This window comes from Astyanax mexicanus, chromosome 18 (assembly GCF_023375975.1).
Source record: "Astyanax mexicanus isolate ESR-SI-001 chromosome 18, AstMex3_surface, whole genome shotgun sequence".
NCBI classification, from domain to species: domain Eukaryota; kingdom Metazoa; phylum Chordata; class Actinopteri; order Characiformes; family Acestrorhamphidae; genus Astyanax; species Astyanax mexicanus.
In genome coordinates, this window is record NC_064425.1 from 13,949,125 (window position 1) to 14,219,547 (window position 270,423).

General features: G+C 39.1%; 21 protein-coding genes, 2 long non-coding RNA genes and 2 other non-coding genes across 42 annotated transcripts; 20 read left to right on the plus strand and 5 right to left on the minus strand.

Annotated features, from left to right (window-relative positions):
- Positions 1 to 4,195: 4,195 nt before the first annotated feature.
- Positions 4,196 to 27,453, plus strand: atg16l1 (ATG16 autophagy related 16-like 1 (S. cerevisiae)). Of its 3 annotated transcripts, none has more exons than XM_022670271.2 (18): positions 4,196 to 4,418; positions 6,597 to 6,717; positions 7,071 to 7,164; positions 7,558 to 7,648; positions 7,775 to 7,848; positions 7,942 to 8,193; positions 11,833 to 11,898; positions 12,053 to 12,142; positions 12,262 to 12,321; positions 19,798 to 19,903; positions 20,370 to 20,475; positions 22,228 to 22,298; positions 22,400 to 22,471; positions 23,005 to 23,125; positions 23,658 to 23,763; positions 23,879 to 24,076; positions 24,916 to 25,017; positions 25,120 to 27,453. In XM_022670271.2, the coding sequence occupies exons 2-18, from the start codon at positions 6,612 to 6,614 to the stop codon at positions 25,211 to 25,213; spliced, it is 1,809 nt and encodes a 602-aa protein (XP_022525992.2). In that variant the 5' UTR covers positions 4,196 to 4,418; positions 6,597 to 6,611; the 3' UTR covers positions 25,214 to 27,453. The 3 variants fall into 3 exon arrangements, with proteins under 3 accessions (XP_022525992.2, XP_022526008.2, XP_022526000.2); XM_022670287.2 differs by having other exon boundaries at positions 19,801 to 19,903; XM_022670279.2 differs by lacking the exon at positions 4,196 to 4,418 and adding an exon at positions 4,428 to 4,666.
- On the plus strand, positions 20,008 to 20,279 carry LOC125783949 (small Cajal body-specific RNA 6). The gene has a single exon (XR_007426669.1). It is a non-coding gene; the product is annotated as a small Cajal body-specific RNA 6 (non-coding RNA).
- LOC125783950 (small Cajal body-specific RNA 6) lies at positions 22,570 to 22,835 on the plus strand. Its single transcript, XR_007426670.1, has one exon. It is a non-coding gene; the product is annotated as a small Cajal body-specific RNA 6 (non-coding RNA).
- A 4,956-nt stretch (positions 27,454 to 32,409) lies between the features above and the next one.
- sagb (S-antigen; retina and pineal gland (arrestin) b) lies at positions 32,410 to 44,540 on the plus strand. Of its 3 annotated transcripts, XM_049466896.1 has the most exons (16): positions 32,410 to 32,489; positions 33,809 to 33,863; positions 34,105 to 34,165; positions 35,160 to 35,204; positions 35,288 to 35,487; positions 36,540 to 36,599; positions 38,221 to 38,288; positions 38,435 to 38,570; positions 39,857 to 39,941; positions 40,031 to 40,103; positions 41,001 to 41,138; positions 41,233 to 41,310; positions 41,670 to 41,684; positions 41,784 to 41,836; positions 42,010 to 42,013; positions 43,756 to 44,540. In XM_049466896.1, the coding sequence occupies exons 2-16, from the start codon at positions 33,816 to 33,818 to the stop codon at positions 43,847 to 43,849; spliced, it is 1,158 nt and encodes a 385-aa protein (XP_049322853.1). In that variant the 5' UTR covers positions 32,410 to 32,489; positions 33,809 to 33,815; the 3' UTR covers positions 43,850 to 44,540. The 3 variants fall into 3 exon arrangements, with proteins under 3 accessions (XP_049322853.1, XP_049322851.1, XP_049322852.1); XM_049466894.1 differs by having other exon boundaries at positions 42,004 to 44,540; XM_049466895.1 differs by lacking the exon at positions 33,809 to 33,863 and adding an exon at positions 33,696 to 33,750 and having other exon boundaries at positions 32,437 to 32,489; positions 42,004 to 44,540.
- Positions 44,541 to 47,847: 3,307 nt separating this feature from the next.
- On the minus strand, positions 47,848 to 49,992 carry LOC125782677 (uncharacterized). Its single transcript, XM_049467433.1, has 3 exons — positions 48,826 to 49,992; positions 48,408 to 48,690; positions 47,848 to 48,321 (listed from the first exon to the last, which is right to left on the minus strand). Exons 1-3 carry the CDS (start codon positions 49,047 to 49,049, stop codon positions 47,848 to 47,850), a joined length of 981 nt encoding a protein of 326 aa, XP_049323390.1. The 5' UTR covers positions 49,050 to 49,992.
- Positions 49,993 to 50,455: 463 nt separating this feature from the next.
- LOC103040911 (inner ear-specific collagen) lies at positions 50,456 to 54,012 on the minus strand. Its single transcript, XM_007237903.4, has 5 exons — positions 53,925 to 54,012; positions 53,555 to 53,816; positions 53,089 to 53,169; positions 52,837 to 52,917; positions 50,456 to 52,748 (listed from the first exon to the last, which is right to left on the minus strand). The coding sequence occupies exons 1-5, from the start codon at positions 53,952 to 53,954 to the stop codon at positions 51,871 to 51,873; spliced, it is 1,332 nt and encodes a 443-aa protein (XP_007237965.3). The 5' UTR covers positions 53,955 to 54,012; the 3' UTR covers positions 50,456 to 51,870.
- A 1,372-nt stretch (positions 54,013 to 55,384) lies between these two features.
- On the plus strand, positions 55,385 to 79,417 carry LOC103047536 (diacylglycerol kinase delta). 5 transcript variants are annotated; one of them, XM_022670215.2, is made up of 31 exons: positions 55,385 to 55,548; positions 58,838 to 58,948; positions 59,875 to 59,955; positions 64,515 to 64,619; positions 64,778 to 64,910; positions 65,210 to 65,316; positions 65,725 to 65,850; positions 65,932 to 66,034; positions 67,025 to 67,187; positions 67,543 to 67,651; positions 67,819 to 67,958; positions 68,056 to 68,140; positions 68,270 to 68,364; positions 68,789 to 68,888; positions 69,057 to 69,342; positions 69,583 to 69,717; positions 70,608 to 70,730; positions 71,153 to 71,249; positions 71,363 to 71,473; positions 72,494 to 72,590; positions 72,698 to 72,805; positions 73,006 to 73,119; positions 73,226 to 73,360; positions 73,490 to 73,644; positions 73,751 to 73,862; positions 74,004 to 74,096; positions 74,322 to 74,441; positions 74,582 to 74,699; positions 75,198 to 75,328; positions 75,799 to 78,312; positions 78,765 to 79,417. In XM_022670215.2, exons 1-30 carry the CDS (start codon positions 55,423 to 55,425, stop codon positions 75,886 to 75,888), a joined length of 3,609 nt encoding a protein of 1,202 aa, XP_022525936.2. In that variant the 5' UTR covers positions 55,385 to 55,422; the 3' UTR covers positions 75,889 to 78,312; positions 78,765 to 79,417. The 5 variants fall into 5 exon arrangements, with proteins under 5 accessions (XP_022525936.2, XP_022525944.2, XP_022525941.1 ...); XM_022670220.2 differs by lacking the exon at positions 55,385 to 55,548 and adding an exon at positions 58,027 to 58,250; XM_022670223.2 differs by lacking the exon at positions 70,608 to 70,730.
- Positions 79,418 to 81,816: 2,399 nt separating this feature from the next.
- LOC103041219 (integrin-linked kinase-associated serine/threonine phosphatase) lies at positions 81,817 to 88,184 on the plus strand. Of its 3 annotated transcripts, none has more exons than XM_007237904.4 (10): positions 81,817 to 82,412; positions 83,850 to 83,999; positions 84,101 to 84,218; positions 84,349 to 84,455; positions 85,533 to 85,626; positions 85,742 to 85,829; positions 86,594 to 86,724; positions 87,012 to 87,131; positions 87,237 to 87,318; positions 87,810 to 88,184. In XM_007237904.4, exons 1-10 carry the CDS (start codon positions 82,373 to 82,375, stop codon positions 87,954 to 87,956), a joined length of 1,077 nt encoding a protein of 358 aa, XP_007237966.3. In that variant the 5' UTR covers positions 81,817 to 82,372; the 3' UTR covers positions 87,957 to 88,184. The 3 variants fall into 3 exon arrangements, with proteins under 3 accessions (XP_007237966.3, XP_015458134.3, XP_049322850.1); XM_015602648.3 differs by having other exon boundaries at positions 87,813 to 88,184; XM_049466893.1 differs by having other exon boundaries at positions 81,856 to 81,880.
- A 1,321-nt stretch (positions 88,185 to 89,505) lies between these two features.
- Positions 89,506 to 106,045, plus strand: zgc:162872 (BAR_ACAPs and ArfGap_ACAP domain-containing protein). 2 transcript variants are annotated; one of them, XM_022670253.2, is made up of 22 exons: positions 89,507 to 89,728; positions 89,821 to 89,878; positions 90,904 to 91,023; positions 91,166 to 91,219; positions 92,000 to 92,058; positions 92,204 to 92,387; positions 94,039 to 94,083; positions 94,201 to 94,296; positions 94,768 to 94,842; positions 96,522 to 96,625; positions 96,700 to 96,751; positions 97,718 to 97,818; positions 97,967 to 98,078; positions 99,218 to 99,393; positions 99,604 to 99,673; positions 99,854 to 99,945; positions 100,111 to 100,190; positions 101,036 to 101,187; positions 101,267 to 101,376; positions 101,667 to 101,777; positions 101,869 to 101,930; positions 102,095 to 106,045. In XM_022670253.2, the coding sequence occupies exons 1-22, from the start codon at positions 89,676 to 89,678 to the stop codon at positions 102,256 to 102,258; spliced, it is 2,130 nt and encodes a 709-aa protein (XP_022525974.2). In that variant the 5' UTR covers positions 89,507 to 89,675; the 3' UTR covers positions 102,259 to 106,045. The 2 variants fall into 2 exon arrangements, 1 of the variants encoding a protein (XP_022525974.2); XR_007425264.1 differs by lacking the exon at positions 102,095 to 106,045 and having other exon boundaries at positions 89,506 to 89,728; positions 101,671 to 101,777.
- On the plus strand, positions 94,855 to 96,481 carry LOC125782557 (uncharacterized). 2 transcript variants are annotated; one of them, XR_007425268.1, is made up of 3 exons: positions 94,855 to 95,574; positions 95,889 to 96,263; positions 96,326 to 96,481. It is a non-coding gene; the product is annotated as an uncharacterized LOC125782557 (long non-coding RNA). The 2 variants fall into 2 exon arrangements; XR_007425267.1 differs by having other exon boundaries at positions 94,855 to 95,004; positions 95,069 to 95,574; positions 95,889 to 96,481.
- LOC103041525 (coagulation factor X) lies at positions 104,717 to 113,969 on the minus strand. 2 transcript variants are annotated; one of them, XM_007237905.4, is made up of 9 exons: positions 113,846 to 113,969; positions 113,162 to 113,251; positions 112,233 to 112,390; positions 111,726 to 111,750; positions 110,857 to 110,970; positions 110,414 to 110,551; positions 110,090 to 110,334; positions 109,031 to 109,145; positions 104,717 to 107,878 (listed from the first exon to the last, which is right to left on the minus strand). In XM_007237905.4, the coding sequence occupies exons 2-9, from the start codon at positions 113,229 to 113,231 to the stop codon at positions 107,283 to 107,285; spliced, it is 1,461 nt and encodes a 486-aa protein (XP_007237967.3). In that variant the 5' UTR covers positions 113,232 to 113,251; positions 113,846 to 113,969; the 3' UTR covers positions 104,717 to 107,282. The 2 variants fall into 2 exon arrangements, with proteins under 2 accessions (XP_007237967.3, XP_007237968.3); XM_007237906.4 differs by lacking the exons at positions 113,162 to 113,251; positions 113,846 to 113,969 and adding an exon at positions 112,034 to 112,142 and having other exon boundaries at positions 112,233 to 112,318.
- Positions 113,970 to 122,244: 8,275 nt separating this feature from the next.
- On the plus strand, positions 122,245 to 133,252 carry LOC103042016 (NACHT, LRR and PYD domains-containing protein 12). Of its 2 annotated transcripts, XM_049466892.1 has the most exons (11): positions 122,245 to 122,385; positions 122,555 to 122,626; positions 122,753 to 123,195; positions 124,479 to 126,396; positions 126,893 to 127,063; positions 128,172 to 128,345; positions 128,576 to 128,749; positions 129,063 to 129,236; positions 129,721 to 129,888; positions 131,206 to 131,252; positions 131,359 to 133,252. In XM_049466892.1, exons 2-11 carry the CDS (start codon positions 122,586 to 122,588, stop codon positions 131,907 to 131,909), a joined length of 3,861 nt encoding a protein of 1,286 aa, XP_049322849.1. In that variant the 5' UTR covers positions 122,245 to 122,385; positions 122,555 to 122,585; the 3' UTR covers positions 131,910 to 133,252. The 2 variants fall into 2 exon arrangements, with proteins under 2 accessions (XP_049322849.1, XP_049322848.1); XM_049466891.1 differs by lacking the exons at positions 122,245 to 122,385; positions 122,555 to 122,626; positions 122,753 to 123,195; positions 129,063 to 129,236 and having other exon boundaries at positions 124,452 to 126,396.
- A 286-nt stretch (positions 133,253 to 133,538) lies between these two features.
- Positions 133,539 to 145,448, plus strand: LOC103043883 (fish-egg lectin). Its single transcript, XM_049466898.1, has 5 exons — positions 133,539 to 133,657; positions 142,770 to 142,997; positions 144,171 to 144,388; positions 144,843 to 144,970; positions 145,125 to 145,448. Exons 1-5 carry the CDS (start codon positions 133,603 to 133,605, stop codon positions 145,264 to 145,266), a joined length of 771 nt encoding a protein of 256 aa, XP_049322855.1. The 5' UTR covers positions 133,539 to 133,602; the 3' UTR covers positions 145,267 to 145,448.
- Positions 136,707 to 142,416, plus strand: LOC125782556 (uncharacterized). Of its 2 annotated transcripts, XR_007425266.1 has the most exons (4): positions 136,707 to 136,765; positions 137,058 to 137,188; positions 140,480 to 140,683; positions 141,760 to 142,416. It is a non-coding gene; the product is annotated as an uncharacterized LOC125782556 (long non-coding RNA). The 2 variants fall into 2 exon arrangements; XR_007425265.1 differs by lacking the exon at positions 136,707 to 136,765 and having other exon boundaries at positions 137,024 to 137,188.
- Positions 145,449 to 146,076: 628 nt separating the features above from the next.
- LOC111192631 (zinc finger protein 239-like) lies at positions 146,077 to 158,456 on the plus strand. 2 transcript variants are annotated; one of them, XM_022670361.2, is made up of 2 exons: positions 146,077 to 146,230; positions 148,627 to 152,589. In XM_022670361.2, exon 2 carries the CDS (start codon positions 148,662 to 148,664, stop codon positions 149,559 to 149,561), a length of 900 nt encoding a protein of 299 aa, XP_022526082.1. In that variant the 5' UTR covers positions 146,077 to 146,230; positions 148,627 to 148,661; the 3' UTR covers positions 149,562 to 152,589. The 2 variants fall into 2 exon arrangements, with proteins under 2 accessions (XP_022526082.1, XP_049322854.1); XM_049466897.1 differs by having other exon boundaries at positions 146,120 to 146,230; positions 148,627 to 158,456.
- A 2,905-nt stretch (positions 158,457 to 161,361) lies between these two features.
- Positions 161,362 to 163,794, plus strand: cldn8.1 (claudin 8.1). The gene has a single exon (XM_007237911.4). It carries the CDS (start codon positions 162,236 to 162,238, stop codon positions 163,094 to 163,096), a length of 861 nt encoding a protein of 286 aa, XP_007237973.1. The 5' UTR covers positions 161,362 to 162,235; the 3' UTR covers positions 163,097 to 163,794.
- Positions 163,795 to 165,119: 1,325 nt separating this feature from the next.
- LOC103042333 (claudin-8-like) lies at positions 165,120 to 167,598 on the plus strand. The gene has a single exon (XM_022670407.2). It carries the CDS (start codon positions 166,239 to 166,241, stop codon positions 167,253 to 167,255), a length of 1,017 nt encoding a protein of 338 aa, XP_022526128.2. The 5' UTR covers positions 165,120 to 166,238; the 3' UTR covers positions 167,256 to 167,598.
- A 1,319-nt stretch (positions 167,599 to 168,917) lies between these two features.
- Positions 168,918 to 200,306, plus strand: grik1b (glutamate receptor, ionotropic, kainate 1b). Of its 2 annotated transcripts, XM_022670412.2 has the most exons (16): positions 168,918 to 169,916; positions 182,355 to 182,522; positions 183,288 to 183,545; positions 184,752 to 184,933; positions 185,507 to 185,560; positions 186,459 to 186,632; positions 187,363 to 187,506; positions 190,604 to 190,711; positions 192,374 to 192,409; positions 193,388 to 193,501; positions 193,593 to 193,796; positions 194,966 to 195,189; positions 196,167 to 196,285; positions 197,312 to 197,529; positions 197,788 to 198,013; positions 198,623 to 200,306. In XM_022670412.2, the coding sequence occupies exons 1-16, from the start codon at positions 169,844 to 169,846 to the stop codon at positions 198,910 to 198,912; spliced, it is 2,592 nt and encodes an 863-aa protein (XP_022526133.2). In that variant the 5' UTR covers positions 168,918 to 169,843; the 3' UTR covers positions 198,913 to 200,306. The 2 variants fall into 2 exon arrangements, with proteins under 2 accessions (XP_022526133.2, XP_022526137.2); XM_022670416.2 differs by lacking the exon at positions 192,374 to 192,409.
- Positions 200,307 to 203,645: 3,339 nt separating this feature from the next.
- Positions 203,646 to 207,386, minus strand: rwdd2b (RWD domain containing 2B). Its single transcript, XM_007237914.3, has 4 exons — positions 206,980 to 207,386; positions 206,639 to 206,706; positions 205,625 to 205,984; positions 203,646 to 205,444 (listed from the first exon to the last, which is right to left on the minus strand). Exons 1-4 carry the CDS (start codon positions 207,196 to 207,198, stop codon positions 205,213 to 205,215), a joined length of 879 nt encoding a protein of 292 aa, XP_007237976.2. The 5' UTR covers positions 207,199 to 207,386; the 3' UTR covers positions 203,646 to 205,212.
- A 484-nt stretch (positions 207,387 to 207,870) lies between these two features.
- Positions 207,871 to 221,366, plus strand: usp16 (ubiquitin specific peptidase 16). Its single transcript, XM_049467176.1, has 18 exons — positions 207,871 to 208,175; positions 208,825 to 208,907; positions 210,631 to 210,821; positions 212,098 to 212,201; positions 212,852 to 212,967; positions 213,734 to 213,984; positions 214,502 to 214,597; positions 215,599 to 215,729; positions 216,061 to 216,148; positions 217,080 to 217,158; positions 217,594 to 217,739; positions 218,068 to 218,241; positions 218,418 to 218,868; positions 219,235 to 219,429; positions 219,510 to 219,604; positions 220,061 to 220,147; positions 220,246 to 220,393; positions 220,785 to 221,366. The coding sequence occupies exons 2-18, from the start codon at positions 208,847 to 208,849 to the stop codon at positions 220,904 to 220,906; spliced, it is 2,535 nt and encodes an 844-aa protein (XP_049323133.1). The 5' UTR covers positions 207,871 to 208,175; positions 208,825 to 208,846; the 3' UTR covers positions 220,907 to 221,366.
- Positions 221,367 to 224,287: 2,921 nt separating this feature from the next.
- Positions 224,288 to 233,737, plus strand: farsb (phenylalanyl-tRNA synthetase subunit beta). Its single transcript, XM_049466929.1, has 17 exons — positions 224,288 to 224,431; positions 225,387 to 225,442; positions 225,628 to 225,782; positions 226,606 to 226,678; positions 226,987 to 227,102; positions 227,341 to 227,491; positions 227,928 to 228,036; positions 228,357 to 228,427; positions 228,631 to 228,692; positions 229,129 to 229,180; positions 229,335 to 229,396; positions 229,555 to 229,762; positions 230,047 to 230,127; positions 231,564 to 231,656; positions 231,923 to 232,040; positions 232,304 to 232,456; positions 233,320 to 233,737. The coding sequence occupies exons 1-17, from the start codon at positions 224,374 to 224,376 to the stop codon at positions 233,469 to 233,471; spliced, it is 1,770 nt and encodes a 589-aa protein (XP_049322886.1). The 5' UTR covers positions 224,288 to 224,373; the 3' UTR covers positions 233,472 to 233,737.
- Positions 233,738 to 235,199: 1,462 nt separating this feature from the next.
- Positions 235,200 to 242,348, minus strand: sgpp2 (sphingosine-1-phosphate phosphatase 2). Its single transcript, XM_007237918.4, has 5 exons — positions 240,286 to 242,348; positions 238,438 to 238,596; positions 238,161 to 238,340; positions 237,672 to 237,761; positions 235,200 to 237,543 (listed from the first exon to the last, which is right to left on the minus strand). The coding sequence occupies exons 1-5, from the start codon at positions 240,475 to 240,477 to the stop codon at positions 236,998 to 237,000; spliced, it is 1,167 nt and encodes a 388-aa protein (XP_007237980.2). The 5' UTR covers positions 240,478 to 242,348; the 3' UTR covers positions 235,200 to 236,997.
- A 1-nt stretch (position 242,349) lies between these two features.
- LOC111192656 (RING finger protein 223) lies at positions 242,350 to 250,276 on the plus strand. The gene has a single exon (XM_049466930.1). The coding sequence runs from the start codon at positions 242,561 to 242,563 to the stop codon at positions 243,449 to 243,451; it is 891 nt and encodes a 296-aa protein (XP_049322887.1). The 5' UTR covers positions 242,350 to 242,560; the 3' UTR covers positions 243,452 to 250,276.
- Positions 250,277 to 254,144: 3,868 nt separating this feature from the next.
- Positions 254,145 to 258,087, plus strand: LOC103047234 (uncharacterized). The gene is made up of 3 exons (XM_007237925.4): positions 254,145 to 254,270; positions 254,430 to 254,536; positions 256,334 to 258,087. The coding sequence occupies exons 1-3, from the start codon at positions 254,268 to 254,270 to the stop codon at positions 257,010 to 257,012; spliced, it is 789 nt and encodes a 262-aa protein (XP_007237987.3). The 5' UTR covers positions 254,145 to 254,267; the 3' UTR covers positions 257,013 to 258,087.
- Positions 258,088 to 259,466: 1,379 nt separating this feature from the next.
- LOC111192659 (uncharacterized) lies at positions 259,467 to 263,909 on the plus strand. The gene is made up of 3 exons (XM_022670464.2): positions 259,467 to 259,582; positions 260,624 to 260,718; positions 263,202 to 263,909. The coding sequence occupies exons 1-3, from the start codon at positions 259,580 to 259,582 to the stop codon at positions 263,782 to 263,784; spliced, it is 681 nt and encodes a 226-aa protein (XP_022526185.2). The 5' UTR covers positions 259,467 to 259,579; the 3' UTR covers positions 263,785 to 263,909.
- The last annotated feature ends 6,514 nt before the right edge of the window (positions 263,910 to 270,423 follow it).

A 270,423-nucleotide genomic window follows, 5' to 3' on the forward strand; every position in this document is an offset into this window, starting at 1 on the left:
GGAAAACACATTTATGGTTTAATAATGGCTTGCTTGGTACGGAAAAAGGGGGTGGGACAGGTCAAAGTACGGAAACTATAACGGACAAGCATTTCCTCTGGCTATTCCAATATGGCTCCAGATAATAATAACCGTTGCCCTCATGGGTATCATGATAATAACATTGGCCATCGTATCAAAGCAAGAACAACTAACAACGGTAGAGGGAACAATTGTAAACACATCAGCAACCGTACACCCGACAAACGCAACAACTACAGACCAGACAACACAGCTTAATAGAACCTAACGATCAACCATCAATCAGCCTAACCCAAAATGCATCAGGCGCTGGGGACGTATAGAATTAGACTAATATTGGGGTGAGATGACAATATGGACAGTGAACTTATGCGACGTGGTTACTTGTGGTAAGCAGGGGTCCAAGGGGGAAGCGGTGTACTTGTGTTGGTCCCGTGATGATAATCTTAAGTGTAACCATAAGGGGGATTCTCACGAAGACTTTCACATTAACATAAAAAAGTTTTTCACCTCATTGCAGCATTTTTTCAAGTTGAGATGCTAAAATAGAATGTGTATTTTACTATATTGTTTATTTTTTCATATATTTTTTTTAAAAAATAGAATTTTATTATCATTTGAATCTTATATGATCCAGAATAATTCTCATTACCGTTACAGTAAATGACGAAGCTAGATCAACGGTTCAAAACATTTTTGATGACTAATTTCATATTTCCACAACAAAATCCCATCAACTTAACAGCACAGTCCTTGACAATTACTTTGATCTTTTTTATTTATTTATTTATAGTTAAGCAACTCTCATTACCGATACAACATTTGTAAAATATCTTTTAATTTTTTAATTAATGGGAATTATTTTAGAATATGTTTGATCAAAAAACTCATGTGGACAACAGGTGAGGGGTATACTATAGTAAAATGAAGAAAAGTTATGATAAGATGTGAAACATTTAAAACAATTAACATTTTAGATCCATAACGGTAATGAGACGCTCTTAGCTAATTTCACAAATAACTTAAAATGCTAATATGATAACAACCTATAACTTTGCCAGCTGTCGAAGCCTTATATTGTGATAATATTAATGAAATAATTTATTTTTATATTTTTAAAAGTAATGAGTATTAAACCATAACGGTAATGATGATACACAGTGTAACTGAGGACAGTTTTAGCAATATTAACGCCGATTTCTCAAACGGAGAGAATAGTGACCAACTGACCTTATCTCCATTTTGAAGCTTGTCTCTGACGTGATGCATCATGGGATAGCTGATCAATTTCAAGGCACAGTGTAATTTTTTTAGGGGGGTAAAATCATGAAACGGTAATGAGAAAAATTGTTCGGACACAGTTATTTTGTTTAAAATCAAGTACATTTTTTGTTCAACACCAAAAATATTTATATTATGTATAAATGGTGATATTTTAAATGACTTTAATCTATTTTATTGATTCGATATGCTTAGTACTTTTAATATGGTTTAACTTAAAATTAGAAAGAAGGGGTACGGACACATAACGGTAATGTGAATTTCCATATATTTTTTATTTAATTTATATAAAAATAATTTTATATGAACAATTGATCCATACAGTACTACCTATTTGCTTTACACACAATATCGGAGTTTTTGTGAATTGAGTACTGATTTAAAAAAAAAAAAATTGTCATGAACATGTTCCCTGCAGCTTCATGAGAATCACCCATAACACCGATTAAGCAGCTTATAAAGCCAGACCTTGTAACAAGTGGGAACACGTAATTAGGTAGACACATGTCAATTGGGATCGGCCTATACTGGAATGTAAGGAAGAGCAAGAGGAACTGCTGTAAACCAACTAGTCTTGGGGATGACTTTAAGGTTATGATGTCACTTCCTCCTTTGATAGAGTTCATCTCATTAGCCGCCTGGGTGGCAGAGGGGCTGTGAGAGAATTTTTCCTGTCAAAATAGGTTGGAAGGCTGCCGCGACAGGTTTTCGCTCTCACATTTTAGTAAAATGTTCATACACATGTTTTCAAGTGTTGAACATATGTAAATACATGATTGGAGGAATTACGGTTTGTCGACGTATCTGTTTGATACGTCGAAAGGGGGAATTGTGGGAAATCTTACGAAGAAACCTTGTTTTACCTTGAATATATTGACAAGTATCTCACAATCATGATTACTTATCTTGTATCTAAAATTACATAATCACCTGTGAAACCCTGTATTTTGTATGCATTAACCAATACTTACACCACATTTAATCACTTTATTACTCACAGTATATCTTACACACATTTATATAGAAAACTAACCATTAACCACCATATTCTTCACGTATATAGTGAAACATTGTTTTTAACAAGCATGTGACTAAACACAGGCCTTAGGCTGACAAACTAACCCACATGATACATAAACGTATAGACCTAATTGTATAGCGGACGAATCACGCGCCACTGACACCTCACTGAAACCCATTGTGTGATTGCATGTTTTTCTCACTAACAGCTACAAAATCAGCAGATAGTGCATTCTGCATGACCTCGCTTAATACAGAGACTTTTGGGCAAACAAACGGTCTTTCTCTCTCCGTGCACGTAAAGTCCTTCACCTGTCAAATTGAGGAGGGCATGCGCACGGGGAGAGAAACATTGTCTAATTACTGAACAATGCCGTGCTGTCTGGCTACTCATTCTCAAGGCCATACACTAGCGAATCTTGAGCTCTAACACGTAACACCATGCCTGCTGACATGGGATGATTTTTAGCAACGCCTCATCGGCAGATATCACGTCATTTTTGGTATATACATGGAGTCAGATCATTAGAGGTTCAGAACGTATGCTGGACGGTCGTAACCGTGTTTGTATGTTCTCCTGAATTCAGTAATAAATACTTGTTTTGCTTTCAACTTCACCTCCATCTGTTTTGACTCTCTATTCAACGAACGCGCATGGGAGTTGTAGCCCAGGAGAGAGGTGGGTGCGGACACACCTTGTAAATTCATTTCTACAACAGTAATTACATAATTTCACCTGTAAAAGGATATAGAATCACTTTTATTTTTGCTATTTTTTTATTAAACACAGTGTGTGCCTGTTCAAATACATGTTGGAACCACAAATACAGGTGTGTGTGTGTGTGTGTGTGTGTGTGTGTGTGTGTGTGTGTGTGTAAATGAATAAATCCTCTATAGAAAACCTAAACATCATAATGTCATTTTTTATGCACATTTCTTTCACATATACATACACACACTCGTACACGTACACACACACACACACACACACACACACACACACACACAAATGTATATTTATGCATATATAAGCGGAAGCAAAAATGCTAAATTGCACTGTTTATCAAAAAATACTACGACATTATCAAATAAAAATGAATAGAAATATAGGGATTAGTAGTTCAGTGTAAAGAGGGAAATGCTGTGAAACCGAGCAGGAGGCAATATAAAAATTAATGATATATTAAAGATTAGGGAAGAAGTCCTGAGTGTGTAAAGTGTATGTATTTATAAATATATTAAAATACATGTCACTAACTTCATTCCATTCACTTAATTTGCATTTATGCATTTTAGTTCTGCACTTTTTTTAAATGAGTCAGACAGACATGTATGGTGAAATAGCTATTTAGCTCATTTAAAAATGGAATGGTAAACTAGCAGCATTTAATGTGGGATGGTAAATTATCAGCATTTAAGATGGAACGGTAAATTAGCAGCATTTAAGGTGGAATGGTAAATTATCAGCTTTTGAAATAAAATGGTAATTTAGCAGCATTTAAGGTGGGATGGTAAATTATCAGCATTTAAGATGGGATGGTAAATTAGCAGCATTTAAGGTGGGATGGTAAATTAGCAGCATTTAAGGTGGGATGGTAAATTAGCAGCATTTAAGAAGGGATGGTAAATTAGCAGCATTTAAGAAGGGATGGTAAATTAAGCAGCTTTTAAATTTGAATGGTAATTTAGCAGGATGTAAGGCGGGATAGTTCATTTGAATCGCACTTTTCTTTTACTGTTTGTTTGTTTAGGTTTGTGTTTGTTTTCATGTATTTGTGATGTTGGTTGTATGTAAGTTATACAAAAATTAATACAAAAATAAATAAATAAATAAATAAAGTCCCGCAGACTCCGACGTCACTTTCCTGCGTCCCTCTGGCGCTCTGGGCGGAAGAGCGGGCATGGCGGACCCGGATGTAGAGAGCGGAGTGGGCTGAGATCAGTTATTATTACAGTTGTACAGGTTATATAGGTTATTATTGTTGATCCTGTTCAGCAGCGCTAAAATCCTTGATCACCTGCATCGATCACTGATCACTCTGATCACCACAGAGAGAGGGAGAGAGGGAGCACAGCGCGCGGAGAGGAACCGCCAGGTGTGTTTACACTACTAGTCTGGCCTAGCCTAGCTCCTCCTGATCAGCAGCGCGGAGACTGATCAGTGCACATAAACGAAATCAGTATCGGTCCCGGTTCTGCTGCTGCTGCGCGGTGCAGAGATCTGAGCGCGAGAACCGGAGCTCGAGCAGCGGGGTCTGTTTACTCCCGCAGATTCTGATCGGTTCTGCTGAGTCACACCGCGGATCAATAATCCCGGAGCAGCGGAAATACAGACTGACCGGGGGTAAACACGGCAATTAGACTGTATATATAGACCTATCAGACTGAATATATAAGCTTGTCAGACTGTATATATAGACCTGTCAGACTGTATATACAGAGCTCCCAGACTGTATATATAGAGCTCTCAGACTGTATATATAGACCTCTCAGACTGTATATATAGACCTGTCAGACTGTATATATAGACCTGTCAGACTGTATATATAGACCTGTCAGAGTGTATATATAGAGCTCTCAGACTGTATATATAGAGCTCTCAGACTGTATATATAGACCTGTCAGACTGTATATATAGAGCTCTCAGACTGTATATATAGACCTGTCACACTGTATATTTAGACCTGTCAGAGTATATATATAGACCTCTCAGACTGTATATATAGACCCGTCAGGCTGTGTATATAGACCTGTCAGACTGTATTTATAGAGATATCAGACTGTATATATAGAGCTCTCAGACTGTATATATAGACCTCTCAGACTGTATATATAGACCTCTCAGACTGTGTATATAGACCTTTTAGACTGTATATATAGACCTCTCAGACTGTATATATAGACCTCTCAGACTGTATATATAGACCTGTCAGAGTGTATATAGACACCTTTCAGACTGTATATATAGACCTTCCAGACTGTATATATAGACCTTTCAGACTGTATATATAGACCTGTCAGACTGTATGTATAGAGATATCAGAGTGTATATATAGAGCTCTCAGACTGTGTATATAGACCTCTCAGACTGTGTATATAGACCTGTTAGACTGTATATATAGACCTCTCAGACTGTATATATAGACCTCTCAGACTGTATATATAGACCTCTCAGACTGTATATATAGACCTGTCAGAGTGTATATAGAGACCTTTCAGACTGTATATATAGACCTTCCAGACTGTATATATAGACCTTTCAGACTGTATATATAGACCTGTCAGACTGTATATATGGAGATGTCAAATTGTATTTATAGATCTGGCAGATTGTGTGTGTGATTGTCTGTGTGTGTATATTTATATTTATATGTATAGTTCTCAGACTGTATACATATATAAAGACCTGTCTGATTGTATATATATATATAGTTGCCAAATTGTATTTAGAGATCTGGCAGATTGTGTGTGTGAATATGTATTTATATGTATAGTTCTTAGACTGTATACATATATAAAGACCTGACAGATTGTATTTATAGAGCTGTCAGACGGTATATGTAGATCTAGTAGATTGTATGAATAGAGTTGTCAGACTGTATATATAACTGGCACAATGTATATGTAGACCTTTTACATATACATATAATTGTCAGACTGTATATATATAATTGTCAGACTGTAAATAACTGAAACTGAAAGCTTGAAGTTTGTGTCAGCATGAAACTTGTTTATATGTCTCTCTCAGCCGAGGGGGCGTGGCTCTGTTTACTGGCCTCTTTTAAACCTGCAGCGTCAGTGTGAGGATTAATAATGGATAATAATTGCTAATATTGGCTAGTTTTAGGACCTGTAAAAAGGGCCTAAACTGCAGGATTCAATTCATTAGCACTAGTATGGAGATATTATAGTAGCACAATAATGTAATTACAGCCTTTTAAATTGCACTGGTGTATGTATGGGGGTGTAAGTGTGTGTAATTGATGTAGACTGTAATGGGTGAACCAAAACTATGATAGGCTAAATGGTTGGAGCTGAGTAAATATGTGGGTGTTTATGACCGGCTTCACCAGCAGAGGCGTCATAAGATCATCAATAGTTATACACTGAAATTTAACGGGAATGATATATATTTTTATTTATGATGAATCAGGGTATTAATTCACAGCATAGTAGAGCTTAATCTGATCCTGGGATGGTGTGTGTGTGTGTGTGTGTGTGTATGTGTGTATGTGTGTGTGTGTGTGTGTGTGTGTGTGTGTGTGTGTGTGTAGAAAGGTGTGTAGGAGATGGCGGGACGCAGGGTGGAGTGTACGTGGAAGAGACACGTTGTGGAGCAGCTAAAGCTGAGGGACCGAGTGCAGCGGCAGGCGTTTGAGGAGCTCATACACCAGTGTAAGTGATGTTCAGTAACAGCTGATGGAGACAAGAATATTATATACATTAATATTATATTAACTGTATAGGGCTGCAGAGTGAATCTCAGAAAATAGGCCTTTGCTTTTATCAGAAACCTGTAAATAACTTACATATTCTACACTTTTCTTTAAATTTAACTAAATTATAAAGAAAATTTAAGAAGGAGAATAACTTATACATTTACTAATTAAATGTGAAAGGAAACAATAATGGTGCGGTTTGATTTACAAATAAAAAACTGAAGTTTTGTATATGTGTTTATGAGCGAGTCTCCTTAATAATATTGAGAAACATAATGTGTGTGTGTTTGTGTGTGTGTGTGTGTGTAGATAACAGGTTGCTGGAGAAGTCTGATCTGCAGGGAGTTCTGTCAGAGAGGCTGCAGACTGAGAAGTATGAGCTGCAGAACAGACATGACCTCAGGTTAGTGATGATGTTTAATATTTAAAACTAATCAAAAGTTTTAGGAGAAATATAACTGTATATACAACTAATTATTACACACACACTGTATCATGTGAAAATTTACACACACAATGCCCTATTAAACACAAGTCAAAATTAATATGTTATGTGTGTAATTGCCTAATCTGTACAGCTGTTACAATGTGTACTTCAGCAGTAGTTACACTGTTTTTAAAAAGATTGTTAATATGTACAGCGCTATTGTATACATTTATTATAAAGTGGGACCAAATAATGTTGTATAAACCAACTCTGATATTAATATCCGGTTAACTCTGTCTGTGTGTTTGTGTGTCTCTCTGTGTGTGTCTGTGTGTGTGCGCGTGCGTCCATGCGCGTGTGTGTGTGTAGCCCAGGCGCTGAGTCTCTGCAGCAGGAAATGGCTCAGATCCGAATTCGGCACCAGGAGGAACTCACAGAGCTCCACAAGAAGCGTGGAGAGGTCAGTAAACATGATTATAGAACCGGTGAGAAGCATTATCCTGCGCCCCCTAAGCTGCATGGTGTAATGTAGTTACAGTACATCTTTATTGAACTGTGTGTGTGTGTGTGTCTGTGTGTCCTGCAGTTGGCCCAAAGTGTGATTGAACTAAATTATCAGATTCAGCAGAAGGACAAAGAAATCCAGAGCAATGAGGCCAAGTGAGTATTAGTCTGTATTAATTCTATTGTCGTTATTATAAGTGTATGTAATAATAATAAATAAAAAAAAACGAAATAATTGTGAGTGTGTAGGATGTTGGAGTATCAGCAGCAGATCTCTCAGCTAGAGGGGGAATGTCGTGATTTGCGGAACTCTCTAGCGGATTTGGAGCGAGCCAATCAGACTCTGCGCGATGAATACGATGCTCTGCAGATCACGTTCAGCGCTCTGGAGGAAAAACTGAGGAAAACCACAGAGGATAATCAGGAGCTGGTGACCCGCTGGATGGCAGAAAAAGCTCAGGAGGCCAACAGACTCAATGCTGAGAACGAGAAGGACTGCAGGTCAGATATTCACATAAGTCATACAGTAATTCTGTAATATTCATAAAATATTACAAAAGTACGCGTATCATTTGATACGAACGCTAATCCAGCAAACTACCTATTGAGCCATCCTCTCTCTCTCCCTCTCTCCCTCTCCCCATCTCCTTCTCTTTCCCTCTCTCTCTCTCCATCTCCTTCTCTTTCCCTTTCTTCCTCTCGCTTTCGTTATGACTCTCACTCTCATTTTTATTCTCTCGCTCTCATTCTCTCTCTCTCTCGCTCTCATTCGCTCCCTCTCTCTCCATCTCATTCTCTCTCCTTCACTCTCATTCTCTCTCTTTCACTCTGACTCTCATTCTCTCTCTTTCACTCATTCTTTCTCTCTTTCTCGCTCTCATTCTCTCTTTATAATTCTTATTCTCTCTCTCTCATGCACTCATTCTCTCTCTCTCGCTTTCTCTCTCCCTCTTTCTCTGCCTCTCTCTCACTCTCTCTCACACACACTCTTACACAGCTGATGGCACGAATAAAGCAGCTACACTTTATTTAGTTTATTTCCTCTATAAACTCAGTAACTCAGAACATTACAATATTCCAATATAAAAACCATTAAATCTACCATAAGATAAACAAAAAGCATTATACGTTATATATACGCAGATCAGCCACAAGTTTAAAACCAGCTCCGTTATTACATTAGTTTGGTCAGTCATAACATTATAAACACCTTCTTGTTTCTGCTTTCCTTGTTACTGGTTTTAATATTGCATTAATCCTAGATTTTTGTTTTGAAAAATTGTGCTTTTTTAGGTAAATAAAGTATAATAAATTTTAAAGATCAAATTAAATAGCATTCATTATGGATCATTACACATACTTTACTTTAAAAGAACCAAGTAGTCATACAATGACAAAAAGAAATCCAGTATAGAAGAAATAGTATTGATGATAGTTGTATGATCATATCGCAAACTCTGAATCAAAATTGTATCTATTTAAATCGTAAGGTCTGAGTATTATACCCCTAGATTAATCTTTTTATGTTTAGTGTTTGAGCTGATAAAGTCAGTTTCTTAGGTTTTGTTTGTGTGTTGGTGTGTTTATTAGTGAGTTGTGTAGAGTTCACTGCAGGACAGTGTGAATTAGTATGGGTGGAGGTGGGGGGGGGGGGGGTGTAAACGTTTAGGGTACTCAAAGATAACAGCCCAGTGTGTTTATGAATGAGCTGTAGGTGTGAGGGATCAACACACACATTCACACAAAGCTTTCCCATTTTTAGGTGCAGAAAGATGGATTTGATGGTGAATTCTTGGTTGTATATTTTGATTTAGTTTAATTGATTTCATTAATTCGGGTTTGGAGATCGGGACAGTCCATGTTTTTGGTTGACGCTAGCGCAAGAGATTTTTATTTTTCTAAAATTCGATTAAGGTGTGATTTTTTTCAACTACAATAAAAATGTCAACATTTCACTTATCTTTTGATTACAACGAAGAACTGTTTTCAGTTTATCTAAAAATAATTAAATCCAACATTTGGCACCTCTAATGGACACAAGCAGATAATCAATATGTGTTTTTCACATGTTCTTTTACATTTCAGACTAAGGTCAAAGGAAACATTAAAGCACATTTGCTGGAAATGCTGGAAGATAAACAGGCCAATAGAAATAGTTAAATATTAATCCGAAAACTAGAAATATATTTACATTCGCTATTACATTTAAGAATAATTTTTTGTCCGGTAAATTTGCTGTATTGATGATACAAGTTTTGTTCCTCTAGTCATTATTTAAATATTCCAACCCTGTTCCTATAACACAGTAGATACATTTCAAATTTATTCACAATTGTATTCCCAAGTTAACAAAATAAAATAAAAACACTGCACCTAAAAATGTTTGTATATACAAACTAATATTTATTTACGTATATTTTCACACTAGTCAAAACTGTGCAGCACAATAAAACCAATATAAAATTCAATTCAGTTCAATTTCATTTTATATCTATATCTATATATATATATATATATAGATATAGATATAGATATAGATATATATATATATTTTTTTATATATATATATATATATATATTTTTTTTTTTAAACAAAAGTTTTCACAAAGCAGCTCACATGTTTTCATGCCTCTTATGAGCAACCTCACAGTGATGCCAACAATGCCTTTATACTTATAGAAAGGATTTATATTCTGCTTTAATATATATCATGTTTATTTTAAACACTGTGAAAAAAATCCTCCTCATATTACACTGAATATAACGGGATTATATCTGTGTTCAGTAGCATATAAATTTGTGTTTGTGTATCAGTTGAGGATATTCAGAGTGAGGGCGTGATTGTACACTGTACAGTACAACCTTCAATCTAGGAAGCTCATATAATTTCAATCATGTGATTCAGTTCATTTCACATTAGTGTCTTATTTAGTAAATAAACTTTAAATTTACTGCCCAGATACAGGTCTGTACTCAAACTTTTGCACAGTACTGTGTGTGAGTATGAGCTGGTATTGTTCAATATGTAAATGAGCTGTCATTGTGTCTCACATGGGAACAGGTGTGAATGTTTGGGGCTCGGCTGGGGGTCTAGAGCGGGTGGGTAATGTCTGAGTCGTTAAGGTAGAAACTCACCTAAATGCTGTCTGAATAAGCACTGCAGTCTGGCGTGTGATTGGCTGTTGGGGGCATTCCTCAGGGGTTATAACTGGCTGCTGGTCTGAGTTTGGTCAGACTGGAACTGTGCTTAGGCTGTGTTGGAGCTGTGCTGAGGCTGTGCTGGTGCGGGATGAAGCTGCTGGAAGGTTTGAACCTGGTTTTGTCTGATAATGAAGAGATTTAACAGCAGTTCATTTGTTCAACAGCTTCAGTATTATATATATATATATATATATATATATATATATATATAATATAACGTATTGTCCGACATGATCTCTGTCTTTGTGTATATAATTAATCATAATACAGACACACAGTTTAGATAAGATGGGCTGCTGATTAATACTGATATAAAATCACTTTATTTTTAGTTACAGTTTCTATAAACAGACATTTTGCACTGATTTATTTAGTTCGGTAGTTCATTGGCTTTGTAACTGTTAGGTTTAATGGTTTAGCTTTAAGGTTTAATATCTTAAAAATGCTGTTTTTGTTTGTTGGTTACTGATTTGTAATAACTGTTGTATAGTAAGTGAATGCAGGTTTTTATAGTGTGTGTTATTGTTAGCATTAGCATTAGCGTTAGCCTCCTCTCCTTTCTGAGCGTGCTGTTCAGTGCTGGCTGTTCAAAATAAACAAAGGCATGTAGTTCTTCTGGTAAAACTTAGCATTTTGGAGATAGTTTCATAGATTTTTGATATTATGGGATGTTTTCATTCTTCACTGTACAATAGTTCCACAATACAGACTGTATCTAAACTCTTTAATTAACCTTTTGAGAACTCTCCTCCGATCTTCTGGCTAATAATGTCCTGTTATGGGGTCTTGTGGACAGCAGGTGGCGCTCTGAACATACTCTCTGGGAATTAAAATAATCAATAGCAGGTTTAATAAGATTTGTGTGGATCTACCCCGATTCTGATCCACTGAATCAGATCAGTACAGCCCTATTCACTCTGTGTGCGTTTGTTCTCTCAGGCGCAGACAAGCTAAATTGCAGAAGGATCTGGCAGATGCTGCCAAAGAGCCACTGCCTATTGACCCGTAAGCATCCAGACATCTTTAATAATGTCATTAATTTATTAACAGAAATATTTATTTTAAAATGTATAGAATGTAAAATAGACCATTATAATTTAGTATAATATTGTGTGTAATGGAACAGTATTAATGAAGTTCTGTAATCTGATTGGATTAGGGAAGATGACATCGAGGTCCTTTCTTCAGAGGACTCTGCAAAAGCACCAGGAGAGACGTCTCCAAGCAGACTGCCCAGCCGAGCACTTAGGTACCCACACACACTCAGACACACACTCACACACACATGCACACACTGATATTAAAATCTTGTTACAGCTGATCAATTGATTAACTATGCATTAATAATAATATGTTTTCTGTTTTCAGTAAACGTCTGTCTCAACCTCCCCCTGCTGGACTGCTGGACTCCATCTCCAACATCTTCGGGTGTGTGTTTGTTTGTGTCTGTTTCTCTGTGACTCTCTGTCTGTCTGTATGTGTCTCTGTGTGAGTATGTCTGTGTGAGTGTGTCTCCGTGTGTTTGTGTCTGTGTCTGTGTGAATATGTCTCTGTATGAGTGTGTCTCTGTGTTCCTGTCTCTGTGTGTTCCTGTCTCTGTGTGTTCCTGTCTCTGTGTGTTCCTGTCTCTGTGTTCCTGTCTCTGTGTGAGTATGTTTCTGTGTGTCTCTCTTTGTAAGTATGTTTGTGTAGCTCTGTTTTCGAGTGTTTTTGTGTGTCTCTGTGTTTGTTTCTGTGTGAGTATGTTTTTGTGTGTCTCTGTGTGGCTTTGTCTGTGTGAGTATGTTTCTGTGTGTCTCTGTTTGTGTTTGTCTCTGTGTAAGTGTGTTTTTGTGTTTGTCTCTGTGTATGTTTTTTGTGTGTCTCTGTCTGTGTGTAAGTATGTTTCTGTAAGTCTTTCTGTGTGTCTCTGTTTCTGTGTCTCTATCTGTTTGTCTGTGTAAATGTGTCTCTGTGTCGCTATTTCTGTGTGTGAGTATGTTTCTATGTGTCTCTGTCTCTGTATGTGTCTCATTGTGTTGCTGTCTCTGTGTCTCTTTGTCTCTGTGTGAATGTATCTCTGTTTGATTGTGCCTTTGTTTTGAGTGTGTCTCTGTGTGAGTATGTTTTGTGTAACTCTGTTTTTGTGTGAGTATGTTTTTGTGTGTCTGTGTTTGTCTCTGTGTGAGTATGTTTTTTGTGTGTCTCTGTGTAAGTATGTTTCTGTAAGTCTTTCTGTGTGTCTCTGTGTGAACGTGTCTGTGTGTCTCTGTGTCGCTGTCTTTGTCTGTGTAAATGTGTCTCTGTGTCGCTGTCTTTGTGTGAATGTGTCTCTGTCTCTGTGTATCCTGTCTCTGTGTCGCTGTTTCTGTGTGTCTCTGTATGTGTCTCATTGTGTTGCTGTCTCTGTGTGATTGTGTCTTTGTTTGAGTGTGTCTCTGTGTGAGTATGTTTTGTGTGTCTCTGTCTGTTTGTTTCTGTGTCGCTGTCTCTGTGTCAGTATATCTCTGTGTAAGTTTGTTTCTGTGTGTCTCTCTCTCTGTTTGTGCATCTTTGTATCTTTCTGTCTTTGTGTGTGCATCTCTATCTCTCTGTCAGTATGTCTCTGTGTGAGTTTGTTTCTGTGTGTCTCTCTCTGTTTGTTTGTCTTTGTTTTTTTTCTGTGAGTGTGTCTGTGTTAATCTGTGTTCATCTCTGTGTGAGTGTCTCTGTGTTTGTCTCTTTGTGAGTTTGTCCCTGTCTCTGTTTGCGTCTCTGTGTTGCTGCATCTGTGTCGCTGTCTCTGTGTCACTGTCTCTGTGTCGCTGTTTATGGTGAGTGTGTTTCTGTGTGTCTCTGTCTCTGTGTGTGCATCCCTGTGTGTTGCTGTCTTTTTTAGTTTGTTTCTGTGTGTCTCTGTTTCTGTGTGTTTGTTTCAGTGTGAGTGTGTCCCCATGTATGTTTTTGTGTATCTCTGTCTCTGTGTTTGTTTCTGTGAGTGTTTCTTTGTGTGCAACTGAGTGAGTTGCTATCTCTGCATGAGTTTGTTTCTGTGTGTCTCTATCTCTGTGTGTTTCTGTGTGAGTGTGTCTCTGTGTGAGTGTGTCTCTGTGTGAGTGTGTCTCTGTGTGAGTGTGTCTCTGTGTGAGTTTGTTTCTGTGTGAATTTGTTTCTGTGTCTCTGTCCCTGTGTGTGTGTCTCTCTGTTTGAGTGTGTCTCTGTGTGAGTACGTTTCTGTGTTTCTCTGTCTGTGTGTCTCTGTGTGTGCATCTCTGTCTTTGTGTCATTATGTCTCTGTGTTTGTATGTCTCTGTGTCAGTATGTCTCTGTGTCAGTATGTCTCTGTGTGAATGCGTCTGTGTGTTTGTCTCTGTGTGAGTGTCTCTGTGTGTGAATTACTATGTTGCTGTCTCTGTGTGAGTACGTTTCTGTGTTTCTCTGTCTGTGTCTCTGTGTGTGAATCTCTGTCTTTGTGTCAGTATGTCTCTGTGTTTGTATGTCTCTGTGTTTGTATGTCTCTGTGTTTGTATGTCTCTGTGTCAGTATGTCTCTGTGTCAGTATGTCTTTGTGTGAATGTGTCTGTGTGTTTGTCTCTGTGTATAAATTACTATGTCACTGTCTCTGTGTAAGTATGTTCTATGTGTTTCTGTCTCTTTGTGCATCTCATTGTGTCGCTGTATGAGTTTGTTTCTGTGAGTCTTTGTCTGTGTGTTTGTTTTTGTGTGTCTCTGTCTGTTTGAGAGTGTCTCTGTTTGTCTATGTTTCTGTGTTTCTCTGTCTCTATGTGTCTGTCTCTGTGTGTTTATCTATGTTTCTGTGTCAGTATGTCCCTGTGTGGATGTGTCCCTGTGTTTTTCTCTGTGAGTGAGTCTCTGTGTGTTTGTCTTTTTGTGAGTGTGTCTCTGTGTGAGTATGTTTCTGTGTGTCTGTGTGTGCATCTCTGTGTATTGCTTTCTCTGTGTGAGTTTGTTTTTGTGTGTCTCTGTCTGTGTGAGTGTGTCTCTGTGTGTTTGTCTCTTTGTGAGTGTCTTTGTGTAAGTATGATTTCTCTGTGTGAGTTTGTTTTTGTGTGTCTCTGTCTCGGCGTGAGTGTATCTCTGTGTCTCTGTGTGTTTGTCTTTGTGTATGTCTATGTTTCTCTATCTGTGTGTGTCTTTCTGTGTGTCTTTGTGTTTCTGTGTCTTTGTATGTGTGTTCATTACTCTTTGTCTCTGTGTTCCTCTCTGTGTATCTTTGTCTGTGTGTCTCTTTCTGTGTGCCTCTTTGTTTGTGTTCATCTTTGTGTGTATGTCTGTCTGTGTGTGTGTCTATCTGTGTGTGTCTCTGTCTGCGTGTCTGTCTGCGTGCGTGTCTCTGTCTGTGCGTGCCTGTGTATGTACATTTCTTTGTCTGCACGTGTGTCTCTGTCTGTGTGTGTGTCTCTGTCTGTGTGCTTGTCTCTGTGTGCGTTTCTCTGTCTGTGTGAGTTTCTCTGTCTGCATGTGTGTCTCTGTCTGTGTGCATGTCTCTGTCTGCGTGCTTGTCTCTGTCTGTGTGAGTTTCTCTGTCTGCATGTGTGTCTCTGTCTGTGTGCGTTACTCTGTCTGCGTGCTTGTCTCTGTGTGCGTTTCTCTGTCTGTCTGTTTCGTGTCTCTTTCTGTGTGCGTGTCTCTGTCTGTGTGCTTGTCTCTGTCTGTGTGCTTGTCTCTGTCTGTGTGCGTGTCTCTGTATGTGCGTGTCTCTGTATGTGCGTGTCTCTGCCTGTGTGCGTGTCTCTGTCTGTGTTCGTGTCTCTGTCTGTGTTCGTGTCGCTGTCTGTGTGCGTGTCTCTGTATGTGTCTGTGTGCGTGTCTCTGTATGTGTCTGTGTGCGTGTCTCTGTGTGCATGTCTCTGTCTGCATGTGTGTCTCTGTGCGTGTCTCTGTAAATGTGCGTGTCTCTGTCTGTGTGCGTTTCGCTGTCTGTGTGCGTGTCTCTCTTTCTCTCTCTCTGTGTCTCGGTCTGTGTGCGTGTCGCTGTCTGTGTGTGTGTCTCTGTCTGCATGTGTGTCTCTGTCTCTGTCTGTGTGCCTGTCTCTGTCTGTGTGCCTGTCTTTGTCTGCGTGTTTGTCTCTGTCTGTGTGCGTGTCTCTGTCTGTGCGTGTCTGTGTATGTGCATTTCTCTTTCTGCAGGTGTCTTTGTCTGTGTGCGTGTCTCTGTATGCGTCTGTGTTTGTGTCTCTCTGTGTGTTCGTGTCTCTGTCTGTGTTCGTGTCTCTGTCTGTGTGCATGTCTCTGTCTGCATGCGTGTCTCTGTAAATGTGCGTGTCTGTCTGTGTGCTCTCTTTCTCTCTCTCTGTGTCTCTGCAGTGTTGGGAGTAACGGCGTTACTTTTTTCAGTAACGAGTAATCTAACTAATTACTCTGACTGTAACTATAACGCCGTTACCATTTCCAACACCCCGTTACTGCACATTACTTTAGCCGATTTTTTTTTTTAACTTCGCTTTGCCCTGGTTAACCCCTCCTTTTTCCGGTGAACTTGAGCTTCTGGCCTCTGTGCCTGTGGTTTGGCGTGGTGAAGTGAGGCACATTTTGTGACGATTTGCGTGCTCTAATCAATTCAGTGATTGCCGTGGACAGGCCAAGTTCCGATTTAAGGACGTTAAGCTCTTTTTAGCTGCTCCGGTTTTTGTGGTGCTGCTGCTTTCTCTTTTAGAGTTTAAATTTTCTGCCAGAACCCGACCTGACCCGAGGACCGACCCGAAATCGGGCTCCTATTTTTATATTATATAAAGGTCTGGTGTGATAATCACATCGTTGCTAAGTAACCAATTATTATTGTTCACTAAAGCAAACGAAATACCGAAAACTGAAAGTGAAAAAACATTTGTGTTAACTGAATCTAATAAAAACGGTAATTAAAAGGAAAAAAAACTACCTCGAACTGTATTTTGTGTTTATAAAACTAACTAAAACGAACTGAAATTACTGATAGAATACCCTCATTTTCGTGTTTAATTTATTTATAAGCGCTGTTGTACAGCGGAGTTGTACAGCGGGCGGTGTTGTGCCGAGCGCGCGGCACCTCGTGGTCCGTTAATTTTCTTCTTGTGTAAAGCGCTCGCGCTAGCCACAAAATACGACAGAAAACACTGAAACTGCAGAATTATGTATGGGATTACAGTATCCGCGCCAGGCAGATGAAAGAGAAACAGGAGATACAGTATGTGAGAACATTTATCTGTGAGTAACTCATACCAGAAATCTCTCTTTCTCTCTCTCTCTCTCTTTCTCTCTCACGTTTATTAGATTGATCTCTCTGATGAGATGTGTGAATAATAAAAACTAGCAAGCCCACCCTAAAAACAAATTAAAATTTACTGAACAGAAAAAAGAAAAACAAAATAAAATTAAATTATAATAAAAATGAAAAATGTAATCACGTAGCTCTGGGCGCACGTGAACGCCTCCGCGTTTGACTTGCAGCACGGTGTGTAGCTGTTCTTAAAAATCATGTTAATTAAATAATAGTATGCTTCTATGTATGCTTCTATGTTACAGTGTTAATAAACATAATTCTGATCATATTTTGCTCATTCAATCAGCCCGAAAACAGACAGTTCATGGTTTGGGTTGGGTCGGGCTCGGGCAGAACGTGCACGGGCTCCGGCTGGGTCGGGTCGGATTTTTTGGGCCCGATCTAAGCTCTATTCTCTTTTGGTGAAGCTGTTATATTAATACCATTTTAACGGTCATTAGATTGTTGTTTTTGTCCATTATTTTGTTTTGTTTATATATACATATTTCCTTTGAGTGTGGCTTGGTTTGTTTAATTTCATCCCCAGACGCGTTTTTCCGCTTTTTCCGTTTTTTTCAGTATTACAAGTTTTAGTCATTTTCTTTGCTTGTGTGGAGAATTTCGTTTTTTTTTTTTTTTGAAATTCGTTAGATTATATTTTTGTCAACATTTTGGGTTTATTTTCGTTTGTTATTTTTCTAATAATAATAGTTATTACATAATTGATTTCCTTTTTTTTGAGGGCGAATAATAAAAGTAACGCAATAGTTACTTTTACTGGTAACTAGTTACTTTTTTAGTGGAGTAACTCCGTTAGTAACTCAGTTACTTTTTTGGAGAAGTAACGAGTAACTATAACTAATTACTTTTTCAAAGTAACGTGCCCAACACTGTGTCTCGGTCTGTGTGCGTGTCGCTGTCTGTGTGTGTGTCTCTGTCTGTCTGTGTGCCTGTCTGTGTGCCTGTCTTTGTCTGCGTGCGTGTCGCTGTCTGTGTGCGTGTCGCTGTCTGCGTGTGTGTCTCTGTCTGCATGTGTGTCTCTCTGTGTCTGTGTGCCTGTCTCTGTCTGTGTGCCTGTCTTTGTCTGCGTGTGTGTCTCTGTCTGTGTGCGTGTCTCTGTCTGTGCGTGTCTGTGTATGTGCATTTCTCTTTCTGCAGGTGTCTTTGTCTGTGCGTGTCTCTGTATTCGTCTGTGTTTGTGTCTCTGTATGTTTCTGTGTGCGTGTCTCTGTATGTGTTTGTGTCTCTGTATGTGTCTCTGTGTGTGTGCGTGTCTCTGGCTATGTGCGTGTCTATGTCTGTGTGCGTGTCTCTGTCTGCGTGTGTATTTGTCTGCGTGTGTATATGTCTGCGTGTGTCTCTGTCTGTGTGCGTATCTCAGTCTGTGTGCGTGTCTCTGTATGTGTCTGTGTGTGTGTCTCTGTAATTGTCTGCGTTGTGTCTCTGTATTTGTCTGTGTGCATGTCTCTGTCTGCATGTTTGTCTTTGTCTGTGTGGTGTCTGCATGTGTCTCTCTCTGTGTGCATGTCTCTGTCTGTGTGCATTTCTCTGTGTGTCTCTGTCTGTGTGCGTGTCTCTGTCTGCGTGTGTCTCTGTCTGTGTGCGTATCTCTGTCTGTGTGCATGTCTCTGTATGTGTGTGTGTTTGTGTCTCTGTAATTGTCTGTGTTTGTGTCTCTGTATGTGTCTGTGTTTGTGTCTCTGTATTTGTCTGTGTGCATGTCTCTGTCTGCATGTTTGTCTTTGTCTGTGTGGTGTCTGCGTGTGTCTCTCTCTGTGTGCATGTCTCTGTCTGTGTGCATTTCTCTGTGTGTCTCTGTCTGCGTGTGTGTCTCTGTCTGCGTGTGTGTCTCTGTCTGTGTGCGTGTCTCTGTCTGTGTTTGTGTCTCTGTATTTGTCTGTGTGCGTATCTCTGTCTGTGTGCATGTCTCTGTCTGTGTGCATTTCTCCATGTGTATGTCTGCGTGTGTGTCTCTGTCTGTGTGCATGTCTCTGTCTGCATGTTTGTCTTTGTTTGTGTGCATGTCTACGTGTGTGTCTCTGTCTGTGTGCATTTCTCCGTGTGTGTCTCTGTCTGTGTGCATTTCTCCGTGTGTATGTCTGCGTGTGTGTCTCTGTCTGTGTGCGTGTCTCTGTCTGTGTTTGTGTCTCTGTATTTGTCTGTGTGCGTATCTCTGTCTGTGTGCATGTCTCTGTCTGTGTGCATTTCTCCATGTGTATGTCTGCGTGTGTGTCTCTGTCTGTGTGCATGTCTCTGTCTGCATGTTTGTCTTTGTTTGTGTGCATGTCTACGTGTGTGTCTCTGTCTGTGTGCATTTCTCCGTGTGTGTCTCTGTCTGTGTGCATTTCTCCGTGTGTATGTCTGCGTGTGTGTCTCTGTCTGTGTGCGTGTCTCTCTCTGTGTTTGTGTCTCTGTATTTGTCTGTGTGCGTATCTCTGTCTGTGTGCTATCTCTGTCTGTGTTCGTGTCTCTGTTTGTCTCTGTCTGCCTTTCTGAGTATGTCTCCTTTTCTCTCTCTTTGTCTCTGTCCGTGTGTCTGTGCTATTTGTACATCTGTCTGTTTGTGTGAAAGTTTGTATGCATCAGTGTAATGTCCGTTTGCAGTAGGTGCAGGTGTGTGATGGTGTGTGATGATGGTGTGTGTGATGGTTTGAATGTTTGTGTGACGTTTTGTGTGTTTGTTTCAGAAGGCGTCGCTCGCTGAATTCTCATGGGACGTCTCCAGATAGTTCGGATGTTCCGTCTGGAGTGTGTGCGGAGGTCCGAGTGCCATCCACTGCGCTGCACACCTTCGTAAGTATCTCTCTCATTCCCTCAGCACTCTGTGCTGGGGTGAGCTGATTGGTCAGTGCTGAACGTCAGTGGTGTGATGTAGAAGCTGATTGGTCAGTGCTGAAGGTCAGTGATGAGATGTAAAAGGTCTGAAGCCTGACTCTCAACCCACTTCCTGTGCTCCTCCCAGCAGCCCCTGCTGTTATTCCAGTATGCTCTAGGTGTGTATCGCTGGTTCGCGGGGAGGCTGATATTTAAGTGGCTGTGCTGAGTGTGTGTTTCTGAGAGCAACAGGTCTCACACACACAGCTGCAGCACACACACACACACACTGGAGGAAGGAGGTGCAGTAGAGACTAAACAGAGGCTCATGATCTCCAGTTTTCAAGCTGAGACCTTCTGGAATGTTAGATCAAGTGTCTCTAAGTAAAGCTGCTATCAGGTAACAAAGGCATAAAAAGTCACTTGTTTGTTTGTTTGTTTACAGGATGCACACGACGGCGAGGTTAACGCAGTGAGGTTCAGTCCTGGATCCCGTCTCCTAGCAACAGGAGGGATGGACCGTCGGGTGAAGCTGTGGGAGGTGGTAGCAGGTACAGTAATTCAGCCCAGTGGCGTTATCTTCATATCCAACTTAACCGGATCTCAGTGAAAACACAATTCACACCAGTGAGCCAAAACATTATGACCTTCTGTTTAAAATGCTGGTCATCTACATTACACCAAAACAGCTAGAGTGTAGAGCAGGGGTGTCCAAACGTTTCTTGCTGGGGGCCAGAAGAAGAAATATATGTACAGTCACAGACCAGATTCTGTAATAAAACAAATAATGAAATATACCACTTATAATAATTCATTTACTTGAGTTACTATCTTTATCTATCTTTGACAGTGTTGTGTAAACTAAGATTTTTCAAATTAATGTTTCGTATCATAATGTCTCTTAATATTATACTCCTTCATTATGATAAGTGAATACATTTGTAGTGTTTTAGACTCTTTGTCCTGTTTTCTGTGCTACAACTGTACTCTCTCACCACTTTTAGACTCTTTGGCCTGTTTTCTGCGCTACAACTGTACACTCGTCACTTTTAGACTGGTTGGACTGTTTTCCACCTTACAACTGTGCACTCTCGACGCTTTTAGACTCTTTGTTCATTTTTTTGCACTACAACTGAACACTCCTGCCGCTTTTAGACTCTTTGGCTCATTTCCCACACTACAACTGTACACTCTGGCCGCTTTTAGACTCTTTGGCACCTAGCGTTCAAACTATGAATCTCACAATATAAAACCTGCTTAATAGCGGGCCAACTTTTTATTTCTAAAATACCTCGCGGGCCACTTCAAAAAAGGAAACGGGTTGCAAATGGCCCGCGGGCCGAAGTTTGGACACCCCTAGTCTAGAAAGATTTACCTGCAATCTCCACACAGACGTTCCAGCAGATCCTACCTAGTGTAGACTGTGAAGCAAAGCTGCATTCTAATATTTTACTCATTGGTGTGTATGAATTATGATTTTATTGATTAGAGTTAGACGAGACTGTGTGCTGAAGGTCAGTGATGTGATGTAAAAGGTCTGAAGTCTGACTCTCCGCCCACTTCCTATGCTCCTCCCAGCAGCCCCTGCTGTTACTCCAGTATGCTCTAGGTGTGTATCACTGGTTTGCGGGGCGGCTGATATTTAGGCGGCTGTGCTAAGTGTGTGTTTCTGACAGCAACAAGTCTCGCACACACAGCTGCAGCACACACACACACACACTGGAGGATGGAGGTGTGGAAATGTCAGTCTATTGATCTGAGCCTCATACTGAGACCTGAAATCCTCACCATGTGGGCGAGCAAATTTAAAATTCTATTATTTTGACAAAAAAAAAAAAAAAACACATTGTACTGTTGTTTAATGCAGGATGAAAGGTAGTGATAGTGTGAAGGAGTGATTCAGTGTGAGAGTGATCGCATGATAGAGTGATGGAGTATGTGAGAGTGATTAAGTGATTGAGTGATAGTGATTGAATGATGGTGTGATAGAGTGATGAAGTAAGTGAGATGGAGTAATTGAGTGATAGTGACGGCGTGATCGTCGTGGAGTAATGGAGTAAGTGAGAAAGAGTGTTGAGTGGTGGAGTGACAGCATGACAGAGACATGTTAGACTGTATGATGAATGTATTATGGTAAATGTATGATGATGACAGTATGATGATGACTGTAAGATGATGAATGTATGCTGAATATATGATGACTGTATGATGGTGGCGGTATGATGACGATGGTATGATGAAGACTGTATGATGATAATGATTTTTAATGAGTTTTAATGATAATGAGTTTTTGTTTTGTTCAGGTCGATGTGAACCTAAGGGGGCACTGACGGGCAGTAACGCTGGAATCACCAGTATTGAGTTTGACAGCGCTGTGAGTATTTACAGAACAGCTGATGGAATATTAGTGTAGCTGATAGACCTGTAGCTCTTATAGTGAACTCAGCTGATTCTCCACTCGCTGTTTCTTCTCAGGGCTCATATCTTCTGGCTGCATCCAACGACTTCGCCAGCAGAATCTGGACTGTAGACGACTACAGGCTGAGGGTAAGAACACGCATCTAACAGGACATAACCCAGTCCGGTGTGATGTGGAAGCTGAATGGTCAGTGCTAAAGGTCAATGGTGTGATGCAGAAACGAATTGGTCAGTGATGTGATGTAAAAGGTCTGAAGCCTGACTCTCCGCCCACTTCCTGTGCTCCTCCCAGCAGCCCCTGCTGTTACTCCAGTATACTCTAGGTGTGTATCACTGGTTCGCGGGGCGGCTGATATTTAAGTGGCTGTGCTGGGTGTGTGTTTCTGAGAGCAACAAGTCTCACACACAGTGCAGCACACACACACACACACACACACAGGAGGATGGAGGTGTGGAAATGTTAGGCTATTGATCTGAACCTCATACTGAGACCTAAAATCCTCACCATGTGGTTGGCGCTGGATGTTGATGGCCCTGGATGTTGATGGCGCTGGGTGTTGATGGCGCTGGGTTTCAGGGGAGTGGGATGTGGGCGGTGCTGAATGTGGGTGGAGTTGGAGGTAAATGGTGTATCCATAACTGTTCTGTTTCTGCTCTTCCAGCACACACTGACCGGCCACAGCGGGAAGGTTCTGTCTGCACGGTTTCTGCTGGATAACGCTCGCATCGTCTCCGGCAGCTATGACCGGACACTCAAACTCTGGGATCTGCGCAGCAAAGTCTGTAAGGAAACCATCAACACCGACACAAACCGCAACATCAACACTGTCACAAACAGAACCATAAACACCCACACAAACAGCAACATCAACACCGACACAAACAGCAACATCAACACTGTCACAAACAGAACCATAAACACCCAGACAAACAGCAACATCAACACCGACACAAACAGCAACATCAACACCGACACAAACAGCAACATCAACACCGACACAAACAGCAACATCAATACTGTCACAAACAGAACCATAAACACTGCCACAAACAGCTACATCAACACCGACACAAACAGCAACATCAACACTGTCACAAACAGTAACATCAACACCGACACAAACATTGACATTACCATCAACACCGACACAAACTGTAACATCAACACTGACACTAACAGAAGCATCGGTGTCCTGTTCAGCTTTCTAGTCTCCTGTGCTGATGCTGTGCTGACGTTGTGCTGATTCTGTGCTGATGCTGTGTTGACACTGTGCTGAAGTTGTGTTGACGCTGTGCTGATGTTGTGCTGTTATAGGTATGAAGACGGTGTTTGCGGGCTCCAGCTGTAACGACATTGTGTGCACGGAGCAGTGCGTGATGAGCGGACACTTCGATAAGAAGGTTCGATTCTGGGATATCCGGTACGTCATGATTTCACAGTTTGATGTGGTTTAACTGCTTGTGCTGTTTCACTTTTAGATTAATCATGAGTCTGTGTGTGTATGGTGTGTGTGTGGTGTGTGTTTGTGTGCGCAGGGCTGAGAGTATAGTGTGTGAGTTGGAGCTGTTGGGTCGTGTTACGTCTTTAGACCTGAATCACGATCGAACAGAACTGCTCACCTGTTCCCGTGACGACCTGGTAAAAATTATTGACCTACGCAACAACTCTGTGCGGCAGACCTTCAGTGCTCAGGGCTTCAAGTGTGGCTCTGACTTCACCCGAGTTACCTTTAGGTGAGAATCTGTCTACACACAATCTAACAGTGAACATTATTTAATGATCACATTATAAACACACACTCCAAATCCTCACTTATTTACTTCAGTATTTCAGTAAAAAGCATCATATCTGATCTCAGTTTAGACCTGCTTAGTATCTGAGTTTCACCAGTTGTATCTACAGTTCATCCACAAAACAGCTTCTTCCCACCCCTCTCTCAAAGCTCCTGGTGTAAAACACAGTGTGACTTGCAGTGGCTTGCAAAAGTATTCATACCCCTTGAACATTTTCACATTTTTTTTCACCTTTCAAACACAAAGTAAATGTACTTTTATTAAGATTTTAAATGATAAAACAACATAAAGTAGCACACAATTGTGATGTGGAGTAAAGTTTAATCAAATAAAAATGTGAAAAGTGTGATGAGCAAGAGTATTCAGCCAGTGCAATCACCTTCAGAGGTCTCTTAATTAGTTAATAGAGTCCAGCTGTGTGTAATTTAGTCTCATGATAAATACAGCTGGCCTCAATAAGGCCTCAATGGTTTGTTAGACAACACTAGAGAACAAACATCATCACTGTGATCATCACTTAAAATCTAAGTAAAAGGCATCTAACTTTGTGGTTGTAAGGTGATATGAAGGGGTATCAATACTTTTGCAAGCCACTGTACTTGCATTCATTCACCTTCACTCCCAAGATAACACCTCACAACTTACATGTGTACATGTGATAAATAGGCCGACTGTGTTCCTAGTCAGTTCATATCCTACACTGACCCACACTGTTTAGATCTGGATTATGTTTCTGTTGTTTTAAAGTTATTGTGTGTGTGTGTGTGTGTGTGTCTCAGTCCTGATGGGGGTTATGTAGCTGCGGGTTCTGCAGATGGTGTTCTGTACGTGTGGAACGTTCTCACAGGGAAACTCGACAAAACCCTGGATAAGAATCACAGGTCGGTTCTGCCCCCAGTTTAACTCAGTTCAGATTGTTTTCTCTGCAGTTGTAAACTCTGATCTCAGTTTGACTTTATTTCCTGTTTTCTTCTGTGTTTCAGCTCTGCTATTAACTCTGTGTCCTGGTCTCCGTCGGGAACCTACGTGGTCAGTGTGGAGAAGGGCAGCAAGGCGGTGCTTTGGTCTGACCTGTGATTGGTCTGCCTCCTCCCTGGCGCGATGTGATTGGACAAGGTGACGAAAGACGTCGCACTTTCTTCTCTGGCACTTGGACTGGATTTACTATGAAGGGGCGGAGCTTGAATCCTCTGGTTCTGAGAGACCGAACACTTTAACTGCATTCATATCAGCACTCCTGTATACACCTGCACACACACACACACACACACACACACACACACTATATATATATACACACACACACTGTCGCACAAACGCTCTCACTCACACACCTATCAGGAGAGACACGTGTGACAGTCTGACATCTGCTTTCCAAAAGATTTAAAGGAGTTGTTAGTATAACCACTGCTTGACAATGCCATGAGTGTGTGTGTACGTTTGTGATTGCATGTGTGTGTGTGTGTGTGTGTGTGTGTGTGTGTGTGTGTTTGCTTTTTGTTCTTCTTGCCTTACATATTAAACTGCTCATGAAGTCTATGCTGTGTGTGTGTGTGTGTGTGGGTTTGCCTGCAATATCTGAGTCTACCACTAGAGTGTGCTGCTATACAGAATTTCGGTGCAGCTCCTGCTCTCTGCTGATTGGGCGAGTTGGTCTCTGTGGCTCTTAAAGGGAATTTCCACCCGCTTATCGTTTCTGTTCTGCATTATTCAGGGTTTAAAGTTTTAGAAAATGGTTATGGATGCACAGGTTGGTTTAGGTGATCTGATCTCTTAGCCTTATTACACCAGGGCTGTGTACTGACGATACTGATCACGAAACAGTATACCACGATATACTGCAATACTGTAAACACAGTGAGAAACTGAGATTGTTTAAATCAAATTTCATAAAAGTACAAATATTCTATCCTATTTATAAATTCTGAATAAGAAAGTTTGCTCTGAATTCAGTAAAAACGTTACAACACTGCTATCCAGGGGGCGGGGTTTAAACACAACACTAAATTAACCACTTCTGACACCAATCTTTACATGTGGCCTAGTATAACTTAATAGTTTGTATTAAAAAGAATATTGTGTTTTTATAAATCGATACAGTAATGTAGAACAAAATATCACTTAAACCACTGACTAACCCATCAGCTGATAAAGAGTGAGTTTCTGCTACACATATTAATAACTACACATTAAATAATAACAATGCTGTATTAATGAAATATTGTAATGTTAAATCAAATACGATGGTTAAAAAATAAACATTCCAGAAAATCCAGCTTGTGATAAAAACCGTTAACAAAAATAAAATTAAACATGGTGTAGGTAGCGCTGCCCTCAGTGCTGCAGTATTTAAACTACAACTACCGCAGTATTACATTAATACAAAAATGATAAATAATATAAACTGCTGTTTGTTTATTGGTTGTTTGTTGGTATGATGTTTAATCTATAGCGCTTGTGCTTCTCTGAATATGATGGAAATCCAGACTGGATTTCTCAGTTTAGCTGCATAGTTTAGGCCCAGATTGGCGACTATCCAGTAGGACTGTACTCTTATAAATATACATATATGTGCTCAGTTCACCTTGTAGCATCAAGGCATTGCCAAGGTTATCTGTATTGTTGTACTGGTGAATGTAGAACATTGCTGAAAGATGGTGGACTTTCCCTTTAAGTACACATCAATGACATTTTTACAAATTTGTCAAATCCTTCCAATAAGTGTTTAATTCAAATATAAATACTAAGTAAAAAAAATGAAGTTAATAAGCATTGTAAAGAGCAATTCACATTTTTATTTCAAAATCAATTTTATTTTATAATGAATGGACCAATAGAAATGCTCCAAAATGACTTTAAATTGACTTGCATTGAAAGTGAAGTAGGACACACACACACACTACACACTTATACTTACTGTCTCAGCTTGTTAGAGACTCAGCTTGTTATGTAGCCTCACAGAGGTTTAAGCTGCCCTCATGTTTTGTAGATAATAAAGAGGTGGGTGTGGCTTTAAATTGATTGACAGCAGAATGAGCCAGTCAGTGCTGCACAGGTTAATCCCCCTTTTACATTGTGCAGACCCAGCGTTAACCCACACACACTCACACACACACACTGTGTCTCATTGGTTCTGCTGCATCATGTGAGTAAGGCTTGAGTTCAGCACCATACCAGAAGCATTGTGGGTCTGGCTAAAGTTGACCGCTGTATTTCATAGGCTAAAGCTGTGTATAAGTTATGATGAACTGATAGATGTAAATGAACTGTGTGTGTATGTTTGAGAAATGTTTACACGCCAACAAACGTCTGACTCAGCCGAGTGTGTACTGTCCTTCATTAACCTGCACACCCACGTTTCTGATATTCTGTCCCTGTGGCACAGACTGCATGTATATACACAACTCCAGTTCCAGTGAATTTGGGAAGTTGTGAAAAACATAAATAAAAACAGATTACAATGATCTGCAAGTCCTTTTCAAACTTTATTCAAATGAATTCACTACAAAGACAAGATAATTGATGTTCAAACAGGTAAACTTAATTTCTGTAAGTATTCACTCAATTTGAATTTGATGCTGCAACACAATGTAAAGAAGTTCGACAGGCTCATGTTTAGCACTATGTTACATCACATTTCCTTATAAAGGTCTAATTTTTTCATTCATATTAAAATGTCTAGTTGTGGTCTCGAGTATGAATGAATGCCATGTGAGTCGTTTTTTTTTTTTGTGCTGCAATGTTTCTGTTTAGCCCTGCTTTAGTTCATTGAATTATGGGTCTTAGAGGAAAGACAGGATTTCGGCTCTTGCTCATGAATATTCATACAAGATTGGCTAATGGCGGTGAGCGGCTCCACAGCCAAAAGAAATGTTATCAATGCCACAGGGGGAGCGGAGGCTGCCTCCCAGCGGTGTACCCCGTTCTCATTTGTGAATGACTAAGGTATTCAGGGACCCAATAATGAGCTTTACCTGTTTCTAAATAACCTGTTCACCTGTGGAATGTTCCAAACAGGTGTATTTTGAGCGTTCCTCAACTTTTCCAGTTTTTTGTTGCCCCTGTCCCAACATTTTTACAACATATTACAGCATCAGCTTCAAAATGAGTGAATATTTACGAAAAACAATAAAGTTTGAACATTGCACATTTTGTCTTTTTAGTGAATTCAATTGATTATAAATTAAAAAAAAGAATTTGCAGATAATCGTATTCTGTTCTTATTTAAGTTTTACACAACGTCCCAACTTCACTGGAACAAGGGTTGTACGTTTAAATGTATACAGTGTATATGGGGCTTACTGATAAACTTACACACACAAAATAACTTGATGGAATGATGGAAACTTAAATCACAATGACCCCCTTGTGTCCCCTCAAGTCCTGGATCAGGACATCAGACAAAGTTCCTGGGCGGTCTAGCGAAGCACTCGAAATTTAAACAAAGTCCTGGAGGTTTTCATTTGGATTCAGGTCTAAGGAAAAGAGGGTCAGTCAATAGCACCAATTCCTTCATCCTCCTTGAACTACCTACACATTGACGACAGCACCAGGACCACCAAATCCTGTCCTGCTGAATGATGTTGCCGCAGTATAACTTAGTGCTGGGCGATATGGGAAAAATCATATATCACGATATGGAATTTTTTAATATCACGATAACGATATATATCATGATGTACCACATTTGAGTATGTTTTCAGTTATTCTTCGAAAAATATGACAGAATAATATCATTGCTTACTTTTTTTCCAACTTTATTTCAAAGTGACATTAAACCAAACTTTCACAAATATGAATTACTACCTTTTAGTGCAGCAATATATATGTATCAAATGAAAACAAATGAGGTAGATGCAGTAGCAAATTTTTTCAGAATTATACAGGTATTTAAACTGAGTTAAACTGAGTTTAAATTGAGTTATTAAAACAAACTCAATTATAGACTATAGAATGTAAGTAGCATGATAGATACTTTTCTATCGCCCCCACGATATTTATCATCATATCGCACAGCACTATTATAACGTTCTCCACAACATCTCCAGACCCTTTATCATCCCACAGTTTTATCATCAAACAGTATTACAGCTGCAAAGTGATGGCAAAGCACACAGAATCAGAGAAAAGAAATATGACTGTAATATAATTAGTGATAAAATACTTACATCAATATTACATCAGTTTCAAGTGATGGAAAGCTTTATTGCACGTAGTAGATATATATATATATATATGTTATATTATAATGTAATTTTTATGGTCTACTCAACCAAAGTGGTGTTGTCAATCATGGATGACAGTTTACCCATCATCCTCCTCTCTATCAGAACCCCAACACAAAGCTGGCCTGTGTAATACTGCAGTGACCAGCCATTGCCCTCATCAGTGATAAGAACAATCGCCGAGTCCTCATAGAACCTCTGCAGGTGGCAGAGCTGTAAGTCCAGAATCCATGATGTGAGGAATTGCTCCAGCCCAGCGTCTTCCAGCTTGTCCCTCAAGAGTGCAGGCTGTGCTCCTAGACTTGTCCAAGTAAGATAGAGCTCTGCAGGAGGCAGTGATGGCATCATCAACCCCAGTGCCATGCTGATAATCAAACTGCAGTGGGTCCCTGGATGGGCTCACTAGGGGTGGAGATGAACATGGACTACCTCTCCAGTTTCTTAATCAGCTAAGACCTCTAGTGATTGGGGTCCTTGGGATGTGAGAGTGGAGGGTTGGGGGTTAAGGACGGACAGGACAAACTGTTGGGGGTGACTGTGAGCTATATGCTGCAGATGTCAGGGTGAGAAGAGGAGAGAAGATCTGTTGAGGAATGTGTTCAGAGTGTGGGAGATTGGTTTATTATGCTCATAAATGTTTTTCAGGACCGTCACTGATGTTATTCTGCTGCAGCTGGACCTCCAACTGCTCCCTGTACTCGTCTTTCTCCATACTGATCTTTCTCCTCAGTGCTCTCTTCACAGCTTACATAACGTTTGGAGGTCTGTAGTGATGTTTGGTGCCTCTGTGCACTGTGCTCCACAGCATCCGCTGACCCCGCTCTGTTTTTTTTTTCATTGACAGAGCAGAGCCGCTGTCGTTCCCAGTCTCTTCTATTGTGTTACAATATCACTGACAGTTGGCTGTGGAATATTTAGTAGTGAAAAAAAATTTACGACTGGAGTTCACTAAACTCCTGATAGTGACCCATTCCTCCACTAATGTTTGTAGAAGCAGTCTGCATGACTAATTGCTGCTTTTATCCACCTGTGGGCATGGAAGTGTTTCAGGAACACCTGATTTCAATTATTTGAATGGGCGAGTGAATACTTCTGGCAACATAGTGTACATGTACACACAGATTAATCATAACATTATGAATACCTCTGTATCTACTCTGTTTTTATCCATGTTATCAGCTCCACTGATGGATCGTATAGGACACACTGTAGTTCTGTATCTGTTTTTGTGCATACTTTATTATTATCCTCCTTTCACCCCGTTCTTCAATACTCAGGACCCACAGGACAGACTACCACAGAGCAGCTATTATTATTTTGGTAGTATATATATATATATTTACTTTTATACGCACATTATTACCTGTGGGCCTATTTTTCATCTGTATAAGACGTAAGGGACACACATTAATGTATAAGATACATGTGCAGCATGATTATGTTGAGCCCCCAGGTGAGGGGACTGCGAGTGTAATCTGTGCTGACCTGATCACTCAGACTGCTGAGTTTGACCACATGGTTTTACACACACTCATAACACACTTCACACACGACACACTACACAATACATACACACATAACACAAAACATTCCGCATAAACACACACACATACAGCCACGAAAAATCTCTGAAAATACTCAACAAGGCCTATTATGCCCCCATGTCACTGGCCTGAAACTACTCCGTCCTGAACAACACCATCCTAAATACCTCCGTCCTGAACAACACTGACCTAAACACCTCTGGCTTTAACAACATCTTCCTGAATACCTCCATCCTGAACAACACTGGCCTGAACACCTTTGTCCTAAACAACACTGGCCTGAACACCTCTGGCCTGAACAACACCGGCCTAAATACCTCCAGCCTGAACAACACCGTCCTGGTTACCTTCGTCCTGAACAACACTGGCCTGAACACCTCCGGCCTGAACAACACGGTTCTGAATATCTCCGTCCTGAACAACACTGGCCTGAACAACACTGGCCTGAACAACACTGGCCTGAACAACACCGGCCTGAACAACACTGGCCTGAACAACACTGGCCTGAACAACACCGTCCTGAATACCTTCGTCCTGAACAACACTGGCCTGAACAACACCGGCCTGAACAACACTGGCCTGAACAACACCGTCCTGAATACCTTCGTCCTGAACAACACTGGCCTGGCCTGAACACCTTCGTCCTGAATACCTTCGTCCTGAACAACACTGGCCTAAACACCTCTGGCCTGAACAACACCTGCCTGAACACCTCCGGCCTGAACAACACCGTTCTGAATATCTACGTCCTGAACAACACTGGCCTGAACAACACCGGCCTGAATACCTTCGTCCTGATCAACACTGGCCTGAACACCTCTGGCCTGAACAACACCGTCCTGAATACCTCCGTCCTGAACACCTCCGGCCTGAACACCTCCGGCCTGAACATCTCCGGCCTGAAGATCTCCGGCCTGAAGATCTCCAGCCTGAACATCTCCGGCCTGAACATCTCTGGCCTGAACATCTCCGGCCTGAACAACACCATCCTGAACATCTCTGGCCTGAACACCTCCGGCCTGAACATCTCTGGCCTGAACATCTCCGGCCTGAATTCCTCAGGACTGAACAACAACGGCCTGAACATCAATGACCCGAAGCACACCGGCCTGAACCAACATCGGCCTGGCCTGAACCTGTCTGTACACTTGTTTCACTGGTTGCTCTGCAGAGTGCGGGCAGATTAAGGTTAAGCCTGTGTTGATGATTCACTGAAGGGGCGTGTCAGACGGGGTTACGTTATACTGGTCAGATTTTTTGTAGAATTTTAGTGGAAGTTAATTTTTTTATGTTGTTTTTGTTTGTGTTTTCAATAAACTGATTAAGCACTGATTTACCTGTGTATAATATGATAACATGGTGTGAGGATTTGGTTTGTGTGTATGGGTGTTTGTGTGTATGTGTGTTGATGTGTGGGTTGTCTGTATCTTGCTGACGGAAACGGTCGGCACCAATCCAGTGAGTAAGAGTGGTCCAGCCAGGGGGCGGAGCCTCACACAGGTTACAAATACGGCCACTTGTGCACACCTGCACACACACAACTTTGTGCCTGGGCATCTTGTGGATACACGTATACACACACAGGTGAGTTGTTTTGTGTGTGTGTGTTGAGATGAGTTTTTTTTATGCTTTCTTCACCAACAAGGGGGCGTGGCTGATATATTGTTCTTATTGATATCGTAATAATAATGCTATATAGACAATAAATATATTGTGTTATAAATTTTGATCACATGAGCCAGTCTTATGTTACGTATTTCTACATTTATATTAAGAAATGTGTAGGCACTCGCTTTGGCTAAAAGTCTGCAGATTACGTTAGAGCGCTGCAGACCCAAACTTTTTTTTAACTATTCCTTATGTTTTTGCAAATAATACATTCTTCTCTAATATTTCAGAAACATGTTTGTGTATAAGAACATCTTTACACTCTTTCCAATTCAGGACAATCTCTGGGCTGAACTCACTGTTTTGTTTTGTTTTTCTTTAAAGACAAATGTTGCTAATCAAATGTACAACCTTTATTAATGTCTGAATGTTTTAATATACTTTTCCGTATCTGTAACTGAATTTTGAAACAGAATGTGTGTATGTGTCAGTGTGTGCGCAGTGCTAATACGCTAGATTAGGATTAGCATCACTGCTGAAACTGCTGATCAGGAGGAAACAGAGATAACAGCATGGGCTCTGCTATACTAATACTGCACTAATGCAGAACTGTACACTGTGAGTGAGGGTTCAGTATAGGTATATAGGTTTATGTTTAAGTAAAATGAACATTGTTGTTTTATTCTATAAACTTTGGACCTAATTTCTTCCAAATTCCAAACAAAGATATTGTCATTTAGAGCTTTTATTTGCAGAAAATAAGAAATGGCTGAAACAAAAAAGATGCAATGCTTGCAGACTTCAAATGATGCAAAGAAAACAAGTTCATATTCTTATAGTTTTAAAAGATAAAAAAAATAATATTTGGTGGAAGAACCCTGGATTTTAATTACAGTTTTTATGCTTCTTGGCATGTTCTCCTCCACCAGTCTTACACACTGCCTTTGGATAACTTTATGCCACTCCTGGTGCAAAAATTCAAGCAGTTCAGCTTGGTTTGATAACTGAGATCATCCATCTTCCTCTTGATTACATTCCAGAGGTTGTACAGTGGGCAGGGCTAAAGTGCTGTTTGATTGGATGATAAATGTCCATTTTGTTGGACATTTAAAAAATTAAAGCAAAGAAAACAAACGATGGAAAACAGTGAAGACTGAGGGCTGTTTGTTTGTTTGTTTTTAGGTTCATCATGAGTCCCAAACACGTGATTTTTAAGAAGCTCTCCCGTGATAAATCAGTAAGCTCTGTATCATCTCACTGTCTGTCTGTCTGTCTGTCTGTTTGTTTGTTTTTAGGTTCATCATGAGTCCTAAACACGTGATTTTTAAGAAGCTCTCCCGTGATAAATCAGTAAGCTCTGTATCATCTCACTGTCTGTCTGTCTGTCTCTATATCTCTCTGTCACTGTCTGTCTCTGTCTCTCTCTGTTTGTCTCTCTCTCTGTTTGTCTCTGTCTGTCTCTCTCTCTCTCTCTCTCTCTCTCTCTCTTTCTCTGTTTGTCTCTGTCTCTCTCTTTCTTTCTCTCTCTCTCTCTCTCTCTCTCTGTCTCTGCTACCTATATGAAGTCAGTGTGGTTTGTGTGTTTTTACAGGTGGGTGTTTATTTGGGCAGGAGAGACTTTGTGGATCACTGTGATTTTGTTGATCCTGTTGGTAAGTTTTCTCTCCATTAACAGCCAATCATATCTCACCTATTTAGTCAAAAGCTCCTTATTATTTTAAACCTGAGTGACGATCAGTATGAATCTGTAATTAAGACTTTATTATTAGTAAGACAAATCTTAAGCCAGTTAAGATGTTATACAATCACACAAAATCAAATCTTTACCATCCTTCTAATATTGTGGCTAATGCTGCCCTGTGGGGAATCATATTTAGAAAATGAGTGGAGATGAACACCACAATCTCATGTTAGAAACAGAGTTTATTCTTATCCATACCTGAAAATATCAGATAAGAACATTCTACTTATACATTTCCTCGATTCATAAGCCCTATCCAGATGTGATTAGTTTCTCAGGGGGTCCTGGGGTAATTTTCTCATTTATGGAGGTCCTCAGATCGACCAGGTATGTGTTTTTCTCAGACATCCTCTGAGAAAATTACAGACAGAATTTCCTACTGTTTTTCGCTGAATTCTGTGGTCCTCTGGTAATTTTAATCCCGTCTTGATGGACATTTCTGAGTCTCGTCACCTCACGTTTAATAAAATAGCTATTTTCCCCTGCCTCTTACGTATAGACCCATGTAAACACAACAGTGACTGGAAATAGAGGAGTTACTGAACGCGATGTCGTGTGACTGAGAAAGCCAAAAAACTCACTGGTCCTCTGTTTTTTTTAATTGCAGTCCAGATTCAAGAGTTTTATCACAGACTAGAAGTGTGAAATATTTTTCACAGATGTCCCCCTGAAAAAATAATCCTGTCTAGTCAGGGCTATAGACTACAGCATGTTTATGGAATAAACAGATTTCTCTGTATGAAATCTAATAATGTTATATGTTGTATTTTATATGATTAATGTCTACCTTATGCTAATTGTGCATTGAAGTGTGTTTCGATACTGTTCCTTCCAGACAACGTTAGCATGTTTCTGAATCTGTTTGTTGTTCGTGAACAAGCCTTGTTGTTTGTGTTGTGGTTCAGATGGTGTGGTGCTGATTGATCCGGAGCAAACAAAAGGAAAGAAAGGTGAAGAAATATTTGTAATAAACTACTTTTTGATTATTCAGGACCAGCTTCTCTTTCTCAGACTCTGTGTTTGTGTGTCCCAGTTTATGTTATGCTATCATGTACGTTCCGTTATGGCCGGGATGACATGGACGTGTTGGGGGTGGCGTTTCGGAGAGACATTTTCCTGTGCACGCGACAGGTTTACCCCCCACTGCAGGACGTAGAGCGCAGCATTCACACCAAATTACAGGAGAGACTTCTGCGCAAACTGGGGATCAACGCATACCCCTTCTTCTTTGAGGTGAAATGAAAAAGTTTTTTTTTCTTAGAAGACTATATAGTTTCCACTTGGGCAAATGTATTGGCAACTCTAGAAATCAATCCTAAATTCTGTAATTCCCTGGGTGACTGTAGGGATCCCTAGGCTCTATAATTTCCCCCTGGGCGAATGTATGGATCCTAAGCTCTGTAATTTCACCCTGGGTGACTGACTGTAGGGATCCTAGACTCTGTTATTCCCTCTGCGCAACCGTAGGGATCCTAGGCTCTGCAATTTCCCCTGGGCAACTGTAGGGATCCTAAGCTCTGTAATTTTCCCTGGGAAACTGTAGGGATCCTGACTCTGTAATTTCCCTGGGTGACCAACCGTAGAAATCCTAGACTCTGCTATTCCATCTGGGTGACTGTAAGGATCCTAGGCTTTGTAATTTCCCCTAAACAACTGTAGAGATCCTAGGCTCTGTCATTTCTCTTGGGCAACTTCTAGGAATCCCAGGCTCTGTAATTTCCCTGGGTGACCGACCATAGGGATCCTAGGCTCTATTATTCCCTGTTATTCTGTTGTAATTTTCCCCTGGGGGTCCTAGGCTCTTACCGTAGGGATCCTAGGCTCTGTAATTTCTTCTGGGTGACTGTAGAGATCATAGGCTCTGTAATTTCTCCTGGGCAACTGTATGTATCCTAGGCTCTGTAATTTCCCCCTGAGTGACTGTAGAGAGCCTAGGCTCTGTAATTTCTTCTGGGTGACTGTAGGGAGCCTAGGCTCTGTAATATCCCCCTGGGCATTTATAGGGATTTCCCCTGGGCAACTGTAATTTCCCCTGAATAAACATTATTGTTCCCCTGGAAGGTTTCCTCTGGGTAGTTTCCTCTGGGCAATTGTAAGGGTCCAGTGTTATGTAAGATCATAGGTTCTTAAGTTCCTCTGGGCATCTCTGTCCTGGTTCTCATTTTCATTTCCTGTGCAACCCTAGTTCTGTGTTCCAAGAGCAAGTGTAAGGATCCAAGTTTCTCCATTTGTTACACTGTAAATTGTTGAATTGTAATTGTTGACCTGTAATTTCTTTGGTTTAGTTTCCAGATAATCTGCCATGCTCTGTGGCGCTGCACCCTACACCCACTGATGTAGGAAAGGTAAGGAACGATTATTGTGCACTCACCACTCACCTTTCCCACTATAATGGATAGTTTTTCACAGTGGTATGAAAGGTAAAACCTGCCACCATTTTACCACATAATAAATGCCACTATGCTCTACTTACAGCTAGAAATGGGATGTATTTGATACCTGTACTAATTTAGAAACTATGCCAAAATGCATCTAAAGCTCCTTTTACACGTGTATATTAACAAAGAACAGACATAACTTAAAGGAGCTGTATGTGTAAACGCCAATGTCTATATCAGTTGTATTGGAAATTACCTGGATTTTCTATGACCAGCCCCCTGGTACAGTTAGGGAAATGTCTAAGTGATTTAATGTGTGAATAAACACAGGTGCCACCCTTTTCCTAAACCGTAAATGTGTCTGACACCAAACATCTCCAGCTGTACTCTGCATGTGTGAAAGGCGGCTATGAATAATGTCCTCATACGATTCTCCAGACATTTCCAGAGTTCATCTGTGAAAACAGCTTAGTAATATTTGAAGAGCTCTTTTCCAAAACGCTATATATCCATTTTTATCAATTTTAGTAAAAAAGGGTTTTCTTTAGCGAGAAAGTGGTAGGCTGAAAACCACCGTTTTCTGTTTCAAACTATCAAATACCATACTAAGGTTAAAATAACACAAAAAAATCAAATCAAGATTTTAATATTTAAAGATTTATTTTTAAAAATAATTCGTTTTTTTCCCGCAAAACGCAATAAATCCATGCCAAGTTTATTTTTTCAAAATGTCTTATATATCCTTTGGCATCAATAGATTTTTTTTTTTTACTAATTATGTGCAAAATACAATAATAAATAACAGTAAATTGTATATCTGAATATAATAGTTTAACCATTGGGCCTAAAAACACAAATTTCAAAACATTTCTTTTCGAAAAAGTGCAAAATTGCATTAAAGAACAAGACATTAACACTATAAAATCCCCAAAATCACGTTACATTAATGTGCTGTAGTGTAATGTAGTGTAGTGTGGTGTAGTATAGTGTGTGTGTGTGTGTGTGTGTGTGTGTGTGTGTGTGTGTGTGTGTGTGTGTGTGTGTGTGTGTGTGAACTGTAGATGACAGCCGGCATTTCCCCCCTCCTGAATGCCTCATTTTCTTTACCTTTTCACGTACATGAGACTTTTTTGATGGCTTTCTCTTTTTTTTCAATAACTGCTTCACGAACAGGCTCCTCTATACCATCAAAACCGCTCATTTTCGCGGACTTTGAGAGTGAAAAACGAAAGTGAAAGTAGGCTACACGAAATACCGGCCGGCTCAACAGGGCGCGTGTTTACATTCTATAGCTCGTGGAATGCTGCGCTTTGATTGGATGAGTGGATATGTGGCGTTCTGCGGGAAAACAAGACTGGCGTTTATCGCGTTTTGGAAAGAAAGAGAGAAAGCAGGGCAGTATTACACGGCGGATGGGGCGTTTTGATGAAAATTGAATATTGGCTTTTCAAGAGTGGTCACATAACATTCTGATTCTGGCTCTAACTCATTTTTTTTTTAAATGGCGTTTATCGCGTTTTGGAATCAAACTCTTCATTTGTTAAATATGTGTGTATGTGTGTGTGTGTGTTTGTGTGTATATGCGCAGCATTGTGCCGTGGAGTTTGAGGTGAAGGCGTTTTGTGCTGACAATCAAGATGAGAAAGCTCAGAAAAGGTAAAAGATCTAGATGTGTTCTGAGGATAAGATTAATAGAGTAAAACTCTGAGTGAACTCTGAGCATGATGTTTTGGTAAGGAAACTGTCAATATCTTTCTATTCAATCAGGAGTGTTTGATCTGGTTTTATTTCTCACTCTGTAGGAGCTCAGTGCGCCTGGCCATCAGGAAGGTGCAGTATGCTCCTGATCAAGGAGGCCCAGCTCCATCTAATGAGACCACTTGTGAGTTCATGATGTCAGACAAGCCTCTCCACATGTCCATCTCTCTGGATAAAGATGTAAGATTTAACAGTAGTTTGGATGATACTGGTCCTTATCAGCAGTGCTTAAAAGTCTGTCTCAAACAGCTTCATTTCAACCCAAGACCTACATGATTTAGAGCATGTGTTGGGCATGTTTGGGAATTTGTGGGTCAGGACATTGAGAATCACACTGAGTGCTAATTTATGCTGAACATTAAAGACAGATACATTAATTTATTCTGTATTGTAATGTTCTCTTTAAGCTTTCAAATAATGAATGAACAAAGCAATACCGCTTGAAATCAAAAGGGCAGTGTGGCCAGTACTTCAAGAAACACCATCACTGACATATGGATATGAACAAGACCCTGACCTTTTATGGCCTCCTTCACTGCCCTCTAATGCATGTATTGCTTAACATCCATGCCAGTGTAAAGGATACATAAAAGTACGTGGACAGTGACAGTTCTATCACCTGAAAAGGACAAATATATTTTTGTACGGTAAGGTAATGTATCTTGTTGTGCCGACTTCATCTCCAACAGAATTTTTTGTATTTTTCTAAAGCGCTTAGTGAAGAGACATATGGTCATCTTGTCTGTTTCTTACAGTACCAGTTGTTCCATTGTCTATGACAGTCTATGAGAACTTTAGTGCAGGAAGATATAGCTGTATTTAGAGGTTTGTCTCAGAAAACAGATACTCAAAAAACAAATGGTGGTCACATAGATCAGTAACGGAATACACAGCCTAAAAAGCAGATGTCCGTTATTGACACCGTGACCTTATGAGCTTTTCAGATCCTGTGGGTGCTTCCACAATGGTACTGATTAACCACCTAGCACCGCTAATGTCTGAACACAGCATTTGCAGTAAAGTTAGTAGACTACAGAATAACTGACAATATATTTTAATTAAAATATTAGATTCTACAAGCATATAAACAAGACTTGCTGTTGAATAAAACCATATAATTTTGCCCTATCTGGACTGATCCACCTAATCTTACCCTTACTCAAAAAAAAAATAATAAAACTTGGCACGTCTGGAAAGGATACTGGGCATTTGAGAGGTTGCAGGTTCAGTCCCTGGTAATCCCACAGTCATCTGTGTCCATACATTTCAGAGAGCATAACTGTCCTCTCTCTATCTGGATGGATATGATGGTCCTCCCTTTGCCCCTATTTCTCAGTAGGGTTGACGCTAAGCTGTCTGAGTGATTGTTTGATGATTTAGACAGCATTCTCTTCCAAGCGTGTTGAGCTTCAGTGTTGCGTTATTGACTCTCTCTCTCTCTCTCTCTCTGGCTCTGTATTCTGCAGACGTATTATCATGGAGATACAATTCATGCCAATGTGGTAATCGATAACAGCTCCAGCAAAGACGTGAAAAACATCACAGTTTCAGGTAATACTCACTCTCTTCTACTCTGTTCGTTTGTTGTTCCTTATAACAGTTAACTTACATATCTCATTCTCTCTCTCTTTCTCTCTTAGTCGAGCAGATTACTAACGTGGTGCTGTACTCCAACGATAAGTACGTTAGAACTATCGCCTGTGATGAAAGTTCGTAAGTACCATCTTTTTTAAAATTCAAGTACTGTCTACAGAACAGAGTAAAGAACATTTGATTTAATCTGTTAAGTACAAACTATGGACAAAAGAATTGTCTACGCCTGTCATTAGGCATGGTGCCAACTAGTTTAGGTTCATCTGCTCCAGAGAGTCCTAATCTATAGGAAATACTTCCTTTACAGGGACTAGACAAGCTCTGTGTGTGCTTTAACAAATCTGTGTCAGCAATGGGTGCAGATGAAAGTAGCTAAATCCACAAATTATTGGACATACATTCAATGTTAAGTCACCTATTGAGGCACATCGTTTGAGTCAACTTGGCAAACCAATGAAGAGCCTAAGTATGGCACTATTATTAAGAGATTGGTAGTCAAGAAAACCTAGTATAACTGCATTGTTACTTGATGCCATTGTGTCGTACATTAGCCACAATGATAGAACACTGATAGATTGTGACAAAATTAGATATAATAAAGGTCCCTTTCACACTGCATACTATTTTTACAGAAAAAAAACAGTAAAATATATATATTTTTTATCTAAGCCTGTTCGATTTCCTGTGGTGTTGGATGCATTAAAAATCAGGCTGACCAATCAAAGCTGAGCTCCTGTGAGCTCCTTCGTAATGGCGGCGGACCAAACAAATGAGGCTGAAGCCGCAGCAGCAGAGAAAAAGCTTACGCTCTTATCAAGACACAGACTATAAACTATAACCTACAACCTATAAATTATAAATGTAAAAATGTGTCGGTGTGAAAGTTAAACTATGTTAAAATCATATTCGTTTTTACGTGTGAAATATTCATACACAGTGTGAAAGGGTCTGTAGTCTGTAATAGTGGATGGAAATGAACAGCTGATATGACCCTTTTTACTGCTGTATTTACCACAGTGAGTCTGTGCCGTCTGGAACCAGCATGAAGAAAGTTTACTCGCTCCGTCCTCTGCTGGACAGCAACCGGGAGAAGCGTGGCCTGGCTGTGGACGGGAAACTGAAGCATGAGGACACCAACCTGGCCTCCTCTACCATGTGAGAATTCATCACACTGTAGATCAGATCACACACAGAGGTTAAGCAAAGCAATGGTTGTTTAAGAACTGTGTGTTTGTGCGTGTGCGCACAGAGTGAAAGCAGAGGTGCTGAAGGAGGTTCTTGGGATGGTGGTCTCCTACAGAGTGGTGGTTAAAGGCACTGCAGCTGGGTGAGATAATACACATGGAACATATTATTGCATCTGTATACCTACACATATAATCTATGTAGAACATATTATTAGGGTCCAAGCAACAGAGGTTACAGAAGGATAGATACTGTAAATACTGCTAAATGTCTTTTGATTAATACATAGATGCATAGACAGATATAATACATATGGGACATATTACTGCATATAGATACTTGTAGATACATATATCTATACTTATACACATACGGGACACTATAATTAAATATAGATACTTATATATGAATAACATACATGTGACATTTTATTATTACATATAGATACTTTTGTATGTATAAATAATGGTAACAGAATTTTTTCTGCTTTTGATTCTACAGCATGATTGGATCCAGGTATTTCACATTTTTTTTTCTTTCTCAAAACAAATCACACAAAATAAACTTCTGCCTTCATATGTAACCTGTATGTGTGTGTGTGTGTGTGTGTGTTAGTGAGGTTACCGTGGACGTGCCATTCATACTCATGCACCCTAAACCTGATGCAGGTGAGCTTCGGGGATAATATAAAGTAAACATGATTTGGGGATAATATAAACAAGAGTTAATAATAAAATATATATTTCAAAAGTATTACTGCACGTAATCAAACAGTAGAATCGATTATTAATCTAATTTTCTAAATGTTTTTCCTTCATCCTCTGGGATTTCACAGTCAAAGAAAGGTGAGCAACTCCTAATTTATCTTTACATATCATTTCTGTTTTCTCTAATACATATACACCATAACATCACCCATCAGCAGTAAAACACAGTGTTACTGTTACGAAAGTGAGGGGATGGACGTAAGTGCAGAATAATTAATTTATAATTAAACAAACTAAAACAAACAAACAAACAAAATAAACCAAAGTTACACTGAATATAAACAGAAAACGAACACGGGTAAACGCAAGACAAAAATACACGACTGAAATAACTAAAATAACAAAGATGAGATTAAAGTATAATCAAAACTAAGAAACCAGTAACTCTAGAAATAAAAAAACCACCTGACAAACACGCAGCAAGGAATCACACAAAAGACTAGACAAAGAAGGCTTGAAACAAAGGGGCTTATATACATGAGGAGGGAACAGGAAACTGGAAACACCTGAGGATCAATCAAGAGGGGGCGGGGTTACAAATCACTGATGACGGGGTGGGGCTAGGGCGGAGACAGGACCAAAACACAACAGAAGCACATGGCTGGGAAACACATGACAGGTAAACAGAGGGGCAGGAGCACATGGGACCAAATGAGGGAGAAACACAAGACAGACATGGGCTGAGGTGTGACAGTTACACATCTGAGGGAGGCTGTCTAATAAATCCAAATTCATACAAACATTCATTTAATACAATTCAACATATTGAAGACCAACGTTACAACTTAAACCCTGTGAATTTATTTTTCACCGAGATCAGCCCATTAAACTAAAATATATTAAAATCACAATAACACCAGCTAGGGGGGTCGTCATTATTTACTTTTTTTTATTATTAGGGTTTCAAGTTGCAGTAACAGTGTTAAACTACCTCCACCTTGTTTGGAAGCTGTACTTTATCCTGGCTAGCTCTCACTGTGAGTTGTAGATAAAACTACGTCCACCATGTTTAGAAGCTTTACTTCAGTCTGGCTAAGTCACAAGTCTACACACAATGTATCAAACATATTCACTGTGAAAACAGATAGTTTAATAAGGGTAATCTGGAGAAATATCTGTCTGATTGTTGTTAGAATACGATTAGATAATTGAAAGCTCATTTTACTGCAACCAGTTTAACGACAGAAAAGTATCTGTATTATATTTGACCCTGAGTTAGGCAGGATCTGTTCCGCCCTACAATCTGAGTGTTTCGTGTTTCACACCAAGCGTCTTACTTTGTCTCACACTTCCTCTGCCTGCCACCACAACACAATGTGAGACACGTGGACACACACACTCACAATTTTTTTTATTTATTTATTTCTTTTATGCTGTCTTTTTCTGGTGTTTCAAGTAATCTATATTATCCTAAACAATCTTATATTTCCTCAGTATAAAAGTGTTTTTTCAGTCAATACATAAATAGTAAATAAATACAGTCAATAAAAACAAGTTCTTTCTTTTGTGAGATTATACACTTGCAGGAAAGCAAGAGGAAATTAAAATATAAAAAAATATAAAACTTAAAGAAAATATCCAAACCTGCTGTTTCCTACCCCTGCTTTGGATGTTTGGTAGGTGATGAAAAATCCTTTTTACAGATTTTAGATCATGCCCACCACCAATTTCTTACAAATGTAGTTGCTAAAAATCCTTGTACTTAACAACCCTGAGATATGAAATACATCAAGCGTACACTGGCGTTTGCACAGACCTGCATATCTATGTTTTCTATCATTATCTCACTATTTCTTTTGTGCACGTTTGTGCGTTAACAGTGACGGGGACACTGATATGGTCTTTGAGGAGTTTAAGCGTTCCTGCCTAAGGGGACTCATTGGAGACGATGATGATTCCCCTGCTGAACCTTGAGACGCTGAGAAGGATCACCACGAAAACAATCGACACTGCGCTCGCTGCTCATTGAGGAATGGTTATAGTAGCTTATTTGTGTTTATAGGTGTACATACTTTGAAGACTGGGCTTATGAACTAGTGTTTATATGTTCGCTGGCCACTTTATTAGAAACCCCTACCTTGTGTTTCAACTAACTGGCTGCTTCATTTTTACCCTTTTACTCCCCGGTAGAGGTATACAGGCTGTAATAAAGTTGTCTATGTAGAGTGCAGAATCAGCACCCTGTACTCAATTCACCATTAGTCCTTTTTCTTAAACACCTAAAATTTTCCAGCGAGTGCAGCTCTGTGGTTAAAAACAGGGGTTTCTAAACAGAAGTGGGCAGTAGCGTAAATGTGTACATGATGTGAGAGTCAGCTAATGGACTAGAAGGCAGTGGTCAGTGGATTTTTAGTTTGTTTAGATGTAGGGAAGAGTGTACAGGTGTAGTGAATGTACTTTCGAGGTATAGAGGTGTAGTAAATGTACATTAGAAGTGGATAGCTTATGGTATGTAGGGTTAGATGTATGTATATGGTAAAGCGTAAGGTAAGATAGGATGGATCTCAGGCAGTTTGAAGGCGGGCAGGTGGGGAGATGCAGGATGTTCTCTATTTGCTGTAGGACTGTCAATAATGCAAACATTAAAAATCATTTTTAACATAAATTGGTTGTCATTTAAAGCACACAGAACATGAAAATAATTACTAAAACAACATTGTACTTGGCTCATTCCACACACTCTGGCATGCAATATACATTTTCAATAAAATATTTTTAGTCCTAAATTATACAACAGTTAGTTCTGAGCCTGCAATGTGATTGGCTGAGAGGTGTTTCGTTTATGAGTGACTCGTTATCAACCGGTAATGCACTGTAACCGAAGCTCTCCATGTATTACTCCGCTACATCCAGGTAACCTAGCAACGATGCAGCGCTTACAAGACAAACCGAGCAACAATGGAACTATTTTAACTTGTGGAGTGTTTATAACCAAGCAAATCTCAATAAACAGGGATAATAGAACTGTGGCCTCGAGCCTACGACCGCAGCATAGCAGTGCAAAAAACTTTTATCTTTTGTTTTAATTTTGTCTGTAATTTTTGTAGAATTTGTTATATCTTATAAATTATTCATTTCTTTACGCAAAATCTGGCAAAATCATTCATTTAAAATTGCTTAATTTAGCCATTCTTTGATATATTTTCTTATTTCTCTAAAAGGGAGTATGTGAAATGCTTCAAACACATATATGTAAATAAATACAACTGATCTGCAAAAAAATCTACTATCTTAACTTCTAATTGAAGTCAAAGGTCAAATTAATTTTAGAGCATTTCTGTTGGTCCTCAACTCAACAAACTGTAATACAATTTCAAGAACAATCATGATAAAAAGTCAAAAACAACAGTTGTGTCTGAATCTCAAACAAAGTTTTAAACCACAGGTCCTGTAATTCTAAAATAATAATAATAATAATAATAATAATAATAGTATAACTACATTGATCCAGTTTATAATCAGTTTCAGAGATCAGACCCCAGGTTCTGTAAGTGGAGCTGATTGTATCTGAGCGTTTTACGCTCTTCAGCGTGTTTTGTGTCTCTGTGGGTTTAGGTGGAGTTTTGCCTGCAGATCATGTTCAGCCCTCAGGTGTTCCTGATCAGCACTGATATCCATAAGCAAGTGTAGATTTCCAGCACAGCTTCTGTTACATTACATTAACACACACAGGTCTTTGGTGGTCAGGAATCGGGTAAGAACACACTCAGCAGAAGCTACGCATAATCACAAAGCCTTAACTGCCATTGTACAATATCTACCCTATACTTCTGTCAAAACATTAAGTTACCGGATAAATGAGCTAAAAACAGAACCATACATTCAATAAACCTCAATAAACGTTCTGACTATAAAAAAATTCTCATTACAGCTAAACTCTGTATTAATGCTAAACCACAGATAATAAGGCTAAGGAAGGTAACTGACTGATGGCTAAATGACTACAGCTAAAAATATCCAATAGCCAAATAATAGGAGGAATAATATTTTAATAACAGGCCAAATAATACTTAAGTAACATGCTGCACCAGCTCAAAGACATGTTAAACAAAAGCTAAATAACACGCTGACCAGATAAGACTAAGGTAGCCAACTGACTAACTGGCTAAATGATAACTAAAATATCTACTAAAAATAGCTAGGTTAACTAGCTACAATGCTAACTAATGTAACAGGTTCTATAAACTATATAAAAAAATCTAGCTAACAAAGAACAAAATAACTAAAACATATAGGATAGCTCACATAGCTAATGCTTTTAACCTGTAACAAGGTTTAAAAATAGCAAAATAACAAGCTAAATGATAGCCAGCTAACTGACAAGATTAAGGAGAGCTAGCAACTTAAAAATGTATTTAGCTAACATAGCTAACTAAGATAAGACCAGGTAAAACCATATCTAACTAACAGGGTAAAAGCTACCTAACAAACAAATATATATAGATGACTAAACATAAATAACAGGCTTAACAATAACTATATTTCAGGCAAAACAATGGCTAAGTAACAGGCTACACAATAGTTAAGTAACAGGCTAAATAATGGCTAAATAACAGGCAAAACTATAGCTAAATAACAGACTAAATATTAGCTGAGTAACAGACCAAAGATAGCTAAATAACAGGTTGAACCATATCTAAATAACAGGTATATTATATAAGCTACATTAGTTGTTGTCAGGTAACATCGCTAAATGTATTATATAAAATGTATTATTAATAATTAAAATAGTGCATAAATACATGCAGGGCTTTGTACATGTTTTGGTCCTCCAAAGTCAGATATGGGACATGGGGACAATGGTAGGGGGTATGGCGTTGGTATAGTTGCTTCATTGGTTGGTGTTTGGGGATGGGGATCAGAGCTGGTGAGAATAAATCTGTAATTGCATAGCTTTATATCGTTACGTAGTCAGTTTTAAATGTTACATTCCCAAAAGTAACCTGTTTCACTGTGGCCTTAGCTGACCGGATCATTTCCACGCCTCACAGACTACACCCACATTTCTTTGTGACACATGCCAGTATATATTCCATTTTCTCTCCTTTCTTTCTTTTTATTGTCGGAAGCCGGATGTTTCTTTAGGAAAATGAGACGTGATATTGTACAGGTGCTCCCATTCGCTCACATTCTAGAAGAGGCCCGGGGGAATATAGAGACTTCTAAACTCTAGAAACAAGAATAAATACAATGAAAAAAGTCACTGGTTAAAAATTTATTATTGTAAAAAATCGAATATTCCATATTATTGAACTCTTGAGCAAGAATGATGAATGGGCATTACAGTTTTTCTCAATTGCTAAGACACATTTCTTGAAATTGTCCCTCCATGTCGCTAAACTGTAAATTCAAAACTCAATTTTCAAACTACATTCACAAAACATCTGACTCTTCCTGCAAAACCAAACTATCACCTCAAAACAGTTCAAACAGCGCTCAAAAGCAAACAATGCTGTCAGATCAGACCCCGAGTCAATCAAAATGAAAACACTACTGAGCAGTCATTACACACAACATAGAAAAAAGGAAAACAAAACGATCAGATCATTAAGTGTTTAGAAATAAGCTTTATTGTTCACAAAAATGCATTTTCAAAACAAAATTCTTGTTTAGCCTGTGTAGTCCTAAAATAATATATACTTTTGTTGTAAAGTTTATATATATATATATATATATATATATATATATAAACTTTACAACAAAAGTGCATACAATATCTACTCTATAACATCATGTCGATGTGCTGGGTCAGGCCACAGGACTTCATCTACATCACAGGCCACATTCTCCCTTGCCAGGCAGCGTGGGTAATAACTTCTAGTGTGCCGGATCCACGCTTGGCATGCATCCACACCTATATCATTACAGGCCAGTTCCATGGCCTGCAAGAGATTTTCCCTGGTGTAGGGTTGTCAGTCATAAACCTTCCAGCGCCATGCAGAGAAGAACTCCTCTGTTGGATTGAGGAAAGGGGAGTATGGTGGTAGGAAAACATTCAGGAATTCTTGGTTTCTAGTGAACCACTCTCTGACCTGCACGGCATGGTGAAAACTCACATTATCCCACACAATGACATAGACAGGATGCTCTGTCTGTTCATGATCCTGCTGCTGAAACCCTAACACAATATCCCGAAGATCACTTAAAAATGTCAGGAGGTGTTGAGTGTTGTATGGCCCCAATGTGGCATGATGGTGGAGAACACCATGATTGCTGATTGCAGCACATAAAGTGACATTGCCACCACGCTGGCCAGGAACTGTAACAATGGCTCGTTGGCCAATCACATTCCGGCCTCTCCTCCTCCTTTTGGTCAGATTGAACCCAGCTTCATCCATATAAATATATTCATGTGGTTGTTCTGAGGAATCCAGTTGAAACACTCTCTATGGGAAAATACATATAGCTTTGTAAGCTGTACAGCATAAGACAACCTTATGCTGTAGAGTAGACAGCAGTATTGAACACCTACCTGTACATAGTGGAATCTTTGCTCCTTGACCCTTTCTGAGTTGCGCTCAAAGGGTACTCTGTACAGTTGCTTCATCCGCATCCTGTTGCGTTTTAGGACACGATCAATGGTGGAAATGCTGATACTGGTGATGCCTTCAAAATCAACATGGTCGTCAATGATCTTCTGCTGTATTTCACAGAGTTTGACTGAATTGTTCTGACGGACCATGTCAACAATGAGGGTCTCTTGGCGTGGGGACAACATAGATGGCCTCCCTCCCTGATGTGGCAATCTGGTAATTCTACAAAAAGAACATGCAATTACAAAAAAATACATGTAGTACGAGGCCTACAAGTATATTGGAAAATGAGTGTAATGAAACACCTTTTTATTGAGTCATACTGCACAAATGTACAAAATGAAAAAAAGCAATTACCTGTTCTCTTCTCTGAATCTTCGGACTATGGTGGACACAGTGAATCTGCTTAGGTTGGGCTGAACTCGAAGTCCCGCTTCCCTCATTGTCAACCCGTGGACAAGAACATGGTCTATGACAGTTGCCCGTATTTCATCTGAAATATTTGTTCTTCGTCTCATACCTCCCCTTCCTCCTCTTCCACCTCTTACTCTTACTCTGCCTCTCTGATTGTTTCTGTCCATAGTGAGACTTCAACAAACAGGGCCCCATGGACTGGCTTATATTGGTGTCTTCACCTCATTAGTCACATGTGTTATCAATTTTGAGTTGCAGTGTTTAAGTTGAAACACCTGTGCTTTCATTGAATTTCCCTTTTGCCAGCTGTGCTTAACATTATGCAGCCCAAGTGCATCAGAGTGCCAAATGTGTTTTAGTGGGTGAAAATATGTTTGCAAGTTGTTGTTGCAAGTGTCTAACTAGGTGAAAAGTGCTTAAGGTTCTGCCAAAAGATTGACCATTTCAATAAATGGGTTCAGGGCACTGAGCATTTGGTTCAGACAACCGGGTTTAGTGTTTTAGCAATTGAGAAAAACTGTAAACTGAGTGTGGGGGGGTCTCACCAGCAGTGTGGGAGGGCGACTCTGTTCAGAACTGTAAAGGTCATCACACGCTGAGATTGCCGCACAGAATAGCACCCAATAATAGTACTGTTGTACTGTTGAAGTCCTCAGAGCACCTCAGAGCACCGCAGCATGCCTTGCGATCGTTCTAAAAATAATTACATTAAATTGAATGAAATAAAAATGAACTAGGAGTAGTCTGACCCTGGCCCTAATCACATCATGTCTTGCTACCTGGACGTGTCCAAAGCTTCTCAGTAGAGAAAACTAATCTGCTTGTTCATGCTGTGAAGTTTTGCCAGCAGCTCACTTATGGGAACAGCAATGCTATTTTATTTAGTATTCTGATTATTGTTGATGTAAAAGTTGGGTTTGCACGCTGCAGTGTGGCATGCTTGCGCAGCTAAGATAGGTATGGACATCTGACATTTCACTGTTTTCAGGATTTTAATCAGTCAGTGGTGCACCTGTGTTTTCTGTTTCCAAGATAACAATACACCAAAAATGTACCTGAACACCACCACGCCCATCAGTATAGATTTATACCTATTTTAACAGTTTGGGCACAAGGCGTGCGCAGGGTATAAGATAAGACCCTAAGTTACACTGTGTTGTAAACTGTTTAAATCATCTATGTTTCAAACTAATGAAGATCTGGAGGGGTTTTGAGAGAGCAAAAGAGTGGTTGAGAGCTAAACAATTTGGAGAGTGTGTTTTAAATCCAGTGTTTGTTAGTGACAGGTATTAAATATGTCTTGGCTACCCGCACACACACATGTATATCCTTTGCCTTCTCGTATATCCTCAGTGGATTTAGGAACACGCCCACATGTACGCCTGCGGGGCTGCAGATTACAGTGACAGTGAATAGACTGCAGTAATAATAGAGCAATCGGAATAATCTCCCCTCACATCTGTTCTGTGTGAGTGACAATACAGCACTAATCAGATTACACTCACACACACACACACACACACACACACACACAGTTTCTCCACAGATCACAGAATGCTCCCTGGAGATCAGCTTCACATTTAAAGTGATTCATCACATAAATCTCTGCAGTTTATTGTCTACAGTACTACAAAATAAAAGTCATAAAGAAACTCTTTCAACACCAACATTTCACATTAAATTTAATATGACTTAATTCATTTCATTTTAATTCCATTCATCATCATCAGCATCGTCATCATTCCAAAATGTGTGCTCACAAAAATGCTGCCGAATGTATTTTAGTTTGACCAAGCCATAATTATGTTTTTAGAATTTAAGGTTTTTATTAGGTGAAGCAGTTACAGCATTTGTGTCATTGTCTTTTTTGTCTGAACATCATACAATACAACTGTGTAGATGTTTTATATATAAATTCTTTTTTTTTTTTGGATTTACTTATTTTTAGCTACACTCATGTTTTATTCTTTATAAAATTGTCAAATTATTGTTTTTTTTTACTGAGCTTTTGTTTACCTGCACCCAATTCAAAGGTTTAGAGTTTAGTGTGGATTTATTTTTAAAGATTTATGTTAAATTAAAAGTTGGTTTTCATTGCTAGTGTTTAGTAGTAAAATAATAAGATTTTGTGTTTAATATTTCCTTGCCAGTGTTTAGGGATAAATGTTAGTGTTAAGGATTAGGATTTAGTGTTTAAATGTTGGGGTTTAGAGATTAGTGTTAGTGTATAAGGATTAGTGTTTAGGGATTGGTGTTAGTGTATAAGGATTAGGGTGTACTGTTTAAATGTTAGTCTTTAGGGATTAGTGTCAGTGTATAAGGATTAGAGTTTAGTGTTTAAATGTTAGTGTTTAGTGACAAGTTGAGAGTTCAGTGTGCAGACAGTATAGTGTAGCGCAGTGTTTAGCGTTTAGGGTTAGTTTTAAGACCTTAGTGGTTAGAGGATTAGTATTTAGGGAACAATAAGGTTTTAGTACTTTAGTACTTTAAGAATTAGTGTATATTAATGAAGATTAATTATTAATAAGGTTAGTTATTTAGGAATTAGATGCATTTTGTTTTTAAAAACCATGGATTGGTTTTCTGGATGCGGAATAAGCCTAGTCATTGACTAAATACATTGTTCAATGGGAAATCTACGTTCAAAAGGCCAAGACTAGACAAATCCCTGTGTGGAAAACTATTCAGTGTGAAAGGTAGAGGTGGGTGACCTCCTGGTTGAGCAGGGAAATCAGCCAAAACCCCCAGTATCGAGTTTTTAGGGTGGGTTTTATCGAGGGTTTGGTGTGTTAGGATTAGGGTTTCATGTTTAAAGTTTAGGGTTTAGTATTTAGGTTTTCGTGTATAGAGTTTAGAGTTTAGATATAATTGTTACAGATTATACATAGACAGGTAATTTAGGTGCTACAGTAGCAAAAGTACCTAAATTAATAATTAATAATGAACGTTTAGTGTATTGTATTGGGGGTTAGGTGGGTGGTTACATGGTTAATTCCCCCACATGTAAGTTCCTTTTATTGGTTCGTGGAAGTCTCTGCCGCCCAGCATGTCGCAGGAATCCGGGTTCAGCAGGAATCCACTGAAGGTGCTGCTCATCTCTGAGTTGGTGTACATGCCATTAGTGCTGCTGTCACGCACCTGCAGCCACACCTGGTCTCCTCCGCTCAGGTGCAGCAGTACCTGCTGGGAGGTGGAGCCCAAGTCCTCTGTGCTCTTCACCACAGGCTCGTAGTTCCAGAAAAGTCCGACCTTCAGGGTGCGACTGAAGACGGTCAGGTGGTAGCTGAAGACGTAGATGCCGTTAACGGGTGCTGTATAGATGCCGGTGCTTGGTTCGTAGTGCTGCTGCAGGTTGTAGAGGACCCGTTCGAAGGGCACCGGCAGGTTGGGGGCTGGGAACACAGCCATCAGCGCAGCAGAAAAAGCAGATTGGATGGAAGGGCTGCAAGGGCCAGGATCTCCTGGCATTCCTGGATTGCCTTGATCACCCTTATCCCCTGTTTTTCCTGGTGCTCCTGGCGTTCCAGCCACACCCGTCTCCCCTTTATCACCTTTTAACCCTATGGGCCCTGAGTCCCCCTTGGTTCCATTATGGCAGTTGCATGCCCCCTCCAGGCCCTGCTCTCCTTTCTGTCCTGGGGTGCCCGGGGTGCCTGGAGTGCCTGTCAGGCCGGGATCACCCTTCAGTCCCTTGGCACCCTGATCTCCGTTTCGCCCTGGTATGCCACGTGGACCTACAGGGCCTGGCAGCCCTGGTTCTCCAGGAGGTCCCTGCACACTGTCACAGGTGTCTGGACACTGACCGTCATCTCCCTTCGGACCTGGGTCACCCACCGGTCCTCCTGCACCAGTTTCGCCCTTACTACCTGAAACACAAATGCAGTGTTAGAGTCATTGATGATTTCTGCTGGTGTAAATGAAAATAAAATATTAGATTTATTGTTTCTAATTTACCTTTCATTCCAATCTGTCCCTTAGCACCAGTGGGTCCCGCTACACCTGGATCTCCTTTCACTCCATCGTCACCTTTCTCACCTGTGTGTGTAAATCAGTTTAATCATCAGTCATACAAGATGTAGACAACATACTTTGGACCACATAAATACTTTCAGAGCCTGAGTTGAGACTAAAGTCTCTCGGTGTGAGCCTATGTTGAGACTAGAACTACACAACGTTCTGAATGGAGATTCTTTGTTAAACTCGTACCCTTTATCCCCTGCTGACCGATGTGTCCTGGTGGGCCACGGGGTCCTGTTAGCCCCCTTGGGCCAGTGCGACCTGGAGGTCCTGTGAAAAAAAACAAATATCAATATTCTAAACATTCACCAAACAAGTGGTTTTCCTCTACAGATGAAGTACATAAACATAAAGCAGATTTGTGTTTTTGGATTGCACTGGATTAACCTGCAATGGAGGCTTTGGCTGAACTAAAGGAATGTTGTAATGGATTTACTTGTATAACTTGATATATAGTCACAACGCTATATGTAAACCATTTTCTTCACAATCATTTATCAGACTAATTGTGTTAGTTAAATGGAATGCATGCTGACATTACTTTTTTAAAACTGCCAACTGCCCAAGTATTTTCCAAATTCTCCTTATCTTCAGTACACTCTGACACAGTTATCTACTATTATAATATGTATGTAAAATAAGCATGTATACCTACCTCTCAGTCCAGGGTCTCCTTGTTCTCCCTTCTGTCCTGCCTTGTTGGGACAGGTGGAGCACATGCAGAACCAGGGCACCTGGTCAGCAGTAGGTGGCACTGGAGCCTCCAGAAGCATCTGGCAGTAGGAGAGATCGAGGCTGGGTGCTGGCGTTACCCCAGGATCGAGTGGCAGGGTGTCAGATGGCACTGCGGTATAAGAGGCGCCAGACGTGCAACGGACAACCAAAAACCCCAGAAGCACAAGGGAGGTCCACATGATCTACAGAGAGATTAAAGAGCACAAAGGTTAGCATGAAGGTTTAGCTACAGCTCCAGAACTTTCTCTTCAGGGCCCAAACCCAAAGCAATGCAGTGCTAAATCACTCACCACTGTCCACTGATGAAGAATGAGACACATTCACACACACACAGCTGAAATTAGACAGCAGGTACCACTGAAAGTGCTTATATACCTCCACACACACACACACACACACGTACATCCAACACGCCTGCAAGAATGTGTGTGTGATATGAGTGTGAGATCGCTTTCATGTTCATTGACCTCATTAACACTAATGTAGAGCGGAGGGAATATGTGTGTGTGTGTGTGTGTGTATGTTACAGAGTTGAAGGGAAGTAAGAGGAGAGAGGGCGATGTCCCAAAGGAACCATCACCCACAAATACTTTGAGTGACTCCGCCCAGTACCTGACCCTGTTTCCAGCTCCGCTCCTCTTTATGTTTTTGTTTATGTTGTATCTTTGCTTTATGCTGCATCTCTCCCACGCTGCTCCTTTACCCACAGTGCCCTGCGGACCTGAGCCCCAAACCCCCTGGGCTGCAGTTACGCCCGCGGCGTCCCATCTGCATCATGGAACACACACACACACAGTTAGTGAGGATCCCATAATTTATTATTGGTTAGTAAACATATAATAACGAATCAATAATGCGATTAGCAGTCCAAGACCTATTTACCTTCAAATGTTATTAAGGGCCAAACCAATTTCACCCCATGGCGCTACCACTGACCTCTACTCCTCTGTTTTGTGTGTGCAGGTCTAGGGGTAGGGTGTCCTGATTTTTGTTAGGCTGGAGTAGTAGGTTAGGAAAAGTGTTGGGGCTATATGGTCCTTCAAACAGAGATTTTTCAGAGGAACACTCCAAACAGAGGATTATGAGAATCACTGGCAAGATGGTTTCTTATAATTACAAAACAATACCATTGCCACAATATTACCATTATTTAATGTGTAGTTTTTATGTTTTATGGCCATTATCTTTATAACAAGCATAAAGAATAGATAACATAGCTAGACTAGATAACTAGCTTTCCAATTCCACTTTAAATAGTGCAACAGACAGCTGAGCCTGCAGCATTTAAGGTGGAATGGTAAAATAAAATAAAATAACAATTAATAAAAGCTCATTTCAGCTCCCCATCACAGGATTAAGGAATGGGAAATAATAATTGAATGCAGCACCACCTGCCTTCTTTCTGAAGACATACAGATATATATCTGTATTGGTATCGGGTGCCGAAAGAGGAAAGGTTACACTCCAAAACTAGGGGTAGGGGGTACAAATGAGATGAAATATTGTTAAGTCACAGTATAAATATTGTAAAGACCAAGACAAGTCCAGCTACAAAATGTTTAAGAAAAGTCAGAGTAGAAATACTAATAAATTCAATTATGAATGCAATTAACTACAATACAGGTCCTTACAATAGTGTTATGTCCCCACGGGTCGGTAGAGGGCGCGAGTGTATCAGTACTGAGGGTGTCCGGCTGACCGGCCCCCAGGCGGGGGGTCTGCGGCTGGCCGGCCGGGTGTGGCGCCCTGTCCCTCCGCTGGAGGGCGCTGTGGGCGGCCTGGCTCAGGATGGCGGCGGCTGGTTGCGAGTCGCCGCGGTGTATGGAGGATTCTTCGGACAGCGAGCCGGAGCACCGCGGGTCCCCGCACAAGCTCATCCGGAAGGTGTCCACCTCGGGGCAGATCCGCAGTAAGGTGGGTGTCGCGGGGCCGGGGGGTGAGGGAGAGCCGGGCAGTGCGGCTCAGAGTCTGTGTAACGGACCGGCGCTCCAACGCTGCTCCGCGGGCCTTAGAACAGCCTCGGTGTTTCCTGAGCGCTGAGGGCGTTGCAGACAAAGCTTGGCCCGTCAGTGATAGAGACGGCCCCGGGCACAGATAACGGTTCTGCGGAGGTAGCATTAGCAGCACTGCGGCGCTGTATTTTACACCGATAAAAACTATGAAGAATTCTTCTGTTTTAATACTGTAAGTCATGTGTTTTTAAATACCGATACGTAAAATATAGTGTTAAACACACATGATTGCGGTTTCAATATAATATTTACAAACTTCTCTCTTTGACTGGTCGTTCCACCTTAATTGTTACATAGCAGCACTTACATTCGGCTATTCAGCGGCAGCATTTTTAAGGTGGAATGACCAGTTCGACCAAGAAGATAATTCATTCATAATGTTAAAAATCAAACGTGAACTACCAGCAGTATCATGTACTTTCACATTTAATTTAACGCTTTTAGATTATTTTTATTATACATATGATACAGATCTAACATCAGCCTTGACTCATATATAAATCTGCATTAAACATGCCTATTAAACACCTGTAACTCTAATGTTTTGAATATGTTTTATAGTAGCACATTTAGCTTTGAGGACAGATCTGGACACTCTTGGTATTCTCTTAGTGTCTTCATAAGGTAGAGTTTTCTTAGCTTATTGAAGGAGTTACTGGAGGTGCTGAATGAATACATGAAGTCACACTTATATAATGCCTTTCTACTATCACGTTTTTAAACACAACCATCCACACACTGGTGACAAGCGGCAGCAACCGTCTCAACCGGAAACAACCGTCCATCTGGAGAACTACACTACGTTGGGTACTGCAGTATTTTACCCAATCCATATCTGGGCGCACAGTCGTACATACATTTACAAACACACACAAACTTACATACATATCACACACATACATAGTATTAAATTTGGGTAGATTTTATGATATCCAATTTACCTGATCTCCATGACAAGACTTGAACCCAAGACCCCAGTGCTGGGGCACTGAAGGCAAACGTACTAGCCACTAAGCCACCCACTAAGTCACCATGCTGCCTAACAGTTTTTTTTTCTGAACAATAGTTGCTGCTTTTGCCAAACATCTAAAAATACTATCACACTGCAAATGAATCAATCCGAAGTGACTGTATTTTGAGTTTAGATTGGGCCGGACCTGACCCATAAACTGCCATTAAGAGCCCAAGCCTGATTTAAACCAGATATTGTTTAATAAAAAGAGTGTTTAAACTGAGCTTTTAAACCACAATTCAGCTTTTTATCATCACAGTGTGATGTGTTACTTTGCTATATGGTAATTATCATGTCATAACATATCATGTATAAATTTAAAAAATAGTATAAAAAAATGTAGGCCTGTGTTACAGACTGTTTTCCTGAGCCCGACCCAACAGAGCCCAAGGAAAGTGGTAGAAAATCTTGGCCCGACCTAAGATCTGTTTGGACATTGGCTCTGGCTCGGGCTGATAGTATAGACTCTACTGTACTGACCGCAAATATAGTATCCCAATAAAAAGAAATGTGCATCTTTACAGACGTGCGTTATATATCCACATTTCTCCACCTGAATATCTGAATTTAGTTCATGGCATTACAAAACATGGCCATAAAACTGTGCAGCTTGAATGTAAAAAGAAAAGCAAAAATCTTACATCCTTAAACGCACACAGCATGGTATCTATTGCCTGAATCTTGGTTTGTGGGGTCTTTACCTCTGCTGTAAAGTTCAAAAGTCCAGATCAAACAAGGTAGGTGTAAAAGCTTAATCAGTTGTCACTTATGGTATGGAAACACATGCTGGTTTGTTACATTAAGTAGTTAAATTTAAATACACACTATTTGTTCAGTACATGGTTCATGACTGGAATTGGCTCTTTTATTAAGGTATTGACAAGAATTGGTCTAGTATTTCATTCGTAAGTATTTAATAATAATACTAATAGTTTGTGTGTGTGTGTGTGTGTTTTCATAGTGATGCTATTTTAAACCTGCAGGCTGCTACTAGTCTGCTAGAGCATACTGTAACTACGGTCCACACACACTCACTCACTCACTCACTCATACACACAGGTGTGCTCACCCACACATGCTCACTCACACACATACACACCGGCATGCAGCATCATCACAGCGTTGAAACATCATTGTGTATCACCAGCACCACACACACATCTTCAGCAGCCTCATCACACACAGGAAGCTTGACCTAGACTACTTGTTTGTGTACACACACACACACACACACACACACACACACACACTGAGTTGGGCATGTGTGTTAAACGTGCTGCTTAGGCAGATGCACTGCGCTCAACCACACGAGTGAGAAAGAGTGTGTGTGTGCGTGCATGTGCACACACAAGTAGTCTAGGTCAAGCTTCCTGTGTGTGATCAGGCTGGTGAAGGTGTGTGTGTGTACAAGTGTGTGTGTGTTTGTAAAACCACACATGCATACTTAGACACACACACTCTGTCTGAGAAGTGCCGCATTTACTGTCAGCGGAAACCTGTGTGTGTGTGTGTGTGTGTGTGTGTGTGAGTGAGATGGACGGATTAAGTTGAGAAGAACTTCAGAGCATCACATGGAGACGTTCAGTGAGCAGGTTTGTAGAAACATGCGCAAGTGCATATAGGAAACCTTTTTCTCATTTTATATATATATATATATATATATATATATATATATATATATATATTCACCTGCTAATTTTGACAAAAAAGTTTTTTGGTGTTTGGGTGAAAATTGGATCAATAATTGTTCTTGAGCTTTTTTGGTTTGTCTTCTGGGATACTAATAGTGTTTAGTGAATAGTTGTAAATTGTAGGATTAAGGTTTAATTGTTGCACGGTTTTGGATGAAGTGTTTAATAAAAACCATGAATTACACCAATTATTAATTATTACAACATTTATGATCTTTGGTATTGTCAAACTGTATGACCAGGTATTACACCAGGTATAATATTGTATTAGCATACCTTGTGACCATTTATTGAATTTGTAATTTGTTATTACTACATTCATAAGCTATGATTATAGTGCAATGTATGCAGTTATTGCACCATTTATTAGTTATCACTGTGTTAATAAGCTGTTGCATTAGTGCTTTGTATGACAGTTATTAAACAGCTTGTTAGTTTTTACTGTGTTTAGAAATTGTGGTATTAGTGTAATGTGTGTGTGTGTGCAGACGGTGCTGAAGGAAGGGCAGCTGATGAAGCAGACAAACTCGTTCCAGCGCTGGAAGCGACGGTACTTTAAGCTGCGCGGGAGAACACTGTACTATGCCCAGACTGCCAAGGTCAGTACCGTCTAACAGAGGCGTGCTAAAGCTCCACCAACTCTGCCCTTTATCAACCAAAATGCCCTTTTGAATTTTTTTTTATATATTTTTTTATTTTATTATTATTAAGATTTTACTGAGGCCGGTTTGAAATTATCTTTTGAAAACCTGAGCGATTAAAAACGAGTGAAAACAGAATGCCCTGAAATCAGCACACACCCGACCTCTCTCTTCCTCTGTCACGTGCAATTTACCATCCGTACCATCTTCATCAGTACAGTTTACCATCTGTACAGTCTACCAGTGCAATTTTCCATCCATGCCATCTACCATCAGTGCAATTTACTTTCCATGCTGTCTACCATCAACCATCAGTGCAATTTACCATCCGTACCGTCTACCATCAGTGCAATTTACCACTCGTACCATCAATCATTAGTACAGTTTACCATCTGTACCATCTACAATTAGTTCAGTTTACCACTCGTACCATCAATCATCAGTACAGTTTACCATCAGTACCATCCACCATCAGCACAGTTTACCATCAGCACAATTTACCATCAGCACAGTTTACCATCAGCACAGTTTACCAGCAGCACAGTTTACTATCAGCACAGTTTACTATCAGCACAGTTTACCATCAGCACAGTTTACCATCAGCACAGTTTACCATCAGTACCATTTACCTTCGGTACACTTTACCATTCGTTTACCATGCCAGCTCTAGTTAATAGATTTCTTTTGAATGAAATGTGTTGATTGATTGGTGTTAAGATCAATCATCAATCATGATTAATGGTAAGAGATAATGTTTATAGATTGTTTTTGAGGGAATCTTATTGAGACAATTGATTACATTAAATTACTGTGATTAGTCAGCACTTACCCAGTAGGAAATCATTAGTATTAATTAGTTATTGATGTTTCTTTGATTTTTCTAGTCGATCATCTTTGATGAAGTGGATCTAACAGACGCCAGTGTAGCAGAGTCCAGTACAAAGAACGTCAACAACAGCTTTACTGTGAGTAACACACACACACACACACACATACAGTGTATGAATATTAGTTATATACAGGCATTTAGTTTGATTTGTTTTTGATTGTTTAAGTAAGTAGATCACCATGACCAGATCCACAGAGCTTTCTGATCCTTTAGAAAGAAAGGTGTAAGTGCAGCTGACTCTGGAAAACGATTTTAAAAGATCTGTTCAAAATCAGCTGTTCCACTGTACACTAAATTACTCCTAAATAGCTCTGCCCACAGTTAATATCGAGCATATTGAGTTTGAGGAGACTTTAAAACTCTTCATGCCTACACTGCAGATGAAGCATCACACAGCTGAGAGAATTCTGCATGGAGGGGTAGGAAACCTTGTCTACCAGTTTATGTCAGAGATGTTACATAGTTATAAGTGATTTATTTATATAGAGATTATTTAGTTATTTCAGCCACAGTGGGAAACCTTGGGTATTAGGGCATAGTTTGTACATTGTTATTTATTAGATTCTACAGCTTGTGTTTAAAAAAATATTTTTTGAGATTATTTGTTTAGTTGTGTAATCTCCATCTCTCAGAACTCTTCAATGAAACCCAGATTTCCATATGATTAAATATGTTTAAAAAGACAAAAACACACACACACATTGTCATACATATACTCACACACACAATCTTTCACACAAACTTACACAAACTCTCACACACACACACACACACACACACACACACACAGTCATAAGATCATACCCTGTGTGTGTTATATAAGATGTTGGAACTGCTGAAACCTGACTTCTCTGTTTTTCTCTCAACTATTTAACCCCCCTCCCTTCTAACTGTGTGTGTGTGTGTGTGTGTGTGTGTGTGTGTGTGTGTGTGTGTGTGTGCGCGCGTGCGTAAGGAAGGGAGAGAGCGAGAGAGAGAGAGTGAGAGTGTGTGTGTTTGAAGTTTATTTATAGCTGACATTTGGACTGATTTAGTTTTAATAGCAGGGTGGAGGATTCTCTGTGTGTATCCGGGTATCCGGTCTTGCCGGCAGCTGTGTGTGTGTGTGTCTGTGTGTGTCTGTGTGTGTCTGTGAGTGTGTGTGTGTGTGTGTGTGTGTGTGTGTGTGTGTGTGTGTGTATTTGTGTGTGTTTCATTTTAAGAAATCCACAAGGGTGATCGTACACCCTGTCCCAGCAGAAAGAGAGTCTGCAGTGAAAACATCCCTGTAAATTGTGAACAGATTATATTTTGTGTAATGATTACTATTTATTTATTTATATTTAGCTAATGATGTTAATAATTACATCACTGATATATTTTTATATCAGCACAATCAGAAGTGCAGAACAACGTAATGTTTGTATATCATATATCATAATATTCTTATAAGTTTATTATGTGATGTTACTGTCTATTATGTGCGTATGGTGTAATAAATAAAATGTACGATCAAGATTAAGTTAAATTAGTAATTTAAGTGAATAAAAAGATCTTTAGAATACAAAAATAATTAATGCAACCTTTAGAATATATATAATTGATCAGATCTTCCTCTGAGCTTTTAAATGATACAGTTCAGATTCTAAGTTTATAATCACGTTTAGAGCATCAAACTTTAGCTTTTATATAAAAGGCTTCAAATATTAAATATTCAGACTGTGGATATGACTTTAATCATTTAGCTGACTTTAATATTTCCCTTTATTTCCCATTTCTCTTAGCAAAAAGAGACTTTAAATTAATGGTGAGGTTAGGGTGATATGCCTTGTTAAAAAAAAATTACAGCTATTTAAACATTTTTATATTCCAGTTACAGTGTCTGAAAAGTTTTATTCTTAATGACATAATATGGTTTTAAAATAATAATAATGATATGGCTTATTACAATAATTCTTCCAATCAAAGATAGGATAACGGTGGATACTGAACAAAGCTGATCTGTAAGCTGTAGAGCTGCACTCTACCCACACCATGTTTATCAGATTCTGACTCCAGCACTGCCCTCTGAGCCCCTCTAACCTTTACCCTCTGAAAATTACACACCATTACTCACTACTTCATTCAAAATAAGTCTCTATCACTGTATTTCTCACTCTCCTCTCGCTCTCTCTCACTTTCTTTTCTCTATATACTTCTTTCTCTGTATTTGTTTTTCTCACTCTCCTCTCTCTTTCTCTCTCTCACTTTAATTTCCCTCTCTGTATTTCTCTCTCATTCTCTGTTTTTCACTCTGTCAATTCCACTCTCTTTCTCTCTTTCACCCTCACTTTCCTCTCTCTCTTTCTCTCTCTATATCTCTCTCTGTCTCTCTTTCTCTCTCCCTCCTTCCCTCTCTCTCTCTCCCTCCTTCCCTCCCCCTCTCCCTCTCTCTCTCTGCAGGGGGAGGGGTTTTGCTTTCCTTTAAACAGGAAGTTGATTTGCGTCATTTTGCTGGAAAAGGGAGGAGAGAAAGATTAGCTGTGGGTAACGGAACGCCGAGAGAAACAGAAGGAAGGAGAGATAGAGGATAAGGCAGAGAGAGATAGATAGATACATATATAGATAGGTCAATACATACATTGAGAGAGAGAGAGAGAGAGAGAAAGAGAGAAAGAGAAGTTAATAGTTAAGAGAGACAGGAGAGAAAGTTTGTGGAACAGCAGCAGAGTCGACCAACACAACTAAAAGTAAGAGAAAAATTTAGAAGAATGTAAGTGTGTTGTGTGTGTGAGAGTGTTGTGTGTTGTGTGTGTGTGAGTGTTGTGTGTGACAATCTTGTGAGTGTGTCTTTTATAACCCTCACTTTAAATTCCTAAAGATTTACTATCTGCTATACTGTATTTAGTTCTAAACTTTGTACTATTCAGTATTCACTACTGATTTATTCACACACTGAATTATTCCATAAACACTGTGAATTATTCTGTTTCTAATATGTTATTTGTTACCCACAGTCAATTATATTGCATTTATTATGTGTTATTTAGTATTCACTATGAATTTTTCAGTAGCTTGTAGATATTATTCAGTGTTTAGAAGACTGTTTCCAGTGTGTTTTATTTAGTATTCATTATAAGTGTGTATTATGGATTTACTGAGGTATTTTGTTCTGTAAGGTTAGTATTTGAAAATACCTTTTTACAGGTTTTGAAAAAAAAAAAAAATCCCAGAAAGTTTTTGAAAAGTCATAGAAATTTGGTATACTAATCTTTGTGCTTCAATTTGAAGAATGAAGAAAATCTATTTTGGGCTAACAAATTCATCAGCTCAGAGGTAATTCAGTAATTTAGCTCTACACAATGGAGCTCTCAGGATCTGACACACATAAAGCTTGCATTTCAACATTTTATCTGATTCATTTTAGACCTATTATAATCAATTTTGATTGTAGTTTTTGTTGATTTTTGTTTTTATTGTTTATGTCTGAACTAATGTGTTCAAAATCCTTTGGTCATGAAAATTTGCCTTTGCATGAAGAGGTTATTGGTTAAAAATGTGTATGAACCCTGTAGCTTAGTTTTGAGCTCTGATCTTGAGGTGTGTGCATGGTGTGTGCATGGTGTGTGCATGGTGTGTGCATGGTGTGTGCATGGTGTGTGCATGGTGTGTGCATGGTGTGTGTATAGTGTGTGTGCTGTAAGTGTGATTGATTGTTTAACAGTAAATATGGGGCATGTGTGGGAGGAGCTGGGTGAATGTGGGAGGAGCTTATATGATCAGGAAGCTGATCTGAAAAGGTTTGATGGTTTATTAGCAGCATGATGTTCATGTGATCACACGCAGTGTTTCACCCTGAGGAGAACACTTGGGTTCCCCTGATCTCCAGCGTCATCTGCTCTTCTCAAAGCTCCATTACCCAACATTACCTCACATTACCGTACACTATGTCCAGCCAGCAGCACTGAGGAGAGATGGCACAACATTAATATATATCATATACACTGCACTCACTACCACACACCACTGTACTTACTGCCACAGATCAACTGCACTCCCTACCACACACCACTGCACTCACTACTACACACCACTTTACTCACTGCCATTTGTGAACTGAATAGGATTTAGCAAGAGAGCAGGGTTAGCATGTAACCACAAGGTTAATCCAGGGTGATGACGTTTGTGTGTGTATATAAATGTGTGTTTAAATGTGAGTGTGTGTGTATATAAATGTGTATAAATATGTGTATCTTTATAAATGTGTGTACTGGGTGTCTGTATAAATGTGTGTGTGTGTTTATAGTGTGTGTGTGTGTGTGTATCATGGGGTAGACGTCAGCTTCCTTTTCCTCAGCTGTTCACAAAAGCCCCTCTGTTCCCACATGGATAAAAATAACTCCTGCTTTCCTTTGCCAGAGAAAACACACACACACACAGTACACACACACACACACGCATACAGTTCCAACATGACAGGCTGGACCATGGAGCCAAGTGGTCCAGCGCTCCAGCTCTCACACACAGGTCCAGCAGAGAGCAGTGGAGGTGAATCAGCAGGTGTTTGTGCTGCATGTCTTATGGAATTAAATGATCTGAATATGAAAATGATCTCTGTTCTCTCTTTCTCCTTCTCTCTCCTTCTCACTCTCTCTCTCTCTCTCTCTGTGTATGTAGATTATCACTCCGTGTCGGCGGCTGATCCTCTGTGCTGAAAACAGGAAGGAGATGGAGGAGTGGATGGCGGCGCTGAAGAGCGTCCAGAACAGAGAACACTTTGAGGTGTGTGGGTGGAGCTAAACTGCTGTAGGCTGAATGATGGAGGGATAGATTGTATGTAAATTTGTCTGTTTTTCTGACAGCATATTGTTGTGCTAAGTGTGTGTTTACTGATGTGTTTGTATGTGTGTGTGTGTGTGTGTGTGTGTGTGTGTGTGTAGTCCACACAGTACAGTATGGATCATTTCTCTGGGCTCCATAACTGGTACGCCTGTTCTCACGCCCGGCCCACCTACTGCAACGTCTGCAGAGAAGCTCTGAGCGGAGTCACCTCACACGGCCTTTCCTGCGAAGGTAGGGGGTGTGTGTAACTGTCTGTGGGGGTGTGTGTAACAGTGTGTGTGTGTGATGTATATGTATAACTATATGTATAATGTGTGTGTGTGTGTAACAGTGTTTACATACACAAATGTGTGTGTGTTACAGTGTGTGAATATAACTGTGTGTATATACATCAGTGTGGTGTGTGTGTGTGTGTAAATAAATGCATATGTGTTTGTGTAACAGTGTGAGTATAGTGTGTATATAACAGTGTGTGGATAATGTTAGTGTAGTGTTTGTATAACAGTTTTTGTGTGTGTGTTGTGTTGCAGTGTGTAAGTTCAAAGCCCATAAGCGTTGTGCAGTCAGAGCCACTAATAACTGTAAGTGGACGACTTTGGCCTCCATCGGGAAGGACATCATCGAGGACGAGGAGGGGGTGAGTTTATCACGCTCTAATCGTTACTTTAATAATAGTATTATAAAACTAATTTTACCAATAAATACAAATTGTGATAATAGCTGCATTCTGTGTGAAATCAGACTATTTGTATTTGCTTTGTTGTTTACTGTGAAGCTTTATGGGTATATTTTTATAATTGATTATTATTGCAGTTTGATTATTGTAGATTTTATTTTTATTAAAGTTATTTTATGTGATGTATTATTTCACACAGAATCAGTGGCTTGGTAAAGTACTGTTGTTTACAAAATATAAAAAAACACTCATTTACATGATTTACATCTCTTTCTCTCTTTTTTTTCTTCACCTCTCTCTCTCTATATCTCTCTCTTTATGTCTCTCTCTGTATATCTCTCTTTTCTCTCTCTCTCTTTCTCTCTGTAGATCTTTATGCCCCATCAGTGGCTGGAGGGAAATCTGCCGGTCAGTGCTAAGTGTACAGTGTGTGATAAGACGTGTGGCAGTGTGCTGAGACTGCAGGACTGGCGCTGTCTCTGGTGTAAAGCCATGGTGAGTGTGTGTGTTTGTGCTGCATCACTCACTGTATTGGATTTTGAATATTTGCTGGAATAAATGTGTTTGTGTGTTCAGGTGCATGCAGCGTGTAAGGATCAGCTGTCAACTAAGTGTCCTCTGGGTCAGTGTAAAGTCAGTGTGATCCCGCCCACTGCCCTCAACAGCATCGACTCTGACGGTAAGAGACCGATCACAATCCTCCATCAACATTACAACAACCTTCTCCACCAATCACAATCCTTAATCACCATTCCAACAACCTTCTCCACTAATCACAATCCTCAATCACCGTTACAACAACCTTCTCCACCAATCACAATCCTTAATCACCATTACAACAGCCTTCTCCACTAATCACAATCCTCATTCAACATTAAAACAACCTTCTCCACTAATCACAATCCTCATCACCATTACAACAACCTTTTTCACCAATCACAATCCTCCATCACCATTACAACAACCTTCTCCACTAATCACAATCCTCCATCACCATTACAACAACCTTCACCACTAATCACAATCCTTAATCACCATTACAACAACCTTCTTCACCAATCACAATCCTCCATCACCATTACATGAGCCTTCTCCACTAATCACAATCCTCAATCACCATTACAACAACCTTCTCCACCAATCACAATCCTCAATCACCATTACAACAACCTTCTCCACCAATTGCAATCCTCCATCACCATTACAACAACCTTCTCCACTAATCACAATCCTCCATCACCATTACAACAACCTTCTCCACCAATCACAATCCTCCATCACCATTACAACAACCTTCTTCACCAATCACAATCGTCAGTCACCATTACAACAACCTTCTTCACCAATCACAATCCTCCATCACCATTACAACAGCCTTCTCCACTAATCACAATCCTCCATCACCATTACAACAACCTTCTCCGCCAATCACAATCCTCCATCACCATTGCAACAGCCTTCTCCACTAATCACAATCCTCCATCACCATTACAACAACCATCTCCACTAATCACAATCCTCCATTACAACAGCCTTCTCCACTAATCACAATCCTCCATTACCATTACAACAGTCTTCTTCACTAATCACAATCCTCAATCACCATTACAACAACCTTCTTTACCAATCACAGTCCTGCATTTGTGTGTGTGTGTGTGTGTGTGTCTAGGTTTCTGGAAGGCGACGTGTCCCCCGTCCTGCACTAGTCCTCTGCTGGTGTTTGTGAACAGTAAGAGTGGAGATAATCAGGGAGTGAAGTTTCTGCGCAGGTTTAAGCAGCTGCTGAATCCAGCTCAGGTGTTTGACCTGATGAATGGAGGACCTCACCTGGGGTCAGTGATGATGGCTCACTCTCTCTCTATACATACACACACGTGTGTATGTATGTATATATATATATATATATATATATATATATATATATATATATATATATATATATATATATATATGGGAGTCTAGTATTATTTATGGTTATCTGGTTTGGTAAATTAGTGCTTAATGTTAAATCAGCTGGTGAAGGAATTGAACATGTATGTTCAGTACAACAGCAATAAAACTGTAATCCACACTGTTATTGTTTAACAATATTGATTTAAATCACAGTTCACATGAGAAACATGCATCAACATGTTGGCACTAAATGATTAATTATTAATTGGTGTGTGTGTGTGTGTGTGTTTGTAGTTTGCGTCTTTTTCAGAAGTTTGACACATTCAGGATTTTGGTGTGTGGAGGAGACGGCAGTGTGGGCTGGGTTCTCTCAGAGATAGACACTCTAACACTGCACAAACAGGTGAACACACACGTATATTACATTACCATTACTCAAAAGCACAACAACCACTGTGTAGTAGTGAGTTGCTGATGTTCTGCTGCCCTCTGCTGGTTGCTGAACAGTGATGTAATCTCTGTCTCTTTTGTGTGTGTGTGTGTGTGTGTGTTTTGTGTGTGTTTCTACAGTGTCAGTTGGGGGTGTTGCCATTAGGAACAGGAAATGACCTGGCACGGGTGCTGGGGTGGGGCGCGGCGTGTGATGACGACACACAGCTCCCCCAAATCCTGGAGAAACTGGAGAGAGCCAGCACCAAGATGCTGGACAGGTCAGTGGGTGTGTGTGGATGTGTGTGGGTGTGGATTGGTGGGTGGGTGTGCGTGCGACAGTAGCAGTTATACATGTGTGATTGTATGTGTTTACAGATGGAGCATCATGGTTTATGAGACCAAGTTTCCACGGCAGCACTCCAGCTCCACGGTAACCGAGGACTGCAGCGAAGACTCAGAGGTGATGACTAACACACTCTGCTCTCTGATCAGATATAGCTCTGTCCATTCGATAGTCTGTCCTCTCCTGTATTTGGTTGGACGTGCATAAATCAGGCTGTTTATCTGCTCTGTTCTGATTCCCTATCAGGTGCAGCACATTCTGACTTATGAGGACTCGGTTGCTGCTCATCTGTCTAAAATCCTCACCTCCGACCAGCACTCTGTCGTCATCTCCTCTGCCAAGTACGTACGCACCAGGGTGTGTGTGTGTTTGTGTGTCCTAAGTGAAATGGACAAATCTGCCATATTAGCCATTTTCCTTTAGCAAGCAAGACCATTAGCAAGGTCCTTGCTGTCAATGGGGTTTAAAACATAGACAAAAGTGCTCCCAGCATTGCTGCAGAGATTGAAGAAGTGGGAGGTCAGCCTGCAGTGTTCAGACCATATGCCACACACTGCATCAACTCTGTATGCATGTTACTGTCATAGAAGGCAGCCTCTTCTGAAGATGACGCACAAAAAAACACACAAACATGATGGTCCAGGGCTGTGTATCACTTGTTGCAGTGGTTTTGATATTGTGTTGAGTTATTTTGAGGGAACAGTAAATTTACACTGTTATACTGTAGCTGTAAACTAATTGCTTTACACTGTGTGTGTCCTGCAGAGTTCTATGTGAGACAGTAAAGGACTTTGTAGCGAAAGTGGGTCGAGCGTACGAGAAAAACACTGAAAACTTAGAAGAGTCTGAGACGATGGCCAAAAAGGTGAGTTCTGATATGCTGGTTTTGTGTTTTGTGATTGGCTATAAGATTAGTGATGTGTTGTGTGATTGGTTAATGGATTAGTGATGAGTTGTGTGATTGGCTGTTGGATTAGTGATGAGTTGTGTGATTGGCTGATGGTTTAGTGATGTGTTCTGTGATTGGCTGCAGTGTGGAGTGTTAAAGGAGAAGCTGGACTCGTTATTGAAGACGCTGAATGAGGAGGCTCAGGCCAGCAGCGTGATTACAGCACCGCCACCCACCATCGCAGAGGAGCAAGAGGATGGAGAGCCGGTTTTACAGGCCCCGCCCACTCGCCAACTCACTGCTCCGCCCACCGCCGCTACCTGCTCACCCCGCCCGACCGCCGCCATCTTTAAACCCAGAGAGCAGCTGATGCTCCGAGCAAACAGCCTGAAAAAAGCCATCAGACAGATCATAGAGCACACAGAGAGAGGTACACACACACACACACATTATATACACACACACTATACCCACTATACACACACAGCCTGAAAAAAGCCATCAGACAGATCTGAGAGGTACACACACCACATACACACACACTATACACACATTGTTCTTACATTACACACTATAAACTCACACACACACACCCAGACTGTACACATACACACATACTCACAGTCATCACACTGACAGGTACAGTCACACTGATTCTCTCTCTCTGCAGCGGTAGACGAGCAGAATGCTCAGACTGAGGAAGTGTTTGCAGCCCTGGCTCCTGAGGAGGAAGATGAAGATGATGAAGAGGATAAAGTGTCTCTCAGATCGTCCTACAGTGCCAGAGCTCGTCACCTACGGAGAGGTACTGACATACCACAATCCCTAATTCATAATTCAATATCCCAACCCTCAATCCTTAATTCATAACTCAATATCCCAAACTCCTAATCCTTAATTCATAGCTCAATACCCCAAACTCCTAATCCTTAATTCATAACTTAATAGCCCAAACATCTAATTCTTAATTCATAAATCAGTACCCCAAACCCCTAATTCATAACTCAATCCCACAGTCCCCTAATCCCTGTTTTATAAGTCAATATCCCAAACCCTTAATCCCTAATTCATAACTCAGTACCTAATTCATAACGCAATACCTCCATAATCCTTAATACATACCTCAATACTTCAACCCCCTAATTCATAACTCAGTACCCCTAACCCCTAATCCTTAATTCATAACTAAGTACCCCAAACCCGTAATTGCTCATTTATAACTTAATTCCTTGTTCATTCCTAGTTCCTAGTTCAATATCCCAAACCCTTAATCCCTAATTCATAACTTAATACCTCAACTCCCTAATTCATAACATAATATCAACCCCCTAATTCATAACTCAAAACCCATAATCACTAATTCATAACTCAATACCTCAAACCCTAATTCCTTCATTCATAACTCTATACCCCAAACCTTGAATACTTAATTCATAAATCAGTACTATAAATCCCTACTACTTTATTCATAACTCAGTTCCCCAAACCCCTAATCCCTAATTCATAACTCAATATTCCAACCCCCAATCCCTAATTCATAACTCAATACCCCAGCCCTCCAATCCCTAATCCTTATTCATAACCCATTCTTTGAACTTCACCCTGAACTGCAAATACAAGCTTGAAACCCTGTACCTTACCCCTCTCCCCGCCTCTCTCCCTCTCTCTCTCCCTCCCTCTTTCTCTGTCTCTTAGTATCTAAAGGCCCCTGTGAGAAGTTAATCAGTAAAGGAAGCTTGTCACGGGGGAGCTCTGTATCACTTCCTGCTCAGACAGGAAGCAGGGAGAACATGCTGAGTGCCAAAATTTTCTACCCGAGTAAGAACACAAAAAGAACCACTAAATAACCGCACATTAATCTTAGAACCAAAAGAGAACAGTTCACATGTATTATCTTATACATATTATCTTATATCTTATGAGGTCACCCAAAAGCAGTGTGCAAGACTGGCAGAGGAGGGCATGCCATGATTTCTAAACATTAGTATTGTTGTTTCTAAATTAATATGAACATGTTCATTTTGCATTATTTAAGATCTGAAAGCACTGTATCTTTTTATTTTATTTTACACCATTTCTCAATTTATGCAAATAAACACTCTAAATGACAATATTTTTATTAGGAATATAGAATAAAATAAAAGTGTTTTTTTACTTAGACATATACTTGGCAATAGTACATTTTAAAATGGTCTCTTATTTCTTTCCAAAGCTGTAAATACATATGTGTGTGTGTGCAGGTCTAAAGGCTGGAATAACTGGTTCTCTGTCCAGTAGTTCAGTGATCAGTCGGTTGCTGGTGAACGCTGATCCATTCAATTGTGACCTGGAGAACTTGTGAGTTTGTGCTTTTATGTGTGTCAGTATGTGATTTTATTTAAACATATGGTTCTCTTTCTTTATCATCCCTCCATCATCCTCTTTTACACTGTACTCCTCTTTTTCTGCAGTGACTGCTACACTGAGAAGTGTGTTATGAATAATTACTTTGGAATCGGACTGGACGCCAAAATCTCTCTGGACTTCAACAACAAGCGAGACGAGCACCCGGAGAAATGCAGGTGTGACAACCTTAACAAACAAATACCCATTATACACACTACCCACAAACACACACACACACACACATACCCATTATATACACTATACACAAACACACACACACTATACACTAGGGGTGTCACGATTCTCTAAATCCTCGATTCGATTTTCTTTCCGATTTTAGGGTCACGATTGGATTCTCGGTTTTCTTTCTTTCTTTTTTTTTTTTTTTACTTTTCCTCTTTACGATTTTCTTTATTTATTTTATTATTGTTATATATATATATATATATATGTATATCTATATATACATATATATATATATGTATATATATATACATATATACATATATATATATATACATATATATATATATATATATATATATATATATAATAAAATATCAGAGTATATAAAAAAACAGAGTATATTAAACTCTTGCTACCATAACTTTACCCGGAAACTGTGATTTAGGCTTTACAAATAAAGTACTTCTTACTGGAAACATTCTCTAATATTGTGCTTCTTTTGTCTTTTTACCTTTAAATATACACATAAGAGCAGCACGGTTTGACAGGGTAGCACAACTCGACAGACCACCTGATGACTCAGCTCGCCGTGTGGGCGTATCCGTGACGTTTTTTTTTTTATTCAAATGAAGCAACAGGTGTAGTTAATCATAAGTTTAAGATTTTTAATCAACCTCACTGTGATCTATAGTTCTATATATCTGTTTTCAGCTTCTCCACGGTTGAAAGGCAGCTGTTCTGTGTGTGAGAGGCTCGCGTGTGTGTGTGTGTGTGTGTGTGTGTGTGTGTGTCTCTCTCACACACAGCAAAACACAACAAAAGCTTAGCGGAAGGCTTGAGACCATGTCATAATTTTCGATCGATTTCGATAAAATATCGAAATTGTGACACCCCTACTATACACACTGTACACTCTACTGTACAAACACCCCAGTCAGACATGTTGGTGATGCCGAATAATTGAACACTGTAAGGATTACTGAATAACGCTTATGATGTGTGTGATTTAGGAGCCGCACTAAGAACATGATGTGGTATGGAGTTCTCGGAACAAAAGAGCTGCTACACAGAACCTATAAGAACCTGGAGCAGAGAGTTCTGCTGGAGGTGTGTACCTGTGTGTGTGTGAATGACAGATATTTGTTAATTTGTTATTAAATACACATGCATTTTTATGCATTTTGTAAGAGGATTCTTTTTTGTGTGTGGTGCAGTGTGATGGCCGGCCGATTCCTCTCCCAAGTCTGCAGGGCATTGCTGTGCTGAACATTCCAAGTTACGCTGGTGGAACCAATTTTTGGGGTGGAACCAAAGAGGATGACGTAAGAACTAAACTGATCCCAACTCCCTACTCTGAACATACCATTATCTTACCTTATCCCTGGTCAGACCTTACCCCTTTCAGAGCTTACCCTGAACAGGTCTTACCCCAGCAGAACCATACCCCCAGAGAAACGTATCCCTGTCAGATCCAACAGTATTGGTTCATAGGTGTGTGTGTGTTTTTGTGTGTGTTTTACAGACGTTCACGGCTCCATCTTTTGATGACAAGATCTTGGAGGTGGTGGCGGTGTTCGGCAGCATGCAAATGGCTGTATCTCGAGTCATCAACCTGCAGCACCATCGCATAGCTCAGGTACCACATCCACACATTTTTTTACACATAGACTCCCTGACTTTCCTTTTATAGACAGTAATGAATTTGTTAATAATGTTAAATTACTGTTTGTGTGTTTGTGAAGTGTCGCACAGTTAAGATCACCATCCTAGGGGATGAGGGTGTACCTGTGCAGGTGGACGGAGAGGCGTGGATTCAGCCACCCGGATACATCAGGATCATCCACAAGAACCGCACACAGACACTCACCAGAGACAGGGTACACACACACACACACACACACACACACACACACACATATATATATATATATATATATATATATATATATATATATATATATATATAATTTTTAAGTAAACAGTAAGATTTTGTGTGTTTTGTGTAGGCGTTTGAGAACACACTAAAGTCATGGGAAGATAAGCAGAGGTGTGATTTTCCGCGGCCCGTGTCCCAGCACTCCGTGCAGCCAGAGACCGTCTCTGAGGAGGAAATGGCTCAGATCAGCCTGTTTGGCCAGTCAGCAGGAGCACTGATACACAGGTACACACACTCACATACATTCACAGATCAGTCAGCCAATCTGAGTGCGTGGCTGGAATGAACTGTTGTATAATGAGTTATTCACAGTGATTGTGTGTGTGCGCAGTATTAGGGAGATTGCACAGACTCACCCCAGTGTGGAACAGGAGTTGGCACATGCAGTGAACGCCAGCTCTAAAGCTATGGACATGGTGTACGCAAACTCCAAAAACAACACGGTCAGTTCACTGAGTATACACACTCAACAGCAGCCAGGGGATGTTGGGTCCCCTTCTTATCATATTATTACATATTGTATATTATATATATTATTAAATTAATCTGACATAAGCTCTTATTATGTGTGTGTTTGTTTGTAGGGTCTGACCTGTAGTGTGGTGGTTCAGATGGTCAGTAATGTGAAAGCTCTACACAGTGAAACTGAACTACTGCTAGCAGGAAAGATGTGCCTGGTAAGTAAACAGTACTGGTTTAGCCCCACCCATTCAGCATATAGCATTTTAGCTCCACCCATTCAGTTTTTGCTGCCATGCCCCTGTATGTACGGTGTGAGACTGTTGGCGCTGAAATGTGTTCATAGTAGTAAAGATACAGCACAGTATGAGTTGATTGTGTTTAACATACCTGTTCTTAGTATGCCTAACGATTGTGTGTGTGTGTATGTGTTGTGTGTGCAGCAGTTGGACCCGCCGCAGCGTGAGCAGTTAGATGGAGCGTTATCTCCTGTAGCTCTGCAGCTGCGTGGACTGGCAGAGATCAGCTGGCTCAGTGCAGTCATCGATCCAGCCGACGACGAGGTACACACACCTGTAATTGTTACTTTACATTAATAATTATATAATGTAATTTGTACACGATGTAAAAAAAATTACGTATTGTAGTATTATGCATGCTTTTAAAAACGTTTTCCATTGTGTGTCTGTGCGTGTGCATGCAGGAACATGTGATGGATTTCTCGAAGCGGAGCCGCAGTGCTAAGTTCCGCCTGGTTCCCAAATTTAAGAGGGACAAAAACAACAAGAACAAAGAGGCGTGTGCCACCCTCAGCCTGCCAGGTACCTCCTCCCTACCCCCTCTGTACCCTCCTCCCTCTTCTCTGTACCCTCTTCCCTCTCCTCTGTACCCTCTTCCCTCTTCCCTGTACCTTCCTCTCTAGCCTCTGTACCCTCCTCCCTCTTCTCTGTACCCTCCTCCCTCTTCTCTGTACCCTCCTCCCTCTCCTCTGTACACTCCTCCCTCTCCTCTGTACACTCCTCCCTCTCCTCTGTACACTCCTCCCTCTTCTCTGTACCCTCCTCTCTAGCATCTGTACCCTCCACCCTCTCCTCTGTACCCTCCTCCCTCTCCTCTGTACCCTCCTCCCTACTCTCTGTACCCTCCTCCCTCTGCTCTGTAGGCTTCTCCCTCTCCTCTGTACCCTCCTCCTTCTCCTCTGTACCCTCCTCCCTCTTTTCTGTAGGCTTCTCCCTCTTCTCTATCCACTGTTACACTTTTATCTCCTTAGTAACTGGATATTTCTATATAATGTTTACGTGTGTGTGTTTCTCCCTCAGTGCATCAGTGGGGTGTAGAGGAGGTGGCAGCATGGCTAGAGCAGCTCTGTCTGTCGGAGTATAAGGAGATTTTTATCGGTCATGACGTGCGTGGGTCCGAGTTACTGCACCTGGAGAGAAGGGATCTTAAGGTAAGGTGTGTGTGTGTGTGTGTGCTTGTTTGTTTAGGTGGAACATCAGAGAAAGAAAGTATTCGCTGCAGCATTTAAGAATTCAGGAAAGTACTGGCGTTGGCATTTAAGATGGAGCAGCTCTAAGCAATTAAAGCAACTGCTGCACCATTTAAAATGGACCAGCCTTAGAGACAAGAAAGTATCTGCTGCAGAATTTAAGAATTCAGGAAAGTACTGGCATTGGTATTTAAGGTGGGCCATCCCTAAGCAAAAAAAAAGTAACTGCTGCACAATTTAAGGTTGAACAGCCTTGATTATAGAAAAGTAATTGTTGAACTATTTAATGTGAGAAAAGGCCTACGGTATAGATCCTGCATTGTTTAAGATGGAATATCTGTTGTGCCATTTAAGGTTGCACAAACTCAGGCACAGGAAACTAACTTTTGCTCGTTTTCTCTTATTCTCTCTCTCTCTCTATCTGTGTGTAGGATTTGGGAGTGACTAAGGTCGGTCACATGAAGCGAATCCTGCAGGGCATTAGAGACCTGAGTCGGAGCAGCACGGCTAGCGAAGCCTAGCATAGCCAGACTTGAACTCATCTGACCAATTAGCTCACAGGGACCATTTTTCCCCAGCCAATCAGCTCACAGGGACCAGCACAGCCCAGCCAATCACCTTGCGGGGACCAGCACAGCCCAGCCAATCAGCTTGCGAGGACCAGCTCAGTAATCTCAGCCAGAGCTTAACCAATCAGCACAGTGCCTTCAGCTCATACACCCATAAGATCACAGCCTTCGGTTACTCTGCCACACCGGCTGTGCGGGGGTCACTGTGTATGTATATGCGTGAGTGTGAGAGTATGTGAAAATGTGTGTGAAAATGTGTGTTTTGGTTCAGTAAACAAAGACACTGTCAGTGTTATCCAAAGGGGTTCAGAGAGCTGAACCAATCTGTCTGTCTGTGATTGGTCAGAGTGAGAGACTTTTACAAAGAGAGACATCTCAGTCTCTCAGCCTTCCACGCTCTCTAGATAATACTTAAACTCACACTCCTAATACACCCCAGCCCCCCCTCCCTCTGTGCGCACACACATATACACACACTCATATATGCGCCATGACAATCGGTCAGTCAGATAAACTGACTAAAGATCAGGTTTACCAGAGTAAAGCCAACATCATCTACTGTGTGTGTGAGTGTAATAGTGTGCGAGTCGGTGCAAGACTGAGTGAGAGTGAGTGGCCTTTTGTTTATGAAGAGCTTCAGTCTGCCTTAGTTACTTCAGAACAATCTCATATCACCCTCAGCGAGTCTGTTAGCATGTGTGTGAGCAGCGTAGTGTGTGAGCAGCGTAGTGTGTGTGTTAGTGAATAGGTGTGTTAGTGATTTGGGTGGATGTTAATTTCCTTCTGAAGAATCCAACTGTAGATCAGCTTCTGCTGATTCCTGGTTTTAGATGGTGAAAATTGGTCATCCAGTCGAGAACATGTAGGTAAGGTATCTGGTTTACCAGCTCTAGGCCAGTATGCTGGTCGTGCTGGTTGACCAGCTTAGATGTTGTCCAGCACAGTTTATGTTTTTGCTGGAGTTAAAGGCTTTAGCTGACCATGCTGTTGTTTTTCAGTGGAGAGTGTGTACATGTCAGTGTTTGGATGTGTGTTCAGAGTCTTAAACAGACACAGACTCTGCTCAGGTCAACAGGCAGAAAGTTCATATTTGTAATATTAGTCTCAAAGTTTGACTATGTCAGATAAGTCTTAGCTACAATCTGTTCTAAAAGATATATATATATATATATATATATATGTAAATGTCATATATAAACTATATAAACTAGGGCTGCTTAAGAAACTTGAAAGAAAAACTGACATTTTAACACTATTTTTTGCTATATATATTGCAATACTAAAGTGAAATGCATCACTTTTCACCAATCTAATATACCATACAATTTCTCCAGTTCCTACCAATTGCACATTGCAACATTGCAATGCTGATGGATGCTGAAAGGTTATCTTGTGTAGCTCTAATATGAATCACCTCATCACAGCAGTCTTAATCAAACACAGAGAATCAGGACTAGTGCTGAAGTCAGGAATAGATGGTGGGTTAAAATCAGGGATTTGTCCAGTTAAGATGGCTCAGATTTAGATTTAAGGCTGGGAATACACTGTGATATTTACAATGGGTATGTTCAGCTCCAGCTCAAACTGTACGACTAAGTCTCAGGGTTAAAGTTCACTATACGGCGCAACGCCGAACACAACACGCCTGACTCTCGTATCCGGAACTGCAGCGTAAAAAAAAGAAGAGTCAAGTAATCTTTATTTCTGTGATAAGTGTCAACCAATATGCTGTACAATAAGGTAAAATAACACTAACCTAATTTGAAATAACACAAAAACTAAACAGAAAAAAAAAACATTAAAATTGCTAACAATTTTTTAAATGAAAAATCTTGATGACAAGACATAGTAGACCAAGAAAAAACAGACGTCTAACAGTATAATCAGCTCAGGACTCAAATACCAGATTGAATCTTGTTGTATTCCTTTATAAAAAGTGAAAGATTATTTCACAGTTTTGGATCAGTTACAGAACAGGCCTGATCGCCTTTGAATTTCAGCCGAAAGCGAGGAACATCTAAACAAGACTGGTTAGAGGAGGATTAAAACATGATGGATCGAGCGAAGGTGAAGGAGGTCAGAAATGTATCTCAGAGCTAAGTCATTAAGAGCTTAACAAACAAACAAAAAAAAACTAAAATTACACCCTTATTTCACTGGAAGCCAGTGAAGCCAATACAGGGGAGATACTTTCCCTTCTCTGAGTCTCAGTCAGGACCCAGGCAGATGCAGACGTGAGAAAAAGAAGTAGAAGAATCGGGGTAGTGGGTAGATGCTCAAACAAAGGGCTGCCTTGGCAAAATGTGCCATTCTCTGCAGAGTGAAATTCGGCCAAAAATCGTCATAATCTAGAATGAGCATTGATGTATGGCAGGGGTCACCAACATGGTGCCCGCGGGCACCAGGTAGCCCGCAAGGACCTTATGAGTAGCCCGCAGACCTGGTCTAAAAATAGCATTTTTGTTGCTATTCTTTTTTTTTTTTAAATCACAGTTGCATTGGTGTAATTTTAGATTATATTAGATTAATATTAGCTTAGAGATAGCCTATAGTTTATATATTATACAATGTAATGTAATATAATATGTAATATTATATTAAAATATAATATAAAATGTAAACAATTGCAGAGATTTATAAAAATAGTGTTGCATATTGATGTGTCTTCACATAGATGAATGTCATTAATTATTAATAATAACATATAATTAAAGGTAAATTGAGAAAAAAAAGAGTGTGTATCAAACTGGTAGCCCTTCGCATTAATTGGTACCCAAGAAGTAGCTCTCAGGTTCAAAAAGGTTGGTGACCCCTGATGTATGGTATAGTACAGTGTAGGAACACACAGACGCCCTGCACACACCATCTCATCTGATATTTAGCTGAACACATACCAAACCCCTCACACATTCCCCTGTGGAAATCCCTAAATGTATTGAATTCCCACACTGATCTGTAAACATCAGTATTATTACTGAATTAAAGCGAGGTTTGAACTGAAGCTCAGGACTATACAGCTGTTCCACTCAGTTACACTGTACAGCCTGGGCTGCTTCTCACACCCTTATCAACTGCCACTGTGAGTGTGTGAGAGAGTGTGTGTATGAGTGATAGAGAATGTGAGTGTGAGTGTTTGTGAATGTAAGAAAGTGTGTGAGTTAAAAGAGTGTACGTTTGTAAGAGTGTAAGAAAGAGTGTGCATGAGTTAGAAAGAAAGCTTGTATGTGTGTGTGAGTGAGAAAGAGCATGAGTGTGAGTTAGAAAGAAAGAGTGCGAGTGTGTGATAGGTCATATCATTTGGTTGTGGATTCTGCCAGCAGTGTCCGTACTCTCTGCCTGTTAAATATTTATAATAAGTTATAACTGAATTGATGCTGTCTGTGTCTGATCTGTGTTGTGTGTAAATAGGCTGAATCTAGGACTGTAAATACATTGTTAATGTACAGTGAATTGTTCTGGATTAAACAATGCTCTGTGTTTACTCCTCTTTTCCGTTCTTGTCTTCTTTATGTTTTTGTTATATTCACAAGCTTCACATGATCATATTTAATAGTAATATAGGATTTTTCCTGGGACGTAAAAAAATTCTCCCAGGAAGTATCCAGGATTAGCCAGATGGCCAAATAAATAAATATATATATATTTATACAAAGAATACTGTGGTTTTATTTGGATGGTATATTTTGAAAGTTTCACATCAGTAATTAAACTGATCTCTGTGCAGCTGTAGCCTGTAACACACACCGCCAAGACTGAACAATGCTGAGTAAAACAGTGGATTTAGTTACAACATGATTTGTTTTGTTTTATACAATATTTTATACAACATACTTTAAGTGTTAAATAAATGACGATTTATGAATGTAAACACACACAGCCAGTTTTGTACTCACCTCCTCATAGAGTACCAGTCAAATGTTTGGATAGTGTTTTTCATTATTTTAAAATGTATCTCTAATGTAGATTAATAGTAAACTCATCCAAACTATGAAGAAAAACATATGCACTAATCAGGTCATGTTGATTATTTATCAGTGTTGTTAACAGATGATCATTAATCTAAAGTAGTTTAGTCTCTGGAATTCTCGCTCAGCTCGTCTGGAGGAGCTATTTCATCACTTTGCTTCTGTTTCTCCAGTTTTATTGCTTTAACCCTCCTGTTATGTTCATTTGTCAGGAACAGCAATGGTGTTCTGGGGTTAATATGACCCGGTGGATGTTTAATTATACAAAGATGTCTAAAACACTAAAAAATCCTAACAAGCAGTGTAATTTTTTTACTAACTCCATTACTAAATATTCTATAAATATTTAGTGCAATGGTGTTCAAACATTTTAATCTTTTACTACTTTATTACTTTTAAAAGACCAACATATAAAACAATAGTTTTATATAACATTAAAACGTAACATTGCCATGTTGTTTTAGTTTTTGTTTTTGCAGGGGTTAGTTGAAATATGTGAGATTTACCATTTTCAGATTATATGTTGATTACACTAATTAAGGCAAGCAGAAGAAGTTTCATACTGAAAAAATACCTTTAACTATTTTTCCTAGATCTTCAAACTTTAAAACGGGACAAACTGACCCGGAAGATAACAGGAGGGTTAAATTCATTACAAACGTAAGTTGTGCAGTAAACATTACCACTATTTTTACTGCACGGCTCACAGTAACTATACCTTAAACATAGCGCTGCCTTGTTGATATTTATGTGCAGTGAACACACGTGATTGTCCACAGCCGATTACAGCAAGCTGTCCAGATCATGAAGCAGCATTCATTTAAAATAAATATATAATGCAAGAAAACAGGAAAATGAGAACATTGAATTTTGAGTTTTGACCGACACTGTGTTTTAATGTGCTGTAATGTTATTGTACATGTAAAAACATTTTTTTTAATCCCATTGTCTCCCCAATGTATAAGGCCAATTACCCAGCCCACTCATTAGGACTCCCCCATCACTAGTGAGGCCCCAACACCAGGAGGGTGAAGACTAGCACATGCCTCCTCCGATACATGTGAAGTCAATCACTGCCTCTTTTTGAACTGCGGTAACAGGCACAGGATGTGCAAAAGAAAACCTGTAAGGAGAAGGAGAAGAAATGCACTAGCATGCAAACATATGTTACACTTATTATATTTAGTTTAGTCTGTGGTGAACTTTAATTCTTTAGTAACCGATATGATATTTTAGTAATATTTTTAGTATTTAGTATTTTAGTAATGTCAGTATACACTGCTTTAGCAAAGCAGTTTAAAGCCTGACAGGGTTTAACAATAAGCTTTTTGCCAGCAAACGCTGGTCCTCCTGATTTAAAATAGCAAAAAAAAAACACAAACAGATGTGGTTCTAGTACTGTTTACACTGTTAAAGAAACTGATTGGATGGTTCAGCCTATTTTTATACACATGGTCATAACAACTTAAGCTGGCTTTTTATTTGCCAATTTCTCATACTGGTAATAAAAAAAGCAAAGGAACTTCTGCACCACTAGGAAGGAACTGAAAGCGGACAGTTTTATGGTCTGTGACTCAGACTGCACAAATATAATTACCGTCTTTTACACACTATGAAAACATCAAAAAGCCTGATTAACATTTTGTGTTTGATAAAATCCTCTATATGGAAAAAGCTCATTGAACAGTTACTAGACTCCTCAGTTTGCTTACATTTTAAAAAAGTAAGCATTTTGCAGATAAACCTCTATCTAAATTAACCTAAAATAAAAAGTGCTGCGTTGGCCGGGAATCGAACCCGGGTCAACTGCTTGGAAGGCAGCTATGCTCACCACTATACCACCAACGCGTGGCGGAAATCTTGTCGAGCCGGGTTCATTAAAACCCAAACCAGGGGAGGCGCTGCGCCTCGACTCCACAGTGATGCTACTACTGTTATTATTATTGCCTACTGCGGTGTTTAGTGCCGCATCTCATGCTGTAAGCGCTGTAAAATCACTCAGAGCCGATACAGATACAGCAGATACAGAGCGCCGCGCTGATCCCCAGAATATTTACAATATTTCTTATACCGCGAATTTTACTCATATCTGATCCGCGCGCGGGAGACTTTTATTTATTAAACCGCGAGATTAGATCAGCGTTAGCTTAACACAGCTAACAGCGACTATGCTAAGCTAATGCTACGCGATACCTAATCAATTGTGAACGACAGTTAAGTAATTACTTATTATTTAACTACATTATTACAGGTTTTATTTATAATTTCTTTCTCATTTAGTCTGGACTGTTCATTTAAGATAACCAGGAGCTAAAACAGCCAGATAGCGTACTACCGTAGCATTAGCTAGCGGTAGCTAAGCTAATTAACAGACATCGGCATTCGCGCCATTAAAGAACTAAGTTAGTTAGGTTAAAGTAATACATTTGGTAAGTTAACTAAATATTATCTAAAGAGGCTAAATTAGGAAAATGGATTTATTTGGAGATTTACCGGCGCCAACTAACGCAGGTCAGTCCCCTCTCTGTTAGCTAGATCATTTTCTCCACAACATTTAACATATGCTTTATAATCTAGCTTTAGTTCTGCAGTTCTCTGATAATAAACACTGTAATATTAGCTAGTTATGTATTTAGGGTTAACTCTCTATGCAATGATGTTTTACTCTGGCCACAGATTAGTACATCATTCCGTTGCATCCCATTTAATTCTTAATATATGTGCATAACGCGATGCATAATCTACGTCCAGTACAATGAGGCTTCATATACAAATTGGTCATAAATAGTTAAAATATGTAGTTAGTTAACCTACAGTTCTGGATCACTTCAGTTTCTAAATCAATTTCTCAGATTTTACTATTTATATGTAAGTTAACCTATGTGCTTGGGTAAAATGAACATGGTGTTTTTTCTGTAAACTACGGACAACATTTGTCCCAAATTCCAATTTTTCTGGTCATTTAGAGCATTTATTTGCAGAAAATGAGAACGGGATAACAAACAGAGCTTTTAGACCTCAACTAATGCGAAGAAAACAAGTTCATACTCATAACGTTTTAAGAGTTTAGTAATCAATATTTGGTGGAATTGCCAAATAATCACAGTTTTCATGCATCTTGGCGTGTTCTCCTCCACCAGTCTTACACACTGCTTTTTAATAATTTTATGCCACTCCTGGTGCAAAAATTCAGGCAGTTCAGCTTAGACTAAAACAATGTTTTTTTTTTTTTTCTTTCTTCGGGCAACATTATTTAGCTAGATGATGATAAAGCAGCGGTGATTTATATAGTAAAATCTTCCAAATAGTGGTGTGATTTATTTTTTCCCCAAAAATATAACACATGCCACCGAGGGTTAGCGATATTTCTACATTTTGTGGTAATTTAGGTTAACTGTGATGAAAACCTGCCCCATGTTTCCTTTAATTGTAATGTAGTATTTTTGTAACTTGTGTAAGGAATTCATGGTTTTATTGTTGTGTGAAACTTAATTATTTTTGACCTCAAAGACGTAATTTTTTACCTAAAAATGTATAATTAAAGTTATCTTCAATTAATTATATTTTTATATATTGTAATTTCAATCTGACAGTTGTTCTTTACAGTGTGTTACAATATTATATTGAATGCATAATAAAAGGAATATAGAAATGCTCCAAAATTAACTTTACTACAAAATTACTACTGTAATTACTATATTTATCTACATTTTATGTGATGAAATGACATATAATTCCAGTAAACATGAACCATGAATGCTTGTCACATTTGAAAATATACAGTGAGATACTGCTTAAAACCTGTGATTAGGGATTGCAATTTTTGAGCACTAGTGTTTTAATTTAATGTAATAGTTCTGTAGCGTACAGAGCTGTAAATAAAATAATCTTTGTAATGATAATAATCAGTGAGGTAAAGTGGTGCTGTAATGGGTTGATTTGCTGCAGGATGTAAAAACGAAGCATCTCCGGTGGAGGAGAAGACAGAGGAGATGGATGAGAAGGTGGAGGAACGAGGGGAAAAGAGGAAACGAGACGGAGATCTGGACCAGCAGCAGGTGGAGGAGAAAGATGAGGCAGAAAAGAAAGTTTGTAAAGGTTTTCAGCATTTTCACACAAACACTGCAGTGTGTGTTGCAGAGAGAGTGTGTTTATAGTGTGTGACTAAGTTGTGTGTGTGTGTGTGTGTGTTATATTAGGACTGGCTAAGCTGAAGGGTGTTGTAGCAGCGAGGCGTGGAGAGCGGGAGGAGATGCAGGATGCTCATGTTCTTCTGCCAAACCTCAGTGAATGCATGAAGACCCTACCAGCACAAGTGTGAGTAAAGATCTGGAGATAAAGCCTTACACAATGGAACATAATATATTCTACTAATGATTGTGTCATTTATTCATATATATGTTTAGTTATTTAGTGTGTAGATGTTTTAATGTCTGTGTGTGTTTAGGTCAAGGTTGTCGTATTTTGCTGTATTTGATGGCCACGGTGGAGCACGAGCTTCTCAATTTGCTGCTGAAAATCTGCATCACACAGTGATCAGCAAATTCCCTAAAGGTAAAAACTCTAAAAACCCTAAAGGTCTCAACCCATCAATTATCAATAATCAGTCAAGCTTGATTGTCCTTCAGAATAACCCAGATTTTACCACACTCACCCTTTCATACACTGTTTAACTAAACAACTGATTCTTCAAAAGTTGTTTGTGAAAAATAAATCACATAATTTATATGTGATTTGTCTTAGTAAGCTTTTTTTGTGAGCACACCACTGGAAAATTGAAAATAAACCCTGACATTTTTAGTTAATATAACCATTTTACATGATTGTCTCTGTAATTTTTATTATGAGACAACTTGGAACAATATTGATGCTGTTTACACCTGGCATTAATGTGTTTTTAGTGATCAAATGTGGATTTCACTTTAAAACACCCTGAGGTTTGGTGATCAGATTATGATCAGATCATTCAACCACTAATGCGTTTTTACTGATCGGATTACCATCAGACAGGTGGAATACATTTAATGCAAGTAATTTTTACTGTGCATCTTGCATCCTCTTTTCCTATTACTCTCTATCTGTCTCTTTTTTTGTTTTATGTGTAGATAAGAGCATTAATAAAGAGTGAATGGATACTTGTGGCTTAAGCAGTCACATTTCCTGATGTTATGGGAATATGAGAACTACCACAGTCTCCTGGATTAGGAGTATTTGATTAAAATTATTGTTTACAGGAAGCAAAACAGAAATTATGTACATGTTGGTCTGATTTTATACATTTGACAAGTTTAAACATTATATCACAATATATTGAGATACTGTCTGCAAAACGATGCAAAACGCAGGCTAATGCTGCATGTAAACAGGCCTGGAGACTCTGCATTGAGCTGCTGGGGTGCAGTGAGGAGTCGAGGAAAGAAGAAAAGTTTAAGGCTAACTATTACCACTCAAAAAACCCTATTTTGGTACTATGCCCTTTTTGACAAGTGTGAAGTTAATATTTAACTCCAGTCTGATTATTCTTCATTTAAGTTTTGATATCAATGTCAGGTAGAGAATTGTGGGCTGAGTTTTTGTTTGCACTGTTATTGTTTGAGTAGAGAATCAGAGCAGGTTTTGATTTGTGTGCAGGAGACGTGGAAAATCTGGATAAGCTGGTGAAGAAATGTCTTCTAGATTCATTCAGGCAGACTGATGAGGACTTCCTGAAGAAGGCCTCCAGCCAGTAAGTGTGTGTGTGTGTAAACACACTTGGTGTACCAGTGAGCTGCTTATTATCTAAGGTTTAAGTGCAACAACATAACACACACAAACACTTAAGCCTAAGTCTTGTCTTGCAGGAAGCCAGCATGGAAGGATGGGTCCACAGCTACGTGTCTGCTTGTTGTGGATAATGTTTTGTACGTAGCCAACCTGGGGGACAGCAGAGTGAGTGCCAGACCTTTAAAGCAGCATTATATAACATTTCTTACCTTAAATTCTTTTTAATTCTCCATTGATCTGTAATAGCGGGAATTCAGGCTTAGAATGCCAGAAACTGTGCTGTGTAATGACAAGAAGAAATGACTGCAAGCTCAAAAAAACACTGTATAACCCAAATCATATCAGTATAAAATCCTGTAAAATTAATGTATTCCCTCAGTCTACGTTTTTTCACTTTTTCGGTGAAGGTTTTATATTTCTATTTTTTGCTATGGATGTCCCTGGTCTAATCATGTGATTGTAAAGCAGAAAAGCTTGCATGAGTTTTCTAGTCCTGTATGAAGCGATAGCACCTTATAACATATCCACATGACATCACCAAATGCACACCACAAACACGGCATGAAGAAATAAAAAAAAAAAAACAGCGGTTTAACTCCAAAGTACTCTCTAAACAATACTCTCTGATTAGTGAACTATACAAGTAACAAAACAACTGATTCTAAATCTGTAAAGAGCATTATTGTATTGTCATAAATTTGTGTTTATTTACTATTTAAATTATACATATGCTAAAATCTGAAATAATGCTGTCTTGTGTAGGTGTTGTAGTTTTATGACTATATGAGTGAGAAGGGAGATATGCATGCAGATTCAGTCAGTTATATATGTTTTGTATCTGACGTGTGCTACTTTAATTTACAATGGAAGATGCTAGGCTAACGCTGCTAATAAACCCTGATTTACCTTCATATGTGTGTGTGTTACAGGCTGTGTTGTGTCGTATAGAGCAGACGGACAGTGGTGATGAAAACTGTGTAACTCTGGCTCTCAGTAAAGAACACAACCCCACCATCTATGAGGAGCGCATGAGGATACAGCGGGCTGGAGGGAGTGTCAGGTGTGTGTGTGTGGAAGGTTGTGTGATTGTGCAATAGTGAAATATGTAGAAGTATTATAGGGCATTTTGACACCTGTAGTTTTGTAGGTTTCTCTGGTCTGGTCTGTTATATTTGATAGTCTGTTTGGATCAAGGTTGGATCGTAACATTCTCATTACAAACAAAACTGCTGCAGAGTTAGATAGTGCTAGTGTAAAAACACCCATAGACAATACTTTATTACTTAACAAATGCTTAATGTGTGTGTGTGTGTGTGTGTGTGTGTATGTGTGTGTGTGCGTGTGTAGAGATGGACGTGTGTTAGGTGTGCTGGAGGTGTCCCGCTCTATAGGTGATGGTCAGTATAAACGCTGTGGGGTGATCTCCACACCCGACCTGCGTCGCTGCCAACTCACCCCAAAGGACCGGTAAAGCGCGCATACAAACACACACACACTCTAACTGAACCTGTTCATGTCTTTGTTCAGTGTGTTAAGTCTGTGTAATACAGGCTGGGTTGTTTGTGTGTTTAGGTTTGTAATCCTGGCCTGTGATGGACTTTTCAAAGTTTTTTCTGCAGAAGAAGCCATTAAATATGTCAACAAGATCCTGCAGGTAGGTGTGCAGATGTTATGGAGAGCAATCTAATCCTAATAACTATTTGCAGGGTGTTCACACCTTTGCAAAGGCCACAATGATTAAGAGCAGGGTTCCCAGCCCCTGTTCTACACATATACGTTTTATGACACATAAACACTACAAAAGAAGAAAAATCTATATCAGATACATGATCTGATTTTAAAGCTCAGTTTACAGCTCTGCTCTTAGAATGACAGAACCTGGTGAACCAATTACAGGCCATAGAGTTTGTTTCATTATATTTTGAAATGATTTTTTTAGTTAAAAAAATACTTACAGTCTCAACATCAACCAAACTATTTGTGGTATTTTTTTTGCTTAAAATGAACTGAAAATACAAAATTCTTATTTTCCCATTATTTTTATAGATTGTTTATAATGTAACTCAAAACAGCCTCTGATATTTGGCTACATATCTGTGTATATATTGTACAGAATTATTCCTGTTTAATTCACACTTCCCTCAGCAGGACAGCGGCGTGGACGGTAAGGCAGGGCAGACGCTGGAAGAGGCGGGTCGTTACGAGGAGGCCTGTCAGCGATTGGCCAGTGAGGCTGTGAGGCGGGGCTGTGCGGACAACGTTACTGTTATTCTTATTTCCATCGAGTTCTGATCAATTTTTGCATCCACACATACACACACACATGCGCACACACACACACACCATATACACGCACTCACACACCATATACACATACACAGGACCTGACCACTGAAATTAAACAATAATTTTTGAGTTTCTTTTTTTATGTGTCACTTTATAATGCATTTTTCATCATTTGTGTGTAGTTACATTAAAAGTAATTGAAAAAATAATAAAATGTACATGTACATAAAATGACATTCTTTGGTTCCTGTTTATTGTTTTTATCCCTTAAAGGACCATTAAGGATGTAGTTACATGATCAGGATGTAATATCAGATATTAAAGACACATGCTAAGTACTGGCAGCTGTTGGCAGCAAAGCTTCAGTCAGGATATTCTTTTTTGAACTATGTGGTAGGGAAATTTGTGTGGGTTTTAGTATCAGAATCTGACAACTGCCAGTCCCCCAGTCCCATTTCACACCCGAGTTGCCAGGTATAGAACAAAACATCACCAAACAGTGTGCTGCAGCCATGGGAACGGGAGAGCTGGCTATTGTTGTGCTTAAAGATAATCTGAGCTTCAGTAAGGTTGCTAACCGTAACTGGGTAATGTATCACCCCCTGTAGCGTAGTAGTTGCAGGATTTTTTTTTTTTACATTAAAACGTATATATTCACTGATCAACTACAGAGTAAGACTTGTCTCTTGTCACTGTGTGTCAATCTGGCAACCTATATGAGGTTAGCTTTAGCGGAGTAGTGGGTGGGGCAGAAAACTTTTATGTAAAAGGGTGATTGTATTATTTTGAGTACATCTTGAATTTTTAAAGACAGTAGTTCACAAAACACAAAATCCATTACATACATTAAAATCACAAGCAGGTAACCCTCCACATTTCTCAAACACCACAATTTGACAGCTACTGCTTTCTTTTAGAAACAATTGTAGTAAAATTTAGAGCATTAAAAACTTCTGAATTATTCCTGATAATTGGCTTTCTTTTGATATATTCTGCTTTTTCCCATATGAATTTATGAAACTGCATTTTATTCCTCACTTTTGTCCTGTATTCTTTTCACACAAACTTTGTGGTGAGATGTACTTTTTATTTTAGAAACAAATATTTCATGAGTGAAATAGTGAACATATTAACAATATCATATATAAGATTAAAAAAAATAGAATATTAATTATACATAAAATATATTATAATTCTCCTCAGAGGTTCAGTTATTTTATTTTATACCCGTTTTGTAGAAAACCACGCCTCCCATGGTTGTGATTGGCCGAAATGCATTGCCGTCGTCCCGTCCTGCTCTGTAATTGGCTAGTAGTTAACACTGACCAAGAGCCCGATGATTGGACAGCTCAGAAGTCACGTTTATAGTAACGGAAAACGACGGAAAATATCACAACCACAGTTAACGCTCTGTTAAATGAATTAATAAAAAAATAATTATAATAAATTAACTGTAAACACGCTCTCTGATAGGCGGGTTGCTGGAAAGAGGCGGGGATTGACACTGACAGCCAATCACAGCGCAGAAGGGGCGGGGTTTATGATGCGTTTCCCCTCATGATGCGTTTCCCTTTCCCCGTTATGCAGAGGATCGAGTAACCGAGCGGATCTGTTTATATGAAATCCGGATTAAACAACAATCAATAATCAATATCAGCTAATTTGCAGCGCCGAGGGATGCGCTAGATCCAGATCCGAATTTAAATCCGGATTATCCGCTTCAGTATGGACGCGCTGCTGCAATTTGAGGAGTGTATACGGGACTCGCCCTGCTTCAGGTAACGTTAACAACAACCGGACTAATCATTTAATTAATAATCCATTAGGTTACACTGATTAATCTCTTTATTTATATATTTATTTACTACAGACGGACACTGGAGCAGCACGAGAGCGACGTAGAAGAGCTGGAGGGACGCGTAGAGAAGGTAATACACCCCTTACAAACGCACTGGCCACTTTATCAGCAACACCTACTACTATACTGTGCCCAGTTTATCAGAAACACCTACTGCTATAGTGTGTCCACTTTATCAGAAACACCTTCAACTATACTGTGCTCACTTTATCAGAAACACCTACTACTATACTGTGGCCACTTTATCAGGAACACCTAGCTACGATACTGTGGGCACTTTATCAGAAACACCTAGCTACTATACTTTGGGCACTTTATCAAAAACACCTACTGCTATACTGTGGCCATTTTATCAGAAACACCTACTACTATACTGTGGACACTTTGTCAAAAACACCTACTGCTATACTGTGGCAATTTTATCAGAAACACCTACTACTATACTGTGGCCACTTTATCAGAAACACCTAGCTACTGTGGCAACTTAATCAGAAACACCTAGCTACTATACTTTGGCCACTTTATCAAAAACACCTTCTGCTATACTGTGGCCACTTTATCAGAAACACCTAGCTACTATACTGTGGCAACTTTATCTGAAACACCTAGCCACTATACTTTGCCCACTTTATCAGAAACACCTACTAATATGCTGCGGATACTTTATTGGAAATCCCTGTGCATCAGCAGATGAGCTACAGTCTGTAAATGAACAGTAATGCGTGTTAAGGGTTTAGGGTGAAGCTTTGGGGGATCAGGGCAGTTTCAAGGCATTTGGGGGCCCCAGGCAAAATGCACCCAACCACCAACTGGGTATGTGATTAATATTATGTTAAATGATTATGTTTTGTATGTGATTGAACGTTAGATTATTGCGATCTTATTAAATCCAATAAACAGTCAATCTGGAACAGAACTGCATTTTCCTGTTAATATAACATATTACAGTGTGTAGCCAAATTATCAGCTCATTTGACTAACCTGTTGCAGCGGTGCTATTGGCAGTGTATACTTATGAATTAATTCAATCTGTTCTGTGTGTGTGTGTGTGTGTGTGTGTGTGTGTGTGTGTGTGTGTGTGTGTGTGTATCTCAGGTGGTGAAGTTGTGCAGTAAGGTGGTGGAGGCAGGGCAGGTGTATACAGAGTGTAATCAGCTGTTCCTCTCCGCTCTCGCAGAGTTCACACACTACCATAGCAAACACACCGTCATAGCGGTGAGTGTAAGAATTTTTTAAAGTGTGTGTGAGTGTGTTAACTGTATCATGATGGATATCTAATCCTGGATTTAGTTATTCTGCAAATTATGCTGACTAACAAACACCAGTCACATCATCTAATCTGTGTGTGTGTGTGTAGAATTGCCTGCATCAGTTTAACCAGGGCCTGCAGGAGATGATCCAGTTCCACACTGTGAGTCAACACTCCTATTCTATAACTCAACACTCTTATTCTATAATCTCATATTCAAATTCTATTAACTCATATTCACATTTTATAACCCTATACTCACATTCTACAAAGACATATTATATAATCAAACATTCATATTCTATAATCTTATACTCACATTCTATAATCCAGCACTCGAATGTCATAATCTCATATTTGCATTCTATAATCTAATACTCGCATTCAATAATCTGACAAATGCATTCTATAATCTGACACTTATATTCTATAATCTGACCCTTATATTCTATAATCTGACCCTTATATTCTATAATCTGACACTTATATTCTATAATTTGACACTTATATTCTATAATTTGACACTTATATTCCATAATCTGACACTTATATTCCATAATCTGACATTTATATTCTATAATCTGATACTTATAGACTATGATCTGATATTTATATTCTATAATCTGACATTCATTCTGTAATCTGACACTCACATTCTATAATCTGACATTCACATTCAAAAATCTATAATCTGACATTCTGTAATCTGACACTTATATTCTATAATTTGACACTTATATTCTATAATTTGACACTTATAGTCTATAATCTGATACTTATAGTCTATGATCTGATATTTATAGTCTATGATCTGATATTTATATTCTATAATCTGACACCCGCATTCTATAATCTGACATTCGCATTCAAAAATGACATTCTGTAATCTGACACTAATTCTATAAACAATGATGTAATATAACATTCACATTCTATAATCAGATGCTGCTTGATCAGAGTCAGAGAGCGATAACCCAACAACTCACACACCTGCTGTCACAGTAAGTCTCTATTTCTCTCTTACGCACACACACACACACAATATATATATATATATATATATATATATATATATATATATATATATAATAAGCTATAATAATAGTAAGAATTAATTAATTAGTGTGTGTGTGTTTGGTTTTGCAGGTTTCTGCCGCACATCCGTGAGGCGCAGCGTGAGTTTGTGAGGATAGGGGGCGATGTAGAGTTAGCTGCGGTAAAAAACGCTCAGATCTCCCCAAACAAACCTGCAGAGGCAGAACGAGCCAGCCACCTGCTGCTCGCCACGCGCAAGTGCTTCCAACACTTCGCCCTGGACTACTGCCTACAGGTACACCACACACCCTACAGGTACCCCGCGCACACCCTACAGGTACCCCGCGCACACCCTACAGGTACCCCGCGCACACCCTACAGGTACCCCGCGCACACCCTACAGGTACCCCGCGCACACCCTACAGGTACCCCGCACAAACCCTACAGGTGCCCCGCACAAACCCTACAGGTACCCTGCACACCTTACAGGATCACCACCCCCCTACAGGTGTTCCACACACCTTATAGGAACACTGCAAACCTTACAGGTACACATACCCTACAGGTACACACCATGCCCTCACTGCAGGTATGTTGGTGTTTACTCAACCTGTACAGGTGTGTGTGTGTGGAGGTATAAGGAGCAGAGTTAGTCTAATCCTTTAATTCTCAACAGACTCATCATCTTTCAGACCTGATCATTATTACTGACACCATAAACACCTTCTGCCTACAGGTAAATTTCACCTGTTCTTACTGCAGGTACAACACTGCACCAGCTCCATACACTCCTTACACTACATTCACTGAATCAGTCTACCGCCTTGTGTACTTTTGGCAGTGTGCCAAATCCTGCTGGAAAATGAAAACCACACCTTTATAATAGCGTTCAGAAGAGTGAAGCATAAAGTGCTGTAAGAGTTTTTGGGAAAACACTGCACTGACTTTACACTTGATATAACACAGTGGATCAACACCAGCAGATGACATGTCTCTCCAAACCATCACTGATTGTGGAAACTTCACACTAGACCTCAAGCAACTTGGACTGTCTCTCCACTCTTCCTCCAGACCCTGGCCCCTTGATTTCCAAATAAAATGTAAAATTGTAAAACTGATGATCAGTGATGGTTTGGAGAGACATGTCATCTGCTGGTGTTGATCCACTGTGTTATATCAAGTGTAAAGTCAGTGCAGTGTTTTCCCAGACAATCTTACAGCACTTGATGCTTTCCTCTCTACCAACAGACCAAAGACTGTGTGTGTGCGTGTTCGACTCAGTCCCGGATGTGTGTGATTGTGTGACTCTGCTCAGAGTGTGTTTACCTTTGCTCAGTGTTTGCTGTGGATTAGCTGGATGATCAGCTGTGTTTATATTTACTCAAAACACGCCACTGTACTGAACTGAGCTTTTATTAATGTTAAATATCAACATAAGCATTTATAACACTGCCTCCAAACACTGCCTCCAAACACTGCCTCCAAACACTGCCTCCAAACACTGCCTCCAAACACGGCCTCCAAACACGGCCTCCATACACAGCACAACGGATGCTGCATAAACACAGCATAAAAGAATAAACAAACACAGCACAAACACATTTTAACAGAAGAAACGCAGCATAAATACAACGTAACATATTAAACACAGCACAAGCACAATGTGCACAGTGCAATGTAAACACAGCATAAATACAGTTCTAGCACAGTATACACACAGCATAACACAGCAAAAACAAAATACAGCATTAGCACAGTATAGCACAGCATACAGCGTAAACACAGCATAAAAACAGATTCATCCTGGTCTTTTACTGTTTTAGAATAGTTAGTGAGAAACAAAACATTATTTTAATAATACTTAAGTTACAGGCAGTAGAAAAACTGTAAGAAACAATTTAACCCATATTTTAATATTCATATTCTTTTTTTTTTTATTTTTCCAGCTAAATAATTTCAAGGTTCAGCAGAAGCTGGACATCCTGAATTCAGTAAGTGTCCAAGGAGGAAAGGGCAGGTCCAAGAGCAACCTTATTATTATTGTTATTATTATTATTACTATAAAGGATAGGCTTGTCTCTAAACTCTGTTTTCTCTCTGTTCTTCAGGTGTTCTCTTACTTTCATGCACAGTATACATTCTTCCACCAAGGGTTTGACCTGCTGAGAGACCTGGAGCCAACCATGAAGACCATGGCATCTGAGGTACATCCCATAATACAGCTCCGATTATAACTCTGTTATATACTTATAACTATATTTCATTATTAACTTTTATAATTGTAGTGTAACAATTATAACGCTAGTAAAGTTTCAACTCTGAATTTACTCATAGGACTTACTAATATAGTTTTAACTTTGTCTATAACTAATATAACTCTATTATAATACATCCTGAAAAAATAGCAATATAACACTATAACCCTGATATAACTGAATTATAAAAAACTCAAATATAGCTGGGTTATAACCTTAATATATTCTTTAAAATAGCAATTTAACTCTATAACCCTAATATAACTGCATTATACATCTAATATAACTGCATTATACATCTAATATAACCTAAATAGACTAAATATAAATATTCTATATTTATTGATTATTGAAAGATTGAGAGTGCAGTGTGTTAAATAGAAATATAGTCTGAATATAAATGTATTGGTTGATCTGCAGCTGGCCCAGCTGTCCACTGAGTGTGTGTCTAAAAGGAAAGATCTAGAAAACCAGCACCTGCTCGTCCAACAGAGGGTGAGTAACATCTGAATTTCTGAATTTACATAAATATTATGAAGTTTTATTGTAGTTATACAGTGATGTGGTAGTGTAATAATGTGATTATGGATTGAGGTGATGTTATGGATTGTAGTTATACAGTGATGTGGTAGTGTAATGATGTGATTATGGATTGAGGTGATGGTTATAGATTGTAGTTATACAGTGATGTGGTAGTGTAATTATGTGATTATGGATTGAGGTGATGTTATGGATTGTAGTTATACAGTGATGTGGTAGTGTAATGATGTGATTATGGATTGAGGTGATGTTATGGATTGTAGTTATACAGTGATGTGGTAGTGTAATGATGTGATTATGGATTGAGGTGATGGTTATAGATTGTAGTTATACAGTGATGTGGTAGTGTAATTATGTGATTATGGATTGAGGTGACGTTATGGATTGTAGTTATACAGTGATGTGGTAGTGTAATGATGTGATTATGGATTGAGGTGATGTTATGGATTGTAGTTATACAGTGATGTGGTAGTGTAATGATGTGATTATGGATTGAGGTGATGGTTATAGATTGTAGTTATACAGTGATGTGGTAGTGTAATGATGTGATTATGGATTGAGGTGATGTTATGGATTGTAGTTATACAGTGATGTGGTAGTGTAATGATGTGATTATGGATTGAGGTGATGTTATGGATTGTAGTTATACAGTGATGTGGTAGTGTAATGATGTGATTATGGATTGAGGTGATGTTATGGATTGTAGTTATACAGTGATGTGGTAGTGTGATAATGTGATTATGGATTGAGGTGATGTTATGGATTGTAGTTATACAGTGATGTGGTAGTGTAATGATGTGATTATGGATTGAGGTGATGTTATGGATTGTAGTTATACAGTGATGTGGTAGTGTAATGATGTGATTATGGATTGAGGTGATGTTATGGATTGTAGTTATACAGTGATGTGGTAGTGTAATGATGTGATATTAGATGAGGTGACGTTAGGGATTGTAGTTATACAGTGATGTGGTAGTGTAATAATGTGATTATGGATTGAGGTGATGGTTATAGATTGTAGTTATACAGTGATGTGGTAGTGTAATGATGTGATTATGGATTGAGGTGGTGTTATGGATTGTAGTTATACAGTGATGTGGTAGTGTAATGATGTGATAATGGTTGAGGTGACGTTAGGGGTTGTAGTTATACAGTGATGTGGTAGTGTAATGATGTGATAATGGTTAAGGTGACGTTAGGGATTGTACTTATACAGTGATGTGGTAGTGTAATGATGTGATAATGGTTAAGGTGACGTTAGGGATTGTACTTATACAGTGATGTGGTAGTGTAATGATGTGATTATGGATTGAGGTGGTGTTATGGATTGTAGTTATACAGTGATGTGGTAGTGTAATGATGTGATAATGGTTGAGGTGACGTTAGGGGTTGTAGTTATACAGTGATGTGGTAGTGTAATGATGTGATAATGGTTAAGGTGACGTTAGGGATTGTACTTATACAGTGATGTGGTAGTGTAATGATGTGATAATGGTTAAGGTGACGTTAGGGATTGTACTTATACAGTGATGTGGTAGTGTAATAATGTGATAATGGTTGAGGTGATGTTATGGATTGTAGTTATACAGTGAAATGGTAGTGGTGTGATATGATGCAGGGTTGTTGTTCTGCAGGATGCCTGTGGAGAAGCAGTTGTAGTGTTGAGTCCGTCCAATGAAGGATCCATTCAGGGCTACCTTTTCAAACGCTCTCGCAGGAAGAATAAGACGTGGAAGAGGTAAAACCAGTTCTTTTACTTTCTCTGTTCTCTTTCTCCATGTTCTCTTACTAATCACTCTCTTTTTTGCTCAGGTGTTGGTTCTCCACCAATAATAACCAGCTGCTGTACTCAAAAACACACAAGGTAATCTTAGTAAAGGAAGCCTTTGATAAGCTGCCAATTTTGCAAGTTTTCCCACCTATAAAGAATGTAGAGATCTGTCATTTTTTATAATAGGTTCATTTTAACTGTGAGAGATATGCATTTTATTGCATTAGATAAGTATTTGATACAATAGAAAAGCAGATCTCCAGATCTTTTAGGCTGTCGCTGGGCAACATTGAGTTTCAGCTCCCTCCACAGATTTTCTATTGGGATTAGGTCTGGTTACCGGCTAGGCCACTTTAGGACCTTGAAATGCTTTTAACGGAGACACACTTTAGTTGCCCCGGCTGTGTGTTTCAGGTCATTGTCATGCTGGAAGACCCAGCCATGACCCATCTTCAATGCTACTTCCTACTGAGGGAAGGAGGTTGTTGGCCACAATCTTGTGATACATGACTCCATCCATCCTCTCTTCAATATGTGCAGCCTTCCTGTCCTGTTTGCAGAAAAGTATCAACAAACTGTGATGTTTCCACCCCCATGCTTTACAGTTGGGAGGTTGCTCTTGTGGGATGTACCAATCCTTCTTCTTTCTCTGAACATGGAGGGTTGAGTTGATACCAAAAAGTTCTATCTTGGTCTCATCTGACCACATGACCTTCTCTAATGCCTCCACTGGATGATTCAGATGGTGATTGGTTAACTTCATGGATCTTGCTTTTTCTGTGGGATTTTAATCCATGGCGGCATAGTGTGTTACTAACCGTAATCTTTGGGACTGTGGTTCTCTTCGGGACAGCTCTCTTCGGGTCATTGACAAGGTCCTCCTATATAGTTTTGGGCTGATTCTGGATCTCGGATTGAATCAAAGTTGAAGTGAATCTACAATAAAAATTACATATCTCTCCATTCTTTATAGGTGGAAAAACTCGCAAAATATGCAGTGTATCAAATACTTATTTCCCCCACTGTATGTTTAAGATCTATAACTGTGTGTGTGTGTAGGAGCTGCCAACAGTGTTGTTTGATGATTTGCGGCTGTGTGCAGTAAAATCTCTGGATTCCATTGATCGGCGCTTTTGTTTTGAGCTTCTGAGTGTACAGAAGTAAGTCACGTGTATACAAACACACAAACACGTTTGTCTTGTAATGTTTTGCTTAAGGTTTATAACACTTGTGTGGTTTTATGTTTATAATTACAAATATAAAATATGTTATAATGTGTGTGTGTGTGTGGTCTGTGTGTGTGTGTAGGGGCTGTGTGTTACAGGCGGACTCTGAGGAACTGAAGATGGCGTGGATAAACGCTGTGCAGAGCTGTATTGATCTGGCGTATCGGGAGAAAGTGGAGTCTGAACATACTCAGGTAAAGATGTGACTGAACATCCTTTAGTGTTTCTGGAATATTCTGATACACAAGGGGACAAGTTGTGCAGTATTTAATAATTCCTCTGTTGTTGGGGAGCGGAAATTGGCGTATTACATTTTGTTTTATTGTATTTTTCTTTTCCACCTTAAATGCTGCAGCCTCTGATGTCTGTTGCACCATTTAAGTTAGAACGGAAGAGTTTATCAAGCTAGCTGCAGAGACGAGCTACTAGCCATTTTTTCATGCTTGTTATGAATAAATTGGCCATAAACTATGGTAACATAGTGGTTATCATAATTTTAAATCATTTTTAACTAGAAAAATACTAACATTTGTGTTATTCTTTGGTCACTTGTGCTGCATCTTGCCTGTGATTCTCATAGTCCTTTGTTTGGAGTGTTCCTCTGAAAATCTCAGTTTGAAGGGTCATGTAGCCCCAACACTTCCCCTAACCTACCCCTTCAGCCTAACAAGAATCAGTACAGCCTACCCCTAGACCTGCCCACACACTAAGAAAAGTAAGTACAGATTTGTACTTAAAAGGGTACAAAGCTTGTCGCTGGTGCTGTACCTTATATTGAGGTACAAAAAAGTACCTTTCAGTGAAAGTCCTTTTTTGTACCCATGGTTTTTGTGCCAGTAAATATTATAAAGATTATGAACATTATCATCAACTAAATATGGCTCGAAAATTGCCTGGCTTTCAAATAAAAAATGTGCAATTAAAGTATATATTGTTTATTAGTACAGTGATACAGAATACTGAATGTACCCTTTGTCTGGTTAAATTATACAAATTTGTACTTATTGCTGTTAGAAATTACTTTGTACTTCAGAGGGAACAAATCTGACCCTGTAAAGACCAATATTGTAATATTGAGGGTACAATTATGAAGAGTGTACCTTTTGAGTACAAAAAAGTACTCATATCTTACCTATGTTTTTTAGAGTGCATGCTAAACACAAGGGTAGAGCTCAGTGGTGAAATAGGACCGTGGTGAATGGGGCCTAAAGGTTTTTTCTCTGTGTCGTTAACCATTATTTGTGTAATTACGAATGACTAATTCCCCCAAACTTATGGGCTGTCTCCTTAATCAGAAATCTTTGTTTTTATGTGTATGTGTGTGTGTATACAGGTAAAACCCTCACCACCTGTCCCAGTTCCTGACCCTCCCTCCTTACCTGCTGCTCTGGGCGTGGCCCTTCGTGGTCATGGTAACAATCGCTGCTGTGACTGTGGGGAGGCGGAACCACGCTGGGCAAGTGTAAACCTGGGTATCACCGTCTGTATCGAGTGCTCAGGTATACACAGGTGAGTAAAAATTAGTACAATCACCTAATAATAATAATAATAATAATAATAACAATAATAATAATAACAACTTACTGTCAGTTATAGTTTCAGATCCTATAGTTTCCGATCCTAAAGAAAAGATGTTGTTGAAAAGATGATGTTACACTTTATAGAATCATTTTATAAAATGTACCTCAAATGATATTAATTTTGGGTATGTGTGTTTAGGAGTCTTGGTGTTCACCTATCTAAGGTGCGTTCTCTTACTCTGGATTCATGGGACCCGGAACAGCTGAAGGTAACAGAGCCTCCACTCCACTCTGTTCTTGCTATGACGGGCATTAAGAGACAGGACAGTAAAGGGAACACTAAAGGGAACACGAAAGGCAGCTGTAATGGTGGCTGTAAAGAGAACAGTCACAAGTGGCAACAGTAAAAATGTTGTGTAACTAAACTCTCCTAACTGTCTTCCCTGTAGCTGCTGTGTGTTCTGGGTAATGATGTCATCAACAGCATATATGAGTGTGGTCCCTGTGACGGAGTGGAGAAGCCCAGTCCTCAGAGCCCTCGGTAAGAATCTGTGGAGAAACTGGTCTTCTGTGTGAAAACATGCCTTGTACTGGTACACCAGCTCTCAGATTCATTTGAATTTAAAGCTGGTCTGTCAGCACAGTGATAAAATAATATCTCTCTAATACCTCTCTCTCTCGGTCTGTCTATCTCTTTCTCTCTCAGGCAGGTGAGGGAGGTGTGGATAAGGAAGAAGTATGTGGAGAGGAGTTTTGTGAAGAGAGACAGTGAGCCTGCTGATGCTGGTGAGTTTATTACTATTACTGATCTAAATTAAATAAATTATACTCATATTGAGATATACGATTATTTAGGGAGGAGCTCTCGGTCTGAGCTGTGGTTCCCTCTGCGGTGGTTAAATTAACAGGGATCTGTAAAATCTCTTATCTAATCTTGTGATAAACCCACACATATCTATGGAGGTGAAATCCTTGTAATGCTACATGCTAAGCTAACTCTGCTGCCCATTTAAAGGGGCACTTTTGGTAACAGAAATCACAGGTGCTTCACTGACTGTCTACAACTGAGACAGACATCATCAGTTGGACATTCATTGCTATTTTCATTCCCGCATATAAACCCCACTTATTACACACACATGAACACACAGCAGCACAAATCTAACTTTTACATCAACAATAAACAGAATACTAAATAAAATAACGTTTTTATTGGCTGCTGGCGCACCATCACAGAGTGAACAGACAGGTCAGTTTCCTATGCTGAGAAGTGTTGGATACGTCCAGGTAGCTGCACCATTTAAATAGCAATCTGCCAAAGTCAGAGTGCACCTGGTTCTTAAAGGGAATGGCAAGGGACATGCTTATTGGTTTATTTCATGTTATGCCCAGAACACACCCATGATTAATGCGCAATGTGTACTTTTCCTGTTGTTATGATAGCAAAGACATAATGACACGCCCTAAAAGCAAGATGCATGGTGCCCAGCTCGCCTATAGATAAAATAGCTAAAATAGAACCCTTATTGTCGGAGGGACTTTCAGGTGGATGCAGTTTAAAATTGATCTATGAAGTTGAGTGTTAGCTTAGCATGTAGCCTCATTAGTGTCCGTGCTCACTGTTCACCCAGAGGCGGGGAGGCAGCAGGCTGGAGCCAGGCTGTACCAGGCAGCGCTGGATGGGGAGCTGGTCTGCATGGCCCGGGCTCTGGCTCAGGGGGCAGAGGTGAACTGGAGTAACGCTGAGGCGGGACGGACCGCTCTGATTGGTGCAGCTATTGGGGTGAGATCCACCTCCTTTCTGATTGCTTTTAGAAATTGAGGGTTTATGATTAGCTTGTAAATGTGTGCGTGTGTTTCAGGGTTCTTTACTGGCGTGTGAGTTTTTACTGCAGAATGGAGCGAATGTGAACTACAGAGACCAGCATGGACAAGCTGCACTACACAATGCCGCCACACGGGGGCACACTGGGTAACACTTACTAATATGCTAAAGCAGTTTATATAAAAAAATATTATGAATTTTACACTTCAATTTCCTAACCTCTCTTCATACCTCTTCAAAAATTCATTTCAAATTTATTTTTATATATTTATCTTGTATATATGTGTCTATAATAGCAAAAACAAAAGAAATCTGTAAAATATGTATTTTTTCATGAGATTATTATTATTATTATTATTAATGTTTATCATGCACGTTATTTGAACTGTTATGGGTGAACAAAATAATGTGTGACATGCTGTGCTATGATTGGTCAGGCAGGTGTGTCTGCTGTTAAAGAGAGGAGCCAATCAGTACGCAGCGGATGAAAGGGGAATGGACCCACTGAGTATCGCCATAGAAACGGCTCACGCTGACATTGTCACACTGTAAGTGTTAGCACTGTGTGTGTATGTGGGGGGGTTATTAAGTATAAAGTTATTTACTGTGTGTTTTTGTGTGTGTGTGTGTGTGTTGCAGGTTAAGGATGGCCCGGATGAATGAGGAAATGAGGGACTCTGAGGGTTTTTTTGGATCTGTAGGTAAGATAAGACCTCCTTGTCTCCATCACTCAGGGCAGGTGTCCTTTAGCTGATATAACAGAATTGGAAGTTAGTGTTCTCCTCAGAGCGTGTTGAGCTCCAGTGATGTTTTGTTAGCTGAGTTAAATGATGCTACAGCCCAGTGTCTCTATCCCTTTCTTTAGGAGACGACGAAACATTCCAGGATATTTTCCGTGATTTCAGTGACATGGCATCACATAACCCTGAGCGTCTGTCTCGCCGGCAGTTCAGCCGCAGTGCTGAGGAAGGAGAGGAGGAGGATGGGGTGGATGGAGCAGCTGGTGGGACGGAAGATGAAAAGACGTAGTGGAATAGCAGTGGAGGAGCCGTGGAGGAGCCTGTGGAGTTTGGAGTGGAGATTGCTGGTCTGGGGTCAGGTGGGGGTTTAAGTTTAGGGTCAGTGTTGGGCATTTTGGTGCTAAAAGCTGTTGACTGAACTGCATTTGCAAAGGGAACATCTCTATTTAGTTTTTAGGAGCAGCATTTTTATTAGCATTTAATAGTAACAGATACATTATACATAGAAGTTTAATGATTAAGTAATTAAATCTATTGTGTCTTTAAACTAATGCACTGTTAAAGCCAATTTATACTTTTGTGTCTAACATACGCTGGTGCGTATGTGTAATGGCAAATCATACACTGTAATTCTTTTTCAAAAGTGAAGACTAGCGGTGTGAAGGTGATTTTAGTTGTAGAGCAGCCGAGTGCTCAGGGTGCCCAACACTGTCCTAGTTAAGGTTTGGGGGTTTATGGGTAATGAGATCAGTCAGATTGACAGTTTAAGGGAAAACTATTAATTGGAGTAGATTGAAGCTCCTCCCCGTTACATTCCAGTCCAGCTGATCTGAGCTCTGAAAGGTCATATAATACATTTCATAACAGTTCTGTGAATAGATTTATATTTATTAATATTTAAAGTTTTAACTGCATTTCAAATATTGAATTTAGCTGTCAGAGAATAACTGAACTGAGCTGAAATATTAATCAGGTATTAACACAACATTAATTATTAATGATAATTATTAATAACCTTACACTGCTTTAAAAAATAGCTCAATCAATCATATTCTGAATCAAATTAACATATAAACTATATAGTTGTAGATATTACCTTTGTGGTTTAATATTTTTGTAATATTAGCTTAAAGTCGATTATGCAAGATATCAAACACAAAAAAAAAATTATAATGATGAAACTGGCACTCATTAGGATCGCCCCAGCAAAGTAAGAGAAAAAGTTCCCTCTGTTCCATAGGATATGTTCATCAGAGTTACCAGTCTCAGAAACCACAAGTTAACAGCTCCACAGATAAGAGCACCTGAATGCTTTACAGAGTATTTAGTATTTTGGTTTGTTTAACACTTTTAAGTTACTACATGATTCCTTATGTGTTCCTTCATAGATCACTTCACTATTCATTTACTATGTAGGAAAAAATATTGTCCAAACTTATATGATACAAGCTCCTAACTATGAACCAGAACCAATTTAAAACAAGAAATGTCTAAAAATTGTGATTTGCCTCACATATTAAAGACTTTCGAATAAATACATATAAAAATGTAAGAACACTACATTTAAATCTACAGTAAAACATAACAAAAAAACATGCAGTGGAACCTTAGTTGTGTTTTTATGGCAGTTAATATTTCAGCTCCGTCTCTCTGTAAGCAGGTAAACTCAGTATTTAATCCAGGGATTTTATTTAAATGTAGATTATATATATTGTGACCCTTCAGCCTCCCCCGGGGGGGGGGGGGTTAGTCTGGACTGACCCTGCTGCTAACAGAGGCTGCTCATTCGAAGCTGAAGCAGCTAACAGACTGCTGGTGTTATGAACTGATTTCAGCAGCGTGTATGAAGAGAATCAGAGAAACGGAACTCTGAGGAACAGTACTGAACCTCCGTTACTGCTGGTGGAGAAGCGGAAGCGGAGGAATATAGGAATTTGTGTAATAAGGGACCTAAGGGACGTGTGCAGCTCTTACCGTCGGCTAATTCAGCCTCACTCTACTAAAAGCTTTAGTTTAACACATTTCTGCGTTACAGTGTGTGTACAGGCATATATTTACAGTATACTGCTATATTTACATATTCCTCTATAAACTCTAAATCTGTAACTCTGCTGTTGGCAAAGCTGCTCAGCCGTTAATTGTTCTCCTGTAGATGTTTATGCTGGTAAACGCGAACGTTAAAAACTTAATTTTAATAACGATAAATGAGATCATGAAATGTTTCAACCGGCTGGATGAGTCGAATCAGGCAGTTTAACCCTTTTATCATCTTTATCATCAAAAAAGCAATGAAATACAACCCCAATTCAAATGAAGTTGGGACATTGTGTAAAACATAAATAAAAACAGAATACAATGGTTTGCAAATCCTTTTCACCCTATATTCAATTGAATTCTCTAAAAAGACAAGATATTTAATGATCAAACTGATAAACCTTATTGTTTTTTGTAAATATTCCCTCATTTTGAATTTGATGATGCAATATGTAAAGAAGATGGACAGGATCATGTTTAGCACTGTGTTTCATCACTTTTTCTTTATACACTCAATAAGTGTTTGGGAACTGAGGACTTTGTAGGTGGAATTCTTTCCCATTCTTGCTTGATGTACTAGAAGTACTTTTCCAGTCTTTTTTTGCCCCTGTCCCAAATTCTTTGGAATGTTTGAACATTTGAACATTAAATATCTTGTCTTTGAAGTGAATTCAATTGAATATAGGTTGAAAAAGATTTTTTTTTACGCAACATAAACTGAAACTAAACGGTTAAACAGAAGTTAAAGGGATAAATGGTGACTCCATTCAAAATTCATAATGGACCAATGACTACAGCTGAGTTAAACATGCCATATGTCAGCTAAAGTGTCTTTTAACCATATTTTTCCAGATTAAAGATGGAAAACAACTTAGTTTGTTGGTTTATGCATCTTTAACATAGGAGGTGCTTTTATCAAATTACAGGTGCTTGTTTTGATTTTTACTCTAGTTTGAGGGGGTTAATATATAAGTGCATATAATATAAAGTCAAATAACTGAGGCTAAAGGATGCAAAACTGTTTAAATTGGTGACTGTAAAGCTACATTTACAAAGCAGGTAAAAGTTGCCCAAATCATATCAAATTTTATTTTAGGCAGTTCACACTATCTTTTTGATGTAACTGATATCCGAGATCTGTCTGATCCGCTTCCATTGGGTAACTGGCGCTCATGTGCTAAACGACAGGGCTTCACGTAAAGTTTCAGTTTCATCCAAAGAGACCCAGAGTTTTAGGCTCCATCTTGCTGTTAAAAGGGTTCGTTATTCAGACATGCTCACTTCTTCTGTGATCTTGTGTCCAATATTTCAAATTCATTTTTATGCTTTTAATGCTGCAGCTGTGTTCTGTGAATGCTCAGGCCTTTCATTAGAAACACAAAAACAAAGACATCACTGCTAATATTTATGGATATGTTCTCTCACTATTCCAACACTGAAACCCTCACTCACTGCTGTAAACCATTTTCCTTCTCCTCACAGACTTTTTCTTTTTCTTGCCATAAAAGTCGCGTGAATTTAATACCCCATGTTGAAGTGGCCCAAATCAGAAGTAAATATATAGACAGCTGTGTCTATATATACTGAACAAAAGATGGGATTGGGGCCAATTTAAGTCCAGCATTAGCCTTAAAACTGTGTGAACAGGTCTCGCTGAAGAATTGTATCTGGGGTCAGTTATCAGTCATGTTACTTAGATTTTTCACCTGACTCGTCCTCTGGTTTTGTGTGCTGATTTTATTAATGTATTGTGCTTTCATTGCTGATAAGGGTTCATCTCCAGTGTCCCTGACCAATCACAGACTGTTCTTCTGTTCACATGACCTGAACAATGTTACATTAAACTGCACTGAGTTCCTCTCTCCTGTGCTATCATACTTAAGGTCTACTGGTTGGTCCAGAGGCTTAGCTTACGGACCAGCGCTCACTATAATTCTGTTTTGAATATCGTTTACTGAATTTGTGTGGTGAAGTTTTAAAAAGCTGTTGTTTAAAAATGTGTTTTATTATTAATACAATAAAATATATTTAACACACTCAAATATACAGCGTTTCATTGGTGGTAAATTTGACTATCACTGTTGAGTAGCGGATAACAACACCATCGCCCCTGAAACCTGCGCTTCTGATAGTATCGGATCGCATTACTTTTGGCATGTCAATGTAAGAGCTCTTGTGTATCAGGTAAATGCTGAATATATATAAAGGGATAACAAGTGATATATAAAAACAGCAGATAATTGGTTAAAACTAATTTTCCTACAAATTCACAGCCAGTCTTCTTTGGTTTGGTCAATGTAAATTAGTTTTCTCAATTTTTTATTTTGTTTAGTTTAGTTTTTATTAACTAATTAAGAGAATTCCAAAGGCACTGGATTTTATTTGGGGGGTTTCAGAGTAAAGGGGGCTAAATACGTCACACTTTTCAGATTTTTATTTGAATATAATTTTGAAAACCATGAATCATTTTCGTTCCACTTTGTGTCGATACTACTTTTTGTTGATCTAGCACATAAAATCTAAAAAAGGGGTGTGGTTCCCTTGTATGTTCAATTAGATAAGGAATACTAAAACTGCATTAAATATACTTTGTCAACTTTAATGTTGGGTTAATAGAAAGTATAAGTAGTGGAATTAAATACTGCTTACAGTGCACTTTAGTGAAGTTTTTTTTCCCCAGTGTCATTAAAGTGTACTCAATATGTTCATCAATACAAAGTAGTACATTTATAATATACTTTAAGTGTATTAAAATGATGTTTAAAAAACACATACTTAAATCTAAGTTCGGAGAAGATATATGAAAAAAGCACTCAAAAGCACAACCTAATGCTTTTATGTTGTATTTAAATATAGCTTAATATTTAAATATACTTACGTTGCTATGAGTTGTTCCAAAAAAGAACATTTAGTATGTATTTAAGTACATATTAGTTTTAATGCTAAAAATATGCACCTTTCTATGTTAAATATATATATTTTTATCATTATCTTTTACAAGGGAGCTGCTACTTAAACGTCCTGTGAGAATTCAGGGTAAAATAAGATTACTTAAGCCTAAGCCTACTTAAACCATTCATTTGGTTTTCATTACCCAGCTTTACTCAAAAACTTAAAAAAAAATGATTCACTTTTAAAAATATGTAGCCACTGGATGGTGTAAGGAGAAATACTTTTGCAAGCTACTTCAAGTATCCTCAGCACTGTGAACCCTCTGTTCAGTAGGACGATGTGATGGTTTATTAAGTGGTGCGGTGTTGGGCAGGTGATTAGAGATGATCAGTTGCTGCTGCTGCTGGTGGTATCTGTGGTGTTTTTGATGATCATCTGCTCTTGTTTCTTTATCTCGTCATATATCCACTGCAGGAAGTTGCTGAGTCGTGTATAAACCCCGTATTTGCCTTCGGCGGCGCACTTCTCCCCCCAGCTGACGACCCCTGTTAAAAACCAGGTGCCCCGGTAGTTCACCACGAACGGCCCCCCGCTGTCGCCGGTGCAGGCGTCCATCTCGGCCTGCAGGAACCCGGCGCAGAACATGTTGTCGGTGACGACCTGCTCGGTGGACTGCATGCACTCCTGCTGATCGATCACCGGCAGCACCACCTTCCTCAGGAAGCGCGAGGAGCGGCCCATGAAGCTGGTGGCGCCCCAGCCGGTCACCAGGCCGCGCTGCCCGTTCATCATCAGCACCTGCGCCAGGGCGGCGTTGGGCAGGCAGGCGGGCGACGCCACGCTGCTGAACTCCACCGGCTGAGAGAGATACAGCAGCGCCACGTCGCTGTCGAACGTGTACTCGTGGAAATGAGGGTGGATCAGAACCATCTGCACACTGATCTTCAGCTCACCTTCATCCGGACGCAGCTTATCATAATCACCTGCATACACACACACATGATACACATGATCACTCCCTTCTAATAATGAACTTTTTTTATTATTATTTTATTTCAAATTTTTCCCATTTTCTCCCCAATTTACACGGCCAATTACCCAACCCACTCATTAGGACTCCCCCCATCACCAGCAATGCCCCAACACACCAGGAGGGTGAAGACTAGCACATGCTTCCTACGATACATGTGAAGTCAGCCACCGCTTCTTTTTGAGCTGCTGCTGATGCAGCATTGCCCTGTGCTGTGGACATCACCAATTTTGCTCCCTCTGAGCACCGGCAGCTTGATGGCAAAGCTGCCTGAGCGGGGGAACCTCCTGCTCATAGTGGCAGCGCTTTAGACCGCTGGACCACTCAGCGCCCCAATAATGAACTTTTTATATATATATATTTAAAAATACTGATATCCAGGGCCTTATTTTAGTGATCTATAGGCAGCCATTAACCGTGCAGCTTGATTTAGGGTGTTTCTGTGTCTTGTTGCTATCATAGCCATGGGAAAAGTACACCTTCCGCTGCTCAAAACACACACAAAAGGCCTGTACTAATTCCCTTATTTATTGTGGTTGTGTTTTGGGCATAACATAAAAAATAAAACAATCTGCGTGTCACTTGTCATACCCTTTAAGAGCCAGGTGTGCTTTGTACCTGGATGTGTCCTGCGCTTCTCAGCAGAGGAATGTGACCTGCTCGTTCACACTGTGAAGGTGAGCCAGCAGTTAATGTACAGGAACAGCAATGTTATTTTATTTACTATCCTGTTTATTGTTGATGTAAAAGTTGAGTTTATGCTGCTGTGTGTGTGTGTGTAATAAGTGGGGGTGTACGTGTGGCGCACCTGTATTACCAAGATAGCAATGAACATCTCTGACTCTTGATGTCTGTCTAAGTTGTATTGTCCGTTAATGTAGATATATTCACAAGCACTGTTGCTATATAAAATATTTAAAGGTGTAAGATAGCAATGAATTTCGTGGCGCACCTTGTGCTTAGTGTTTTCCTCCAAACATGTTGAAGCTCCTGTGTGTTTGGCTTAGTGAAAGTTGGAAAAGACAATGTGTGATTGGGAGGAATCTAGATAGTAGGTGGGAACTGGAAAATACTTTTATGGGTTTAAGAGAAATTATTGGCTGACCGATGGTCACGTGATCAGGCGTCTCCTGCAGACAGTGAGCGGCCGTGATGACCCAGCGCTGGTTGATCAGAGTTCCTCCACAGAAGCCGTGTTCATCCTTCCTGCGCAGCAGAACCTACAGAACACACACACTGACACATGGAGTGTTACTGCAGGCAGGTAGCCATTACCATCCCTACTGTTTTATTACTAAACACACTTTGCACACCTGCTGTGCACAGTTATACCTGTAGAGGAGGCAGTGATGTGGAATACGCCCTCTAGAGCGACTGAGTGGCTAAACATCCTACAATGTGGCTGTTTCATTTGGGGAATCATCCAAACCAGCAAAGAAACAAGTGAATTTAAGCTCAGATCAGGTGGCTGGGTGTAACAGCGATTCATTAAAATGACCAAGCAACTAATGATCCGTGTATATCGATATGTACATAAAAACACCAATATCAATATTTTTATGTACCTGATTTCCACAGTAAGATCATAAACTAAGCCAGTGATTCTGAATCCTGGTTCTGGAGATTCCAGGCGAGCAGATCAGTTTACTGTGCTGAGAAGTGTTGGAAAAGTTCAGGTAGCTGCACTGATAAAATAGCAGTCCGCCAAAGTCAGAGTACACCTGGCTCTTAAAGGAAATGGCAAGTGACGCGCTTATTGGTTTATTTCACGTTACACCTAAAACACACCTTTGATTAATTAAGAGAATTAGTACATGCCTTTTGTGACTTTCGAGCTACAGAAGGTGTACTTTTCCCGTTGTTACTTAAGCAAAGACACACTGACACTGACAATATGTTTTCAGTTGACTGAGACTCCTGCTGTGAACATTTAAACTCTGAAATATTGAAATAATGCTACTAAAACTACTATTATGAACTAATAAACCTATTTTTGATACATGTCTGAGATTCTGGCCACCTGCTATGGGCTGTAATTTTTTTTTAACTACAGATACCTTCCATGCAGTGTTATACTTATATACGAACTGTTAAATTAGATGTTACAAGACTCCACCCACCTGACATTGTTTATTGTTCTATTAAATGTTTAGACTCCGCCCACCTGCCATGGACTCCCGCCCTGTCGCTGCAGCTGACCTCCTACAATCCGCTTCCCGGAGTCATCCGAGCCATCATCTCCAGAGTAAGAGGCATTCTCCCGGTGGGTGTGGTTAGAGGGGAGGTGGGTGTGGTTTGAGATGAGGTGGGTGTGGTTTGAAAAGGTGTGGCTGTCTGTGTCGGTTAAATCGTCCAGTAGGGAGCGGTGTAGAGAGCCGTGACTCCACTGTTTTCCACAGGGGAACTGGGCTAAGATTAATAAACACAATCATAGAGGTTTGTTTATGTTTTTGTTTACAGTATATGTTTATTTGTTTATGATGAGCACCTGTCTCTCGGCAGCTCTTCCCGTCATCTTCCAGTTCGTATCCCTCCGCACAGCTACATGTGACTTTTTTTTCACTGGGGGCGGAGTTACTGCAGTAGTGTAAACAACCTCCATTCTTGTACTGGCAGTCAAACACCTCTGTAGGACACAAACACACAATAACAGTGATAACAGTAAATCAGTACTGAAATTATGTTCATGTACGTTATTTACTTCAAAATTCTGATATCCAGGGCCCAATTTTAGCTTTATCTAGAGGCGAGCCATTAACCGTGCACAGTGCAGTTGGATTTAGGGCGTGTCGGTGTGTCTTTGCTATCGTAACGTCGGGAAAAGTACACCTTGCTTGGCTCAAAACAATACAAAACAAATCATGGATGTGTTTTGGGTGCAACGTGACATAAACCATCATGATGCACTCGGACTGTCAGACAGATTAGTACCTGTTTCACAGTGTGATCCAATGAATCGCGGTGGGCAAACACACACATAACCTCTCTGGTCAGAACTGCATATTCCCCCGTTTACACACGGGTTATCCTGACACCTCTTGGAACCTGGAGAAACATCACAATCTACTGAGTTTCCACCTTCTGACACCATGGTGTGGTGGACCTAATGGTGCTTGTCGCCCTGTATTGCTCTGTAGTAAAAGTCACTGTTAACAGCCAATAATTTGATTTAGTACTGCTTTAAAAATTGCATTGTATTTGCATATATTTAATAATTTATACTGTGTTAGATTGTGTTTGTATGAATAAATAAATTGTTAAATTACAATTTCAAACTATGAAATGTCTTTTGGTGCTTATAACACCAGTGCTTATTCTCCTTGGTGTGTTAGCAACCAATTTTTTGTGTTTGTTGAGATGAATTAATGTGCTATTTTCCTGTACATTGCGATTACTTTGAAACAAACAAAAAAAGTAAAAAAAAGTATCAGCTTTTTAAAAAACATTTAAAAAAGTATCAGCTCTTAACTCAGGACCTTAAAATGTCAAAGAGAGAAACATTAATTCAGGTTAAATGTCAATAAACTATTTTTGTATGGATGATTAATTGCAATAAACAGTGTTATCATTTTATAACTATTTATACCACTGAAAAAATACTATTTCAGACATTTTTAGAGGTTTATGCAGTGTGTAGTTTAATGTGGCTGTCAGAACAAACAGAACTTTCTTATCCTGTGTTTTTAGTGTTTTAAAAGTACCTGCTACTGTAAAATTCTGGAGATGAGGTTTTGTTCGGACAACAACACAATGATAGCATGAATCTTGCTGAATATATATTATATAGTACTTATACTTACTTCGGTATATGTACCAAAACTCCATCTGTAAGAACAATAACATAATATGAAAATGGTGATTATGATTATGACAGAAATGTTAAACATTAAAGTGAAATTATAACAGATGAATAAATGTTGAATGAAATAAAATAAATAGAGTTTGGTGTTCGAGACGGTTATGTGGAGGACCAACACTTTTTTACAGTTTACTAGAAAACTCCACATGTGTCCCTTAATTTTTTATGTCTTTAATATTAAGCTTCAATGTTGAAAATAAATGAAATAAAGAAATAAAGAAAACACTAAATGAGGAGGTGTGTCCACACCTTTGACTGGTACTGGATGCGCACTGATCGAAGAGCTGCTATTCCAACTAGCTAGACCAAACTTGGTCTACCAGCTTAACCAGTGAACAACCACTGCTTGTTCTTGTACCTTAAACATGGTAAACCAGGAAGGATCTGATAAATAAGCATCAAATCTTAGACCAAGTCTCAATCTAAAAATAAATTCAGTGGTATAAACCGTTTTCTCTTTGCTCTGGAAGATCTCTGCGGCCTCCTCCTGAGAGCACAGCTCCTCGTAGCATTCCCGCTCCAGGTTCCCAGGCTTCATCTCCTCTAGGAAGTAATTAGCCCTCCGATTTCTCAGAATCTGCACCGCATCGTTCCTCTCCACAAACACTGTAATATTATATCACAGTGAAAGATCTGAGAACAGCTTGAAAATCTAGAACACAAGTTATTACACAACGCAGCTACATTCTCCTACCAACCATCACCTTCCAACTCCTAGTCTCAACCAATGACTGCCTATAAGAAAATGTCAATAATAAAGGTCTAGTCGGCTTTACTTTGTGCAGTATCTAATAGGGTGGTCAAAATACCAGAATTTTGACCAATACCAACTGTAGAATTACGATTTTTGATACTAAAACGAGACTTAAACAACAATACAATTGCCTGAACATGAAGTAATGCATTTTTCACACTAAATTAACCATGTGCAGTATAATCTGTTTAGCATCACTATGAGCAATATCACTTATTTATTACTATTACTATTTTATACGATTTATTTACTGCACAATACGCACACGCACTGGGGAACGGTGCTTCCTGTAATTTTATTTTTTCTAGATGTATATTTTTTAGTATAGACATATACCTTGTCTTGTGTGTATACATACATTATATATATTGTTTGTATATGTTTTTACCTGCTTAAATGCTTAAACCTATCAATCAGCATGACTAGGAGTCTCCTAATGCTGATTTCAGGTCATTTTTTACATAGACAGTTTTTGTCAGATAACTGTAAGGTTCTTTTAGGTCTATTAGGCCACTTCCTCTGGCTCTTCTTCATTAAAGTGTTCTAGAACTCTATTAAGTTCTTCTAATCAGTCAGAGAGTACCCAATGAGAGTGACCAATAAGGAGACTGCAGGAGACTCACCTGGCGTCTGCAGACTCACAGTAAATATCCAGAACAAAACAGCCACAATCCAACCGGTAGATTCAGACATCAGGACTCTGGAATAAAATTCTGTAATAAAAAGATGATTTTTACTGATTGACATCAGTTCATATATTATATTCCTTTCCATTCTTTTTCCATTCTTTTATATAAATGGTTACCAAAACAGCAGTGGTCAATTGGTGAGCCAAAACCCAAGAAAATAAGAGTAATAGGTATTACTTCACCAGCAGTGAAAATGTTCTGACTGAAGCAACTGTGATGTCATTTGTTTACACATGTGTATCTTAGCTTTTCACCCTTAAACTGCATAAAATATACAGTTTCTATTTTATATTCAATAATAAATACTTCATGGTATATGCAGAGAAATTAATAGTACATGAATCTATAGTGGTAATTGAATAATTCAGTGTAAACACTTATACTGATATAGTAAATAATGTTTAATGTTTAGTGCACATTATATAACTCACAGTGGCTTCTGAATAATTCAACATAGTTACTGATCACATTTATAGAAGGTACTACATAATTTACTGTAAAGTTCACAATAGTTAATAAATAACAGCTCTTAAATCTCCAAAAAAGCTTTTGGGTTTAAGTTTTAAGAATATTTACATTTCTTTTCTATTTCATACATATACATATTTATTTACTCACTCTCTCTGCTTCAGACTCTGGATCTGTTCTATAGCCAAAGGTAAATAATAAGTATTATTAAACTATAAAAATCTGAAGACTCTTCTCCCTCAAACAGAATACTGACACAACTGAACAACTTCTACTACTACTAAAACTCCTCAAACTGACCTTTAAACAGCAGATTATTTACCGTTATACTCAATCTGTAAAAATTTAACAGAGTGAGGAGAATGGGGTGTTCTTACAGATTAAATCTCCATTTATTTAGGGTGATGATAATGAAATTAATTGGACTGTAATACAGTTTTAGGATTAGGATTGAAAGGGATTATGTTAGAATTTTATTATAAATATAATAAAAAAATGAATGAATGAATTAATAATGTTATGCTATTTGTTAAGTGTGAATAATTATTCTTATTTCCCAATCCCATTTGTCTTTTGTACCATACCCCTTGTTTTCGAGTGTAACACTTCCTCTTAAGAACAGAGTTAGAAAAGAAATAGGTGAAATCCTCCCCTAATAAAATAATTGGGAAAACCTTTATTTACCCAAGACAGACATATCTACAGCAGTTGAGCACTAAGGTTCACACACAAAACAGAGCAGCAAGTCTTTGATTGGTTGGCAACATTTAAAAACTGTTAAAATGTGCCCATTATGAGCTAAAATGTATACTGTTAATTTGACACATTAGCATTTACTTTTGTATTATTTGTATGCCATACTTATTTATAGTATTTTTAAGATATTAACGTCTTATTATATTACATTTTTCACCACTAAGATCACTGTGACTAATAGGATAAACAATTTTAAGAAGAATTGAATAGTTTTTTTAATTATACATTATGAGGGAAATTGAAACTATTAACCCAATTTAAAAAAATTATTCCATCTAACACTTTTTTGTCAGAGTAATACATTTAACTGTGTTCAATCCAGTGTATGAATGTCAGACATGAGGACATTAGATAGTTCCTCCTTTATTTGCATCACCCTCTGTGACTATAAGATTCACTTCTCTATTCCAAACATATTCCTTATGCTTGTTTCACTTTCTATTTAAACTGATTACTCAGAGACAACCATTAGATAATGTGTTTAATAAGACATTCTGCTTCTGTTCTAATTTAGACCTTGATGCCTGAACTTTCCACTGCTATTTCTCTTGTTTCTGTAGAAGGCCGACTTTCGGTTTTAAAGGTGAAAGACGGTGGTTCTTAACTGTATAAGTTGAAGACGTTAAAGAAGACTCTGAGGAAAGGTAACAGAAAATATACACGATTCAGGATGAGAAGAATAAAAGAAGAACATTATTATAAACATATATAGAAACATGTAGCAGTTAATTTCCATTTTAACCCATAAATAAATCCTTATCATCCCGTATAGTCGATATTGGTCATATAAGGAGGGGTTCATTTCTTTAAAAGCAAATCAAGCGAATGTGTGCTTGTTAGTTCAGAACTATTTTAAAATACTGCGGGGTAAACGTGGCTTTTACTGTTATGGTGCTGAGAAGAATGGCTCTGCTAGTAGAGGAAGAGGAATTAGAGAAAGCTTTAGTTCCCCGGCAGATACACAATGGGTTTAAACATCTTAATCTTAAGAACAGTATAATCTTACAAAACAGTGTTCAATAGGATTTTTTTATTCCATTACACAGCGTTCGTACGGTCATGAAAAACCCGGAAAAGTCATGGCATTTGAAAATAGCATTTAAAAAATAGCATTTAAGCATTTAAAAAATTTCCAGGCCTGGATACGTTTTTAAAAAGTCATGATACTTTGCCCTACAAATATTCGTGTTTCTGTTTATAGACTCAGAAAAGCTACTTGGTTTTGGTTTTAAAAAGTAATTTAATGTTTGGGTAAATCCACCGCGTCACTTCGCAGCTGCGTGGAGAGAAGCGCGGTTTCCTTCTGCCCACCATCGGACTAAACACGAGGTTCAGGGGTGGGTTTCCCGAAAACGATCAATCTTAGCGAATAACGAACGAACTAACGAATGACGTGAGTAAAGAACGAGCCAGTTCTGCGAGTGTTTCCCAAAGAGCTTCGCAACGTGAAAATTAACGAACGAGGTTAAAGAACATCTTTGTTGACTCCTCCCCCGAAACAGCGCGCTCAATCGATCCACAAATATCGATTCAACACTGCAATATGCAGTATTTATTCACTATTACACCATAAAAACGTAGAAATGTGTTGTAATTAACAACATTATACTCCTAAAGATACATATGACTAAATAAATACTCGAAAATCTAATCTATTTTAAAACATTAAACTTATTTTTTCATTTTTAAAATTATTATTGTTAATATATATATTATATTAATAGATATTATACTAATATTATTAACAGTAATATTGATAGTAATATTAATTTATTATTATTCTAATTTTTATTATTATAAAAATAATATAATAATACATATGTTCCTGTGTGTGTGTGTGTGTGTGTATATATATATATATATATATATATATATATATATATTACATTTTAAACCAACAGAAATATGTTTTGTACTTTATACTGTGAAGCTCCAGCTCATCCTAAATCACCATCTCAGTTGGGTTTATGTCAGGGGATTGTCAAAGCCACCTTTTTGTCTACTAATTCCATTTGCGTCAATTAGTTTTCATGGTTTTAATATTAATCGACAATGTAAAAAAAAAAACATGGAATGAGACGTGTCCAACTTTTGACTGATATTTGCGAGCTGACACACCCCAGAGTTTGCCCAGATGAACTTGGTGACTTTGCAGCTTTGCTTAGACCGTGAGCATCATCTGCAGGAATTGACTGATTGCATTTCTTGCAGCATTAATGTCAAGACTTCTATCATCGCTAATCTGGATTTAAATAATTTACTCGTGGGTTTGATTGCCCAGTTAGACTACAAGTCACAGTTGGCATTATAATATAATATAATATAATATAATATAATATAATATAATATAATAATTATATAATAATTATATAATATAATAATAATAATAATTATATAGTAATATAATTGATTATAATTAATAGTAATATAATATAATATAATATAATATAATAATATTAATAATTATATAGTAATATAATTGATTATGATTAATAGTAATGTAATACAATTGCTTCAAACACGGAAATTATCATTTTTCTTGCTCAAAATTGGCGGTCCCTGGTGTTTATGGTGCTGAACTGCAAGTCGAGATCCCCTAAAGAAGCTCGTTAGAAATAACGACTGGGTGAGAGCACTCGTTAATCTGCGATCGAGTTTACGTAGTACTTTAGTTACGCACAGGTTTGGGAAACACTCTTTAATTAACGATCAATCTTAAGTACGAGTTAACGAAGTTCTTAGCGTTACGAAGCTTTCGGGAAACCCACCCCAGAGGTTAGTTCTTTATTCGCAGCTTAAACACACAACACATTGTACTGAACACTTCATATATTAATAATAAAGGAGATATAATGAAGGAAAACAGAGCTGTTTACTAACATTGTAAATATACAATGTGTCATTAATTCTAATCTTATATACATGATATTTCATCGATTATTTTCTCCAGTTTTACTTACAACATACATTTGCTGTTCTAATGTAATTCATTCACTTCTTAAGTAGGACATATCCTAAATAGAGCTTTATACGGCTACTTTAAGGAAAACCTGGCCCGAGCTATTTGACTGATGTTCCAGTGTGGTTTTAAATGACTTTTTTTTATATCGGATGTGTAATTGTTTTAGCCTATAAGATGAAAAAGTCAAATTATTTTTACAGTATAAAATCAGCTATGTAGGAGTAGAAAGCTCTATTTAGAATATGTCATACTTAAGAAGTAAATGAATTTACATTAGAGTAGAAAATTCATGTTGTAGGTAAAACTGGAGAAAATAATTTATGAAATATCGTGTACATAAGATTATATAAATGAGATATTGTATATTTACAATATATTTACAGAAGCCAAATGAACTTCAGAAGTCATGGCATTTACAAATAGCAATTTCCAGGTCTGGATAAGGGGTGGGTTTCCCGAAAACGATCAATCTTAGCGAATAACGAACGAACTAACGAATGACGTGAGTAAAGAACGAGCCAGTTCTGCGAGTGTTTCCCAAAGAGCTTCGCAAAGTGAAAATTAACGAACGAGGTTAAAGAACATCTTTGTTGACTCCTCCCCCGAAACAGCGCGCTCAATCGATCCACAAATATCGATTCAACACTGCAATATGCAGTATTTATTCACTATTACACCCTAAAAACGTAGAAATGTGTTGTAATTAACAACATTATACTCCTAAAGATACATATGACTAAATAAATACTCGAAAATCTAATCTATTTTAAAACATTAAACTTATTTTTTACATTTTTAAAACTATTATTGTTAATATATATTATATTAATAGATATTATACTAATATTATTAACAGTAATATTGATAGTAATATTAATTTATTATTATTCTAATTTTTAATATTATAAAAATAATATAATAATACATATGTTCCTGTGTGTGTATATATATATATATATATATATATATATATTACATTTTAAACCAACAGAAATATGTTTTGTACTTTATACTGTGAAGCTCCAGCTCAACCTAAATCACCATCTCAGTTGGGTTTATGTCAGGGGATTGTCAAAGCCATGCACCTTTTTGTCTACTAATTCCATTTGCGTCAATTAGTTTTCATGGTTTTAATATTAATCGACAATGTAAAAACAAAAAAAAAACATGGAATGAGACGTGTCCAACTTTTGACTGATATTTGCGAGCTGACACACCCCAGAGTTTGCCCAGATGAACTTGGTGACTTTGCAGCTTTGCTTAGACCGTGAGCATCATCTACAGGAATTGACTGATTGCATTTCTTGCAGCATTAATGTCAAGACTTCTATCATCGCTAATCTGGATTTAAATAATTTACTCGTGGGTTTGATTGCCCAGTTAGACTACAAGCCACAGTTGGCATTATAATATAATATAATATAATATAATATAATATAATATAATATAATATAATATAATATAATATAATATAATATAATATAATATAACTTATTCACTCATTTACTCACTCGTCAACCGCTTTATCCGTTAAGGGGCGGGGGGGGGGGGGGGGGGGGTCGATGCTTGGTGGCTGGAGTCTATACCAGCTGGCATCGGGCTGAAGGCAGTATACACCCTGGACAGGATGCCAATCCATCACAGGGCAGACAGACACAGACAGACACACAGACACATTCACTCACACCTAAGGGGCAATTTTTATCCGACATCTAATTAGCCTGAACTAATTTCTTTGGACTGTGGGAGGAAACCGGAGCACCCGCAGACACGGAAAATAATATAATATAATATAATATAATATAATATAATATAATATAATATAATAATTATATAATATAATAATAATTATATAGTAATATAATTGATTATAATTAATAGTAATATAATATAATATAATAATATTAATAATTATATAGTAATATAATTGATTATAATTAATAGTAATGTAATATAATTGCTTCAAACACGGAAATTATCATTTTTCTTCCTCATAATTGGCGGTCCCTGGTGTTTAAGGTGCTGAACTGCAAGTCGACATCCCCTAAAGAAGATCGTTAAAAATAACGACTGGGTGAGAGCACTCGTTAATCTGCGATCGAGTTTACGTAGTACTTTAGTTACGCACGGGTTTGGGAAACACTCTTTAATTAACGATCAATCTTAAGTACGAGTTAACGAAGTTCTTAGCGTTACGAAGCTTTCGGGAAACCCACCCAAGATTAGGAAAGGCATGGAAATTTGCTCTACATTTTTTTTATTTTTCTGTTTATTGACTGAGAAATGCTGTTAGCCGATAAAATCTGAGAAAAAGGGCCGCCGTAGAGAGATAGTGTGTGTGTGTGTGTGTGTGTGTGTGTGTGTGTGTATGTGTGTGTTTGGAGGAAGATGTTACCTAATCCATGTCGTTACACTTTAATAAACGTATAGCTGCCACCCCACTATTTTTTTTATTGTGCGCATAAAAAATAAATATTAAAATTAAAAGTTATAAGGAAAGGAGAAAATAAAAATTTCCATAGATGTACAAACAAACTAATTACTTATTTTTCATAACATTAGTCTGAGAATGAAACACCTACGTAGTTCTGCTTACTAATATTTTTTCGAGCGACTCTAAAAAGCAGGTTATTTCTCTTCTCTACACACATTTAATTTATGTCACCTGATTTTACTAGTCAACAGTTGATAATAAAGTTAAATAGGTTTATTGACAAGATATTTACAGATGTAATACTGCATGTATATTATATTATATGATCTGACTTTTTTAAATGTGGAGAGATTTATTCTATGTGGAGAGATTGGGTACTGAGTGTTAAAGTAATTGCAGCCATTTTAAATATTTATTTATTGACCAACAGTAATAGAAAAAGACCTATGAGCAATTAAACAATTATTTTTGTTAAGAAAAATAAGCCTACTGAAGTATATGCCTATCAGTTTTGACATGGATTTTTAGTTTTATTGTATATGTGTCTATGTGTTGATGTGTTAAAGATCGTCATGAAAATTTGCCCCACAGGCATGAAAAAGTCATGGAAATGTATTGTTTAAAAAGAGTATGAACCCGGTAATAAAGACAAGAAAAAAGAGAGTTTAAAATGTAGACTGAGTGGTATATGGTATATTTGTTAATATTTTGTGTTCAAAATGAATAAAAATAATACTAGGATTTAAGAAATCCGTTATCTCGGTTATTGAGCAGATCCAACATTTAATCGTACTTATCTGTTTTCATTCTGCTTTATCTAACCATCTAGGTTATAGATAGATAGTAGCTAAAGGAGATACTTAAGTAGTGAACAAACAATTATAGCATGTGACAAACTTGTGACAAACAATTTTAATTATTATATAATGATTTTCTGGAGGTTAATATTGCTGCCATAAAATATGTTTTCCCTTTTGTTCCCTTTTCTGTATATTTATTTAGCCAGTGATCTACCTGCCCAAGCTCTGCTTCTTCCAGTGAAAGATATTACCCTTGTGCTTTAATAATTGTTTATTATTATATTATTATATATTTATTTTATTCTTATAGTGTGGATCATGCAGGAACTGTGAACAAGCCTCTGCTGTGTGCAGACATTTAGTTACAGCCATCAGTAATAAAGCATTTAACCTCGATTACAAAAAAAGGGAACCTACTACACTCTACAGCTATAATCAGAGCTTTACTGCTTCTTCATTCTGGTCCAGTCCTCTCTGTGTTACTGTCAGTGCGCGTGTATTATTAATATTACGGTGTTTGACCACGCAGAGTCAAGCTCCACCCCTAGAGCAGTTTCTCCTTTACTCGTTCTCAGCTGAAGAAGATTCTAGAAGATTCTCAGACAAGATAACAGAACTCTTAGCTTATCACAGTGTGTACAGTGTGTACGTACAGTGTGTATAGTGTTTGTATACACATGTAAAAAAAAATGCACATGTAGGCATTGCACATTGATATGCTTAATATTTATGTAATTAGAAACAGAATTGTGTTAGTTTGCTATTACTGTACTTATCCATTTCACAAGTACAATTATTGATGTAAGAAAACTTTAGATTTCTAAGATTTAAAATGAGTCATCCTCAGTATTCGCTGTGTGAGGGGTTTGGGAGTTGTGAACAATCGAAAAACATTTTGATACAGAAAATGAAATAACGTCACAGAATGATTTGGCTCTACTGAATGAGCTTGTAATGTTTTGTGTACAGATTTGTGTAGGCATTTGTTTATCTCAGATGGCTTGGTAAATAGTTCATATAGCTGCTGTAAATGGGAAAATAAATATTTCGAGTCAATCATAATCCTGGACATTTGGGCATAGCCCCGGATGTTTGCAATCTCTGATTTAAAACTCTGTAACTCTACACAGCATATTTAGATTAAATGACATTTCACTGTAAATTAAATCATTGAATTATATTGGGTTTAATGGCTTTAATGATTTTGAAATATTTTTTAAAATGTACAATTATTTTTAAATCAACTATATTGCAAACGAGCTTAAAGTGATTTTAAATTGCAAAAACATTTTGATATTTCATTTTAACATTACTTATGTTTCTGGAACCAATGTCTTAATAATTATTAGGACCATAAGATATGTTTTATTTGTTTAAGAATGCTGTATGTTTGTTGTTTTTGTGTTTTTTAAAGATTTTTTTTCTAGGTACCTATAAAAGCGCAATCTATCTTAAATACTCACTGACTCACTGCTGAGGTATTATTTGCTCTGGAGAAAATTAACCAGCTCGCCACCTGTCTTAATTTAACCTTTTTCTGGTCACAGAGCTTTTAAAACAAATGATTAGGCTTTCAGGTTGTTGTTTGTTTGCCCTCATAATGCTGTTTTTCTCTTTTTCATAGGGGATCCCAAACCTAGTGAAAGAACAGCAGATTGCAGTTGGATTCTCTGTCTCCCGCAGAGGTACAAGTTTTCATGATTGTTGGATTTAGATAATCTCCAGAAGTTGTTGAAATGTAAGGGCACTTGTTCCCTGCTGCCGGTAGTAAATACATGTGATTTACATACTGTAATAACTGTACATTGCCATCATATATTAGAAATATAGTTTATTAAGAAATAAATTCTGTTGTTTGATCATTAATCTATACACAGAGTGTTTCAACATGTGTTTCATTTGTATAGGTAGTAGATCATTAGTGTGTATAGATTAAAAATGGATCAGTCCAGCGATGGAGGAAGAACTTCTGACCCAAAGTAAGTAACTTTCCATCAGCAATTACAGAAGTAACTATAAAAATAAATATAAATACTCTCACACTCAGACTAAAAAGAAAGTATTTACTGAAAACTTTACTCTCATTGTGAATGAACTGCTCCTAGGATAAAGTGTGCAGAACCTCCACAACCCAGATGTGCATCTATGAAGAGTGATGTGTCTATGAAAGATCCTCTTGGATTCAGCAGTGGAAAAAGAGAACCCAGCTCTGTATCTATGAAGAGTGACGCGTCTATGATAGATCCTCTTGGATTCAGCAGTGGAAGAAGAGAACCCAGCTCTGTATCCATGAAGAGTGACGCGTCTATGATAGATCCTCTTGGATTCAGCAGTGGAAAAAGAGAACCCAGCTCTGTATCCATGAAGAGTGACGCGTCTATGATAGATCCTCTTGGATTCAGCAGTGGAAAAAGAGAACCCAGCTCTGTATCCATGAAGAGTGACGCGTCTATGATAGATCCTCTTGGATTCAGCAGTGGAAAAAGAGAACCCAGCTCTGTATCCATGAAGAGTGACGCATCTATGATAGATCCTCTTGGATTCAGCAGTGGAAGAAGAGAACCCAGTTCTGTATCCATGAAGAGTGACGCATCTTTGATAGATCCTCTTGGATTCAGCAGTGGAAAAAGAGAACCCAGCTCTGTATCCATGAAGAGTGACGCATCTATGATAGATCCTCTTGGATTCAGCAGAGGAAAAAGAGAACCCAGCTCTGTATCTATGAAGAGTGACGCATCTATGATAGATCCTTTTGGATTCAGCAGAGTTGTTGTCTTTTAACACTGTAGAGTAATACATCAAAAGAACACATGCACAGTTCTATGAAACCGTCTTGAAACCACAACATAACAGTATAGCATGTCTAGTAACTGGCTTAGGGCTGCAGATCTCAAACTTTTTTACTGTGACCCTATTTTAGAGTTCAAAACATTTAATTATGTAATATTGTCTTTTCTTTCACTTGTCTCCATAAATCCTGAATCAAGTTGAATTGAATAGTCAGGTAGAACAGTGAATAAGTAAGGGTGATTTAGTGAAAGGATATGTCTAATTCTCTACACATTAAGGACCAATCGCATTTCTCTTTTGTACCCTACCCCTTGTTTTTGAGTGTAACTCCTCTTCCCCTTAGAACTGAGTTATAAGAGGAGAAGGGGTGAAATCCTGTAACATCAAAAATCTACCACAAACTAAAGTGTTGGCACAAATATGCACACCTCCCTTAGTAGAGCCAAGAACACAGGAAGAGGAGAATTTAATAAAAGTATTAATTACAAACTCTATACTGAATTGTGTTGTTGATGTTCAGCGTTATTTAATCACTGATTATATCCACAATATATTTTAATTTAACTAAAAAATATTGTCCCAGCTCTATCCCTCATGCATATTGGCATACCTTTCGGTAAGCAATTTATAGCTAGCCAGCTTGTTTCAGCCTGCTAAATTAAATGTAGCTGCAAATAATTTGCTCAAGATCTGGGAACAGATTTACTTTTTTGGGGTGATAAATGTACAGTTGTATTTTATTTTAATAAATGAGACTGAGAAAAAAAACATGTATGTGTACAAGCATTGGCTGCACCCATGTGTTTATAGCTTTATCCCTAAAAAATAATACTATACAGTCTAAAATAATAACCGTCAACATCAAAACATATGATTAAATGCATATATGTTAAGTAGTTCATCTTTTCAGTGTGTCTATACCCATTTGACATCACATTATGTAATATTCATTTTAAAATGTTTATTTAACATGAAAATGTGTAATTTCCAGAAGTTGTGTTACTGATATTTGTGTTTTTTTTTTCAGGCAGCGGTCGACAGCAGTTCTACACTCAGTTGTTAGCGAAACAGTGGACAGTGTCCTAAAGAGACACAAAACCAGCATGAAGAACAAGTACGAGAGCTTATTCGAGGGAATAGAATCAGACGAGAATAAAACCCTCCTGAACAGGATTTACACACAGCTCTACATCTTAGAGGGAGAGAGTGAAAATGTGAATGAAGAACATGAGGTTCTACAGCTAGAGAAAACACCTAGGAGACACGGACAAGATACTCCAATCAACTGCTCAGACATCTTTAAACCTTTTAAAGATCCTGAAAAGGAAGCAGACAAAGACAATATTCAAAAACAAAGAGATGCACTATTAAAGCACATTAAAGCTAATATAAAGGCTATACTAAAAGATGTCATACATAAAAAAGACCCAAAAAAACAGAGGCTCAGAACTGTGCTGACTACTGGCATTGCTGGAATCGGAAAGACTGTCTCTGTGCAGAAGTTCATTCTGGACTGGGCTGAAGGAAAAGCTAATCAGGATGTAGATTTTATGGTTGTATTTTCATTCCGGGAGCTGAACTTGATAAAAGATGATCAGTGCAGTCTACATGAGCTTCTGTGTAATTTCCATCCTGAGCTAAAATATCTGAATCCAAAGATCTATGAAGAGCACAAAACTGTGTTCATACTTGATGGTCTGGATGAAAGCAGAATTCCACTGAACTTTTCACAGAGTGAGAAAGTATCTGACATCACCGAAACATCATCAGTGGATGTGTTGGTTACAAACCTCATCAAAGGAGAGCTGCTTCCCTTTGCTCAGATCTGGATAACCTCCCGACCAGCAGCAGCCAATCAGATCCATTCTCAGTTCATCAACCGCGTGACAGAAATCCAGGGATTTAACGACCCACAGAAGGAGGAGTACTTCAGAAAGAGAATCAGTGACCAAGACCAAGCCCAGAAAATCATCTCCCACATTAAGACAGCGAGAAGCATCCACATCATGTGCCACATTCCCATCTTCTGCTGGATCTCAGCAACTGTGCTTCAGAGAATCATCAACCAACATCACACAGAAATCCCTAACTCTATGACTGAAATGTACTCCCACTTCCTGCTCACTCAGATCAATGTGAAGAATGAGAAGTATGAGGAGAAAGATGAAAGAGACCCAAAGAAACTGCTGGAATCCAACAGAACAGAGCTCCTGAAACTGGCTAAACTGGCCTTCAGGCAGCTGATGAAGGGCAACTTGTTGTTCTACGAAGAGGACCTGAGAGAGAGCGGCATTGACATCACTGAAGCCTCAGTATATTCTGGGGTTTTTACTGAGGTCTTTAGAGAGGAATGTGTGCTTTACCAGAGGAAGGTCTACTGCTTTGTTCATCTGAGCTTTCAGGAGTTCCTGGCTGCTCTTTATGTGTTTCACTGCTACCAGAACCAAAACATGAAGGAACTGCAGTGTTTTATACCAGAGTGTTCTGAGAAGTTTCCAATAGACACTCTGCTGCAGGGAGCTGTGGCTAAAGCTGTACAGAGTCAGAATGGACATCTTGATCTTTTCCTCTGTTTCCTGCTTGGCATCTCACTGGAGTCCAATCAGAGACTCCTAGAGGGTCTACTAATACACACCCACACACACTTAGAGAAAACCACTGACTACATCAAGAACTTAATCAAAGCACATGACCGTTCTCTTTCTACTGAGAGATCCATCAACCTGTTCCTCTGTCTGTCTGAAATAAAGGACCAGTCTCTCTCCAGAGAGATTCATGAGTATCTAAACTCAGAGAAACACTCAGAAGAGAAGCTCTCTCCTGCACAGTGTTCAGCACTAGCCTACATGCTTCTGACCTCAGAGGAAGTTCTGGAGGAGCTGAACCCGAAGAAATACAACACATCAGAGGAGGGTTACAGAAGACTGATCCCGGCTGTGGCTGTCTGCAGAAAAGCTGTGTGAGTATTCTATTTTTCTTATTTGCAAATAATTTACTAATTTGTACTGTAGAAAAGTGTACATTTAATTTGTTTAGCCTGGTTATTTTGGTATGCTTAGAGAAAAATGCGTTAACAAAAACAATTAATTGATGTATATTTTATGCTGTATGTTGTTTAGATACCTGAAGTAAGGAATGTTAATTATTTAGCATAAAATCTTCTAAGTTTACATTTTTCTGTAGGAGAGCTATCCAGCATGCTTTTTGCTAAGATAACTCTTTAGGTTATGATTTTTGAAGTGTTCACTTGTGTTCTTGTGTTCACTTAAAACGATTGGAAATATGTGTTTACAGCAGAACCTGTTATGATACAGAAAGGATACACCCCCGGTCCTCTAATAATAATAATACAGTACATTTTGAACTTTAGTGAAACAGCAGGGATTGGGCAGTGCGAAAATGTGGATGGAAAATTAGGAAAACAGTTATATGCCCACTCTTTATTGTTTCTGCAGACTTGCTGGCTGTTCTTTCACTGAGGACTGCTGTAAAACTCTCTGCTCCACTCTACAATCAGAAAACTCCCTAAAAGATATGGATCTTAGTTACAATTACCTGCAGGATTCAGGAGTGGAGATGCTCTCTGCTGGACTGAGAAGTTCACACTGTAAACTGGACACACTCAGGTGAGCTTCCTGTGAATTCTTTTGTGACAGAAAAAAAGTGAAAAAATAAACCAATAAACGATAAACTTAAGATGGACTGATCACTGGTTTTGATTATTGATCTCCTTTGTAGCTTTCTGACTGTTGCTGTTGAGCTTTTAGTGGTAGTTTTATGTGATCTGCACCATTTGCTGGTTTGTGCGATCAGAAGTGTTTGTCAGCTCTGCTACTCAGTGTATGGGTTAAAACTGTCGAGAACTGTTTTGTTTAGGTAGTAGGGTTAAAAGTTTTTATTCTCTAATTAGTATTCTCTAATCTCTAATGTGCCCCCTGTGACACGTTGCAGCATGCTTCCCGGCCTCATTTGTCCTCCAAATTTGGAAACGGTGCATCAGGCCAATGGAGGATGCTAGGCCCACAATCTTCACTGTTTTCCAAGGGCGAGACCAAATTACATGCATTAAGCACAAAGCCAGACTCAGAAACACACTCACAGACAACAGTTACATGTAACAATCCTTGTTTATTATCAGCCTTACAGTCTGCTTTTTTTAAAAATAGAATTTATTAATTTATGATGTATATTAATTTATAATGTAACTTTGTTTTTAATACTCTTAAATAACCACCAGGAGGAGATTTGATGAGCTTTTAAACATCACATTAACAAAACACTGGCTTTTTTTTCAAAACAAAATATTTATTTTACAGAACATGTGACTTCACAATGCTTTAGATTTTGTATAGCATAAAAATGATAACTTGTTACTGTTGACCTTTACAGCACGTCATATTTTAGCGAATGAAAACGCTGGTTAGTCATCCTTCGTTGTGAATTAAGATATACATTGGTTTACTTTACTTACTGGTCATATACCCTGTTTATCATGATGCTCACTAAAAGTAATGCAGCTGTTTCAGATCCATTTCAATGAATAGATCACCCTTCAGGTACCAGGTTTTTACTGAACCGCGAAAACTGCTTTTATCTAAAGAGGACCAGTGAGCTTGATTTAATACAGGACACTCTAAATATATTCTCAAAACATGTTACTTAATTTCCTAATTTTCTAATTAGGTGTTCTTCTCTAAGTATGTTAAAATATCTGTAATTTCTCTTCTGTTGCAGTCTGGCTTCGTGTAATCTTGGGGAAAAATCGTGTGAAATTCTAGGATCTGCTCTACAATCAGTAAACTCCTCCCTAATTGTGCTTGACCTCAGTTACAATGTCCTGCAGGATTCAGGGGTAAAAATGCTCTCTACTGGACTGAGGAGTTCACACTGTAAACTGAAGACACTCCGGTAAATCTGAATGATCTGAAAAAGTGTTGATAGACAATAAACTCTAAAGTGAAGACACTAAAAACATTATATATTTGGTTTGGATTTAGAAGTAAATACTCTCTTGATTACAACTTTTAATGTATATAAAACCTATTAATTTAAATGTGTTGTCAAATCTACATAATTTACTTATGTAAATTTACTTACTGATTCCACATATCCTTTTTGTAATGTTTCCCTTTTTGTAGATTAGTTGTGTGTAGTCTTGGAGAAAAGTCATGTAAACATCTGGGATCTGCTCTACAATCAGAAAACTCCTCCCTGAAAGAGCTGGACCTCAGTAACAATGACCTGAAGGATTCAGGAGTGGAGATGCTCTCTGCTGGACTAAAGAGTTCACACTGTAAGCTGGAGACACTCAGGTGAGTTTTCTGTAAATTAGATTATAAATGGTAATAATTAAGGTATAAACATGTGAGTATTTTAACTTTCTCTGGAGGTGCAGAGAAGGCAAATTCAATAAATACATATACTGTACTGGTTATAAAGTAAATAAAAAAGTGTAATCTCACATAGTCTGATTTTTTTGTCTAATCTGCTTTAGAATTCTGAATGGAATACTGTATATCTCAGTTTAGATTTACATACTGTGCATATGTAAATGTTGTCTAAACAATATAGTATATTTAAGTTCCTCTTTTATTCAGATTTGTGGTATTTTCTCTCCTTTTGCAGTCTAGCATCCTGTAATCTTGGGAAAATGTCTTGTGAAAATTTGGGATCAGCTCTAAAGTCAGTAAATTCCTCCATGAAAAAGTTGGACCTCAGTAACAATGACCTGCAGGATTCAGGAGTGGAGATGCTATCTGCTGGCCTAAAGAGTTCAGACTGTAAGCTGGAGACACTCAGGTGAGTTTTGTAAATTAGATATAAGTAATATATATTAAGGTCTAAACATATCATTTTTTTTCTGCATTGTCTGGAAGTGCAGAACTTAGAATATATTTTTGTTTGGACTCTGGAAGACTTTAGTTAAACGTTAAAAGCTAAAACTATAAAATGAAAGAACCTAATTACAAAGGTATCATGAAGCAGCTGTATGACTGATCCATTCTATTATAAAGATTTTTTTTAAATATACTCCTAATTTCTTTAGAATTTATATTCAAGGTGAGATATTTGTCATATTAGATAACAATGTTTTGGAATTCCCTATGTAACATATCCTTGGCTTTGTTCAGCATAAAAATAGGCCAGGTGGTGTAAGCATTGTGCATCTCCCAGAGACACACCCAAATCAACTTGTTTCTCAGAATTTAGATTTTTTTGTTTTTGTTCTGCTGCTGATTTGTTGTGTCCATTCTGTCTACATTTTTTCTTTTATTTTCTGCAGATTGTCTGGTTGTATGATTACAAGAAAAGGCTGTTCTTTTCTGGCTTCAGCTCTGAACCCATCCAACCTGAAAGAACTGGATTTGACATGTAATACATTTGAAGAGTCTGAAATGAAGATCGTTTCTGATCTACTAAATACTTCACAGTGTAGACTGGAGCAACTGCTGTGAGTTGTGGTCATAATGGGCCATATTTACTACAAAAGTAACAGTAACATTTAAAGCGAAGAGTGTTAGACTTGAGAGACTGACTTCATGTGTCATAGAATGTACATATAATGACTAGAGTTGTAACTCCCCCACTGTTAAGAATAAATATGTTTTTGTTAGCATATCTGCCACTGAAGAATTAGACTTTGTACAACAATCACTGTAGTTAACTTAAAACAGACGTCAAGTGCGACAAAGGTTATGGTGTCCAATATAACCAACAGTTAGCTTCTGTGGCAACTTTAGTTAAACATTTATGGAAGGAACATGTTACATCAAAGTGAAGCATCTCCTGCTACATTTCATATAGGACTGCTTTAAACAGTGTGTGGGTTTTGATACATTTTGGATCAATGTTCTAATGGAAGTTTCAACCATCACTCAGTTTTAACCTTTTGGCAGAAGCCAGTTTTGCATTTAAATCCCCAGCTATTTAACCCTAGAACACTGATGTTAAAATTAGTAACACCATCACTTACATTGAGTATACACTGTATGAAAAGTTTTGGAAACCTTCTTTAAAGTCAGGTAATGTGTAACAGGTAATGTCCTAACAAAAAAATGCTCCTGGGAACGTTTTTGGTCCATATGTTAGTCTCTATCACTAATTTTGGATGAAAATCATCCAAACGCATGCCTCTTGAAAAAGGAATAAAGGGAGGATGGAAACAACCATGACATTAATGACATTAATGAGCGCCCTGAAGCTACCCAAAGTCCCATGCAGCTCAGACAGCAGCAACACAATGAAAATCACATTAAAAAAATGTGTGGGTGGATATCACCCGGCGTCAGCGTTCTAGGGGGAAGAATGTTTTAGAGTGAAGCTACAACAGATCCTCCATAGTCATAAACAGAGGGTCTTTAACCAAAACCCACATTTAGTGTTACCAAAAAGCTTTAACCATTTATCTGATTCTGCTTATCCAGCTGATTGATCATTGGGAAGACAAAATAACAAATCCTGAAGTTCTTACTGGTTTAAAGCTAAAGTGCTTTTATTACTGATCTATCAGTAAACTTGGGCATTTTCAGAGTTGTTTGCAATATATGTCTGTGTTATTTAATCCTCCCTGTGTCGAGAAAATAATGTGTCTTTTTTGTTATCTTATATTTAATCCTCATTAATGGTCATGAATGACCCATTAAGAGTGAGGTGCCAGGAAACCTTTTAAATAAAACACAATTGTGCTTCTGCTACCAGTCCTGCATCTTTTTTAGCATCTTTTTACCATCTTAACTACAGGTGTGTGTGTTTGTTTGTTTGTGTATAGGTTGAAGCATGGAGGGAAGAACATGATGAAACCTGGGCTGAAAAAATGTAAGTTTCATGCTCTCTCTGTCACACAATCACACAATTACACTGCTTAAGTGGTCTTTTCTAATGTGTGTATGTGTTTGTTGTTTGTGTGTGTGTGTGTGTATAGATGCCTTTAATCTGACTCTGGATCCAAACACAGCACACACTCGTCTCTGTTTGTCTGAGGGAAACAGAAAGGTGAAGTGTGTGGGTAAAGATCAGCTGTATCCGAATCATCCAGATCGATTTAAATGCTGGCAGCAGGTTCTGAGTGCTGAGAGTCTGCCCGGACGCTGTTCCTGGGAGGCTGAGTGGAGCGGGGTGTGGGGAGCTAATATCGCTGTGACCTACAGAGGAATCGAGAGGAGAAGCATTGGTGATGAATGTTGGTTGGGGCGCAATAATCAGTCCTGGAGTCTGGAGCACCTTAATGACATTTATTCTGTACTCCACAATGGACAGAGTATGTGGAAACATCCTTACCCACACCAGTCTGGCAGGGTGAGAGTGTATCTGGACTGTGCGGCCGGCATTCTGTCCTTCTACAGCATCTCACCTGATACCCACACACTGACCCACATACACACAGTCCTTACCACATTCACCGAGCCACTCTACGCTGGATTTGGAGTTGGTTATGATACAGATGATAGTGTTTGTGTGTGTGAGATAAAATAGACTCAAAACAAGATTTGGGCTATAATTGGTCAAACACAAATGTGTTTGTGTTTTATGGTAAAAAAAAAAAAAAGATAAGTGGGGCTTCTGGTATGGAGCGAAAGGGGTAAGATGTGTGCAAAAGTAGCTACACAAAACTTTTGCAATTTTGAAATAAAAGCAGATCTTTTATCACCCAGTGCCTAAAAGGTCCCACTTGTTGAGGAATTAAGCCGAAACCAAAGTGCAATGCTCTTGACTGCATTAGCACTGCTGAAAAAAATGCTATCTACAACAACTAATAAAGATATTAGGTGATGTTCATGTACTTTTATTATTTAAAAATAACAATGTAAATTCTTACCATTTCTATGTAATTATATTGCATGTTTCTATTGTTTAATAATCCATTTTTACTGATTTATGTATTTTTACTGATTTTCTTTTATTACCAGTTCGAGTAACACAAAAGTAATGCAATAGTTACTTTTACTGGTAACTTTTATAGTGGAGTAACTCAGTAACTTAGTTACTTTTTGAAGAAGTAACTAGTAACTATAACTAATTACTTTTTCAAAGTAACGTGCCCAACACTGGTTAGACCACAGTAGAGCACATGTTCTGAGTAAATACAGGGATTTCAGGCAAATTTAAATATTTTTTTGGGGGGGATTTTTTTTTACTGCAATTGTTTATGTTTCGAGCAACTATACAGCAACTTAATGTGACAATGATTAGGCAAGTTTGAGAAAAGTATAAAGAGAATGTTGCAAAAGCAGTTTGTTTCAATAGGTGAGTTGTAAATGTTGTAAAATAAACTTAATTTAATAGATTAGGGTTAGAGTTAGGGTCTGTTAAAGTTTGTTCTCAAGTACTGTGGTTGAGCTGTAGAGAGAAGAAATGTGGAAAGAACTGAAATGAACTGAACGGATAGGGACTGAATAATAATAGTATAATAATAATGATTATAATAATAACCACATCTGTTATATTATTTTAAATATTAGATTATATCTCATCAGTTTTTCTCTTATATGTATATAATTCAGACATTGCGTGTATATATTTTTTTACATCAGTAATTATGATATGGAGTAATATGTTAAGGTTGTAAAGTGACCTTTTCTTGGATGTAACTAATAATAAACAGAAGTGCAAAAAAAAGGTTTATTTGTCATTAAAATTCATTTCACAAATTTAGTTCTAAGACACTATAGGGTGGGCTTTGATACATATTAGCAAATCTGTCCCCACCCAAATGTCAAACCAGCTCCTACGCCCTTGAGCTCAACCCTCGTGTGAGGAATGTTACTATTACTGTTTTTAAAGGTGCACATATTTTAGTACATTAATTTTCTGTTCTGCATATAATGTTTTTTATTGTAGTTTTAAGATTGACTTCTAGATGTCAAATCAAGAACCGGTGTAGACTGCCAACTTCATTGAGTAAGTTCAGCATGAGCAAAGGTGGATGAATGTGTGTAGATCATCCCCCTCTAGGTCACACAACTGGACCAGGGGTTACTGAAAAAGATCAGCAGGCTTTCGGGAAACTGTCACATGCTTATTTGTTCAAATTTTACAGGGCTAATAATTAAGCAATCTTGTGTCATGACCTACAAATAAACCCCCCAAAGCTAGTGCAGGTAAAAGCAAAGTGTGCAGTCTGTCAGGGTGAACACTGACACAAACTGATGAGAAGAGAACAGCAGTCATGAAGAGAACAGCAGTCCTGTTTTTGCTCCCAACCCTGTGGACAGCCTGTCTGAGTGAGTATATATTTTATTATGTAAAAACACTTTCTGTCCACTTTATCAGAAACCCTTCAGTTTTAGTTAAACCTTAATGTACATTAACAGACTGTAGCCACAGTGTGCCATCCTTGAATGTTTTTTTTATGAAGCTCTTTGCAGGGCGTAAAAAAAATTCAAATGTTGTGTGGATTTTGATACAATGATACAATGAAGTTTTTGATATAAGGAAGTTCTAACCATACAGTAAAAGACTTTGAAGTGACTCTGAAAAGTCTGACACCCTCTCACATCTAAACTCACAGATCTTTCATCCCAGGCTATGATTTTGCAAAGACTGGGGAACTTGCATGGTCACTATTTGCAAGGATTACTTTTAAGATTATTTCCCATCGTGCTCCTGATTAAATTTTAAAGGAAGAGAAACTGCTTGAATGATTAAACTTTCACTGCTGTACATTTTCTTTTCTTTTACATAAATAAAATAAAGAGCACAACTCTTGCAAATTGTGTTTATTAAACGTTTCTATGTATAGAAAATAACAGTGCACAATGAGACAGTTGTAGTGCAAAATAACCATATAAAAGCCATTTTAACTGCAGAAGGAGCTATTCATAATCCACCTAAACATATTCAACCAATAATTAAAAACAAGACAACTTCATATGCTGTAAAGACAAGTCAAAAACAAGTCAACTTCATATGCTGTAAAGTAAACAAAGTGGATTCTTTAATACTTTAATGGCGTCTTTTGGACAAAAGAAATGGAATCAACACATTTTATTATTTTACATATTCAATTTCTATGTTATTTTAATGCTTGGATTTTTATAATTTCCTTTACACTTGGAATGCAGTAATTTCCACAAATATACAAAAAAATAAATAGCCCAAATACATTTAGAAAGAAATAGCACAGTAAAATGCTTAGAAAATAATATTATATATATACTATTTGGCAGCCTTTTTTAAATCTGCTGAGACTGATACAGATCTCCAGATGCTTGTGATACTGAAGAGTCTACCTTTGATCAACAAGCTGAGTGCTTCGGTTCTCATTGTGTACCGTGTTCAGAGGCGGTCTTTGCATAGAGGCATTGCTAGGCAACTGCCTTGGGCCCCTTTCACTGCAGCCCACTGTAGGGGCCCCTTGACTAGCTGCAAACTTCCCATAGGCCTACAGCTGGTAATTGGGGCCCTTTGGACAGTAATTCACACATAGTGCGTTCAGAAATGGTGATTCTTGTTTAAAATGGAAACAAAGACAACACAATAAATTACAAAGAAATACAGTTCAGTCCACACCCCCTCTCTTTCGTGTTAAAATGGAATATTCTATTCATGCCATGTGGCCATGCCATGAACCGCAACGCGAGGAATTAAGGTGAAATTAAGTGTACAAGTGGGTTGTGAGCCAAGCCATGAAGCGCCACTTGCTACAAAAAGAAAAAAAGAAGGAAGAGGCTAAACTAAAAACAGATGCTCTTCCAAAACTGATAAGCTTTTTTTTATCAATAAAATACTCAAAATATTTTAAATGAATAAAAAGTAATTAATATAAAATAAAAACTCATTCAAAACACAATCAAAAGCTATATAATAGTGCACAGAATAATATCAGTTTCAGTTAGTTTCAGTTTCAAATAATTGAAACAGCTCCCCAAAACCTCAAACTATCCTTTATATCCTTTATATAGCCTCACGCTGAATTTAGCTCCGTGCTGCGGGAGGGAGGGAGGGAGGGGGAGAGAGAGCGCAGCTTATTTTGCCTGATTTCTCTTGATTAAATATCAATAAACATGTGAATTTAATACCATTTAATACCATATATTTTAATTCACTTGATAGGACCTTATTTATTAAAACGTTTTTTTTTTTTTTATGGCAATGCCGCGCGCTTTCCTTTTGACTGACGCGCGCGTTCCTTGTGACTGACACTAAACTGTTTGATCCAGTTTTTATATTTTATTATGTTAATACCATTTTAAAATTTTTCGTTTCTATGTTTTGAAATTCGTTAGATTATATTTTTGTCCACATTTTGGGTTTATTTTCGTTTGTTATTTTTCTAATAATAATAGAATTTTCATAATTTATTTTCAAAGTACCGTGCCCAACACTGGCTGACAATGAGCAAGTTTCCTGGCACAACCAGCATGAATGACATGAAATGTTTAAAATTAATACAGACATGTAGAAAAACCAAGACGAAGACAAGCTGTAACCTAGATATAAATAATAATATAATAATAACTAGAAAGGTAAAGTTCGTGAACGAACTTTAAGTTGGCTTGGAAAAGAACGCTAATAACGTTAAAAAGTTAAAATGGTTGCTAAGCTTTTTCCGTCTGAAGAGTGTGAAGAGTCATTGACATGCTGTTAACTTTTGGCTAAACGCTAAATGCTAAAAACGGTGAAATCTAAAAACATTTGGTTAAACGCTGAAATCTAAAAACGTTTGATTAAACGCTGAAATCTAAAAACGTTTGAATAAACGCTGAAATCTAAAAACATTTGGTTAAACGCTGAAATCTAAAAACGTTTGATTAAACGCTGAAATCTAAAAACGTTTGATTAAACGCTGAAATCTAAAAACGTTTGGTTAAACGCTGAAATCTAAAAACATTTGGTTAAACGCTGAAATCTAAAAACGTTTGATTAAACGCTGAAATCTAAAAACGTTTGGTTAAACGCTGAAATCTAAAAACATTTGGTTAAACGCTGAAATCGTAAAACTTTTGGTTAAACTTTTGATTGCTAATGTGTTGCTAGGCAGTTGCTATCATTTCTGAAAAGGTTGCTAAGCTGTTGCTAGGCAGTTGCTAATGTTTTCCAGGTGGTTGCTAAGCTATTGCTAACTGGTTGCTAGGCAATTGCTAACATATAACAGTTGCTAAGGTGTTGCTAGGTGGTTGCTAGGGTGTTGCTAGGTTGTTGCTAAGGTGTTGCTATGGTATCTGGGGTGGTTGCTAAGATGTTGCTACGTGGTTGCTAGGGTGTTGCTATGGTATCCGGGGTGGTTGCTAAGGTGTCGCTAGGTGGTTGCTAGGGTGTTGCTAGGTGGTTGCTAAGGTGTTGCTATGGTATCTGGGGTGGTTGCTAAGGTGTTTCTAAGTGGTTGCTAGGTGGTTGCTAAGGTGTTGCTATGGTATCCGGGGGGGTTGCTAAGATGTTGCTAGGTGGTTGCTAAGGTGTTTCTATGGTATCTGGGGTGGTTGCTAAGGTGTTTCTAGGTGGTTGCTAGGTGGTTGCTAAGGTGTTGCTATGGTATCCGGGGTGGTTGCTAAGATGTTGCTAGGTGGTTGCTAAGGTGTTGCTATGGTATCTGGGGTGGTTGCTAAGGTGTTTCTAGGTGGTTGCTAGGTGGTTGCTAAGGTGTTGCTATGGTATCCGGGGTGGTTGCTAAGATGTTGCTAGGTGGTTGCTAAGGTGTTGCTATGGTATCTGGGGTGGTTGCTAAGGTGTTTCTAGGTGGTTGCTAGGTGGTTGCTAAGGTGTTGCTATGGTATCCGGGGTGGTTGCTAAGATGTTGCTAGGTGGTTGCTAAGGTGTTGCTATGCGGTTGCTAAAGTGTTGCTATGGTATCTGGGGTGGTTGCTACAGTGTTGCTAGGTGGTTGCTAAGGTGTTGCTATGGTATCCGGGGTGGTTGCTAAGGTGTTGCTAGGTGGTTGCTAGGTGGTTGCTAAGGTGTTGCTAGGTGGTTGCTAAGGTGTGGCTATGGTATCTGGGGTGGTTGCTAAGGTGTTGCTAGGTGGTTGCTAAGTGGTTGCTAGGTGGTTGCTAAGGTATTGCTAGGTGGTTGCTAAGGTGTTGCTGTGGTATCTGGGGTGGTTGCTAAGGTGTTGCTAGGTGGTTGCTAGGCAGTTGCTATCATTTCTAAAGTGGTTGCTAAGTGGTTGCTAGGCAGTTGCTAACGTTTTCCAGGTGGTTGCTAGGCAGTTGCTAAGTGGTTGCTAGGCAGTTGCTAACGTTTTCCAAGTGGTTGCTAGGCAGTTGCTAAGTGGTTGCTAGGCAGTTGCTAACATTTTCCAGGTGGTTGCTAAGTGGTTGCTAGGTAGTTGCTAACATATTCCAGGTGGTTGCTAGGCAGCTGCTAAGTGGTTGCTAGGCAGTTGCTAACGTTTTCCAGGTGGTTGCTAAGTGGTTGCTAGGCAGTTGCTAACGTTTTCCAGGTGGTTGCTAGGCAGTTGCTAAGTGGTTGCTAGGCAGTTGCTAACGTTTTCCAAGTGGTTGCTAGGCAGTTGCTAAGTGGTTGCTAGGCAGTTGCTAACGTTTTCCAGGTGGTTGCTAAGTGGTTGCTAGGCAGTTGCTAACGTTTTCCAGGTGGTTGCTAGGCAGTTGCTAAGTTGTTGCTACGCAGTTGCTAACGTTTTCCAGGTGGTTGCTAAGTGGTTGCTAGGCTGTTGCTAACGTATTCCAGGTGGTTGCTAGGCAGTTGCTAAGTGGTTGCTAGGCAGTTGCTAACGTTTTCCAGGTGGTTGCTCAGTGGTTGCTAGGCAGTTGCTAACGTTTTCCAGGTGGTTGCTAAGTGGTTGCTAGGCAGTTGCTAACGTATTCCAGGTGGTTGCTAGGCAGTTGCTAAGTGGTTGCTAGGCAGTTGCTAACGTTTTCCAGGTGGTTGCTCAGTGGTTGCTAGGCAGTTGCTAACGTTTTCCAGGTGGTTGCTAAGTGGTTGCTAGGCAGTTGCTAACGTTTTCCAGGTGGTTGCTAGGCAGTTGCTAAGTGGTTGCTAGGCAGTTGCTAACGTTTTCCAAGTGGTTGCTAGGCAGTTGCTAAGTGGTTGCTAGGCAGTTGCTAACGTTTTCCAGGTGGTTGCTAAGTGGTTGCTAGGCAGTTGCTAACGTTTTCTAGGTGGTTGCTAGGCAGTTGCTAAGTGGTTGCTAGGCAGTTGCTAACGTTTTCCAGGTGGTTGCTCAGTGGTTGCTAGGCAGTTGCTAACGTTTTCCAGGTGGTTGCTAAGTGGTTGCTAGGCAGTTGCTAACGTTTTCCAGGTGGTTGCTAGGCAGTTGCTAAGTGGTTGCTAGGCAGTTGCTAACGTTTTCCAAGTGGTTGCTAGGCAGTTGCTAAGTGGTTGCTAGGCAGTTGCTAACGTTTTCCAGGTGGTTGCTAAGTGGTTGCTAGGCAGTTGCTAACGTTTTCTAGGTGGTTGCTAGGCAGTTGCTAAGTGGTTGCTAGGCAGTTGTTAACGTTTTCCAAGTGGTTGCTAGGCAGTTGCTAAGTGGTTGCTAGGCAGTTGCTAACGTTTTCCAGGTGGTTGCTAAGTGGTTGCTAGGCAGTTGCTAACATTTTCCAGGTGGTTGCTAGGCAGTTGCTAAGTTGTTGCTAGGCAGTTGCTAACGTTTTCCAGGTGGTTGCTAAGTGGTTGCTAGGCAGTTGCTAACGTATTCCAGGTGGTTGCTAGGCAGTTGCTAAGTGGCTGCTAGGCAGTTGCTAACGTTTTCCAGGTGGTTGCTCAGTGGTTGCTAGGCAGTTGCTAACGTTTTCCAGGTGGTTGCTAAGGTGTTGCTAAGTGGTTGCTAGGCAGTTGCTAACGTTTTCCAGGTGGTTGCTAAGGTGGTTGCTAAGCAGTTATTAGGTGGTTGCTAAGCCCTGGCTGGGGTGCCGGGGTGTCCAAACTTTTGACTGATAGCTGCTCCATACAGCAGCTCCTCCATACACTCACAGTACTGGAGGAGCAGGGGAGAGAAGGGGTTCCGTGCGCAGAGCTGCTCGTGTGTGAGATGGAACTCTGGGCCCCCCATTCATTTCTATGGGAAAACTTCGTACGACAATTGTACGAAAACCGTACGTCGTATCGTTTCGTAAAGCATATTTTCGGAAAGAACGCGGTAAGTTTTATAGACCAGCCGAATTACGTCTTCATATCTCAAAAATTGTGACGTTCACGGCCGTTCAAAATTCTCCCCCATTCATTCCTATGGGAAAAAAACGCTCACGTTTACGAAGTTTTTACGAAAACCGTACGATATATCGCTCCAAAAAGCACAAGCAACCTAATCGGGTATAGGTCCGACGATCCTGTAAAATTTCGCATCTCTACGTTAAAAGCTCTAGGAGGAGTAGTCGATTAAATTTTTCGAATAGAATAATAAGAATAAGAAGATTACGAAGAACAATAAGTTGGCTTTTCCAAGCCAACTTAATAAGATTACGAAGAACAGTAAGTTGGCTTTTCCAAGCCAACTTAATAATAATATAATAATATATTATTTATAATAATAATAATAACTAGAAAAGGTAAAGTTCGTGAACGAACTTTAAGTTGGCTTGGAAAAGAACGCTAATAACATTAAAAAGTTCAAATGGTTGCTAAGCTTTTTCCGTCTGAAGAGTGTGAAGAGTCATTGATATGCTGTTAACTTTTGGCTAAACGCTAAATGCTAAAAACGCTGAAATCTAAAAACATTTGGTTAAACGCTGAAATCTAAAAACATTTGGTTAAATGCTGAAATCTAAAAACGTTTGATTAAACGCTGAAATCTAAAAACGTTTGGTTAAACGCTGAAATCTAAAAACATTTAGTTAAACGCTGAAATCTAAAAACGTTTGATTAAACGCTGAAATCTAAAACGTTTGATTAAACACTGAAATCTAAAAACGCTTGTTTAAATGCTGAAATCGTAAAACTTTTGGTTAAACTTTTGATTGCTAATGTGTTGCTAGGAAGTTGCTATCATTTCTGAAAAGGTTGCTAAGCTGTTGCTAGGCAGTTGCTAATGTTTTCCAGGTGGTTGTTAAGCTATTGCTAACTGGTTGCTAGGCAATTGCTAACATATACCAGGTAGTTGCTAAGGTGTTGCTAGGTGGTTGCTAGGGTGTTGCTAGGTTGTTGCTAAGGTGTTGCTATGGTATCTGGGGTGGTTGCTAAGGTGTTTCTAGGTGGTTGCTAGGTGGTTGCTAAGGTGTTGCTATGGTATCCGGGGTGGTTGCTAAGATGTTGCTAGGTGGTTGCTAAGGTGTTGCTATGCGGTTGCTAAGGTGTTGCTATGGTATCTGGGGTGGTTTCTACGGTGTTGCTAGGCAGTTGCTAACGTTTTCCAGGTGGATGCTAAGGTGTTGCTAAGTGGTTGCTAGGCAGTTGCTAATGTTTTCCAGGTGGTTGCTAAGGTGTTGCTAAGTGGTTGCTAGGCAGTTGCTATTGTTTCTAAAGTGGTTGCTAGGCAGTTGCTAACGTTTCCATGTGGTTGCTAGGCAGTTGCTATCATTTCTAAAGTGGTTGCTAAGTGGTTGCTAGGCAGTTGCTAACGTTTTCCTAGTGGTTGTTAAGGTGTTGCTAAGTGGTTGCTAGGCAGTTGCTATCATTTCTAAAGCGGTTGCTAGGCAGTTGCTAACGTTTTCCATGTGGTTGCTAAGTGGTTGCTAGGCAGTTGCTATCATTTCTAAAGTGGTTGCTAAGTGGTTGCTAGGCAGTTGCTAACGTTTTCCAAGTGGTTGCTAGGCAGTTGCTAAGTGGTTGCTAGGCAGTTGCTAACATTTTCCAGGTGGTTGCTAAGTGGTTGCTAGGTAGTTGCTAACATATTCCAGGTGGTTGCTAGGCAGCTGCTAAGTGGTTGCTAGGCAGTTGCTAACGTTTTCCAGGTGGTTGCTAAGTGGTTGCTAGGCAGTTGCTAACGTTTTCCAGGTGGTTGCTAGGCAGTTGCTAAGTGGTTGCTAGGCAGTTGCTAACTTTTTCCAAGTGGTTGCTAGGCAGTTGCTAAGTGGTTGCTAGGCAGTTGCTAACGTTTTCCAGGTGGTTGCTAAGTGGTTGCTAGGCAGTTGCTAACGTTTTCCAGGTGGTTGCTAGGCAGTTGCTAAGTGGTTGCTAGGCAGTTGCTAACGTTTTCCAGGTGGTTGCTCAGCGGTTGCTAGGCAGTTGCTAACGTTTTCCAGGTGGTTGCTAAGTGGTTGCTAGGCAGTTGCTAACGTATTCCAGGTGGTTGCTAGGCAGTTGCTAAGTGGTTGCTAGGCAGTTGCTAACGTTTTCCAGGTGGTTGCTAAGTGGTTGCTAGGCAGTTGCTAACGTTTTCCAGCTGGTTGCTAGGCAGTTGCTAAGTGGTTGCTAGGCAGTTGCTAACGTTTTCCAAGTGGTTGCTAGGCAGTTGCTAAGTGGTTGCTAGGCAGTTGCTAACGTTTTCCAGGTGGTTGCTAAGGTGTTGCTAAGTGGTTGCTAGGCAGTTGCTAACGTTTTCCAGGTGGTTGCTAAGGTGGTTGCTAAGCAGTTATTAGGTGGTTGCTAAGCCCTGGCTGGGGTGCCGGGGTGTCCAAACTTTTGACTGATAGCTGCTCCATACAGCAGCTCCTCCATACACTCACAGTACTGGAGGAGCAGGGGAGAGAAGGGGTTCCGTGCGCAGAGCTGCTCGTGTGTGAGATGGAACTCTGGGCCCCCCATTCATTTCAATGGGAAAACTTCGTACGACATTTGTACGAAAACCGTACGACGTATCGTCGAAACGTTAAAATTTTCGGAAAGAACGCGGTAAGGTCTATAGACCGTCCGATTTTTGTATTTGTATGTCAAAAATTGTGGCGGTTACGGACGTTTAAAATTTCGCCCCATTCATTCCTATGGGAAAAAAATGCGTACGTTTACGAAGTTTTTACGAAAACCGTACGATGTATCGCTTAAAAAAGCACAAGCAACCTATTCGGGTATAGGTTCTACGATACTGCAAAGTTTCGTGGTTCTACGTCAAAAGCCCTAGGAGGAGATAGTGATTAAATTTTGCGAATAGAATAATAATAATAAGAATAAGATTACGAAGAACAATAAGTTGGCTTTTCCAAGCCAACTTAATAAATAATAGAATAATATGCCAATTAGGCATATTTAGCAGTAGGGTATTTTTTCATCCCTGACTCATATACCTGATTTGATCTTTTTCTGTACGATCCCTGCTAAAGTTTTAGATGAAGGAGACCTAAAGAAGGTCAGTGCATGTTTCTGGAAAAACAAAACAGTGGGCGTGGCATCACGATGGTTACCATCCATCGCAATGTTGGGTCCTAAATGAGGATGGACGATGATATCATCCATCGGCACAACCCTATTTCTTGCATATTAATGTTGATGGGCCCCCTAGCTAAATTCGCCTTGAGCCCCCAAATTGCTAAGTCCGCCACTGACCGTGTTATCTCCGTGTTACAGCTCTGGAATGTACTTCAGTGTCTGGCAGGCTGAAGCAGGTTGATGCTGGGAATGGTCATGTGTTTGGAGTATGTCCTAAAGGTGAGGTCTTCACCCTGTACGGCTCCAGCTTGATAAGGATACCTGGACAGCTGAAGCACGTCAGCGTGGGACCTGCTGGAGTCTGGGGAGTCAACTCAACTAATCACATCCACAGACTGGTGAAAGGAGACTGGGTCACAGCTCCAGGTGAGTTTATTCTGATTACTTCAGAGTAATTTAACATGCACTGTCTTAGAAGATTTCCATTCTTTAACAGTTACGCAGTTTTGCTATAATCTGTTGTGTTGAGCAAAAATGTAAAAGTCCTAAAAACTTTAGGTTTAAGAAAATACCTATATGACTCCTTATGTGACACAAGCCTGGTTAAATCTCAGATTCAGTGACAGCATTGTAAATATGGTAGAATATTATTGACTTTTGATCATTTCTGGTAAAATCTGTTGAAAATGTTTACATTTTTAAAAATCTTAGTATGTATGTGTAAGGGCTGGTGCCCGCCCGAGACATCCTCCAGGGCGCCTGAGGGCACTCCAGACCAGCACTGAGAACTAATTTGGAAAAATACCTAACATCTAACACCTGCTTACAACCTATTTAAGGAAGCCAGGCAGCCACTCAGTACTGTATCTTGGAAGCTCATAGGAGCAAATCTATGCGAGATTTTCCTTTTGATCCCTGCTATATCCACGGCAAGTGCCATATTCCTACCTGTGTTTGGAGTGAGACTGGACGGCATTGCCGGCTTTCTCCTCCCCTCTCGAGTTTCCCCTCTCTCTCTTTCCAGTCTGTGGGAGCCAGGGCTGAGTGTCTCTCTGCTCTGCTCCCCCCTCCCTCTCGCTCACTCTCTCTATCCAACGAGCAAGTGAGTGAGTGTGTGTGTGCGCGTGAGTGGCGTGAGGTTTTTACCTACTTCCTATTCTGCTGCTCTGCACCTGGGTTGTACAACCTTCTGGGCTGGAGAGCTACTGCTGCACCCATTACAGTATGTTGGAACAGCAAGTTATTGCAATGCCAGTTTTCCCAATATCTTGCAACCTTACTTGAAAAAGTGGTTTGGTCTGTCCATCCATCCATCCATCCATCCATCCATACATTTTAGGTGAAGAGGTGGTGCGTTAGAACATTTAAAAAGACTTTAGAATGTGCAGACAGAGAGAATTCCAAGCCAGCGTTGGAATCCACTGTTGTAGAATACCATACATCTCTGATTAAACAAAAACCCTTGCTCTAACCCTGCCTTCTTTTGTCTTTTGAAGGTTTGGGTTGATCTGTACTGGTACACTACAGTCTTCTCCATTTATTTTCCAGTGAGATAAATTCCTGTCCATCTATTTCTTTTTGTGTCTTTGTCATTCCAAGGCCTGATGAAACAGGTGGATGCGGGAGGAAAGCTGTTTGCAGCAGGTCTGAACATGGGCGGTGTGGTCTTCTGCCTGGGTGAAGAAGCTACCACAGGCTTTGCAGGGCCAGGTAGTCCTGCATCTTGGACACAACTCCCAGCAAGACTGAAGTACTACAGCTGTGGACCGTACAGCTGCTGGGGAGTAAACACTGCTGATGAAATATTCATTTTGAAGGTGAGAGCAAAGACTGTGAGAATTAATATTTTCCTTGCAAGTCAAAATCTGCTGTTTTCCATTAATAGGCACATAAAAAAAAAAAAAAACTTACTTGCAGTTAAGCATGAACTATACCTTGTTCATATGTTGCCATTTACCATAAGCTAACACTAATGCATGGTAAGTAAATGCTAAGCATAAACATGGGGTGTGGCAAACAGCAGATTATTTGCATAAAAGTGACAGAGCCCTTAAATGGCTCATTCTGAAAGGAACGGAAACTGGTAAGAATAGAGTTGGTAAGATCTCTTAATGTGAGAGTGATTTTGGGTAAAGAACTTTATAAACATGTTTCTTTTAGAACATAGACCTATTCTAACTTGTGTAAAAAGAGGTATAAAAGGTATACTGTATGTCCTCTTTAATATTTTCTGTTATTTCTCCATGTTCTTATTTATTCTGTTTTATTCAGGGTGTCACTCCGACGGCTTGTGGTGGCTCTTTAGAATTTCAGCCAATAACTGGATCTCTTTCTATGATTGAAGTTTCTACTGATGGAAGAGTGTATGGGGTCAATTCAGTAGGAGATATCTACCAAAGGTACTTGTCATAAGTACAATAAAAATACTAAAGTAATACAGTAAATAATGTATAAGAAAAAGGACTTGGAAACAAATGTGTTATAATTCATTGTATAGAAAACATAAATGAAAGAAAGAAATCTCTTCATTAATGTGCCATTTGATTGTTGCAGGGAAGGCATCTTACCATGTAACCCTGCTGGTACTGGGTGGCGCCACGTTTCATATTCGGAGAAAGTTAAACATGTTTCCTATGATCTCGGACACCTTTGGCTCATCGGAAAAGATAACCGCATCATGGACTGCACTGAATAAGCGCAGCGAATACATGAATAAATAGAAGTTCAGACTCAAATCCTGAGCAGAAGACACGATTCTCATGTTTTTCTTCATTACCTTATAACTATATATCTGTTGAAGCTCCTGTAGAACTGTAATGTTAAATTGAATAACTGAATTAAATAAACAATAATAAATCATAATTTTGATAAAGCAAATTTGAATGCAGAGTCATTTCTACAGTGTGTATGTTGGTGTACTCTATCAAATTGATCAAATGTATTATTATGTTGTTTATTACACAAAATAATAATAAATAAATAAATAAATAATGAACCAAATAGAATTGGTAAATGTGGTTTACATTAACTAATATTTACATTAATAAATCAATAAACCAGAGGACTTTACTCACTCCTGTTATACTGGAACTCACTCCTGTTACTGGCACTCACTCAAATGTGAGTGGTTTTATATGTATTTATCACTTTTCTAAATTTGTGAAAAGGTAAAATGTTAGAATTATAAAATGGTAAAATTAAAAAATGGTCAAAGTGATAAAATGGTAAAATATAAAATGCTAAACTGCTAAAATTGTAAAATGATAAAATGTTAGAATGCTATAATGATAAAATGTTAAAGTGGTAAAACGATAAAATAGTAAAATTATAAAATAATAAAAAGGTTAAAATTGTAAAATTATAAAATTTAAAAAATATAAAATGGTAAAATGATAAAAATGTTAAATTATATAATTGTAAAATGATAAAATGTTAAAACGGTTAAATTATAAAATTGTAAAATGATAAAAAAAAAAAAATGTGTTGAAAACGATGCAGACTTTTATTTTGACAGCGTGTCGGATGTGACGTGACAGTGATGTGATTGGCTGGCTGGCTCGGGAAGACTCTTATGGTGGTGGATCCGCGGGCCCAGTCCAACCAGTGGATCCAGTAGTGAGAGTGAGGAGAATTGAACTGGTGCAGATCAGCTGTTGAGGGTAAGTTCATACTGTATCTCACTCCACTCCACCTTAAACAGCAGCAGCTGCAGCAGGATCTGCGGGAGGATATGAATGAGGAACTGAGATAAATAAAGCTTAAATCATTTGTTTATTGATTAATACTCTTAATACTCTATTAATACTTTATCAGTGATCTATATGAGGCTGGTTTATCTCAGTATTAATAGTGATAAATAATAATATTATCATTTTAAGATCAATTAATGGCACTAACAGAAAATGATATAATAGTTAGAGCTGCAGCGAATTCTGCAGAGAAATCTGGATACATAACACAGGTATAACACCGACATAACACAGGGCTGAGTGATAGTATAAATTAAAAAAATCTCCATATACCTCAAATATATAATCGATTCGCCATTCTTCCGTTTTTTTAGTTATTGTTTCCTTTACATGTAACTTTTAATTATTTTTTATAGTGTACAAATTGTTGGACAGCTTAAAGTTTATTTATTTATTAAATTTTTATTTAGCCATTATTGAACCAGGTAAAATCCCACTGAGTCTAGAATGATACAGTGATTTTCATGATTTACATGTAACAAGAAAAGACAAATATACATAGATTCTCCCAAAAATTTGTGTGTGTGTATATATATATATATATATATATATATATATATATATATATATATATATACACTGCTCAAAAAAATAAAGGGAACACTCAAATAACACAATATAACTCCAAGTAAATCAAACTTCTGTTAAATTAAACTGTCCACTTAGGAAGCAACACTGATTGACAATCAATTTCACCTGCTGTTGTGCAAATGGAATAGACAACAGGTGGAAATTATTGGCAATTAGCAAGACACACTCAATAAAGGAGTGGTTCTGCAGGTGGGGACCACAGACCACTTCTCAGAACCTATGCTGTCTGGCTGATGTTTTGGTCAGTTTTGAATGTTGGTGGTGCTTTCACACTCGTGGTAGCATGAGACGGACTCTACAACCCACACAAGTGGCTCAGGTAGTGCAGCTCATCCAGGATGGCACATCAATGCGAGCTGTGGCAAGAAGGTTTGCTGTGTCTGTCAGTGTAGTGTCCAGAGGCTGGAGGCGCTACCAGGGGACAGGCCAGTACACCAGGAGACGTGGAGGAGGCCGTAGGAGGGCAACAACCCAGCAGCAGGACCGCTACCTCCGCCTTTGTGCAAGAAGGAACAGGAGGAGCACTGCCAGAGCCCTGCAAAATGACCTCCAGCAGGCCACAAATGTGCATGTGTCTGCACAAACGGTTAGAAACCGACTCCATGAGGATGGTATGAGGGCCCGACGTCCACAGATGGGGGTTGTGCTCACAGCCCAACACCGTGCAGGACGCTTGGCATTTGCCAGAGAACACCAGGATTGGCAAATTCGCCACTGGCGCCTTGTGCTCTTCACAGATGAAAGCAGGTTCACACTGAGCACATGACAGACGTGACAGAGTCTGGAGACGCCGTGGAGAGCGGTCTGCTGCCTGCAACATCCTTCAGCATGACCGGTTTGGCAGTGGGTCAGTAATGGTGTGGGGTGGCATTTCTTTGGAGGGCCGCACAGCCCTCCATGTGCTCACCAGAGGTAGCCTGACTGCCATTAGGTACCGAGATGAGATCCTCAGACCCCTTGTGAGACCATATGCTGGTGCGGTTGGCCCTGGGTTCCTCCTAATGCAGGACAATGCTAGACCTCATGTGGCTGGAGTGTGTCAGCAGTTCCTGCAAGATGAAGGCATTGAAGCTATGGACTGGCCCGCCCGTTCCCCAGACCTGAATCCGATTGAGCACATCTGGGACATCATGTCTCGCTCCATCCACCAACGTCACGTTGCACCACAGACTGTCCAGGAGTTGGCGGATGCTTTAGTCCAGGTCTGGGAGGAGATCCCTCAGGAGACCATCCGCCACCTCATCAGGAGCATGCCCAGGCGTTGTAGGGAGGTCATACAGGCACGTGTAGGCCACACACAATACTGAGCCTCATTTTGACTTGTTTTAAGGACATTACATTAAAGTTGGATCAGCCTGTAGTGTGTTTTTTCACTTTAATTTTGTGTGTGGCTCCAAATCCAGGCCTCCATTGGTTAATAAATTTGATTTCCATTGATGATTTTTGTGTGATTTTGTTGTCAGCACATTCAACTTTGTACAGAACAAAGTATTCAATGAGAATATTTCATTCATTCAGATCTAGGATGTGTTATTTGAGTGTTCCCTTTATTTTTTTGAGCAGTGTATATATATATATATATATATATATATACACACATGAATAAGCGAACACATAGTGAAGGCCAATTCCATTTAGAATAAACTTACAGTGATGAGTAATGCTCTTCTATAATACTTAATACTTAATAAAAATGTCTTTTTTTGTCTTCACAGTTTCCAATTAACTCCAGAAACCCACCGGGAGAAACATGTCAGACTTAGAAGAGACACCACATGAGGATCTGGCATCCAGAAGAAGCTCCAGCCCTCAGCAGCAGGAGATCTCTGGTACTGTAAGCACTGACACTTTCGACACACACCTGCAAAACGAGACCCTTTACCGGTGTCCAGAGTGCGGGAAGAGCTTTAATCAGCAGAGTAACCTGAGGAGACACCAGCTCATTCACACTGGAGAGAAACCGTACTACTGTCCTGACTGCGGGAGGAGCTTCAACCGACGGGGGAATCTCCAGCAGCACCAGCGCGTTCACACAGGTGAGAAACCGTATCACTGCTCTGACTGTGGGAAGAGTTTCTCCCAGCAGAGTACTCTCAACACTCACCAGCGCATTCACACCGGAGAGAAGCCCTTCTACTGCTCGGACTGCGGGAGGAGCTTCACCCAGCTCAGTAACCTGCAAGGCCATCGCTGCGTTTACTCCCAGCTGAAGCCGTACTGCTGCTCAGAGTGCGGCAAGAGCTTCAACCAGCCCGGTCATCTCCAGCTCCACCTGCTCGTTCACTCCGGAGAGAGGCCGCATCACTGCTCAGAGTGCGGGAAGAGCTTCAACCGGAGGAACCATCTCCAAACACACCAGCTCACCCACACCGGAGAGAAGATCCATCACTGCTCAGACTGCGGGATGAGCTTCAACCGGAGATACAACCTCAAAGCACACCAGCGCATCCACACCGGAGAGAAGCTGTATCAGTGCTCAGACTGCGGGAGGAGCTTCAACCAGCAGAGCACTGTTCAGAGACACCGGCGCATCCACACTGGAGGGAAACAGTATTACTGCTTTCCATGTGGACAGAACTTCAGCCATATGACCAGCTTTAAAACACACCGGTGCTCTGGAAGGGAGGTGGAAACTCGTGATGTGACGTGATGTGATCTATGAGTTAAATGAACATTTACACTGTTAGTTTATCTGACTCTCTTATTCAAAGCTCTTATATTTGGATTATGTTGCACAAATAGGAAAATGTAGAGTTGGGAGTCTTGTCAAAGGACTCTTATTGTCTACCATGAGAATTGAACCCCAGTCTTTTACAAGAAACTCTCTTCCTGTTTACTCTACACCAGGGTTTCTCAGTCAGTGGGGAAGGAAGCACTTTATAGGGAGGAGGTCTGTAGCTAGACGGTACCTGCACTGCTGCTAAGACTGGCTGATGCATGGCGTTCAAAAGTTTATCAGAAATCATCATAAATGTATGTGTATGACCATTAGTGATGGGACGATACACTTTTTTCAGCTCCGATCCGATACCGATATAAAACTGATATAAGATTGCCGATACCGATACAAATACTGATACTTTTAGTTTATTAATCGTACTATGATTAAGGTTAAATAATGAGGCTGAAACAGACCACACAGCCCTTTTAAGAGTATCCACAGGTGCATTTAATGTAAATGCATTCAAAAGTCATTTATTTGACACACTTCATATGCAATTACACAATAGTTTCCTTTCAAATAAAATGTTTGAATTTTTATTAAATATAAAAAAAGTAAAATATTAAATACGTTAAATATTAAATTCAGGGCATTTTTTGCAACGGTTGTGCAGGAGACTTTTATTTTGACGGGTAGCGTAGAGGATTAGCTGCAATAGCTAACGGCTAACTGGCGATGCTAACTGTATTTCCGAGCTAAATTAATCACTGTTTTTTAATAACAGATTGATTTCTTAGTGCTGGTTAGGGTTGGTAGGATCTGTGGTTTGATATTAGATGTGGATTATGGCTGTAGTTCACTTAAGATAGTTATTTATTACATTCACAATGCCGGAATGATTTTGCTAGCTAGGCTAACAGACTGCAAATCTTAATGGAGATGGCTAACGGCTAAGTGGCAATGCTAACTGTATTTCCGAACTAAATTAATGACTGTTTTTTAATAACAGATGGGTGTGTTTGTGCTGGTTAGTGTTTGTAGATGCTCGGGTTTTATAGGATATGTGGATTATGAATATAGTTTACTCCAGTCTGTAGTTCATACCTTCACAACACCGGAATGCAGCTGCTGTCAGTTCAGTGCTAGCTAGGCTAACAGACTGCTGGTGTTAATCTGTTTACCTCTCAGACGCTGACTTTACGTGTACCGTTCTGCTGTACAGCGTTTCCAAAGTGAAAACTCTCCAGATAATGGACTTTTTTTGTAGATAAACAGCTAAAGTTACTCAGTCAGCCGCAGACTGAAACTGCTCGGGGTTCAGGGTAAACTGTTAAACTGGAATCCTGATCAGGGATGCGTTTTGTGTTAACGTTATGGCGGGTTTATTGTTCAGCTCAAGCTTTGGACTGGAATATGGATCGGTAAGTGGATCGGCAGCGCCCGCCCGATATCCGATTCGTCGGATTACGTCAATATCGGCCCCGATACCGATATTGTATCGGATCGGTCCCATCTCTAATGACCATGTGCATCTGCAGCGCTGGACTTTGTTTAATTCCCTGCAAAAAAAAACTGTCTTAAAAGTGCTGGGGCTGGAGCAATGCATCAATGTAATTGAAGTAATCAATTACAAAATTATGCTCCTTTGCATAACCTGTGTTAATGCATAGACTACCCTGTCTACTGATAGCATGGGTTCATCCGGAGAGCTGCACCTAAAAACTAATTGCCCTTGTCCAGCTAAAGTAAACACACAAAATCCACACTAACTGAAATCAGCAGGGTGGGATACTTTGATACCCGTTTGAATGCAGGGGTATAAAATATATTTACTTATAATAATATAAACTTAATAAACACAGATAAGACCACAAGTACATCACGAGGCTAGGCATTTCTCAGCCTACGTAGTCATTTAGTACAGCACTGTGTATATATCTCTTATTTTGCAGATACTCACAGTAAGATTATACATGTATAATATAAATAACTGGCTTCATATAATTTATGAAATCTTATAATTTTATAATAGCAAGAATCACCTTCTCATAAAGTCTTCAACTTTTGGGAAAAGTCAAAATACACTGAGTACACTGAGTAAAGTATACGGAAACATCATCCTCTCCTATAGCACAGTTGAACCTGTAAGGGCGCTGCAGAGGTGAAAATGACTGCAACAAAAGTGTTTTTAAAAGTTAGGAAATGTTTCTAAAAATTTTAATCAGGACTGGTATGTTTCATTACTTCAGAGGAACTTCAGCTTTCAATGAAATAAAAATATAATTTAGGGTTTAGTGCCTCTTTTAATATATTTTAAATGAAAATTTAATTAAATTAAATTATGCTTGTGTTTTTCATTTTTATTTTTATTTTATTTAGTTCTAATTTTAATATACTAACAACATTTTAATGAATAAATTATAAAGTAAAGGAATCTAAAGTGCTGTATTGTGTTTTATGCAGTGCAGTTATGCGTTAGTCCACTAGGTGTCAGAAAATGGCCTTTATGTGTAAAGTCAAAACTTTACACATACATCTCTGGAAAAAAATTAAGAGACCACCTTAATTTCTAAATCATTTTCTCTAATTGTGCTATTTATAGATATATGTTTGAGTAAAATGAACATTGTTGTTTTATTTTTATGAACTACGGACAACATTTCTCCAAAATAAAAATATTGTCATTTAGAGTTTATTTGCAGAAAATGAGAAATGACTGAATTAACAAAAAAGATGCAGAGCTTTCAGACCTCAAATAATGAAAAGAAAACAAGTTCATATTCATAAAGTTTTTAGAATTCAGAAATACATTTTCGTGGAAAAGCCCTGGTTTTTAATCACAGTTTTCATGCATCTTGGCATGTTTTCCTTCACCAGTCTTACACACTGCTTTTGGATAACTTTATGCCTTTACTCCTGGTGCAAAAGTTCAGCTTGGTTTGATGGCTTGTGAGCATCCATCTTCCTCTTGATTATATTCCAGATGTTTTCAATTTAGTAAAACCAAAGAAACTCATCATTTTTAAGTGGTCTCTTATTTTCTCCAGAGCTGTGTATAAGTATATATGGTATTTTGAGCATGTCTTACCCAGTTTGAATATAGTTTATTTCATTTTTCTTTCAACTTATTCTGTTCTTGGTTTCTACATTCCTTTACATTTAGACTCACAAATCCACAATAAATGTTCTATAGATTCCCTCAAACCTTCACACACATCACTGAACTAAATCTGTAAGATATAAGTGATGATTTTAATTGTAGTTGAGCTGTTCCATGAGTATGAGTAAAAGCAGAAAGTGTGTGTGTGTGTGTGTGTGTGTGTGTATGTGGAGTGTGTGTGGAGTGAGGAGGTCAGTGTTTACAGGTGAATCTGAGGGGGCGGAGTTGTCCTGGCGGTTCAGCCGGTCGGACGGGTTTACCAGTTTCTGCTGAGCTTCAGAAAACATTCAGCTTCAGTTACTGCAGAGTAACCAGAGTAACACAGACCTGCTATTATAAATAGACCTGCTACATGCATTACTCTGTAGGTAGAAGTATAGATACTAGGGTTTAAATTACTTCTGTAGTACTCTTTAAGTAAAAGTGTAAAAGTACTGGTTTCAAAACTACTTAAAGTAAAAGTACCGTGGGGGAAAAATGCCATTAAGAACAAACACTAAGGCTGTCCTATAGTGAGTCTTATAGTGCACTACCTCCCTCCCCAAAACACATTTTTCTAAAAGCCATAATGACTGTAATGTTATATTAAAATGTTAATGTTGATACATTTGGGATGCACTAGGCTCCCTGTTTCAGCTTCATATATGGCCATTTAAAGTCAGTGAATGTATTTTATTACTAGGTTAAACTGATAGATTGAATTATTGATGAGATGATTGTTCAGACACTGTAGAACCAAAATAAATTTATTCAAGAAGCATTTACAATAAACTCCTGGATATACAGTCCATAACACTACAGTATGTAAGATAAATATATTTAGATTTTTGACTCTTAATACATTAAAAATATTTTTAACGCAATGTGAAAAGTTAGCAATCAATTTATCCAGCTCATTGATTTGCATAGTGCAATTAAGTCTGTTGTTAGATATAGTAGATATAGTTAGATATAGTAGCTGTTTATTTAACTATGTAACACTTGTATCTTATAACACCATATCAGCCACCACAGCACCTAAAATACCCTAACAACCACCCTAGTAACCACCTGGTATATTAAGGCAGCCACCAAGTAACACCCTAGTAACACTAACCCTAACAACCACATGAAACACCATAGCAATGCTCTAGAAATGCCTGTGCGACCACTAGAAACTCTCCAGGAGCCATCTAGAAACATCACTGCAGCCTGGGATACCATAAAAATATATATATTGTATATACACATGTATATTAAGGAGAAATTCTGATGCTGATTTCTTGGTAAAACCTTGGTTAAACTGTTTTTACTGTGATCACCGTTTTATATGAGGTCCGACCGGTTTAACCAGTCTAAAATAAGAAATTTCAGACTGAACACTTTCGTTCACTCAGACAGACTGTTCTTTATCTCACACTGATCTTACCCTGCCTTTGACTTAGTTCAATACAGAAATGTACATCATCAATACATAATTAACAATTAATTAACAATGAAAAAATAATAAAGAAATAATTAATTTAAAATATGAATAGTAGTGTGTATAATGACTTACGAATGCACAACGTGTTACGAATGTATATTACATAATTAATTTTTTTTTTCTAATTAAATGGCGCAGCAGCAATAATACACAGAATATATGCATTGAGTTAAATATAAACTGTTGTTGATGTTTTAATCAGATTTAATCAGTGATGACGTTTGTTTTCTAGTATTTTGGTCTCTCTCCATTAAAAGATGGTCTTGCCTATAAGGACTTTAGTTATATACCTCTAAAATCATTCAGCTCTGTTATTAGACATTATTTAAAAATAAAAACATATCAGACTGCCTTTATTGAGTTTCATACAGCATGTTATCTGTGTTATCTGTAAAACTGTTTACATAAGTTTAAATTTAATTTCACTGTAATTTAAATTCAGAAACGTTTCCTGATTAAAGCCTAGCTTCCAGCAGAGCAGATTATGAAGTGGTTTACCTGAGTCAGGTGTTTCAGTGCAGGGAAAACATGAAATTAGATGCCAGAATAAACGCTACATCAGATTCTTGTATCGAGACTGATGGAGGCATCAGGGTTCACATGACGTTTGTCTCTAAGCTGGAATTTAATGTGGTTTTGTAACTTTAAGCTTTGTGTGGAATCATCAGACTGGTTCCTACAGGCAATGATTTGTTGCCAGGTATTCAATGCTCTCATTTTAAGTCAGGCAGTGGAGGAATTATGAAAGAAAGGAAAACAATATGAATAACTAGACAACAAAAACTCTGATTTTAACTGTTGATAAAAGTTGAGCCGTTGTCTAACAGACAAACACGTTTCAAAAACTGCATTGCTGCATTAACTGCACTACCTTATCCACTGCTTTGTGTGTTTATATTGTGTGTAATATACGTGACATGCCAAAAAAAAATAGAAATAAGAAGTGTACAGAAGCGTCACAGTGTAGACTATAGAGTTAGTTTAGAGCAGTGTCCTCTGTTTCCTCTGTTGTACAGGATATGTTCATCAGCCACAGAAACCGCAATTTAACAGCTCCCCAGATAAGAGAACCTAAATACTTCACATTCTTTTTCTACCAAACTTAGGCAGACAAGTTTTGTGTGTGTGTGTGTGTGTGTGTGTTGAAGACGCTCACTGGGTCTATTTACCAGTTTCACACCTGCAGAATACCCAGATACCTGTGAACACACACTAACACACTCTCACACACTATTGTCTCCCATCTGCTGGCTGCTGTTTAATATTGAATGTTCTGTAAACACTGTAGTACTGTGTGACTGTAGTACTTTATGACTATGAAATCTGAGACTGTGTTTAACACTGTTGCTAAAGAGCTTCAGCACAAACTATAAACAGGGCTTTTTTAGGCCTAGACTTGGATTAAACAATTCTAGTGAAAGGAAAATATTGGATCAGGAAACCATAAACAATATCTTTTAACTTAAATAGAGTAAAATATGTTTGCAGAGAACAGTTGTGTATTTATGATTTCTTTTATTTGAATCATTGAAATTTGGATTATTAGCTTATTAGTATTATGTTCCCAAAATGCTCATTGGGGTTAATTATACATATGTGAACTAAAGGAACCTGGTTTTACTTTCTTGTATTTTGTTTTTTTTTTTGTTTTTCCAATCATGTGCTCTGAGAAACAGTGACAGCAGTTTCTGTCTTTGTTTGAACAATTCCAGTAATGCCAGTTTCTTCTTCTGATGCAAATAAACCAGTCGGGGCACATAGCACTGTGTTCTCGAGGTGTAAAACATCCTCATCTGACGTTCTGACACCCATTCAGGACAGAGACGGTACGAGAGCACTATAGAGAGAGAGAGAGAACGTCTCGTGAGAAAGTCTCGTCCTCCAGTTCTTCTCCTTTCTCCTGTTGGAAGCGCCCGTCGCCATGTCGTACACGGCCGGCTCCTACGTGGACAAGTCCTACGGGGGCCAATCGTACTTAGGGAAGTCCCTCCCGGGCAGCGCCTACACGGGGTACGATGACCAGACGGCCAAGACTCTGTACGAGGAGCAGCTCCAGATGGAGAAGAAGAAGAGGAGGGAGGGCATGCACTGCGAGGTGGTGGCCCTGGTCATCGCCTTCGTGGGCTTAGTCGGCGTCGCTGCGGTGACGGGCCTTCCCATGTGGAAGGTGACGGCCTTCATCCAGGAGAACATCATAGTCATGGAGACTCGCTGGGAGGGTCTGTGGATGAACTGCTTTCGACAAGCCAACATCCGGATGCAGTGCAAAGTGTACGACTCCCTGCTGTACCTTCCGGCAGAGCTCCAGGCCGCCCGGGGCCTCATGTGCAGTGCTGTGGCCCTGGCCGCCATTGGCTTCATCGTCGCATCTGTGGGCATGCGATGCACTCGGCTGGTCGACTCTCGGCCGCGTGTCAAACATGTCGTTCTGGTGACCGGAGGATGCCTCTTCCTGGCTGCCTGCCTGGCCACCATCATCCCTGTCTCCTGGACGGCTCACGTCATCATCCAGGACTTCTACAACCCTCTGCTGCTGGACGCCCAGCGCAGGGAGCTGGGCGAGGCGCTCTACATCGGCTGGGTGACAAGCGCCCTGCTCTTCATCGCCGGAGTCATCCTGCTGTGTCGACATGCTCCCCGAACCCAGGACAAGGAGGACATCTCGGTACTGTACCGGCCCGGCTCTGCTCCCTACACCTACAAACCTGGATACACCTACCAACCCGCCTATACCTACCAGCCGGGATACAGCTACCAGCCAGCATACACCGGCCCACCGCCACCAGGCTCAGTGGCCTACAGCCGGCCAGCCTACTGAAGCTGAATAAGGACGGGTTCAGGTTTAGGTTCTTGGACCTAAAGAACTACATGTAGAAAAAAAAAAACTTTGCATCTTGGATATGCATCTTCTGTGAGATCCAGCTCACTTACTCACTTTTCACTATTCTTCATGCCTAGTAGTTCTGAAAGCTGATTGATTAATTTACAAGTACCAGGTACCAACAGATTAGATATTCCTAGGCTGAATCTCAAACAGCTACTCCCTACTCGAAAATGCACCAGAGCCTAGTAAAGTGATCACTGACTGATTTGACACAACTATTTTTAGCATTTGTAGGCCACCCCAAACTGATTTATGGTATTAAAACATTTATTATTATATTTACCCAAAATAGGATAGTGTATTGTAGATGATCCTTTGTTTTAAGGTGAGATGACGTATATACATGATAAAATTGATACTAAGCAGCATTTATTACAAACCTGTAAAAAGTTTTATGGTTGTAAAACTGTAGGTTTATTTAAATTCTCATAACTAACACCTATATACCTTCTTTAGAGTAAAGTCTTTTTTAATTCTATAAATGAATTTAAATCCCCACCAAGACATCAAAAAATACCAGAGAGACCACATACACTGTAAAATATTAAACTTACTTATATTAAACTATCTTTGAATTAGTTTTTTTTTTATTGTTAAAGTTGATTTAGAAAAGTGTCAGTATATACCGTATATTTTAATATTAATTAACAAGAATAAATCTTGAAGAAATTTGATACCAAGCTCTCTTGCCCAAGATAGACTTTTTACATTGTAAACACTGCTGTGTTCACCTTGTATATATTTATTTAACGTTATGTAACATGTTCTCACTAAAACAAAGGTTGTCAAAGCAGTTAATCATGGACGGTGCAATGCATTACATAGGAATTACTCAGCCTTTTGAGATTCAGCCCTAACTCCATTATTCAGACAAAACCTGCTCTTCATTCCATTGAAGTTATGAAGAGTGTTAAAGATCAGCATACCAAATGCATTAACTCATACAGCAGTTACCGTCAGAGAATCTTTCCTTCTTAACAAGTCAGTGTTAATCAATCATTTTAAATGAAAATATCAAACTTGATCTTATAACACTATTGTTAAATTTGTTTTTGGTGAGAGAATTACATGGAACGTTTTGAAAGGATAAAATGTAAGAACTGTAAGAATTTATTTATTTATTTATATATATATATATATATATATATATATATATATATATATATATATACACAAGATTATACAATGACTGACTACTGAGCTCCTGAAGCTGGTCAATCGCTTCCCCTAAGGACATTTTTCCAAATCGTAAAGTACTCTTATTGTTCAAATTTGTCAACTTTGTTTTTAAGCACTGTTAAAATGATAAATCTATGATTTTATATGAAAAAAATAAAAATGAAAAATAAATAAATATAAACGTGTACAGACAAACATTCCCATGTTGTGCTTGTTATTACAGAGCGATCAGTCCTGTGTTCTCGCTCCCAGCGTTTAGCTGCTGTTTATCTGATCATGTTCTGCAGGGCTGCCGCAGCTGTTGGAACCTGTCCGTGGGGTTCTGGTGTATAGGGCGACACTGTGTTTATCTGAGCTCAGGGCTCGAGTGTTCCCGGATGCTGCGGACGTGAAGACACACCTGTAACACAAACAGGAAACTGGCCGGTTTCAGAGCTCAGAAACACAGACGTCTGTCTCACTGTGTGTATAAAGAAATGTGGGGTTTAGTGTGAAATGCTGTATTATAGACAAACCTTAGGAAAAATATATTGAAAAGATCATTTATTATTATTGACCTTCTTACTCTCATCATCCCTCAGCTCCACCCATTTCTTATGGACTGTAATTTACACTTAGCAGTCCTGGCAACATCCTCCTACAACACAGCAGTTTAACCAGACACCCCAGGTTTCACTAGTAACACGATCTCAGATTAACTGCTGTTGATATTGCAGGTTTAACTGCTGTTGTTATTGCTGTGAAAAAAAAAAACGTGTTGCTGGCACAACACAGTACATTTAATTACAGTACCTTTAAAACACTATTTTTTTATCACAGCAATTATTAGACTATATTACAAGGTGTTACATCATTTTAACATTTGTAAATAAATTCCTGAAATAAAGACACTGTTTTTATCACAAATTCCATTTATTGTATCATTTTTAACATTTTAAAACATTAATTAAGTACATACATATCACATACTAAATACAGTATTTTGTAAAACAGCAACAGCTGTCCTGAACATACAAAGGAAAAGCACATAAATAAAGAGTTTCAGCATACAAACAACTAAATAGTCTCACTTTAAATTAAGGCTCCTTTATAAAGGGATTATTATTTATGGTTATTAATTAAGTTATTAATCATTAATAAGCAGTTATAACATAATTAATAAGGGTCTGCCATGTACCAAATAGTGATTCCACATTAATTCATACTGTTAAACCTCAGATCCTTTTAGATGCTTATCTTATTTTGTCTTTTCCATCAGTCAGCATTAACAGTTCTGTTAATAACTTTGTTCATTTAAGTATAACAACATATTAAATGACTAAACTGACTTTCTATATTGTTTTATTACATATGTTAAAAAAGGCATTGTCATGGTTGCTCTTTCTATTAATGTGTTGTAAGTGCTTATTAATGTTTTTAAAGTATTTACAACTTAATTTATAACCATAACCATTTATAGACCCTTATAGAGCCTTATTTTAAAGTGGTTCCAACTAAACCATATAAACTGAAAACCAAAGTGATAATTATTTCAGCTATTAGCTATCTCCAGATAACTACATCTATTAATATTTAATATATAATTTGTGTATTCAGGGAGTGATTAGTTAAGCTAAAAACCTACCTCAGCATTACTACATTGAGGTAACCCATCACTAGCATAAGGCCGCTAAGATACAAGCCTAGTTTACCGTTAGCACGCTGTAGATTTCTGTGATTATATACAGTAACAGAGGATATATAGTTTATCTAACCCTCTGTAGCTTTCTGTGATTATATACAGTAACTGAGGATATATATAGTTCATCTAACCTGCTGTAGCTTTCTGTGATTATATACAGTAACGGAGGATATATAGTTTATCTAACCTGCTGTAGCTTTCTGTGATTATATACAGTAACGAAGAATATATAGTTTATCTAACCCTCTGTAGCTTTCTGTGATTATATACAGTAACGAAGAATATATAGTTTATCTAACCCTCTGTAGCTTTCTGTGATTATATACAGTAACGAAGAATATATAGTTTATCTAACCCTCTGTAGCTTTCTGTGATTATATACAGTAACTGAGGATATATAGTTTATCTAACCCTCTGTAGCTTTCTGTGATTATATACAGTAACGGGGGATATATAGTTTATCTAACCCTCTGTAGCTTTCTGTGATTATATACAGTAACGGGGGATATATAGTTTATCTAACCCACTGTAGCTTTCTGTGATTATATACGGTAACGGGGGATATATAGATTATCTAACCCGCTGTAGCTTTCTGTGATTATATATGGTAACGGAGGATATATAGATTATCTAACCCGCTGTAGCTTTCTGTGATTATATATGGTAACGGAGGATATATAGATTATCTAACCTGCTGTAGTTTTCTGTGTTAATATACAGTTACGGAGGATATATAAATAATCTAACCTGCTGAAACTTTTTTTGAATTTATATACAGTTACTGAAGATATATAGATTCTGTCTACAGTATAATAAAAATATAATCTGAGTTGATGATAATAGAAAATAGATTTTTTTTAAATCACTGATGCTTTGGCTTAAATCTAGACACAAGAATCAGAGTAACTTCAGTGGTGACTATGTGATTATATTGAGTTGAAAAGTACTTAAAATAAGGTTAAAATGAGCCTGATTAAGGTCATTATTCCTAAAAATAAGCAAAATAATGTTAATATTAGATAATGCTAATACTTGCTAAGATTTATTTTTTGCAGTATAAAAGTACTGTAAGAGAAATTATCTTATTTCAGTGCAATATGTCTCCTCTGAACATTGTTTGTGACTTACTAAGAATTGTGTATGTGTAAGACTATTTTGCTTAATTTAGGACAAACAATCAGTCTCACTTAGAATTTTCACTTTATTTTTAGACATTTTAACAAAATAATCACAAATCTAAGTATAAAATCAGGCATTTTTACTTGATTTATGTCTTACTTCACACATTTATAAATTTTGAGATTTCATATTTTAAGAATTGTTACTAAGATAAATTTGGCATTGGCAAATGTGTTTGCTTAATAAAAGCATATAATTCTCAATTTACATTTTTTTTTTTTGCAGTGTATGTTTCACCCTTTATCCTTTGACCGTGATGCTTTGCAGATCTACAGTAACGTCATGTTTACATGTTGTACAACATCATTTGTTGATTAAACAGCAAGAATGAGGTAAAACTCTATGAATTGTGTTACAGTGTAATAAAACTCTTTCTTAAGTAAAAGATTAGCTACATGGTGTGACGTGTTACTGTTTGACTTGAGCTCCAGGCTGTAGGGAGTGTTTGAGGTTGTGTGTGCTGTGTGTGTATGTGTGTGCTGTGTGTATGTGGCAGAGAGCATCAGGTGAAGGTTGGTGAGGTAGAGAACAGCACTCCATTGCTTCCTGCTCCCCCTCCCGCTGCTCTGTAGGTAAAAACACAGTCACAGGAGGTTACGATTTCATAGCAACCACTCCGAGATCCCACCCACCCTATTCTCCAGCTCAGTGACCGGGGGAGGAGGCAGCAAAACAGGTGCACAGCTATCCACAGCTTACCTGCTGAGATGCCAATGAGTTGCTAAGGTGAGGAGTGGCATAACGGCAGTCCTTTCCTCCTCTCCGATGAGTCGCCTCCTCCTTTGGATTCTATTATCTGCTTTTTATTTGCCAGTGCAGAAAGCAAGAGTGGATTTCCAAGGCTTCAGGAATTAAAGCAATCTGATAAGGATTCAGAAACCAAGAGCAATCTGATGAGGATTCGGAAACAAGAGCAATCTAAAGAGGATTCAGGAACCAAGAGCAATCTGACAAGGATTCAGAAACAAAAAGGTAGTCTTATGACTTTTCAGGGACCAGTATTTATCTGACGAGGCTTGAGGAACAAAGAGAAAAAACTAACCAGGCTTGTGAGTACATTCTTAACTGTATCTTCCTCATTGCTTTCGAGCACAGCAAAGAAACCACCAAAGCGATGGCAAGTGGGGCACTGGAGATTGCAGCGCTGTGCCTGACGCTAGTCGGACTCATTGGTGCGGCAGCGAGCACTGGGATGCCAATGTGGCGTGTGACTGCCTTCATTGGCGAGAACATCATTGTAATGGAGACGCGCTATGAGGGCCTGTGGATGAACTGCTTCCGACAGGCCAACATTAGGATGCAGTGCAAAGTGTACGACTCCCTGTTGGCCCTGACACCTGACCTGCAGGCAGCCCGTGGCCTCATGTGCTGCTCGGTTGCCCTATCCGGCATTGGTCTTCTCGTGGCCATCATGGGGATGCAGTGTACCGCTTGTATTCGCGACAATGACCGGGCCAAACGGATGGTGCTGATTGTAGCCGGCTCCATGATCATCCTGGGGTGCCTCTGCTGCCTCATCCCTGTCTCGTGGACAGCTCACGTTATCATCCAAGACTTCTACAACCCTCTGCTTCTGGATGCCCAGCGCAGGGAGCTGGGGGAAGCACTCTACATCGGCTGGGTGTCTGCCGCCCTGCTCTTTGTAGGTGGATGCATATTCACCTGCTGCCACAACTCTTTAGATGAAGAGCCCAAACGGAAGGCTTATGCTTATGCAAGAAACGTGCCCTATGTAGCCTACCAGCCCCAACCGATGGCCTTCCAGCCCAGACCAGCTGCTGCATCTTACGGCTACCCCTCCAGTGAGCCTTCCTTCATCCAGACTTCCAGGCAGCCCTCCATGATCCAAACATCCAGACAGCAGTCCTTCATCCAGCCCTCCAGGCAGCAGTCCTTCATCCAGCCCTCCAGGCAGCAGTCCTTCATCCAGCCCTCCAGGCAGCAGTCTGTCCGCAGTGCTGTTGCCTATCTGTAAAAGCAAATGTGGACAGAGTAAAGATGTATAGGGACTTACAATGGACAGAACATTGACCTGGCAGAGATAAATGTACCTAGATTTACCACATGGAACTGGACTTTTATGAAGACTTTAAGACTTCAGACATTTCTTAGTTTATATATTCAGGTAGAAACAATTTAATGTGACCAATTAATGAGTAACTGGTTCATTCTGGTGAATTGTACAGATTTCTGGAATTCTGGAAGAGTCAGACATTAATTGCTGTTTATAAGAGAATTAGTATATGCCTTTTGTGCGTTTCAAGCCGGGCAAGGTGTACTTTTCCCGTTGTTATAATAGCAAAGACACACTGACACGTTGGGCTTCCCAAAGATGGAACCCATGTTTAACTCCTGATCCTGATCACCCATGGATAAAACTTGGTCCCCATATGTGGATGTTTTCTGGGCTGTTTCTGCTTTTTTCAGAATTAAGAATGTCTTTTTTATGTTTTTTTAGTCATGTGTATATAGCAGTTGTGTGTGTATAAATGAATAACACATTTCAAATGTCAAAATAATTTTTGTGTATAAATACTACCAAGATTAAAGCATTATGAAAATTAACAGAGCAAAAAAATGTTTTTCTGTATTAACATTATGTTAGCACTGAATTCGTTGGTAATGTTGAATTATATGTTAATAAATGTGTGCTTTATATAAAATAAAAGAATAAAATAAGCTTTTTGTTTTCTGAGGGATGTATTTTATGTCAGTCAAGGCGCTCGTGTTTCCTGGAGAACATGGCTTTATGGATCTTGGTAATCTCTATGCCCCGGGGCTCCAAATTACTTGAACTGCAGGTGAAACATAAACCAGTGTGCTGCCATTGTCTAAAATTCTTTAAGCAGACACACCCATACATCCAAAGAACCCCTCCAGCTTCAAGCTACAACTCAAACAGAAGGAGGAAAACCTGCTGCTCAACATTTACTGAAGGGGGACTGAATATAGCCCTTTATGGATTAGGACAACAAGATTTGAAAGATTCTAAGGGTGACGATGTTTTAAAGTTCTACAAAAAACTTAACTTCACAATCCAGAACTTTAACAAAGCCTTTACTATGAAACATGTAAGTTGAGAAACTAGACGTCAGGTATGAAAATGAGTGGTCACTGTATTTCCATGTTTCAGAGTCAAGGTAAATGAGGGACTGTGGTGTAGGACACATGACTGAAACTCTCAATAGCCATTTTCTCTTAAGGCTATTTTAAGCTATTATTATTAGAATTGGTATTTTGTGTTTCATTTGTGATAAGACACTTTACAATGTTTAAAAAATATATGTTAATTATATCATTTATTTTATTTAACCCAATTCCAAGTTGATTTTAAGTCCATTTTAATTTAAATCAAAGACTCATATTTAGTTATTTTATTTACAATAGAACATAGTACCCTTACGGCAGTCTAGTAGAAGCGTCATTTTAAAATGAACCAATCACAAAAGCCTAAATGTGTACCTGGGCCCGGATAGGTTCCACACCTGACACAGTCCACACCTGAGTGCACCTGAACAGAACCCCACACCACCGAATTCAGGAGGCTCGAAAGCAGCTTTCACACTTTACCGAACATACTAAACCGACAGAGAAAGCGCACTCAGGTCTGGAAAAAGCCTAGTGTGAAATCTTTTTCTTCAGAGGCAGCTGGTGTGATGGGCATGGACAAAGAAGTAAAAAGGAACTCCATTCATTACTCTGTAGGTAGAAGTAGAGATACTAGGGTTTAAAATACTTCTGTAGAAGTTGAAAAACCAACTTAAGTATTTTAATATTTAAGTAGAAGTGTAAAAGTACTGGTTTCAAAACTACCTATAGTATAAAAGTAAAAGTAATGAATGGTGGTAAGATGCACTAGGCTCCCTGTTTTAGTTGCATATATGCCGATTGAAAATGAATGTGTTTTAGTACAATGTAAATACAGTATATATTAAAGAAGCTTAGTTGGACGTTTATCTTGAGTTCTCTTGACTCTCTGTATGGATCATTTTTATACTAGGCTACATACGCCTGCTGTGTTCTTGCTGGAGTGACCCTACAATTTGGAGTCATGCTTCTTACTCACCAGATATGTAGATGAAGTAAGTAGAATTACTTCATTACTTTACTTAAATACTAAAATGCTTTTTTAGTTAATTGCACATTGAGTGAATCAAGAGATCAAGCTGATCTTATAAGAAGACATTGCTGCTCCCGTTCTGCCTTTCACTCTGATAACCTTTTACTGTTTTTTATAATAACTTCATTTTACTTTCAGGACTTCATTACTACATTTTACAATAAACTACTGCAGTACCTAAGTACAAAAAATGTAGAACACTTCAATACTTCTACTTAAGTGTGGAGCTTAAACACTTCAGCTTTTACTCAGGTCACTTTTTTGATAGAGCACTTTTACTTTATACATGCTCCTTTCTAACACAGATCCTCCCTCTCTTGGTGAGAGCTGGTCCTGGTGCAGAACATTGTGCAGATAGGGATCTGGAGAGTGGGAGTCTTTCTTTCTTTCTGCTGTATGTTTAGTAATAACCATGGTCAGAGTCACCCACATGAGAAAGGCACAACAAACACAGCGTTACAGAAGCCCTCATCTTCACGAACCAACCCAAAAAGAGCTGATCACTTCCCATAACAAAGAGTCAGAGAGGGAGAGAGGGTCAGCACCATTCCACCACTTTCCATCTCATTCAGGCGACACTCGGAGACTTCCACAGTCTCTTACATCTCTCTCGCTTCTTGGATGGGAATGCTTTAACTTTGGGATTTAAATGCGATTACCTCACCTTGTCTCTGGATCTGTGTTTTCTGTGGACTTTGATCTACTAGTTCCATTTGGAAAGGTCTGATTTCCATGGTGAGTTTACCTACCTACCTTTACCTTGTTTCCTGATGAAGAAGTGTTCAGGAAGGGTTTGTCTATCATCAGTCTTTGGCAGTCAATTGTTATTGTTACTGCCACTGGGATAACTAGATTCTACCTCTCCTGCTGCTGCCAGAAAATGTCACAAGTGTAACCAGTTACATACCCTGGTTACTCCTGGACTCGCCCGTCATTGGCTCAACGTCCTCCTGGGCTGAGACCTTTCTCAGAACCTTTGTCTGCAGTAAAATATACAATGGTTGCTGCCTGTGAACTCATTGCTCTGTGTCTGGGTGTCATTGGTCTGGTGGGCACTTCCGCAACTACAGGCCTCCCCATGTGGAAGGTGACGGCCTTCATCCAGGAGAACATCATAGTCATGGAGACTCGCTGGGAGGGTCTGTGGATGAACTGCTTCCGACAAGCCAACATCCGCATGCAGTGCAAAGTGTACGACTCCCTGCTGTACCTTCCGGCGGAGCTCCAAGCCGCCCGAGGCCTCATGTGTTCTGCTGTTGCTTTGAGTTTTTTGGGACTCATAACATCCTTTCCAGGCCTCGACAGCACAGCCTGCCTTCAAGGCCAACCTCGCATCAAGTCCCTCCTCCTGGCGATCGCTGGAGCAATGCTGGTCATGGCTGCCCTCTGCGTCATCATCCCTGTCTCCTGGACAGCTCACGTCATCATCCAGGACTTCTACAACCCTCTGCTGCTGGACGCCCAGCGCAGGGAGCTGGGTGAAGCGCTCTACATCGGTTGGGTGACGGGAGCAATTCTCTTTGTCTCTGGTGTGCTTTTCCTGTCCTGCCGATCTTCTTCAAAATACGGTTTGTCTCAGCTGTACCAGCCCGTCTACACGACCAACAGCTCAAACCTATCCCAAACCTACCCCTTCAGGCCAGTGCCGAGCTCCATCAACTCCTTACCCCAGCAGCCGCTCCTACAAGGCCACAACCTGACCCATCAGCAGTCATTATCTTCAACCTACAGCCCTGTGGCGGTGAACACTGCGAGCCAGCCTGTGCTCTACAAACCCCAACTCGCAGCTCCCAGTGTTCCCGTGGTGTACAATGCCCACCAGCACCAACAACTGTCTGCACAGGACTTGGAGAGACTTTCCAATCACAGGAGCTCTGCCCACATCAGCCTCATGTCTGCATCCCGGCCATCGGCACAGCCCACCACACAACTACCGGTTGTGTATGGATACGGATACTCCAGAAACGGGTCGGACAACACAGTGTCCTCAGCCAACTCCGGAGTGTACATTTAAAAACCCTCCCCATCCAAACATTCTGCACACAGAATGCAAATCAGAGGAAATTATTGTAGTTAATTGGATAAATTGGTCTTATGTGTAATGTGTGTTTTAAACCTTATATAAATATATATAAATGCTTCTAGCATTGTGAAGATTTTCATTCTGAACTGTGAAATGATCATTTCTGTTCTGAAACTATTTTATTTGTAGTTATAATGTATTAAATTTTAAGCTATGAAAGTTTCCTTGTACATACCAGTGCTCACATAGTATTACTTAGACATAAATAGGGATATTAATGGTTTTAAAGGTTTAAAAGCTGTGTTGTGTGATTCTATTTAATAAAATGTTAAATGAAAATCAAACAGCTCCTTTCTTTGAGTAGATTTTTATTCATACACTGAAACAGGCAGTGGTGGCTCTGTAGGTAAATGAGAAATATGGTGTGAAATGGACTTGTGTTTTAGTGAAACATGATAACAAATGCATTTTTTTTGTGGAAAAGCCTCCCAGCATTCCCAAATACTGTTACCCATATCACTTTTTTACACCATTTACAAACCCAAAGTATCCCCACACTTCATTGGTAGAATTCTTGGGTATTCGGCAAAAGTTTGTGCTCCCTATCATGATTCACTACAACCCAAGTCCATTTCACACCAAAATTCTCCTTTAAACTATCAAAGTTTCCTTGTACATACATGACAGTGTTTTGAAGATTTAAAATGAGATGCAGCCAGTTGTGTCGAATAGCCCACCTCCGTTCTCCCCCAGCATTCCCAAATACAATGCTGTTAGCCAGTGCCTCCAATGGGCCACAATGCTAGTGATAGAGGTATAGCATTACCCATGTAAAGAAATCACTATTTTTTACCGGATTAACAACACGCTCAAAGTAGCTCACACTTTATTGGAGGAATTCTGAGAGCCCTGACATTTAAAACGAGGCACTGAGAAAGAGCACAAATAGTTTATTCAAAACATTGTTTATATGAAGCCAGGCAATGGCAAAGTAGGTATTGTATCTGTGCGTTCTGTATGAGTATGGTGGATGTGTGTTCTGGGGTATTGCAGTAGTATGAATGTGCTTCCTGGAAAAGTTGATGGTATCACCTCCAGGCTTTGATGGTAAAGAGTTTGTTTCCTCGTAGCACTTCTCAGCACTAAGATCTGAGTCAAAATTTCCTTTATTTATCTCCCAGATAAAACCGTCAGGCTTCTCTAATGGATCTATAAAGTCATATTAGCCTGTGTTCAGGTCTGATCTGGACTGTATCCTGATTGGATCCTGATTTTTGATAGTTTGATTTAGGGCTGGATAGAAAAATATCAATATTCCATGGTATTTTTTTACCATAACAATTATTTATAATTATAAAACATATTTTATTATTTTTAAATCTATACTATTGCAACGAAATTGTATAAAAATATATATTTTTAATATAGTGTAGCAGTTTTAAACATTAGACACAAGTATTTTGTGGCTGGAGGTTCTAGCAAACAAGTCCACTGAGCCACCAGGGCTCATTCAAAGAGCTTCAGAACATCTGACCTAAACTCAGTCCTGCAAGTTCCTGTACCAGAAGAGGGAGCCAGATCTTACAGCTTTACCCTCTCACAGATTATGCTGCCTCCTCTACTGAGATACTGACTTTAATACCGGCTTCTGTTTATTACTCTGCCTTAGACTACTGCTGACCAATAGAGTGTACTCTCTCCCATCTACTACTCTCTCTCTCTCATCTATCACTCTCTCATTTATTACTCTCTTCTCTATTACTCTCATTTATTACTCTTTTTTCCCATGTATTATTCTCTCATTTATTACTCTCTCATCTATTAATTTCATTTATTACTCACTCTTCCATCTATTACTCTCTTGTATTTCACTCTATTTCTTATCATACTCTCTCCTATTACCCCAATCTCTCTCTCTCTCTCTCTCTCTCTCTCTTTCATCTTTACCCTCTCTTTCCATCTCTCTCCTCTAGTACTCTCTCTCTCCACCTCTCTTTCCATCTATCTCTTCTATTACTCTCTCTTTCTTTCTGTCTCTCTCTCTGTCTCTCTCTCTCTTTCTTCTGTTACTCTCTCTCCATATCTCTTTCCATCTGTCTCCTCTATTACTCTCTCTCTCTCTCTCTCTCTCTCTCTCCTCTATTACTCTCTCTCTCTCTCTCCCTCTCTCTGTAATCTGTAGATTAAGATCTCCTGCTGTAATCATTTCCTCGTGTACCGGAGTTGCCGCGCGCCGCTGCTACCAGATTTTCCGGTAATCTCGTGCGCGGGTCCAGTGCGTGATTAGTGTGTGTGTAGTCTGTGAATTGAGTGTGTATAGTGAGTGAGTGTGTGTGTGTAGAGTGTGAGGGGCCTCTGGACCGGTGCAGTGCGCGCGCTGGTGTTGTGGATGAGCGGAACCCCGCGCGCTCGCCGGGTATGAGCCGCCCGGCACCGGAGAGCAGCGCGTGCGGGCGCCGGGAGGACGCCGAGCTAAGCTGCTGGAGCGGAGGCGCGTGAGCACGCGCGCGCCGCGGCGAAGATGAGGAACGGGCGCGAGCTCCGGGACGCTGAAGGGAAAACCGGACCTCAGTGAGACCATGGCCAGATTCATCCCTTTACTGTGGCTCGTGACGGAGCTCCGCGCGAGCGCCCAGCAAGTCCTGCGCATCGGTAAGTTCTGACCAGTCTGACCAGTGTTATTGCAGTCTGTAACTGACCACAGCCCAATCTGGCCAGTCTTAGTGCAGTCTGACCAGTGTTAGTGCAGTCTGTAACTGACCACAGTCCAGTCTAACCAGTGTTAGTGCAGTCTGTAACTGACCACAGTCCAGTCTGACCAGTCTTATTACAATCTGTAACTGACCACAGTCTAGTCTGACTAGTGTTAGTGCAGTCTGTAACTGACCACAGTCCAGTCTAACCAGTGTTAGTGCAGTCTGTAACTGACCACAGTCCAGTCTGACCAGTGTTAGTGCAGTCTGTAACTGACCACAGTCTAGTCTGACTAGTGTTAGTGCAGTCTGTAACTGACCACAGTCCAGTCTGACCAGTGTTAGTGCAGTCTGTAACTGACCACAGTCCAGTCTGACCAGTGTTAGTGCAGTCTGTAACTGACCACAGTCTAGTCTGACTAGTGTTAGTGCAGTCTGTAACTGACCACAGTCCAGTCTGACCAGTGTTAGTGCAGTCTGTAACTGACCACAGTCTAGTCTGACTAGTGTTAGTGCAGTCTGTAACTGACCACAGTCCAGTCTGACCAGTGTTAGTGCAGTCTGTAACTGACCACAGTCCAGTCTGATTAGAGTTATTGTTTTTGTGTGTTTTGTCCTGTAATGACCTGAATGACACAGTTTATCTGTTTACATTTCATTGTGTTTTCGTTGTGTCTTGTGTGATTTTATACTATGGGATGGATAATTTGTGTTACAGAAGGAGGATCAATTTGTGTATTTGCGTCTTGAGTAGACTGTAAAAACTTTTAATTAAGCTTTGATGTAAATTATGTGTGCACATTGTTGTGTGTTAAGTGTAAATGTGGTTAATCTGATCAGATATATTTGGTGTCCACAGGTTGGACCTTTTGTTTGGCACTGAAGCTAAGATGCTAATGTTTCTGACAAACTCTAGTGGTCAACAGTCTGCTTACACTATTTTCTACAATATTGTTTTATCATGGATATAATGCTCATTATCTATCATTATAAACTGATATTGGTAATAATACAGATGATCACATGGACAGTATTATCCAGTGCAGCTTTCAGCGGTGTTGATTTCCCACATTTTCACAATGCCTTCACTAATCTCTCAATCAGTCCACTGTCGTGTAATCCTGGGTTATAATTTCACTGTAGATTAAAGCTAAACTTGCACACTGACTTTATCAGTGAGGCAGAGGTCAGTCGGCCGGTCAGGGTGAGTGTTTAATGTTCGAGAACTCTCTCTGAGCTGATTCAATGATTTCTACACTGCTGATTGAAAGTATGTTAACCTTTTAGAACTTCATCAGATTTTCACACAAGTCCTAAAAGTAGATAAGGGGAACCAAATCAAACAAATGAGACAAACATATTACACAAGCCAGTATTATATATCTGTAAATGTAAATAGCAGCAATAGCCATAACTAAACATTTTGGGTAACTGTTAATCAGTCCTGCACATTGACTTGGAGGAATTTTAGCACATTTGTCTGTACAGAACAGCTTTAGCTCTGTTACGTTGGTGGGTTTCCTCTCAGGAACTGCTTCTTCAGCTGGATTAAGGTCAGGGCATCGACTACGCCCAATTCCAAAACATTAACTTCATTCTTCTTTAACCATTCTTTGGTAGGTTGACTTGTGTGCTTCTTGATCATCTCACGGAAAGATGTTCTGACATTTTCTTGCAGGATTTGCTATATTGTTTTATCAGTGATGGCAAGTGATCCTATCCCAGATGCAGCAAAACAAGTGCAAAACCATGACAACTCCACCACCACCTTGCTTAAAGTATTTTCCTTTATCCAAACCAAATGCTTCTCATTTAAACCACAGAACACAATTCCAATAGTCTTCTGGATTGTTTATGTGAACTTTAGCAACATCTTTGTGGATTTTGTTTTTTTGGAGAGCAGCAGTTTTCACTTTGCATCCCTGCCATGGTCACTGCTGTCACGTCTATGGTTGAAGCACTACATTTAAAACATCCACCCAATCTACACGGCTGTCTCACAGGCACCCAAAGCATTAACGCTTAACAGGAGCTTCAGAACTGAGACACTTCTCTACATAAGGATATTCTGGTGATGTTTTCCTTTGGTAAGAGCATATGTATGGATCTTTGGGTGGATGTTTTTTTTTAATTTAGCTCCTTCAACCACAGATGCAGGTCCTCTTCAGTGCTGTTCAAGTGCTGTTTAAGCACAATTCTCCTTTCTTTTAATTAGTGGTAGCATATACTCCTCTAACTGATCGAATTATACTACAAAATCTGGTTTATTGTTACATAACCCTTGAAGTGGGGGTATTAACTTGTTGCTAGCTGGTTGCTAAGGTGCCTCAGGAAGGTGGAAAGAAAGGTGTTATGCTGTTGCTAAAGTGATTCTATGTGGTTGCTAAGGTGTTTAAGGTACTTAATTGTTTTGAGGGAAAGTGGATAGTTGCTGGAAGGTTATCATATATTAGGTATTAGATTTGGTTGCTAATGTGTTGCCTTGGTAATTGAGGCGATTACTGATTTGTTGTTAGGGGCTAAGCAAGTGGTTGCTAAGGTGTTGCTAAAAGTAGATTTATGGTAGTCTATGGGAGTAATTAGGGATACAAACAATACATAGGTGTAGTTTTTTTTAACAAATAAAACTGAAAAAATGTAGGAAATTTAAGGTGAATGAATACGTGTTGGCACTGTAGATATATAAAAAGAAATATAATCTCAATTATGCATTACTATGTAGAAAGATAAAAATTTCTCAGAGTTTTGAATGATGCTGTTTAAGTAATGATGTATATTGGCTGACCATTTTGGGTTGATATAACAGGTTCATATCTGGAATCTGTTGATGTTATGGTAAGTCTAAACTGAAGGCGAATCAGTGCAGCACTTTTCCTGTGCAGGATGTCCGACCTCCCGAATCTAATCTCTGATGTGGGTTGGTCACTAATCTAGGCCAAACCACCAAGACTTATCTAACGGCTGTGAATATGGCTTATTGACAGAGAAACCCCGGCCCAGTCAGTGCTGAGGGATTTAAGAAGCGTGCTGTAATCTATCCTCCACACTTTTAATCTCAGCAAATCATCTCCATCCATCTGAGCTCACCTAATCTCAGTGGCTTCAGAACCACCGGCTGGAGCTCTAATCTCACCCATATGCTGCGCTGTCCAATTACCCAACACTCACCGCAGCGACCCTTCATTACAATCACCCAACACTCACTGCACCGACCCTTCATTACAATCACCAAACACTCACTGCACCAACCCTCCATTACAATTACCCAACACTCACTATACCGGTCCTCCATTACAATTACCCAACACTCACTGCACCAACCTCTCCATTACAATTACCCAACACTCACTGTACTGACCCTCCATTACAATTACCCAACACTCAATTCACCCACCCACCCACTTTTCATTACAATTACCCAACACTCTCTGCATCCACTTTCCATTACAATTACCCAACACTCACTGCACCAACCTCTCCATTATAATTACCCAACACTCACTGCACAAACCCTCTATTACAATTACCCAACAATCACTGCACCAACCTCTCCATTACAATTACCCAACACTCACTGCACTATTACAATTGCCCAGCACTGTCCATTCCAAACCCTACACTTATACTCATCATCAACTTATACTCTCTCTCTCTCTCTTACATCCTTCACTACCCACCTTATTCTGCATGAAAACAAGATTTGTGTTTACTTTGTGTTAGATCTTCCAGATCTTTGGAGTCTAGACTATTAGAAGTTTCCCAACACCATTTAAAACTGAGATACAGCATGCTTGACAAGGTCTAAAAGCAGTTTTCCAGGACGGGATCCACTCAGAACAGTCCTCCCTAGGGTCGACTAGAGAAATTGAGTCCACATGTTCAGTGTAATATCCAGGGTTTGGCTTTAAAACATAGATGCATGAGTGCTGCCAACATTGCTGCAGAGGTTGAAGAAGTGAGAGGTCATCCTGGAGTGCTCAGACCATAAACCACACACTGCATCAGCTCTGTCTGCATGGTTCTGTCCTAGACAAAAAGCCTCTTCTGAGGCTGACGTACAAAAAAGTCTGCAAACAGTTTGCTGAAGACAAGCAGTCAAGATCATGGATTACTGGAACCATGTCCTGTGGTCTGACGGGATCAAGATAAACTAATTGTCTGTCTTGCCTACAGTCAAGCATGGTGAAGGGATTGCCATGGTTTGGGCTGCATGTGTTCTGCCGGTTGTGGGAAGCTACAGTTTATTGAGGGAACCATGAAAGCCAACATGCACCATGACATTCTGAAGCAGAGCATGATCCCCTTCTTTCAGAAACAACTCCAAAGAAGATGATCTCCAAGATGACTGCTTCTGCCTTGCTTAAAGAAACTGAGGGTACAGGTGATGGACTGGCCAAGACCTTAACCCTGTTTGAGCATCTGTGGGGCATACCCAAATGCAAAGTCTTTAAAATCTACCAGCTCTGTAGTGTCATCACGGAGGTGTGGAAGAGGATTCCAGTGGGAACCTGTAAAGCTCTTGTGAACTCCATACCCAGGAGAGTTAAGGCCATGAGGGATAATAATGGTGGCCTCACAAAATATTCAAACTTTGGGCACAATTTGGACATATTCACTTAGGGATGTTTCACTTTTGTTGCAGCAGTTTAGACATTAATGTCTGTGTGTTGAGTTGTTTTGAGGGTACAGTAAATTTACACTGTTATACTTTACCTGTACACTGATTCCTTTAAAGTCTGTCAAAGTGTCATATCTTCAGTGTTTCCCATTAAAAGATATAATACAGTGTACTATAGTGTATTCTCTTTTGTGAGATACTGTATATATTTATAACATTATAAATGTAAGTATTGTGATATTATGAGGAGGAGTGTCAGTCTCTTAAACATATAAATACACTATATATGCACACAATTAAAGAGATAGAGTAAAAGAGAGAGATATAGATAGAGAGAGAGAGAGCAGTGTTGTATGTGGGGGTGCATGTAAAGGACCAGAGGACAATGATGTCACTGTTTGTGAAGTCCATCCTCACTCAGCTCTAAATGCCTGCAGTCGTAACACATAAACACACAGCATGTAGGTCTGTGCCTGTAACTCTGTTAAATATATCTATTTATAGAAAAGCGAGTAATTTTACAATTGTGTCCACTTATCTCATAATTACTTAAACATTTTTAAATTTAATAATAAATATTTATAGTCCAGAAAATGACAAATCTTCCACATAATCAAGTGCACCATGGAAATAAAAGAAATGCCATTATACAGTACCAGTCAAAAGTTTGGACACACCTTAAAGTCAGCAGTTTTTCATTATTTTAATATAATTTCTTTCCTCTTAATGTGTTCGAGAGCAGCAGTTGTGTCGTGAAGAGGTATACAGTTTGTATAGTTGGTATATATAGTTGGTTTCGTTGCCAAGATAGCAATACACCCAAAATTTACCTAAACACTTCATTTCCAGACCACCACGCCCATCAGCATAGATATACTCAAAACAATTTGCTCGTGCTATTTAAACGATGCAGGAGAAAGACGTAATTTTTTTTTTTTACTGTTGTAGGCGTGTAAGATAGCAATTAGCATTGCAGTACTCCTTACACAGGGTGTAGTATATGTGTGTATGTGTGTCGTGGTATACATTCTGGACTGATATCTGTTGTTGTTTTTAGAATATTAATGTTAAATAATTATTAAGGTGAATGTAAAGTAATTTGGGTTTCTATTGTGGGTATTAGCATTAGCATTAACCTTCACTTGGTTCTGAACGGTTTCATTCAATGCTAATTTCAAACAAAGAAAGGCACACAGTTCTCCTGCTGGTAAAATGAAAAATTTCTTCTATAGTTTATATAGATGATAATTATTTAAGCTTTTGGTGGAGATGTGAGATAGATAACTCAGTGGAGTGATGCTGTGGACAATAGACGAATATGATATTTATATTTCTGAGCTCTGGATATGTGTAATGTGGTTTCACCTCAGATTATCTAATTTCTCTAAACTCATAACTGAGGTCAGCCAGTTGTAGATGCAGCAGAAGCTCAGAGTGAACGTGAGGGTGAGCTATCAGAGCTGGGCTGTTTTATGTGTTCAGGCTATCAGTTTTTATATTATTTATAATTCAGTTATGCTGTTTTATGTGTTCAATAACGTGGTACGAGTGTTTTTCTGTGTGAGAGAAAAATAGCACAGTCTCTCTCATTACTAAACTACTACACAGCAGGGTTTTAGTACACACGGCTTCTCAAAATTACAGCATAAGGAAAACATACTATATAATTAATAATTATGGCTGGACAATATGACAATATAAAATATATATAATATATAAAATATTGTAACACCAAACACAGCATACTGTTTATTTAAAACAGTAAACATCTTACTGTAGATTAAAATATATTTTTTAAATAATAAAAGTAAATGCATATTGCTATCTTGGCAGCAAAAAAACACAGTTACTCCACTGACTGATCACAGCCTAGACTGATGTCAACCGTCAGACGTTCTCTGTGATCTTGGTTACACAGGTGCGTCGTGCATACACCCCCACCTGTTACACACACATGAACACACAGCAGGGCAAACCCAACATTTACATAAACAATAAACAGAATACTAAATAAAATAACATTGTTGTTCCTGTAAATGAGCTTCTGGTGCATCTTCACAGCATGAACAAGCAGGTCAGGTTCCTCTGCTGAGAAGTGTTAGACACATCTAGGCAGCTGCGCCGTTAAAATAGCAATCCGCACCTGGCTCTTGAAGGAAATGGAGCCTGCCATGATGACTATCTCGCAATTTATATGTACGCATTGCTGTATTTTATATTTCTGGTTAGATGCTAACTGCATGTCACCAGCTCTGTACCTGAACTCTGCACACTAATCTAATCGAATCTAACCTAATCTAATTGAAAGCCCCTGTATAAAGGTTTAAGTGAGTCATGAAGATGATTGCGTTGCGTGCAAAAACCTTAATGAAACCTTGATGAAAGATAATTCTGTTTTACAAAACGTTTTATGAAAGTCTGTTAATGAGGATTTGCTGAAAACACTGTGCTTGATTAATAAAGGAGGAGTTACTGTGTCTTAATTAAAGTAATGCTTGTGTAGCATTGTGTACCGTATTGTGTAGGATTGTAAATAGTGTTGTGTATAGTGTTTTGGGAGCATTGTGTGTAGTTTTGTGTGTAGTAACGTGTCATATTATGAATAGTACTGCTTATAGTATTATTTATAGTATAGTGTTGTGTATAGTGGTGTAGGAGTATTGTGTATAGTATTGTGTGTAGTGGTGTGTAGTATTATGAATAGTATTGCTTATAGTAGTATGTATTGTATAGTGTTGTGTATTGTGTTGTGGGAGTATGGTGTATAGCATTGTGTTTAGTGGTGGGTATAGATTTGTGGGAGTATTGTGTATAGTATTGTGTATAGTGGTGTGTAGTATTATGTATAGTATTGCTTATAGTAGTATGTATTGTATAGTGTTGTGTATAGTGGTGTGGGAGTATTGTGTATAGTATTGTGTATAGTATTGTGTGTAGTGGTGTGTATAGAATTGTCGAAGTATTGAGTATAGTGTTGTGTACTGTGTTGTGGGAGTATTGTGTAGAGCATTGTGTGTAGTGGTGGGTATAGAATTGTGGGGGTATTGTGTATTGTGTTGTGGGAGTATTGTGTATAGAATTGTGTGTAGTGGTGGGTATAGAATTGTGGGAGTATTGTGTATTGTGTTGTGGGAGTATTGTGTAGAGCATTGTGTGTAGTGGTGTGTAGTATTATAAAGAGTATTGCTTATAGTATTATGTATAGTATAGTGTTGTGAATAATGGTGTGGGAGTATTGTGTATAGAGTTGTGTAGTACTGTTTGTAGTATTGATAGAGAGTATTAGTATGCTCCACTGGGTCAGATCTCTCCGGATTCCTCTGGTTCCTCTGCAGAGTCCGGAGCTCTGGCCCGCGTTCAGAGCTCTAACCTCATTACTGCACTCGCTGGGACTGAATTAGTTCATGTTAAATATTCACAGGAAAACATTTAAAGGAAATAAATCATCTGTATGATCTTCATTTGGGCTGCACAGCTTTCGTCTCCTGCTCTGCTCTGAGATTCTACAGAATAAGTTATTATGCTCTTTAGTAATAATGTGTGTACAGGTTTGTTCAAGTTAAAATACCAGTTGGTGGTTATATTATTATTGTTATTAAATACACAGTTTAACACAGTTTATGTAATATGATTATCAATTCGGTCAGTTTCCTCTGCTAAGAAGTGTTGGACACATCCAGGTGGCTGCGGCTTTAAAATAGTAATCTGCCAAAGTCAGAGCGCACCTGACCCTTAAAAGGGAATAGCAAGTGGCACTCTGATTGGTTTACTTCAAATTACGCCCACAAAACACTCATGATTCATTAAAATAATTAGGAGAATTAGTACATGCCTTTTGCGCGTTTCGAGACGTGCAAGTTGTACTTTTCCAATAGTCTCCAGATGTGTCTGAGAGTTTGAGCTGGTTTGAGATTCAGCCACTGCTGACACAGTTGGATGTCCACAACTCGTATAATCTCCCTAGAAAAGAACCAACCAATAGAACGGGAGGATTTACAGCAGCAGTGGGACACAGGGACTGTAGAGCTCCACAGCACTGAGCTGTGTGTGGTTGTTTCTTGGTTTGTGTGTAGATGTTTGTAGGCTGTGTGTAGTTGTCTGTAGGCTGTGTGTAGATGTTTGTAGGCTGTGTGTAGTTGTCTGCAGACTGTGTGTAGATGTTTGTTGGTTTGTGTATAGTTGTTTGTTGGTTTGTGTGTAGATGTTTGTAGGCTGTGTGTAGTTATTTCTTGGTTTGTGTGTAGATGTTTGTAGGCTTTGTGAAGTTGTCTGTAGGCTGTGTGTAGTGGTTTTTGGTTTGTGTGTAGATGTTTGTAGGCTGTGTGTAGTTGTTTGTTGGTTGTGTTCAGATGTTTGTAGGCTGTTTAGTTGTCTGTAGACTGTGTGTAGATGTTTGTGGGCTGTGTGTAGATGTTTGTAGGCTGTGTGTAGATGTTTGTAGGCTGTGTGAAGTTGTTTGTTGGTTTGTGTGTAGATGTTTATAGGCTGTGTGTAGATGTTTGTAGGCTGTGTATAGATGTTTGTAGGCTGTATGTAGTTGTTTGTTGGTTTGTGTGTAAATGTTTGTAGGCTGTGTGTAGATGTTTGTAGGCTGTGTGTAGTTGTTTGTTGGCTTGTGTGTAGATGTTTGTTGGCTGTGTGTAGTTGTTTGTTGGTTTGTGTGTAGATTTTTATAGGCTGTGTGTAGATGTTTGTAGGCTGTATGTAGATGTTTGTAGACTGTGTGTAGATGTTTGTAGACTGTGTGTAGATGTTTGTAGGCTGTATGTAGATGTTTGTAGACTTTGTGTAGATGTTTGTAGGCTGTATGTAGATGTTTGTAGACTGTGTGTAGATGTTTGTAGGCTGTATGTAGATGTTTGTAGACTTTGTGTAGATGTTTGTAGGCTGTATGTAGATGTTTGTAGACTGTGTGTAGATGTTTGTAGGCTGTATGTAGTTGTTTGTTGGTTTGTGTGTAGATTTGTATAGGGTGTATGTAGATGTGTGTAGGCTGAGTGTGGATGTTTCTGGCTGCTACTTATTATGATTAGCGTATAAATCTAAATCTACTATCTCAATAAATAGAGCCTATAACAGTATAGGAATTAAAAATCAAGGCTGGTGTCCAAACACACAGATCCCCTCGTTTATATCCTCTCGAGTCTGTAGATCATACACTGCAGCTCTGGCTTCCTACAGCCCCCAGAACACCAAGCCAAGACTTTTGAGGAGCAGGACCCTGACGGTCTGGCTCTGCTTTCCCCTGAATAAAAAATTAACTTATTGGAAACAGAAATCGCAAAAATTATTATTGGCAGCAGAGTGCCCTGTACTTCATTAATATTTTAATTTCCTCCCAAAACTAGAAGCAGAAATTAGTTCAGGTGTCTGTTCATCCTTGTACTCACCCCTATACAGATCTGATTCTGTCCATCCTCAAATCCTCTTACTTATAACAGGGAACCATATTAAACTGAACATGGTTTTCAATCAAATAAAAATCAATCAATTTTAATAAAAAGAAAAGTGTAACATCCAAAAGTATTTAGCCCCCCTATATCAATACTTAGTAGTGCCACTGCAATTACCGTTGCAGATCTTTTGGGGTTTATCTCTACCAGCTTTGTGCATCTAGAAACTGAGACTTTGCCCCATTCTTCTTAATAAAATGAGCTTAAGCTCAGCCAGGTTGGATAGAGAGCATCTGTAAAGAGAAATTTAATGTCTTGCCACAGAAGCTCAATGAGGTTTAGGTCAGGACTTTAACTAGGCCATTCTAACATATCAAAGATATTCTTTGATCTAAACCATTCCACTGTAGCTCTGACTTTATGTTTAGGGTCATTGTCTTGTTGGAAGGTTTTCTTTCAGAATTGCTCTGTATTTATCTCCATCCATCTTCCCATAAACTCTGACCAGCATCCTCGCAGCATGTTTGCCACCACCATGTTTGTGTGTTCAGAGTAATGAGCAGTGTTACTTTTCCGCCACACATAGCGCTTGGCATTTAGGCCTAAAACTTTGGTCTAGTCTGACCACAGCACCTTCTTCCACATGTTTGCTGTGTTCCTACATGGCTTGTAGCTACAAACTGCAAACAGCACTTCTTATGTCTTTCTTTCAACAATGGTTTTGGCCATATTTGATGAGTTCAGGATTTATAGTTGTCCTGTGGACAGATTCTCTCACCTGAGCTGTGGATTTCTGCATCTCCTCCAGAGTGACCATGGGCCTCTGGGCTGCTTCTCGAAGCAGTGCTCTCCTTGCTTGATCTGTCAGTTTGGGTGGACCATGGCCATGTCTTGGTAGGTTTGCAGTTGTAGAAACCTTTTCTTGTTCATTTTTGGATGATGGATTGAACAGTACTCTTTTGGGATGCTTACTTGTCTGGTGAGTTCCTTGGTCTTCATGATGCTGTTTGTTCACTAGTGTTTTCTAACAATCCAAGCCTTTACAAAACAGATGTACTGTATTTATACTGAGACTAAATTACACACAACTGGACTCTACTAACTAGTTAAATGACGATTAATTGCACTGTGTTTTATTTGGGGCTTTCAGTGAAGGGGGTGTTGGGACCTTAGGTACCCACACAGATATTTAAAATTATGTTCTCTAATTTAGTTAGATACACTACCGACCCATTATACTATATTACACTTATTTATGGTTTATGGTTTGTTGAATGATGGCCAGCTTGAGGACAGGTCTGAATCTTGTGCTGTTTTTTGGAAGCATTTTGAGTTCAGAGGAATTTGTAGGCTGGTGATCGTGTGCGGTCATTGTGAAGTGGATTACTGACTGAAAGCAGGAGACAAATGAGATCATGATTGTCACAGAAAATCCATGACACAGTTGTTCGTATTGTAGCGTGCACTGAAAACAATCAGTATGCTGGGAAATCTGGTCACCTGTTATAATCCTGCACGTAAAATATGAGGTTCTACCAGGGACACTGAGGATCAGTAGAACTGAATGTTCTGTCTAGAGAAGAAATTTAGGACATACTTTTCACACCTGTAGTTTTACCAAAGTCTTTACCAAAGCTGATTTGTTTGTTATTCTATATACAGCACCAGTCAAAAGTTTGGACACACCTTTTTATTCAATGTTTTTATTTCTTTATTTCTATATTTTTTCCTACAGACTATGAATGAACACATAATAAATCATGTAGTAACTTAAAAGTATTAAACCAAAAAGTCTTGCTCTTCCTATCCTGGGGTGGTCCTGATAAAAGCCAGTTTCATCATTATAATGTTTTTGATAGTCTTTGTGGTGACGACACTTGAGGATAGTTTCAAAGTTCTTAAAATTCTTCTTTTCAGATAGACTGAGCTTCAATTTTGCATTTACTTACGAACTCTACCTCTTCACAACACAACTGATGCTCTCAAACACATTAAGAGGCAATAAATTCAAGTAATTCATTCTTGATAAGGTAGAGCTGTTAACTGAAAGCCATTCAAGATGACTCTACCTCATAAAACTGACATGAGAAAATGCTGAGATATACAAAGCTGTCATCTAAGCAAGAGGTGCTAAAATACAAAATATATTCTGGTTTGTTTAACACTTTTTTGTTTGTTAAATAATTCAAAATATTTTTCTTCATAGTTTGGATGACTTTAGTATTAATCTACAATGCAGAACATTTTTCCTCCTTTTCTGCAGTAAAAGCCCAACTCCTCTGGGAAAGATCTACAGTAGGTGTGAGAACATTGCTGTGGGAGGGTTTGATTGTATTCATCTCTGGAAGTGTGCGTATATAGAATGTGTGTGTGTGTGGGTTTTTAGGGGGAATATTCGAGACGTTGGAGAACGAGCCGGTCAGTGTGGAGGAAATGGCGTTTAAGTTTGCAGTCACCAACATTAACAGGAACCGGACGCTGATGCCCAACACCACCCTCACCTACGACATCCAGCGCATCAACCTGTTCGACAGCTTTGAGGCTTCCCGCAGAGGTAATGTTCTGCTCATGTCCTGCTCATGTCCTGCTCGCATCCTGTTCATGTCATGCTAAAGTTTTGCTAATGTCCTGCTCACGCCCTGCTAATGTCCTGCTCAGATCCTGTTACCATCCTTCTCAGATCCTGCTAACATCCTGCTCACATTCTGGAAACATCCTGCTAACATCCTGCTCATGTCCTGATAGCATTCTGCTAATGCCCTGCGCACGTCCTGCTCATGTCCTGTTAATGTCCTGCTTACATCTTGCTCACGTCCTGCTCACATCCTGCTCATGTCCTGCTAATGTCCTGCTAATGTCCTGCTCAGGTTCTACTTACATACTGCTCACATCCTGCTCACGTCCTGGTAATATCCTGCTAACACCCTTCTAACATGTAACACTTTACAAAATACGAACATTAATTATCAGCATCAGCAACAGAATCTCAACTAATTATTTATCATTACAGCATTTTTAAGATCACTACAGGTGTTCAGTAAATTTTAGATCTGGGTTCATTGCTCTCCACTTCAGAACTCTCCAGCGTTACTTTGTTTCTATCCGTCTCTGGACGCTTTGTGAAGTATGTTTGGGGTCATTGTCCTGCTGCAAAACCCATGACCTAGGACTCAAATCCAGCTTTCTGAGACTGGGTCCCACATTTCACACTTAGCCCACTCTGAGTTACTGTGTTTTTTATATATTAACATGTTGGTGTGCAATAATCTCCTCTGTGCTATAACTCCTCCCTTCTCTTGTCTTTTTGTTCGGACCTCAGCGTGTGACCAGCTGGGTCTGGGTGTGGCTGCAGTATTTGGCCCCTCCCACAGCTCCTCGGTCAGTGCAGTACAGTCCATATGTAACGCCCTGGAGGTGCCGCACATCCAGACCCGGTGGAAACACCCATCTGTGGACAACAAGGACAGCTTCTACATCAACCTCCACCCAGACTACGCCCCCATCAGCCGGGCCGTGCTGGAGATCGTGCAATTCTACAAGTGGAAAACCGTCACAGTGGTGTACGAGGATGCTACAGGTGGGTGGTGTAGTATGAGGATGAGGATGGTGTATGTGGATGAGGACGGTATATGAGGATGGTGGGTGTAGTATGAGAAAGAGTTTGAGGATGGTGTTTAAGTTTGAATATAGTGTATGAGGATAAGGATGGTATATGAAGATGATGCGTGTAGTATGAGAAAGAGTTTGAAGATGGTGTTTGAGTTTGAGGATAGTGTATAAAGATGGTGTATAAGGATGATGGGTATAGTATAAGGATGAGTTTGAGGATGGTGTTTGAGTTTGAAGATGGTGTTTGAGTTTGAGGATAGTGTATAAAGATGGTGTATAAGGATGATGGGTATAGTATAAGGATGAGTTTGAGGATGGTGTTTGAGTTTGAAGATGGTGTTTGAGTTTGAGGATAGTGTATAAGGATGGTGTATAAGGATGGTGGGTATAGTATAAGGATGAGTTTGAGGATGGTGTTTGAGTTTGAAGATGGTGTTTGAGTTTGAGGATAGTGTATAAGGATGGTGTATAAGGATGATGGGTATAGTATAAGCATGAGTTTGAGGATGGTGTTCGAGTTTGAGTTTGAGGATGGTGTATGAGGATGAGGATGAGGATGGTGTATGAGGATGAGGATGGTGTATGAGAATGAGGATGGAGTATGAGGATGAGGATGGTGTATGAGAATGAGGATGGTGTATGAGGATGAGGATGGTGTATGAGGATGAGGATGGTGTATAAGGATGAGGATGGTGTATGAAAATGAGGATGGTGTATGAGTATGGTGGGTGGTGTAGTTTAAGGTTGTGAATGAGGATGGTGGGTGGTGTAGTTTAAGGATAAGGATGGTGTATGAGAATGAGGATGGTGTATGAGAATGAGGATGGTGTATGAAAATGAGGATGGAGTATGTGGATGGTGGGTGGTGTAGTTTGAGGTTGTGGATGAGGATGGTGGGTGGTGTAGTAAGACGATAAGGATGGTGTATGAGGATGGTGGATGGTGTAATATAAAGGTGAGGATGGTGTATAAGGATGGTGGGTGGTGTAATATAAGGATGAAGATGAGGATGGTGTAGTATAAGGATGGTGGGTGATGTAGTTTGAGGAATAGTGGATGGTGTATGAGGATGGTGGGTGATGTAGTTTGATGATGAGGATGGTGGGTGGTGTAGTATGAGGAAGGTGTTGGAGGATGGTTGAGGTTGATTAGATGTTTGTGTTTGTGTTGGAAGGTCTGATTCGTCTGCAGGAGCTGATTAAAGCTCCCTCTCGGTACAGTATTAAGATAAAGATCCGGCAGCTCCCGGTGGGCAGTAAAGACGCTCGGCCGCTTCTTAAAGAGATGAAGAAAGGAAAAGAGTTCTGCGTGATCTTCGACTGTTCCTACCAGACTTCAGCCGACGTTCTAAAACAGGTAATGTGTAGAGAGTGGATTACGGGGGGATTTCACCTTAGAAACTGCTAATTTACCATTTCACCTTAAAAAGCCGCACCTCTTTAAGTTGAAAGGGAAAGTGTGAACAATAAACCAGGAGCTTGTTTCATGCAGTGAATCAATACATTGATGTATAACCTTATAATAAATTATTTTATTGTGGAATACAAATTGAATTCTTAGTGCAAGAAACTTGCTGACAGATTTAGATGTTTGGGTGGACAGGTTCAGCAATCAATAGCACTGTGTGTGTGTGTGTGTGTTTGCAGGGTTGTCTAGCTTTTGAATTTGCTGTTTAATATATTGTTTATGGTCTGAATATAAAGGTTATTATGTATATAACACACACAGACACACACACACACACACAACTTCACACCCTTACGCATGTCTGCCCAACACACCTTGCCAACTACACAAACATCTCCCTCTAATACTACATAAAGCCTAATGTCCACAACATGCTCACCATTCTGGAGGTGTTTCCTCAGTGTGTTTTAAAGCTCTGGTCTCTGTAGATTTTTGAGGGTAATCTCAGTTCTCTCTCCACAGTTGCTGTCTATGGGTATGATGACCGAGTACTACCATTTCTTCTTCACCACACTGGTGAGTCTCACACTCACAATTACACCAATGCAAACTTAAATGCTCTGAAACAATGAGGACAGTAGTGTAGAACAATATAGTTAAAGAGCAGCAGTTTGATGTGAGCAGGGAGGCACTCCTATGTGCTGACCAATAGAAAGACATACCGCTCCATGATGCACAGTACTAACACAGAGAACACAGAGAGAGACAGTGCTGTGGATGGTGCTGTGGAATAGACAGTGGTTGACCTCTGTAAAGCCCCACATATAATCAGGAATTTAAAATAAATATTTGGAAAATAATCCGTTTTTGCAGCAAAAATCATTGTTTGTCCTGATAACATTCCTCAGAACTAAACATGTTATTTTAGTTATGCAGTCTTTAGTTGTGCTGATAAAAAACAGCACAAAAAGGCAGAGAACCGCTAGCATCACATCACTGTGCTTCTGCACAGGATCTAAACAGTAGCCTCTGTTGGCAGTTTCCTGAGCAATACATGGCACAAATGTATGCTATGATGATGCCTAATCTAACTTATTGAACATCAAGAAAGAGAGAAATGTTGCATATGGTCTGAGTTTGGCATTAGCTGGTTTTCACGCGTGACCAACCTGACCACCATTATTATCACACTATGTTGGTCAGGAGAGGGTTAACCAGCTAGCAAGGGTTTTCCAAAGCTTTACCATCAAATACCTGCTTAGACAATCTGGACTTAATCTGTTAATTAAGGAAATTAAAAAAAATCTTTTTAGATCCAATAAAATATACATGCATTTGCATTTACGTACAGAACATATTAATTCAGAGTTCAGCTTGCATTCTCCACCACAGTGCCCTGTGTTTCCTGCCTATTCCACTAGTGATAAGGCCAGGTATTGGAAAGAAATGTGTGTGTGATGTGTGTGTGCTGCAGGACCTGTATGCTCTGGACCTGGAGCCGTACCGGTACAGCGGGGTGAACATGACGGGTTTCCGGTTACTGAACGTCGATAACCCCGAGGTGGCGACAGTGCTGGAGAAATGGTCGGTGGAGAGACTGCAGGCTCCTCAGAAACCCGAGAGCGGCCTGACCGATGGCATGATGACGGTCAGTCACTGCACTGTTTACGCCACCGTTTTTCCAGACTCCGCCCACTCATTACTTTATATAACAGTACCTACAGTTCTGCGGTTCAGCCTTAAGAGCTAACTGAAACTAGTAGTTACCAGATAACATGATGTAGTTTGAATGGAGCTGTTTGGGGATCGTAAGAGAAGCATTACACATATATACATATGTTTTGTATACATTTGAAATATATTTCAGTACACTGCATTTCACACATGGTGGTGTATTTCAGAATATACTGCATTTCTATTAATCTGAAAAGCTTAAATTAGTTTTGAGATTTACATTTAACATTCCATGGATGTCAGAGGAAGGTTTGTTAGATATACTTTATAGAGGTTTTTAAACTGAGTGAGAACTAAAACAACTATTTCATACATGCCAAATATACAGTACCAGTCAAAAGTTTGAATACCTTAAATTCAGTGTTTTTTATATTTTAAAATGTTCAGTTTTTGTCAGTTTTTAGTTTATTACATAATTTGAACATGTATACTCTTTCTCATACTCTTGAATTTTTTTTTGATGAATGGACCAACAGAAATTCTCAAAAAATGACCTGAAATTAACTCTTTACATTGAATTCCATTAAGTTTTTACAGAACAGTGATGGCATACTGGTTTTGTGTGTTGTGTTGTATACTGGTTTTCCATGTTGTAATGGTATACTGTTTTTTTGAATATTTGAGCTGTTGTCTCTGTGCTGCAGACAGAGGCGGCGCTGATGTATGATGCCGTGTACATGGTGGCGGCGGCGGCACAGCGGGCGTCTCAGATCACCGTCAGTTCTCTGCAGTGCCACCGACATAAACCCTGGCGCTTCGGCTCGCGCTTCATCAGCATGTTCAAAGAGGTGAGCGCTGGAGATACAAGGTTAAAGTCACACAAGTTTATACTGTCCAATTAATACCATGCTAACTGACTGTGTGTGATGATGGCAGAGTGAAGGTGTTCTGTAATCACTTACAGACCTGCTGGAAATGGGGTTCCTGATCCTGTACAGTGTCTTAAAATATATTCTTAAATATATTTTATTAAGTTTTTAAGTTATAGATTAACACAAAGTAGCACATGATTTTTAAGTTTCAAAATTTTAATCTAATTGAAATCTAATCCCCCCTCTTCAGAGGTCACTTAATTATTTAGTATTGTCCAGCTGTTCTGTACCAAGGTTTGTTAGAGAACACAAGTGAACAAACATCATCATAAAGACTAAGGAGCTCACCAGACTGTTTGCAAATTGTAACCACAAGCCATGTAGGAACACAGCAAACATGTGGAGGAAGGTGCTGTGGTCAGATGAGACCAATGTTAAACTTTTTGGTCAAAATGCAAAGTTCTATGGGCGCAGAAAAAGTAACACTGCTCACCATCCCCACTGTAAAACATGGTGGTGGCAGCATCATTTTTTTTTTTTAGCAGGGACAGGAAAGCTTTTCCAACCTGGCTGAGCTTGATCTGTTTTTTTTTTTTTTTTTTTTTTTTAGTAAAACTCTAGATGTAGTAAAACTTTAGATGTTCAGATTTAGTCTTTAGATGTATCTATTGTATCATTTTCATTACATTTTACAATTGTGTGCTACTGTATGTTGGTCTGTTCCTTAAAATCTCAATGTTTTAAACTTGAATTGCTAAGTTGAAAGAACTGGAATCCAAAGATAAATCAGACAGCTTGAATTGAGTGTGTGTTTAAGTGTGTGTGTGTGTGTGTGTGTTTGTGTGTGCGCCTATAGTCTGTGTGTGTATTTAAGTGTGTGTGTGTAAAGTCTATGTGTGTGTGTTTGTATAGTCTGTGTGTGTGTGTGTGTGTGTGTGTGTTTGTGTGTGTTTGAGTGTGTTTGAGTGTGTGTGTGTGTATAGCCTGTGTGTGTGTGTGAATGAACTACATGGTAAGAGAGGATTGAGTGGGATTTACTCTGCAGTATAATGAAGAGAGTAAATCTCTGCAGGTCCGCTCCAGTTTTCCCAGCATGCCGTGCAGGCGATCAGCCAGTTAACTTCTCCCAGAATTCCATGCAAGCAGAATAAATGTGACGGTCCAACCGACTCAGACCCAGTTACCCAAACTTACCATGATTATATCATCTTTAAAGATGCTTCTGTTATTCAGGATTATGTTGCCAGCACTCTATTTTCACTCTTCCAGTGAAAGTAGTCTAAACAGACGTCAACAGTCAGACGTTCATTGCTATCTTGTTAACACAGGCTTGCTGAGTGTACACCCCCATTTATTACACACACATGAAAACATAGCAGCACAAACCCACCTTTTTTTAATCAACAAGATAATATTAAATAAAATAACATTGCTGTTCCCGTAAAGGAGCTGCTGATTTACCTTCACAGCGTGAGCAAACAAATCAGTTTCCTCTGCTGAGAAGTGTTGGACACGTTGAAGTAGCTGCGCCATTAAAATAGCAATCTGTCAGAGCACACCAGACTCTTAAAGGGAATGGCAAGTGACATGCTGATTGGTTTATTTCACGTTACTTCCAAAGCGCACCCATAATTAATTAAGAGAATTAGTTCATGCCTTTCACTAATTACGTTCTAAGCCATGCACAGAGTATTTTTCCTGTCATTACGATAGCAAAGACACACTGACACGCCCTAAATCAAGCTGCACAGTGCATGGTTGACAGTTTGTCTATAGATTACTAAAATATGGCTCTAAAGCTGTCAGGTTTTCTGGATATTCTTATAATGTTTTGTAATTAACACAAACAATTTTGTTATTATGTCGAAGTTTTCAGAAAGTTCCTGAAAAAATTATTTGTGTAACGTTACATTCTAACCTTCACAGGACTGTTTTAACATATTTGTAAACGTATTGATAATGTTCTCTCTGCTAGCAGGGTAACAGTGTGTTAAGTGTATTAAGATGCAGGAGGTGCAGGTTTGGCAGGCTGGAGAGTGTAAATGATGCGTTGTAGTGATGCATTACGACGCATTATGATGAAAAACATGAGTTCACTAATGCATGCGTCATTATTGGTTGGCTGGCAGTCTGACAGGCTCTTTAGCTCGTTTGGTTTATGGATGAAGCTTCGCTCACCTCTGTTTCAGTCTGAGAGAGTTCAGCAGTGTGTTTAATGAGCTCTGTGATCTACGGCTCTGGATTCCTCTGATTTGGCTGGAGAGGGGAATTCTAAATGTAATGCAGTTTATAAATAATTTTCATTTGGGAAAATGCATTTACATTACATTTAGGGTGTTTAGCAGATGCCTTTATCCAGAGCGACTTGCTTTATCGTTTACTTTTTTTTCAAGATTCAAGAATCAAGAGAAACATCAAGCTTTTATAATGTTTATTTCAATCAATCAATCAATTAATCAACTTTTATTTTGACTCGGAAGTACATTGAGGGCAACCCTCATTTTCAATTTAGCCGAGCATTTACAAAAACAGGGATCGACATGACAAAGAAAATAATAGCTAAATTTAATTATTTTAAAATAACATTAAATAAAATATATAAAAATAGATAATTTTTTTTAATTAGAATAAAATAAGAAAATAATAATTATAACAAAGCTTGGTTTAATTGATAAAAAATAAGATCAAAAGAAGATAAGATTAATACAACAAAAACTAGTTAAAATGAGCTAAAACAAATTTTTTTACATAATACAATGAAAATGCAAATAAATAAATGAATTTATCAAATAAAAGCAATAATAATAATACAAATAATAGTAATAATAATAAAAGAAAATCAAATTCAGTTAAAAAGCAATAATACAAAACTATAAAAAATAATAATAATTATAAAATAAGGAAATAAATAATAAGGAAATAAAAAACTAAAATAATAACTAACTTTGAGCTGAGTTTTAGAGTGTCCTGTGTTTATGCTGTAGATGTATTCAGTGTGTTAGTGTTTCAGGTGTTGTATAGGTGTAGATGTGTATGTGTGTGTTTATTCCTGTGTTTGTATTTATGTTGTCAGGCTCAGTGGAATGGACTGACGGGACAGATCACCTTAAATAAGACGGACGGCTTGAGGAAGGAGTTTGATCTGGATATTATCAGTCTAAAAGAAGACGGCATGGAAAAGGTGAGTCAGATCAAACCTTACTCTGCACCAGATCACCATCAACATCACATCATAAACCACATCTACAGGTAACAGGCCCAGGTGTGGTCTGTACGGGGAGCCCAACTCGTCACAGAAAGTTATATTCGTGGGTTCAATGAGATGATTTAGCTGGGCTGTAACAGTGGCGATTGCTCTAAGACTGCAAGGGAAGCTCAGCTTCCCCTAAAATGTAAAAAAAAAAAAGTGATTAAATATATACTGTTGTGTGTACATGTCACTGATTAAATATGCGCTACACCGCGCTGAACTTAGTTCAGAATCAGCTTCTTATCACCGGTAACGCCGCGGCTTTCCTCTCACTCATTCCCGCAGCGCTGCTTTAAACAGTGCGGACGCTGATCGTCCACAGACTTCAATAGCGGAGCAAAGCGCGCGGCGAAACGAGACGAGTCATTGGATAAATGCTGGGCTTTGTCCCGCCCATCGGACGCTCAGCGTCTCTGGGGGTCTATGGGGCAGTGGGCCGGCCTCGGCCGGCCCGGACGCTCAGCTTCTGCGTGATGATTGGATGATCTGTCTGAGGCGGAGTCCCTTTTTGATTGACAGCGAAATGTGCGAATCAGCGATCTTTTAGTGTAAAAATCCATTTGATAGTCTTCCTTACGAAGAAAAACTTAGAGTTAAACAGCAGGGCAGATCAACTGCTCAGATTAATTTGGTGTAAAGGTGGGGAAAAGTAACAGGTATTTTCAGCTGTTCTGGTATGATAAAGTGAGCTGGCTGACTGGAAGTGCTGTAACAAATAAAATGTACTGATGGCCATGGTCTGGATGACTTTAGCAAATAATCTACAATGCAGAACATTGTAAAATAATGAAAAACCAAAAGCTAAAACTATGGAGAAAAACATGCAGAATTATTTATTAAGCAAAAAAGTGTTAAACAAACCAGAATATGATATATTTTACATTCTTCAAATTAGCACATCTTGATTAGATGATCAGCTTTGCACATCTCTGCATTTTCTCAGTGAGTTTTATGAGGTAGAGTCTCCTGGAATTCAGGCTTTCAGTTAACAGGTGTACTGAACTCGTCAAGAGTTAATTACTTTATATTCTTGCCTCTTAATGTGTTTGAGAGCATCAGTTGTAAAGTTGTGAAGAGGTAGAGTTTTTATACAGTGAAGAGCCCTATTTGAGTAATGTTCTAATCCATATTATGGTAAGAACTATTCAACTAAGTAAAAAAATACTTTCAAGAAATTTCAAGAACTTGCAAAGACCATCAAAAATATTACACTGAAGAAACTGGCACTCATCAGGACTGCCCCAGATAAGAAGGAACACGAGTTTCCTGTGTTGCACAGGATAGGTTCAAGGATTCAAGGAGATTTTATTGTCATTCACATCACATGTGGTTCATGAGGTGGAACGAAATTGTGATCTCACGATTCAGTTTCATCAGTGTTACCAGTGTTTTAACCTTTTATTCATTTATTATTCATTTATTATGTAGGGAAAAAATGTTCCCCCCATTTAAGCCTTGTATGACAATGATGGAACTGTTATGATGATTAACAGAATGGCATGTCATTGATTTGTGTACTGATAATCATTTTGTTGTGGAGGATGCTTCTCAAAACCTGTCCCTGTCTCTCTTCTGCTTCTCTCACTTCATAAGAACGAAGCTGGGCGCTTTAATAAAGTTTGGAAGAAGGTTTGTTTGGTTGTTTGCTGGATGTTTGGTGAACCCCCTCCTTTCTGTCTCCCACCACAGTTCTCTATCCTCCCTGTAGTGTTCAGTCCTCCATCTGCAGATCTCAGTGTAGTTCTGAAGATGCAGATGGAGAGAGTTCTGACGTTTTTTTTTGGAGGTATCACTTTATTTCGATGGTCCATTATAGATGCTTAGCTAATGGTTAATTGCATGTCTATTAAATGAAATTGAACTCTAAAGTTAAAGTAAATAATTCTCGAATAAATGAAAAACAAGTATCCTCATTTTTGAGTTTGTATTAAGTGAAATAAACCAATGAGAATGTCACGTGCCATTTCCTTTAAGAGTCGGTGTGCTCTGACATTGGGGGATTGCTAGTTTAATGGTGCAGCTTCCTGGACTTCTCAGCAGAGGACACTGAGCTGCTTGTTCATGCTGTGAAGGTGCACCAGCAGCTTATTTATGGGAATAGAAATGATTTTTTTATTTAGTATTCTGCTTATTGTTGATGTAAAAGTTGGGTTTGTGTTGCTGTGTGTTCATGTGTGTGTAAAATGTGATGTGTTCCCAAGATAGCCTATCTGTCTAGGTTGTATTCAGTCAGTGGAGCACCTGTGTTTTTCGTTGCCAAGATAGCAATACACCAGAAATTTACCAGAAAAAACACACCTCGCGTCCAGACAACCACGCCCGTCAGAGTAGATATATTCAGATTCACTGTTGCTATTTAAACGAGGCAGGTACAAGGAGTAAAAGTAGACTGTTGGTGGGGTGTAAGGTAGCAATGAGTGTAAGGTAGGACCGAGGATCTTCTCCGAGGTACGTCCAGCACCAGCATCTGTTTAATACTGTGTTTCCGTGCACCCACTCCGCTGTAACCCTATAGCCAGTGTTTGGTGTGGTTTAAGGTGTAAGAATATCTTATTATAATTCAGTATTATGTACAATGATGATGATATATCTGGTGCTTTATTGTAGATCGGGGTTTGGAACACCAATCTGGGGCTTAATTTGACTGACAGCGTCCGAGACAAGACGACTAATGTTACAGACTCCATGGCCAACCGGACTCTAATCGTCACGACTATTCTGGTAAAGAGTTTGTTTCTGTTCCTGAGGAACACTCTAATAAATAACTTGGGTTTACCTCCATTAATGTTCTGTAACGTAATGTTCCTGGCAGGAAAATCCGTACGTGATGTACAAAAAGTCTGATAAGCCTCTGTACGGAAATGACCGATTTGAGGGATACTGCCTGGACCTCCTGAAGGAGCTCTCCAATATCCTGGGCTTTTCCTACGAGGTTAAACTGGTATCAGATGGGAAGTACGGTGCCCAGAACGATAAAGGCGAGTGGAACGGGATGGTCCGAGAGCTCATAGATCACGTAAGTCAAAACAGCGTTACATTAAACACACTACAATTAAGAAACAACTGCATATCATCCACTTACATGGCAGGGCTTGTGCAGCCACTTGTGATGGCACTTGTGATACCATAGCAACATCATATCATACCAGCTAATAAACAACTACCCAGCAACACCATACTGTAGCAATTACCAGGAATGCCTTAGTACCCACATAGCAACAACAAAGTAACACTATAACAAACACCCATTATACTGTAGTAACATCACAGCAACCACCTAACAACTCTGTAGCAATCATATGTGGTATCAACACAAAACACCACTTGTGAAAACATGTAGCAGTGACTTCTTATAGCACTTGTAATACCACAGCAACATCATATCATACCAGCTAATAAACAACAACCCAGCAACACCATACTGTACCAATTACCTAGAATACCATAGTACCCACATAGCAAGAACATAGTAACACTATAACAACCACCTGTTATACTGTAGCAACATCACAGCAATCACCTAACAACTCCATAGCAACCATATGTGGTACCAATGCATAACAACACTTAAACATCTAGTAATACCATAGCAACATCAACTCATACCAGCTGATAAACCACCTAGAGACAACATAGCAATTAACTGGAATACTGTGGTAACCACATAGCAGCAACATATCAACACTATAACAGCTACGTTATACTGAAGCAACATCATAGCAACCACCTAAAAACTCCATAGCAACCATATGTGGTACCAATGCACAGCAACACTTGTGAAAACATCTTGCAGCATCATCTTGCAGCTGATAAACCACCTAGAGACAACATAGCAATTACCTGGAACACAATGGTATCCACATAGCAGCACCATAGCAACACTATAACACCCACATGTTATACTGTAGCAACATCATAGCAACCACCTAGCAACTCCATAGCAACCATACTACCTAGAAGCCACTTGTGATACCATAGCAACATCGTATCATACAGTAGCAGCTAATAAACAACTATCAAGCAATACCATACTGTAGCAATTACCTGGAATACTGTAATACTCTCATAGCATCCACCTGTTACACCATAGCAACCCCTGGGTGTTGAATCTACTTAAACAGTTTAACCAGGCCAACAATGGTTTCTTAGTTTTTATTGATTATTATATTTGCTCGTTTCCTGCAGGTGGCGGATCTGGCCGTGGCTCCTCTCACCATTACCTACGTGAGGGAGAAGGTGATAGACTTCTCCAAGCCTTTTATGACTCTCGGTATCTCCATCTTGTACCACAAGCCCAACGGCACCAACCCGGGGGTGTTCTCCTTCCTCAACCCGCTGTCGCCCGATATCTGGATGTACGTTCTGCTGGCCTGCCTCGGCGTCAGCTGCGTGCTCTTCGTCATCGCCAGGTAAACGCTGCACACTGTGAAGAGAAGAAGTGGTTTCTCTGAAATCACCCTGAAATCGATCTTTAGAATCTGAACCAGAGAAACTCTGACCTTTATCTGACACCCGAGCGTTCCCCGTCTCGCTCCAGCGCTCTGATTGGCTAAGCTCCAGCGGTAAATGCATGCAGGACAGCCGTTAAGGTTCTGGGTCTGTGCCCAACGATTTGGCACAGCGGCGAATCTATGCCAGCGCTAATGGCTGGGACGGACCCGGCAGGGCGTGAGGTTTACACCTTGTGGACTGGCTCAGCGAGAACCTCCTGTCAGCACTGCTCTGATCTATCTCTGCTTTAGAAGAGTCTAAAAAGTGTTTAAATTGTTCAGATGTTTAACGCCAGGCATAAATCACTTCAGCTGTGAGCTGGTCCACAGTGCTTTAATGCTCTGAAGAACTTTTATTAGATTTATTAGATTAGATCAGTCCAGTTGTGGACGTTTCTAGAAACTCATCATGGACATGTTATGTTATGATGTCTCTGGGCTTTCAGTGATTTCTTTGAATCCAAAGCTTACCCTGCATTCACACTTGCAACACAGAGACAGAGTGACCAGTAATTTCCTGTGGGAGATCTGTGCAGGCGCAGTAGCCAGAACAAGCCGAAAAATCTTGTTTGTGATCACTAGATTTTATCAGTGTTGTAAAATGCGGTGTTGAAATGGTAATCAGACCTTAAGTTTGGAGTATTAGAGTATTTTTCCCACTCCTTAGAAACTCAGACTTGCTGGATATTGCTTTTATCCAGAATAATCACTATAATCACCGGTTTAAAATCACATTTTTTTATTTGTTTTGTTTTTTAACTGAAGTAAAATTAAGTTAAGCAGATAAATGTGAATCTATCAGATTGATTGTGTCTGCAGTGCAGTAAAACTGAAGGAATGAAGATCTTCAGCTCTCTGTATTTATTATAAACTGTGAAACTCTGATCTGTTTGCAGGTTCACTCCGTACGAATGGTACAACCCTCATCCCTGTAACCCGGACTCTGATGTGGTGGAGAATAATTTCACTCTGATTAACAGCGTGTGGTTCGGCGTTGGAGCTCTGATGCAGCAAGGTATGATAGTTTATGTTCACCTTTTTAATTCATGCTTTCAGACACATTAACCTGCACTAACTGCTCCTTAAATCAAACTCCCTAAGAGCTGGAGACACACTGGAAGAAACCAAGACTCACATGTACCTTATACTATCACATTATCACACTTACTATCACAGGCACAATCACATGCAATATCACATGTAATGTCATATGTGCTATTGCACATACTATCGCACACACTATCACATGCCCTGTCACACATTGCACACTCACTATCACACGCACTATAGCCTGTGCCATCTCACGCATCGTCACATGCACCGTCACACGCAGTATCACATGCACTGTTACACGCTCTGTCCCATGCTATCACACCCCCCCTTTGCACCATCACATGCACTGTAGTACACACTGTCACATGCCCTGTCACATGCCCTGTCACACCTGTCATCTCACGCATTGTCACACGCAGTATCGCACGCATTATAACACAGGCTCCTACGCACCGTCACTCATACTATCGCACGCTCTGTCGCATGCTCTGTCGCATGCTATATCACACTTACCGTAACATGTTCTATCAAGGCAAATATATAAGTGGCACCCATTCTCCTCTTGTCAGACAACTTAAAAAAAACATTTTAAAAAGGCACAGATGCTGATACAGAGGTGCAAATGTACACAAATATTGTCCAGACCCTGTAGAGAAATACTGACAATTGATTAGGACTTTCTATAGTAGATAAATAAATATTGACTCTTGACTCCATGTCTAATACCATATGTGGGGTACAGAGATGAGGTGGAGTCATGATTATCATCCAACTGCCGGACCTTGCTAAAGCTCTTGCCACTGAATGCAGTCAAATGCAGTCGCAGACACTCAAACCCAGCAATATAAATGAGCACAGTGGCATAGGGCGCTCGCACAGGAGACACTGTACAGAACACGCTGACTCTGACTTAGTCAGCTAATGACTCAACACTCCTCACACATTATGGAACAGAGTCAGAGCGGCAGGTCCTGTGTTTTCTCTGCAGGTTCAGAGCTGATGCCCAAAGCTCTGTCTACCAGGATCGTTGGTGGGATCTGGTGGTTCTTCACCCTCATCATCATCTCCTCCTACACGGCTAACCTGGCTGCCTTCCTCACCGTGGAGAGGATGGACTCTCCCATCGACTCGGCCGATGACCTGGCCAAGCAGACCAAGATCGAGTACGGAGCCGTGAGGGATGGGTCCACCATGACCTTCTTCAAGGTCAAGATACACACACACTATACACACACACACTATACACTATACTGTATATATAATGTAACAGACACACACACCTTAGTGCAGAATCTGATCCAGGCTTTCAGGTGTGAAAAAAGACATGTATACATCCACTCAGTCACTTTGAAGTTATAAAGATTGTTTTAGCCCGGATTGCTTCTGCTGAGAGTCATGACACAAGTCATCCAATCAGAACTGAGCTCATTTACATATAGTGTATTCTGTTTATTTATTTTGTAGAAGTCAAAGATTTCCACCTATGAGAAGATGTGGGCCTTCATGAGCAGCCGTAAGAACACGGCTCTGGTGAAGAATAACCGCGAGGGGATTCAGCGCGTGTTGACCACCGACTACGCCCTGCTGATGGAGTCCACCAGTATCGAGTACATCAGCCAGAGGAACTGTAACCTCACCCAGATCGGGGGGCTCATAGACTCAAAGGGATATGGAGTGGGGACCCCAATTGGTAAGATCTGGGAAGGGGGGACCTACACCTCCATGCAAACTATCAAAAACCATGTTCTTGAAAGTGAGGCTTCTTCATAAACTGTCATAAACTGTTTCTTCAGGAGCTTCTCAAACTCGGAAAAGGAAGGATAAGCATGTATGAGAATGAGTATAGAAACCTGGCATATGGGTTTTGATTTTGGTGGGGCGAATGCTGTGGACAGTATTGTAGTACTTGAGTTCAGTCTTTGGACACCTGATTGGTTGATTTAGGTTGACTCTGACTCAACTACTAACAGTCTTGGTCTTGTTGCGGACAAAAGTATCAAATATCTTGGTTTTGACTCGATCTCAAAAAACAACGACTAAAGATTTTGGTCTTGACTTAAACTCAACTACTAATAATCTTAGTCTTGACTGGGACTTGCCTACAAACAGTCTTGAACGACTGACAGCCTAGCCTGTATTCTGTCAGTGGAGCATCTGTGTTTTCAGTTACCAAGATAGCAATATGCCAGACATTTATGGGGGCCTTGGTCTTTAATGGAGAATCTTTATTTATCTGAGCAGAACCGACCTTCAGCTCTGTCGAGTTCTAGAAGTTCTTAATTGTTTTGTTTTTCTCCAGGTTCTCCATATCGGGATAAGGTGACCATAGCGATTCTGCAGCTGCAGGAAGAAGGGAAGCTGCACATGATGAAGGAGAAGTGGTGGAGAGGAAACGGCTGCCCGGAGGAGGACAGTAAAGAGGCCAGCGCTCTCGGCGTGGAGAACATTGGTGGAATTTTCATCGTTCTGGCTGCTGGGCTGGTGCTGTCCGTGTTTGTGGCTATTGGAGAGTTTGTGTACAAATCCCGGAAGAACCTGGATGTGGAGGAGGTCAGTGTGGGCCAGTGTGAGTGGCACAACAAGTTCTGACAGACGAAAAGTGTCCAGAGTCATGGACACTGCCACTTTAACACGGAACGTTCTGGTAAACGTTCTTCTTATCGTCATTCTGAACGTCTTTGGTTCTGGACAAACGTTCTGCGGATCAAATTCTGTGTGGAATTCAGTTTCGGCGGCTCACAAACTGCACTGGTTACCAGCACCAAGAACATCGCCGGACTGCTTTAGTTTGGGGCGATGATTAAATAGCAGATTGAGCCTCTAAGAAATTAAGTATTATTTTCGTAGAGTAGTTTATATCCTTGTAGATTTCCTTTAGACGAGAGAAAAGTGAACGTTTTCTGGTTCAAACCCTTTTTCTGAGGTTTTGCTTTAAACATGAGGGTGGTTGTTTTGTGTTGACTAAGTGGAAATAAACCACCAAACCTATAAATGAATAAAATTATTTGATATGGTAAACATTACATACTTAATAATGTATAATGTTAAATGTATAAATTCAGTTGTAGGTGCTGATGAGGTTCAGGTAAGTTTTTGATTGAATTTTTCGTTAAATGATTTAATTCTGAAAGCATCAGTTTTGCTCTTTTTCTCTTATTTCACTCATTTAGGGAATTTATTCTATCATATACTCAGTGATGTCTGCTTTTATATAGTTTGACGTAAAAGGAAATGCTTGTAAAACTTTTGTGAGTTTTGTGTGATATGTGAGATCAGAGCGTATGTTTTATTTTCATATTTTCATTTATTTATTTGGTCTTCCCCTATTTCTTTATTGTTTTTTTCTGTATGGAAGATTTTGTGAGTGTGTGTGTAATAAGCTGTGCTGCCATAAAACCTCTGTTCACCCTTTATTGTCCTCTATAATCTAGTAATTCAGATTCTGAATTTCGATTCCAATGTTTTCGCTTTAATCAGTTTAAAAAACAAATTTGATTAAATTAACAAAATATCAGCTCTGTGTTACAGCTCACACACAGCCAGGTAATACTGATCACATTTCTGTTAAATAACAATAATCTGTTTTAGCGTAGCATCTGGTGCAGTAAAGCTGCAGAAAGTAATCTGAAAACACCACAAAGAATAATGTGGTAAAATCACAGAGAGTAATGAGCTCATAATGAGCTCATAAACAGTACAGTTGTAATGACAGAAAGCAATGTGATATCAGAGAGTAACATCATGACACAGAATGTAATGGGCTTAAGAGCATAGCAAATGTTGTGATGTCATCACAGGGACTAATGTGGTAAGAGCTCATAAACGGTACCGTTGTAATGACAGAGAGTAATGTGATCTCATCACATACAGTAGTAATGTGATTACATCACAGAGAGTATTATAGTAATGCCACTGAGAGTAACACAGTTACATCACAGGGATTTATTGCATTGTTATTTTTATTGAATAAATTATGTTATAAGCATTTAATAAGTGTGTTTGGATGCTTTGTGAGTGAATAGCTGGAGCATCGATTTTGTGTGTTTTAATACATTTTGGAAGTGCTGTCCCCCCAACACCCACCAAACACCACACACCACTTTATACAACACACACCATGCTTCCTCTTCCTTCCCTGCTTTTTAGAAATTCACAATTTCCATATAATTATGAGCACAGCTTCAGGCTGAAGCCCATCAAAGTGCTGGCGCTGTACTGGATTATTACACTCAGAATCAAATCTGATCACCTGCAGCTCAAAGAGCCCCACTTTTACCCTGATCTAATAATACACTTCATACATACAAGACACCTCTGTCTGCTCCCTCTACCTGCTCACTGTACCTGTTCCCTTCACTTTACCTGCTCACTGTACCTGCTCTCTTTATTTTGGAGTTTTTATAAATAGTTCTGGTCATTTTAAGAAAATAATTGAAGAAACTGCAGGTCTTTGTGACTCTCAAACCCTTTCAGATTATACATTATTTACAGTGATGGGAAAATTACTGATTCATTCACCTGTATAACTTTACACCTATACAGGTAGAATTTCCAAACCAGGATTATTTTTTCCTTTCAGTGAAGACTCCATTTAGAGTACAGTGTAGTCCAGGACTGGGCTTTTAAAGATATTTAAATAATAACACATTTATAAAAATATATGAAAACATATATTAAAAACATCTAATATTTACTAGCTAGTGTCATCACAGTCTCACGTTTTTAGAGCTGATTTGAAGGCAGAGTTTGAAGAGGGTTGGCGATTATTGGGCGGTAGACTGTTCCATATTCTCGAAGCGTAATCAAACACATGATCAGCTGTTAGAGATGCGTTGGGGTCTCTATCAGGTCTCCAGTGTAACACACTGTGTGCAGTTCAGTGTAGATCTGTTTATATACTGTAACTTTACTGCGTCTCAGATTGTATGAGCACCATAACTAAAGTGCTGAGGTCATATGTTTCTCCAAACACTGAGCTAAATAAATCACCCAACGCCGGCGCCTCACAGCCTTTAATGAAAACATTAATCAGACTTTCTGTAGCCGATCCAGATCAGATTAGTCTGATTCTGATCTGTTCGGGTCAAGGTGATTGGCTGTCTCGGCTCAGGACCACAGAGGCTAAAGAATGAAAGTTTATATTACAGATAGCACTACTAGTAACAACACTTTTTATAATACATTTATAATAAAGATACAAAGAACCAGGAGGGTTCCAGAACAGCCACAGCTAACAATGCCTGGTTAGTAGAATGTTTTATTAATGCTACACTTATAGTTTTTAGTGCACTATGACTGGAAATGTACACCTTGCGCAGCTGGAAACGTGCAAAAGGGCTTCTACTAATTCTCATAATTAATCATAGGTTTTTCGCTTGCCATTCCCTTTAAGAGTCAGATGTGCTCTGACTTTGGCAGATTGCTATTTTAATGGTACAGCTACCAGCTGGTCAAAGATAATGGGGGGGGTCAATGGTGAGAGATGGGGTCAGTGGTGGGTTGGTCTGTGGTGGGAGAGTCACTGATGGGTGGCTCAGTGGTGGGGGGTCAGTGATAGGGGGTCTGTGTTGGGGGGGTCAGTGGTGGTGGAGGGGGTAGTGATGGTAGGGGCTCAGTGATGGGGAGATCAGTAGTGGGGAGTCAGTGGTGGGGGATCAGTGGTGGAGGGGGTCAGTGATGGGGGTCAGTGGTCAGTGATGGGGTCAGTAGTGAGGGTGGTCTGTGGTGGTGGGGTCAGTGAGGGGGGGCCTGAGGATGGGGGAGTCAGTGGTGGGGCGCCAGTGATGATGGGGGGTCAGTGATGGGGGATCAGTAGTGGGGGGGTCAATAGTGGGGGGGTCAATAGTGGAGGGGGGGTCAGTGTTAATCTGGCTGGGTAATGAGAGTTTAAGGGTCTGCATTTCTGATGAATTCAGGGATTTAAACTGCTTTCATTTTGTTGTGCTGGACTTTAATCCCCTAACCCTGCCGTCTTAATCAGAACTGGGATTATAATCCGCCGCCGAGCTCCGGCTGGATTAGGATATAAGTGACCTCGACCTGCAGCACATCTGCTTCCTCCAATCGGCAGCCGCCGTGTAGTGCCCAGTAATCACACTCTCACATCCGTGTGGACACTCAAGAGTGAAGGACTGAGAGAATCAGAAATTAGATCTGTCTCTTTACATTTAAAGCTACAGTTCTTCACCCTTTACCCCAAATACTGTTCATTTTCCCTCTGTAAATATAACACAGGAAGTAAGGAAGTGTGTGTTATTTCTATATTATCTCTTTGTTGCTTGTTAGTAATAAATCTTATACTATTACAAAGCCTATTAATTTCACTTTTAAATGCTGGTACTGACTCTTGTTTTGAGCTTCTTGTTCCTCCAGGTGCTGCACCTGTGATCATGGATTCTGCTACATATATATTGTCGTTTTAATCTATAAACTATTTATTCAACATTTCTGCCAAATTTCAAATAAAAATACTGTCACTTAGAGCATTTAATTGCAGAAAATGAGAAATTGTCGAAATAAAAAAAAGATGCAAAATTTTAAACTTTAAATAATGCAAAAAAAATCTTGGCATGTTCTCCTCCGCCAGTCTTACACACTGCTTACACTCGTGACCTAATCTAACAACAAACAAAAAACAAGCCACACATCCAAAACTCTGGAACAACATTGCCACCACTTAGCAACACCGGAGCAACCACCTTAGCAACCACCTTAGCAACACCCTAGAAACCACTTGAAATACCTAAAATAAATTGTGCAGATGGCTGGATTTGATTTGCTTGCCTGTGCTAATGACAGTAGCTGGAAACACAGTGATGAAAGAGACAGGCCTGTTTAACATGCAGCCGGAGTTCACTGACCCCATTCAGCAGCTATACACATACACACACACACACACAATACTAGCTGCGTGCTGAGCCCCCTGCTCTCCCCCTTTATACCTACACCTGCACACACTAGCAAAACCATTGTCAAATTCACTGATGACACTACCGCAGTAGGACACTGTGTTATAATATCACTGTTACTGATATGAGCTCTTTAACTGTGTGTACACTGACCTTTTGTGGCCACTGAGATTAATCACACTTTACTCATTCATAAATGGCCCAAAATACAGCACTAGTCAAAATTTAAAAACCTTCTCATTCAATTTTATTATTTTTGTTCCTACATAATAAATGAACAATGAAGTGATCCAGGCTATAAAGGAAAACATAATGAATCATGTAGTAACTTAACAGTGTTTTTTTTTTCAGGAATGCTGTTAACTTGCGGTTTCTGAAGCTGGTAACTCTGATAAACTTATCCTGTACAACAAATGGGACTCTTGTTCTTTTTTATTAGGACGTGCCAGTGCCAGTTTCATCATTATAACATTTGTGATGGTCTTTGTGGTGACTGCACTACTATTCAATCACAGGAACGTGGAGTTTTATCCTAAAACCACAACTGCAGTGAAAATGTAGCAGCTCTGACTCTGATATCACTGTAGAGCTACGACTAATAATTATTCTGATATTAATCTGTTGATTATTTTACTGATTAGTTGATTAGTCAGTGATTATTTCTACTATGCTCTCAGTCTTTGCTTCCTATTGGACTCCTGTTCTACATGTTTTCTGGGTGATTCTGAGACTGGGGCCTTCAGATCATATTTTTATCAAAAAAACTGTATATCTAATAATTATATACTAAATAATTTAACAGCACCAGCCAAAATTTGGATTTTTTTTTCCTTCATTGTAAATTAATACTGAAGTGATCCAGACTATGAAGGAACACATAAGGAATCATTTAGTAAACTAAATTATATTGTTAACTTGCAGTTTCTAAAGCTGGTAACTCATCTAATCATGTGATGATAACTAACTTATCATCACATGATTAGATGAGTGTCTAATTGTGCAACAGAGATTCTTTCCTAGGATGTGGCAGTGCCAATTTTATCATTATAACATTTGTGATGGTCTTTGTAGTGACTGCACTTGAGCATTTTTTCAAAGTTCTTGAAATTCTTCTTTTGAGATTGACCAACCTTAAATATTTCTTAGTCATTTTTTACTTAGTTAAGTATTTACAATAAATGGGAGAAGTTATTCTGAACGTGTGTGTAAATGTATATTTTGTGAAAGTAAATGGTAAACAGTTTACATACTACATTAAACTCTTCTGGTAAAAAAAATGAGAAATCAGGTTCCCATAATATAAATCCTTTAGCAGTGCATATGCTGTCCTCTAGTGGCCATTTAGGCGAAGCAGCACAATTCTTTGTTCACTCATGAAAGTACCCTGAGCAGATCTGTAAAGTTCATCACAATTTCTCATTCATTGTTTTTCCTACATTGTAGATTAATATTACAGACATGAAAACAATTAAGGGACACATATTAAATTACATAGTAAACAGTAAAAAGTGTTTGCCCTAAGTCTACTGACCTAAACCTGATCAACTGAGATGGTGATTTGAAGTACTTTGGGATGAGCTGGAGCTTCACAGCGTTAAAGAAAAGCAGCAGCTATTGTCCAGCACCTCCAGGAACTCCTTCAAGACGCTGAGAAAACTGTTCCAGGTGACTCTCCCTCATGAAGACACTGAGATTAAAATACCAAGAGTGTGCAGATCTGTCCTCAAAGATGAATGTGTGTACTATAAGCAATATTCTGGTTTGTTTAACACTTTTTATTCTGCATGTGTTCCTGCATGGCTTTAATATAGTCTTCAATATTAAATTTACAATGTAGAAAAATCATATGAATAAAGTAAACACATAGAATGAGAAGAGTGTATCCAAACTTTAGATTTTTGTACTGTATGTAAACATAAAAGAAAGTTGATTCCATAATAAATTGAAGTAGTGTTCAGTCCTGGGAGCATGAAGATACGTCTCATCTCCCCTCCACCCCGAAGAACATCGGGAAGATCTCAGCACAGCCTCGGTCACTGAGGAACTGGAACAGCTGGCCCAGGTCCATATGGTTCCCTCTGCTGCCATGAGGGTCGAACGCAGCCTCCTCGAACCCGGAGAATTTCCGCAGAGAGTCCAGGCTGCAGGATGCGTCCAGAGGAATGTCCTCCCTGTGCCGAATCATGATCCTCTTCCAGGTCAGCACCTTCACCCTGCACAGCATGAACATCAAAAATGGAAATAAGGCAGGAAATAAAGGCGCGTCAGGTGAGTCTTAATATATTGGCTTGTGCTTTGTTAACAAAGCAATTATTGTTTGAAAAACGACACAGACAGAGTTCTGAACATCTGCTGGAGTTCTCCTTTAACCCTTTAAGTGTGACGGTTGGTACCTGCTCCAGAACTCCTCTGCAGCGCGCTGCAGCCCCTCCACACACACTATCCCCGGCTTCCCCGGCATGCTGAACCCGTTCAGGTTCAGCTCCCTAGCCCACTCCAGGATGTTCTTCCTCTTGTTCCGGTTGTAGATGTGGTGGCTGTAGATCCACAGCCTGCTGAAGGTCTCTCTCTCCTGCACTGCGGGGGAGTGTCGCTCGTCCGTCGCCGGGCTCTCTGTTAGGTACGAGTGTGTGTTTTCTCTCAGCCAATCCACGGCCAGCAGCACACACACACCTCCCCCACACACCTGCTGCAGGTACGCACTCAGGTCAGAGATCAGCCGAGAGTGCTGCGCTCGACTCAGCTCAGAGCACCTAAACAAAAATACACTCATTATTATCATCAATATTAATAATATTAATATGTATTCATCTATTACTCATGTTAAACCCATATACTAACGAATGTGCTCGGTATAGGTGGTTAAAGCAGAAAAGCATAATGTAAAGGTTAAGGTAATTAAGGTGGTAATGGTGATGAAGGTGGTTTAGGCAGTAAAGACAATTAAGGCAGTTCAGGCGGTAAAGGCAATTAAGGCAGTTAAGGTGGTAAAGGCAATTAAGGCAGTTAAGGTGGTTGTTGCGGTAAAGATGGTTAAGGCGGTTAAGGTGGTTAATCCCATTAAGGTAGTTAACAATATATATATATATATATATATATATATATATATATATATATATATATATAAAACTATATATTAACAAATGTGCTCTGTAAAGGTGGTTGAGGTAGTAAACAATAATGTAAAGTTGTTAAGGTGGTTAAGGCGGTAAAAGCAATTAAGGTGGTAAAGGCAATAAGGGGGTGGTAAAGGCAATTAAGGCAGTTAGGGCAGTAAAAGCTGCTAAGGCTGTTAAGGCGGTTAAGGCAATAAAAATGGTTAAGGCAATTAAGGTTGTTAAGGCGATTAAGGTAATTAAGGTGGTAAAGGTTGCTAAGGTGGAAGGGCTGTAAAGGCGGTAAAATACCTGACTGCGAGCTCAGGTAGCACAGTTGGGTAGTTGAGTGGATAAGAGCAGGACAGAGTAATGGACACCTGCGAGAAATATATTTATAAATATATGAAAAATGAATGAACATGTCTGAAGATGATTTTTACAGCAATTGTTTGAAATACATTAAAAATAATAAATACATTAGAAGTGTAATTAAAATGCATTTCGCATATAAAAATACATTACATATATTTTACTGAGTGTGAAAAAATATCAATATCGCAATATATCGTATCGTTTTGGTTTGCTAATGGTTTGAGAATATCGATTTTGCGATATCGTATATGATAATACTGTATTGTGAGTGTGTTTACCTCTGAGTGTGGTGAGGGGGAGGAAGGGGAGGGGTGTGTGATGACTCTGATGGACAGTGACGGTCTGCTGCTGGGAGGACAGTCAGATCTTCCCTCTACTGAAGCTCTGAGCTCCTCTAAGGCCAGCTGATCCACCAGCAGCTCCTCCTGACTGGGGAACATGCTGACCAGCAGCTCCATTTCAGCCAGCTGAGACTCCGCCTCCTCTGAACTGTCCATACTGAACTCTGTACTCCCACACCAGAACCAGAACTCAGCACCTAGCCCCTATCATACCTGCCAGCACAGGTGAGTGTAATTATCACCTGGATAAAGTTTATACCTGTCCAGTCTGATCCAGAACTCACCCTGAACTAGCTCTAACGTGGCCATTCACAAGAGACAAGAATGTGAAGCCAGCTGCGATAACACACAGGAAGCTCCTCGTTTCAAAATAAAAGTACTATCCCACTGAGGAAATAAATACATGCAGATGTATTTCTTTTATTATGTATTTCTAATTATTACAGTGTATTCAGTGTATTTAATTTACTTTTAACCCGTGTTTCTTGAGCTTTACATTTTACTGTTTCTGATATGGGTTTAAAGTTTACCAGAAGAAATTATTTTACATTTGTTAATTAAATTATTATATTAATTGGCAGTATATTATCAAATATCTCCAGAAAAGTATCTTTACATGAGAGAGAGAAAACCACTATTTAACCGTATACCTTATTTGGAATTCAGAAAATAAATATTTTAATCCATGAGGTTTTGGGACATTTCTGTAGAAAATAAGCGTTAGTAGAATTTTAATTTTACCATGACTATTTTGAAGTGTGGAGCGTTTGCTTAGTTCATTTTTGTGGTTTTTGTATCAGAGCTTTTATTTTGAAGTGTGGAGTGTGCGCTTTTTGGTACAGACAGCGTGCTGCTGGTGGTGTAGAGCAGCTGTAGTTCAGTACTGGGTTTAATTTAGCTGTAGTTCAGTACTGGGATTAATGTAGCTGTAGTTCCTTACTGGGTTTAGTGTAGCTGTAGTTCAGTACTGGCATTAGTGTAGCTGTAGTTCAGTACTGGGTTTAGTGTAGCTGTAGTTCAGTACTGGGTTTAGTGTAGCTGTAGTTCAGTAACGGGTTCAGTGATGTAGATTACTGCAGATTTAGAGCTGAAACTCTCAGTACCACAGTTCTCTCCTCCTACTGATACAACCGGTGAGTTACACACTGTTAGCTCTCAGGTTAACGTCTGTTTGTCTGTCTGTCTGTCTGCCTGTATGTCTGTCTATCTGTATGCCTGTCTGTCTGACTGTATATCTATCATATTTCTACATTGTAACTGAATAGTGATCAGATAGATTAGGTGTTCTTGTCTGGGGAGCTGTTAACTAGCTCTAATGAATTTATCCTCTACAACAGATGGTACTCTTGCTCTTCCTTTCCTGGGGCGGTCCTGATGAGTGCCAGTTTAATCATCATGCACTAGAATTCAATTACATGAAAGAGTTTTATGAGTTTAACAGGAGTTTAGTTCTGTATTAATCTGAATCTTAAAACCACAACGACAGTGAAAGTGTTGCAGCTCTGGCTCTGATTTCACTGTAGAGAAATGGCGATATGATGATTATTCTGTTGATTAATTGTAGATTATTTTAGTGATTAGTTGATTAATCAGTGATTATTTATACCATGCTCTCCATCTCTGCTTCCTATTCGGCTCCCGTTCCTCACATTCTCTGGGTGATTCTCTGAGACTTTGGATCATATTTTTATTCAGAATTGTATTGTTATTAGGCGTTAATATATATTTTTCTCACTAGCCTGTAAATTACAAATTAAGTATAAATTATCTTCTCCATTTCAGAGCCTCATCATCCTGATCCACGATGGGGAAGAAAAGAGGAAAGGACCGGAACCAGAAAGAGGAGATCAGTGTGGATCTCTCAGGTACGTGTTTCTCTCAGATGAGAAGTGTATACCAGAGACACAGTGATTGAGGAATATATATTACATCAACTGTATTTTTTATATCACACATGTTAAACATGATAAACAGGAAGTTTTGTAGGTTTGTTTCTGTGTATTAAAGTGTAGAACAGTAAGGGAGAGGTCTTGTACAGGATTCATGGAGATTTCACACCAGCACTATTTAGTCAGTTAAATTGGACTCTGGTTGGTTTGTACTCTTAGTCCAGTGCTTTTCAGCAGATGTGAAATCAGTAATCTCACTCGGGTTTGGACCAAAACAACCGTACAGAGACCCGTGAGAGGAGGTGTTCTCGATCTGGTTACAAACCGATTCTGAAGCGGTTCTGTTTGTGGTGAGAATGTGATCCAATTTTGACCCAACTAAGGTTTGAGGTGGCAACAACATAAGTCAAAGACCACACAGACCACGCCCATATTAGTTTCAGTAAATGTGTATTAAGAAAATGAGCTGATATAAATACAGAGAATCACATGATAACTTCAGGCTGAGCTTATTACCAAAAAAAATCAACAAAAGCTTATCCGTGCTACAGATTACCTAAAACCTGAAACCACGAAAAAAGAAAAAAAAAACAGAGAGAATCAACCTCCCTGCCAAGTGAACAGGAGAAAATAAGTAAACACTCACCCCTACAGGTGTAAAGTTTAGAATAGAGTGCTAAACTACTGGAAACAAATGGTTATTCAGTTTAATAGAGTTCCAGCTAATTATATTTATTTAGAGCTTTTTACAACAAACCAAACCTTTTATGAGTAACACCACAGTGATAACAGGCAGCTTGCTAAAGGTTGATATGTTCAAAACAAATGGGAAGAAAACTAAAAACTAACTAAATAATATTAGTATTGTAAAATAAAATAGTATACACATATTATTAAAAAAAGAGTAGTGCTTTTTAGCAAACAGTTTATTGGTTAACAGCTTGCAGCTGCCAAATAATAGTATAAATAAACTGAGCTTTGTAATGGCTGTTAAAAACCTGCATTTTCAAATCCTTTGTTTGTAGTAAAGCAGAGCTGGAACAGATGGTGTAACTGCTGTTACTCTCTAATGTAGCTTTTACACACTTTCACACATCACATTCACACTTTCATCATTATAGTTAGAAAAATACACAGAAAACAGTTTCTGTTTTTGAAACTGGAGAAAACCTGTACAGGAAGAGGTCTGGCTCACCCACATGACAACAGCTTTAGGTCAGCTTATCATGATTGGACTAAGTTTCAGTTTCAGCAGTAAAGAGACGAATTAGTGGTCTGAAATGTGAAGTGCATTATAAAGTTATGAAAAAGATAAAGATAAAATAATAAAACAGCTTCATCATACAGCACTGCACCTAATGGACTACTAAACAATAGGGTGTTCTAAAACTGGTACCGATAGTGTAATCAGTTAAAGTGTTAATAATATATAAATGAGTACAAGAGCAAAAACGAAAGTGAAACTGATTTATCTGAATAAAGCAGCAGGTAAAGGGGGAGGGTGGATTTATTAGGCTGTGTCTGGAACATGAGGGACAAAGTCTAAAGGGGAAAAAAGTTTTCTTATTATTTAAGAATTGTAATTAAAAAATAAATCATAAGGTCAGCTGACTGTGGTAATGTTATTTATATGTGTTTTATGGGTGTTTTATTGTGTTAGTTTTGGGAGATTTAAACTAGGTTCTTCTCTGTGCTGCAGGTGTTACATGTACACACATCCGTAAAGGAATAGATCACAGCTTATTAAAGAAGATCAGCCTGGATCAGCCCTGGAACTCCTGCCAGACCTGCCAGACCAGCCCAGCGGAGAAACACACAGACGCTGAGTCTGAAACCGAAAGCGTCACGGAGCCGCCAGCCGTGTGGATGTGTCTGAAATGCGGTCACAGAGTAAGAACATCAATCTCCTCCTCCTCCTCCTCCTTAGAGTTAAAGCTGTGAGAGTCAGCTGGTATAAGAGTGTTTATTATATATATTTATTATATAGGTATATAACTCTCACGTCACTTAATGATGTGTTTTCTTGATTTTACCAAATTGAAAACCTCTGGAATGTAATCAAGAGGAAGATAGATGGTCACAAGCCAATTTTTGCAGCAGGAGTGGCATAAAGTTGTCCAAAAGAAGTGTGTAAGACTGGTGGAGGAGAACATGACAATATGCATGAAAACTGTGATTAAAAACCAGGGTCATTCTGAACTCATAAAACTTTAAAAGCTCTCTCTCACACACTTTCTCGCTCTCTCTCATACCCTTTTTTGCTCTCCTGAATACTTTTACATGTTACATTATTTCGATTTTTATTTAATAAAAAAAAAAATATATATATATATATAATTTTCATTCCACTTCTAAATTATGTGCTAGTTTGTGTTGGTCTGTCACTTAAAATCTCAATAAAATATAATTAAGTTTGTGATTGTAAGGATACAAAATGTAAAAAGGATCAAGGTGTATGAATACTTTTGCAAGCCACTGTATCCACATATGTGGGTAATAGTATTATGGGACAGGTTGGTACAAGGTCGAGATTTCGATGATATATGATATAAAAATTGTGTGTGAATCAGAGGTGGAGTAGATGAGTCTTGATTTCTCCTCCTTGACCTATGAAAGGTTCTTTTTGTTATTATCCAAAAACAAGGAATATTAAGCTTTTAGAATATAAAATAGATGTTTCATTAAGAGTCCTTTTAAAATAATTTGGAGAACATTGCAGTAGAGCAGGAGATGGTCCGTGTGCTGATAAACGTCAGACTGCAGTCTTTACAGCCCTTTATAAAACAGCTTTACACACACAGTAAAACAAAATCAAACAGCCCTGATCTCTGTTTCTGCTATTGTTACTCTGAGCTCAGTTTACAGTAACAAAAAAGCTAATTATAATGAGGTCATTAACACAAAGGTTCACACACTTTATCCAGTGACACTGTGAGGTTTTTGTAGTTGTTTTTAGTGAACATGCGAAATATCATAATTTTTTTTTTGGTATTATTATTTTAGTCAAATTATATTTGTTAATACTTTTGACTTAGATGAAGATCAGATTGTGAAGATTATGAAGAATTTAAACACTTTTACTTGCCACTATTTGCAAGTAATCTCTGCTATTATTGGGGCAGAGTCAGTGTGTTTGGTTTATTTAACCTCTCGCTGTTGTTTTCAGGGATGCGGGAGATTCTCTGAGAACCAGCACGCCATCAAACACTACGAGACGCCACGCTCAGATACGCACTGCCTGGTGCTCAGTCTGGACAACTGGAGCGTGTGGTAAGAGTCCTAAATCTCCGCACACTGCGCTCTCACTTTTTCCCTCTCCGATAAATTTGATGTTTCTGCTACAGGTTTCACATCCGTAATTGGTTTGTTTTGGGGTCTAAATCTGATGACGAGTTTGTAATCTTGGCGTGTTTGCCGTTTTTAGTTTTGTGACTATTGTATATTTCTGTACAGTTTAGCATGGAGCAGCAGCAGAGATTAGCATTAGACGTTAAAAGCTGTAGTGATTATATGGGTAATAAATTAGGTTATGTTTCCCGTTTTTTATGGGACATTTTTATGGTTCAGTTTATAACCGGTATGATGATCAGAGAAACATTATATGTAAGCTGCTTCTTAGCTGTTTTTTGAAGAGTACTGCTGTGAGCAGTGAATGAAATGATTTTAAGATGATAAACACTGTTTACATACAACATTCAACATTTTTATTTATTTATTAAGGAATAGTCAGGTGTCCAAGATGTGGGCCCTTTAGAATCCTCTCTATTGCAGCAGAGTGGGATTACTTCACTCATCTAATGAAGTTACTGCTGTTTTTACTTGTAATCATTTAATTATTTGTTATGGTTTGTAATCTCTGGTACTGGGTTGAAGGTGTTAATATCTGGATATTTTGTGTGTGTGTGTGTTTATTTGCAAAGGTGTTATATCTGTGATGATGACGTCCACTACTCCAGCACTGGACAACTGGCACAGCTGGTTTCCAACATCAAGAAGCAAGCTCCAGTTTACTCCAAGCCCGAGACCTCCAGTGAAAGTAGGTGCAGTAGGAGTAGGATTTGAAAATTTGAGTTTTTAACAGCCATTTACAAAACTGAGTTTATTTATATTACTACTTACCAGCTGCAAGCTGTTAACCAATGAATTGTTTGCTAAAAATCACCCCTCTTTTTTTAAACAATATATTTAGTGAGAGGATTCACTGAAATTAAACAAAATTAAACATTTGTCCAAGGGCTGAGAATTGTCAAACCTTCTTTTTTTTTTTTTTTTTTTTGGATTGTTAATTTTTGCCATTTTTCCCTCCATTGAATAAATTAAATAGACTAAATGTGTTTTTGTTTTACGTTTCAAAGAAAAAAGCAATTGCAAAAGGACAATTTAAAAATGTTTACAGCTAACACCCCAGCAAACAGCAATATACAAAGAACAGTACAGAGTATCTGCTACATATGTATTCCAGCAGAGGCTTTTTAATATGAATATGAAGCACCAGTGCTGGAAAAACCTGTCTAGAGTAAAATCTGCAATATGTCTTGAATTACTCATTGTTTAGTATAATAATTCAGCATTTTCCCTTATTTGGCTGAACCCTGAAAGTGTTTTATTTTAGCTATTTTCAACAGAATTATTTTGTTACCCAAAGACATGCAGTTCATCGATAATTCTAAGTGTTATTCTGGTGACCTGAGTGTTTTCTAAGTTTTATTGTTGGCTCCTCACTGAGGAGATGGACTGAAAAATACTAGTAAACCTTTAATATTTCTCCAAATTAACCTGTACCTCACCTTGTGCTCATCTAGAGGTGAAGGAAGAGAACAGTGTGCTGGAAGAACCAGTGGAGAAGGAGGTGAAGGAGGTAAATGAGGTAAATGAGGTGAAGGAGGCTGAGAAGGAGACAGAAGATCCACCAAAGCAGAAAGAGAAGAGAAGGGTCTTGAAGCAAAACGGCGTCCTGAAGAAAGAGGCTGCAGCAGAGGCGAGCTGTGGAGCCGTGGCTGTGAAAGGCTTCAGCAACCTGGGGAACACCTGCTTCTTTAACGCTGTCCTGCAGGTGATCTTCTTTAACTTCTCTAACATCTCATTCATCTCCTTATAGAATCCTATAACCCAGCAATTAGCTACAAATCTAATATAGCTAGCAAGTAATGGAAGCTTAGTATACCTCATGAAGTCCACATCTGAGCTTTAAGGTTAATGTAACTGAAAAGTAAAAGAAACACATAATTTATCAATTTATTAAATGGTACTGGAGCTACATGACTAACAGAGCTAACGCTAACACATCATGTGAGGTTATACCCTGCCATTTAAACTGAGGATACAAGGCTAATGAAGCTAACATATAATGGAAGCTCATGTGCACCAGTTAGCATCACAGCTGTGTAAATCATCACACGCTCTTCTCAAACTGTGTGGAGAAGTTTAGTAACCTTTAACAGAGTAATTTACAGTATGTGCAGGATATGAATACTGTAGTATAGAGTACAGTATGGATTACTGTTGTCTAGAGCATAGAATAAACTATAATTCCAGTGAGATAAAGAATTATTTTGCTGTTCTCTTTTCAGAACCTGTCTCAGACGGTGCTGCTTCGGCAGCTGCTGAACGAGGTGAAGGACGAGCAGATCAGCCTGTTACTCACAACTCCACCATCCACACAGCTCGTACGTACACTCACTGCCACTAGGGTTACATCAATGTGAGAGCGTCCAGATATTACATCTAATCATCTAATCTTAAAATTTTTCCACAACTCAGTGATGGTTAATGCGGAAGCCTAAATATCAGGTTAATGGATTTTAAATCTGTTGTGCTGTAATCAATGTCTAAGGCTACTGCCTGTTCCTAAATACACCAATAATTCAGTTCATCTCCCTCACCAGAGTTTTTACTCAGGAATAATCTGTTCAACTCCATCAGTTATTATGAGTATTATTAAACTCAACATTAATTCATTTAGCATTTATTTAGATGATTATCAGTGAGGGCTGTCAGTGTGTGCTGGTGAGTACCGTAGTTTAATGAGTCAGAGGGAAACAGAATGAAGGAGCACAGCTTATAGTAGAGTTGAATACATTTTTGATCAAAATATGGTCAAGTTTAAGCTTATATAAAGATAATTTTGATATTTACATCTAAATTGAAAGCATACAGCTCTAGCAAAAATTAAGGGACCACTTCTTTTTCTAAATAAGTTTCTCTGATTTTGCTATTTATAGGTTTATGTTTGAGTAAAATGAACATTGTTGCTTTATTATATAAACTTCGGACAACATTTCTCCCAAATTTTAAATAAAAATATTGTCATTTAGAGCATTTATTTGCCACTCCTGGTGCAAAGATTCAAGCAGTTCAGCTTGGTTTGATGACTTGTGATCATCCATCTTCCTCTTGATTACATTCTAAATATTTTCAATTTGGTAAAATCAAAGAATCTCATTATATTTAAGTGGTCTCTTTTTCTAGAGCTGTATTTAAGTATCTTAGACTCTCACCAATAGGAAACACATATAGAGGGAATTATAAAAAATAATTGACTAATTGAAAAAATAATCGTCAGACTAGTCGGCTACTAAAAAAGTCAGAAGTTGCAGCCCTAATTACAACCAGTATCATAATAGCAACTATAGGAACTGTGTGCTAGATCTCTGTTTTTCTGTTTCAGGATCCTCTGCAGGTCCAGCTGCCAAGACCCGGCTCCCTGACCCTGGCCATGTGCCAGCTGATGAACGAAGTCCAGCAGACCCAGAAGACGGTGGTGACGCCCAGAGAGCTCTTTACTCAAGTGTGTAAAAAGTAAGGCTTTTATAAAGCACTCAACCCAGCTTCGCCCCTTTCTGCCTCGTCCCTTTGAGCTACTTTACTTGCCAAGCATTAAGGCCAATTTATACTTCTGCGTCAAACCCTGAGCATAGCTGTGATCCATAACCACGCCCATATGCACTTCTCCAGAAATGTAACTACGCATCACAACGCAGACAGCGGCAGCTGTGATTGGTCACCCACTGAGCCACCCACACATTTACACATTGTGAGAAGGGTCTGAATGAGACCGAGATGTTCTGTCTCGGTTCTGGTTCTGAGAGCAGCAGTGTGATGTATTGGGATGTTTTTTTTTTCTCGGCAGGGCCGCCCGGTTTAAAGGCTTCCAGCAGCAGGACAGTCAGGAACTCCTGCGCTACCTGCTGGATGGCATGAGAGCGGAGGAGAGCACTGTACGTATACCATTAACGATATTTTTTTTTTTTTACATTTAGGGTATTCAGCAGATGCCCTCATCCAGAGTGACTTAGAGCTTGCAGAAACTAGAATCAAGAGACACATCAAGCTTTGATAATGATTAGAGCATTAGAAAAAAAGTGTTAGTTAAGAACTCTTATAAAAAAAAAAAGAGTCTTTGGGTTCCAAGTGATCCAGCGGGCTAAGTGCTGCCACTATGATCGGGAGATTGCCGGTTCGAATCCTGTTCATGTAGCATTCCGTTGGCTACCAGAACCCTGAGGGAGCACAGTTTGCCTTGCTCTCTCTGGGTGGGTAGATAGTGCTCTTTCTCTTTCGAAAGATGCGTCTTCAGTCGTTGTTTAAAGACCATGAGCAATTTTGCTGTTCTGACACCCACTGAAAGTTGGTTCCCCCACTTCGGTCCTCAGACAGAGAAGAGTCAGGATGTTGGTTTTCTTTGGATTCTTGTCATGGTCATCCTTAACTGCGCCAAGGCTACAAGCTTCCACAGATGGAGTGACAAGTGAGTTCTGGAAGGAGATGGAGTGATTGTAGTGAAGACCTGTAGTTCCTGAGAGTAAGTTATAGGTAGTTATAGGTAATGCGAAAAGACATCAGCAAGACATGCTGAGATACGGGATCAGACCTTAGTGTCGGAAGGAGAAAAGGATTACCTGAGTGTCATCAGCGTAGCAGTGGTATGAAAACCCATGAGAGATATTGTTTCACCCAGAGAGCGAGTGCAAAGTGTAGATTAAGAAAAGTTGCCCCCTGTCATGATACCTGGTAGGAGCAAGTCTGATAAATGATATAAACTAGGACTAGGATTAACGTTAGTGTAAAGATGAGACTGGTTTGGGTTTTCTGTTGTGTATCAGGACTGAACTGTCACAACTTATAGCTTCTCACGGTTCTTATATGCAGAGAGTCACAGCTGGAATTTTGGAGGCCCTGAAGAATTCTGGGAGAAGTCTTGATGCAGAGCAGAAGAAAGTAGCTAAAGGTGAGTCGTTACCTGCATTAATTACTGCATTATATAAGATGACTTTGGAAAGAGAACACTGCCCACCATCTCCAAAACCTTATTTTGGTGACACAGTGGGTTAGTGGTTATTATATTCGCCTACCAGGTCTGACATCCTGAGTTCAAGTCCCTATCTGGATTAAGTTAACATGTTTCCTCCCACAGTCCAAAAACATGGGGATCAGGTGAATTAGATACTCTAAATTGTCCAAATATGGATTGCTGGGTTAACTACTCAGTGTAATCCACGTGGACTGTGTTTTCCGGTTAAGAGTATGCTGTGCCCGATTGCCTTTTGCTTGTCAGTGGTTTGTGTGACAGTACATCATGTATTAAATACAGTTATGATGACAGGTCTGTTGTTTGCAGCGTTAGCCGCGTTGCTACAGGCTAATTGCTGAGGTGTTTCTACAGAGTATGAGAAGAACGGTGGGAGCAGGAACCTGGTGGACCGTGTGTTCGGTGGAGAAATGAGCAGCACTGTGATGTGTAAAGAGTGCAGGACCATTTCCTTGGTAACTGAGGTGTTTCTGGACCTGTCACTACCTGTAGCTGATGAGGTACAGTAATTTATAATTTTACAAATACAGTCAGTTCAGTGATGTGAGAATTAAAGGGGTGATATCTAATGGTTTTGTGTACTTGTGTACACAGTATATCTGTGAATTGCAGTATGACATTCATTTTATTAATTTCATTAGATCTATTGTTTTAATTAATCTGTGTATAAATCGTTAGATTAAGAAATGTTTATTATGATATGATATAAGTATTACAGTAAATTGCACATTATACCTTTTTGAATATAAGATTGAATATACTTAAAAAGCCCTGCATGGAAAAAAATCTATTATACAAAGTCTTAATTTGTGGTGTTGATCTGTATAGGCGTACAGAAAGAAGAACCAGAAGAAAGCTCCCCAGCAGAAGAGCAGTGTCTCTGAGGACGATGGGTGGGACAGTCCCACTCCTCTGGCCAACGGGGACAAAGACATGCCAACGGGAGCAGGTAGCAAATACCAGCAGAAGAAGGCTAAGAAGCAGGCCAAGAAACAAGCCAAGGTACCGGACTTATTCTTTTTAGATAAATCTGAGAAACCCACCGGCTCTGATTTTATTATAGTAAGGTAAAAGTAACTAGAGGGATTTCTGGGTCCCTTCAGAATATTTTGCAGCCCAGGACTAGAAAGAAAGAAATGCACGTGAATAATTGAATTATTATTGTGTTTTTTTTACAGAGCCAAAAGCGGCAGCAGAAACAGGGTGCAAAGCTCACTCTGGATTCGCTGACCAATCAGGACACAGGGAATCCCTCTGAAGCCCCACCTCCAGAAGAACAGGTGGAGGCTAGCACTGAGTGTGAGATGGACCAAGCTAACAGCCAATCAGCAGCTTGTAACTCTGCAGAGCAGGAGCAGGAGAAGCCGGCTGATGATGCTGATGAAGAGGTGGAGAAAGAAAGTTCTGAAGGAGGAGTTAGCTCTAACGCTAACCGCTTCAGCGCTCTGACTGAGGAGGGAGGGAGCACAGGTGGAGGGCAGGATGGAGGAGAGGAAGAGGAAGATAAAGAGGAAGAAATGATAGTAAGGCAAAGTGAGGAAGACGGTTTAGCTGAATGCGTGGAGGCACTTTCACTGCAGGCAGCCAATGAGGAGAGCGTGGAGGCGGAGCAGGAGGATAAAGAATCAGGTGATGATGAGAATACGTATTATAATATGATATAAGGATAATATGGTGGCTCCCTTGTTCCCTTAAAATACATAATTAAACCAAGAAAAATAGCCATCATGCAATGGAAATGTACATAATTACATTGTTGTTAGCGATACCAAAATAACAATTTATGATGTTATTCTTTTTTTTTTTTTTTTTAAACGTGTAAGTGTTGATCTAAGGCGGGAGCGGACGTGTTTTTAAATTTCCTTTTTTTTTTCTTAAGAACATTGTCTCAACAACCATAGAATAATGAGAATTATTGGTCTTAGTGTTTAGAAAAATGTGAATAAATATTGTGAAAATGTAAAATAAATTTTGATTTTAATTTTAATTTTGCAGATGATACTGTAGAATATGTGGTGGTGAATCAGGACCCGGAGCTGGCCTTCCGCACTTTGGCCAGCAGGGCGGCGCCACACAAGCAGGAATGCTCCGTGGAGTCGTGTCTGTACCAGTTTACGGAGGTGGAGCAGCTAACGCAAAGTAACAGCCTGCTGTGTGTGACCTGCACCAAGAAACAGAGCACTGCACACGGTAAACAAGCTCCAGAGTTACAGCACTGCTAATACTGCTAACAGTTAGCATAGTGCTAACCGCATGTTTTCTGTTTTCAGGCTGTAAGAAGAACGTTTACAGAGACGCTCTGAAGCAAATGCTGATCTCCTCACCTCCACCTGTTCTAACTCTGCACCTGAAGAGGTTCCAGCAAGTAAGTGAACACTCTGGGCGTGAAGTAAATTAAATAAAATTTTGGGGTCAAAACTGAAACTGAGGTAAATGAAGTACTTGTCAAAAGGCCAAATACTATTCTAGCCCTGTACAGCTTGTATATTTCAGCTGGAAAACGGCCAGTTGTAAAGAGGTAGTAAACTCATACCAAGCATGAAAAGTGATGCTGAACACTTTATTGCATTTACTGTATGCAGTTAGAGCATAAAAATTAACTTAAACCTGCCGTTCATGGGACATCTGCCAGTTCCTTCCATACTTACTCCCATACCTCCGTGGCGTCTCATGTCCGTGACCGCACAGGTCCGTGGTTCGTGGATCTGCATGGGGAAAGGAGGGATGGAAAGTAGAAAAGTTATCATAGTGTGGAGAGAATGGGAACCCCCCTGCTGTCCTGCAGAACAAGTGATTTATTTATTTTTGTGTGCGTGCATAGGTGGGCTACAGTGTGTGTAAGGTGAACAGACATGTTCAGTTCCCCCAGCTCCTGGATCTCGCCCCATTCTGCTCCACCAGCTGTAAGGTAATATCTCTCTTTCTTGATCTGTGCTGATGATGCCATATTCTATTCCCTTTATTAAACCAGCTGTGTGTGTATGTATAATGTGTGTCTGTGTATAGGGTGTGTATGAGGGTGAAGAGCAGGTGCTGTATTCTCTGTATGGGATCGTGGAGCACAGCGGTACCATGCGATCGGGTCATTACACAGCATTCGTTAAAACCCGCCCCCAGAACCACACGGCCCACCTCAACGGAGCTGCAGAACCAGGCGAGTGCCCACTACTGCAGCAATACCTGCACCACCCAGCAACCTATTAGCAACACCATATCAGCCATATCAGTTAGCTACCAATTTACGACACCATAGCAATCACCACAGATACCATAGCAACAACTTAGCAACCCCCTAGCAACCACTTAGCAACACCATAGCATCCAACTTGAAAATGTTGGCTATGAAATGATAAAAGCCTTGTTATCTAAATCATCCTTTTTTTCCTTCAGAAACTGAACTCTAGTTATATTTACTTTTATTGTTAGTGGTAGTATTTACTTTTCTACGTTTATACATTTATTAGTACTACTACTCATAATAATATGAATTAAATAAGTAAGTAAATAAATAAATGAATTAATATAGTGTAAATGTTTCTCTGCAGGTGAGGTGGCGCCCCCTAAAGGATCCTGGTTCCACATCAGCGACAGTAATGTTCAGCCTGTTACTGAAGCAAAGGTGCAGAACGCTCAGGCCTACCTCCTGTTTTACGAGAGAATCTCTTAGATCGTATCCATCCAGCAGCTCTCATCTCCCCCACAGACTGACATTCACCCCTTTATCCTCCTCTTCCTCCTCGCTTCATCAGCTCCACCACAAGCACAGCGTGGAGGAACCGAGTACAGAGTACAGCACTAAATCAGTGTTCAGAACCTGCTGCTGCTTCTGTAAATCGTGGATGGTTATAATAAAATAAAGTGAGTGATTGGCTGAGGGTGTGAGTGATTGGTGTGTGATTGTTGTGGGGATGGTGTGGAATATAGCAAGAAAGGGCGAAGATGAATTAATGATGCTTCAGGTGATTTCAGGTAAAGGTTTTGTGTGTTTGACAGTAAAGTGTTGACCAAACTCTGTGACCACAGGAGATCCTCAGACCTGAATGATTAAATACATCTGTTTTTACACAATATTTAATTTGGTACAGTTTTAAATGACAACTGATTAATAAAATAATGACTTATTAGAATGACTTCTCATGTCTTCATTATCCTGTTGAACTTCTCAAGAGAGATCATAATGAATGAATTAAGTTGAGTAATATTGAGTAATACTGAGTAATATTATTATTTACCATATATATAATGTGTGTGTATTGGCCTTAGCTTTACCTCTGCTCTGAACACCATGTGTAAAACCAAGCTTCCAAACTGGATTGGGATTAAAATAGCCAATTGCCTAACTTTAAATCCTAATATGTATAATACAGGTGCTGGTCAACGAATTAGAATAATTTGAAATAGTGCAATCATCATGAAATTCTTTGAATGCATTTTTTGTGCAGAAAGCAAATCAGGTGTTCACCGCACCTGTCCTACTCGTTAGACTAATCACAGAACTCGTTACCTGGAAAAAAATTTGCTCAGCTGAGCTTTCCAAAAGGCCCATTTAGGCCATTTAACTGTGACACTGTTGTTTTATTGAATTAGAATAATGGAGAAACCGTTTCATTGAATTAGAATAATTTTTATTATAATTAAAATCATCACTTTCTCAGTATTTTGTGGCTGCCCCCTTGGCTTGTATGACTGCCTGAAGTCTCCGCGGCATCGATTTGACCAGCTTGTCGCAAGTTTCCGCACTCACAGCTTCCCAGGCAGTGGCGATGTTCTGCTTCAGTTGGTCCAGCGTAGTAGGCTTTCTGTCGCGAATTTTCCGCTTGACGATGGCCCAAAGGTTTTCAATGACATTGAGGTCAGGCGAGTTGGCCGGCCATGCCAAAACTTCAAGCTGTTTTTTAGTGAACCAATGTTTGGTCGACTTTGCCGCATGAGCCGGTGCAAGATCCTGTTGAAATATGAAGTCTTCTTCGCCGAACTGTTCCTCAACAGTCGGAATCAGGAACGTTTCCAGAACATCTTGATATACGGCAGCATTGACAGTCTTCTTGAGGAAGCAGAGTTTCCCTACACCTCGAGCGGACATGCATCCCCAGACCATAACGCTCTGGGGAAACTTGACGGATCTTTTCACACACTCGTGGTTGTAGGTTTCGCCACCACGACGCCAGACACGAGGACCTTGGTCACCGAAGGAGATGCAGAAGCGTGATTCGTCACTGAAGACCACTTTCTGCCAGTCTTCAGCAGTCTACTCGCCGTGTTCTTTGGCCCACTTCAGCCGTTTCTCCATTTGTTTCTTGTTCAGCAGCGGTTTTACTGCTGGAACGCGAGATTTGAAGCCGAGTTCGCGCAGACGACGGTAAGTGGTTGATCTAGAGACGTCAGCGCCGGTCTGCTTGTTCCACAAGTCGGTGAGCTCGGAAGTGGACTTGAACCGGTTGCTGACTGCGATCTTTCTCAGCTGCTTGTTGTCGCGAGCAGAAGTTTTTTGGACGCCGGAACAGTTGGTGCGCTTGCTGCAGTTTTTCTTGAGAGCTTTGCAGACGGAAGACTGGCTAATGCCGAGCTGCTCAGCAATTTTAGTTTGGGTCAAGCCTTGTTGGCGAAGGGCTTGAATTTGAGCCACTATTCCGGTTGAGAGGTCGCGCTGCTTACCCATGATTGATTTTACAACTTAGAAATTCTACTCAACCCTGACTTTATACTGCACAGTGAACACTCTTCACAGAAAACAAAAATTCGAGCATTTATTCTAATTCAATGAAACGGTTTCTCCATTATTCTAATTCAATAAAACAACAGTGTCACAGTTAAATGGCCTAAATGGGCCTTTTGGAAAGCTCAGCTGAGCAAATTTTTTTCCAGGTAACGAGTTCTGTGATTAGTCTAACGAGTAGGACAGGTGCGGTGAACACCTGATTTGCTTTCTGCACAAAAAATGCATTCAAAGAATTTCATGATTGCACTATTTCAAATTATTCTAATTCGTTGACCAGCACCTGTATATTGTGTGTAAGTGTGGCAGAATTTAAACTAGGTTCCACACTGCAGATCCTTATGTCAGATAATTTGTAATTAGTTACGTTATCATTTCTTAAACACTGAATGGGAGATTTACTTAATTGCACATTAAAGATGACTAATAATTAAAAATTGTTGGTGTAAAATAACATTTTCTTCATTTCCCTCAGGAGAAAGTGACATCATTTGGTGTGGGTCACAAGTTTTGTTTTTCGTTAGAATTATTGATTTTGTTAGTGTAATTACACGTTGTACAAAAAAAATATATATAATTTGAACAATTTTTTTTATATTACGCACAAAAACACAATACACATAAAATTGTTTGCGTTAAATGAAAATCAGATGGTGGAGATGGTCATTAATGTGTGGGCTGGGCCAGGAGTTGTTTATTTAATCATTTGTGCCTGAAATATACATCAAGCATTATTAATATGGATAACTATAATTAAAGGTTTAGGTGGGTGATGTTAATAATAATAATGATAGTAATAATAATCAGCTTTGTTTATATAGCACCTTTTAAAAGACCCCACCTTAACTCCCCCCAAAAAACAGAGAATATGGATGAGTGCGAATAATTAGTTTTATAGCTATATTTATCATATCATCATTATTATTGTTGTTTAGTTTTTTTGTTGTTTATTTTGTTTTGTATATATATATAGGCAGATTTGAAAATAAAATTTGAATGTTTTGATATAATTCCCTCTCATAATAATAATACCTAATTCTCATTGCTTATGATTGAAAAAATCCCCTAATACTGAACTAGTTGTTATCCATAGCTGTTATTCTAGCTAATATCTATTCAGTTTATTGCAAAGTGATTTCTACTTTTATTTAACTGTATTCTGCTGCGGGATTTGCTGTAGTTCGTGTGGCCTGCAGGGGGTGGTGTTAGCAGGGAGTCGTGGCTGTTTAGAGGACTTTTATTGTGTAAGTGCGGTGTTAGCAGGGACCCGGAGAGTGTTACAGGACTTTTATTTTGTAGTGGTTCAGTGTAGTTTCAGCAGTTAGCGATGAGCCGGCGCTGGTCATAGGACTTTTATTTTGTCAATTCAATGTGGTGTTAGCAGGGTTAGCAGTGTTAGCTGGGAGCCGGGTGTGATCATGCCGACGGTCAGTGTGAAGCGGGATCTGCTGTTCAGAGCTCTGGGCAGAAAATACAGTGAGTTCTGATTTATTATCAGATTAATATTAGATTAATCCGCTGTGAGAGAGAAATGGGGTTATTGAGGGTGTTAGATGTATCTGCGCTGTTCGAAACGGTGGAGAGGCTAACGGGCTAAATCAGCTTTTAAAATCAGCAGTTACAATTTAATTACATTACAATTACAAATTACAGTTACAGTACAATTACGAATTAATTTAAATTACACAGAAGCAGAGCTGAGGGCTTTAGGCTGATTATTGATCAGTTATTAGGAGGATTGCATCAGATCAGTCTGAACCTCAGAGCACGAGCGTTTTATCTCTCACACACTAACACTGTCTATTTGATTATTATTTCTTAATATTATAATAATTGTATTATTTGTTATAATTATTATTTGGTAATTGTTATATTTATCATTTTCTTATATAAGGTACCGGTAGGACGTAATGGAACAGAGAGGTGATTAATAATAATAATAATACTGCTAATAATAATAATAATGGAATGCCCAAATTGGCAATAATTAACTTTTAATACTGTATAATGTTAAAGGAATAATAATATTAAGGAAACAAATAAATCTATAGACACACAAGGTTTCTCTTTTCAGTTGTTTTGGTTTGCATTTTTAGTAAAGTAGTTTTTTTTGGGTTATTAACAATATTATTTTGTGGTATGTTCTATTTCAGCTAAAACAAATCATGAATTTAATCATTTATTTATTCCTAAAGATTTTTTTCTTCATGATAAAGTGAAATAATCCAATATTAATCCCACAGCGATGAAATTTACAATGATGCAGCAGCTCAGAGAACAAGTGTTAGTAAATAAACAAATGCTATAAACTAAAAATCGAAGAACTGTATACACAGAATACATAAGAACAGAATACATCTTTTTCTCTCTCTCTCTCTCTTTCTCTTTCTGTCTCTCTCTTTCTCTCTCTCTTTGTTTTTCTGCAACGCAGCTGATGAAGAATTTGATGAGCTGTGTTTCGAGTTCGGTCTGGAGCTGGATGAGATTGTGAGTGTGAAGTGAAGTAATGATTAAAACAAAAATTTAAAATTATTATAATAATAATTATTATTATTATTATTATTATTGTTTTTGTGCTTTGACAACATTGTTTTTAAAACAGGCATGCCAAATTGAATTGAAATTGAATAATAATTGTAATTTTTTTTGTGTGTGTGTATGCGTGCGTGCAGACGTCGGAGAAGGACATCATCAGTCGTGAGCAGGGAGATCAGAAGGCTGAAGGAGCCTCTGATGTGATTCTGTATAAGATCGATGTTCCAGCGAATCGCTATGACCTGCTGTGTCTGGAGGGACTGGTCAGAGGCCTTCAGGTCTTCAAGCAGAAGTAAGAGACTCCACCCGGAAGAAGCATTTTTTATTGTTGGGGTCTGGAGTTCCAATTCATGGTTATGGAATTACATGTTGTTTCCTGATTTCTGGGGATATTTTAACAGGCTCTTAAACACGTAATTTCACCTACAAAAGTAATTGAAGTGTTTTCAGAAATCCTGTCTTGTAGTCATGCAATTATAATAACCTCTGCAAGTACAACAGGTGTCATCATTCAAAATAGAAATTTTGGAGACATTGGGATTGAGTAGAAGAAAATTTTAAACTGTGGGATATGTATATGTATCATATGCTTCATTAGTACAGAAATAACACATACAGAGTGTTAAATAATGGTTTCCTAGGTGATGGATTAACAGATTTTAATAGATTAATAGATTTTTTGAAGAGAAGATAACATTGCTCCAAACTGTTCGAACTGTTTCATCATCAGAAAGTTTTAAGCTCTTTTTCCCAAATTGTCAGAAGTACTAATGTTTTTATTTATATGCCTTACTTATATACTTAATAAAGTGCTACAAAAATCAAAGATAAAATACAAAAATCAAAGATGCATCTAAATTAATCTAACTATTGTGTTTATAACTAGTGTATGTAACTCCACCCCTTCTACTCAGTGAACACTCACATACACCCCACCCACACATATCAACCAATCACGTGCAGCTTTAATAGAAAAAGACAATCAGCTACCAATCAGGAGTCTATTCTTGTCGTTAAAATGTGAGTTTTTAGATTTTTCACGACGAACACACACACCACTACCTTACAGCAGTGCTGTACCCTGTATTAACCTGTTTGTGTGTGTGTGTGTGTAGGATGGAGGCCCCCCGCTACAGGCGTGTGAGTGCGGAGAGTGGAGAGCCCCAGAGGCTGATCATTACTGAGGAGGTGAGTTCCTGAAGATCTGATGTTGATTAAATAAAGATAACGATAATCATACAGCTGACAAACTGGTGTGTTATTCTTTCATATAAATATATAAATAAATCTAGAACATTTGGTGGAAACTTAAAATCTGTAAACGTTTGTACAATAAATTCCCTTAAAACTTCTCATTATATAATCAATAATACAAACCAGATTATCACTATCATCACCATATGGATCTTTATAATTTCACAAATTGCGATTATATAATTGTATTTTATACGATAAGATGTGTCTTTGTGCGTTCGTGTGTGTGTGTGTCTGTTCAGACGGCTGGTGTGAGACCCCACGCTGTGGCTGCAGTGTTGCGAAACATCACCTTCACACAGAATCGTTATGAGAGCTTCATCGAGCTGCAGGAGAAACTCCATCAGAACGTCTGCAGGTACAACACACACACTCATACACACACACTCACTCTGTACACACAAGCTTAAAGTAGCCCCACCATAGTAACCTCTTAGTGATACCATAGCAACCACCAAGGATATCATCGAAACACCTTAGAAATCATATTAAATAAAAGTGAATAAACTAATTTGTACAAAAACACACATTTGAATAAAAGTGTAAATAAAGTAATTGGACAAATAATATAATCTGTTTTTTTTTTTCTCCTGCAGGAAAAGGACGCTGGTTGCTATAGGAACTCATGACCTGGATACCATCTCCGGACCGTTCACCTTCACGGCTAAAGCTCCCGACGACATTCGCTTCACCCCCCTGAACCAGAGCCAGGAGTACACCGCCACCCAGCTCATGAGCCTCTACAAGGTCCGCCCTCACACTAACTATATTAACTGTGTTAAACATATTTGCTATAGCTATTATCTGAAATGAAGGCTCCAGTAATAAATATATAATCCTTGTGCAGGCTTCAGGATGACTGCTGCAGTTAAAGCTACGCATGTTCTAGATAACAGTACAGTGGGTTCTACAGTGTCAGAAACCAGAGTCACGTTACTGAATTACTGAATACTGATTTAACACATTGCTAAATGGTGTAAATACACTTCAGTTGCCTGTTGTCTACATTAATCTCTTTAGAATGAAGACTGTAGTGGTAATATAATGTTTTTACTTCATAAAATGTGTGGTTTTGTTTATACTCGTGTTTTTAGTGCTTTATAAACACGTTACTAATAGATTATGATTGTTATGAAGTGTAATTAGTGTAATTAATTCTTCTGAACCTTCTCTCTCTCTGCAGACAGACAGTCACCTGAGGCATTACCTGCACATCATTGAGGATGAGCCTCTCTACCCCATCATCTACGACAGCAACGGCATAGTCCTGTCCATGCCCCCCATCATCAATGGTAAGACCTCCTCTCTTCCCCGCTCTCTCTCTCTCTCTCTCTCTCTCTCTCTCTCTCTCTCTCTTTTTTTCTCTTTTTCTCTCTCTCTTTCTCTCTTTTCCCCTCTCAGTTCCTCATTTGACCACCAGATGGAACACTCAGAACAACAAACCAGAAAACATTTAACCACTACTAAAGTACAGCGGCAGTCACTGAGATAAAGGAATCACTTTTAGAATAATGGAGTTTTAGGGCTGAAAAAGCAGCATTTACACTACTGTCATTTCTGTGTAACAATGATACAGAAATGCAAAAACGGTATGTGTGTGTCTGTGTTTCAGGGGATCACTCCAAAATATCTGTGAACACGAAGAACGTCTTTATCGAGTGTACGGCCACAGATCTCACCAAGGTGCTTTAGCTTCAGTTAACTGATTAAATTCTCCTGTAATCAGCTCTTAAATGCAGAGCAGTTTTTGTCAACTTAGACGCTCTGCAGATATTGCATATCTCAGTGTACAGAATATATAGTTATTATTACCTACTGTCACATACTAACTTCAACTGTGTGTGTGTGTGTGTCTGTATAATCTGTTTGTGTATTTGTGTGTTTAGGCCAAAATCGTACTGGACATGATTGTGACTATGTTCAGTGAATACTGTGCCGAGCCATTCACGTAAGTTCTTTGTGTGTGTGTGAGAGGGCGCGTGTGTTTGAGAGTGTGTGTGTGTGTGTGTGAGAGCATGCGTCACTTATATACACAGTTATACACTTGCACTGTTATTAGTTATACTCCTATGAGTGTTATTACATTTATAATCATGGACGTACTTGTTTATACAGTTGTTTTTTTATATATATCACATATTTAAGATGTGATGACCATATATGCCACCTGTGTTGTTCTTATATGCTGTAATTAAATAATTTGTATAATAATTTGTAATAAAGCTGTAATAATGCAGTGATTTATAGTGTTATTACCGCTTATATGTGCTTCTACACCTGCAATGAACAATCATCTGAGGGAGGAATATTGCTTTTTTTAGGTGTTTAGAACAGATTAAAATAATAATTAATTTATAGGATTTTAATGATGGTTTCTCTCTCAGGGTTGAGGAGGCTGAAGTGGTTTATCCGGATGGCAGGATGGTCACTTATCCAGTATGTATTTCTGTACATTACACATCTATATTATCTGCACCCACAGTGTAATTTATTTACTCACTGAGTTTCATCATTTTCATATCTATATTCATATTCATATTTACATTAATATTTATTTTATATTTATCTTTATTGACTTTTTGACCCACAGGAGCTGGCCTACAGGACTGAAACCCTTTCAGCAGATTATATCAACCGCAGAGTAGGAATCAGGTGAAAAACACACTCTCTCACACGTTCTCTCACAAACACTCACACTCTCTCACACACTCACTCACTCTCTCATGCTCACACACTCTCACACTTTCACACGCTCTCACACTCTCACAGCCCTTAAACTCTCTCTCACACTCTCTCTGTCTCTCTCCCAGTGAATCAGCTGATAGCGTTGCTCAGTTGTTGACGAGGATGTGTCTGAAGTCGGAGGTTGTTGGTGATGATGGTCAGATCCTGGTGGAGATCCCGCCCACTCGCTCTGATGTTATCCACGCCTGTGACATCATGGAGGATGCTGCTATGGCATATGGCTTTAATAACATCACTATGACAACACCACGCACATACACTATAGCCAATCAGGTGAGAGATCTGCTCTCATAAACAGACCCTGAGCCTAAACATAGCCTGAGATGAGCTTTTAATATGTTGTGGTTTACAATACAGTCAAATAATACAGTACAGCACAGTACAGTGTGATGAAACATTACAATACGATGTTACAGTACAGTGTGATAATTCTATAAAATGTATATATTATGTTTGTTATATGATTTTGCGACTCAACACAATTATATTCTTTTCTGTTTTATGAAACTGTGTGACCAATTGCAATACTGTGTGTGTGTGTGTGTGTGTGCGCGCAGCTCCCTTTAAATAAGCTCACGGAGTTGTTGAGGATGGATCTCGCAGCAGCTGGATTTACTGAAGCGCTTACCTTTGCTCTGGTAAACTAAACATCTCCTTTTCTCACACCACATACAGCATCTCAAAGTCAGTACACCCCCTCACATTTTTGTAAATATTTTATTAAACTGAAGATAAGACACAGTTTAATACACATGATACAGTGTAAAATAATCAGAGCACAGCTACAGTATAACAGTGTAAATTTACTGTACCCTCAAAATAACTCAACACACAGCCTGAATGTATAAACCACTGCAACAAAAGTGTGCAAACGGGCCCAAAGTGTCAATATTTTGTGAAGCCACCATTATTTTCCAGCACTGCCTTAACTCTCTTGAACATGAAGTTCAGTAGAGCTTTAAAGGTTCCCTGTGAATCCTTTTCCACTCATCCATGACGACATTACAGAGCTGGTGGATGTTGGAGACCTTGCGCTGCTCCACCTTCTGTTTGAGGATGCCCCACAAATGCTCAACAGGGATTAGGTCTGGCAATACAGTTGTCATCTTGGTGGTGTGTTTGTGTTTGGGGCCGTTATCCTGTTGGAATACTGCCATGCAGATTCTGAAAGGAAGAAATCATGCTTTACTTTAGAATGTCACAGGGCATGTTGTAATTCAGCTCCCCAGTCCTGGCAGCACTCATGCAGCCCCAGACTATGATGCTACCACCACAATGCTTGACGATAGACAAAGGAGAGATACTCCTCATCAGGACGCCGCCACACATGCTGGAGACCATCTGATCCAAACAAGTTTATCTTGATTTCATCAGACTAGTGCTGGGTGGTACATCGGTTCATACGGTATGCAGTGGGGGAGTTTAAAACTTTAAAAATTTTACCATTTTTCACAAGCCAACCTCTTACTCTGAACACATAGACTCAGGTCAACCCAGGTCAACATAGAACAGGTCAACCCTGAAGAGGCCTGTTCTGAGTGGAATCCGTTCTGGAAAACTGCTGTATGACCTTCAGCCATTGTGCTGTATCTAAGTTTCAGGGTAATAGCAATCTTCTTATAGCCTAAGCTCCATCTTTATACAGAACAATTCTGTTTTTCACATCCTCAGAGAGTTCTTTACCATGAGGTGCCAGATTGAATATCAAGTGGCCAGTATAAGACACTTGAACACAAATCAGCAAATTTAACACACCTGCTGCCTATTCACACCTAGGACCTTATAATACTAACGAGTCACATGATACAGAGGAGGGATAATGGCTAATTGGGCACTTTAATTTGTCCACTTTGATTTGTCACTTTTGTTGCAGTGGTTAAGACATTTATTACTGTGTGTTGAGGTATTTTAAAGATACAGTAAATTACTGTACTGACTATTATTGTATACTGTAATCTACTGTAACACTTTTTACTACAGTGTCTAATGTCTACAATGTGTAATGTGTGTGTGTGTGTGTGTGTGTGTGTGTGAGATGTGTGTGTGATTTAATAATTTATCTGTCTTTCTCCAGTGTTCCCAGGAAGATATAGCAGATAAACTGGGAAAGAAGATCACAGAGACCAGAGCTGTACACATCTCCAACCCTAAAACAGCAGAATTCCAGGTTCATCCCTCTCTCTCTCTCTCTCACTCTCACTTTCCACCCTCGCCCTCTCTCCCTCTCTCTCATTTTACATGTTAGAAATGTAAAATGCGATTATGTTTATATTAGTGGTGTTAATTTTAAATACTAGTTCAGGTGTTGTGCCGGTGCTCGAGTGTTAGTTCAGGTGTTGTGCCGGTGCTCGAGTGTTAGTTCAGGTGTTGTGCAGGTGCTCTGGAGTTGGGTCTAATCTCTGTTCTGATCTCTGCTGATGTGTTTATATCTAGGTGGCGAGGACCACTCTGCTTCCAGGGCTACTAAAGACTCTGGCTGCTAACAGGAAGATGCCCCTCCCCCTCAAACTGTTTGAGATCTCCGATGTAGTTCTGAAGGACGAAACCACCGGTCAGTGTTTGCTTTAGTCATTTTAGTCATTGTTTAAAAACTCCAACAGCACTGCTGTATCTGATCCACTCTTACCAGCACAACACACACCAACACCTCATACACAACCTTATACACCATGATACTCAGTGTTAATCACTGCAGTGCTGAAAATAACAAACACACTTTAATAATAATAATAATAATAATAATAAAAGTTGCTTGACCACCTTAATTAAATTTTTCCACAAGATTTTGTTTGTAAGTGCTGGTTTGTGTTACAGATGTTGGAGCTCGGAATAACAGGCGTCTGTGTGCGGTTTACTACAATAAGAGTCCGGGCTTCGAGGTGATCCACGGCCTGCTGGACCGGGTCATGCAGCTGCTGGAGGTCCGACCGGGCCGTAAACGCGGATACTACATTCAGGCCGCCGAGGGTGAGTAACAGTAACGGTCTGCTGAGATCTTGTGCCATGAGATCTCGTGAGATTAACTTGACGTGATATTTCTCATCAGGTGTTAAATGTGTTTAATCATTATGGCGAGAAACAGCAATGTGACCTGTGCAAGCGCCTTACACAGCTGTCTGTGTTTATTCTGTAAACGAGAAAAACACAAGAGAACGCACACAGAGATTCAATCACATATAAAAATCATATATGAAATCATATATTTCATCTTTAAAATCAAATATGTACATCTCTGGAAAAAAGAGACCACTTAAAAATGACAACCTCTGGAATATAATCAAGAGAAAGATGGATGATCACAAGCCATCAAACCAAGCTGAACTGCTTGAATTTTTGCACCCGGAGTGGTATAAAGTTATCCAAAAGCAGTGTGTAAGACTGGTGGAGGAGAACATGCCAAGATGCATGAAAACTGTGATTAAAACTTAGGGTAATTCCACTATATTGATTTCTGAACTCTTAACTTTATGAATATGAACTTGTTTTCTTTGCATTTTTTTGAGGTCTTAAAGCTCTGTATCTTTTTTTGTTATTTCAGCCATTTCTCATTTTCTGCAAATAAATGCTTTAATGATAACATTTTTATTTGGAATTTGGGGGAAATGTTGTCCGTAGTTTATAGAATAAAACAACAATGTTCATTTTACTCAAACATATAGCTATAAATAGCAAAATCAGAAAAACTAATTCATAAACTGAAGTGGTCTCTTTTTTTTAGAGCTGTATATTGATAAAATTGCGTCTCGTTCTTGTGAACCCAGTATGTCTCATCAACACCTATGTCCAACTCTCTTTATCTCTCTCTCTCACTCTCTCTCTCTCTCACTCAGACTCCTCCTTCTTCCCGGGACGCTGTGCGGAGATCTATGCTCATGAGAAGGTTGTGGGACGTCTCGGCGTTCTTCACCCTGACGTTATTAACGGCTTCGAGCTCACCATGCCCTGCTCCGCCCTCGACATTGATCTCGAGCACTTCCTGTGACCTCACAGCTGACACCCTCTGCACTAGCCACGCCCATTAACACTTCTCACTGCATCTATTGGCTGCTGTTTACATCTACTGTCCTCATTCGCGCATGGAAGGAGTGGGCGGAGTCTCCTTTTACTGTCAGGTTCAGGTGGCGTTCTGTGGAGATATGGTTGTTACGCAGATATTAGTTTTATTTAAGATAAATATTTCATCATTCATAAACAGTTGGTGAATGCCCGTACTCCATATAACTGCATATTACAGTAAATAAAGACAGATCAAGACTGAATTCTGAAATGTGTTTTTCTTATTTAATAATATGCATCTTATTTTTAGTTAATTTATTGAAACTTACTTGCATTTAGCAAACAAATTAGTGTTTTCCAGAGTTTTCTGTTTCACCTTAAAGAAATCAATTTGTGTGAGGAGTAACTGAATGAATAAATACCTGGTATAAAAGTTGAAAGCTCCCTATAATGATCATCAGTCAATAAACAATGCTGTAAATAAGATGCAAATATTAACAGAATTTATATATTTGACCATATTTTTATCAAACGTTTACTAGTTCAAATTAAATGAAAGATGGATGTTTTTTTTATTTTAGTTTAGGCAATATTGTTTTTAGTTTAGGCAATATTGTTCAATATTGATTTTTGTATGCATCTATTCCTTTGTATTAGCTGCCATTGGGCTTTTATTATGAAACCCAAACTGGCTAATTGCTAACTGGTAATGGTAACTGTTTTCAAAGCTAAATTAATTATATTTTTTTGAAAACATCATTTAATCTATACAGTTTTAAAACTTTATTATTTTAACAAATATATTCTGAGGGAGGGGAGTAGCCCCTAAATCCTACACATATTAATGTTTAAATTTATCATCGCCTTCCTAAATAATCACTGAACTTAATGGACTTTTTTGCCTGAATCATCTTCTCATGATGCTGCTATCTATCCCACTTTAGGATAAATATCTATGTTATGAGTAACTAAGCTAATTTATTAATATAATTAAAATGAAAATTGACATTTTAATGTACATTTTACTATTTTTCCAAGACTAGACATTTTTATTTTACTGATCTAATCTCCACCATTTAAGACTCGCCCCTTTTTTTATGCAATATTTGGTCTTATCAGATTTTATTGAGTTTAAGTTCATGAAGATAGAAATGCTCTAAACTTTGTGGCCGTTACAATGTCAAAATAACTATTTTGTTTTATATCAGTATTTTTAAAAATGTGGAATTAACATTATGGTTTTTGGTTGGTTCTGCTGCTTGACTGTATGATAAATATCCTCTTAAACCATTGATCATATTTAAACAGCCATAAAAACATAGTGTTTTTTAAAAAAAAAAAAATAGTGTTTCCTCAAAAACCTGAAAAAAAAATAGTTTTTTTATTTTAAGAAGGTGTCAATTCTCTTTCAGTAAGAGGTAAAATATTGTCTGTAGTGAGGAGGATCTTGAGTTATCTGTGAGTTACTGATCTGGATCAGAGGGGACTGAAGAGTGTGTTTCTGGAGGAGAACGCTGGGTAAATATCTAACCAGCGTTTGTGTGTAACTGGGCTTTCAGTAGATTAGGGGTCATTAGTGTCAGTGTGTTGCTACATCTTAGGTGTGTTTATGAATGATGAGGAGTCATAAACCTTCTAAAGCTCTAAATCAAGATCACAACCACCATAAAACCCAGACCGGCATCTCAGAGAGAGAAGAACAGAGTCGTCCTCCTAATGTTTCTCCTTTATTCATTCCTGTTACAGTAAATCTATAACAGATTCATAAATTCACACATTTTCTTCTATTATTGTCCAAGTGTATCAAATAAACCTGAGATTTAAAAGCTCAAATAACAAAAAAAAATTGTTGTGAGAGCAATACAGATAAAACATTCCAACTGATGTAAACAGAGCGTTAGCATGTAGCTAAAAAAACAGCTCTGAATTATGATCCAGGTTTTATGTTAAATTATTTGGCTAACAGAGAAATCCTGCAGTGTAAAATATTATTGATTAATGTTGTTTAGTGATTGAATAATGCAATAAACAACTTTACACACTCCTTCTCTCGTTAACCTTTATGTACTCCACTAGCCAGGCCTGAAGCTACAAGGCTAGTGGAGCTAACAAGTAATGAAGCTAGCTTCTTAGCATTATTAGCTGAACTACTCTGTATCAAAGTCCTCACACTCCGGACGGATTTTCTATTTACAGCTAATTTGTTAGGGTCCTATTTTAGCTTCATCTATAGGCGAGTTGTTAATCATGCAGCTTGATTTAGGCCGTCAGTGCATTGTACTAAAATACAACAATTTTCAATAGGCAAACAGCTCTGGGTAAAATTAAGAGACCACTTCAGTTTCTGAATCAGTTTCTCTAAATTTGCTATTTATAGATTTATGTTTGAGTAAAATGAACATGTTGTTTTATTATTTAAACTACAGACAACATTTCTCCCAAATTCCAAATAGAAATATTGTTATTTATTTGCAGAAAATTAGAAATGGCTAAAATAATAAAAAGGATGCAGATATTTTAGACCTCAAATAATATAAAGAATACAAGTTCATATTCAGAAATCACAGGTTTCATGCATCTTGGCATGCTCTCCTCCAGCAGTCTTACACACTGCTTTTCAACAAATTTATGCCACTCCTGGTGCAAAAAATTCAAGCAGTTCAGCTTGGTTTGATGGCTTGTGATCATCCATCTTTTTTTTTTATTATTATATTCCAGAGATTTTTAATTTGGCAAAATAAAAAGTGGTCTCTTATTTTTTTCCAGAGCTGTATTTGCAGCTGACACAGGGAGGCTTTAGCTTTTGTTCTTAATGGCATTTTTTCCCCTAATATTACTTTTAGTTTTATACTTTAAGTAGTTTTCAAAAGTATTAGCTACAGTAATAGTTGCAGTAGCAGCTACAGTAGTAGTTGCAGTAGTAGTTACAGTAGTAGCTATTTTTTAAATATTTATAATACTAGTCATCCAAACTATTAAGAAAAACATATGGAATTACGCAGTAAACAAAAAGTGTTATATATTACATTATTTAAAGTAGCACCTTTTAATTCGATGACAGATTTGCAAGTCTCTGGATTTTCTCAGTCAGCTTTATGAGGTAGATTCATCTGGAATGGCTTTCAGTTAACAGCTGTGCCTCATAGTAAACAGAGTTCCTCTGTTGCACAGGATAAGTTCATCAGAGTTACCAGCCTCAGAAACTGCAAGTTAACAGCTCCACAGATGAGAGCACCTAAATCATTTATAGATTATTTTGGTGTGTTTAACACTTTTAAGTTACTACATGATTCCTTATTTGTTCCTGCATAGTCTGGATCACTTCACTATTCATTTACAATGTAGGAAAATAGAAAAAAACACATTGAATGAGAAGGTGTGTCCAGACTTTTGACTGGTACTGTATAGGTATACCGGTAAGTTAAGCACAATGGATACTGGTGAAAGACCTGCCCATTAACTGCTATTCTGAATATTATTCTTTTCTTTCCTAGATTCAGGGTCATCAGAGGTCACAGCAGCTCCAGCAGCATGAAGATCCTGCAGACCAGCACGGTGTTCACCAGCCCGATGGCGGAGTACGTGCTGTACTTTAAAGGAACTTCGATCTCTTTCCTCTTTCGAGCCTCGACATCATCCAGCGCGACGCCATAATTCCAGCAGAGCAACCGCAGACTGATTGACCGCACCGTCTGCCGGGTCAGAACCAGTATAACCAGTCCCACACAGAACCTTGCCATGCCTCGAGCAATGCCCAGCATCGTGACCGGGCCCAGGGTCACCGGGAAAGGCCCCGCAGGCTCGAATGTCACTCCCAGCTGTTGGTTGGCCCAGTAACCCACGGAGCATCCAGCTGAGGCCCCAAGGATGATGGTGGTGTCCTCCCGGGTGGTGCTGTAATGGTCCAGCTCGGGGTATTTGTAACACAAGTAAAGGGGCAGCAGTAGCGTCAGGATTGGCGAGATGGGGCTGTTCAGCTGCAGGTAGTCCAGAGTTTTCCAGTGCGGGTAGGATATTCCCAGGATCAGCGCTGATATAAGAATTCCGCAGATCACATCCTGTAAGAAATACAGGTAAGGTTACTTAAAACATGGACAAAATAAAATAAAATCACTGAATTTAAAATGTGTTTAAACTTACAAGTAAGCCCCATCTATCTACAGCCGTATATAGAGAATAAACTTACCAGTGCGGAGTGCATTCCAGTATAGAGACGACTAAGACACACAAGGCCTGACAGAACCACAGCCAGAACTAAACCCAGCTCAAACTGGAACTGTAATACACACACATACACATGTGGTTAATACACAGCTATAGAGGTTTGGTACACATATTTTATCTTTATTTTATCGCCCCAGCTCCACCCTTTACCCGTCAACCTCCACCAGAGCCTCAGTTAAAGAACTGCTATTTTGGTTTGCTGGTTAAGAACCTTACACATTTGACAGCAGGACAAGCCAGCTGACTTCTTCTGAGGGAGGGATCTGTACCTACTGTCCGTGGCAAGTCAGCAGATGAAGGAGATGTAAGAACTTTCAAATAATGAGTTTTGGTTTCTATCGCAGTTTTGCATGAGCTAACTTGTTAAAAGAACTTCATGAACATGTTTTTAATAGTCCATACATCTATTTTAACATGTGTGTGTGTATAATGTGTATAGTGTGTGTGATACCTGCACTCTTTCAGGTGCGCTTAGCAGCAGGGTGAAGGAGATGGCTGTAGCTGCCATGGCGTGAGTTGAGGGCAGGCCATACTCTGCGTCCACTCGCCACTCCAGCTTCACCACAGGGGGCGCTGTGGGGCGGGGCAACTTTAGAACATCCTTCATCACCTGTCCGATATACATCACCACCTGTACACACACACAGTAACTTCAGTTCATTTAGGTGTTTTTGTGTGTGTATAGTGTGCATGTAGCATGTGTGTGTGTGTGTGTCTCTGCTCCTTACAGCCCACATGTTGACGAGTCGGCGACAGAGAAAAGGGTCAAGGTTCCAGTGGATGCAGGGCAGGAATGAAATGTAGAAAACTTCATTCCCCAGAGTAGCCGATACCACGAACAGCAGGTACAGCGGCCAGTTCCTCACCTCATACCCAGCACTTGAGCACTGCGGAGTAACATCACACAGTAACATTAGCGACTTAACAGTAATGCAGATACACTACATTCCAGAAGTATTGTAACATTGATGCCTTTATTTCTGCTGTAGACTGGGTTTGACATTAAAAAGATGAAAATTCAGCTTATACATAGTTCAGAAGAAGCAACACAGTTCATGAACCCACCCATTTTTCTTAACAGTATCAGTTTTGGAACATGTGACTGTCTGGTGTGCTTTGTAGCCCAAGTGTGTCTTTATACATATACAATTTAATCAATTAATTAATAAACAGCTCTAAATGTCTGAACACTCAGTTTCAGATTTGGGTTTATCTGTGCAGACTGTGTATTTATAGTTAGAAGAGTAACCAACATAAAATCCAGAGGGATGTCTATGGATAAAAAACAAGCAAATCTGAAGCTGAGGGAAGAAGCAAAAATCAATCAGAGTAATGTAGAGTAATGCTGATTATGAGAGTAGTGTAGAGTGATGCTGATTAAAAGAGTAATGTAGAGTGATGCTGATTAAGGGAGTAATGTAGAGTGATGCTGATTAAGGGAGTAATGTAGAGTGATGCTGATTAAGGGAGTAATGTAGAGTGATGCTTATTATGAGAGTGATACAGAGTGATGCTGGGTAGCAGAGTGATATAGAGTGATGCTGATTAGAAGAGTAATGTAGAGTGATGCTGATTAGAAGAGTAATATAGAGTGATGCTGATTAGCAGTGTCATATAGAGTGATGCTGATTAGCAGTGTCATATAGAGTGATGCTGATTAGGAGAGTAATATAGAGTGATGCTTATTATTAGAGTAATGTAGAGTGATGATGATTAGCAGAGTAATATAGAGTGATGCTGATGAGGAGAGTAATGTAGAGTGATGCTGATTAGAAGAGTAATGTATAGTGATGCTGATTAGTAAAGTAATGTAGAGTGATGCTGATTAGCAGAGTGATATAGAGTGATGCTGATTAGAAGAGTAATGTAGAGTGATGCTGATTAGAAGAGTAATATAGAGTGATGCCCATTAGCAGTGTGATATAGAATGATGCTGATTAGGAGAATAATATAGAGTGGTGCTTATTATTAGAGTAATTGTAGCGTGACGCTGATTAGCAGAGCAATGTAGAGTAATGCTGATGAGGAGAGTAATGTAAAGTGAAGCTGATTAGGAGAGTAATGTATAACAACACAGAGTATAGAGAATACAGAGAAAAGCAATGTAGATTAATACAGAATACTGCAAATGCATTACTGCATATTAATGTAGGACAATAAAGAGTAAAGTTACACTGAGCAATATAGAGTAATATAAATTAACAGTACACAGTACAGTTTACAGATTTGACTCAGTATTGCAGTGTTATACTATATTATACTATATTATACTCAGTAGTAATTAGTTGTGTAATGACCTCAGTGCTACAGGTGATTTAATAGGTTACTTCAGTTTTAATGATGACATTTATATTAATGACCTCACACGTGAACTGACTGTCTGTTGGCAACAGTCAGACCGGCATGATGTCTTGAGTGCTGAAACCTGCAGAGCCAGAAAAACTTGTGTGCGCTCAGTGTGTGTGTGTGTGTGTGTGTGTGTGTGTGTACGGGTATGTAGTGTAAGTAGTGAGTTCATGTGTATGTAGTATGTGTGTGTGTGTGTGTGTGTGTGTAGTGTGTATGTCTGTACTTACGCTGTTCTCGTGCTTTCCGGTGTGTGTGATGTGTGTAGTCCCGTTCCTGACCGGTTGCTGCTCTCCGGGGCTCCGCGCGTGCCCGTTCAGTTTCTCACGCGCTGCGGGATACAGCCCGCAGGCTCGCTGAAAGCGCACGACCAGCTCAGAGCTGTTCAGGTGCGCGATCACGCGCCTTACCGTGACCGTCATTATCACTGCCGCGCGCCGTCGCTGCTACTGTTGCCGCCGCGCGCACCGACTGCCCAGAGCGAGCTTCCGCGTCCATCCTCCCTCCCACCGTGGGCGCAGGTGTTGCACGGGCGCGGCGCTGACGCGTCTTATCACTGTACACGAGGACTGGAAGAGCAGCCTGACAGAAGCTCACCACTGAGCACGTGAGCACACCTGAAACACACCTGAACACTACTGAAACACACCTGAACACTACTGAAACACACCTGAACTCACCTCAGCAAAACTGAGCATAAGTGAAAAACACCTGAGCATACCTTAACACAACCGAAACACACCTGAGAACAACTGAACACAAATGAAACACACCTGAACACAACTGTAGCCAACAGAGACGCTGTATCTCAATCACAGTAAAGTATGTTACTTATGTTATATGTGTCTTTTTTTTACTTAGGGGGAACTAAAACATCAAATTAGCCGTTGTTACTGTGACTGTGTAAATTAAACGAGCTAAGGTATTTAAGGTAAACATGAAAATTTGCAGAACTCAAATCAGCACCTGAATGTCAGTACTTCACTCTTTAAAGTGGAATGGAATATTAAGGATTGTTCAGAATATGTATTCAAATTCACTGTTTAAGGTGGAAGGGAATAGTAAGGAACGGTCAGGGTGTGTTGGTGTATTAGGGGGAGTTTAGTATGTCATCAGTATGTGTTCAGATTTCACTGTGTAAGTTGGAATGACATAGGTACTCTAAGCGCGTTTGGGTGTATAAGAGGGAGTTTAGCATGGTATCAATATGTGTTCAGTTTTCACTGTTTAAGGTGGAATGGAATTGTAAGGAACAATAAGTGTGTTGGTGTTTTAGATGGAGTTTAGTATGGTATGGTATCACTAATTGTTTACTGTTTAAGGTGGCATAAAAAAGATATAAAAAATTACTGTCAGGGTGTGTTGGTGTAGTATGGAAAGTTTAGTATGGTATCAGAATGTGTTCAGTTTTCACTGTTTAAAGTGGAATGGAATAGTAAGGAACTGTCAGAGTGTGTTTCTGTATTAGATGGAGTTTAGTATGGTATGGTATCAGTAATTGTTTACTGTTTAAGGTGGAATGTTATAAAAAAGGAACTGTCAGGGTGTGTTGGTGTAATAGGGAAAGTTTAGTATGGTATTAGAATGTGTTCAGTTTTCACTGTTTACGGTGGAATGGAATATGAACGAAAATGATACATGGTTTTCAAATTTTTAATAAAATAAAAACCTAAAAATTGTGACATGCAAAAGTATTCAGCACCCTCTCTGAACCCCCCTAAATAAAATCCAGTGCATTCAATTTCTTTCAGAAGTTCTTTAATTACTTGAGTCCAGCTGTGTGTATTTTAGTCTCCTTTTTTGTGAGGGCCTTTGTGGATTATTGGAGAACACTAGTAAACAAACAGCATCATAAAGCCCAAGGCGCTCACCAGACAGCTCAGACACAAAGTTGTGGAGAAGTTTAAAAGCATAGTTAGGTTAGAAAAACATATCTCGAACATCCCAAGGAGCACTGTTCAATCCATCATCCAACACATCCCCCATGTGTCTACAACACAAAGTGGTCTCTAACAAACCAGTGAGGTGTTCACAAAACAGGCCAATCAAAATAAAATCTCAGTAAAATATATTTAAGTTTGTGGTTGTAAGGTAACAAAATGTGAAAAGGTCCAAGGGATATGAATACTTTTGCAAGCCACTTTAGACAGATAGACTGATCAGCCATAACATTAATACCACTTTGTTTATCCTTTTGGCGGAGGCAAGAATCTCCACACACACGTATGACGTGATTTGGGCGGTGACGTAATGCGCGGTGATGCTGGAGAAGGAGGAGACGGAGCGCGAGCGCCCCCTGCGGGTCCGGCCGCAGGAGGAGGAGGGAGCGGCTGCACGAGACGCTCAAGGATGAAGGACAGGCGTGTTTGTTTACCCCGCGAGATGGTTTTATACCGGGCATAAACTCTTTATCACCATCATCAGCATCCGCATCCTCCTCTGTGTGACTCATCGTGATGTGAGGAAGAGGAGGAGATAGTGGAGGAGGTGATGTGAGCGCGCGCCATGGCCGAGACGGACACAGCGGACAGCAGCTCGGAGCCTTCGTGCCTCCTTGCGCCCCAGGCGGTCCCGAGCGCGTCGCCGCTTGCGCTCACCGCATTCGAGGACTCGGAATGTAAGATCTGCTACAACTACTTCGACCTGGATCGGCGCGCGCCCAAGCTGCTGGAGTGCCTGCACACCTTCTGTGCGGAGTGCCTGCACGCGCTGCACCTGCGGGAGGAGCGGCCGTGGCGCGTTACGTGCCCCGTATGCCGCCACCGCACGCGCGTGCCGGACTGTCGCATTCGTGCGCTGCCCTGCAACACCAAGGCGGCCGCGCGCTTCCCGCTGTGCGCGCGCGCCGACCCGCTGCCCCAGGACGCGCTGCCGCCGCACCCTCCGCCGCTGCACCCGGCGCTCGCGGCCCTGCGGCGCGGGGACGAGCCCGGCGCGGGAACGGGAACCACCGGGGCGAGCGCATCGGTCACCGGCGCGGGAGCGAGCACTCCCTCCTCCGCCACCACGCTCTCGCGAGACTCGGTGTCTGTGTCTGTGTCCGTCGCGCGCCCCGGATGCAGGAGGCTCGCGCTCGCCGCGGGATGCGCGTGCGTCATCTTCTCCTTTCTCGCCATGCTCGTGCTGCTGTTCGTGGGGCTTGTGTTCGTGCACGGACACGCTTCGGGAGGGGGAGGGGCTGGGGGAGGGGCATCACCGTCGTCCTCTACGGCTACGACGACGTCATCATCAACGTCATCGTCCGCCGGTCCGGTGTGTCTGTCCGTCGCGAGCGTGCTCGCCATGGTGGCCGTGGTGGTCACGTGGCTCCTGTGCTGGCTCAAGTACCGGCCAGAGCGTGAGACCGGAGCGGGGCGAGCCTCCGCCACGAGCACCGGGAGCCGGCGGAGCGCGTGAAGAAGCGGAGGATCAAATGGATCGGAGCGCAAAAACTGCGGACTGTGTGCTGGGACTCGAGCTTACATCTTACAGAACTGATGTGATTTTGGTGTGTGTGTGTGTATGGTAGTGTGTGTGTTGATGTATGTGTGTGTGTGTCGGTGTGTGTGTTGATGTATGTGTGTGTTGGTATGTGTGCTCAACTGGCCTTTTTTATTCAGTGTATGAGTGTGTGCACACTTGAAGGGGAATTCCACCTAATTTTCTAAATTAAGAGTCAAGTTTAGTGAAAAAATTGCGTTCGTTCCATATAAACTGGGTGCTCGGATTTTGGCGGATTGCTATTTTAACGGCACAGCTACTAGCAGAGAGAACTGACTTGCTCGTACATGCTGTGAATGTGCGCCTGCAGCTCATTTACGGGAACAGCAATGTTATTTTATTTAGTATTCTGTTTATTGTTGATGTAAAAGTTGGCGGCACGTGTGTTTAACTAATATAGCAATGAACAACCTGCATGTATCTCTTTGCTCCTTTATGACATGCAGTAAAAAAAAAAATCTCTGAACTGCTCAGTAAAACAGTGTTAACACCTCAGACGTTTGTAAACAGTTCTGATCTGGCAATGGAGCATTTAAAATCTAAACCCTTAAATTCAAAATTTAGTGTTTATTTTGTAACTGTTAAAATTAGTAGGAAATTTGATAGTCGGTGGACTTTCCCTTTAAGTCACTATTGCTGAATTACCTTTTACAGTGTTTTTTGGACCCAGCATACAGCTGATGTGTACTTCCATATGTGTGTTTGTGTGTGTGGGGGTGTGTGTGTGTTTGTTTGTGTCCTGCACTGTGCATTATTACCATGTGCTTCTCTGAGACTGGAACTGTTGTAATGAAGCTGCTGAGTGTTTGGTGGAGCATTAGCTTTATTCTGACATCACACCCCATGCTCCTCCTCCTCAGCGCTATACAGAACTGCGGAGCTAAAGAGCCGCTTCACCGCCGACAATCTGCACACACACACTATACACGCACAATACACACACACACTATACACCCATAGCTGTTCATGTAAAGTATTAACCATTGTCACTCATGCAGTTCCTAAGCCCCACCCCCAGAGCCAAACAGACTTTGTCCTAACAAAACTTCAAATCTCTGAAACAGTATTATTTTGGGTAAAGCTGGGCTAATGGGTGGAGCTCAACTGCTGTAGACTGAATGGTTGGAGCTAAACTGCTGTAGACTGAATGGGTGGAGCTAAACTGCTGTAGGCTGAATGAATGGATGGAAAATGCTGTAAACCGAATAGGTGGAGTTAAAATGCTGTAGGCCGAATGGATGGAGCTTAAAATGCTGTAGGCCGAATGATTGGAGCTAAAATGCTGTAGGCTGAATGGGTGGAGCTAAAACACTGTAGGCTGAATGGGTGGAGCTTAACTGCTGTAAGATGAATGGGTGGAGCTAAACGGCTGTAGACTGAATGGTTGGAGCTAAATGACTGGAGGCTGAATGGATGGGGCTAAACTGCTGTAGGCTGAATGGGTGGAGAGAAACAGCTGTAGGCTAAATGGGTTGAGATTAACAGCTCTAGGCTAAATGGGTGGAGCTAAACTGCTGTAGGCTAAATGTGTGGAGCTAAGCTGCTGTAGGTTGAATGGGTGGAGCTTAAATTCTGTAGGCTGAATGGGTTGAGCTAAATGGCTCTATGCTGAATGGGTGGAGCTAAACTGCTGTAGGCTGAATGGATGGAGCTAAAATGCTGTAGGCTGAATGGATGAAGCTAAACTGCCGTAGCTAACTACTTTCTTGCTAGTTGGTAGGAAGCTAGATAAGCCAAATGGTTACCAGCAAGCTGGCTGAGTCTGTCAGCGAAAAGACGCCTAAATAAATGTTATTCCGTTGGCAAGTCTGTAAATTTGCCCAATCCTCTTTGAAATTAACAGACTTTCCAACGGTATAGGATTTACTACCAACAAGCAACAAAAAAAATGATCTACCAAACAAATTTCCTTATTTTCTGTGTTATATTATTTATTACCAGGTATCTGGTTGTTATCAGCAAGCTTGATAAGTCTTTAGCTGCTAGATAGTTTTCTTAAGTCCAGTCTCAGATCCACTGTTCTGCTATTTCTATCCCACTGTTTTGCTACTTGTATGGACTGTGGATGGATGGGTGGGTGGGTGGATGAATGAATGAATGAATGGATAAATGGATGGGTGGGTGGTTTTGTGGATGGATGGGTGGGTGGATGGATGTGTGGGTGGGTGGATGGATGTGTGGATGGATGGATAAGTGGATGGATGGATGGGTGGGTGGATGAATGAATGAATTAATTAATTAATTAATGAATGGATAAATGGATGGGTGGGTGGTTTTGTGGATGGGTGGGTGGATGGATGGATGGATGGATGGGTGGGTGCTCTCTACTGCCGTTCGTGTTGTACAGAGGCAGCTATAGGCTAAATGTGCTGCACATGCCGTACGAGTAGATTAAGCAGTGATTCTATTATTCTGTGATTCCAGGGTGAGGCTGTAAAACCTGAGTTAATACTTTAGACAGATAATCGATATTACTGACATTTAAGTAGCACTTTGCATTCCTACACTAATCAACTGACCGATAAACCAATCACAAACGTCGGTCTGAGCCAGTGGTCACCAAGGCTGTGGTGGAAATCTCCCTCTGTTCAATGTTCTGTACATCGACGTATCAGAAGCAATAATGTAGCATGCTAATACATACAGAGCATACACTTCTTATTATGTTCCAATTAGGTGTTGGAGCTGTAAATACATCACAGTTTTGAGAAAAACACTATGAAAATCGCTATTACACTTACGCTATTTCAAAACATCTCCAAAGATCAGTTTACTAAAGACTTTGTGAAGTTTATTACATCTGGTTTGATATAATCCTTATCTAGATCATTTACAGTATTTTAGATTTATGGAGAATCTGACATATGTAGCTTTTTATATTCCTGGTTAGCATTGTTAGCGATACCAGATAATACAGCATTTAACACAGACATCCTGAAAACACGTCCACAGATAGAAGTTGGACAGTTCTGTGCATATGACTGATTTAATGATACAGAATTAGACAGAAATGATACAAACCTGCATGGTGTTGATATTGGTGAGGCTTTGAGAAGGAAATAAAATTTGTGGCAACATTCCAGTTACATTTTCAATAAGGGTCACATTAACTCTACTTACCACAGTAATAAATATTGTTATATGGTAAGTATGAATAAATATTAATTGACACTAGTTAAGGCATTATTAAACATGACTAAATCTTAATGCATTATTTTGTAAATAATACTAAATTGATTAGTTTAAAAATGTTATTAATAAAGTCTTAAATGGTGTTAGTTAATAATTAGTTGTAACATGCTGTGTTGAGAACGGTTAATTTACCCTCATTGTGAAATGTAACCTAATTTGTGTAATCAAAACTTATATAATAATTTCATACATGCAAGTTTAAATAGAACACAGTATGAGTACACAGTAACCCTGCTAATATTTCATTAATCCTTTAAGCTCTAATGTACCAAATATTGACCCACTTTTGAATGAGTGCTTCTGAGGATGTTCTGAAGAAGGTCAGCACTTTCTCTTGGCACAGCGATGCCTAAACATTCTGTACTGAGGTCCAAAATATGATGGTTGTGGTGGGGTACGTATCTCCAGGTGTTCATGTTGCGTCCATTACTTACAATAGAATAGGACTCTCTGAAGCAGGCTTGGGCTAGAGGAATGGTGGGTCTCCGTCCAGTACTATTGGATGTGACAAATTGGGGAGTTAGAGATGAGGTGGTGTGGTAATCATTTAACATCCTGAGCTTACTAATGCTCTTGTCGTTGGATTGCTATTTTAACGGTGCAGCCAGCTGGAAGTGTCCAACGCTTCTTAGCAGAGGAAACTGACCTGCTTGTTCACGCTGAGAAGGTGCTTCATCAGCTCATTCACAGGTACAGCAATGTTATTTTATTTAGCATTCTGTTTATTGTTGACTGTTGACATATGTCTAGGTTGACATCAGTCAGTGGAGCACCTGTGTTTTCCATTACCAAGATAGCAATACAGCAGAAATGTACCTGAACACACCTCAGTTCGAGACCACCGTGCCCATCAGCGCATATATATTTACAAGCACTGTTGCTATTGAAACCATATAGTAAGAAGAAGTGAAAATAGACAATTTGTGGGGGTGTAAGATAGCAATAAGCATCGAGATGTGCCTTACACATCCTAAGACACTCCAGTAAAAGCATGATAAACTCGTTTTTAATGCCCTTGACTTAAACAGGTGTTCCAAAAACGTCCCTATAGTGCATGGTAAAAACATTCAATTTACATTTACATTTACATTCCACATCTACTGTGTGGTGTCAAGGAACATTAAGCATTTAGTGTCATTTTGTTACTAAAAGTACTTAAGAAAAGAACTGAATGTAAATTTTAATAGCTTATTAATTGCACTTTACACAGTATGTAGCGCACTAGCTGAAATTGGCCCATGCTAATTAGTGCTAGTGTTATAGATTCTGTAGTATCTGCAAGGTCCGTGTTTTGGACGCTAATTTTGCTGTGGAACTTCATTAGCACTTTGCTTTTAAGCAACATTAACACACTCTAAGGTGTGATTTGCAAATTAGTGCACTAATCTTGTGAGCAGGGTGCAGTTTCAGAGGAGAATATGGTCGATTGTTGAACTCTGCAGGCCAGTAGATATGCAGGATGAGAGTTGGTGACCACTGGCCTCATAAAAGTCAGCATTAATTCTGATTAAAAGCCAGACTAGACTGTATTCATTATTCATTATTTTGATGTGTTTAATTTTAAAAAAGGGAAATGCTGAAGAAAATAATGTATTGATTCTGATTCCTCACGTTTCTAATTAAATATCTAGAAAACAGTGATATTAAGCTACACTGGGACTTCATGTGAAAATCAGAAAAGCCTGTTCCAGCTGTTCAGGTCACTCCAGAAGTCTAAAGAAGTCATTTTGGATTCTGTGATTGGTATCCCGATTGATCTTTGACACCAGATTTAATCAATCAGTCATGACATGTTCTGTTCATGTTCTGATTAAGCTTATTTGGTTTACAGTAAGAGAGGCTAGGCTAATGTTGCTGGGCTAACGCTGGGCTTATACTGCCGACAATCTCATCAATGGAAAACCCCAAATTTTTTTGTCTCTCAATGACTTTTATTATCTGTTAAAGTTTTAGTGTACAGGGTTTGTTTGTAGCCACATGGTGCTCTTGACTGTGCTAGGTAACATTTCTTGGAAACATCAGGTTCTGTCTTAGTAATTTAGCAGTGAAAAACAGTGGGGTTTTTTTCAGATTTTCAGATTACAGCTCACACAGTGATTTCCTGAAATAATTATTTAGAATTGGCTTTGTTATCCCACCTCCAGCGAAATCACAGATTTTGATTGGTTCTTCTTTTGTGTTTGTTGACTCGTTGTTGTCCCACCCCCAGGGAAAACAGATTCTAATTGGTTCTAGTGCAGAATTTGGCTTCATGTCCCTTACAGTCTTGTTGCATTAAAAATGGCTGTCGCATTTGACGCTTTTGTCGCATTTGCACACACAGTTACTCTTCTTTTCCACTACAGAGCCAATCGTTTCAGAGCATGGAAGCTCACTATTCCTATTGCTTATAAAAATGGAGATGTTCAGCATGAAATGCCTTCTAACTGGATTGTGCCTGGTTTTCTCTTTACTCAGGGAACCATTCGCATTCAGTGGAAAGAAACAGTCTCTCCAAAACAGCCACTTTACAGGAAAGATATAAGACCTTCAATGGAACCTTTCAATGGAAATCAATTTAAAGAGTTTATTTCAGGTAATTTTGGAGTTTCTATTGGTCTGTTGATCAAGAAATCAAGAAGTATTGGTACAGTGTAACTGGCAGAGTGTTTTCAAATTATGTGATAAACTGAAAATCAACAAAAAAGGAGATTTTTTGTTTTTCATTGGACAGCAACAATATGGCACTTCTGATTGGCTAAAAATGTGTGTCACGTTTGTGTCACAAGATTTAGGTCTTTAAACAGTATTTCCAGTGCAGAAAACGGCAGTTACTGGTCTAACAGGTCAACCCCAGTGGGATACGGTAAGACACGCCTGCAGTGGAAAAGAGACTGTATTGTCTATCTGGAAGGATTGAGGTGTTATCCACTATGCTACACCATCTACCACATTCTGAGATCCCAGGGCAAACTTAATGAGAGCATAATGAATCAAAAATGAACTGGTGGGAATGGGCTTCCAGTAATCTGTGGGTTTTTAAGACACCAGTGTTAACTCATTTGGGGTTAAACCGGATTAAAGGATGGATTATGGACGGTTCTGTACTGCTAGAACCTGAAACAAAGGCCTGTAGGTAATCAGAAAGCGAGAGAAATCAGAACCGATAAGACTGACATGCATTTAAACTATGCTAAACACAAAAATCCCCACTAAACTGCTTGAATATATATTTGCATTAAAGATGGCACTCACAGAATGAAGAAACTGATGCTAATGATCACAATTTCAACTGTCTGGCCTTTTAAGTCTTCACACACTTATCTAATTCATAAAGACTCTGCAACACTCATTCACTCACACACATTCACACACTGACCCAAACACAACCCCTAGAACGTCGAGGTCCATTGCCGTGGGACTGATACCCTGTAGAGCTGATGGTCGGCTGGGGCACATATCCTCTCTATACTCTTGCCTTACTGTTCCTGTAGATTAACCTGTGTGTGTCGGTTCTGTTTCTATACATCAACCCTCTTTCAGTAGACAATTAAAAATTACTGGAGTTACCACATGTGTTTGTTGTTTATTCCACCAACCTGAACACTAAACAGCCATTACATTATGCAGTGACTTGCAAAAGTATTCATATCCCTTGAAGTTTTCCACATTTACATCACCTTACAACCACAAAATAAATGGTTTTTAAAACTTTAATAAAAAAAAATAATAATTTAAAGTGTGACATGCAAACGTATTCAGCCCCCCTATATCAATACTAAATAGAGCCTGCAATTACAGCTGCAAGTCTTTTGGGGTATATCTCTACCAGTTTTGTACATGAGATTTTGTCCCATTTTTCTTTACAAAACAGCTCAAGCTCAGCCAGGTTGGATAGAGAGCATCAATGAACAGTAATGTTCATGTGTTGCCACAGAAGCTCAATAAGGTTTAGGTCAGGACTTTGACTGGGTCATTCTAACACATGAATATTATTTGATCTAAACCATTCCACTTCAGCGCTGGGTGAATATTTAAGGTCACTGTCTTTCTGGAAGGTGAATCTCCTTCCTATTCTCAAGTCTTTTGGAGCCTCCAACAGGTTTTATTTCAGGACTGCCCTGTATTTAGATCCATCCATTTTCCCATCAACTTTGACCAGCTTCCCTGTCCCTGCTTGAAGAAAAGCATTCCCACAGTGTGATGCTGCCACCCAGGGGCATAGCAGCAAATTCTTGGCCCTGTACACTGGCAATGTCAGTGGGCCCCTATCCATTGCCAGTACACAAGGAACATGAGCAAAAATAATAAAACAAGGAATTATTTAAAATAAACAGATCATTTTGATGAGTGGATCATTCATTTGCCACCTATATTGATGCATTTGGCCTACTTGTGCTCAAATACCTAAGACATTAGGCTACATCTGGTTTGTGTACTTGATCCATGACACTCGTGCAAATTGTGATTTAAAAACATTTATTGTTGAACAGGAGAACATGAGACAACTGCACACTCCGAATCAAATCAAATAAGCTACATGACTTTTGTAATGAGAAGGTGCAGTAGAAATTAACAGAAAATTTTGAAAAAAAGAAGTCACTGTTTCTGCTTTTTACATCTAAGGCCTATGACATCTTATCAAGCTAGGGAGCTCGCCCTTGCTCATCTCTAACCTCACGCTCATCTTCAGCTGCGCCTTCGCCACTGTTTGTTTCTGAAACTGGTTAATGTTGATAACTAACGTTAGCCGACTAATAATTGGCTTTATACTTACAGCCGCAAGCAATCTAGATGGCAACTAGCTAAGCTAAGGAAAGAAAGCCGTCAACAGCTGCCTCCCCTTATTCTGCCTTCCTTCTTTTTCCTTCCTTTTTGTCTTCTTTTGATAACCTGATTTCTGCTTTTTGGTCAGATTTCTGCTTTTTGGTCTAGCCCCCAGGTAATTCAGTCTGGGCTCACTGACGTTACACTTATTTCTGGTCACTGTCAGGCGGACTAAACCATTTTGCGCCTCCAAGAATGTCCAAGTTGTTGAAAGGACTGTGACTAAAGTTCATTCCCTCAGCTGATGTTATCAAAATGAATTTGATGTTATTTTTTAATTAAATAATTAATTGGAGGGCCCGATTCATTCGAAAAAAAAACCTCTGGATTTTCATGGGACCCTCTCCCTACTTGAACCCTGCGTAGTCAGGTCCACTCCCATGCCCATGCTGCCACCACTATGTTTCACAATAAGGATGGTGAGTTCAGGGTGATGAGCAGTGTTAATTTTCTACCACACCAAGTGCTTTGCATTTTGGCCAGAATTTTCAACATTGGTCTTATCTGACCACAGCACCTTCTTCGACATGTTTGCTGTGTTCCTACATGGCTTGTAGCTACAAACTGCAAACAGCACTTCTTATGTTTTTATTCTGTTTATTGTTGAGGTAAAGGTTGGGTTTGTGTCCGTGTGTGTAACAAGCAAAGTGTGAACAAATATCTAGCAGGATTAATATCTTGACCAACTGAAATGGGATTGGATCTTAATCCTCTTGTGTAAAAACTGTTATGAATGGAAGTTTAAGCAGTTACTATATCTTCAGCCAATGGAAACGCAAAACACAGGCTGAGGAGAAAGCCAAGGTGCAGTTACCCAACATCAACAAGACCTCTCTTTTTTAACGTTTTCTGACCATATTCTTTTCTTTTTCTTATGTGTATTTGCTATTGCTAGCAAATGTATATCACTATACAATTTTCATCACTTGTTTTTTTAAAGAAAAATATCTCCCACATTGCAACAGCTCTCAAAACGAGATTTTGGAGATCAGACACACTCGTGTTCCTCCTTCTTAAAGACATGGTGATTCATGGCCTTGTGTTGACACTGCTCAGTTGTGTTGTGTGTAAAAAAACAGCCACTGAAATGTTCCTGAATTAAAGAGGTCTCAGTGTGTAGCTCGAAGAATTCAACGATCTGGCAAATTGTTTTGTGTGAACCATACAAAAAATGTCTAGGCAACAGTGTATTCTTCTTTTATGCACCCACTGGTGCATAAAAACACATTTTGTCAGAGTTCCGAACTCTCTCCTTTCTCTGAGAACATTCCTTGCATTTACCCCAGGGGTGTTGTGTACAGATCAGATGCACTAGGAGCTCCAAAAATGTGAAACAGGCCACAGCAACATGCTTCACTGGGACAACTTTAACGTAATAAAGTAGGGTTTTCTGTACAGATGGAGAATAAATTCCTGTGCAATGTTTTTTTCCTCAATGATTAATCTATCTAAACACAAGCTGCTGAGTAAAAAAAAAGCTTGACCTAACCAGTCCAAAGTCCAAATGAGAGAGAGAAAGATTTATGATTAAATAATGTAAACAAATCTAATCTGACACAAAGCCGGAAATCAGGCAAGACTAAGCCAAATTTGAATTCAAACAAGTGCAAACCGGGCGCAAATGAAAAATAAGACCATATCATATCATGACTAAGGCTCAATCCCATTTCTCTTTTGTACTCTACTCCTTGTTTTGGAGCTTAACACTTCCCCTTAGAACAGAGTTATAAGAAGTAGGAGTGAAATCCTCCCCCTAAGAATTAGGAAACACTTCGAGAACCTAATACAGATATAGCTATAGCACTGGGGCGCTAAAGTTCAGCAACCTAACTGCTGCTGGTTATGTCTTCAGAAAAGGGGGCAGGTGGTGCAGCCATGAATTATTATTGTTCATTCCTTAATTCATATGTAATGGGGAGCTGAACTTAGCTGCACCTTTGCGGTCTGTTGCACCTTTTAAGGTTTTAAGTAACTAGTTTTAAGGTTTTAAGTAACTAGTTAGCAACCTACTTGTTTATGAAATAATGGCCATATAACATTGAAAATAAACATTAAACTATGGTAATATATATATTTTTTTAAGGAAAATATTTGTGTGTTTCTGTGGGATCTCTGGTGCTGCACCATCTTGCCAGTCATTCTCAGAGCCCTCTGTTTGGAGTGTTCCTATGTAGCCCCAAGAGTTCCCCTAACCTACCCCTCCAGCCTAACAATAATCAGGACACCCTACCCCCTAGACCTGAACGCGCTAAAAAGAGAGTGTTAGGGCTCAGTGGTGAAATGGGATTGGGCCTAAATTAGGAATGAATACAAATAAAACCGGAACGGATTCCAAATTCCAAATAATCTCTCAAGCGAGAGTCTAAATGAAGATGTGGTCGAGAGAGAGTCAAGATTAAGTCCCAATTAATGCAAAAATTAGTGCAAATAAGTTTGAAACCTTTTTAAAACTGAATCTTATTTAGTCTCAGCTTCTTGTATGCATGTCCTGGTCTCTACCTCAGTGTTGATGTTCGTGGTGTTCAGTGCTTACTCTGACTCTGAGTGAAGATCTCCTGTTGTGAGCCCAGCAGACCGAAGGAATATTACAACATCAGAAAAAAAGAGAACAGAAAGTGGCCTGTGTGTGCTACAGTGGTTGCGTAATCATGTTTATGAACAGACTGCAGTCTGTTCTAACTCACCATTTTCATAATCTTCTGAGAGACCTGGAGCAAATCAGCAGTCGGACGACATGGTGAGTACGGACCATCGTCTGTAATAGATTTATGGGTTTATACAATTTAATAATAAATAAACAGCTGGCTAGGGACTTGTGGAGGAGTTGAGGAAAGCAGATGTTTTAAACGCAGTGTTAAATCACAGGCGGATGATGTTTGGTGTGATATTTGGACAGGTGTCCTCTGGAACTCTGATGGGACTCTTCCTGATCACCCTGATCTACCCTGATGTCGAAGCTCGCATCAGGAACCTCCCGAAAATCATCAGTTTTCTCCAGAGCAAGTAAGATGAAAAATGTTCTGAAAACTCTTTTTCAGAACACTCCCCTCCAAAATATTATAACAATGATGCCAATAACATTAATTCTATTGTAAACTGAAAACATTTGGGTTTAAAATTAAAAGATGAATTTGAAAGATCAACACTCCAACTTATTTCCAGGTATTTTACATCTGGATCTGAAACACAGTTCAGAAGAAAGAACCTTCTGTCGGAACCCACCTATTTTTCTTATGAGCAAAAGTATTGAAGATACTTACAGATAAACTTAAAACAGATTAAAAGTTACTAATCTGTTGCTTGCAAAAACTGCTTAAAGCCTGTGACCCACTGACATCACCAAGCTTCTGCATTCTTCTTCTGTCATGCTTTTCCAGGCTTTCACTGCTGCCTTTTTTTAGCTGGTGCTTGTTTTGGGGGGGTTACTCCCTTCAGTCTTCCCTTTAGCAGGTAAAATGCTCTATAGGATTTCTGTATACTTTCGTTTTGTGGGCACTTTGGTCTTTCCATCACATTGGTAAAGGTTATTTTTGTCTCTTCAGTCTATAATCGTCTATAATAGTCTACAGGCTTATCTCTGTTCCTATTCTTCTTGTTTATAGTGTTTTCAGTCTTCTGGTGAAGCCTCCGTAGTTTTGCTCATGAAGTCTTGTGTGAACAGTAGGTTGTGATACCTTCAGAGGCGGTCTTTGCATAGAGGCATTGCTAGGCAACTGCCTTGGGCCCCTCCCACTGCAGCCCACTTGTAGGGGCCCCCTGACTAGCTGCAAACTTCCCATAGGCCTACAGCTGGTAATTGGGGCTCTTTGGACAGTACACATGCACTTACACAAACTCTGCCTCCTCTCTCTCTCATATTTTCACTCTACATGTTGCTGTGATTGATGATTATTCTTTATCATTAAGTTTAGTTACAATTCTAGATAAAAATTACTGATTGACTCACACAAATGCTCTCAGTCACACTGCTTTACTTATTTATTTATTTTTTTTGGCATTCAGATGTATTTTATTTAAAGATATGTTTATGGATTGCACATATAAAAAGTACAATTAGCATTGAAAGCTTCAATTTTCTTTTTTAACTATTTTTTTTAAATAAATATTTTCCATTTTGATATACAATGGTGTATTTGATGGACCCCCTAGCTAAATTCGCCTTGAGCCCCCAAATTGCTAAGTCCGCCACTGGATACCTTTACTTCTGCCCTCTGGAGGAAGTTGTTGCTGTTGTCACTAATAGTTGTTTTAATATTTTTCTTTACAGCACTCACAATGTTTCTGGCATCAACTGCTGTGGTTTTTCTTGCTCTGCCAGTTCATCATCTGTTATTTAGTTCACCAGTGACGACTTTCTTTTTCAGGACATTCCATTCGATTGGACTGTCTATGGCCAATATTTGTGCAATGACTCACAGTTGCTTGTTTTCCATCCATAGACATCTCTCTGGTTTTCATGTTTGTTACTCCTCTAAGTATAAAGGCACAGTCCGCACAGATAAAACTCAAATCTGAAACTGAGCGTTCAGACATTCAGTGCTGTAAAACACTGATAATAAAAACTGAAATGTTGTTCTTTTGTCTCAATTTCATATTTTAATATCAAATCCAAATGTTTTAAGTCTACAGCAGAAATAAAGGGATCACTGCTCCAATAATTTCGGAGAGGAGTCTATAATAAAAATATTAAAACTTTAGAGCCATAAAAAATACCCGTTATATTAATATTGTTATATTAATGTAGTTGAATGTGTTTTTCTTGGATATTAAATATGCTTTTCCGTGTTTTCTTATATTGAGCTATTCGGATGGTGATGAGCTGGTTGTGGTCATCAACGTTCCAGCAGCAAAGTGTAAAACACGAATGAAACCCGATCAGGACTTCCTCCAGGATGATCCTGCCTGGAGAGTGAAGCATGCCGTGAACAGCACTTCCAGAGTCTACAGAGGACAGCAGCTGATCGCTGCCAGACCAAAACCAATCAACAAAGCAAGTAGCTATCACCCCGAGTACCTCCTGCTCATCCAGTCCACCCCCTCAAACAAGACCTCCTTCAATACACCACTGAAGAAGCTCCTGAATAAAGACAAGCATGGCTGTGTTGTCTTCTACACCTTCAACTCCCCCTGTGTGAACACCTGCTCAACCCCCGGAGGTCCTTACAACCTTCTCCCTGCCCTGGACCTGCTCAAGGAGCACAAGGGTCCCAAAGCCTTTGTGTTTAGCAGGGTTAAAAAACGTGAGGTCGGTTCAACTTCAAAGAAAAATAAGCCACTCTGGCACTGCTACAGAATCGGTAAACATATGTACGCCACCATGACGGTCTGGGACAATTACGAGAGTCAGGTTCGCTGGGAAGAAAACGTGAGGGAGATAAATGCTCGAGTGCCGCTCCACCGATGTGAGGACGGCAAGTGTGTCCACTGTGTTCAAGACCACGAGGCTGATGGCAGGTGCATTCACAATACTGGCATATAATACCATGTAATACTATATAACACTATATATTATACAAAAGCTTTAGGCACATTATTCAAAACCCTTGATTTTAGCAATAAGAGAGTTTTAGTGCCCACTTTTTGGTTTATCTGTAGGCTTGATTTAGGGCATGTCAGTGTGCCTTTGCTATCGTAATGACGGGAAAAGTACACCTTGTGCCACTCAAAATGCACAGAAGGCACGCACTAATGCTCTTAATTAATCATTGGTGTGTTTTGGGCACAATGGCATCAGCATGTCCCTTGCCATTCCCTTTAAGTGTCAGGTGCGCTCTGACTTTGGCGTAATGCTATTTTAATGGCGTAGCTACCTGAATGTGTCCAGCACTTCTGTTTATGCTGTAAAGGTGCTCCAGCAGCTCATTTACGGGAACAGCAATGCTATTTCATTTAATTTTCTGTTTTTTTGTTGATGTAAAAGTTGGGTTTGTGCTGCTGTGTGTAAATGGTTGTGTAATAATAATAAGTGGGGTCATCTGTGTTTTCCTCAATCAAAATAGCAATACGGAACAAATTTACCCACACACGCCTTATTTCCAGACCACCACACCCATCTGTGTAGATATATTCAGAAGCACTGTTGCTATTTAAATGATGCAGGCTAAAGATGTGAAAATAGAATGTTGGCAGGGTGTAAGATAGCAATGAGCATCACAACACGCCTGGGAAAGGGTGTAAGATAGGGCACTTAGTCAGAAAAAAAATCAAGATTAAAATAAACAAAAATTGTGTAAAAATTAAGAATGTATTTCTGAAGAAATTAGTTAAAGTTTACTGTATAACACACTGTAAATACACCACAATGCCAAAAGACTGTAATCAGTCCATCTTAGTGTCAGGGGCCTTTTTGACAGTTATACAATGAATTTAGCATGATTGCTTGCAATTCCAGGTCCACAAATATCTATAAAAAAAGTATAAGACTAAACATTCAGATCAGGTCACATGAAGTTTAGAAGTACTGGATTATTTTGGATCTGATAATAATTTTGTGTTTATAAACTTGTAAACTATGTATGTGTGTTTCCAAAAATAAATAAATGTTCTGAATTGTATGTATTCTTCTAATAGATACACACTGATGTAAAAACTGATTTAAAATATTTTATTTTCTATTTTATGCACTGCTGAACTGTCTGGTAAAACTTTAATTGTAATTTACTTGCTCATTATGTATTATTAATTTTAAAATTGGTAACACTTTAGTTGGATGGTAAATTAGAAATGCCACATACTGCAGATGCACAACTAACATTCATTTGAATGTCTATCAAATTTAACTGAACTTTTAAGGTAAAAGTAAATGATTCTTTATTGAATAAAATCCCACACCACCGCTAATCTGAGTTTAGGGTTTAGATTTAAGATTTAGGTTATGGGTTGGGGTTTGGTTTAAGGGTTGGGGTTTGGGTTGGGGTTTGGTTTAAGGGTTGGGGTTTGGTTTAAGGGTTGGGGTTTGGTTTAAGGGTTGGGGTTTGGGTTGGGGTTTGGTTTAAGGGTTGGAGTTTGGGTTAGGATTAGGCTTTAGGGTTGATTAAAGGTCTTTCTAGGCATTTTGGGTCCCAAGCAAAATGAAACATGCAAATTGCGTAATATAAAATCCAATTTATTTACATTTAATATGAGAAAAATATGCCTTACCATTTTATAGCCATGTTAGCAAACTATAGGAGGTCATTATTTACAGTTAAGTGAGGAAAAATTCACTGTACCTTCATCAGTGGCGAAGCCTAGAGGAAGAGGGTTTAGAAACGTAAGCAAAGCTCCATGAAGGGAGAAATAAAAGACACTGTGTGCTTTCCTTAGTCGCTGTCTGGGGGCCCAAGGCCAGCTTAGGGCCCTGGCCAATTGATTGGTTTGCTTGCCCTGTTGCAGCGGGGCTGATTAAGGGTTGAGGTTAGGCTTAGGGTAAGGTGTAAGGTTAGGTTATACAGAGAATCATGTACATTCAACTTAGATACATGTAGCATTTAAAAGATAATCAGTTGAATTTTAGTGGAGCATCTATAATGAACTGGGCAGGTCTGCATGAACAAATTCACTGTTTTGACCCACACATATTTTTTTTGTTTTTTTTTTATCCCTCAATCTTCCCATTCACTCTTATTTATTTTCACCCATATCTAATCTCATGAAAAACTCCCATTTGTGGAAAACACACCAAACTGCATCTATTCTCAGCCATGCTGATCTGCACTCATCTGTTATTTTATCATAGCCTGATCTTCCCATTCTCTCCTATTTATTTTCACACATATCAAATCTCAGTCTGATGCACACCAAACTTCCTGATCTCCCTCAGGATGGGTAACTGAGCTTTACCCCTCCATATTGTAGATGTGGGTGGGGTTCAGGCTATAATGGGAATCAGAGACTTACCCTTCCTAGGAACTCCTCAGAACTTCAGAAGAACTGAAAGTGCTGTGTGTTTATTCAGTGTATAAAGGAAGTGTTTCTGTGCTCTTTGGGCAACAGAGACTAATCTCTTCTACACACTGTCTGAGTGCATGTGCCTGTGTGTTTGAAAAGCCTGCAGTGCCTGACAGCATGGTAAGTGTTCATTCTGCATTTATTTATAATAAACTGTCATAGCATATTGTCACTGTCCAATGAAAAAGAAGTATCTCCTTTGTTTTAGCGATTTTATAGTTAATTACATCATTTGAACACACAATTTGTCCATTACACTGATTTAGAATTTCCTTCTATTGAAAGTGAAGATTTTATCTCTCTCCTGTAAGGTTTGTTTTTTGAGATACTTGTTTTTCACATGACAGCAACAATATATTTAACACACACAATGTACAGTATTCAACAATAGTAAGTACACCCCTGATATTTCTGCAAATATGTTATTATACCCAGCTGGCACATAACCAACCTTCAACGTTGAAATGTTGTAGAAATATGACTAAATTAATATCTGTAGTTGTTTCAACGTTGAATCAACATTTAATATTAAATGCTTGTGCAAACATTGACATTTTAACATTGAGTCAACATAATGTCCTCAACCTTCTGCCTTTTGAGTTAGCATTTTACATTTTGTCACCATATAATTTCTAAAAATGTGTTTTACTTCTATTTGCAATAAATGCTTTTTAATTTAACTCCATGTTCATGTTCTATTAGTTTTACTCTTTTAGTATTTTTAAGATCAAATGTTCAGTATTCAGATTGGTAGTGGTGAGTATAACTTTCTTTAAACTCAGCTTTACTGCAGTGATGTAAGTTTATTGTTAACACTCTTTAAACCATAGGTTTTACTGGACTATGGTTTATTAAAGGTTGAACGCATGAGGTTGAAACAATGTTGCTATATCAACGTTGATTCAGCGTTGATTAAACCATAACATCAATGTTGATCAACGCTGATCAATGTTGATTCAACGTTGAAATGCTTGGTATCTATTTATAGGAATCACTATATAAATGAAAGTGATATATAAAATTAGACAGACATTAATGTGTAAATACCTACAACACAAGTCAGTACACCTAAATAAACAATTTATTATGCCTAATCCCACACAGTAAACTCAATGTTTCAACTGTAGTTTAACTCAGTACGTGTTGATGTGTTTTGATCAGGTCTGCTTTAGACTGATTCTGCTCTCCCTGCTCTCTCCCGTGGCCTGGGCTCAGATCGAGAACCTGAAAGAAATTGTCAACTTTCTCCAGACCAGGTGATCCTGAGCTTTACATTTTCCACCTGATTCCACCCCAATCCTCACCACAAAGAACTCAAGCTAGCATTATCACACACAGCTTGTCTAACTGCTGTGGAGAAGTAACTGCCAATAGAATAGGACTCTTTTGAGCAGATAAACATGAAGTAATTGGCACCAATCCTAATGCCAGACATGGGCTAGAGGGGTATACAGTCATGGCCAAGATAGTTGGCACCCCTGAATTTGTTCCAGGTTATTGCAGTTTCAGTATTCATACCTCTTAAACCTTTTCACATTTTGTCACCTTATAACCACAAACTTAAATGTATTTTACCGAGATTTTAAATGATAGACCAACACAAAGTAGCACATCATTTTGTGAAGTAATAAGACAAGTATACATAGTTTGCAACATTTTACTAAAAAAAATAAATCTGAAAATGATTTACTCTGAAACCCTCAATCAAATCCAGTGCAATCAATTGCCTCCAGAAGTCACTTAGTTAGTTAACAGAGACCAGCTGTGATTTTGTGTAAGTAAGTGAAACATGGTGGTGGCAGCATCATGCTGTAGGGATGCTTTTCTTCAGGAAGGCCAGGAAAGCTGGTCAGAGTTGATGGTGAAATGGATGGAGATAAATACAGGGCAATCCTGGAAAAAGAAAACCTATTGAAGGCTGCAAAAGACTTGAGACTGGGAAGGAGATTCACCTTCCAACAAGACAATGACTCTAAACATACAGCCAGAGCTACAGTGGAATGATTTGGATCAAATCATATTCATGTATTAGAATAACCTAGTTAAAGTCCTGACCTAAATCCTATTGAGCTTCTATGGCAAGACGTGAAAATTGCTGTTCAAAGCAGGGTTAATTTTGACAACAAATTTTGATTTAGTTTTAGTCATAGTCTTGTGACGATAATAGCATTTAGTTTTAGTCATAATTTAATCATTTAAAATGTTTGTAGTTTTAGTCTAGTTTTAGTCGACTAAATATCATAAGAATATAGTCTACTAAAATTACAGTCAATTTAGTCGACTAAAAAGTAAAGGGTGTAAATGTAAATGCTTTTTCATCAGTTCCCTTGAATTATTAACTAAAATATATTTATATTTCTATATGATTTAATGTATATTATTATTGTAGGTATTTGACTATAAATATTTTTACATTTAAAATTTTGTTTTAGAAATCGGGTCATAACACGTTTGTAGAGTTAAATTATAGTTTGAACAGAGTTGTAGTCATAAAAACAGCTTTTAAAGCTCTGAAACACACATTCATTCTCTCACTTTCCTGTAGAGATGCTCTCAGGATGTGCTGAGAGACTTTATGAGTTAAAGTGAGAAACTTATGAGAAAGTGCTGTAAGTACCTACTGTACACATACTTTTGGGTTAATAGATTCACTTATTTTATTGTTATATTTTCGCTACATCTTTTCTCTTCTGACCTGTTCCTGCTTTAACACTAGCTATATGTTTCCCACTGTGGGACTAAACAGATGAACTTATATTAATGAGTGATTCTGTATCAGTAACATAAACCTTACAGAACAGCATTGGAGTCTTTTAGTACACAGTCGAGTTAAACACACCATCAACTCATGAAATAAGATTAGCATTAAAACGCGGATCTCTGAATGGAGATTTTACAGGAGATGGAGTCGTTCCACACGGTTTACACATTGTCTTGTTTTTTCGCGACGTCAAAGGAGAAATATATGTCTCTCCTCCCTGCTGAACACTGTCGAGTTAACTTCCAGTCGAGCCCCATAAGTAACGGCAGCGTAATTCCCGGGTTTTGTAACTAACCGCGCTGCGCTGCTGCAGAGACCGGTACTGATTGGATGAGTACCCCGCTTGTCCCGCCTCTCCACCTCCGCTAAAGTAGCAGTGATTGGATCTCTTCCTAACTGGTTCCTACCTTTCACAGAACTAAATTAGTTCTGATTGGATGTCGTCCCTGCCAACCATTTTCATCTCGTTTTTATTCGTTGACGAAAATGTCAGTTAATTTCGTCTCGTTTTTATTTTTTATTGCTGTTTTTATTTAGTTATAGACTCGTTTTCGTCTTAAAAAAAGCTTCGTTGACGAAAACTATGACGAAAATTATTCGTCAACGAAATTAACACTGGTTCCAAAATTCTTTCCTTCCAACCTGACTGAGCTTGAGCTGTTTTGTAAAGAGGAATGGGGCAAGAATCTTAGTCTCCAGATGCACAAAGCTGGTGGAGCCAACCCCCAAAATACCTACAGTTGTAATTGCAGTAGTATTGATACTTTTTTTGTGTTAATTTATCACAATAAAATCTCACCTTGTGTTATAAGGTGTAAGAATGTGAAAACGTTCAATGAATAGTTTTGCAATCCACTGAAATTACTGGGATTCAGTAGATTTGTTAAAGAACGGTTGATTTGAACATTTCTGAACTAATAACTGCTGTTTGTATTTATTGTAACTATCATTGAATAATTTCATAATTTCTGTTTATAGTTATGGAGATGGAGGTCAGTTTGCTGTGGCCATCAACGTCCCAGCCGAAAAGTGTTCCGCTGGCGTACACCCTGATCAGAACTTCCTCCCCAACGACAACGCCCAGAATGCAAAGGCCAGCATGAACAGTCCTCAGAGAGTTTACCGAGGTCAAGAGCTGATTGGTGCCAAACCTAAGCCCATCCCGAATACGATTAGTAACTACCACTCTGAGTACCTCCTGCTGATTCTGTCTGACCCACCTAACCAATCTCCTAATGATCCGCTCATGCAGAAACTCCTGAACAGAGATCCAAATGGATGTGTGATCTTCTATACCTTCAACTCCCCTTGTGTGAGAAGCTGCTCCACCCCGACAAACCGCTACAGTATCATCCCCGCTCTGGACGGAATCAAGAACCACAAAGGAGCAAAGGCTTTTGTTTTTGGGCAGGTTTGGAAACATGATGAAAACAAAGCTCAGTGGGAGATGAATATGAAGGAAATAAATATAAAAGTGCCGCTGTATCGGTGTGATAACGCCGGCTGCACTCGCTGTGTGGATAACAATAACGTAGTTCAAGCTCAATGCAAGGCCAGTTAGCATCATAGCTAACAACATGGCCAGAGTCTGTTTTCTGCTTGCCCAAAAAGTAACTCTTATTGTTACTAATTACTGATCATTTGTGTTTTTATATGTGTCAATAAATACTGCAGCATTCAAATCAATCTGTTTGTCTCATACATGGTGTAGAATTTTTCTCTCGTAGGGGTTTATGAAGTGAATTCTAGTGGAAATACTGTTGGGACTTGTGGCATAATGGTTTTCAAAATTTAAATCAATAAAAAAAATTGAAAGTGTATATGAATACTATAAAACAGCTCAAGCTCAGCCAGGTTGGCTGGAGAGCGTCTGTGAACAGCAATTTTCACGTCTTGCCACAGAAGCTCAGTGTGATTTAGGTCAGGACTTGGGTCATTCTAAGACATGAATATTATTTGATCTAAACCATTCCATTGTAGCCTTAGATAGATAGGTAGCCTTGGCTTTATGTTTAGGGTCATTGTCTTGATGCACACAGCTGGACCCTATTAACTAAATAAGTGACTTCTAAAGGCAACTTGATTTTATTTAGGGAAATTTATTTAGGTCAGAAATGCATGTCATATGCAGCTAGAGATGTTATTGTTCATAAATAAAATCTAATCTAATTTCTAATTAAATAAAAATAAAACGACTACACACTACTGGAGTACACAGCATACTCACTAGTGTGTGTGTTCACTGCAAAAATTAGTCTTTACTGTAAAAACTGCCAATATGTAATTTGGACCAAATACAGACATATTAATATCAGTATTGTGAATGTGGATTCCTAGTACTTTAAATTCTGTTATATGATGACTCTTAACAGAGAAGCTGAGAAACGCAGGACTTTTGGGAAAGGAGAAGAGAAACTGTACTTTAATCTGGTTGAGTAAGGGCTGTATGAGTTTGTGTTCTGATCTGAATGTCATAGTAATTATTCTCTGTATTTATCTTCATTCTTAGAAAGGGTTATTTGTCTCAGCAACAGTAACAGTCTTGCTATAGTCAACTATAGTCTTATCTTTTGGTGTAATTTTGGACATTTGGACAACTCTTATATTTAACGAGATTTTAACTCAAATGATGTGGAAAATGCCTGGGAGTGGTGTATTGTGTCTAGTTTCATTCAGAAGAAACACCTTAAAATTTTTCCCAAAATCTGTAAATTACATAAGGCTATAGTTTTTCCCAACTCTTACAGTTTTTCAGATTTATAACAAAATTTTCAAAATTTAAATCAATAAAAAATTTTTTAAGTGTGATGTGCAAAAGTATTCAGCCCCTTTATATCAATACGATAAAACAGCTCAAGCTCAGCCAGGTTGGCTGGAGAGCGTCTGTGAACAGCAATTTTCACGTCTTGCCACAGAAGTTTAATGTGATTTAGGTCAGGACTTCAGCATTCTAAGACATGAATATTATTTGATCTAAACCATTCCATTGTAGCCTTGGCTTTTTGTTTAGGGTCACTGTCTTGCTGCACACAGCTGGACCCCATTAACTAATTAAGTGACTTCTGAAGGCAACTTGACTTTATTTAGGGAGTTCAGAGTAGAGGAGGCTGAATACTTTTGCATGTCACAGTTTTCAGATTTTATTTGATTAACATTTTGAAAACTATGTATCATTTTAATTCCACTTTACAATTATGTGACACTTTTTTGTTGGTCTGTCACTTAAAATCTCAATACGAGATATTTAAGTTTGTGGTTGTAAGCAGACAAAATGTGAAGTTCAAGGGGTATGAATACTTCTGCAAGCCACTGTACATCCTTATATTACTTATTTTGCTTCTTTTAAGTGATTTATCTATTGGCACATGCTGGGGCCTGATTTGCAGCCACAGTCAGCTTGTATGGAGTAGAGCATATTGAACTTAAATGTCTGAGACCCAGACAGTAGCTTGGTGTCCATTTTTCATTTCTCCTAGTTATTTGGGATTAGTTCGACCTAACAAGTATAAAACACTAAACTTTGTCTTTGTACAGGAAATCCTCATATGAGTACAACAGTTTATTTATGTATTTATCTTTTTAATTGTAGCTTCTAATTATTGCTAAACTGTGTCAAAAACGCATGCCATATGCAGCTAGAGATGTTATTGTACATAAATAAAATAGTTTCTAATTAAATAAAAATAAAACGACTACACACTACTGGAGTACACAGCATACTCACTAGTGTGTGTGTTCACTGCAAGAATGAGTCTTTACTGTAAAAAACTGCCAATATGTTATTTGGAACAAATACAGACATATTAATATCAGTATTGTGAATGTGGATTCCTAGTACTTTAAATTCTGTTATATGATGACTCTTAATAGAAAAGCTGAGAAACGCAGGACTTTTGGGAAAGGAGAAGAGAAACTGTAGTTTAATCTGGTTGAGTAAGGGCTGTATGAGTTTGTGTTCTGATCTGAATGTCATAGTAATTATTCTAGGTATTTATCTTCATTCTAAGAAAGGGTTATTTGTCTCAGCAACAGTAACAGTCTTGCTATAGTCAACTATAGTCTTATATTTTGTTGTAAATTTGGACATTTGGACAACTCTTATATTTAACAAGATTTTAACTCAAATGATGTGGAAAATGCCTGGGAGTGGTGTATTGTGTCCAGTTTCATTCAGATAGGCAATAAAATAAACACCATAATTTTTTTCCCAAAATCGACAAATTACGTAAGGCTGAAAACAAGCACATAACAATCTTTTGTACAATCCAATCCCCAGCATTTTCCCAGTCATTTGAGTTATAAATCTGAAAAATGTAAGAGTTGGGAAAAATGTCCAAAATCACACCAAAAGGTAAGACTATAGTAGATTAGATTAGATTTTGGACTTTTTTTTTGGACATTTTTTGGACATAATTATTCTCTGTATTTATCTTCATTCTTAGAAAGGGTTATTTGTCTCAGCAACAGTAACAGTCTTGCTATAGTCAACTATAGTCTTACCTTTTGGTGTGATTTTGGACATTTTTCCCAACTCTTACATTTTTTCAGATTTATAACTCAAATGACTGGGAAAATGCTGGGGATTGGATTGTACAAAAGATTGTTATGTGCTTGTTTTCAGCCCTCTAGTTTAGTATATATATGTAGTTTAGTGTGTCTGTATATTTTATTGTTTGTATGTAGTTCTTATCTTTGGCAGTAGGAATACCATATAGCATCAGTGTATAATTCATCCCCTGAAAGTGAGTAACATTATTTGTGCTGTATCCTTGTTGTGTAATGGTCATTTGAGGCCCTTTTCTAAGTATTATGGGAAAGTTATCTACTAGCCACTTAGCATTAGCAGTACTGTGACACAGTACATGTCTACGGCTCATATTTCTAACTGAAATGCTTCAATGTTGGTGTTGTATATGTATTACTGCTTCCAGAGTAAAGTACTGGTAGCAGTGATGGTTATTTTATGTAACTTTATGGTTTACACTTTTTTATAGCTAATCAATAACCAGGTCTTAGCATCGTGGTAGGCTCAGATATCTCTGCAGCACGAGAGACATGCTCCAGCAATCTCCTGGGCAGGCCTCACAACCTCAATCACTGCACAGACGCAGCAAGGAGGACACAGACACTATTCTGGAGCCATCTAGTGGATTTTATTTAGAGAATTTTATTTAGATCAAAAATGCATGCCATATGCAGCTAGAGATGTTATTGTACATAAATGAAATAGTTTCTAATTAAATAAAAAATAAAACGACTACACACTACTGGAGTACACAGCATACTCACTAGTGTGTGTGTTCACTGCAAGGATGATCTTTATTGTAAAAAGTGCCAATATATAATTTGGACCAAATACAGACATATTAATATCAGTATTGTGAATGTGGATTCCTAGCACTTTAAATTATGTTATATGAAGACTCTTAATAGGAATGTTGAGAAATGCAGGACTTTTTTGAATACTTTTGCATGTCACAGTTTTCAGATTTTCATTTGATTAACATTTTGAAAACCATGTATCATTTTCATTCCACTTCACAATTATGTGCTACTTTGTGTTGGCACCTGTATCTTACCTCGTTATCCTGTATAATAAGATATCAGCCTTGATCTCTGTGGCCGGATACATCTCTGACATCTCTCTCATGCGACCTGGACATATAAACTGCAGTAGGAGGACACAGACACTATTCTGGAGCCATCTAGTGGTCTTAAAGCCCCACATCAGCCAGTAAGTGTGTGCAAATATGCTCTCCATCTCCACAAGGCCACCACAACGAGTCTATTGAGGACCTCGAGTGCCGTTTACAAGAACTAGGAATAATCACTAGAAGTTCATTTTCTCCAGTAACATCCAGTAACAGTTCATCTCCCTCCTCCCAAGCCAAGCCTCAGGACGCAGACATGATGATTGTCTAGAGATGAGCCGTCAAGTCACGAGCACTGTAAGCCACGCTGCAAAACTTGTAATAAGTTTATGAAGGCCAACACCCAAATCCCAAAGTATCATCCCCAACATGAGGATCTTAACCCTGAATCTTACTCTGTACATGTTTGCATAATGTAACTCTGTACATGTTTGTAAATGTAATATTTAGTTAGTTTATTATTTCTTTCTTTATTATGTTTTTTTATGTTGTCTACTCGGCGAGAAGCAAACAAAAAAATAATTGTACAAGGAAACTTTTTTCCCTACTGTGCAGATGAGAATAAACTCTTTGAACCTTGAACCTTGAAACTACACAAAATACTCCACACCCAGGCATTTTCCAACTCATTTGAGTTATAATATGAAACATAATCAGAGTTGGAAGAAATGTCCAAAATCACACCGAAACTACACATAATGCACTGCGCCCATTTACCAGGTCATTTGCGTTTTGAGAAAAATTATGGAAGAAATTTCAAAAATCACACCAACTGGTAAGACTAGCCTTATGTAATCAGGCAGTTTTGGTGAAAAATGAAAGAGTTTAATTTGACATATTTGAATGAAACAGGATAGAATACACTATGCCCAAACATTTTCAGGTTAATTTGTGTATTTTTTCATGAAGAATAAAAACATAAAAGACAGTCAAAAAATCAAATGAAAAGGTAATACTATACCCTTACGTAATTTGACAATTTGGGTGAAAATGAAAACTGTTTATGTTGGCATATTTGAAATAAAGTGCAAGGAATACACCATGCCCAGTCATTTTCACATTAATTTGAGTAATTTTTAAAAAATGGCCCAAAATTAATGAAAAAGTTAATAGCCTTACATAATTTGACGATTTTGGTGAAACACAAAAATTATTTTGACATAATCCAGTTATTTTTACATTCATTTGAGTATCTTTTATGAAGAATAAAAAAACTAGGAAAATGGTACAAAATAGTTTTAAATGGTAATAGTGTAGCCTTACATAATTTGATGATTTTGTAAACAAAAAAATTCAATGTTTATTTTGGCATATTTTAATGAAATTTGATATAATACACCATGCCCACACATTTTTATGTTAGTTTATAGTTTTTTTATATTAAGTAGAAAGAGTGAAAGTACAATAAAAGTGAATATAATACACCATGTCCTTACTTTTTTACATTAATTTGAGTAATTTCTCATGAAACAACTAAAAATGTTACAAAATCACATCAAAAGGTAATAGTATAGCCTTATGTAATTTGTCAATTTTGGTTTAAAATGGAAAGCATTTATTTTAAAACTGCATAGAAAGCACCATGTCCAGGTATTTTCCCATTAATTTGAGTAAATTTTCATGAAAAAAAAAAAAAGAAACATGGTCCAAAAACATCTCAAAAGGTAATAGTATAGCCTTACATAATTTGGTGATTTTGATGAAAAATAAATGTATGTTTTAGGTCACTGTTGAGAACTTTGTCCGAACAGTAAAGTGGAGTTAAAACGTGATTTTAAGGGAAATATAAACTCCCATAATGCATCATGATTGCTGACTTCATGAGCTGAATGTCTCAAAATGCATGGTGAGTTTAAAATCTGCCAAAATGCAAATAATAAATCAACAATATCATCAATATTACAGCAATAAAAGAAGTACATATTAATACATTATAACCAACAGCTTATTCTGACATTGACTCATTTGGTGTTTGAGATCTTCATGGGGTGTCATCTTCTTGGAATGCACAGTTCCTGCCTGTTTCTATTATATGGAACTTGGCCTTGAATTTGGAGATGGTTTATGGGGGCTTACAAATAGGACCACAACCGGGACAAGTTGGACTATCACACGGGCCCTATCCAGACCAATCAAACGTAGCATCCAGATTCTTGAAGCAGACACCTACTGACCACTGTATCAGAGGCCATGCTCAAAGGTGCTGCACCTGGGGGTATCAGAATCGCAAAACAAATGTCAACAGCAACAAATTGGAAAAATGAGCTCTATATTATTTTATCCAGCCTACTGTAAGAAGGCAGCAGGGCAACTCATGTATTTTATCTCATCCATGTTTAATTCTTATAGTTTACACAAAGCAGATGCACATTTTGTTTTAATTTTTTTACTCCAGCTTTATTTTGGCCTGAAGGCCTCAAGTCATGCTCAAGCATGCCCATGCATTATTGCTATTATGCCCACTACCTTAAACTCCATTAGGTTGATGCTTCCTTCCCATCCACAATAAAACTACACCAATAATAAAGCTATAAAAATATGCTTTCACG

What these genes read in the sequence shown, in the direction of transcription:
- atg16l1 (XM_022670271.2), top strand. Translation starts at nt 6,612, where the DNA reads ATGGCGGGACGCAGGGTGGAGTGTACGTGGAAGAGACACGTTGTGGAG. An exon ending in TCCATCTCCAACATCTTCGG is followed by an intron (nt 12,322 to 19,797) that starts GTGTGTGTTTGT and finishes TGTTTGTTTCAG; the next exon opens with AAGGCGTCGCTCGCTGAATT. An exon ending in ACCCTGGATAAGAATCACAG is followed by an intron (nt 25,018 to 25,119) that starts GTCGGTTCTGCC and finishes TCTGTGTTTCAG; the next exon opens with CTCTGCTATTAACTCTGTGT.
- sagb (XM_049466896.1), top strand. Translation starts at nt 33,816, where the DNA reads ATGAGTCCTAAACACGTGATTTTTAAGAAGCTCTCCCGTGATAAATCA. An exon ending in GCAAACAAAAGGAAAGAAAG is followed by an intron (nt 35,205 to 35,287) that starts GTGAAGAAATAT and finishes TGTGTGTCCCAG; the next exon opens with TTTATGTTATGCTATCATGT. An exon ending in GAAAAACATCACAGTTTCAG is followed by an intron (nt 39,942 to 40,030) that starts GTAATACTCACT and finishes TTTCTCTCTTAG; the next exon opens with TCGAGCAGATTACTAACGTG.
- LOC125782677 (XM_049467433.1), bottom strand. Translation starts at nt 49,049, where the DNA reads ATGGACAGAAACAATCAGAGAGGCAGAGTAAGAGTAAGAGGTGGAAGA. An exon ending in AGATTCAGAGAAGAGAACAG is followed by an intron (nt 48,691 to 48,825) that starts GTAATTGCTTTT and finishes TTCTTTTTGTAG; the next exon opens with AATTACCAGATTGCCACATC. An exon ending in AAAGATTCCACTATGTACAG is followed by an intron (nt 48,322 to 48,407) that starts GTAGGTGTTCAA and finishes ATTTTCCCATAG; the next exon opens with AGAGTGTTTCAACTGGATTC.
- LOC103040911 (XM_007237903.4), bottom strand. Translation starts at nt 53,954, where the DNA reads ATGTGTCTCATTCTTCATCAGTGGACAGTG. An exon ending in CGGTCAGCAGGGGATAAAGG is followed by an intron (nt 52,918 to 53,088) that starts GTACGAGTTTAA and finishes TTACACACACAG; the next exon opens with GTGAGAAAGGTGACGATGGA. An exon ending in GGGACAGATTGGAATGAAAG is followed by an intron (nt 52,749 to 52,836) that starts GTAAATTAGAAA and finishes TTTGTGTTTCAG; the next exon opens with GTAGTAAGGGCGAAACTGGT.
- LOC103047536 (XM_022670215.2), top strand. Translation starts at nt 55,423, where the DNA reads ATGGCGGCGGCTGGTTGCGAGTCGCCGCGGTGTATGGAGGATTCTTCG. An exon ending in TGCCAAAATTTTCTACCCGA is followed by an intron (nt 70,731 to 71,152) that starts GTAAGAACACAA and finishes GTGTGTGTGCAG; the next exon opens with GTCTAAAGGCTGGAATAACT. An exon ending in TGGAGAGAAGGGATCTTAAG is followed by an intron (nt 75,329 to 75,798) that starts GTAAGGTGTGTG and finishes ATCTGTGTGTAG; the next exon opens with GATTTGGGAGTGACTAAGGT.
- LOC103041219 (XM_007237904.4), top strand. Translation starts at nt 82,373, where the DNA reads ATGGATTTATTTGGAGATTTACCGGCGCCAACTAACGCAG. An exon ending in GATCAGCAAATTCCCTAAAG is followed by an intron (nt 84,456 to 85,532) that starts GTAAAAACTCTA and finishes ATTTGTGTGCAG; the next exon opens with GAGACGTGGAAAATCTGGAT. An exon ending in CTGAAGAAGGCCTCCAGCCA is followed by an intron (nt 85,627 to 85,741) that starts GTAAGTGTGTGT and finishes CTTGTCTTGCAG; the next exon opens with GAAGCCAGCATGGAAGGATG.
- zgc:162872 (XM_022670253.2), top strand. Translation starts at nt 89,676, where the DNA reads ATGGACGCGCTGCTGCAATTTGAGGAGTGTATACGGGACTCGCCCTGC. An exon ending in CGGGACTCGCCCTGCTTCAG is followed by an intron (nt 89,729 to 89,820) that starts GTAACGTTAACA and finishes TATTTACTACAG; the next exon opens with ACGGACACTGGAGCAGCACG. An exon ending in CTCACACACCTGCTGTCACA is followed by an intron (nt 92,059 to 92,203) that starts GTAAGTCTCTAT and finishes TTGGTTTTGCAG; the next exon opens with GTTTCTGCCGCACATCCGTG.
- LOC103041525 (XM_007237905.4), bottom strand. Translation starts at nt 113,231, where the DNA reads ATGTCTGAATCTACCGGTTGGATTGTGGCTGTTTTGTTCTGGATATTT. An exon ending in TGGATCACACTGTGAAACAG is followed by an intron (nt 110,552 to 110,856) that starts GTACTAATCTGT and finishes TGTGTCCTACAG; the next exon opens with AGGTGTTTGACTGCCAGTAC. An exon ending in GCCTGATCACGTGACCATCG is followed by an intron (nt 107,879 to 109,030) that starts GTCAGCCAATAA and finishes GTGTGTATGCAG; the next exon opens with GTGATTATGATAAGCTGCGT.
- LOC103042016 (XM_049466892.1), top strand. Translation starts at nt 122,586, where the DNA reads ATGGATCAGTCCAGCGATGGAGGAAGAACTTCTGACCCAAA. An exon ending in AGATCCTCTTGGATTCAGCA is followed by an intron (nt 123,196 to 124,478) that starts GTGGAAGAAGAG and finishes AGCGGTCGACAG; the next exon opens with CAGTTCTACACTCAGTTGTT. An exon ending in GCTGTCTGCAGAAAAGCTGT is followed by an intron (nt 126,397 to 126,892) that starts GTGAGTATTCTA and finishes TTGTTTCTGCAG; the next exon opens with ACTTGCTGGCTGTTCTTTCA.
- LOC103043883 (XM_049466898.1), top strand. Translation starts at nt 133,603, where the DNA reads ATGAAGAGAACAGCAGTCCTGTTTTTGCTCCCAACCCTGTGGACAGCC. An exon ending in CCTGTGGACAGCCTGTCTGA is followed by an intron (nt 133,658 to 142,769) that starts GTGAGTATATAT and finishes TCCGTGTTACAG; the next exon opens with CTCTGGAATGTACTTCAGTG. An exon ending in GTAGGAGATATCTACCAAAG is followed by an intron (nt 144,971 to 145,124) that starts GTACTTGTCATA and finishes TGATTGTTGCAG; the next exon opens with GGAAGGCATCTTACCATGTA.
- LOC111192631 (XM_022670361.2), top strand. Translation starts at nt 148,662, where the DNA reads ATGTCAGACTTAGAAGAGACACCACATGAGGATCTGGCATCCAGAAGA.
- cldn8.1 (XM_007237911.4), top strand. Translation starts at nt 162,236, where the DNA reads ATGGCAAGTGGGGCACTGGAGATTGCAGCGCTGTGCCTGACGCTAGTC.
- LOC103042333 (XM_022670407.2), top strand. Translation starts at nt 166,239, where the DNA reads ATGGTTGCTGCCTGTGAACTCATTGCTCTGTGTCTGGGTGTCATTGGT.
- grik1b (XM_022670412.2), top strand. Translation starts at nt 169,844, where the DNA reads ATGGCCAGATTCATCCCTTTACTGTGGCTCGTGACGGAGCTCCGCGCG. An exon ending in ATTTCTTCTTCACCACACTG is followed by an intron (nt 185,561 to 186,458) that starts GTGAGTCTCACA and finishes TGTGTGCTGCAG; the next exon opens with GACCTGTATGCTCTGGACCT. An exon ending in AAGAAGACGGCATGGAAAAG is followed by an intron (nt 190,712 to 192,373) that starts GTGAGTCAGATC and finishes TCACTTCATAAG; the next exon opens with AACGAAGCTGGGCGCTTTAA.
- rwdd2b (XM_007237914.3), bottom strand. Translation starts at nt 207,198, where the DNA reads ATGGACAGTTCAGAGGAGGCGGAGTCTCAGCTGGCTGAAATGGAGCTG. An exon ending in CTACCTGAGCTCGCAGTCAG is followed by an intron (nt 205,985 to 206,638) that starts GTATTTTACCGC and finishes ATTTTTGTTTAG; the next exon opens with GTGCTCTGAGCTGAGTCGAG. An exon ending in GCAGAGGAGTTCTGGAGCAG is followed by an intron (nt 205,445 to 205,624) that starts GTACCAACCGTC and finishes CATGCTGTGCAG; the next exon opens with GGTGAAGGTGCTGACCTGGA.
- usp16 (XM_049467176.1), top strand. Translation starts at nt 208,847, where the DNA reads ATGGGGAAGAAAAGAGGAAAGGACCGGAACCAGAAAGAGGAGATCAGT. An exon ending in TGAGAGCGGAGGAGAGCACT is followed by an intron (nt 216,149 to 217,079) that starts GTACGTATACCA and finishes TCTTATATGCAG; the next exon opens with AGAGTCACAGCTGGAATTTT. An exon ending in CACTACCTGTAGCTGATGAG is followed by an intron (nt 217,740 to 218,067) that starts GTACAGTAATTT and finishes TGATCTGTATAG; the next exon opens with GCGTACAGAAAGAAGAACCA.
- farsb (XM_049466929.1), top strand. Translation starts at nt 224,374, where the DNA reads ATGCCGACGGTCAGTGTGAAGCGGGATCTGCTGTTCAGAGCTCTGGGC. An exon ending in GTCTGGAGCTGGATGAGATT is followed by an intron (nt 225,443 to 225,627) that starts GTGAGTGTGAAG and finishes GCGTGCGTGCAG; the next exon opens with ACGTCGGAGAAGGACATCAT. An exon ending in CTAAAACAGCAGAATTCCAG is followed by an intron (nt 231,657 to 231,922) that starts GTTCATCCCTCT and finishes GTTTATATCTAG; the next exon opens with GTGGCGAGGACCACTCTGCT.
- sgpp2 (XM_007237918.4), bottom strand. Translation starts at nt 240,477, where the DNA reads ATGACGGTCACGGTAAGGCGCGTGATCGCGCACCTGAACAGCTCTGAG. An exon ending in CCGGAAAGCACGAGAACAGC is followed by an intron (nt 238,597 to 240,285) that starts GTAAGTACAGAC and finishes GTTACTCCGCAG; the next exon opens with TGCTCAAGTGCTGGGTATGA. An exon ending in CTGGAATGCACTCCGCACTG is followed by an intron (nt 237,544 to 237,671) that starts GTAAGTTTATTC and finishes TATTTCTTACAG; the next exon opens with GATGTGATCTGCGGAATTCT.
- LOC111192656 (XM_049466930.1), top strand. Translation starts at nt 242,561, where the DNA reads ATGGCCGAGACGGACACAGCGGACAGCAGCTCGGAGCCTTCGTGCCTC.
- LOC103047234 (XM_007237925.4), top strand. An exon ending in ATCAGTTTTCTCCAGAGCAA is followed by an intron (nt 254,537 to 256,333) that starts GTAAGATGAAAA and finishes TCTTATATTGAG; the next exon opens with CTATTCGGATGGTGATGAGC.
- LOC111192659 (XM_022670464.2), top strand. An exon ending in GTCAACTTTCTCCAGACCAG is followed by an intron (nt 260,719 to 263,201) that starts GTGATCCTGAGC and finishes TTCTGTTTATAG; the next exon opens with TTATGGAGATGGAGGTCAGT.